General features: G+C 35.2%; 1 protein-coding gene across 1 annotated transcript; it reads right to left on the minus strand.

The window, feature by feature from the left end:
* Positions 1 to 81,870: 81,870 nt before the first annotated feature.
* Positions 81,871 to 223,502, minus strand: LOC131060098 (glycine-rich domain-containing protein 1). The gene is made up of 10 exons (XM_057993205.2): positions 223,061 to 223,502; positions 220,308 to 220,425; positions 219,938 to 220,189; positions 163,727 to 164,200; positions 119,721 to 120,274; positions 102,763 to 102,887; positions 102,463 to 102,620; positions 102,163 to 102,315; positions 82,288 to 82,426; positions 81,871 to 82,203 (listed from the first exon to the last, which is right to left on the minus strand). The coding sequence occupies exons 1-10, from the start codon at positions 223,228 to 223,230 to the stop codon at positions 81,980 to 81,982; spliced, it is 2,367 nt and encodes a 788-aa protein (XP_057849188.2). The 5' UTR covers positions 223,231 to 223,502; the 3' UTR covers positions 81,871 to 81,979.
* Positions 223,503 to 288,358: the final 64,856 nt, after the last annotated feature.

Consider the following 288,358-nt stretch of genomic DNA (forward strand, 5'->3'; position numbering starts at 1 on the left):
GGGGGGTGAATCAGTACAGGCAAAAACACAGTCCAAAACTAGTTCAACAACAGACACTTCAAATGACTGGTAAACAGTAATACCAGTTTGATACAAACTGCAACCGATAAAGTCAAGAGTGACTGAGACAAGCATTAACCGGTTGATCACTTAGCTTTCCACTCAACTCAAAACAACACTACCATTTCACCCTTATGCATGAACAAGTAATCTATCATCAAAATATAATAACAGCTAGTTCAACATGTTTTATTGACAGGCATAAAACACAGAACCATCACATGCTAGACATATAATGACAAAGCATCACAAGATAGAAGCATCACACATAACACACATATTTTTCATGTGGAAACCGAATTGGGAAAAACCATGGTGGGGATGAATACCCACAAGCTTGTTTTTGAACTCTTTGGAAGTCCGCTCTGTTAGGAGCCTTGTCCTGTTAAAGACATTACAATAGGTTCTGCTAGGAACCGATCCTGTTAGGGATCACCCAGTTAAGGAATGGCTACAATACCCGATTAAGGGTTAAACCTGGTTAGGGTTACCTTGTTATAGGATTTCAAAAACTCAATAGCTAAAGGATCTCCAGAGCTCTATAGCTTCTCAGAACTCAATAACTTCGAGTTACCCTGTTAAAGGATTTGTATCAAGCCGGTTAAGGCTACCCTGTTAAGGGATTTCACAACTGTTGAAGTGGTTAAAGATCAACAAGAATTACAATGATCTGGTAACAACACTCAATGCTAATGCAAATCCTCTTAAGCTCCTCTTCACCTTCTGCACTTACACTCTGTAGGTATCACTTCTCTCCTCTAGTCTAACAAGAATCACATATCCCTTCTCTTGGATACTCACACACAACTTTTGCCAGCAACTTTAGAAAGAAACATAACATCGACCTTATAGGAAATAGACAGGTCGGTAGCATAAACCCTAAACCCTAAACCTGTTAGGTTAAGCAATTCAAACGGTTCAATCTTGACCATTGAATCATACCACATTAAATGCAACAATCTTGAATGGATCTCAAGACATTCTCCATCATCCATTATCCACTGATTTCATGGCGGCTGATAACCCATCATGCGTTATCACCGTTTAACAAACTTCGCACATTCCCAAGGTAGATAGGGATAATCTCCTTCATACAATATCCTTCATGCGCACAAGGGTGAAGGTACTCCAACTAAAAATCCTGAAGTGGAAACTACCTACCAATCGGTAGTCATACAATGCTTCCATGTGTTAGTTCCCATAACTACATGTCGGTTCACCTTGAACAAATATACCACTTCACTTTGGCATATATACCGATTCACACATATGCTAGTTCTCTCTTCTCATACCGGTTCACTTCATATCACATATTGACATCAATGACAACATACCATATCATTATGTCCGATTCACATAATGCCAACAATCTCCCCCTTCGGAGAAATCTTCTCCATTTCACTTCTTCTCCCCCTTTGACAACAATGCCAAAGTGGAGGCACAAGCATCCCTATTCCATTATGTTGCTCCCCCTAAGGAGTAGCAACCTTCAACACATCAATCAATAAAAATTTGACTATGCAATACCTGACTGATGTGGAACAAATACTTTTAGTTCACCTCCTGAAGGGGCAGTACCCCCAATTCACCTCTTAAATGCACAAATGTAGCCTTTGGGAGAGGCTTGGTGAATATGTCTACTAACTGCTCCTTACTGGAAACATGTTCCAGTGCAATCTCTTTATTCTAAACCTTTTCTCTCAAGAAATGATACTTAAGCTCAAAATGCTTGGTTCTAGAATGCAAAACTAGATTCTTTGAAATATTGATAGCACTTATGTTATCATAGAATATACTTACCAGTTCAGATATAGGAATTTTGAAGCCATTTAAAATATGCTTCATCCAGATTGTCTGAGTGCAGTTCATGAAAGCTACAACATACTCCGCTTCCGCTGTAGACTGAGAGATACAACTCTGCTTCTTACTCATCCATGAGACCAGTCTACCACTAAGAAAGAATGCACACCTAGTTGTGCTTTTCCGGTCATCCACATTACCTACCCAATCAACATCTATGAATACTTTCAGAATGAAATCATTGTTGTATGGGTACCACAATCCATAGTCAACTATTCCCTTCAGATACCTAAGAATCCGCTTCACTGCAACCAAGTGGGACTCTTTTGGACTTTTCTGGAACCTTGCAGTAGTGCCAACTGCATGTGCAATATCTGGTCTGCTATGCACTACATAATGCAACTTACCAATCATTGATCGATATTCCTTCTCATCAACCAATGCGGAATCATCCTCTTTTGATAATTTGCAACCGGTCACCATCGGTGTCCCAACCGGTTTGCTATCTTCCATGCCAAAGGTCTTCAACACCTCTTTGACATATTTGGACTAAGTGATAAAGATTCCATCTTTCATCTACTGGATCTACAGTCCAATGAAGAACTTAATCTCCCCTATGAGTGACATCTCAAACTCTTTCTTCATCTCATCAGCAAACTCATGACTCATCTTATCATCTCCACCAAAGATAATGCCATCAACAAAAACCTCACATATCAGGATCAGATCTCCTTCAGACTTCAAGTAGATATTTCTATCTTCACTTGTTCTCTCAAATCCAATCTTCACAAGATGGGAGTGTAGACGTTCATACCATGCTCTAGGTGCTTGCTTTAGACCATATAAGGCTTTATGTAGCCTGCACACCATATCACTATCTTCAGATAGGGAAAACCCATCTGGTTGCTCTATATACACCTCCTCTTCAAGTACACCATTTAGGAATGCAGATTTTACATCCATTTGATATAACTTGAATCCTTTAAAAGTTGCATATGCAAGAAGCATACGAACTCCTTCCAATCTGGCTATAGGAGAAAAGGTTTCTCCATAGTCTTCTCCTTCTTCTTGAGCATATCCTTTGCACACCAATCTGGCCTTGTTTCTAATTACTATGCCATCCTCATTCAGCTTGTTTATGAAGACCCATTTGGTACCAATGACATTTTTATGCTCCGGTCTGGGTACCAAGGACCATGTACCATTTTTCTCTATCTGGTCAAGTTCCTCTTCCATTGCCTTGATCCAGTCTTCATCTTTATGTGCCTCTTTGAATGATTTAGGCTCAAATTTAGAGATCATACATGAGTTCTCTCTGATCTTTCTTCTTGTAAGGATTCCTGCATCCTTATCTCCTATTATCTACTTAGGATCATGATTCAGCTTGACATATCGAGGAATAGTTTTGACTGGTTCTTCTTGCTTTTCCTCTTCATCTCATTTTCATCAGTATCAGCATTCACCCATTCAGGAACACTATTACTGGTACTTGGTTGACAGACAACCGGTTCCCAGAAGGTTGCAACCAGTTCATTTATAGCTTGCTCACTTCCGGTTTCTTCCAGTTTCTCAGAGGTTTCATCAACTCTCACATTGATGCTTTCCATAATTCTCTGAGTTCTATTGTTGAAACACTTGAGAGCTTTACTCTTGGTGGAATATCCTAGGAATATTCCCTCATCACATTTAGCTTCAAACTTGCCCTGATGTTCACTCCTCTTGATGTAACATTTGCTACCAAATACCCTAAAGTAGCTAACCATAGGTGTCTTACCGGTCCAATACTCATTAGGAGTTTTATCCTTACCTTTCTTGATGAGTACCCGATTCATTGTGTAGACTGCAGTGCTTACCGCTTCTCTCCAAAAGATGTGAGCTACCTTTCCTTGAATCAACATGGTTCTACCTACTTCAACCACTATCCGGTTATTCCTCTCTGCTAGGCCATTCTGCTGTGGAGTCCGGGGGGCAGACATTTGCCTCTTGATGCCAAATTCTTCACAATACTTATTGAATTCACCAAAAGTGAATTCCCCTCCTTGATCAGTTCTGAGGCACTTGATCCTTTTACCACTTTCCTTCTCCACTAATGCTCTGAAAGCTTTTAACTTCACAAAGGCTTCAGACTTGTCTTTCAAGAATGTGACCCACATCATTCTTGAGCAGTCATTAGTGAGAATCATGAAGTACCTATCACCCTACACACTTCTAGTTTTCATAGGACCACACAAATCAGTATGCACAAGATCAAGCAAGTTGTCAGCAGTGAAAGATTTACCTTTAAAGGTTGAGGAAGACATTTTCCCCAATTGACACTCTCTACACAAGGTATTATCCAGTTTGCTTAGCACCGACAACCCTCTAACTACCTTGATCTTACTAGCCTTCACAATGTTATCAAAGTTTACATGGTAGAGTCTCCTATGCCATATCCAGCTATCATCAAATCTAGCCATAAGACATGTACTTATATTCGCATTCAACTGAAATAGGTTACCTTTGGTCTGCATGCCAGTGGCCACCAATTCATCATTCCTTCCTTTGATTTTTCACACTCCATTCTTGAATTCTAGAGTGAGACCACTATCATTCAGCTAGGCAACACTCAAAAGGTTGTGCTTGAGACCATCAACCCAATACACATTGTCAGCACTACTTTTTCCATTCAAAGAGATGGATCCTCTGCCTTTGACCATGCATGGTGCATCATTGGCAAAACGAACCACACCACCATCATACTCCTCCAAGGATAGGAACTTGCTCTAGTCACCAGTCATATGGTGAGAACAGCCATTGTCAATGATCCACTCATTGGAATTATCAAATTGGGAGACAAGAGCCTTCTTGTCTAACACATCTTCCTTGACAGCAACAAATACAATATCTTCATTTTCTTCATCCTCTGATTCTTCATCTGTGACACCTTCATCAACTACCACAAAACAGTTTCTCCGGTTTCCTCCTTTGAATTTCCTGAACCTTTCCGGTTTGTCCTTGTTATCACCATTAGGACAGTTTATAGCAATATGTCCTACCAAGTTACAAGAAAAGAATTTCAAAGGTAGCTTACCTTTGTATTTACCAGTTCCTTTAGGAAGCTTCTTGGCAAGGAGAGCTTCAAATGCCATCAAAATCTCCTCATCATCCATTTCTGTGCTCTATCTTGGTTCACCACTGGTGCTAGCTTCTTTTCCTTTTCTGGATGGAATAGCAGAAGCTTTAAAAGCCGATTCAGTCTTTTGAATACTGCCATCAAAACTATTTAGCTCATAGGCCGTCAACTTTGCTATGATGGAGTCCAAGGATACCTTAGTCTTGTCTATTGATCTCAGCTCCTGAATAGTGGAAACCCTTATTGCATAGACCGACAATAAGGATCTCAGGATTTTGCTTACCACAGTGTAATCTTCTATTTTACGACCTGCACTCTTGATATCTCCAACAATGGTTTTGATTCTTATTCCATACTGTTGAATGGTCTCACCTTCAACCATCTGCATATCTTCAAACTTCCCTCTCAGGCTTTCTTCCTTAGCCTGTTTTACATGTTCATCACCGCCATAGATATTTTCAAGAGCATCCCATACCTCTTTGGGATTTACCTTGTCCTGAACATCAATAAACTTAATGTCAGATAGACTACTAATAAGGGCTTCCATGACTTGCCCATTTTCTTGTATCTCTCTCTTTTGGTCATCGGTGAGAGTAACGATAGGGGAAACATAGAGATTCTCAACATAGCTTCTGTGTTGAGCACCCATGCTTCTGATGTATATCTTCATTCTATCTTTCCATATACTGAAATTTTTTTTGTTAAACTTTGGACCTTGCCTCTTCATCATTACAATAGGATCTTTCCCTCAAGCGGTTAAGCTTACAACACAGAGGACTTGGAGGACGCTTTGATACCAATTGATAACTCAATGATGAATGAATAGTACCAAACTGGTACTAAGAGGGGGGGTGAATCAGTACAGGCAAAAACATAGTCCAAAACTGGTTCGACAATAGACACTTCAAATGATTGGTAAACAATGATACCGGTTTGATACAAACTACAACCGGTAAAGTCAAGATTGACTGAGACAAGAATTAACTGGTTGATCACTTAGCTTTCCACTCAACTCAAAATAACACTACCATTTCACCCTTATGCATGAACGGGTAATCTATCATCAAAATATAATAACAGCTAGTTCAACATGTTTTATCGACAAGCATAAAACATAGAACCATCACATGTTAGATAGATAATGACAAAGCATCACAAGATAGAAGCATCACACATAACACACATATTTTTCATGTGGAAACCCAATTGGGAAGAACCACAATGTGGATGAATACCCACAAGCTTGTTTTTGAACTATTTGGAAGTCTGCTCTGTTAGGAGCCTTGTCCTGTTAAAGACATTACAATAGGTTCTGCTAGGAACCGATCCTGTTAGGGATCACTCGGTTAAGAGATGGCTACAATACCCGGTTAAGGGTTAAACCTGGTTAGGGTTACCTTGTTAGAGGATTTCAAGAACTCAATAGCTAAAGGATCTCCAAAGCTCTATAGCTTCTCAGAACTTAATAACTTCGAGTTACCCTGTTAAAGGATTTGTATCAAGCTAGTTAAGGCTACCCTGTTAAGGGATTTCACAACTGTTGAAGTGGTTAAAGATCAACAGGAATTACAATGATCTGGTAGCAGCACTCAATGCTAATGCAGATCCTCTTAAGCTCCTCTTCACCTTCTACACTTACACTCTACAAGTATCACTTCTCTCCTCTGGTCTGGCAAGAATCACGTATCCCTTCTCTTGGATACTCACACACAACTTTTACCAACAACTTTAGAAAGAAACACAACATCGACCTTATAGGAAACAGACAGGTCGGTAGCATAAACCCTAAACCCTAAACCTATTAGGTTAAGCAATTCAAATGGTTCAATCCTAACTGTTGAATCATACTGCATTAAATGCAACAATCTTGAATCGATCTCAAGACATTCTCCATCTTCCATTATCCACCAATTTCATGGCAGCTGATAACCCATCATGCGTTATCACCATTTAACAAACTTCGCACATTCCCAAGGTAGATAGGGATAATCTCCTTCATACAATATCCTTCATGCGCACAAGGCTGATGTGGCAACATGAGTTGCTCTTTATTGCACTGCTAACTCATCACACAAAGATCACCGATTGAGTCACACAGACTTGAGGTACTCCAATTGGAAATCCTAAAGTGGAAACTACCTACCAACTGGTAGTCATACAATGCTTCCATGTGCCAGTTCCCATAACTACATGCTAGTTCACCTTGATGTGCCAGTTCACCTTGAACAAATATACCGCTTCACTTTGGTATATATAACCGTTCACACATATGTTGGTTCTCTCTTCTCATACCGGTTCACTTCATATCACATATTGACATCAAAGAAAACATACCATATCATTATGTCTGGTTCACATAATGCCAACACTACCAGTTGGTAGTGGCACTACCGGTCGGTAGGCTCGTTACAAGCGGTAGCGGTACTATCGGCAAGTAGTGTATGTGTCTTGGCAGTAGCAATACTGTGGGTTGGCCTTGGCCACTGCTTGACCTTGTACCCTTACTAGTACAAACCAGTTTATGCTATGAACTTATATTTTATAAAATGAAATATATTTTAAAGTGGTTTTAGTGTTAAATGAAAATGGTGATTTTTCATATGATTTTTATTATGTGGTTTAATAAATTTATCTATGGAAATCAAGGCATGAATTAGGAATTCAAATTGGTAAAGTTGGATATATGCTGGAAATGAATTAAATGCCTATTAGAAATTCATGTTTTATTTGCTGGAATATTTAATGTGAATTTTATCCTTGATGGAATATGGATTTGGAAATTTAATAGATGTGATGTCCTAAAGGAGTGCTTTATTTCATTTTCAATCAAAGAATTTGCAAGTGCTTATGTTGCTAGTTTTCTTAAAAGATTGTCCGAGTGTGGATTTAGTGAATTAGCCTTCCTTGCATGAGTTATTTTGTGTTATTTCTAGTTTATGGTTCAGTTGTCCTCTGGTGGTGTATTTGGTACCTTTGACCATGTGATATATGATGACTTTGTTGCCTTAACCATGTAGTGTCTTTTCCTTATGGTTAACCAAGAGTCAGTATGTCCTTGTTTTGACCACTTGTATTTGGATAGTGGTGTTATGGCTATTTGCTTTGCCATAGGGTCCTCGTGTGGAGTGACCATTTTTGTTTGGTGTCCTTTGAGAGAGTGGATTTTAAATGGGGGCTACACCCAAAGTGGTAGGTAGGATGACCCTTGGAAAGAAAGATAATAAGTGATAATCTAATTAATTGATTAAGTGGGTAGTTCTCAAATATTAATAAAGATATTGTACCTCATGCATAGATGAGTGCTTGTATTGAGGCTCATAATGTAGTGAGAAGGCCTAGAATAGAAAACCGACCACCTTGTCCTCGTGAAAGGCTGGTAGGGTCCATATGAGACTTAGTTGGAACCAAAGGTTTGGGAGAGGTTACCAGGACAGTGAGTTGGGACCTATGGAGGATGTACCACGGTATCCATCTTAAGCTATGCGGTGACACTCTCTCTTTAGGTTTAGTGGTATGTTGTGATGTCTATTCACTTGTGTATTTGTGATGTTGAGTCACCTAAATTATTCTGGAGTCTCTTTGTGTTGTCATGGTGTCATGTTGTTTTGTCAACCATGTCATGCTTTTTCTTGCTTGAGGGTCCTCAGCTATCTCCTAGCACGGTGGGGTGATTCCATTTTAGGAATTACATGGTTGGGTGGTATTGCCACTTCTCATTGAATGTTCTTGTTCATACTTTCATGTGAGGTTTGGCTTCGCAGGTGTTTCTATGGATCGTGGCTCATGCTTATCTCATGTTTGGAGATTATTGTTATCGGATACCTATGTGGTCATTGTATCATGATCTTTTGTAACCTTGTAATTGTTTAAGTTGTATCTTTATATGTATATTGAGAAGCCATGTATTGGAAGAGAAATGTAATCCTATGATGGGGATGTTATTTATCAGTCTCCTTTATGTTATGTTTACATGCTTATTGAAGAGAAACTGTATTGTATCCTTTCAAGCTTTCAATGGTGTAATCTGTTATTGCATATGGCTTCTTGTGAACATTGAGTTAATGATGAAATATTGGATTTAACCTTAATTGTGGAATTTATCTTTGGTTTAATTCTTTGTTGGTAACCCTTAAGGAATTCTGGTGTAATTCTTTCACTTGTGTTATCGTGCATGTTGTGATTAATGCACTTATTATGTTTATACTTTTTTTTTAAAATAATGTTTCACCCTTGTTATGGGTTTTCCTTTGGGGTTCCTGGCGAGGCATTACATTTGGTATCAGAGCTCATGTTTCAACACTGGGTACTCTGGGTTTGTAGTGAGCCCATTCACCTTGAGCTTTTGTGTAGGTCTTGTGGTGTGACTTCTTTGCTTCTTTCCTTGCCTTGATCTGAACATTTCTCTCTTGTGAAGTGTTAGGTCATGGCTAGGAAAGCCAAGGGAGGTGGCCATGTTGGTGGCCGCACTAGAGGCAAAGGAGGAGGATGGGATCAAGGTTGTGACCTCCATAGTCCTTCACCACCAGCCACTCATGTGAGTGTGGATCGGGATCAGTCGATTCATCAGGAGGGACCACATTCAAGAGAGCAGGTTCCTGAAATGGAAGAGCTACGACAAATGTTTCAGGACGTGCTAGCTAGACTAGGCCCCAGACTTGAGGTGGATCATCCTATCCATGGTCAAGTAGAGGAGTCCCATCAGCAGATTCCAAAGAGAGAGAGAGGTCTCCTAGAGGGAGAGAGGTCCCAGTAGACCAGAACCCAGCTAACATGGGACACATGAGGGACTTGATGAGGTCCAATCCTCCTTTCTTTGACGGTAAAGGTACCGGTCTCAAGGCAAAGACTTGGCTTATCAGTTTGGATCAATATTTTTCCATGTATCCATATGGTAGCAACACCAAGGCAAGATGCACGATCATTCATCTTGAGAATTTCACATCTATTTGGTGGAGATTAGAGGAGGAGAGGATCGGTGTGAACACTAACACCGCATCTTGGGACATCTTTCTAGAGAGATTCAGGGCATGATTTCTCTCACCCTAGTGGAGGCAGTCGTGAATAGATGAGTTCTATTCTCTGTGCCAGTTTGGGTTGTTAGTAGATCAGTTTGAGCATAGGTTCTATGAGCTCAAATAGTATGCCAGGATCAACAATAATGAGGCTATGCTTGTTCAGCACTTCTTGAGAGGTCATAATGACCGCATCAGTGGAGGAGTGAGAGTTTTTGAGCCTGCTTCAGTAGAGGTAGCCATGTTAAAAGCCAGGCTAGTGGAGTAGAACCTTAGCCATGCTCATGGCGGCCAATCTGGAGTTTAGAAGGTATAGGTGTGGTGCTTATGTAGGATAGACGTGTGGTTTCCTATGAGTCTCACAAACTCAAGGATCATGAGTTGAACTATCCAGTTCATGACTTGGAGTTGGCAGTTGTAGTGCATGCTTTGGTTAGATGGAGACATTTCCTATTGGGGCATCGGTTTGAGCCGCATAGTGATCACCACAGTTTGCAGTATATTTTCACGCAGCTAAACTTGAATGCTCGATAGCGAAGATGGATGGAATTCCTCTATGAGTATGATTTTGAGGTTCGTTATATCAAGGGGAAAGAGAATGTAGTGGCAGATGCTTTGAGCCGTAGGCGGTATGAGGTTGCAGCATTGTCCCTTGGTGTGGACTTGAGTAAGAGAATTTTTGGAATTCTTCCTCAGGACACTTGGTATCAGGATGTTAGAGTCATGGTGGAGTCTTGAAGACCATTGGAGGGTAGATATTCTGGATACACTCTAAAGTCAAATAGTCTTCTTCGACATCTTGGATGGATCTATGTACCTCCTTTGGAGGGTCTTCACGTTTTGATCATGATTGAGGCCCATCATGCACCTTATTCGGCATACCCTAGTGTCAAGAAGATGCATGCAGATCTTAGATAGTTATATCATTGGGCTGGTATGAAATGTGACATTGCTGATTTTGTATCGAAGTGCTTGGAATGTCAGCAAGTGAAGGTGGAGCATCAGCACCCTGTAGGGCTTTTATAGCCTAATTTGATACCGGATTGGAAATGGGATATCATTTCCATGGATTTCATTGTGGGGTTGCCTATTTCTTCATGTCACCATGATGCCATCATGGTCATTGTTGATGGATTGACCAAATTTGCTCATTTTGTTCCTATTTGATCTTCTTATACAACAACAGTGGTGGCACAAGTCTTCTTGGAAGATGTGGTGAGGTTGCATGGGATTCCAAGGTGGATCATTTCTAATAGAGACCTTGTCTTTACTTTAGCCTTGTGGACCTCACTTCAGCATGCTTTGGGAACCTAGTTGAACTTCAGTTCAACTTATCACCCAAAGACCGATGGTCAGACTGAGCATGTGAATCAAGTTTTGGAGGACATGCTTCGCATGTATGTTATGGATCAGCAATCGCGCTGGGAGGAATATCTTTGGCTTGTGGAGTTTTCATATAACAATAGATATCACAGCTCTATAGGCATGTCTCCCTTCCAAGAATTATATGGTCATCCTTTTCGTACTCCTTTTAGTGGAGATCGGTTGGAGGATAGGGTGTGTTTAGGCCTGGATTTTCTTCGTGAGATGGAGCAGCAGGTTGACCAAATTCATGGGCATTTGGTTGTTGCTCAGGATAGGTAGAAGAAGTATGTCGATGCTCATAGAGTGGATCATCAGTTTTTAGTTGGTGACCGTGTGTTCTTGAGAGTGCATCCGTGGAAGAGTCTAATTCATTATGGAAAGGGTTCTAAGTTGGTGCCTCATTTTGTAGGCCCTTTTGAGATCCTTGAGAGGATAGGATGTCTTTCCTTACCACCAAGTCTATCCTACATCCATGATGTCTTTCATGTTACTATTCTTCGACCTTATCATCCTGATGTGACCCATGCTCTTGATTGGAATTCTTTGCAGGTCGAGGACGGGCAACTTTCCATGGAGCCCGTGTGCATTCTTCAACATCAAGATTTGACCCTCAGGGGTCGTACCATCGAGCAGGTAAGGGTCCTATGGGATCCAAGTGATGAGACCTCAACAACATGGGAAGATGCAACAATGATGAGAGCTTTATTCTTATCTGTTTTAGGCTTCCAGGAGTAAGCCTAGGCTTGGGGGGGAGGATGTAGTACCCCTCCTTGATCAGACTCTTATTGTATGTTGTTTTGATTGACTTCAATGGAACATTTTAGTATATTGATTCAAATTTTATGCGATGTTATTTCATGCTTTATCTGGATTTGTGGTATATGATTTTATGCAGTATCTCAGTGCTTATGATCAATGTTATTTTATAGATCATTATTATGGACTGACACTCTTACCTTATATGTGCAATGTGTTATTTATATGTTGTGTGTTTGCATGTGTGTGGGATGCGAGGAGATGATTTTCCTTCACTCACTCTAGTGAGACAATGAACGTCATGATTCTCCTTCATCAGTGTGTGTGTCATGTCTGTATATATATTTGTCTATATGCACATGTGGTTCCTTGGTGCAGGACATTGTAGGTACAAGTACCAGCTAGGTACGGGGTATCGACTCCACTTGGTTTCACAAGTCTAAGCGTGCCTTATATGTCTGATGGGAGTGGAGAAGATAGTTGTTGGACCCTATCTTGACCCCAGTTACACTCGTGTGAGTGTTATCAGTTGGTTGTCTTTCTTGTCTGGCTGGTAGTAGTACTAGTTGATAGCACTGCTACTGGTCGGTAGTGACTGCCACCAATGGTAGTGGTTCTATCAATCGGTAGTATCACTACCGGTTGGTAGCAGTGCTACCAGTCGGTAGTGGCTGCTACCGGTTGGTAGCGGCACTACCGGTTGGTAGGACCATTACCAACGGTAGCGGTACTACCGGCAGGTACTGTCCATGCCTCGGCAGCAACACTACTATGGGTTGGCCTTGGCCACTGCTTGGCCTTGTACCCTTACCGGTACAAACCGGTTTATGCTATGAACATAAATTTTATAAAATGAAATATATTTTAAAGTGGTTTTAGTGTTAAATGAAAATGGTGATTTTTCATGTGATTTTTATTATGTGGTTTAATAAATTTATCTATGGAAATCAAGGCATGAATTAGGAATTCAAATTGGTAAAGTTGGATATATTCTGGAAATGAATTAAATGCATGTTAGGAATTCAGGTTTTGTTCGCTGAAATATTTAATGTGAGTTTTATCCTTGATGGAATATGGTTTAGGAAATTGAATAGATGTGATGTCCTAAAGGAGTGTTTTATTTAAGTTTCAATCAATGAATTTGCAAGTGCTTATGTTGCTGATTTTCTTAAAAGATTGTCTGAGTGTGGCTTTAGTGAATTAGCCTTCCTTGCAAGAGTTATTTTGTGTTATTTCTGGTCTATGGTTCAGTCATCCTGTGGTGGCGTATTTTCTACCTTTGACCAAGTGATATATGATGACTTCATTGCCTTAACCATGTAATGTCTTTGCCTTATGCTTAACCAAGAGTCAGTATGTCCTTGTTTTGACCACTTGTATTTGGATAGTGGTGTTATGACTTTTGCTTCGCCATAGGGTCCTCATGGAGTGACCATGTTTGTTTGGTGTTCTTTGAGAGAGTGGCTTTCGAATGGGGGTTGCGCCCAAAGTGGTAGGAAGGATGATCCTTTGAAAGTAAGATAATAAGTAATAATATAATTAATTGAATAGGTGGGTAGTTCTAAAACATTAATAAAGATATTGAATCTCGCGCATAGGTGAGTTTTTTTATTGAGGCTCATAATGTAGCGAGGAGGCCTGGAATGGCAAACTGACCACCTTGTCTTCATGAAAGGCTGGTAGGCTCCGCATGAGATTTAGTTGGCACCAGAGGCTCGGGAGAGGTTACCAGGACAGTGAGTTGAGACCTATGGAGGTTGTACCATGGTATCCATCTTAAGCTATGCGATGACACTCTCTCTTTAGGTTCACTAGTGTGTTGTGATGTCAATTCACTTGTGTATTTGTGATGTTGAGTCACCTGTATTATTGTGGAGTCTCTTTGTGATGTCATGGTGTCATTTTGTTTTGCCGATCATGTCATGCTTTTGCTTGCTTGAGGGTCCTCAGCTATCTCCTAGCATAGTGGGGTGATTCCATTTTGGGAATTACATGGTCAGGTGGTAGTGCCACTTCCCATCAGATGTTCTTGTTCATACCTTCATGTGAGGATTGGTTTTGCAGGTGTTTTTGTGGATCATGGCTCATGCTTATCTCATGTTTGGAGATTATTGTTATTGGAGACCTATGTGGTCATTGTATCATGATATTTTGTAACCTTTTAATTGGTTAAGTTGTATCTTTATATGTATATAGAGAAGCCATGTATTGGAAGAGCAATGTAATCCTACGATGGAGATGTTATTTATCAGTCTCCTTTATGTTATGTGTACATTCTTATTGAAGAGAAATTGTATTATATCCTTTCAATCTTTCAATGGTGTAATCTTTTATTGCATATGGCTTCTTGTGATCATTGAGTTAATGATAGATTATTGGATTTAACCTTAATTATGGAATTTATCTTTGGTTTAACTCTTCGTTGGTAACCCTTAAGGAATTCTGGTGTAAGTCTTCTGCTTGTGTTATCATGCATGTTGTGATTAATGCACTTATTATGTTTATACTTAAAAAAAAAAAAATGTTTCACCCTTGTTATGGGTTTTCCTTCGAGGTTCCTTGCGGGGCATTGCATCTCCCCCTGCTTAAACCAAGTATTCATCAACCTTCAATGGTAACTATTTTTCATGCAATAAGTTTAGACATAGAACTAGTGAATGTAGAAGCTAGATATGATTTCAATCATTTAATGGTCAATGTTACAATTGCTATAAGTTTGGACATAAGGCAAATGGGTGTAGAAGTGGGATGTTTTGGAATGGATATACAAATACAAAATATGGTAGAAATTTTTAGTCATTCAATGGATACCATTATGCTTGCGACAAGTTTGGGCACACGCTTGTTGAGTGCAAGTCTATATCAAAATAAGTGGAAATGGTTTGCAACAAGGTCTGAATTGTTATAACTACAATAAACAAGGACACATTGCTAGATTCTATGGAGGAAATAATGAGAAGACTATTGTTTTGGTAAAGAAGATTGATATCAATGAAGAAAAGGAAAAGATGAATATAACATGGGTGAAGAAATCAGATGAGAAGGTGGAACAAAAGATTAAGGATGGGTCCACACCTATTTGTGGTACAGATTTCTCTTCCAATAACTAGACAATATGTATTTTCTAAGGAGGAGAAATAACTAAAGATCATATGCGCCCTTGAGGTTTAGATGTTGATTTGCTTTCAACATGTCAAAGGTTGTGAAGGTATTTTCAGAGGCTTTCAAATATTTGTGGTGAACCACAATGTTGTTTATGGAATTTGATAAAATGGGGTATCAATATTTTGAGTTATAATGATAAAATGCATTTATGTCTAAAAACCCTAAGTAGGTGGATGCAATGGATGTATTGGATTTTTTAGTTCATTTTGATCACTTGTGAGCTTGCAAATATGAAGAGCTCTTTGGTGCGATGATTTTTTTGTGTGACAAGAGTATTTGAAGGTTTTTTGCATACCCTAGGTCTTTAACTCAGTCCAAGAAAGTGTGAAATGGCTACACTCATTATTGTTGATCCTACATTGAAGCCACAATCTATTATCAAGCCCTATCCTTTTGTGTCAATGGTGAAAGCCAAGGAAAGTATATTTTTTAGGGTTTCAACATTTGTGGTTTACATGGAGGATGTTAAGGCATACATTCATGCACCCCTTGTAGATATTAGTTATGTGAAATTTCACGATGTATGGAAGGAACTTATTGAAGATTACCTAATGACATTCAAGAAGTAGTGCAAGATGATTTTGAAGATGGTTCTAAGTATTTGGGAATAAATTTCTAATTATAGCTATAATGAAGCATGATTTCAAATCATTCCAAGCTAGACTCACCATGATATGATGTATTTGGACCAGCCATACAAAATTATAAAGGAAAATCATTAGGGTATTAACTAGTTTGTGTTCCACCAGTACTATTTTGTGAAGAAAATGGTGAAAAATAATATTACTGTGTAGCTTATTGGTTTGGTGTATGGTGAAAGAGATATGACCATGGAAGACATTGTTGATCTAGGAGTACATTATATAACAAAGTGTTTGGTGTATAATATTTACTTCCAGAACTGTGAGGATTTTGTCATCACAATAGAAATTCACACTACACATCAAATGGTGGTTGTTGGAGAAAGATTTGATCTCTGTGAACTTTTGAGGCAACAAATTTTAGAGAACTTGGAGAGAAAAAAGAAGAGAAAATATCAATTTAGGTATGGGTCTTTGATTATTTTCTTGGTGTTTGTGTTCATGAATGAAGTTCTAGGGATTAAGAATATTGTGTGGGATAAGTTTTTCCTGATTGTGGTACAAATGAAGCAACATATTAGGTATTTTGGGACAAATGAAGATGCATACAATAACTTATACTAGGCGTGGTTAAAGAATTTTTAGGATAAAATGCGAGAGAGGGAGAGAATTATGGCAAATTTGGTTTGAAAATACAAAGATGTGTTTACATTTCTAGTAAGTATAAATCAATGTTATATTGAGGTTGTTGAGCTGAGAACTATGTAGGTACCTAAGTTACCCTATGAAGTATCAATAAAAGAAGTTGAGAGGCATATTGCTATAATATTGAAGATGTTATTTGATCCCAATGAGCCTAAGCTTGAGCCCATAGAAGAAATATTGGCTAAACTAAAGGAAGAGAAAGTGGGGTAAGGGCATGAGAAAAAGATGGAGAAATTATATCAGACTATTGGTCTGTGCTAGGTATTTGAGGTATTTGGTGTGACTCTTGTTGAGGGGTCTTCTAGACAAGCACAAAGGAGGACTAGGTCTATTTTTGCCTCTCCTTCAGTGAAGATATGTTCCTTCAGATTCTACCAAAAAGAGAAAAGAGGTTGAAAAGAAAGAACCAACAAAGCTAAAGGAACAAAAAAAAACTTGAAGGTGATTTGAATTATCAACCATTGGATCTTGATAGTTTGGTGAGAGCAATATGTGAGCATAATTCATTAGAGTTTTCTACTAGATTATATCTAGACACACCTCTAGTAGACAAGGAGAATATTGAGAAGGTAGTAATCAAGTATTGATTACCTTTAAAAAAAATATAGGTGATATTAAAGATCAACTACCTAAGAAGCTATTAGAAGTGTTGACAAAGAAGACAAATGATGCAATGATAAAGGAGTCAAATATGAGGACTTAAGCACTAGATATGGTAACTAGTCTATTGTCAAAGGCAAAAAGAACACAAGTTAAATAGGCCCTAAACACAAGATTCAAGACAAAAGAAAGAGTAAATGTGATCATGGGAGGAGATCCAAAATACATAAAAGGAATGACTAAACAAATAGAAGATGAAGCTATGAAAGTAGTAAAAAAATTAAAGAGTATTTTGTCTTCTACTTCAATTAAGACAAACATAATATCTAGTCCAAGAGAGACAATAAATAGAACAATATATCTGAAAAAGAAGACAAAGGAGTAGAAGACTAAAGTTGTTGGTCCGGAGATTGATCCGATTAATTAGGTGGAAGCAGGACAAGATGTGGAGAATGTGGCGATCAAGATTTTAGATGTTGTATGAGAGAAGGAAAAGAAAGAGGATATAGAGAAGGAGAAAACAAAAGAGAAGACAAAAGAAAAGAAAGAGAGTCCGAAGAAGGAAAAAAAGAAGGAGAAGAAATAAAAGGTTAGAAGGATGTTAGTGGGAGAATATTCCACACCATCAAAGTTTATGGAATAGAATTGTTGCAATTGCAAATTAAGTTTGAACCTGTCATTACATCAGAGGTTCTGTAGGTGCCTATGACACATGGGAAGATGGATTTGTATAAGTTGTCACTCCTTCATATGTTTCATTTGGGTGACATTATCCACCACACAATGTGAAATAATTATATATGTCTAAGGTGGAATCTATTGAACTAATCGATGAGATAATGAAGTTTCCCCAAGAGAAACTTTTGAAGGTAAAGATTGACGAGACTCTTACTGACATGAAGCAGTTGTAGGAACTGTTGAGTGAATTAAAGGATTATTCTTCTAATGTGGAAGTAAGAATTTTGAAATATACATAGAAAAGATAGAGAAGAGACTTAGTGAGTTGGTGAACAAGTGTGTAGATACACACACCTAACTACAAGAAAGTATAAGGGTTTTTGAAAAGAATGTAGATAGTGTTGTGTGTATATATATATATATATATTGTCACCAATGTCCTAGTCAACCCAAGAGATTCAAAATTAGATAAACATTTTTGAAACTTTAATTGAACAATTGTCCAAGTCAGTGGACTTGAAGAAAGATGGAGATGGTAAAGGGAGAGCTCAGCCAAAGAATTTGTACATAAAGCTTAACCTACATATTAATCAAAAGGAGTAGATCAAGAATGTATTTCACTGATTGAGAGATATTGTAGACATGCATCTCACTAGTATGGTGAAAATTATTGAAGAGTCACAAGAGCTAAACAAGACAATAAAGGTTCCAACAAGTTGTGAAGAGGTAGGGAATCTTCTTTTGAATATGAAGAGTTAGCATAGCATTTTGGAATAATGCCTAGGCTCAACTAAAGTTCATTCATAAGAGTATCATAACCCCTACCTAGCAAGGTTCTTAGATGATTTCCCGGAAGACAATATTGATTATGTACATATGTGGATAAGTTAGTGATATAGTTTTGATTTTTAGTTACATTCAATCTTTGAGGAGATGTTGTAGATAGGGGGAGTTATGTGTATAGTATTGAGTTTGTGTTGTAGAGGCACCCTTTATCCTTGATGTCAAAGGGGGAGAAGTACTAATTGATGTGATAAGTATTTGAGTTGGCACAAGTGTTGCCATCAATGACAAAAGGGGAGATAGTTGCAAATATAATTTTATTTTATCATTGATGTTAAACTTGTTGATATGGTTGCATAACTTAGTAATATTCTCGGTCTAGATGTAGTTTGATATGGTGTAGTAATAATGAGTTAGTATAATGATCATGTGGATGTATGGAACCTTCTTGCAGATACTTTTTTTGTGATGGCATGTCATGATGTTTTGTAGAGTTTTTGGAGCTCTAATGATGGTTTTTGTGGTTTACAGTGGTTGTCAGCTAAATATGATTTTTTTGGTGAATAGTATGTTAGTCAAGTTTTAGTCCAGATTGTAGTCAATATGCATCATCTATTAATATGGTTGTTGTATGATGTTGGTTAATGTGAAAATTCATTATATTTCAGCTTTCAAATGTTCAAGTGTTTTACAATTGGAGGTAATTGGGTCCGAGTTCTAGTTGGTGTAGTAATAGAGTAATAGTGTATAGGAATGCATTACTTTCCTCTACCTTTAGTTGGTTGGAGTGATGAAGTTTGTTGTTTGGGATTCCTTGATGTCAAGTAATGTTATGTTGGTCATATACAAGTGTGTTTGGTGGCTTGCATTCAAGTTTGAGTAAGATGTGTTCATGCACATTAACAAAGTTATCATTTGGGACTTATGGTGTTCTGGTTCAAGCGGTAGCATGCGATTAAATAAGAGTCATTTTGGATATGTTTTGAAGGTGTGCCAACATGGTGTGATACCTCACATGTATCATTTGAATTCCGCATTGGATTGGAGATTATTTCGAGGCTAATTGTTTTGTATTTGCATGTTACATATAATTAGGCTGGCCTAATTGATGTTATTAGGCTTGCAAATGGTATATAAAGTATGAAATTATTATGTAGATGAATATGATATGTGTGTGTGTTGTGTGAAGTGAATGTGAAGCAATATCAAGGTTTGGACAAATTAGTAATAAAGGTAGTTTTTGATGGGTTTTGAGCAGTGAATTGTGATCAACATTTAAGTGAGCGCAGTTCCTTGTAGTTCAATCATATTGATGTTTTACAATAAAAAAATGTGTATCTTTACATAAAAAAGTAATCTCCAGTGTTTGCAAGTTTTAATTGTATCTTTCCCTAAGGTTGTGCACCTTAGTATTGCTAGTCATCTCAAGGGTAGTGAGCTCCTTGGCTTTTGGCCTAAATATTGTAGCTTGTTTATCATATAGTGAGATAGTTCTCACCATGGTTTTTCCCAAATTGGGTTTCCACATAAAAATATTGGTGTTCATGTGTTGTTTCTTTTGTGGTTTCAACTATTTACTTTCATGTATATGGTAAATGAAATGAATATTAAGTAAAAGGTTAAATTTGATTAAGTTTTAGTATGTGCTAATTTAACCCCCCTCTTAGCATTCGATAGTGTTCAATAAGTATTGGATTTTGTTACTATGCATCAATATATAATTAAGTGTCTATTTTGACACCTCTAGCAATTAACATAAAACCTCTAACCACATTTCATCTTGCATTAGAAAAGATAACCTACAAACTTTCGTTTGTTAATTTTCTCATAGATAAAATATTATGTGCTAACTCAAGGATGCAAAACACTAGTAATTAGCTTTACTCCACCAATTGGAAATTTAATTTTTTCTCTACCTCAACTAAAAATGATAATTTTCAAAGGATAATCATCACCCAAGTAAACTTTACCTCCATAAAATTATTCATTCAAAACCAATATCTATTAGATGTTCTATAAAAGGATACACCCAAGTCAATGAACCATTCATTATCAAATGCATTCATTTCCAAAACTATAATCCTCCTCTTTGGATTTTGAATCAAAGTCAACAATTTGAGCATATCACTTTAGACTTTATTGGAGACTTTGATCTCCCCCTTGGACTTGGATATTGACTTTTTCAATAGTCCTCATTCTTTATGCCACTTTCTTTTGATTTACCACAAACATTCAAAACCTATTTAGTACTAATGGAAACCTTCCTTACTTATTCAGAAAGAAAAGAATGAATAACAATTTCAACCTTTAATGTTACAAAAGTACTGAACAAAATCCATTACAAAACCATCCTATGAATTAAGCAAAGAGAACAACAAAGTTTGACATATTTCTTCCTCATCTACCTTTTGTTGGATATTGTTTCTGCTAGGATATGTTGTTGTCATTGATATCAACATATTCCTGCTTCGATGATTATATATTGGCCTATTGGGATCATGGTTTGGTGTATGGAGTATTTCCAATATCATTATATTCTTCTATAATGGTTTTGGTGATCCAGAAAGCCTAATTAATCATATCATATGATCTGGTTTTGTAGTTTGTTTTTCTGATTAGTGCTTTGCAGAGTTCATTATTTCCTCTGGTATATTCCGGTGTGATCAGATCTTGAGCTGAGATTTTGGGATATTTTTTAGGATGGTCTTGTGTATCTTCATTTCAGATGGTTCATAATTTAGTTCTCCGCAAGTTATCTTTTTTCATGACAGTTGTTGTTGTTTGAGTGTTCTTGAGTTTTAGATGTTGATCGATGAATATTTGATAAGTGGTGTTGGTACAATTATTTATGATGGTTCTAACGTACTTGTTGGTGTTTCCTAATTGTGTCCTATTTATTTTGATGATCTGCATTGATCGTTGTGTGAGTTTTTGGTGATTTTTCTTATCCATTGATGTTCTTCATATTATGCGGTTTTCTTGGTGGTGTAGCGTGTTGCGATTGATCTTGGTGTGATTACTAGTGGTGATGAGCGTTTGGAGATTTGATTTAGGTCCATGCTATGTCATGTATATCATTATATTGGTCTAGTGGTCGATCTTTGTATCATGTGATGTAGTTTTCTAATTGTGAGTTGAGGGTGAAGAAGTTGAGGAAATACAACTTCAGAGATCCCAAGAACACCTACATGCAAATACCTATCACAAGAGAAGAATGGAGGCACATAAAGAAAAAAGCATAAATGCTCTTAAGAAGAAGATTATCATTAAAAAAGGGAATCAATTGAATTAACAAGTACAATACAATCCTTATAAAAGGATAATAGCAACCCTAAATATGTGCAACACTAAAGAAACCCTAAAGGGATAATGTGTATTTAATAATTAGAATAATTATTAAATACCTACCATATTATTAAATGCCTAAGTTTAGCTTAAGCATAGAATATAATAGACTAATAATTAAATAAATAATTATTAGCTAATACATGACAACTCTAACACCCCCCTTAAGATGAACTTAGAGAGAAGCTAAAAAATGAAATGCATGAAGCAGAATGCAACTACATGATGAAGGAAAATTTGGGTCCCGACAACAAGGCCTGATGAGGTACCCAATCACAACCAAATCTCCATGAAACGGAGAAATAGAGAAAACCACGTGGGAAAAAAACTCTACTCCAAAAAGAGATGGAAAAGCAAGAAGAACACCACTGAAGCATGAAATAGATGCAAACACTATTGAAGAGTAGTTGTTGATCTGAAGAACCTCCACTGAAATAGAACATGACCAGATAAAGAAGATTGTAATCTGCATGAGTGCCCTCAAATGACACTACTCAAATCAGATGGCAAACAAGGGAAAACAATTGAACTCAAAGATATAGATGGTATGAGACACCAAAGCTTGAAGAGTTGATCAATAGAACCACGAAAGCATTATAACCAATAGGACAAACCTCCCCATAATGTTGAAGAGGGAGAGGGATAGGTACACTGAAAAGAACGGCCAACAAGAGCTACATGACAAAGAACCAGGAACATCGAAGGTGCTAAGAAAGTACATAGTGTCATGGAAGGAACACTCACTTAACACATATTATGAAGCAAATGTCATGGAAGGAACACTCATTGGACAAAGGTGGATGGTAAAAAAAAGGCAAACATCAACCCCCCCATGGCACTTTGTAAGTAGTGCATGTACAATAAGGCACAAGATGTGCAACATCCCAAGTAAACAATGCATGATGGCACTTTATCTCAGTGCATTTGTATAAATAAAATGCTACAATGATAAGAAGAGATAGAAGATTGGAAATAAAAATAACAACCAAAGACTAGACATCCTACTCAAAGAAAGAGATCCCAGGACCCGAAGTGCAAAAATGAACCTTTGGCTTTGATAGAAAAAAAATCCATCAAAAAATCAAAATCAAAAGTTCAAACCTCCAGATTTGAAGAGATCTTGAAAAGAGCTTTCCGACGATATAATTTTTTTGAAAAAGTGCCTCCATATGACCAAGTTACGGCCAAAAGAAAAAAAAACCCTCTTGTAGGGCATACAGAAGGTAAAAAAAAAAAAAGGTGATAAAGTCATGTAATTTAGGTGATTGTGGTTGTGTCTACATCATCACAAAGTGGTGTATGTGTGAGAAAGTGATTCATCCTTCGACATTGTGATTGAGTAGAGATTGCTATTGTAGAGAAGACATATGTGCTTAACCAGAACTATCATCAGGCATTAGCAGATGTCATTATTGTAGTTCATTCCTTCCAGATTGTAGTCTAAATCTTGTTGTAAGGTAGTGAACCTTCCCTGAGGATTGTAGTTTTTTGGGTAATTGTATCTTGAGTTGTAAGTTCTAGGAAGTGTGCTTGAATGTTGGTGCATTCCCCATTGTAATATTTACACATACTACTGCAGAGTATCATCTTATTGTGGGTAGGTTCGTACTGTGGTTTTTCCCTCAATCGGGTTTTCCACATCAAAATCTTGGTGTTGTGTGTTGTGCTATTAATTTTCTTATCTTTGTTGTTGCTGCAGTTTATCATAATTATATTGTGGTTGACTTTGTAGATCCAGTAGAAAACTAATTCACCCCCCCCCCCTCTCAGTTATCCTTCATTGTTGTTGCCTACAACTGGTATCAGAGCTAGATCCTCCAGAAGAAGCTTAACCGCTTGAAGAGATCCGAGATTGCAACTAGAGGTGTTATCTTTAAGAAGGAGAGTCTAAGATTTGATGGAAGTAACTATGCTATAAGGAAGAATTGGATGGAGGTGCACTTCAGATGTCTTGGAGAAGATTATTGGAAGATTACAAAGAATGCCTATTCTGTTCCCTCGAATGGACCAGTTACTGTTGATGAGATTAAAGAAGCTGAAAATAACATTAGAGAAAAGGAAGTATTGTTGAGCGCCCTAACTGATTCATAGATGACTAATGTAATGGGAATTCAAACTTCACATGAGATCTTAGAGAAGCTTGAGACCTTGTATGAAGGAGATAAACAAGTAAAAGTTGCTAAGTTGTAGATTTTGAAAGGGAAGTATGAGATGTTGAAGATGGGAAAAGATGAGAACATAAATTCCTTTATGTCTAAGGTGAATGACCTTGTTCTAGGTATCAGATGTGCTAGTAGAACCCTTGACGAAGATGAAATTGTTGCTAAGGTTTTGAGATTATTGCCTCTTTCTTACAAACATAAGGTAGTTGCTATTGGGGTGAACCCACAACAGTGGGTTAAACTTTTTTTCCAACTTTGACACTGCAATAATATTTTTTAGAAAAAACTTCAGATTCAGACACCTATTACTTCTAAATCGTAAGGAATTTGTAGACGATGTGAACTAGTGATTTGTGTCATTTTGTATTTAGATTCTAAAAATATTTTTTTGATAATTTTTGGAATCAATTTGCTTCCATTTTTTTATCTCCCTCGAAAACTAGTTTTTTTCACAAAACAATATTTTTAAAGAGTGATACTCACTTTATATAGCATAACTTTTTTTTAATACTAGATATGAATGCAATTCTTTTGAATTTGGTTTTGTAACATCCAGATCTAGTGTTTGCAATTCATGTTGTAACATTATCTTAAATATTTCATATTTTATTAATATTTGAAGTCGAGTTAACTATAATTTTGACATATGTCCATTTGATATTACACAACTTGTTGTTTGTGTAACGAAAATCAATTTTTTTTGTTGGAAAGAGGACTTCAATACCTAGTGTGTAAATATTTTTCAGAATTTTGTGGGTGACATTTACTATTTTTCTATAAGCATTGAACAAAAAAGTTCATGTTTAGTGAAAACCCTACATTCATAAGAAATAAAATAAAAATGTATTAATGAAATTAAACATATTAAAAATTATAATATTTAGAAAGCTTATAATAAGGGCTAAATACTTAAAAAAATAAAACTTCTACATGAATTCATTTGACCCCCCAAAAGCTAATGTAAAATTGGTTTTTTATCAACATTTGATAGATGCAAAGGAGATTCCATTGCAAGTATGCTTTAGATGTAGAGAGGTTCTATCCAATAAATTTTGATCTAAGAGTCTTTGATCGAACTCTCTTCAATTAATTGCTTCAAATGGGACCTCTTAAGCTTAAATCATTATATTTTCTAAAAAATGTATGATTTTAGCAAAAACCAGGATGTACGAAAAAAGTGGGAACCAACATTGTGAGTTCACCCATTGATGAGATCTGGAGTGTGACTACTATGACAAGAGAGATGTTGGTTGGAAAGATTGTTACATTTGAACTGAGTGAATTTGGTGAGTCACATGGAAAATATGAGACAACATTTAGAGCATTTGTATCTGAAAAGAAGAAAGATGATCTTGAAGAATGCACAATATCTAGATATGAAAGAGAGAGAAGAGAAATGGAAGATCAAGAAAGAGAACTGGATGAGCTTGAAGCATTGATTTCCTAGAGATTGCCTAAGGGAGCTGGTAAGTATGATGGAAAATTGCCTTTGAAATGTTTCTTTTGCAATAAGATAGGATGTTTGGCTTCTAGATGCCTGAAGAGAATGTCTAAATATGATAAGCATGACAAATTTGCTAAGAATGATAGGAATGATAGATATGAGAAGCATTAGAAGTATGATAAGCCTTACAAGCCTAACCAAAAGTATAAGCATCAGAACTGTTATTATGCTATTGATGAAGGTGTAACAGATGAAGAATCAAAAGAAGATGAAGTGGTGTTTATTGCTATCAAATAAAATGGACTGGTACCTATTGATTCCACAAACTGCACTATTGAGGAGAAAGATTTAGTTGCTAAAGTCAAAGAGAAATATGAATGGGTGATTGACAATGGTTGTTCACATCATATGACGAGTAATAAAAGAAAATTTGTGACTATGGAAAGATATGATGGTGGAATAGTGAGATTTGGAGATGACAAAGCTTGTGTGATCCATGGTAGAGGTTCTATTTCCCTTGATGGTAAGAATAACACTAATGATGTCTTGTATGTTGAAGGGTTGAAAGATAATCTTTTAAGTGTTAGACAAGTGGTTGACAAAGGTTATGATTTACAATTCAAGAATGGAAAATTGAATATCCTAAATGCCTCCTATATAGAGATTGCATCAGGGAATAAGACTGAAGGTAATATCTTTCATTTGAAAGATGGTGAGAAATGTTGTCTAATTGCTTAGATTGATGAAAGTTGGTTGTGGCATAGGAGAATGTGTCATGTTAATTTTGATTTGATGATCAAGATAAGTTCTACACAAGCTATTAGAGATTTGCCTAAAATTGTTAAGCCTGCTAATCCGGTAAGGAATGTCAAATGGGTAAGCAAACAATAATTTCTTTCAAGAGCAAGAAGTATACATCTGATGGATTTTTTATATCTTGTGCATACTAACCTATGTGGACCTCCAAATGTTAGAAGTATGCAGGGTGACATATACTTTATGTTACTAATTGATAATTATTCCAAGATGATGTGGGTTGTCTTTTTGAAGGAGAAATCAGAAGCATTAGATAAATTCAAGATGTTCAAAGCAAAGGTTGAGACTGAGATGGGACTAAAGGTGAAATGTCTAAGATCTAACAGAGGAGGAGAATTTTGTTTCAGTGAGTTTGATTCATTCTATGAGAAGCATGAAATTAGAAGACAATTATCTGCTCCTAGAACCCCATAGCAAAATGGAGTTGTTGAAAGGAAGAACAAGATTGTTTTGGATGCTGCAAGGACTATGTTGATTGAAGGAAATGTTCCAAAGATCTATTAGAGAGAATTTGTTAGCACTATTGTTTACACATTCAACCAAGTTCATATAAAAGGTGATACCGGTAAGACTCCTTATGAGCTATGGTTTGGTCATGTTCCTACTATGAGATATTTCAGAATTTTTGTTAGCAATTGTTATATCAAGAGAGATGAGGATATAGGAAAGTTTGATGAAAGAAGTGATGAAGGAATTTTCTTGGGATATTCAACAATGATAAAATCCTACTGATGCTACAATAAGAGACTAAGAAAGATAGTGGAAAGTGAAAATGTGAAGGTTGATGAGAACCTTGGAAAAGAAATCGGAGCATGTGGATATGATGATGGTCATCATGTAGTTCTAATGCCTATTCAGATTGAAGAATTGAAGCAGAATGATCTGGTAGAGACCGTTAATCCAGATATTGTTAATGTCGGTGAAGAGGTACAAGAACCCAAAAGTCAGAATATTCAAAAGACCCCAGGGTATGTAAGATTGAATTATTCTAAAAATCAAATTATTGGTGATAAAAATAAAGGTAAGATGACTAGAAGAAGGCTAGCTTCTCAAGAGGTATGTTTGATTTCTAAAATTGAACCTAAAGATGTTGTTGAAGCTTGCAAAGATGAAAAATTGATGAGAGCTATGGAACAAGAAATAGATCATATTGAAAAGAATAACACATGGGAGCTTGTGCCTAGACTTAAAGACAAGAATGTGATTGGTACTAAATGGGTATTCAGGAACAAATTGAATGAAGCTGGTGAAGTCAAAAATAAAGAAAGATTGGTATGCAAAGGGTATTCATAGAAAGAAGGAATTTATTATGAGGAGACCTTTATTCCGGTAGCTAGACTTGAAGATGTTAGACTGTTGCTTGCATATGCAGCTATGTTGCCTATAAATATTTTAAGATATATCAAATGGATGTCAAGTCAACTTTTATGAATAGTGATCTTGAGGAAGAAGTCTACATTGAGCAACCTAATATATTTTCATTATCATATGATGGAGACATGGTATGCAAACTAAAGAAATCTCTTTATGGATCGAAACAAGCCCCTAGACAATGGTATGCTAGATTGGATAAGTATTTGCTAAAATTGGGATTTAATAAAGGTACTGTTGATAGTAATATGTATGTTAAGATTGAGAATGATAACATATTGATTATTGAAGTCTTTGTTGATGATATTATCTTTGGGGGAGATGATAACTTGAGTATGAAGTTTGTCGGTGATATGCATAAAGAATTTGAGATGTTTATGATTGGAGAGATGAAATTTTTCTTAGGTTTGCAAATTTCACAGACTGGAAAAGGTATTTTTATATCTCAAATTAAATATGTGAGGTAATTGCTAAAGAATTTTAGGTTAGATGACTCCAAACCATTTGGAACTCCTACGGTGAGTGGCTGCAAATTGTCTTAAATTGATGAATCTCTGAAAGCTAATCAGCCTTTGTACAAATGTATGGTTGGTAGACTACTATACTTGACTCAGACTAGACCTAACATTATGCATGTTGTGTGCATGGCTGCTAGATAGCAAGATGATCTAAAAGAGAGTCATGTCACTGTTGTAAAGAGGATATGCAGATACTTGAAAGGAAATGTGGTTTATAGTTTGTGGTATCCGAGGAATGAAGATTTCATGTTATGTTCTTACACTGATGTTGATTGGGTTGGTGATGTTCATGACCAGAAGACTACCTCCGGTGGTGTTTTCTTTTTAGGTAAGAAATTGGTTTCATGGGAAAGTAAGAAACATGATTCAGTGTTGTTATCTACTATTGAAGTTGAGTACATTGATGTTGCTAGTAACTGCACTTAGGTAGTTTGGATGAAGCAAATTTTGAAGGATATCGGAATTATCTATGATGAGCCTACTGTCATATATTGAGATACTTCCAATGTTATTAATATATCAAAGAATTTTGTGCAACATTCAAAGACTAAACATGTATCAATAAAATATAATTTCTTGAGAGAAAAAGTTAGTGAAGTAGAAGTTAAGTTGGAGTATGTGTCTACAAAGGAATAGATAGCTAATATTTTCACTTAAGCCTTTACCTGTAGATACATTTGTCTATTTGAGAGACAAGTCAGGGGTATCTACCCCTCTTGATGAGGACTAGATGCATTGAGTTGCATCAATTCAGTGGACTTCATAGTCTTATCCTTTTATCCAGATTGATGAGTTGGTGTTTCTCCTCTGATGGAGTAGTTTGTTGTGTACTTATGGCAGAGATAATCAAGATTTTCTTATCTAAGGGAGAGAGTGGTTTTATGTTTTGAGGATCTTTGGCATTGTTGTTAAAGGGGGATAGAAGCATGTGAAAAAATGTTTTATCTACTTGATCTTAGGGGGAGTCTGTTGGAGATGTTTTCTCTCTTTATATTGATTGTTTTTCACATTCATATGTTGCCATCAATGCCAAAGGGGGAGATTGTTGGACATTGTTGCTGCTAGGATATGTTGTTGTCATTGATGTCAACGTATTTTTCTTCTGGTGATTGCATATTGGTCTATTGGGATCATGGTTTGTTGTATGGAGTAGTTCCAGTATCATTATATTCTTCTATATTGGTTTTGGTGATCTAGAAAGCCTAATTGATCATATTATATGATCTAGTTTTGCAGTTTGTTTTTCTGATCAGTGCTTTGCAGAGTTCAATATTTCCTCCGATATATTTTGATGTGATAATATCTTGAGCTGATATTTTGGGAGATTGTTTGGAATGGTCTTGTGCATCTTCCGTTCAAATGGTTTTTTATTTGGTGCTCTGCAAGTTATCTTTCTTTGTGGCAGTTGCTTCTATTTGAGTGTTCTTGAGTTTTAGATGTTGATCGATGAAGATTTGATAAGTGGTGTTGATACAATTGTTTCTAATAGTTGTAACGTGCTTGTTGGTGTTTCCTAATTGTTTCCTATTTGTTTAGATGATCTACATTGATCGGTGTGTGAGTTCTTGGTGATTTTTCTGATCTGGTGATGTTCTTCATGTTATACTAGTTTCCTGGTGGTGTAGCATGTTGTGATTGATCTTGGCATCATTATTGGTGGTGATAAGCATTTGAAGATTTGATTTAGGTCCTTGCTATATCATGTATATCATTATATCAGTCCCGTGGTCGATCTTTATATCGTGTGATGTAATTTGTAATTGTGAGTTGAGGGTTTAGCCAACCTTATTGTCAAGGTCGATGATTTGTATAAATAGGTGATAAAATCATGTAATTTAGGTGATTGTGGTTGTGTCTACATTATCAGAGAGTGGTGTATGTGCAAACAAATGATTCATCCTTCATCATTGTGATTGAGAAGAGATTGGTGTTATAGAGAAGACATATGTGCTTAACTAGAACTGTCATCAGGCATTAGCAGATGTTGTACAGTTCATTCCTTTCAAATTGTAGTTTGAATCTTGTTGTAAGGTAGTGAACCTTCCCTGAGGGTTGTAGCCTTTTGGGTCATTGTATCTTGAGTTGTAAGCTCTAGGTAGTGTGCCTGAATGTTGGTACATTCCCCATTGTAATATGTACACATACTACTACATAGTATCATCTTATTGTGGGTAGGTTCCCACTATGGTTTTTCCCTTAACCGGGTTTTCCACGTCAAAATCTTGGTTTTTTGTGTTGTGCTATCATTTTCATTTTTCACAACTCAAATATGGCACTAAAACATTTCATCCTCAATTATTATTGATGTGATTTCCATATATATCTCCTACAATAATATCACAAAGTTCTCCCTTGTATAAGATCCTACTCGATATGGATTAACTCAAATGTTGCATCAAAACATTTCAACCTTAATACTTATTGATGTGATTTCCATATATATCTCCTACAATAATATCACGAAGTTCTCTCTTACATAAGATCCCACTCAATATGGATTATCTCAAAGAAAACAACAACTAAAACAAAAGGTGATAAATATTTGATACTACTTGTAAGAAATCAAAGGGAAATGAAAATAAAATTCCTATACTAATATTGTAGGAGACACATACATAAAAATTCCAAATTCAGCCTAAAAAAATTATGAAGAAATATATACACACATATAACTCAACAACATAGATAATAAAACACACTACACTAGTTTTACATGGGGAAACTCTTCAGATAACAAATTGACACTTCAAAACATTCTTAATATATTGTTCAAATCCAATAGAGAATTGCAATGCACTTATAGAGAAATCCTTCATAGGAGCTTCACAAGCATACAATTGAGGAGTAATTTTGGCAACTTTCAAGTACAAACAAATTCAACATACATTTGCTCCTCAAAATTTATACTCAAACAGTCCAAGGGGTTGAGCTTAACTGGTTAAAACACTGGGTTCTCACTGTGGAGACCCAAGTTCAATTCTCAATAGGGACATCTGAAGTGGAATTCTAAGTTGTGACTCTTGGCCTTCCATAGGATGGGGAAGGTCTTAGGGTCAATCTAATCAAACGGAATAATAATAATAATAATTCAAAGATATGTAATGGGGATGGGGCCCCCTACTGTGTCCCCACTGGTTCATAGCTCCAGTCAAAAGCTATTCAGGCTTCGGCCAATTATCGATTAAAAAAAAAAAAATTTACTCAAACAAATAATTTGAAAATCATTTTTGGTTGACAATACCATGTAATGAAAGCTATAAAGAAGGTTCCTAGCTTTGAACCATTTCATAATGTCACCTTGGAGATTCCCAATATCTTATAAAAATAGAGTATTATCTTACACTTTAAGTAGAACTGCCATAACTAACTAATTTATTTGCCCAACATGGGTGATGTAGTGTTCACCCTTGACCTAACTTGTTTTGATTAGAGTTGAGTTTTATATTATGCGTGATAGACTTATCTCGACTATTTATGATGATTTGGATGATAATTATTCATGTGTTTTAGTTATGCATTGTGATGATAGACTTTATTAGGCATATGCTATTTTGGATGATTTATACGATGTTGATACTATGATTATTGATCATGTGATTTGATGGATACTATATGCTTACTATGTGATAGATTATCGAAAGATTATATTGGTCATGGATTTGATGTTGAATATGATTACACTTACCCTATTTCATGATTACATTTGATGAGATGCTTGTGATATGTGTTTGAATATTGTTTGATTGTCTTCGTGATAGAGACGATTTCACATCGCTCATTGCAAGCAGGATGTGTCGTCGTGACTTTCTATCACTTGCATGTTATGATATATATATATATATGTTGTATTATCATTTTGTGGTTGCAAGACCTTGCAGGTACCAGACATCGACTCAATCATCTGGCTACACAGGTCTGAGCGTGTCTTTAAATCCCAATGGTATGTGGTCCGGAGATGACATGAGTTCCCTACACAAACTCTAGGTCTAAGTTGTTCACTTTGAGTTGTCAACATCTTGGCGTAATTTGCCATGTCAGTTAGTGAGTTGTGGCTTTGTGAATAGGCTAGTTATTGTTGATTTATTTAATTAATTGATGCATGATTTTATATGGTTCTTGATTGATTAATTTAATGGTTGGTTTAATATAGTTTTATTTGAGTATTTAATTATGTGTGATTTGATATTCTTTTATTTGTTATTGAGTTATTGGCATTTTTATTATTTGGAATTTATTATTTATTTACTTATTTATTTATCGCTCATTTGGAATTTATTGTTTAAATAGTTATTTATTTATTTATTGTTTATTTTATATTTATTCTTATTTATTTATTTAATATTTATTAATTTTTTGAGCTTTAATATTGAATAATATTTTAGTAAGGATATTTAATTATTTTATAGTCTTGGGTTATTTATTAATTACCCATTTGGTTTATTTTATTACAACCTATAATTTGATTATTTATATAGCTTGCTTAATAATAATTTGGGGTGTATAAAATATTTTAGCTTATAAAAATAATATGCCCCCACTCATATAATTATAATACATTTATATTTCTTTCTACCTACCTTTTATTCTCATTGGTAGAATTTGAATGGGAAATAATATTTTAAACTATGTTGGGTAGGTCAAATATATTCCAAAATGGAATATTTTGATTAGTCAAGAATGTGGCTAGGGTTTTTGGTTTTTCATGGTTTTTTATTTTCAAGCCTGTGACTGTTCACGGGTTACTCTCTTTGGCCTTCTCTGTAAATTTTGGTTTTGGCATTTTGGATTTGAGGATTTTGTTGTTGGAGCTTGTTGGAGTGTGTGTGCTCTTCTTTAACTTCCTTCCATCACACAGGGTGCAAGTTGGAGCTTCTTTGCCCTTGTTTATTTTGGTTTTCTGGTTTTCATGGTTGTATGCTCCATGTCTGCAATTGTTTTGGGAATTTTGGGAGTGAAATATATTCCTAAATCATATAGTTTTGATATAGTTTCTGGGAGAAAATTTATGGGTGTATAGTTTTATTATAATGTTTTAATTTTGGAATATGGATGATATTTCTGGGCTTTGCTATGAATGCATGGCCTGTATATTCATTCCTTCTTTGGGGTTTTGTTGATCTACAAATGTTTGTGGATTTTGTCTTATTATTTTGGAGATTAAATCCCTTTGTTTCATGTTTCATTTCTATGTGAAGGTTTTATGAAAACCATTTGAGTGGTATTGATCTTTTGAGAGTTCTGAGAGTAGTTTGGACTCCATGGTTGTGTAAGGGTTTTTTGATAAGATCTTTTGCCTTGATTTATATTATTTCAAATCGTTTTCACCTCTTGAAATGTATTTGTTGGGCATCATTTCCTTGTTTGGTTTCGGGTTTTAGTTTTTTTTCTTTGATTTTTAATCTAAAATCAAAATTCTGGCTTTTTTATGCATTTTTCTAAGTTTTTGTAATTGCAACAGAAGCTTCAGAATCTTCCTATCACAATTCTATGTTCAGTCTGCAAAAACAGGGTCTTTTGTAGGTGTGACAAGAGCTTGGGAACTTCCTGTCACTTTTATGTGATGCTCAGTTTACTTGCGTGTGTTGTACTTTCTGGATTAATCCTTGTACCAGAGGCATTTTTGAGAGTTTACTGTTGATTTCTAGATTTATATCTGATTTGATTTGATGTATTTTGTTGGTTTTATGCATATTTACCTTCCTATGTTATTGTGGATATAATTTTGCTCTCTTCCATGTTGATATGCCATGGTTGTTGAGTTGGATGTGTTGTTGTTTTGATCCAGCAAGTGAGTCGGCCTTGCTATAGTTTTACTTTCATTATTGGCAATAGATTTCATGGCTTGATATGCCTATGCTTATTGTTGGCCAAGAGGCTTGTTTGTTATATTTGATGTTGTTTTAGCCTTGAGTATGTTGTGACAGTATGTGTGGATGTTCTTGGCTATATATGAATGTTATATTTTCATATTTCCTTATGGTTTAGAGCCTATTGTGATTTATTGTTGGGCCATGTTAGGGGGAGTGGGCTTCCATGTGATGACTGGGGTCATGAGAGATAGGCTTGCATGAGGTTCCTTGTAAGGATGCATGAAGTCTAGACCGCTAGGGCACATTGAGAGTTTACTTTGTTTGTAAATAAGTGATAACCTAATAATTGATGGGTTGGGTAGATAGATTCATTAATAAGATAATATATTGATTTGAGCCTCATGTCTTAGTCCTAGGGAAGATGTTTTAGGATAATCATGAGAAGACCGTGAAGACGGTAAGCTAATCTTCCTTAGTCTCTCATAGGTTGAGATGGCTCCACATTTCCATCAGGCTAGTGCCTTATGTTATTATGTTTTGAGAATGGCATGTGATGACACTCCACCCCTACACATGTTCCCCTTGATGATATATGGTTATGCCTTATTGGATGCATTTATGTCTTGATGAGGTATACGGCTTTGGGAGTTTATTCTTGTTGAATTGTGTGAGTTCTTGCATGAGTCCTTATGTGTTTAGTCTCTTTGGTTAGGGTTCCAGCTTAGGTTTAGAGTGTGTGTTGGGACCTTGTGTCATCTCCTAGCATGAGGGGTAATTTGTTTAGTTCCACATGGTCGGGTGGTTGGTGCTTTTTAGCCATTGGGATGTTCTCTTGGATTCTTCATGTGTGGATGTGAATTCTTCTTCATGACGTTTATGGATGTACCTTGTAGCAGATGGATGTAATTGATATCATGGCTTATGTAATGTAATTATCTTGTAATAGTTGTAAATGGAATTACGTGTAAAGAATTATGCTCTTCGAAGGATGGAAATATTCGCATATTGATAGATATTATCTTAGGACTTGATTAGGATTCATGAAAGAAGACACTGAGATGTATTGTAATGTTTTGTTGTAAATGGATATTTAATATGCATGTATTATGATGATGACATTAAATGAATATTCGTAATGGATGGTTGTTATTTTTGTTTACAAATGTGAATGGGTAATTGATAGGAAGGATGGTTAACCTTAAGGAAATAATTTGGCTTGCTTTAGTTGATGTGGGATAAGTCTTTGACTCTAGTAAGAGAATAATTGTGGACGTGTTTTATTATATCATGTAATTGGAATTATGGACTTGCTTGGATACTATGTGTATGCTATGATGTTAAGAACACATTATAAATGTGAATAAATCATATTGCTAATAGGTAAACCCTAATAGAGAAACATATATGTTCTTGTGAGAATTTGAATGTAAAGAAGAATCAGAAATAATAGGTATTGGTGCTCTAGAATGAAGCTAATAATTAATGATTAGTTTTGCATAGTAATGGAATGCATATCATGCTAGATAGGTAGTAAATGACTTTTATATGAAATATGTCATGTACTTGTATTGAAAGGGTAAATGGACTAAGGTATTAGATTGGGTTGCATTGAAAGAGTTGCACATTAAGTGGCATAAAAGATAGTGAGATGCATATCATGTAAAAGATTGTATGTAAGAAGTTGCATTAAGATTCTTGCATTATGCATTTGGAAATTAATGATAAAGAAGATGATCATGTTAGTATTGGATGCAATTGAAATATGTTTAAATGGGTTAGTAAAGATGGAATATACCTATGCATCAGGTTTGCATTGTCATGGAAAAGGATAAAGAGCATGTAGATAGGGAATGATGGATTAAAAAAAAATTGGTTTGGAGAATAAAATGAATGTAGGATTAAGGGGATTGTCTTGCATTTTTAAAAGAAGACATGTAATATGCTAGTAGAACGATAGAACGTTATGCATATCATGATGGATAGATAATCTAGTAGGTTGTGTATCTCATGATTAGGAAATTAAATATGATGCATTAATTCAAGATGGAATATGTTTATCATGTGAGTAGGATGTCATTATGATAGTTAATTAAGTAATGGTGTTGAAGTACCCCAGGGAAATATTAATGATGTTATGTTATTTCTGCTTGCATTAATTAATGAGATGTGTAATGGTGTATGTTCATAATGGGTAAATGGTTAATGAATGTAGTTAGATGGAGATGTTGTGTGTTACATTAGTTATTATTAAATGCATATTAATTTTTTTTTTATCTCCATTAGCATGTTAGATGTTTAATTTCTCTAGGGTATTTTGGCGAGCATTACAGGTGCCAACAAATTTCATTATTATCTATCTCATAATAGGCATTTCATGAAAAATAATAAATCCTTGTCATAGTTGGTCAAGTTTCTAAAATAGCCTCACTCTTACAAACTCTTACACATCATAATATTATTTTATAAAATCCCTTTAAATAGGGTTCTCCAAATGTGCTAGATATGACCATCTTAGTGAAATTGTAAAACACCATACAAAACACAAACATGTGGCATATAATTCCAACTTAAAATTTCATGTCTCACAAGTGTCATGTCTCTTTATCTTGGAGTTATGTACGTTGTTGATTAAAGGATATCTCCTTGGTGATGAAGGCGTTTATCTTTGACTCTTTCTACTTTAAGGCATCAACATAGGGTTATGTTAACATCTTAAGGGAGGGATACATCATGGCCTCCTTGTAGCTTATGTTCAATTCAAATTGTGGATTTCCTTGCATACAATGCCTTTCTTGGTTATCCTTTTCAAATTCAAGTTGTGAATTTCCTTGCATAGAATGTTTTGCTTGGTGATTATTTTCAAATTCAAGTTATGGATTTCCTTGCATACAATTGCTTGGTTATTGTTTTCAAATTCACCTTGCGGATTTCCTTTTATACAATGATTTTCTTGGTTATCTTTTTTCAAATTCAAGATTTCCTTAGAGGCAACTATCTTTGCTTGGATATCCTTTTTCAACTTGCACCATTTTTTGGATAGGTTGACTAGCATCACACAAATTTCTAGACCTTTCAACCCTTCCTTTTCAATTCCTCAGGGTGAGTTGACTAGCATAACACAACTTGCTACACCTCTCAACTCCTCTTTTTTATTTTTTAGGATGAGTGGAACTAGCATAACATAGCTTGCTACTTCCACTCTCCCTTCCCACATGGATCACACAACATAACACAACTTGTTTTCTCATGAGAATTCATGCTTTCATGGATCACATATCATGATACAACTTGCTAGTCTATCGAATCCATGTTCCCTCTTTCTCTCTCCCATGGATTACCTAGCATAACACAACTTTCTAGCCCTATGGAATCCATGTTTCCTTTTTCTCTTCCCCATGAACCCGTAAGCGTAACATACCTTGCTAGTTGTAGGATCATGGTTCATCACTTGATGCATTCTCTCGCTCTTTCCATGTTACCATTTGTGTTCTTGCAATAGTATTTTAAGAATGATATTAGTGCTTGAGATATTTTGACTATTGAGGTCTCTTCAATAGTTGACTTGGAGCCTTTATTTTTAGTACTAACCCCTTGTTCTCTTTTTATGTCTTTTTATGTCTTTTTGTGTGTCTTTTTGTCTTTGACTTTTATTTATCTTTTTTCTTTGGACCTTGCATGTCCTTGCATATGATTGTATGAATTAAGAACCTAAGATTGGGGCATCTTGTTCCCTTGAATTTATTGATGTCTTGTCTCTTTGTGATCTTTCTCGTATATCTATCTCTTTCTCTCAAATGGATACTTTACCGTGAGTATGTACATAGGCTCATACACCCACTAAATTTGAGGATAGATGAAGCATTGTAAATTATAACCCTAAATAATTCATATTACCTTTTATGTCCCTACTTTAGTGTGTTCCATCTTAGCTCTCCCCCAAGTCTATTTATGATCTTCTTACCTCAAAATGATTTCCTTTTTCTACACAAAGATCTAAACCTATGTATTAGGTTGTGTAGTCTCCATTTCCCACTCGTTTTCTCTATTTTTGGTGGAGAGGGGCACCCGAGGAGTCCCAATACTCCTTAAATAATACCTATTTTCAATATATCAATGCACTTCCCCTCTATAGTGATTTTAGATCTCAATGTCTCCATTTGATTGCTAGAGGTCAGACTAATTGGTAAATTAAATTGGAAACTATATTGGGTGAAAATTTAGAGTTTCCACCAAAAGAAGGATAAAAACCATTAAATTGTACCTGAGGACCAATACATTAGGGAAAGATAGAAATTTGATAGATATAAACCTAATAGATCTAGATGTTGATTAGATTTCAGGAGTATTGAATGTGCCTCTTCTTTCCGTTAAGTTGAATTGAATTGTTGAAGATGCTAAAATTAGGGTAAATGGTCTAGAATTGAAGTAATTATGCGCAAACAATGAGCTATAATTGTCAGATTGAGCTACAAACCTAAATTTGAGATATATAAGAGTATTCAGACCTATTCCTAGAAGGAGCTCCTAATTTTTCAAGACTATAGATGTGGGTGCCCTAGTCCTCCGTACTTTTCACACTCCAATGGGGAATCTATTCATCACTGTAAGTAAAGCCAATTTTGAAGATAGTAGCTTCATACCTGTTCTTGCACACAATTGAGAAGGGAAATATTTTGGGAATAGGGGTTTGTCTAAGTCAAACCCCATTTTAGGAATTAACCTTGAATGAAATATTGCAAATACTGAAATAAACAATGGAAATATATACCTCATATCTGCAATGACTGATAATGCCAAATCATAAAATAGGTCTATCTCAATCATCAAATATGGTAATACCAAATCATAAAATAGGTCTATCTCAATCATCAAAACACATAAGGTCTAGCTCATGCCATACTAACAACCCAATGAGTCAAGCATCCAAATTAGTCATGCAATGGTTCTCACAACTAGGCCCAAAAAAGAAAGCACACATCTCAATACAACAACATAAACAAATCAGCATGGACCAATTCAATCACATCATTAGTCTAGAATGACCATGAAAATATATCAAAGAAAAGCATAAGTTAAACACTCAAAATCAAATACTACAATAATGAGGAGTCTAGAGAAAGATCAAACACCACAAAAATATCTACATCCAAACTGCAAGAGATACAATGCACAGTATAAATCCAATTCCACACAAGAAATATGAAATGTAGAAAAATAGACAGGAGGGGAATTACACCTCTATCTAGTCTTAAACATTTGATAGTCATGCATATATCATTTTCTAACATTTCTTTAAATGCTTTGAATTTCTCAAAAGCTTATAATTTTTCTTTCAAAAAGGTAATCCAAGTCATTCTAGAATAATCATTAATGAGCATCATAAAATACCTCTGACCTTGTAGATTCTTTATTCTTATTGGTCCATACAGATCTGTATGAATTAGATCGAATGGTTTTTTGGTTGAATATTTCTTGGTTGGAAACCTAGTTTTTTATTGCTTTCATTCATGACATGTTTTGCAAATAGTAGATGGAGGGTTCCTAATCTTAGACATGTCTCCTATTGTACCTTTTGAACTAATCTTCACAAGATTATCAAAATTGATATGACTAACCTTCTGTGTCAAATCCAACTTTCTTCCCTCAACATTGCAAAACAAGTCTATCCATTGACTTCACTCATATGATACACATTATGATCTATCTTGCTTCCTTCTATTACCAATTCATCAAGGTTGTTTTTGTTGATCTCATATCCATTAGCTACATTGAATGAAAGGTTATAATCCTTATCACACATTTGACTCACACTTAGAATATTATGTTTTAGGCCTTCTACATATAGGACATCATAGGTTTTGATTTTTCCACCATTAAGACTCAAAGTACTCTTACCGGTAACTTTGGCAATTGTATTGTTACTAAGTATCACTACTCTTCTTGCAAATTTTTTGAAGTTCATGAATTTTTTGTCTCTAGTCATATGAATTGAGCATTGATTATCAATTATCCATAACTTCTTCTCCTTTTGAGCGTGAAATGCAATCTGTGCAACAATGGATCTTTATGATCTTTGTCATCTGGCTTCCTTTTCCAAACCATCTCAATTTCATTCTTTTGTTTTCTTGAGCTATATTCTTTCATATATGACTTAGGAGGACTTACACAATTACTCCTATAGTGTCTTTACAATATGCCCAAAAAATTTGCACTCATAGCGAACAATATTTAAATCAAATAAAGGTGCAAAAACATTTTTTTCTCACAAAATCATTCCTTCTAGTAGGAACCCTTCTACAATTTATTGCCTTACGATCAAATTAATTACAATTAAAATAATAACCAAAAAAAGAATGATTGAAACTATTATTATATGATTGTCCTCTTAAATTTTCCTTTTGGGTCTCTTCTTTTGTGTGTGCACTAGAGTGAAACCACCATCTTCCTTCTTGTTGTTTTCAATTTCCTTGGTTTGTTCAAATCTTGATCTTCCCAAAAATTTGTTGGCAATTGATACTCATCCAATGACTTTCAATGTTTGATTTATGGTCTAGGGTTGTCATTGATGGTAACTCTTCTTGCAGATTTGATCTAGTCATGATTCATCTTATCTGGAAACTAGAATTAACTGGTAGATAGTTAACCGGTAAAACAAGGTATCTCGGTAATGTTTTGGTCTGGAATGATTTTCGATGATTGTGGTGTTTTTGGTGATTGCTTTTGTGATCTCAATGATTGGGAAAATCCTTAGCAAGCATGTGATTACAATCTTTTGGTCTGGTGCTATGTTTTGTTCAAGATTGAAGATGACTTGCAGCTACATGATACACCTCTTGAAGCCGACTTGAAGGAGATTATTTTTATGTTAAGAACAAATTGGCAATTGATTTTTGATGTAATACTAGTGTGGTGATCTATTTTGGTGCAATTGAGCTCAATTTCACGTGCACATTTGGTTGTCAGACAATCTGGTAGCTGACAGAGACAGAGACAGAGTATTTGTAGAGTGAAGACAGTCAGAGATTCAATGCTTAACTGGAACTGATTTTTGCATTATCAGATGCTACTTGAGAGTTCATTTCATTGCATTTTCTCATTATAATCATATTGTAAGTTAGAGAGACTTCCCTAAAGGCTATAGCCTTCTGAGAAACTATATTTGAGTAGTGAGTTCTAGGTAGTGAGCCTGAATGCAAGTGCATTCTCCCATCTATGTAATTTTTATGTACTCCTGGCCATAGTATATGAATATTGTGGGTTCCGCCCCCATCGTGGTTTTTCCCTTTCTGGGTTTCCACATAAAAATTCTGGAATTGTGGATTTGTGGATTATTTGTTGCATGTTTATGTTCTTTTCTGTTATGCATTTCTAATCGGTGGATAAATAATAAGTTTGTGGAATTGATTTCTGATAGATCACTGATTCACCCCTCCTCTCAGTGATCCATGATTCTAACAATTGGAATCAGAGCCTAGTTCCAATGAGGAAGCTTAACCACTTCAGGAAGAATTGGGAGATTGATTCAATGGATTCTAGTTTTCAAAGACAACTCAATGTGGCACTTGAGGATCTTGATGCAGCTAGAAATCAGATCTGTACCTTGAAGAATAACTTGAATGCAACTAATGAGTTCATTAGTGACCTGAATGATCAAGCAAGTTTTTGTAGAGAGAAGAGGAAGGAATTGATGGAAAGTTGAAGGAGAAAGAAGATCAGATCATGGAATATTATGACAAAGCTGATGAAGTTAACAAACTTGAGAGAGAGAATGTTACTTTGAAGAATGAGATGCAATCCATTGTGATGAGGCTGAATAAGGAGATTGAGGACCGGAAGAAGAATGAAAAGAATCTGGCACAATCATTGAAGGAAAGAGGTGATGAATGCTTCAAGCTTACCTATGAGAATGATTAGCTGAATCTTGAGATGACATAATCCAAAAATAATGGCCAAGAACTTGAAAGACAGATTGATACATTGAGGGATCAAATTGATATTGCCAATAAATACAAAGACAAATTCAAAGCCACTTCATCAAGGCTTGATGAGATGCTTGAAAGTTAGAGACATGGAAAGGATATGCGAGGTTGAGGATTTGAGAAAGGTGAATCCTCTGGATCTGGACAAGGAAATGCAAAATTTGATCAAAAGAAGAGCAAGAATCCTTTGGTAAGACAACCTAATTCTCTTAAATTCAATTATAGATGTTTTACTTGCAATAAGTTTGGTCATATGGCAAGTCAATGCAGAAGTAGGATGAATAATGGAGTAAACGACATGAATAATGTTCCTACCTTTACTGGTCAATGTTTCATATGCAATAATTTTGGACACAAGTCAAATGTGTGTAGAGAAGTAGTGAATAACTTTCAAAACAAGAGATGTTATTCTTGTGTAATGCTTGGACACATCTCTAATCAGTGTGGGACAAGACCAAATCAGATGAACTTCAAACCTATGTAGAATAATATTGTTTGTAGAGCATGTAACAAAACCAGTCACATTGAAAATTACTATAGAAGAAAGAATAGTGCTCTGATAGACAAGAACAAATCATATGAGAGAGGAAAAGTGAAAGTAGAAGAGATCAAGGAGAAGCATGAGAAGATGTGGGTGAAAAGGGATGAATCCAAAGCTAACAACGGGTCTGCACCCAAATCTAGTGCAGGATATTCAATCAATAACTAGGCCTTTGTGTCTTAAGGGGTGATTTTCATGCAAATTATAAGAACCCCCTCTTCGGTGGTCTGCAATCGATTCTAGAAGATTGCACAAGGATTGAATCATATGTGTTGATGATATTTGAAAGTTTTTGAAGAATCTTGTGCTCTGGTATGAAACTTCATGAAGATCATGATAACTGGTTGCTACATTTATTATAGTGGAAAATTAGGTTTTTGAAGGATAAAAGTGCATCTCAAGACTTCATTTGTCATAATGCGATCAAGGGAGTAAGAGTAGAAGAGAGAGCAAAGCAACTTGACAATCTCAACAACAATTTCAACAACTTCTAAGTGAATTTTAGCACCCGATTGTGAAGCAAGGTATTTATCTATTCAAACTTTCAGTTTTTCGCAAACCCTAGGATTTGAAATGGCTTCAGTTTCTAGTACTGTGACTCCTCCGGTAGTTAAAATTAAGGATAGGGTGCATCCATTATTTAAGAAACATCCATTTAAATTGGTCGAGGATGATCCAGAAGGTGCATTCTCATTCATGTCCTACGACGTGTTGCACAATGAAGATATCAGGGCCTACATTCATTGTGACATTGAATATCTTGGGAATGCAAACATGTTGGATCTATGCAACAAGCATTTCGTCGACGGTTTGGGAAATCTCAAAACTAAATATAAGGTGTTACGAGATAAGGATTTCTCATAGTTCATGCATTTTTTGTTGTTTGATGAGGCAGAATGGATCTGCTACATCCTTATCCACATGCATGATTGGTTTATGAGGCTTGATAGGCCTCACAAAATCACCAAGTAAGCAATCTGTGTTGTAGCTAGTTTAGCTGAAACCAGTGATGTGCCATTTTAAGAAAAGTATCAAATGACACCATAATAGCTACCACTGGATCCAAATTTGGCAACAAAGCCATGACTGTGAATGACGTTTTGGAGAATGATGTGAAGTTTTCTTCAATGGTAGTTGGATACAAGGTTTACCAGTCCAACCAGTACAATTATGTCTCTAGTACTGCTATCTACTCTACGTACCAAATGCTCAAGAAAGATAAGAGGTATGATCTGTGCATTGCACTTCTAAATGAATTATTGAGCAATCTGAAGAAGATTAAGTAGGATAAAAAGAATACTTTTAAATATGGTACACTCCTTATTTTCCTGGCATTGTACTTCCTGAGTTAGATACTCGACATCAACGATAAGGTCCAATGGGCCTATGATAGACCAGTGGCCACATAGATCAAGGAAGGTATATGGGGAGTTGGTGATGCAACCATGATGATATCTGCCCTCAAGGGATATTTTAAAAACTTCCAAGTCACAATGAAGAATAGGGAGAGAATTCCTAAGGAGGTAGTATAGAAATATGAGCAAAGCATTTTCTTCATGGTCGATAAGGAACAGTGTCTGATGGAAGAAATGGAGCCCCGAATAGTCTAGATCATGCCCATGGGGTAGGAAGTTGACTTTGGTACACTTGAGGCATATGCATAACATCTTTTGAGTCAACCAGTGGATCCCAATGAAGGGAGATTTAGCACATTCAAGGAGAAGGACCTTAGTTTATATATGCAATTCATTGCTCCTGCATGAAAGAGAAAAGTCACAAAGATGGAAAAAGAAGTAGTTGCTCAGATGGGTTTCACCAAGGAGGAGGTGAAGAAAGAAAGAGAAAATGATGCACAAAAGGAGGCCAAAGAGGAAGCCAAGAAACCTAAGGTTGATCTGGTTCCCTCCAAGGAAAAACCTAAGGAAACTAAGTCTGCTCCTACTCTGGTGGCACAAACTACAAAACCTAGCCCATTCAGAAAGGGTGTGATGAAGCAGAAAGAAAAACCAAAAAGAACCTATGTTGCAGTATATCCAATAGCCTCAAAAACTGAATCTGAGGAAGAGGTGAGAAGAGCTAAGAAAAAGGGAGACTTTGTCAGATTAGTGAGAAAGCCTCAATCTGGTGGAGCACAGCAAAGCAAAAAGACTAAGTCAGATCCTGCTCCTACTAGAAAATCCTAAAGAGGTACATAGGTCAAAAGTCAACTCGACAAAGACCTTAAGTTTGGCAACATACAAGGTAAGTACACAATCATTCCTCCACTATCAACAGATCAGTTGATAGATGAAATATTAGTGGATGGCAATTTGAAGAATCTTGAGGTAAATTCTGAGCATTTTGATGAGGGTGACCAAAGGAAAGTTGAGGAAGCAGTTGTATTATACTTACATAATTTTAGTAAGACATTAATTGAATTAGAAAAGTCCATTCCAAATGACTTGTACAATTTAATAGATGCTAGAAGAATGAATGCAAGAAAAATTGATAGATAAATGAAAGAGAGAAAGATAGTAAATGTATGTACTTGTATTACTCATGACGAAGCAAAGAGGCTAATTGAAGAGGCAAATAAAAAGGAATTAAGAAGTAAGAACAAAATCGACAGATTAATGATTGGAAATGTAGAGGAGGTGAGGAAAGAGACAAAGGAGATATGGAGAAAGATTATTCAAAATGATCCTCTGTACAAAGATGCATTTAGACCATCTTAGTCAGAAGATGAGTAAGGTCTCTCCAGAAGTCAAAAGGTTGAGACTCAATTAGAAGATCAACTGGAAGACCAAGGTAATACCACACTTGATGTTGAGACTGGTGACAATCCTCTGGTGATAGATAGCTCTTCAACCCTTGTGACTTAACAGGTTGATATTGCCCCAACTGGTGACACCAGTGCAATAGACAAAGGGGACAAGGGAGAGAAGAAGGATGATGTGCCAGGAGAGGCTGAGGTAGCTAAGGTTGACAAAGGTAAAGGCATAGTTGATCTGTCAATTTCCACTCCTCTGGTTACAGTGATCCCACCTCAGATTTTGATCAATCTTGATGGCTCAGTTGATCTTGGGAAGATGTCTCCTATTGAGAAGCTTATGCTTGCTGCTTCAGTGCAAGCCCAAGCTAGTCAAGATCAAGTAAAATCATAGAATGAAGACAAAAAGCTAATTTTGATGTCTATAGATTTTTTGCACAAGGTGGCTTCCAATGTACAGTTAGATTCAAATAACAGCCCCTTCGATAAATTATTACAGTTAGTGTAAATACCAATTTTTATTCTTTGGAGAAGACATCCACACAGAAAGTTTTGGATAGGTTTAAGGAGGTTAGAAAACAAACATTATTTAAAATGATTGAAGATGATAGGGTAACACTGAATAAGAGATTGTAGACTATTTCCGACACATTGTCAGAAGCCGGTAAATTTTATAAATCTTGTCTTATTTTGCCGAAGTTCACTATTGATATTCATAAGCAGATAGGTGTCTGCCAGGGCAATCTTGCTATTATTTCTCAGTATTTTGACCCTAATGTAACATTAACCAAAAGTATTGAAGGATATATTATAGCCTTAAATGATCAGATCTCAAGCCTTGAAGTGGATAAGGAGAAAGTTTTGAGGAAAGTAGGTGAACTCTGGAACCTGATTGCCATCTAGTTAGATACTATGCTAAGTAATAAGGTGGACTGTATGAAGGAAATGGCCTGACCTATATCATCAGAGTTGAGAGAGTTAGAAATTCATGCTACTATATTTAATGCATTTATCACTATTTTGGATAACCTAAAGATAGGGTGGGATACTCACCTAGGATTTTTGAAGACTGTTTATGCTGACCTCTTCAAGTATTTGTAAAATGTTTATCATTTGTATATCAATTTTGGTCAACACCCCATCTTTGGCATTGTTGTCAAAGGGGGAGATATAACATGAAAAATATGCAGACTAAATGTGTATAGAGTGTATAGTTCAGAGATGCATATTTTTGGGTTATTGATCTAAGAGGGAGTCCTTAGAATTCTTTCATTCTTGATTCAGTGTACAGGTTTCAATACTTAGCCATTTTTCATAGGTGTTGCCATCAATGCCAAAGGGGGAGATTGTTGGCAATTGACACTCATCCGGTGACTTTAGATGCTTGATTTATGGTCTAGGGTTGTCATTGATGGCAACTCTTCTTGCAGATTTGATTTGGAGGTCATGATTCATCTTATCTGAAAGTTAAAGTTAACTGGTAAACCAGGACATCTCGGTAATGTTTTGGTTTGAAATGATTTTTGATGATTGTAATGTTTTTGGTGATTGTTTTTGTGATCTCGTTGAATGGGAAGATCCTTAGGAAGTGTGTGATTACAATCTTTTGGTTTGGTGCTAGGTTTTGTTCGATATTGAAGCTGACTTGGAGATACATGTTACACCTCTTGAATCCGACTTGAAGGAGATTAATTTTATGTTAAGATTGGATATATAAGAACGAATTGGCAATTTATTCTCACTGTAATACTAGTGTAGTGATCCGTTTTGGTACGATTGAGCGCAGTTTCATGTGCACATTTGGTTGTTAGTACATCTGGTATTTGACTAAGATAGAGACAGCGTATTTGCAGAACGAAGATAGTCAGAGATTCAATGCTTAACGGAAACTCATTTTTGCATTATCAGATACTACTTGAGAGTTCATTTCATTGTATTTTCTCATTTTAATCATATTGTAATTCAGAGACTTCCCTAAAGGTTGTAGCCTTCCAGACAACTATATTTGAGTAGTGAGCTCTAGGCAGTGAGCTTGAATGCAAGTGCATTCCCCATCTATGTAATATTTATGTACTCATGGCCATAGTATATGAATATTGTGGGTTCCAGCCCCACCGTGGTTTTTCCCTTTCCGGGTTTCCATGTAGAATTTTTGGTGTTGTGGATTTGTGGATTATTTGTTGCATGTTTATGTTCTTTTTTGTTATGCATTGCTAACTGGTGGATAAAGAATAAGTTTGTGGATTTTCTTTTTGGTAGATCACTGATTCACTACCCCCTCTCAGTGATCCCTGATTCTAACAATATTTTCTTCCAAATTCTTAACAGTTGTCTTCATAGTTGCACTATCTCATTACTATTCTATCTCTTATCAAGTCCAATGTTGGTATTGATGTGCGGTGACCTCTAGTTTCTTATGATCTCATCTAATTTAGATTTGTACTCCTTCCAAACATCAATTTTAGCTGAATTTTTGCCTTATCAAAATAATTTCTTAGGGATATAATGTCTACTTCAATTTTTTCATAGGCCTTATCTCTTATCAGTAATCTTCAATCATAACTTTTGTTGCCCTTTTTGCCTCCTCCACTTGTATTTTCAAATAATTAACTAATTTTTTTATTTTTTCAAGATTACGAGATAACTTGTCTTTAGCCTTTACTTCCTCCATAATTATTTTCTTCATATTTTTTACATGTTTGCGAACACAATATAATTCCTCCATTAGATCCACTTCATCCTATTCATCTTTGAATTTTGTATCTCTTGCATTACCTTTTGTATTCTCCATGGACATGAATAGAGCCTCTTTAACTGCAAAAACTTTGGGATCAAACCTTCAGGGAAGGGATCTAAGTACATTTTTTATGATTGTTGCATATTTCATGTCTTCACTAAAACATATGATAGTATTGACTATTTCATCAACCCAAAACATGAAGGTAGCCAAATTTTCTTCTTCCTCCATTTTTAAACTCTCAAATTGACCTTAGTAGGTTAGAAGCTTTGCTTGTTTTTCCTTGTCATCTCCTTCATTGATATTATATATTTTTTCCCATACTTCCTTTGTGGTCCTACAATATATTATATTTATAAACTCGGAGTTAGATAAACTACATAAGAGAACATTTCTTTCCTTGGCTTTTTTCTCACACACCTTCATTCCAACCTACCTTCTCCAAGAATTATCCAAAAATTTATAGCCATCCACAACTACTTAACAAAAGTAAAACCCTAGTATCATTAAATAGGCTTCCATCCTTACACTCCAAAATTTATAGTTGGATCCATTAAAAAGTGATGCCTTGTTTGAAGAGATACCTTCTTAAGCAACTAAGTGTGATATCCAAGATCTAAATCAAGTTGTTAAGCTTCTTCCAAGGAACTTAGCTTTGATAAAAAAAATAAAAACACATATATATATTGAGAGGGGATTGAATCAATATATGATAATTCCAAATTAATTCAACATTAATTATCATTACTAACTTCTCCAAGCATCATTAAAAAAACTAAGCAAGAAGAAAGCACACATCAACACAAGGAACACCTAATTTACGTGGAAACACAAAAGGGAAAACCACAATGAGAATAATTGCTTAGATCTACTACCCAAATCCAATCTTACAAAATATATTAAATAACTTACAATATTCAATAGGAACCAAGCTACTAGAGACACCAATCCCCTAATCCAAGATTTGAGAACCAACTCAAAATATGAGACACCATTCTCAATCAAATTAAGATATACAAATGACATGTTATGTAGACCTCCAAAGATGAGCTCCAGTATCTTTTTGATTTGATCAACATCAAAACACTCTCATAATGTGCATAATATCTTCAATTGAGTTCACATATTGAACTTAAGTTGACTAGATAGTTTGAGTAACCTTTTTTATTATCAATTCTACTCACACATACAGTACCACAATTAGAATGAATTTGATTGGCAATATATATGCATCCCAATCATTAATACCTCCTTATTTCAACCTAGATCATGTTTAATAACATCCACAAGTTAGCTACAAACAAATCTTTCAATCAAACATGTAGCTGGCTAGGTACTAAAGCCCACATGTTACTCCAAGAATAGGAATGTAATGCCCTCCAAAATACCCTAGAGAAATTAACCAACTAACTAACAAATAGAGATATTTTTTTATACTTAACTAATATAACTCTTATTACTCAACTACACATGCAATTGATTAAACATCTACTAAACATACACATGATCAATTTTATCATAATCACATGAACATAATATGCAATCAAAATAAATGTCAACTCATCAATTAATATTCCCTAGGGTATCTTAATGCCATTACCTAATATAACACTAAGTACATGAATGTAACTAACATCATAGAATTTTCATCACAATCTTCATCTTCATTTGAATCTACATCCAAATCCTAACATTTACTTCTTACAATAGCATAAGAGACTATCCATTCAATTAAGTCTTGACAATTACATTCCATTAAATCCAATTACCAATTGTTCCCCCTTAGATTCATTTTATAAGCACTGATTCTAGATGTTCCTAATGACATTATTTATATCATTCACTATATCATTAGTATCCTATTATTAATTCATTACTAATCATTATCTAGAACACATATAATTCATTTCATCAACAATATTATCCATTCATCTCCATATAATACCAAATACATCTACCATGATCAAGAGATAAGAACATTTAAGAGAGTTCCTTTCATTATCAAACAAACACCATAAATACCTATTATTAAAGGCAATCATCTCTTTATATGGCACAACCTACAAGAATGTCTAAACACCTTCTTAAAAGATTACAATATCTCTATATCCAAATATCAATTCTAAAGTATAAACATTTCTCATTTTTTACTAGAATATTGCACACAAGTCTAAAGCATAATTTCCAATTCAATCACATTAGGTATACATATTCCTAAACCAAATAGCATTGTTATTCATCCATGAACCTTAATCCCTAAATGCATAGATAATGAATAACCAAGATACAACATAGGGTCAACAAGGATTAAAACACTATATTCTATTACAAGAATCATGATCTCAACCTACTACATCATTTCCCATTACATATAAGTACAAGATCTTCTTACATCAAGATGCATAGTTTTCCAATCTACAAATACAACTATCTCATGATATTTAATTTCCTATCCTACTATTACAAATGTCATATGAATCATATTACAACATTGGATTACATTCTTTAAGGTATACAATAGTATGCTCCATGAATCCATCAATAAACTGGAGAGATAAAGAACCTAGATCCATGCACAAGAGAACCTAACAAAGAACATCCCAATGAAAGAAGGCATCGAACCACCTGACCATGTAGAGCCAATAAGGAACCACTTGATGTAGAGCATTGGGGTTCACTTCAACTCTCTCCTTAACTTGGCAAGGTCTACTCAAGATTTCATATCACCAAATGGCTCTAACTCTCCAACCCCTTCAACAAACTCATTAAACACTTTAGAATATGTGTAAATAACATGACTAACCCAACAATGACTCCCACAATCTCAGAATTTTCAAAACTTCGGTCTTTCCCAAAACTGTCCCAATTTAACCTTCTTGTTCACACAAGGCTATAAACACCCAAACAAGCTTAATGGTTTCAAAGGCTTAAACCTCTTAAACAAAGCTTCAAACACTTCATTTAGGACCTATATATTCTCATTAAATAATTAGCCACACTCCCCCAATGATATTTATTCAAACCCTAACCTCTAACCACCTCTTCTTGCACAAAAGCACATCGTTTCAGCCTAGGGCTTCCTCATACCATATGGAATCCTTCTTCATAATTCCTAAAACCTTGGGAAATCATCAAAAACCTAGAAACAAACTTTCTCACAAATTTTGAAGGGTTTTCAGTAGTGGAAACTAAGGATGAATATTCCTTCAAAACTATAACCTTAATTTTTGAATAGGGTTGTTGGGAAGATTACCTTGTTAGACAGATCAAATGAACTTATCTTTATTGGTAAGAACAAAAAAAATCTAAAATTAAATTATCTTTCCAACCATGTGAGTTGTAGGTTCGTACTATTCCATATATGGTCGTACAACATAAATTACAGTCATATTTCGCAAGAAAACAATGAGTTTATTGATTCCAATTTGCATCCAAACGACCACCAACCATGTGGTCAACCATAAAAATTATTTTTAAACCTTTTACATATTGTTTTTTATCAGTTACAAACCACCAACCAACTTCTAATTCCTCTTGACTCTTGACTCTTGAACTTCCATTCTTGCATTTTTGCACTTTGACAACACGACAACTTTTGCAAAAATTTACAAAATTTGACAAACCACCACCTATAAACTTAATAATGACTCAAGACATCTTACACACCTTAGAAATGGTCTTTAAGACCTTATGAAATGACTCAAACACAAAATAAAGAAACTATTTACAAAAATGGCCTCATGGAGGCATAAAGTCCATTAGGTGCTCCTGCACCATACTCTTGGCCAAAAGAAAATTCAAAGCCCTCTTGAATTGAGGGTAGTAGCAGGTATTCATCTTTAAATTATCTTTCTTGACGTCTTCTAACTTCTGCCCTTGGTCTTCTTGGAAGCATGTAGTCTTCATCTTCACCTTTGGCTTGATCTTGTCCATGCAAACGTGTGCCCTCTTTGGCTTGGCACCTTGTAGCTGATGTCTTTTGTCTTGTTGGATGGCATGATTTGCTTCAACACCTCGCTCCTCTTTAGAAACCCTTTCCTCTTCCTTTCTAATGTCAAAGTGAACAACATGGCATAGAACTTGTGATTTTGAAAGTAGGCCACACAACTGCATCTCTCTCAAATTGTTTGATCAATTAAAAAACACAATATGCTACACCCTTATCTTCCATCCCCTGGAAGGGTATGTCTTCCCATTCATGAAAACTAAATTCTTGCCTTGTACTACCATCTACTACCACATCAACATATCCAAGTTGCAAAAAATTTTGTACTGCTAATGGTTATTCATCAATCCTAACTATTGTACTAATAGTCATAAGTGTACTTACCACCTTATCACCTACTTCTTCCTCTTGGCTTGGCTCTTGTTCTTCAATCAGGGACTTCATCATGTCTAATTTTTTTGCCCCTACTAGTCTTCCCTTTTGAACTATCTTCTTAATAGGACATGATACCTTTTTTTATCGATAAATGCCATCTTTGCATTTCAAGTTCCATTCTTTTCTCCAACTCCTCCATATCCTTTCTTGTTTGCTCCATGGCTTGTTTCAATTCTCTAATCTCTTGCTCAATCTCCATTTGCTTTGCCTTCTATTTTTCCTTCTTTCTCTCTTTTTCCTCTTGTTTCCTCTTTTGTTTCTTCTCTAGTGAACCCTCAACCTTCAAATACCATATTAACAAATTCACCTCTCTTAAAGCAAGTCTCTTCCACCTTGCTTCTCTTTGTCTTTGTGACACCTCACCTAGGTTTCATGTCTTCTTCACCACCTAGTATTTTAGCATCTAGGTTCTCTCCCCAACCAGCAAAAAGACAAACACAAAACTCTAAAACTTCTTCACTTTCCCAAATAGTTGGGCTCTGATACCAATTGTGATGCAAAGCATGGGGGTTCACTTCAACTCTCTCCTTAACTTGACAAGGTCCACTCAAGATTTCATATCACCAAATGACTCTAACTATCCAACCCCTTAAACAAACTCATGGAAGAATTTAGAATATGTTTAAATAAAATGACTAACCAAACAATGACTCCTGCAATCTCAGACGCTGTCCCAATTTAACCTTCTTGTTCACACAAGGCTACAAACACCCAAATAGGCTTAATGGCTTCAAAGGGGATTAAACCTCTTAACCAAATATTCAAACACTTCATTTAGGACCTATAATTCCTCATTAAATCATTATCCACACTCCCCCAACGATATTTATTCAAATCTTAACCTCTAACCACCTCTTCTTGCACAAAAGCACATCGTTTCACCCTAGGGCTTCCTCATACCATATGCAAAACTTCCTCATAATTCTTGAAACCTTGGGAAATAATAATACACCTAAAAAAAAACTTTCTCACAAATTTTGAAGGGATTTAAATAGTGGAAACTAAATATATGATTTTTCCTTCAAAACTGGAACCTTAATTTATGAACAGGGTTGTTGGGAAGATTATCTTGTTAGACAAATCAAATGAACTTATCTTTTGGACTGGTAAGAACAAAAAATGTTTGAAAGTAAATTCTCTTTCCAATATTGTGAGTTATAGGTCTTTACTATTCCATATATGGCCATACAACACAAATTACAATCATATTTTGCAACAAAACAATGAGTTTATTGATTTCAATTTGCATCCAAACAGCCACCAACCTTGTGGTTGACCATAATAAGTATTTTTAAACCTTTTAAATCTTGTTTTTGATTAGTTACAAACCACCAACCAACTTCTAATACCCCTTGACTCTTCAACTTCCATTCTTGCATTTTTGCAATTTGACAACATGACAACTTTTGCAAGAATTTACAAAATTTGACAAACCACCACCTATAAACTTAGTAATGACTCAAGAAACCTTACATGACTTAAAAAATGATCTTTAAGACCTTATCAAATGACTCAAACACAACATAAAGCAACTATTTACAAAAATGGCCTCATGGAGGTATAAAGTCCTCTAGGTGCTCCTGCACCACCACCCTTTGTGCTAGGAGATGACACAAGGTCCCACACACACTCTAGACCTAGGCCAACACCTAAAAAACCAAAGGAAACAAACACAACAATAACCATAAATGCAAGCAACCACATATACAATAATCCAAATCACATCACAAGGCTAAATCAAAAGCATAAAACTCCCAGAGGCTAATCAACAATCATGACATAAGGAATAAGGACACATGTACGAAAGAGTGTCATTGCATGCTACCCTCACAAAGAAGGGTGGTCCACACCTCTGACAGACATGCAGAGCCACTCCACCTATGTGAGAATCGAGGGAGTTCGACTTGTCATCTCTATGGCCTTCCCAAACTCATCCCGAGTCATCCCTCAAGGGCTATGAGATGGGGCATGAAAAAACATCAATTTGTTATCTTGATTAGATGAATCCTATTTACCCAACCCATCTAATTAATTATTAAGGTTATCACTTGATTGCACAAAGAAAACTTTCATGAGCTTTTGGAAGTCTAAACCTCCAAGCATCCTTATAAGGAACCTCTTAGTGGCCTATTCTCATGTGACCCTGACCAACGCATGAAAACCCACTCCCCCTAACCATGCTCCAAGACCTTAGGGTAACAACAATACAACAACAAGGAGGCTCGTCAAATCCTCAATACAATATCCACATGAAAATATCCATAAATGATTTTTTTTTCCAAATGCCAAAATATTTAATAAACCAAGAGCCTCATAGAAGAATAATAAACATGAGCAAGGCATGATCCCTCTTGCTCAGCCATAAGTTAATACAAGCATCCTCAACAAGGTAAAACTATCTTGTCGGAAACAAGGAAATGCACAAATAATCAAAGGCAAATACCTCTTGCTCAATCATAAAATACCAATAAACAACATTTGATCACAAATGCAAATTTGAAACAACATAACGGATCTCGAGAATAGCCTCTAGTACAAATATAAACTCTAAAAAAACAACTGACTAAGAAAATATCATAAAATAGTAAAACTGGGTGGTGTGGCACATTTACCAAATCATTTAGTGCATTCACCAGCTAGTTCAGTCCCTTCGCATAACATATTAGCGCTTATGTTAACCAGATCAACACATACATAAGGAAGATTAACACATTTGACCAACTCTGCAACGCCTTTGTGACTTAGAGTAGAGCATTTGGAACCCAATATAGCCAATTGCCCAATAGGGTAGTGCATACACACTAATTTTTAGCACATATGCCAAATTCCATAGTGCATATACCCAACTCAATAGTGCATATAATGACTTAGCGCTTTCACTGTAGGGTTTGGCACATTCAACATGCAGACTCAGAAAACACAAAGATAAATTTGCAAACAGGTTAAGAATACTTCAGGCTTATAACACGATATCAAGACAAGACCAAGGAAAATAAATTACAAACATTATTTCCAACAAATCATTCTATAATTAAAGGAACGGCCAACGAATCCAACAAAATTCACCAACACACGATAATGCATAGGTAGAGAACATAAGCCATTCATAGAATCACAAAACCATTACGACAATCACACCGGTAGTATAAACATAGAGAACAACAATACCCCTAAATATTTTCTAACTATGAAACAATATAATCATTCTTACAATAATTTCCCACAAACAATCATTTGTAGACAGGTCTTTTGGAAGAAAATGTAGAGATGGATTAATGAACTCCAACCTGGAAAAAGAAGATAATGGACAATGAAAATTTTATGAAGAGCAAGATCCAATCCACAGTTTAGCCAAGCTCCAAAATCAAAAAGCAAAAATCTAAAATTCACATTAAATTTGCACAAACTATCAAAATATGTCATCTATTCAATAATAATAAAAATATATATATATATATATATTTTACACCAACCATACCCCAAAATAAAGATAAAAACATTATTAAATAATATTATTTAATTTACCCAAATCTTTCCACCAATCACAAAATAGGGTAGGTAGAGTAAATAAAAAATAAACAAATGGGTAAAAAGAATAAACAATAATAAATAATAAAAAACCCATTAAGCAATAAATAGAAGGGCTAATAAATTTAATAAATAAATCAAGTGCCCAATAAATGCTAAACCACAAAATAATATAAATAAATAAACAAACAATCAAATAATAATATCTTCACAATCACAGCTCCCAAAAGGGCCAATCATAATGAGGGTAAGTAAATAAATAATAACAAATAAATAACCAATAAATAAATAGATAAATAAATAAACAATAAAGAAAATAAATAAATAAATAATTAAATAAACAATAAATAACCCAACAATAAATAAATGAATAAATAGATAAATAAACAATAAATCCCCCAATAATAACAATCATACATTAATATTAAATATTAATGTCATCCATTAATTTATTTTAATACTTTATAAACTATACAAATCAATAAATTATTAATTTAATAAATAATCACAAACTCACAAGGCAACCTAACACAGAGTTGAACAACATGCCACATGATGTTGACCAACGACTCAACTCAAGACACCAACCGACAAGGGTATCAACTTAAGCCTAGAACATGTAGTAGGAACTCATGTCATCTTCGATCAACTTGCCATTGGGATTAAGACACACTCATACCTGTGAAACCAAATGGAGTTGATGTCTAGTACCTGCAACCTTGCAACCACCAATAACCACAAGACAACATGTACAATTGCATATATCATAAATAACCAGGCAAGTGAAGAGAATCGTATCATATCATGCTCGTAATGAGTGATATGACATCATCTCTATCACAAATATAGTAAAGCAATCACGACAACCATAGCATCTACTCGTCCACTAAAATCATGAAGTGGGGTTAGTACTAGTAAGATGTCATCATATTCTCATAAGCAATATAATCCATACATGAGTTATGAGTGCATCTAGATCACTAAACATAAGTCTGATCATCATAATAATCTAGGATATATCTTCATCCACATAAATCATAATGTATCAAATGTAAATATGAAATGTCTACGATAATTCATCATAAGAGATAAACATGAACCACATGTCCTCACTGGTGAAATAACCCTGAAGCTTTGTTGGCATTTGTGCAGAGTATGATGAAATGATGATATTGTATGTTGTTATTGATGTCAATATGCTAAAGAGTGAACCGGTATGTCAATATGCTGAAGAGTGAACTAGTATATTGAAGTTTTGCAACAGGCAAGAAAACCAGTATATGTGAGAACCAGTATAACATTGTGAACCGGTATATGTGAAAAGGTGAAGTGGTATGTTTGTTTGAGGTAAACTGGTATGTTGGTATGAGAACCGATATATGAAGGTTTTGCATGACTACCGGTTGGTAGTCTCAACTTCAAGGTTTCCGGTTGAAGTGTTCTAAGCTTGTGTGATGAGTTAGCATTATAATGAAGATCATATCATATTGCCACGTCAACTTGAGCGCGTGAAGGATCTTGCATGAAGGAGATCGATCCTATCCACCTTAGGAATGTGTGAAGTCCCTGTAAACGGTGGAGAATGCGTGATGGGTTATCACCTCCATGAAGAGGTGAAGAATGAACGATGGAGAATGTCTTGAGATCTGTTCAAGACCGTTGTAGTCAAATGCAATGTGATTAGCGGTCAGGATTGAACCGACTGTATTGGTAAACCTAAATGTTTAGGGTTTAGGGTTTATGTTGCTGACTTATCTATTTTCTATAAGGTCGATGTTGTGTTGCATGTTGAGGTTGTTGGCAAATGTTGTGTGTGTATCTAATTGCAGAGATACGTGATTCTTGCCAGACCAGATAAGAGGATTGATGCCTGCATAGTGTGTGTGCAGAAAAAAGGAACTAAAGTAGATCTGCATTGGCATTGAGTGCTACTACCAGATCATTGTATTACCTATTGATCTTTAACCACTTCAACAGTTGGAAAATCCCTTAACTGGGTAGCTTTAACCAGCTTGTTGTAAATCCTTTAACAGGGTGACTCAAAGCCATTGAGTTCATGAAATCCTCTAACAAGGTAACCTCTAACAAGGTTTAACCCTTAACTATGTATTTAGCCATCCCTTAACCGGGTGATCCCTAATAGGATCTGTTCCTAACAGAACCTGTTGTAACAGTCTTTAACTAGACTAGGCTCCTAATAGAGCGGACTTCTAAAGAGTTCAAAAATAGCTTGTGGGTATTCATCCCCACCATGGTTTTTCCCAATTGGGTTTCCATGTGAAAAATCTGTGTGTCATGTGTGGTGTTTTTCATGTGATGGTTTAAGTGATTTGTGTCTGAAGGTAAATCATGCTGATCTAGCTATTTATTTATTTTTGATGATAGATTACCTGTTTATGTACTAGGATGAAATGGAAATGAAGTATTAGATTGTATGAAAAGATAAGTGTCAACTGGTTTATGCTTGTCTCAGTTATTCTGGGTTTTGTCGGTTGTACTCTCTTTAAGACCGGTGTTACTATTTGTTTGTCAAAGCACAATGTCTGCAGACAAACCGGTTTGAGGTAACTATTTTTTACTATACTGATTCACCCCCCCCTCTCAGTACCAGTTTGGTACTCACCGTTTATCATTGAGTTATCAATTGGTATCAGAGCATCCTCTAGGTCCTCTGTGTTGAAAGCTTAACCGCTTGAGGGAAAGATCCTATTGCAATGATGAAGAGGGAAGGTCCAAAGTTCAACAAAGATAATTTCAAAATATAGAAGGATAGAATGAAGATATACATCAGAAACATGGGTGCTCAACACTGGAGCTATGTTGAGAATGCTTATGTTACCCCTATAGGTACTCTCACCGATGACCAAAAGAGAGAGATTTAGGAGAATGGGCAAGTCATGGAAGCCCTAATCAACAGTTTATCTGACATTGAGTTTATTGATGTCCAAATAAAGAAAATCCCAAAGAAGTATGGGATACTCTTGAGAATATCTATGGTGGTGATGAGCATGTAAAACAAGCTAAGGAAGAAAGCCTTAGAGGGAAGTTTGAAGACATGCGGATGGTTGAAGGAGAGACCATTCAACAATATGGAATAAGAATCAAAACTGTTGTTGGAGATATCAAGAGTGTAGGTGGTAAAATGGAAGATTCCACTATGGTAAGAAAAGTTTTGAGATCCTTATTACTGGTCTATGCAATAAGGGTTGTTGCTATTCAAGAGTTGAGATCAATAGACAAGACTAAGGTATCCCCAAACTCCATCATTGCAAAGTTGATAGCCTATGAGCTAAATAGTTTTGATGGCAGTGTTCAAAAGACTGAATCAAATTTTAGAGCTTTTGTTGCACCATCCAGAAAAGGAAAAGAAACAAGCACTAGCGGTGAACCAAGACAGAGCAGAGAAATGGATGATGAGGAGATTCTGATGGAATTTGATGTTCTTCTTTCTAGGAGACTTCCTAAGGGAACTAGTAAATACAGAGGTAAACTCCCTTTGAAATGCTTTTCTTGTTACTAGATAGGACATATTGTTGTAAATTACCCTAATGGTGACAACAAGGACAAACCGAAAACGTTCAATAAATTCAAAGGAGGAAACCAGAGAAACTATTTTGTAGTAGTTGATGAAGGTGTCACATATGAGGAATCGGAAGATGAAGAAAATGAAGATATTGTGTTTGTTGCAGTAAAGGAAGATGTGTCGGACAAGAAGGCTCTTGTCTCCCGCTTTGATAATTCCAATGAGTGGATTATTGATAGTGGTTGTTCTCACCATATGACTGGCGATCGAAGCAAGTTTCTATCTTTGGAAGAATATGATGGTGGTGTGGTTCTCTTTGGTAATGATGCACCATGTATGGTCAGAGGAAGAGGGTCCATCTCTCTAAATGGGAAGAGCAGTGCTGACAATGTGTATTGGGTGGAAGGTCTCAGACACAATCTATTGAGTGTTGCCCAGCTGAATGACAGTGGACTCACACTGGAATTCAAAAATGGAGTCTGCAAAATCAAAGGAAAGAATGGTGAATTGATGGCCACCGATATGCAGACCAAAGGTAACTTATTTTAGGTAAATGCAAATGTAAGTACATGTCTTATGGCTAAATTTGATGATAGCTGGATATGGCATAGGAGACTCTGCCATGTAAACTTTGATAACATTGTGAAGGCCAGTAAGACCAAGGCAGTTAGAGGATTGCCGGTGCAGAGCAGACTAGAAAATCCTTTGTGCAGAGAATGTCAACTGGGGAAAATGTCTTCCTCAACTTTCAAAGGTAAATCTTTCACAACAGACAATTTACTTGATCTTGTGCATACTGAGTTGTGTGGTCCTATGAAAACTAGGAGTGTGCAGGGAGGTAGGTATTTCATGATTCTGATGATTGCTCAAGAATGATGTGGGTCACATTCTTGAAAGATAAGTCTAAAGCTTTTGGAAAGTTCAAGGCTTTTAGAGAACTGGTAGAAAAAGAAAGTGGTAGAAGAATCAAATGCCTTAGAACTGATCAAGGAGGGGAATTCACTTCCGGTGAATTCAACAAGTACTATGAAGAGAACGACATCAAGAGGCAACTGTCTGGCCCCCAGATTCCACAGCAAAATGGCCTAGTAGAGAGGAACAACTGGACTATGATTGAAGCTGCTAGAACTATGTTGATCCAAGGAAAGGTTGCTTACACCTTTTGGAGAGAAGCAGTGAGCACTGCAGTCTACACTATGAACCGGGTACTCATCAAGAAAGGAAAGGATAAGACTCCTTATGAGTACCGGACTGGTAAGACACCAGTGGTAAGCTACTTTAGAGTATTTAGTAGCAAATGTTATATCGAGAGGAGTGAACATCAGAGCAAGTTTGATGCTAAATGTGATGAGGGAATATTCCTAGGATATTCCACCAAGAGAAAAGCTCTCAAATGTTTCAACAATAGGACACAGAGAATTGTTGAAAGTATCAATGCTAGAGTTGATGAAACCTCTGAGAAGCCTGAGGAAACTAGCAGCAAGGAAGCAGTAAATGAACCAGTTGTAACCTTCTAGAAACCGGTTGCTAATCAGCCAAGTACCGATAACAATGTTCCTACACCGGTAAATGTTGATGTTGATGAAGATGAGGATGAAGAAGAAAAGCAGGATCATCTGTCAAGAGCATTCCTTGATATGTCAAACTGAATCATGATCCAAAGCAGATCATAGGAGATAAGGATGCAGGAATCCTTACAAGGAGAAAGGTCAGCGAAAGCTCATGTATGATCTCAGAATTTGAGCCTAAATTATTCAAAGAGGCACATAAAGATGAAGACTGGATCAAGGCAATGGAGAAAGAACTTGACTAGATAGAGAAGAATGGCACATAGTCCTTGGTACCCAGACCGGAGCATAAAAATGTCATTGGAACCAAATGGGTCTTCAGAAATAAGTTGAATGAGGATGGCATAGTGGTAAGGAACAAAGTCAGACTAGGCCCAAGAAGAAGGAGAAGACTGTGGAGAAACCTTTGCTCCAGTAGCAATATTGGAAGGAGTTTGTATGCTTCTTGCATATGCAACTTTTGAAGGATTCAAGGTATACCAAATGGATGTAAAATCTGCATTTCTAAATGGAATACTTGAAGAAGAGGTGTATATAGAGCAACCAGATGGGTTTTCCCTATCTGAAGACAGTGACATGGTGTGTAGGCTACATAAAGCCTCATATGGACTGAAGCAAGCACCTAGAGCATGGTAGGAATGCTTGCACTCCCATCTTGTGAAGATTGGATTTGAAAGAACAAGTGAAGATAACAATATCTACTTGAAATCAGAAGGAGATCAGATTCTGATTTGTGAAGTACTTGTTGATGACATCATCTTTGGAGGTGATGAAAAAATGAGTCATGAATTTGTTGATGAGATGAAAAAGGAGTTTGAAATGTCACTCATAGGGGAGATTAAGTTCTTCATTGGACTACAGATTAACCAAATGAAAGATGGAATCTTTATTACTCAGTCCAAGTATGTCAAAGAGGTGTTGAAGACCTTTAGCATGGAAGATAGTAAACCAATTGGTACACTGATGGTGACCGGTTGTAAGCTATCAAAAGAGGATGACTCGACATTGGTAAATGAGAAAGAATATCGATCAATGATTGGTAAGTTGCATTATGTAGTGCATAGCAAACCGAACATTGCACATGCAGTGGGTATTACCGCTCAGTTTTAGCAAAGCCCAAGAGAATCCCACTTGGTAGCAGTCAAGCGGATTCTTAGATATCTAAAGGGAACTATTGACTATGGATTATGGTATCCATACAGTGATGATTTCAATCTGAAAGTGTTCATAGATGCTGATTGGGATAGTAATGTAGATGACCAGAAGAGCACAACCGGTGGTGCATTCTTTCTTGGCAGTAGACTGGTCTCATGGATGAGTCAAAAACGGAGTTGTATCTCTCAGTCTACAGCAGAAGCGGCGTATGTTGCAGCTTTTATGAACTCCACCCAAACTAGTTGGATGAAGCATGTATTGAATGGCTTCAAAGTTCCTGTATCTAAACCGGTAAGCATATTTTGTGACAATACAAGTGCAATTAACATTTCCAAGAATTCGGTTTTGCATGCTAGAACCAAGCACTTTGAACTCAAGTATCATTTCTTGAGGGAAAAGGTTCAGAACAAAGAGGTTATATTGGAACATGTCTCCAGTAAGGAGTAGTTAGTAGACATATTCACCAAGCCTCTACCGAAGGCTACATTTACCTATTTGAGAGGTGAATTAGGGGTGCTACCCCTTCAAGAGGTGAACTGAAATTATGTGCTCCACATCAGTCAGGTATTGCATTATCAAATCTTTTCAGGATTGATGTGTTGAAGGATGCTACTCCTTAGGGGAGAAGCATAGTGGAACGTGGTAAGCTTGTGCCTCCACTTTGGCATTGTTGTCAAAGGGGGAGAAGATGTGAAGCGGAGAAGATATCTGCAAATTTGGGGGAGAAGATGTGAAGCGGAGAGATATCTTTGTATATTGCCATCAATGCCAAAGGGGGAGATTGTTGGAATTTGTGCAGAGTATGATGACATGATGATATTGTATGTTGTCATTGATGTCAATATGCTGAAGAGTGAACCGGTATGTCAATATGTTGAAGAGTAAACCGATATATTGAAGTTTTGCAATAGGCAAGAGAACCGGTATATGTGAGAACTGGTATAACAATGTGAACCGGTATATGTGAAAAGGTGAAGTGGTATGTTTGTTTGAGATAAACCGATATGTTGGTATGAGAACCGGTATATGAAGGTTTTGCATGACTACTGGTTGGTAGTCTCAACTTCAAGGTTTCCGGTTGAAGTGTTCTAAGCTTGTGTGATGAGTTAGCGTTATAATGAAGATCAAATCGTGACACCACGTCAGTGTGAAGGGTCTTACATGAAGGAGATTGATCCTATCCACCTCAGGAATGTGCGAAGTCCCTATAAACGGTGGAGAATGCGTGATGGGTTATCACCTCCATGAAGCGGTGAAGAACGAACGATGGAGAATGTCTTGAGATCTGTTCAAGACCGTTGTAGTCAAATGCAATGTGATTAATAGTCAGGATTGAATGAACTATATTGGTAAACCTAAATGTTTAGGGTTTAGGGTTTATGTTGCCGACCTATCTATTTTCTATAAGGTCAATGTTGTCTTGCATGTTGAGGTTGTTGGCAAATGTTGTGTGTGTATCTAATTGCAAAGATACGTGATTCTTGCCAAACCAGATAAGAGGATTGATGCCTACATAGTGTGTGTGCAGAAGGAAGGAACTAAAGCATATCTGCATTAGCATTGAGTGCTACTACCATATCATTGTATTACCTGTTGATCTTTAACCACTTCAACATTTGGAAAATCCCTTAACCGGGTAGCTTTAACCAGCTTGTTGTAAATACTTTAATAGGGTGACTCAAAGCCATTGAGTTCATGAAATCCTCTAACAAGGTAACCTCTAACAGGGTTTAGCCCTTAACTGAGTATTTAGCCATCCCTTAACCAGGTGATCCCTAGCAGGATCAGTTCCTAACAGAACCTGTTGTAACAGTCTTTAACTGGACTAGGCTCCTAACAGAGCGGACTTCTAAAGAGTTCAAAAATAGCTTATTGGTATTCATCCCCACTGTGGTTTTTCCCAATTGGGTTTCCACATGAAAAATCTATGTGTCATGTGTGGTGTTTTTCATGTGATGGTTTAAGTGATTTGTGTCCAAAGGTAAATCATGTTGATCTAGTTTATATATTTCTGATGATAGATTACCCGTTGAACTAAAGTTATGTGCTCCACATCAGTCAAGTATTGCATTGTCAAATATTTTCAGGATTGATGTGTTGAAGGATGCTACTCCTCAGGGGGAGCAGCATAGTGGAACGTGGTAAGCTTGTGCCTCCACTTTGGCATTTTTGTCAAAGGGGGAGAAGATGTGAAGCGGAGAAGATATCTGCAAATTTCGGGGAGAAGATATGTAGCAGAGAGATATCTTTGTATATTGCCATCAATGCCAAAGGGGGAGATTGTTGGAATTTGTGCAGAGTATGATGACATGATGATATTGTATGTTGTCATTGATGTCAATATGTTGAAGATTAAACTAGTATATTGAAGTTTTGCAACAAGCAAGAGAACCGGTATAGGATTGTGAACCGGTATATGTGAAAAGGTGAAGTGGTATGTTTGTTTGAGGTAAACCAGTATGTTGGTATGAGAACTGGTATATGAAGGTTTTGCATGACTACCGGTTGGTAGTCTCAACTTCAGAGTTTCCAATTGAAGTGTTCTAAGCTTGTGTGATGAGTTATCATTATAATGAAGATCAGATCGTGTTGCCATGTCAGCTCGAGCGCGTGAAGGATCTTGCATGAAGGAGATCGATCCTATCCACCTCGGGAATGTGCGAAGTCCCTGTAAACGGTGGAGAACGCATGATGGTTTATCGCCTCCATGAAGCGATGAAGAACGAACGATGGAGAATGCCTTGAGATCTATTCAAGACCATTGTAGTCAAATGCAATGTGATTAATGGTCAGGATTGAACCAACTGTATTGGTAAACCTAAATGTTTAGGGTTTAGGGTTTATGTTGCCAACCTATCTATTTTCTATAAGGTCGATGTTGTGTTGTATGTTGAGGTTGTTGGCAAATGTTGTGTGTGTATCTAAGTGCAGAGATACGTGATTCTTTCAAGACCAAATAAGAGGATTGATGCCTGCATAGTGTGTGTGCAGAAGGAAGGAACTAAAGCAGATCTATATTGGCATTGAGTGCTACTACTAGATCATTGTACTACCTATTGATCTTTAACCACTTCAACAATTGGAAAATCCCTTAACCAGGTAGCTTTAACCAGCTTGTTGTAAATCCTTTAATAGAGTGACTCAAAGCCATTGAGTTCATGAAATCCTCTAACAAGGTAACCTCTAACAGGGTTTAGCCCTTAACCGGGTATTTAGGCATCCCTTAACCAAGTGATCCCTAGCAAGATCGGTTCCTAACAGAACCTGTTGTAACAGCCTTTAACCGGACTAAGCTCCTAATAGAGCAAACTTCTAAAGAGTTCAAAAACAGCTTGTGGGTATTCATCCCCACCATGGTTTTTCCTAGTTGGGTTTCCACGTGAAAAATTTGTGTGTCATGTGTGGTGTTTTTCATGTGATGGTTTAAGTGATTTGTGTCTGAATGTAAATCATGTTGATCTAGTTGTTTATATATTTCTGATGATAGATTACCTGTTCATGTACTAGGGTGAAATTGAAATGAAGTATTAGATTGTATGAAAAGATAAGTGTCAACTGGTTTATGCTTGTCTCAATTATTCTGGGTTTTGCCGGTTGTACTCTGTTTAAGACCTGTGTTACTGTTTGTTTGCCAAAGTGTAGTGTCTGCAGACAAACCGGTTTGAGGTAAGTGTTTTTTACTGTACTGATTCACCCCCCCCTTCTCAGTACCGGTTTGGTACTCACCGTTCATCATTGAGTTATCAAAGCTTAACCATTCAATAATGAAACCAAAACACATAGTTAGTAATCATAATGAATCCACTAATGTCAAAGAGAATATCAGTATAAAGAATGAAACATGAGACATTAGAACATGAACAAATCTAAAAGTGTTTATCACATCCTCTCATAAAGGACGAGTCAGGGAGGGGCACTACATCCTCCCCCCTAAAACTCAACTTACTCCTGGAAGTCGCAAAGCCTAGGGTGAAGACACACACGCATTAATCTAAAACTTCTTTTAAACATAGCCAGATTATATCTTTCCTTTAGAACTTTAACAAACAATATACCTAATCTACTCACCAAAGGATTCATCAATCATTAAAGCATCTTAGCCCAACATTTTCTTAGCTCAAAGTAAGATAATCATAACTAACGTTTTCCTTTACTTCCTTTAATGATTCAAATTAATGCATTACACGAGGTAGAACAGGACACAAAACTCTTACTAGTTTCAATGAGCATTCTAAATCATTGAATTATTTTCAAGAGAGCATCATCTAGTAACATTTTTTGAGACAAAACTATAAATCTTGTCACTGAGTTAGTATCTGTAAACTAAAATCACAATAACTCACACCATTCAAGCATAACAACACTCCTTTAACATATATTTGTATGCAATTAAGAAGACAAATATATATTTTACACAACTTTTTGCACATAGGCACACCCTTATATTATTGAAGAAGCCATGTCATACACCTATATGAAGGGAAATTCCTTTAAATAAGCTTCCTTCAAGACCAATTAAAATCAAAATGTCCCATAATTGTCAAAAATCTATATCCCATAGACTTGAGAGAAAACAAGTTTTACGATATTCAAACATTCCAATTCCCACATCAAATAACCAACATAAAGCATGACACCATCTTAATTAAGAAGAAGGAATAAATCTCATTTCCCGATACAAACATTCGATGCATCCTTCATCCAATCAAATCATTCCAAGGCATTATCCATTAATTATACATGATATATATATAAGCACTCATTAAAGACAAGAAATCAAAGTTCGTTTTCATTTAACTATTTCATATATTGCAACCTTCTCAAATTCAAATGCACTTCTATCTAACGTTTCATAAAATCTAGAAAGTTACCATTAAATTTCATCCTATAAACATATTTCATTTACTCAACTAATATCAACATTATCTAATTGTTCACTAAGTCTAGTGCACTTCTTTGTGGTGTTCTCCCTTGCACACACTATCATAGGTTCAAAGAGACTACAGTTAACACAAATGAGAGCTCATAATACTCAACATTTAGAATGACCACTATAGACAACAACAACAACAACAAAAAGAGAAGGTCCAAAAAGAAAAAGGATCATCAAATTCAATGGTAAATCATGAGAAAATGACGACGGAATCAACAAGAAATAAAGTGTGAGAAGTGTCACCAAAAAGAACAAAATAGATGAAACAAAAATTTAGAAATCCAAAAATCATATTAACTCCAATGATACTTCATATAGATCACATAATAGCTCAAGGAAATATAACCAACTCATCCAAATCTACATCACGAGGTGACCAATGTTAGTCACACAAGAGGGAGTAATCACTACACAACACCAAGGGTATAATGACCTGAATGTGTTAGAGAGTGTGCGCCAAACATTTAAAACCATAAATTTATTTGCATATCCACATTCCCTTATTATCTTTAATGCAATGCAATCTCTTATAAAAGTCTAAGCAATTATTCTTAATGAAAAAAGACTTATACTAGGAAAAGATAAAGTGTCTCATGCACACACAAGGATTACACTTATATTATGACCAATGTTTCAAGATGCCCTATCTATTGAATGATCACATTTACTAAGTTATAATAAATAAAAATATATCGAAACGTCAATTATTTGCTTGATGCCATATTATAGCATACACCGTTTCTCTCAATGCACAATAAATAGCATACAAATGACTAGTATGCCCTTCATGATGTCATTAAACAATTTAGTCAATCATATATTCACACAAGCAAATTACTTATAAGAAATAAATCTCATTACTTTATTGTGAACAAAATTTGATATTAGATTCCAATCACATCCTCACTTCTTACCTATAGTAATTTCTTAATATATTGTTAACCGTCTATTTTAAGCATGAAAATGGATATCACAGCCCTACTTGTAGCAACTTAATTTCCTTTTTCATCTAATGTCACACAAATTCAAGTACATAAATTATTCTTAACATTATTCTTATTGAAACTCATCTCCTATCAGTGCTTATAATCATTCGTAGACTAGATATTTTAAGCAATCCAAGGAAAAAATTTATTTGGAAACACATAATAACCTCATTCAATTCATTGTCAATCCATCCTACAAGAATTCATTGAGCAAGTACTTACTTAAAATTCAAATAGGGTAAGGAGATAGCCTTTTCCCCTAATCTATCTATTTGATATTTCATCAAAACCACACAACTCCTTCACGAAGCTAAGACTTCCTTCTTACCAAACCAAGTAAAGACATAATTGTATAGTTTCAAATTTTCCTATTCCATAAATGCAATGCATCAATTTTTACCTTTCTCAACACATATACTATAACATGATCTATTAATATATATTAATTCGTAAAACTTTCTACATTATTCATGCAAGAGAACATCCACACACTTTATCCATCTGATGCATAGTATAATATTTTTGACACATACATCTGAAACACCAAAACAGACTAAGAACAAGTCTTGGTGAGGATAAAGTCAATGTTAACTTTCCTTCTTCTTGAACTCCACTCCTGGCATATTAAAGATCTATCCAACAAAGCTTGACACTATTAATCTAGATTGCAAATTCTTTGACATTACATGAACATGTTTAGCATTATTATATCTTCCAAACACTTGAAATTGAGGGGAATAAAATAATAATTCATTTACATCCATGATTGACTCCTTTAGAAGTTATGCATGACATGTTAGAAGTAATTAAACTTCCAACAACCTTCTAGACACCTTGAGAACAATAACACCATTGATTGCACCTTTGACATCAATGACAACATAATGTTCAACAATATACACATACACATACATGCACGTGTGCATGTATACATACATATCATGTCTCTTAGATGGAGGAGATGAGATAAGATATGTTCAAGCGGGCATGATTTATCTTGAATCAAGTGATAAGTTAACTTAGTCAAGTGAGACAATTTAGTAATTGTTTTCACGAAGGATTGCGCCTGAAAACACTAAGTGTAAAACCTAGCAATCCTATGAAACATGGGAATACTTTCAGGCTTGTGGGTTGCCTATCTTGAAAGTAGACCTTTGGAGATCAGGTCGGCTTCATGTCTTTATGAATCTCCTACAACTTGTTTTTTGTGAGAAAAGGGTTAAAAGGCTTGCTTGCGAAATAAAACTTATCATAATGGAGGTGATACACAGAAATGATGGAGTTTTTACCTACTGTACTAAAACTATGACAGTTGCAGTAAATAATGAAATACGCTTCACAAATAAATAGATCACCAAATTCATAAATATTTCATGAAAAGGTTCGAAGTTATCCAACTTCTACATGTAGGAAAAGTGATTTTTCACAACATGCAAAGAATTGGAAACCAGATGAACACAACCCACAACCTGAATCTGCAATGAAATTATCCTACTTTTGCAAAACAAAAAATGAGATGGAGTAAAGGATTACAAGAATCATAATAACTCTATCAAATCGTTCACCTGACAATGAAAAAAGCAAAAAATACTGATAAGGAATCTAACTCTGTATTGCAAACTAAAAAGAAATAACTCTATTACAATAACTAAAAAACTGATAAGTGTTGAGATACAATTCTTTTTGTTTTATGTGTAAGAAAAAAGAAAGAACCAGAGGGAAAAATGGAGGAGAAAAGAATAGATAGAAAACTCTCCTTCAATAAACCCTAATATGAAAAACTGCATGAGAAAAAGCCTTGGGCAGATTTGCCCAAAATGACATAAAAAACTCATGTGAAACACTGCCAAAAATAGCTCTTGATGCTGAAAATAGGCCCTCAATTGAAACTGCATGAAAAAGATACCCTCTGCTAAAATTAGCCCTGAGAAAAACACTCTTCCTCTAAAAATATTTGCATGATGCACACAGCCAAATATGGCATTGAAAAAGCAAACACCTCTTCACTGAAAATCTGCATGCCAAGATGGTGCTAAATATAGCTGAAAAAGAAACCCTCTCTTTGTGAAAACTGCATGCATAATATGCTCTTATCTCTAAATAATTTTGGATTTATTTTGCTTAAATTATAAGAAGAAAAATTATATTTATTACTTAATATAATTTTATTAAGATTTATCTTATTAAAAAATTCTTTAAAAAATTATATTAAGTTAATAAAAAAAAGAGAGAAATTGAAAAAAAAGATATTATAATTTTACTTTAGCACTCAAAATAAAACAATTTTATAATATCCTTTTTTTAAATTTCTCTCTTTTTTTTATTAACTTAATATAATTTTTTAAAGAATTTTTTAATAAGATAAATCTTAATAAAATTATATTAAGTAATAAATATAATTTTTCTTCTTATAATTTAAGCAAAATAAATCCCCTTTATTTTAGGGGTGTTTACAAAAATTAGGTTTCATGACTTAAAAAGTCATAGACCCTCTTTTAAGTGCATCAATTGTTTCTTTAAAACAATTAAAAAGAAATCCCTAAAAATTAGGGCATGCGAAGTAAAGGAAACTTTGGACACCTAAATATCATTTCATTTTGCGTTCTCTAAGTCTTCTTGAAGGAGACTCTTTTGTGGCCAACACCATGCTACTAGGTTTTGATGTGGAAGGTGACTTGCATGATTTGTATTGGGTTTCTTCTGTCAGCCTGTGGTATGTAACTAGTTTCATTGTTATCTGTTGTTGTTTATGCTTTTGATAAATGAAGAACTTTGTGAAAACCTCTAATATTGGGATGCACCATGCTTTGTTTTACTATATTCAGATTTTTGTTCTAATACAGTTACCCTCACTTCATATCCATAAGCTAAGTTTTATGAAGGATTGTGGTTGCATTTCCATATTTTTGCGTGAATGTTGCTCTACATTTATATGTTTTTACAATATGGGTCCTTTTTAAACTGAACATCTAGCTTTTACATACATACATACGGCTAGGGTATATGGATAATCATGACTGCTGCCATTGCTCTCTCTTATCATTATCTAACATTATAAAAACTCTGATTTTTGTTCTATTTATGATTGCATGAGGTGATTGAACATAATGGTTGTTGTTTCTATCTTTTTATCTTTGAACTGCTACACTCATATCGTTTTGTCACTCCTTATGCTTTCAATGGGCTATTATAGATTCATTGTTTTGGTTCCATAAGAAGGGTTTGTTAGGCTCTCTTTAATAACATAAAAAAATTGTTCTTTGTTTTCTTTAATAGATGTAATGTATATGCTTTCATGTAGTTGTCTCTGTCAAGCAAATTTTGAGATTGACTACATAGACTGCTCATAGTCATTGATGTTTCTTTGGTGATTGAATACAATTGATCTGTTTATATGATAGATTATCAAGGGCCACTATGATTTTTCAAGTTTGCCTTATACCCTGCATCTTGATGACTAAAACAAAATTTTGCACGATAATCAAAAGCATTGTTCACCGGTTTCTTGAGATTGAGATTCTTGTGTTAACATGAATTTCCTTTAAAACCTTTAATGTGGCTGGATTAAGCTTGAACATTGTTGTAATAAGTACTCTAGAATCTGACAGTGATCTATTTTGGGTCTTCCAGATGTCTATTGTCTCAGTCCCTTCCACTATCATAAGGTTGTGATCAAATGGTATAGTCTTCTCTTGAAGTTCATTATGTGCTCTTAACAGCTCATTAAAACTCCAAGGGTTTGGCAAGGGTTTCTAGTGCAATAAATCCTCTTTTAACTATGGATCTATTATTGATTTGTAGAAGCTTGGGCACTGATTTATTATCAGGTTTGATCAAATGACTGTATTTAATTGCTCAGAATCTGAACTGCACTTTTGGTGCTTACTTTTAAAGCATTGTATCCATGTTTTGATCTATATGAGACTATATTTTCTTGAGTGCATTGTATATTAGCAATATTATGCTCTGTCACTATCCATTTGCTGCTACAAGTTGTTATCCGGACTATACACTTTGTTTTGACTGGTTTCGTATCTCTGCGATCTCCTAAGAGAAAAACTATCTCAAGTATATATCTGCATATATGGCTGCCCAAGGATTGCTAATTGTCCTTTGAAAATACCCCTGCATATTAGATCTTTGTTGCAAACCTGATCTTCTATAGCCTTTAACCTCATCGTGATCTGCAAAATACCTCTAGTCTATATGCAATAATTCATTTGACAAGTTTCTTTGCCTATGACTATGGCTTGTAATCTTTAAACTGTAACCAGAGATTGAATGGTAAATGGTCTTATGGTTGCCATGTGATTGATCTTTTCACTGTTATATTGATAGTTTACTTGTAGATCTTTGGTGTAGCATCTTCATACACTTCTAACCTCCTTGACTTCTAGAGATTTCTTTCTCAATATATGTAATCAGTTGTCACAGATTACCAAAACCATTAGCAATTTAAACTTTAATACCGGAACCAAAAACATTAATACCAGAATAGAAGATAAACCAATTAAGCATAAACAATAATCACAGAATAAATACCATCCATATGACACCAAGATTTGTACATGGAAAACCCGGTAAAGGGAAAAACCATGGTGGGAAGTCTACCCATAGTCAAATAATACTTCTGCAGTAAGTATGTGAATTACAATAAAGGGGCCTACACTTGTAGGAAGGCCAACAGCCTAGAGCGCACTTCTCGTCACATAAGGAGCCTCACTGTCTACATATAAATCTAGACTACAATCGAGAGAAGTGTTGAACTGCAAAAGATAGCATCTCCTATGCCTGAGTACAATTTCGGTTAAGCTCAATACCAAAGGACTAAATCCTACTCCTCTACTTGAATGATATTACATTATTCGCACATTACATTCCTTAACCATGACCTCTCACAATAACCATGATGACCTACAATGAGATCTTACATCTATATATACAAACCCTTGACCATAAACAATTAGGTCGGCCACCAGACAATAACCTAATTACATAATTACAAACCATGTCGGCCTTGGACCAAACAAATAATATCAACACATAAGACATCACGTAAATACATTAATAGATCCTATCCATACATTACATCAAAGCTAGTATTTAACCTAGATCAACTAGGACCAAGTATAGGTCCATAGAATACAACAATAATCTCCAACCGCCAAGTTGAACATGATCACCAACAACATCCTGAAATTCCACCAGAAGTTGCACCAACACCAATTCATGCAATTCATCAAAGATCTCCACCAAAAGCTCTGCCGGTGAAACCCTCGCTGGAGCCAAAAACCAATCTTCTAAGTAGGCTATCAACTGATTACCAAACCAAAACCAACTAACCAAATATGAGCATAAGTATCATGAACAAGCTAATTCCATCACCAGATTATACCAGAGCCTACCAGACCATGTCGGATCCAAGTTAACTAGAAACCACTCAATGTACCGGGGCCAGAAAAGTATTGGTAAAGCATTCAAACAACTAGTGTTGGCATCAATGACAAAACACTAATGCAACACATAATCAATTCCACCATATGGCCAACAATCTCCCCCTTTGGCATTGATAGCAACACTAGATGTGAAAAACATTTAAGTACCAAGAAATGTCAAACAAGTCTCCCCCAATGGAAGACAACCAACAATCTCCCACAGATAGATCTGAAATAAAGATCAAAGTCCCCCTGTGAATAATATCTCTGTAAAGTTATGAATTTCTCTTCCTTTTCAATATCTCTCCCCTTTTTACTTTTTGTTTTTCACATCAATATCTCTCCCCCTTTGACATCAATGCCAAAAATATGACAAAAATATCAAAGCAAAAATATAAGCCTCTGAATCACACAGTTGACTACTCCCCTTGAGTAGTACCATCCCACATGAGTGTCAAAATGAATAGTATCTATGATAATGCATGTCAGACTGATGTCAAACCGCATCAATCAAGTCTCTACCAAAGGGGTAGAAACTCCCAATCTATCTCTCAAGTAGTCAAATGATTCTTTGGACAAAGGTTTAGTGAAAATATCTACAATCTACTCTTTAGTGTTCACATAAACCAGTCTAACTTCATTTTCTTCCACCTTCTCCTTCAAAAAGTTATTCTTGATAGATATATGCTTTGTTTTAGAATGAAATATCGGATTCTTTGATATATCAATAGCAGCAGAGTTATCACAGTTAATAACTACCGATGCATCACAATCCACCTTTATATCCTTCAACATTTGCTTCATCCATAAAACTTGTGTACATTTAGTAGTAGCAGCAACATACTCAACTTCAGCACTAGATAAAAAAGTACATGACTGTTTCTTGTTGATCCATGAAACCAACTTCTTTCCAAGAAATAAAGCTCCACCAAAAGTAATTTTCCAGTCATCAACATCTCCAGCCCAATCAGCATCTATAAATGCACATAAAGTAAAGTTATCATCCTTAGGGTACCACAAGCCATATTCTGATGTACCTTGTAAGTATCTAAAAATCCTTTTCACCGCCATCTCATGATTTTGTCTAGGATCAATTTGAAATCTTGAAAAATACAAACAACATTCATGATATCAGGCCTAGTCTGAGTCAAATAAAGAAGACCTCCAATCATAGATTTGCATCTTGTAGGATTTACCAGTGCAGAAACATCTTTTCTTGTCAATTTATCACTTGTAACCATAGGAGTACTTACCGGTTTATAATCTTTCATACCAAATTTCTTCAACAATTCCTCAGCATATTAGTTTGATAGATGAAAATACTTTTGTCAGTCTAAGTAATCTGCAAACTTAAGAAAAATTTCATCTCAGCAATCATAGACATCTCAAATTCTTTTTCCATATTCTTAAAAAATTCTATGCATAACTTATCTTCACCTCCAAAAATAATATCATCAATAAATACTTCAATAATCAATATATCATCATCAATGATCTTATAATATAAATTACTGTTAACACTGTCTTTAGTAAAACTAAGCTTCAAAATATATTTATCCAACCTTGCATACCAAGCTCTAGGTGCTTGTTTCAATCCATATAAAGTTTTCCTTAATCTGCAAACCATATCTGTATCATCTAATAGTAAAAAACCATCAGGTTGCTCAATATAAACTTCCTCATCAAGATCCCCATTCAAAAATGCACATTTAACATCCATCTGATAAACCTTGTAGTTTTTATAAGCAGCATAGGAAAGAAATAATTTTACAACTTCAATCCTAGCTACAGGTGCAAAAGTCTCTTCATAATCAATTCCTTCCTTCTGATAATATCCTTTACAAACCAATCTAGCCTTATTCCTTATAACTTGACCATCCTCATTTAGTTTATTTCTAAAAAACTCATTTAGTTCCAATAACATTTTTATTTTTAGGCCGGGGAACCAAGGTCCATGTGTTATTTTTCTCAATTTGATCTAATTCTTCTCCCATAGCTTTCAACCAATGTTCATCTTTACATGCCTCAATTACTAATACCAGTTCAACTTGTGAAATTAAACATACCTCATTAGTTTCCAGTCTTCTTCTTGTCATCACTCCATTGCTCTTATCCCCAATGATTTGATCTTCTGAATGATTCAATCTCACATACTTAGGGGTCTTCTAACTTTCTGTTTCCCTTCCCTATTCTTTACTTATTGTAGAATTCTTTGATACTGCCGAAGTAACTGGTTCAACTCTCTATTCTAGTAAAGGTGCTACTGGTTCAGATATAATCAATTCCATTGTTGGTTCCTTCTCATAAACTCTGATTTGACTTTCGTTTATCTCATCTACTTTAACATTAGCACTCTCCACAATTCTCCGCAATCTCTTGTTATAACATATATATGCTTTGCTTTCATTAGAATAACCAAGAAATATGCCTTCATCACATCTAGGATCAAATTTCCCAATAATATCATCTTTTCTGATATAACATTTACTACCAAAAACTTTGATTTACTTAACTGTAGATGTATTGCCAAACCATAATTTATAAGGTGTCTTTCCGGTTTCTCCTTTGATATGTACTCGGATGAATGTATAGATCGTTGTGCTCACTGCTTCTCTCCAGTAGATATGAGGTAGACTAGCTTCCATCATTATTGTTCTAGAAACATCCAAGATAGTTATGTTCTTCCTTTCCACAACTCCATTCTGCTGAGGTGTTTGGGGAGCAGAAAATTGTCTTCTTATACCATGCTTGTCACAAAAATTATTAAACTCACTGGATGTGAATTTCACCACCATGATCTGATCTCAAACATTTAATCTTCAATCATGTCTTAGTTTCCACTTTAGCCTTAAAGATTTTAAACTTTTCAAATGCTTCATATTTTTCTCTTAGAAAAGTAACCCACATCACTCTAGAATAATCATCAATGATTAGCATGAAATATCTATCACCTTGAAAACTTTTAACTCTAGTAGGGCCACACAAATCAGTATGAATAAGATCAAGAACATCATTTAATTTATCTTGTATACTTCTAAAAGAGGTTTTGACCTATTTACCCATTTGACATTCTTTACATACCGGATTATAGGGCTTCATAATCTTAGGTTTATCCTTAACTACCTTAGTTGAACTAATCTTCACAATGCAATCAAAATTCACATGACACGGCCTTTTATGCCATAGCCAACTCTCATCAATCTGTGTAATCAAACATATCTTCTCATTGGAGTTCAAATGAAATATATTACCTTTTGTATGAGTACCGATTGCAATCTCCAAGCCAGATCTGTTAATGATTTTGTATTTCCCATCCTTGAACTGTAATTGAAATCTCTTATCTACCAATTGACCTACACTCAAGATTATGCCTCAAACCTTCAACATAATAAACATTGCCAGTATTGTTCTTACCATCTAATGATATAGTTCCTTTTTCTTTGATCATATATGCCTTCTCATCTCCAAATCTAACTAGACCACCATCAAATTCTTGCAAAAATAGAAACTTCCCTTTATCTCCAGTCATATGATGTGAACAACCGTTGTTAATTACCCATTCATCTTTGTCTTCAATTTTAGCAACAATTGCCTTCTCTTTGGGTACATTCTCTTCCAGTGTCGGATCATCTTCCTTGATAGCCAAAAATACCCATTCCTTCCCATTGTCGGATCCACTAGCATAGTCTTCTATCGGTTCCTCATCTGAATCAGTAATGCCTTCATCATCCACTATGTAGCATGATTTGTCTTTGTTTTTCTTGTATTTATACTTGTTCTGATATCTAGGGTTAGGCTTAAGTGATCTTCTAACTCTTTCTTTAAATCTTGAATTTCTTTTAGGACATCTAGATGCAAATGACCAATCTTATTGCATGCAAAACATTTAAAAGGTGTTTTTTCTTCATACTTACTTCCTACCAGTCTTTTAGTTACTCTTCTAGCAAATAGTGCTTCAAGTTGCTCAAACTTGTCATCTTCTCTCTTCATATCTTCCAATTCCTTTGCATACAAAGCTTTCTAGTATTGCTTACCGGTTGTAGATGTAGATGCATGAAAAGCAGGTTCAGACTTCACAGCTCCAGAAGGTCCAAAATCTTCAAGCTCAAAAGAAGATAGTTTCCCAACCAAAGTATCTTTGTTGACATATGTATTAGCCATTGTTCTCAAATCATTAATAGCAGTAGCCTTCATTTTGTAAGCCGATGGTCGGGTTCTCAGAACTTTAGAAATAATTTCATCTTCGCTTAGAGTTCCACCACAACATTGAATTCTCATAACAATCTCATTTACCCTTTCCATGAATGCAGTAATCATTTCATCTTCTTCCATCATCAGGTTTTCATATCTCACCTGGTAACCATCAAGTTTGGCAATTTTCACTATAGGGTCACCTTCATTAAGAGTCTCCAACTTATCCCATATAGCCTTTTAGATTATTTGTTGGTTAATCCCATTATTTGATGATCAGAAAGTGGGCACAAGAGGGCTTCTCTTGCTCTACAATCATTCTCAAGCTCCTTGTTCAGGTTTGCCGAAGGAGGATTTCTAGATCTTGGATTATAGGATGTGACACCATTCTGTGTGAACTTCCAAATGTCCTTGCCAAGACATCTCACATGAGTCTCCACCTGAATCTTCCATACTGTGTAATTAGTTCCATCAAGCCTCGAAATATCCCTTCAAAGATAGCTCTAGAAGAACTGGATGAACTTGAACTATTAGTTGCCATAAGATCTTCCTCAAGCGGTTAATCTTTCTGCAAAGAGGACCAAAGCTCTGATACCAATTGTTAGACAATTAAATAACCAGAAGACAACTGAGAGGGGGGGGTGGGGTGAATCAGTTGTCACAGATTACCAGAACCATTAGCAATTTAAACTTTAATACTAGAACCCAAAACATTACTACCGGAATAACATATAAACCAATTAAGCATAAACAATAATAACAGAATAAATTCCATCCATATGACACCAAGATTTGTACGTGGAAAACCTGGTAAAGGAAAAAACCACGGTGGGAAGCCTACCCACAGTCAGATAATACTTTTACAGTAAGTAAGTGAATTGCAATGAAGGGGCATGTACTTGTAGGAAGGCCAACAACCTAGAACACATTGCTCATCACAAAGGAGCCTTACTGACTACATATAAATCCAGACTACAATCCAGAGAAGTATTGAACTGCAAAAGATAGCATCTCCTATGTTTGAGTATAGTTCCAGTTAAGCTCAATACCGGAGGACTAAATCCTCTTACATAAACCCAATTCGATCTCCAATGATCGACCAACTCCTCTGCTTGAATGATATTACATTATTCATACATTACATTCCTTGACCATGACCTCTCACAATAACCATGATGATCTACAATGAGATCTTACATCTATATATACAAGCCCCTGACCATAAACAATCAGGTCGGCCACCAGACAATAACCTAATTACATAATTACAAACCATGTCGGCCTTAGACCAAACAAATAATATCAACACATAAGACATCCCGGAAATACATTAATAAATCCTATCCACATATTACATCAAAGTTGGTCCATAACCTAGATCAATCAGGACCAATTATAGGTGCTACAACAATAATCTCCAACTGCCAAGTCGAACATGATCACCAACAACATCCTAAAACTCCACCAGAAGCTGCACCAACACCAATTTATGCAATTCATCAAAGATCACCAAAATCTTTGTCGGTGAAACCCTCGTTGGAGCCAGAAACCAATCTTCTAAGCAGGAAGGATATCAACTGATTACCAGACCAAAACCAACTGACCAAATATGAGCATGAGTATCATGAACAAGCTTATCTCATCACTAGATTATACTGGAGCCTACCGGATCATGTTGGATCCAAGTTAACCAGAAACCACTCAACCTACCGGGACCAAAAGGAAGATGGTAAAACATCCAAACAGCTAGTGTTGGCATCAATGATAAAACACCAATGCAACACATAATCAATTCCACCAGACGGCCAACACACATTAGGCCACCAAATTTAATTGTAGGAAAATTTGGTAACTGTATCCCAAGTGATTAGAAAAAGTGACATTTAATTGACACCAACCATGAATTGATGAGGTATTGGTGAGTATTGGTGACACTTGATGGCCTCCAATCAAGGGTGGCATGTGTTACTATTAGCTACCTATATGAGAAATGATGGATATGCAACACATGCACACACACACACACACACACACACATGCCTCTTAGATGGACAGGATGGTATAAAATAAATTCAAGAGGTCATAATTTAACTTGAATCAAGAGATAAGTTAACTCAATCAAGACAGACAAAAGTAGTCCTTAATTAGATAAAAGTGACATCTAAGTGACATCAACCATGAATTTATGAGGTATTAGTGACACTTGTTGATATCTGATAAAAAATGACATGTGTTATTATTTTCTACCTATATGCAAAAAAATGGATTATCCTAAAATAAGAGCAATATTATGTCAAGACATAGACTATATTAAGTGCAATATAATATTAGACCATGTTCTACTTCGTGCATATATCTAAAGTCTTGGACCATTATCTTTATGAATTTGTTTAATCCAAACCTCATGCAAGTTACTTGTAAAATTGAGAATATGATGTGAATATCTTGTTTTTAAAGATATTAATTGTAAAAGGGTTTAACTATGTGGTGTTCCCTTGGGATATTAAAAAGACATGCATTACAACAAATACCTTAATTTGAGAAGTTATTGTGGACTTTATTCATATATACATCTTTGATTATTTTAATTTTTTAATTATTGTGTCAATTTCTTGAGTTCTTAAGAGACAAAATCTTCAGTCAATAATAATTATTCTAAGCATAATTTTTTTTAGGAAACCACAAATAATGAAGATAAACAAATACCAAGATTTGAGCATCTAGGATAGAACATTTATAAAACAAAATCTATGTACTTTTCATATTTATAATGGTTGTAATTGAAATTTTGGATTATTAGAGATAAATTTCATTAAGTTGATAGTAAATGTATTTATTTCATTTCAAATAGATGATTCCAACGCATTGTATAGTATTCATGTATTCTTACAACATATTTAAATTTATATACAAAAATCTTTAATAATACACTTAGATTTACATATTTTTATTTATGGATCTCTTATTTTTATAGAAACATTAAATTGTATTTTTTATTTTTTTTAATCGTTTTCTTAATTTATAATAAATTTAGTTGAATTTTAATTTTTTAATATTTTTAACTTTTCAAAACATAAAAAATTTAACGTATAAACCTAAAATAATCATGTTAGCATTAAATCTTGGCTTGAGTATCAATACTATATATGAAAAGTAAATTATAATTTTATACATAATATTATTTATTTATTTTATGCTATGACAATTAAAGATGGATCATATTTAGAAAAATTAACAAGCATACACAATATTACATATTTCTTTACAAAGATTAACAAACTATAATTTTATTATATATATATATATATATATATATATATATATATATATATATATATATATATATATATATATATATATATATATATATATATATATATATATATATCGATTCATCTTTCTTAAAAACATATAACATTTATCAAGATCGTTATAAAATTTAAATTTATAAACATTAGATAACATAAAATACTTCTAGTAATATCACATATATAATTATTATTCATAACTAAAATATTTTTTTCTCAGATTTGTAGGGATTATATATCTATCATTATGTGATTAAATAAAAATATTTCAAATATACAAGATAAGTTAAAACATGTAAATAAAACTATTAATACAATTATAAATAAAAAATTTAGATGGGGATTTAAGACAATATTTATGTTATTTTTTATAAATATTAACAAACTATAATAATATAAAAAATAAATTAATGTATTAAAAAATTAAATATATATTTAATATTTATCTATTATTTATGTTAACATCTTAACTAATGTATAGAAATTTTATTATAGAATTTATAAAAAATGATGTATTAAAAGTGAAAGTAAAATATTATAATCAATATATTATGTTTAGATTTTATAGTATATTATTAAAACATTTATGTAGTTGTTTTATTTGATTTATATCAAATTATCAATCAATTTTTTTATTTTTTTAATATAAAACATATTATACATTTATAACATATTAAAATAGCTTATATTTATATGTATACTTATAAAATTACTTGAAGTCTATAATATTTTATAATGTACATAAACACAAGATTGAATTCAAATTCCTTTGTAGACAAGGATGACATAATCCAATTGTAACCTTGTTAAAGTTTATCAATACTATTTTAATAATAATATTCTTATCTGATATAGAATCACCTTTTTCCACAACCAAATCCATTAGGAGTCTATAATATTACCAATAATTTCTAATGTTGCTCCTATTAGGCCAAATGTTGCCTCTATTTGGTCGGATGAATTCCCTTCTAGTGAGTTTGTATCATTTGGGCCATTTTTTTGTTTCATGGTCCTTTGATCCTCTCGAATCATACCTCCAAGTATCATATCATGATTTTCTTCAATATTTTTAGTATACCAATATCTTTTATTCACAACCAAGCACCCTGAAAAAATACATTAAATACATTTTTAAATGATAAATAACTAATTATTTTAATATAATTATATCAATATTTTTTCATACTTACCCAGCTCATTACTGTCTAAGGTAATACTCTTCTGATGTTTGGTTTGCTCTCCAATCACATCACCCATCATATCATATATAGAAACACCAATTGTAGCCATCAATAAAATTACTAATACGACATTTTCCTCCTCGGAGACCTAAAATTTATTAACAAAAAAATATGATTAAATATCATACAATACGTTATAATTAAGATATTTAATACAATTTCTTAAAGATAAATGTATATTTTACAATGTTCATAAAAGTCAACTACAAGAACAACTTACAAAAAATACTTACTAACAGATTAAAAAAATCATATTTATATCATTAAAAAAATCACATGATATAACCAAAGTAAATTATATTAATGGATGGAGATTTGATTTAGATTAAGATAAATAAAATGACAACTAAGAACATGAAAGCAAAAGTGTATCTTCATTAATGAGGACTTGTTATGGAATTGCATAATCAATTAATATATAAATACAAGTATAAATATGCTAAATATATATAATTGTGCAATGTGGCGGTGAGCAACATAAATATCCACAAAATCTCTTTCACAAATTGGGATGATGAACTCCTGAAGATCTTCAAAGGCTTCAGAGTTACCCCCGTTAATGGGGCTAGGAAGATCGAACTTCCTTTTAACCCCTATGTCAAATTGTTTGTTCCCAGCCAAATTGGATGAAAATAAATTTTGATGGTGTCTCAAAAGACAAACCTAGTATGAGTGGCGTTGATTGCATTATCAAAGACCAGTGAGGAAGGATCTTGGCTAAAAGGTCAGTTTGTTTGGGAGTTGCTATGAGGTGAGCATAGTTCAGGACTGCCTTGTTTGGGTTGAAGTGTGGATATGACTCAGACATTCCCAATCTGCAATTAGAGGGTGATTCGTCAATTGCAATCAATGCAATTAGGCAAAAGTATACCCCAAATTGGAATCGCAGATATGAGATGTGGTGGGGCAATTTAAAAACTTTAAAATTCCACATGTATATAGGGAGGGCAATATAAAAGCAGACACACTAGCCAACCTGGCCATGGTCACCCCCTAATCTGGTGTAGGTGTGGTGATGTGTGTCAGGGTTTGATGATGTGAGAGTATGATAACAATCTCATGAGGACATGGTGCCTATATCTGTCATTTTTTAGGTGGGATGATACATCGTTGGATTTGCTATCTCCACCCTTGGTAACTATGGAGGACATATGGTAGCTTCATGAGAAGTGTGATGTATTTTAGGCACATTGGAAAGATGTATGTTCATGTTTGGCTTGGATGATGATAGTGTGACTTGAAAAGGAGAGCTAAAAGGATAACAATATTTATGTTTTGGGAGTTTGGGGTATGATTTATTTGCATGGTAGTCATCTAGGATTAATTTTCCATCATTTCCAAGGACTACAGATAATCAATCTAATTTGTGTCTCGGTCTTTAAATGGGTTTATGACTTGTTATCCTCAACATTTTGAAATTTGTTCTACTCGACAGTTGTGGTGCTAGGTGTGTATTTGTGATTGATACCCATGTTCAGTTGGTCTTAAAAAAGTGACAGATGACTTTTCTTAGGGAGATGTCAAAGAAGAAGATTTAAGTTGTGATTAGGTTGAACCATGATCACACCTTCATGCAATTAAAATGGTGTTGGGAGATGAATTTATCATGACCAACCATTGCTATTAAATTGTACCTGACATATATTTCATGTGGTTTGCCTCCTTTCTCAATGTGAGTGAATTTAAGGAGATGACAAACTCGATTTGACAAGAGGTGATAAAGAAGCAATTTTTGGGTGGAATTGGACATGCTTTGGAGAATGTGTTGATGGGGATAGGAATCCATCTCATGTGAGATTTCTATGAGGTGCAGTGACAGAGTTGGGAGGTTGAAAAACACCCTCTAATTTCTCTAGTGAATCCTTCCTCACTCTCTTACATGAGGCTTGTCATAGAGAAGCGCATTTGGTTCTTGAAGCAATTACTAGATCTAGTTCCAAAATAGGGTGATGGATGGTTTCACAAGTATTTATTGGATGAGGGGTTGATTGAGCGTAGCAAGGACAATGGTGGTGGAGAGAAGGTATCTATTGAGCTTGAGAATGTGGTCACCCCCAAATATTTGGAGATGTTGGAGATGCATGCAAAATGTGGCCCCTCTTTCCTAGTGAGAGAAAAGTTTGTAATTAAGTTTGGCCGATGCATTTGGGGCAACCTGCTTATTGCATAATTGTATCCTTTTGTTAAATAAAATTGTGATATTAGGTTGGATTAATAGTATGGGGATTAATTGGCACTTGGATGGTGGTATATGTATGATTGTAGATATTAGCATAAGTGAAGTTTGAGACATTTTAGTAGGAAGTCTAGAATGGTTATTGGGGCAACCTGCTTATTGCATAATTGAATCCTTTTGTTAAATAAAATTGTGATATTAGGTTGGATTAATAGTATGGGGATTATTTGGCACTTGGATGGTGGTATATGTATGATTGTAGATATTAGCATGTCTCTAAGTGAAGTTTGAGACATTTTAGTAGGAAGTCTATAATGGCTATGACAGAAGGATGAAAATTATATTTGTAAAAAAAAAATTATAATATAAATGGGTGCAACCCCTTACCTATTTTTCAATGATAAAAAAAATGTTAAATATATCTATTTAAAAATGTTGAGAGATATCAACTTGGAGTTATTTTATTTTAGACATATTATGTTTATTATTAACTATTAATATGTTGACATGTAAATGACTATCAAATCTAAGATAAATGATAAGAATTTTTGTTAACGTGCACTTATGTCATTATACTCCACCTTTTACTATAATTATAAAATATCTCTTAAAATCATTAAATATATTAAAAAAATTCTTAACTTATAAAATATGTGTACATTAAATTAAAAAATATATAAAAACCTTTTGTATATATTCCATGGATATGAAAAAGGGTGCTAAAGATATTAGTATGGAAGACCATTAATTTTAAAGATTCTTTAGGGAAATATTGAAGATTGGTTAACCTTTTGTTAAATTGAATGGGGAAGGAAAAATGAATTTGAGAAAATCAAGAAACTTATTATTATAATATTTTGTAAGTATATTAAATTTCAATCAATGGGGAATACACATTAATCAATATGGAAAATTTTAACATATAATTTTTTTTAATAAATCATAGAATTTCGTATTTAATTCATCCACATCGACATTTTATTATTTTTTAAATATATTTTAATATTAAATATAAATAGAAAGAAAAAGCATACATATGTTCATTTAATTTGTTAGTTTTATATTTTATCATATACATGTACAAATTACATTTTATTTTATTGGTTCTTATAAGAGTTTAGTCAATAGGATATAACGAATTATCCCTTTATATGTCATTGTACATACATGAAATTGGATTTTTGATGCAGGCAAGATTGGGGAGTCTTATCAAACTACCTAATCTTGCAACAACCTTAAAATGACAACCAATCCACTATGCAAGAACAAAATTTGATAAATATACTTATTTCAACCTTCATATATACATTCATACAATAAAATTCCTCAAGAAGAATAACATCTATTAAGGATTTCAACAATAAACATGATTCAAAATGTTTACAAGGCTTTCTTAAAACATCCTACATACAAGTCTTCAAAACCTTATGTCTTCAAACCTTCTTGGCTTCACTCATCTTTTGAAATCTATTTTTTCCCTTCGTCGTACAACTCTCATGGCTACCTTGAACACCTGCAAAATTATTTATCTTCTTCTATTCATCTCCTCTTCACAATCTAATTTCTTGCACTCTTATGCAATTCTTTGGAGAAACCTACAAGTTGTTTCCCCAACCTTGCTAATGTTGATTTCTACTTCTGAACACCATTGAATGATGCATTTTATAGAGGTTAAAACTTTTTTGAAACACCAAAAAGAGGTACCCCAATCTGACTCACTAACTAAGAAGTTTGTGAGCATAACTCACAATGGATTTGAATGGTTGAACCATCCTTTCATATTGCAAACACTTTGCAACATACCCCGTCACTATAATAGGCACCTCTTTTTTTTTCTTTTTGCTCTTCTAGCACCTAACCAAAACAAGATTTTCCTTTAATAACTCTACTCTTTACTCTTTTCTCCTCTCATGGAAATTGCTCCACCATGAACCAACTCCTCCAAACACATTCTTTTCACTTCTCTTCTCTCATGGAATTCATCCAACCATATGTTGATCTCCTCCACCAAAGTTCCTCCATACTACCTTTTATAACATTTGCATATAAATTTGCATCATCTACATACCAATATGTAACTACTACTTCTTTCTCCATATTTGTTTTGTAATGCCTCTTGCATTTGCATTCTATCATTTGATTATTTTGTTCTGAGCTAGACTCTGTATATGATTTATTCCATGACTGTGTGTATATTATTATTTTGTATTGGCATCCACATGGTGCATCTTATTTACAATTATATTTTTTTGTTCATATGATGATATCATTGCTTATGTGGATAGAAGGTTATACTAGTATCTTGAGTGATGATCATATATGCACGATAACTCTACAATGATGTGACATGATGTTGTCTAGATTATAATATGAGAATTTTTTGATTATACTAATTATGATGTGACTACTTGATGATGCTTTGATAATGTAATATTTAGATGAGATATGATGTTATTGACCATGTTTTCTTTGTGGCCTTGATTGGGGAGTAATTAATAATGCTTCCACTTATATTATGTTATATGTATATGTATGCATAGGTATTGGTATGTTTTGGTTTATGCTGGTACAAGGCATCGACTCCACCTACATCCATAGGTCTAAGCATGCCCATATCCCCGATGGTGGTTACAGGAGATAGCGCAAGGCCAAACATGTTTCCTAGCCTAAGCCATCATTCCTAATAAGGACAATTGGTCCCTAATTCATGTGATTACACCTTCAAGTTTCCATTAAGGTAATGACTAGTTATCCTACTACATATTGTGAGAAGACAATAAACATTGCATATACACAAGTTGTCAATTGCATATAGTCATCACTATAATATTTCATATTACTGGTATCTAGCAAATTAATATTATAACTTGCATTATATCATAAATGCATCTGAATTAAAGTTATTTGAGTGGTTTTATATATTGGCATTATTGTTACTGATGTCAACAAGTGTCGTAGGGATGCCAAAAGAGGATGCAAAGAAACAAGTGTTGTGCAGATGATATTGCAAAATCATATTAGAATAACTCAACCGATCCAGTGTTGTGCAGGTGATATCTACTCGGGTGGTTTGATCGAAATAACATGGCCGATGTCGGGTCATGTGGAGTTTCTATTGTGTTTTGTTTATCAGAGTATCCTGTGTCAAATACAAAGTATGTGCTACACATCGGAATAGCTAAACATAGGCAGAGTAGCAATTTTGTGTGATACCAATAAAACAAAATATTTCAATATCACTGTATTGATATAGCTCGGCTGAAATAGAAACTTGGAGTACCTATCAAAATAATCGACAAAGGAGGAATGAAAAATTCTTACAATGGCGATAGTGTAAGCTATTCCAACAGAGGAAGAATGAAGAGAAGACCCCTTGGCATGATCATCGACATAACTCACAGCAACAGAACAAAGGAATCACAAGGTCATCTCTGAGGAAGCTTGCTTAATCGAGACAAACATATGTCGATATGGAGAAGGTCTTTGGAGTTGTGATTTTGGAATAGCTATGTCGATGCTTGTTCATGTTGGCTCATCAAAATAAGTTTGTATTGACGGGTTAGTGTCTAGATGCTAATCCGATAGTGTTGGTTGTTCTGATGGGTATGCATTTCATAATACCTATGCCGATAAAGGGAGGTTGACAGTATGTCATCGGAATGACCTATATTGTTGTTCTAGCATGCTTTTCCTCTATCGATAGTTATGGTTATTCTAATATGTTGTTGTTTGGCTTGGAGGTTCTTCGTTTGAGATAGCTTATGGCGCTAAGTGAAATCAGAGGTGAGGATTTCATCAGAGTAACTCATGCCAACAAACATAGAGATGATGTGGCACGTGGAACCACCACGATGACGATTATGATCAAGTCCTCCTGATTGAATCTAGCAAATCGACGACTTAGATTCAAAGTTGATTATGAATACTGGTTGGCACTCGTAGAAACTTGAACTGTTTACTGGCCTATAGTGTCATAAAATTGCGACCCTAGAAATTTTCAACTGCAATAGGGTCCTCACGTACGCGAGTTCGAATCCTCTAGCCTGATCGGAGACCAGAGATTGCTCAGCCCTCAGAAACAACTTCTTCCTTGGCCTTTGCATCACCCCATCCACACTCTGCCCTAGAGAAAGGGGTAGGACAGGGGCGTGGCACCATTGTCCCTCCTTGGATAGGGGCGTGGCACCCTTATCCCTACCCTATTTTGGGGAAGGACCCTTCATAGGGTTGCATTGTTGGTTGTGCATTGGGTGGGAAACTCCCCCAATGTCGGCCTATGACGAAAATAAAATCCACCAACATGTATTTAAGGGGCATTCGTCCTCTCATTTGCATAAGTAAGAAGGGGGTAAGCGGAATTTTACATGAGATCAAGCATTCAAGAGCATTCAAGAGCATTCAAGCATTCTTTTCCAGCATTGAGCATTCTCAAGTCTCCCTTCAAGGCTAGGTGTTGCATTCAAGTCAAGGATTCAACCATTGAAGAGGAGACTGATTGCAACATTCAATTCCACACAAGCACTTCTATCAACATTGCTATCACAACCTCCCTTGAGGTGATTTACAATTCAGTCTTTCATTTACATCTACTTGCAAGTACTTTCTTTCATTACTTGGTTGATTCCAAAACTGGGGTTTGACCTAAAAGCAAACCCCAAATCCCAACCCATTGTCCTCTCTTTTCTATGTGCAGGTTGTAGGTGCGCAATTGTACTTTCCGATTTAGGCTCCATTTGCAAAGGTAGAAAAACCCTTTTCGTTTCATGGATTTTTCGGAGAACCGTGTACATTCTCATCACGGTCCGAGCAACTTTTCCTCAAATTCACAAGGTGACTTTGTCTCGACATATTACTGCTAGATCTAGGTGCACAACTTCATCTGATATTCCGATCTCAAGTTATAATCAGTTCTTTGTCATTTTTGCACTACATAATTCAATAAATTCCTTTCCATTTCAAATAAGGAAGAGGGGATCAACTTATCATTCTCATTTCATTCAAAATTCAATCTTCATCCTTGAAGGTTTAATCTAGTGAATTCCCTCTCCTCTTCCAAATGTAACTTGGTTAAAAGTGTTTGAAGGGTAATCAATAGTGAAACTCTCATCTCTCTTTGAGGGAGAGGGTAGTTTTCCTCTTGATCTATCATTCACCATTTTTCAACCATTACATGGCCAAATACAAACCAACTAAGTGAATGGTCTGTAAGCTACATTGGAAATTGTACATATCATGGGGCATGAAAATGAGGAAGAACAACGGTTGTCTTATGTGTGATGAGTTGTGATCCAATCGGTTGGTTGGAGGTGATGTGTGTTTTATGAACTCAGTAGTGGACATAGTGTAACATTGTGGTTGTTGAAATAGAAGCAGAGAGAAGGATAAGTTTGATTAAATGATTAATGAACAAGTAAGAGAAGAAAGTGTTGCAGATGTAAACCTAAAAAAAGAAGCAGAGCCAAAATCAAAGAAGTAATTGCAGAAGGAGGCAGAAAATTGAGCAGAAACATCAAACTGATTTGGAAAAGACAAGAAGACAAAGACAAAGAGACAAAGATGAAGTATCATTAAAGTACATCTTTCAGAGCAACAAATAGGTGTTACAAAACTCATTCGCAACAAGGTTTCTGTAATTGTAATAAATTTTTTATTGAATCACTATGTATCTCTGAGTGGGTAATCAGAGTAGGGGTAAGTGCTCCTTGAGTTGGTGCTCAAAATATTAGGGGTTGGTGCTCCTTGGGTTAGTGCCCTTGAACATATTGTAACTGTGATTTACTTGTGAAGCTGGATTGAAACAGTAGACTCCAGCAGTTATTCTCATCGAGGTTTTTTCCACTTTGGGTTTTCCTCGTAATTATTGGTGTTATGTGATGTGTCCTTGTGTGTGTATGATTCTAGTTTGTTTTTATTTGCACACACACTAGATTGAAGTTTTAGATTATCATTGATTCACCCCCCTCTTAGTGTTCACTTGTGTTCTTCAATTGGTATCAGAGCCCTAGGTTCCCTTGTAGTAAAGCTTTCTCTAGCTTGGGTAGATCATGTCTTGTGAACACAATGGCTAGGAATGAATCCTCCTCTAAAGCACTTATGTTTGATGGCACTAACTATTCCTTCTGGAGCAAAAGAATGGAAATGTAATTATTCTCTCTAGGCTTTGATGTCTAGATATCAGTGAACAATGGTTATACTATTCCTCGAGTTCCTCCTACCGACCTTGATGCAAAGAGGGAGTATGGGAACGATGCCAAAGCTAAGAATGCAATCTTAAGTGGTCTGTCTGATACAGAGTTTGTCAAAGTCTTGCAGTGCACTTCAGCAAAGGAAACATGGGATAAGATACAAAAAGTATATGAAGGAGATACCAAAGTGAAAGAAACCAAATTGCAAAATCTAAGGGCTCAATTTGAAAGCCTAAAAATGAAAGAAGAGGAAAAGATAGTGGATTATCTACAAAGAGTGGATGAGATTGTGAGTGCTATAAGAGGACTTGGAGAAGAAGTCAAAGATGAAGTCATTGTCAAAAAGGTGTTGAGATCACTCACTTGAAAAAATGACACAAAGGTCTTTGCAATAGAAGAAGCTAAAGATCTAAAAACATTCTCCATGGATGAGTTATTTGGTTCCTTATCGGCCTATGAGATGAGGACAATCGGTAGTAAAACCTCAAAAAGAGAAGTTGCTTTCAATACTACAAAGAAAGGAAAAGAAGAAGTTGTCAACATAAAGGAAGATGACTCTGATGTTGCTATAGCCAACTTTGCAAGGAAGCTCAAGAAAGGTTCAAGAAAATATAAAGGTAAGCTCCCTTTTAAATGTTTCAACTATGGTAAGATTGGACACTTTGCATCTAAATGTCCTTATGGAGAGAAGGATGAAGATGAGAAGAAAAATATGAAGACCTGTGGTAAAGAGAAGAAGAATTCTTTCAAGCTGAGAAGAAGAAATTTTAGAAGGATGAACAGTTTTTACACATTTGAGGATGATGCTACAGATGAAGAAAGTGTCTTTGATGAATGTTGCAGTGAAGATGAAAGAGAAGTCAATCTTTTCATGGCACAAGAAGAGTTATGTGATCAAGAAGAGGAAGTAGAAGTTGAGGTAGATCTTCAAGGTGAACTTGTGAGTGCACTTGAAGAACTCAGAAAGGTAAGGAAAGAATACAAAAAGGTTAAGCATGCTACTGCTGAAGAACAAGACATAATGAACAAATGTCTTGAGGAGTCTGAGCAAAACATTTCAGATCCGAGAACACAATTAGATGAAGCTAAGAAAATGTATGAGGTAACTAAATCAGGTTTAGAGAGTAAGGAAAAGGAGTATCAAAAGATGGATGAAGATATTATGAATCTCGGAAAGGAACTTGAAAAGTGCAAAGATGAACTTAAGGTAAGAATCAAGTATGAGGGCAGCACTCATGCATTGGATAAAATGTTAAACAAACAAAAGCATTCCAAAGACACAGAGTGTGTTGGATTTAATTTTGGTTAGTGTTCTACAAGTAAAAACTTATCAAGAAAGGAAATACACATTGTCACTTCAAGTGATAATGATAATAGACAAACCTTCACAGTCAGGGATGCCCCAAGGAAGAAGATAGATCTGACTACAACTTCTGAAGACATGAAGAAGACATATGCTTTTGCTGCAAAGACCAAACATGCCGACCCTAAAGAAAAGGCGAAGGTTGATAATGATGGCTTCATAAAAGTCAAAGACACAAGGAAGAACTCAAGAAGACAAAAATACGATGATCCAAGGAGAAACAACTTCAACAATGATTGGTATGTACCCCAATTCCATGGCTATTGCTACAAATGTAATACTTATGGTCATAGAATTGTTGAGTGTAGGCTTATGTATACGTCTCCTCCTAGTTATGAAAGTAGAAATCATGGTGTTTCTCTTAGAGATGCAAATATTATTTGTTATCATTGTAACAGTATTGGTCATAGAAGTTATGAGTGTAGGGGAAATAGTTTTCAGTCCTATGATAGTCCCTCAAGTTTATCATTCTTTACAAATGTCAAATGTTGTCATTGTCAAAATTTTGGACATATAGCAAAACATTGTAAAATTAGAGCAGCTAAACAAAAGGAGAAAATGTCAACCATGGAACCTCAAGCAAGTTCAATTTAGAAAATAACAACAGACAAGAAGAGAGAAACCAAACAAGTTTGGGTAGAGAAAGAAAAGGACAAGGCTGAGTCAAGTCTCATTGTACAAACTGCTCTACATGCTGAAAGGAAGTGCTCTACATGCTAAAAGGAAGAACTTATGGGTAGTAGACAGTGGTTGCTTCAATCACATGACCGACGATAAGAAGAAACTTATCAAGCTTGAAGATTGGAATGGTGGTTCAATAAGGTTCGGAGACAATTCCTAAATCAAGATAAAAGTCAAAGGAACTCTGAGAATAGATGGCAACCTAAAGGCACATGATGTATATTGTGTGGAAGGTTTAAAACACAATCTATTGAGTGTTAGTCAAATGTGTGACAAAGAATACAATTTTACATTTGACTCAAAAGGATGTGAAATCAAAAAAGAAAGCAATGGAAAATTAATTGTAGAAGGAAAAAAGGACTTATGGAAATGTATATAACTTGAAGGAGTGTTTTGATTTCCAATGCATGATGGGACAAGTTGATGAGAGTTGGTTATGGCACAGAAGATTGGGTCACATAAATTTTGACAATCTTGTCAAGGTCAGCAAGAAAAGATATGTGAGGCATATACCACGAATCATCAAACCAGCAAGCACTTTTTGTGATGAATGTCAAAGAGGAAAACAAACTAAAGTGAGCTTCAAGACAAAAGGGTATTCAACTACAAGGCCCTTAGAACTTGTGCATACTAATTTTTGTAGTCCTACTAGGACAAGGGCACTAAATGGAGAAAAGTATTTCATGCTACTCATAGATGAATTTTCAAGAATGACATGGGTCACCTTCTTGCAAGACAAATCACAAGCTTTACAAGCTGAAATGTCTCAGATTAGACCATGGTGGAGAATTAATATCAAATGAATTTGAGGACTATGTGAAAGGCATGGAATTAGAAGGAAATATTCAGCTCCTAGGACACCACAACAAAATGGTGTAGTAGAAAGGAAAAATAGGACAATCAAGGAGATGGCAAGAACAATGTTAAATGAAGCAAATTTGTCTGATGTATACTAGAAGGAGGCAGTCCATACTGTTGTTTATACATTAAACAGAGTTCAACTAAGAGTAAATAGCATAATGACTCCATATGAACTATGGTATGATAGGAAGCCCTCAATCAAGTACTTCAAGGTGTTTGGTAGCAAATGATTTATCAAAAGAGATGAAGATGGTTTAGGTGATGTGATGAAGGCATCTTCTTGGGCTACTCTACTCACAACAAGGCCTACAAGTGTTTCAACAAAAGAATAAAGAAAATGATTGGAAGTGTAAATGTTAGGATAGACGAGGATCTGCACAAAGGAAATCAAAACACAATAAATCAGATTGAAGAACCATACATTGAAGATGCTAGAAAATCTAAAAGTGAACAAGAAGAAGCACCTAGCAAATCTCCAAATAGGTATGTTCAAAAGAATCACCCCAAGGATCAGATTATTGGCAACAAGAATGATGGTGTGCAAACTAGAAGAAGACTTACAAGGAACACTAAGCAAGTAAATTCTTGCCTCATGACTGAAATGGAACCAACGAATTATGATGAGGCCAGCAAGAGTGAGAAGTGGATGAAGGCAATGGAAGAAGAGCTGTAGCAGATTGTAAAGAACAAAACATGGGAATTGGTTCCTAGACCTGCTGATAAGAATATCATTGGAACTAAATGGGTTTACAGGAACAAAATGAATGAAGAAGGTAAGGTGATAAGGAATAAAGCAAGGCTAGTCTGCAATGGGTATGCTCAAGTAGAAGGCATAGATTTTGAAGAAACTTTTGCTCTTGTTGCAAGACTTGAAGCAACTAGAATGTTCTTGGCATTCTTAGCATATAAGGGATATAAGGTATATAATATGGAAGTCAAATCTGCCTTCTTGAATGGAAATCTTGAAGAAGTCTACATAGAGCAACTTGAAGGATTTCAGCTACATGAAGATGAGAATTCTGTATGTGGGCTGAAAAAGGCTTTTATATGGTTTAAAACAAGCACCAAGGGCATGGTATTCCAAGTTAGACAAATATCTCCAATAGCAAGGATTCAAAAAAGGGAATGTTGATAGAAACTTATACTTTAAGGCAGGTGGTAATCACATGACCATTGTTGTAGTATATGTAGATGACATCATATTTGGAAGCAACAAGGATGCCCTATGCAAGGAGTTTGTTGATCAAATGCAGTTCGAGTTTGAGATGTCTATGCTTGGAGAGATATCATATTTTCTTGGTTTGCAGTTTTCTTAGTTATAAAAGGGTATATTTATATCACAAACCAAGTATGCTAAGGATATGTTGAAGAAGTTTCAAATGGAGGACAACAATCTAGTGACTACACCTATGGTGACAAGATGCAAATTGAGCAAGCATGATGAATCACCTAGTGTAGATTAGACCTTGTATAGATCTATGATTGGAAGTCTTTTATACTTAATAGCCTCTAGATCTAATATTGTGCAAGCAGTGTGTATGGTGGCAAGGTTTCAAGCGGCTCCTAAGCAATCACATGTAAATGTTGTGAGAAGAATATTCAAATATCTGCAAGAAAGAGCACTAGTGGTGGTGCCTTCTTCCTTGGTGACAGATTGGTTTCATGGCACAACAAGAAGTAAGATTCTATCTCTTTATCTACTACTGAAGTAGAGTACATAGCTGCTGCTACATGTTGTTCATAGGTTCTCTGGATGAAGCAAATACTCAGGGATATCTAGGTAGAGTATGCAGATCCAATCTCCATCAAATGTGACAATTAAAGTGCAATCAACATCTCCAAGAACCCTGTCATGCACTCAAGGAAAAAACATATGGCAATTGAGTATCATTTCTTGAGGAAGAAGGTAGTTGACAAGCAAGCCAAGGTTGAATATGTAAGCACAGGTGAGAAAGTGGCTGATATTTTTACAAAACCTCTACCCAAGGACACTTTTGAATATCTAAGACTCAAATTGGGGGTTGTCCCAGTTTTTTTAGCACTTAAGCGTTTACATCAATCTGTGGTTCAGGTAGAGCTCATTGGTTTACTTATTCTTATCCTTGAACCTTATGTCTGGTCTCAGGGGGAGATCTAAATTTATGTAAGCAGTAGTGGCCTTGCCTTTTATATTGTAATAATGGTTCATCTTACTTAGTTGGAGAACGTCCTTTGCCATTGTTGTCAAAGGGTGAATGAAGACATGTTTGGTTTGTGTGTTAACATCAATGCCAAAGGGGGAGATTGTTGTCATTATTGTCATTGATGTCAACAAGTGTTGCAAGGATGCCAAAAGAGGATGCAAAGAAACAAGTGTTGTGCATGTGATATTGCAGAATCATATCGAGATAACTCAGTCGATCAAGTGTTGTGTAGGTGATATCTGCTCTGGTGGTTTGATCGAGATAACTAGGCCAATGTTACGTCGTGTGGAATTTCAGTTGTGTTTTTTTATCAGAGTATCTTGTGTCGAATACAAAGTATGTGCTACACATCGGAATAAATTAACATAGATGGAGTAGCAATTTTGTGTGATATCGATAGAAAAAACTATTCTGATATCACTATATTGGTATAGCTCGACCAAAACAGGATCTTGGGGTACCTATCGGAATAATTGACAAAGGCGGAATGACATTCTTACAATGGCAATAGTGTAAGCTATTCTGACAGAGGAAGAATGAAGAGAAGACCCCTTAGCATGATCATCGACATAACTCACAACGACAGAACAAAGGAATCACAAGGTCATCTCTGAGGAAGCTTGCTTAATTGGGATAACATATGCCGATATGGAGGTCTTTGGAGTTGCAATTTTGGAATAGCTATGTCGATGCATGTTCATCTTGGGTCATTGAAATAAGTTTGTATTAACAGGTTAGTGTCCAAATGTTAATCCGATAGTGTTGGTTGTTCCGATGTGTATGCATTTCGGAATACCTATGCCGATAAAGGGAGGTTGACAATATGTCATCGGAATGACTTATATTGTCATTCTAGCATGTTTTTCCTATGCCGATAGTTATGGTTAGTCTGATATGTTGTCATTTGGCTTGGACGTTCTTCGTTCGGGATAGCTTATGGGGATAAGTGAAATCAAAGGTGAGGATTTCATCGGAGTAACTCATGCTGACAAACACAAAGACGATGTGGCACATGGAACCACCACAATGACGATTATGATCAAGTCCGCCTAGTTCAATCTAGTAGATCGACGACTTAGATTTAAAGTTGATTATGAACACTGGTTGGCATGTCTGGAAACTTGAACTGTTTATTGGCCAAATACAAACCAACTAAGTGAACGATTTGTAAGATGCATTGGAAATTGTACAGATCATGGGGCATAACAATGAGGAAGAACTATGGTTGTCCTGCGTGTGATGAGTTATGATCCAACCAACTTGTTGGAGGTGATGTGTGCTTTATGAACTCAACAGTGGACATAGTGTAACATTGTGGTTGTTGAAATAGAAGTAGAGAGAAAGATAAGTTTGATTAAAAGATTATTGAATAGGTAAGAGAAGAAAGTGTTGCAGAGGTAAACCTGAGAAAAGAAGCAGAGCCAAAATTAGAGAAGTAATTGCAGAAAAAAGAGGCAGAAAATTGAGCAAAAATAGAAGACTGATTTGGAAAAGAGAAGAAGGCAGAGACAAAGAGACAAAGATGAAGCATCATTAAAGTACATCTTTCAGAGCAACAAATAGGTGTTACAAAACTCATTTGTAACAAGGTTTCTATAATTGTAATAAATTATTTATTGAATCATTATGTATCTCTGAGTGGGTGCTCAAAGCATGGGTAGGTGCTCCTTGAGTTGGTGCTCAAAATCTTAGGGGTTGGTGCTCCTTGGTTTGGTGCCCTAAAACATATTGTAACTGTGATTTAATTGTGAGGCTGGATTAGAGCAATAGACTCCAGCAGCTATTTTCACCAAGGTTTTTCCCACATTGGGTTTTCCTTGTAATTACTAGTGTTATGTGATGTGTTCTTGTGTGTGTATGATTTTGGTTTCGTTTTTATTTGCACACACACTAGATTGAAGTTTTAGATTATCACTAATTCACCTCCCTCTCAGTGTTCACTTGTGTTCTTCATTATATTTGGGGCTTTTGGGAGTTTAGTGGTTTGTGAGTTTAAATTAGTTTTTATTAATAGCAATATTTTCCCCTTCTCCAAAAAAGAGAGCATATAACTTGTAATTGAGATTATTTTTCACACAATTGGTGTATTTTTTATGTTCTCTAAAAACCCTTTGCATGGCCAAATTGTGTTGTTGAGCTTAGATTATTATGGAGGACAATTTTTTTTGGTATGGTGTTGAATGAGTTGAATTGTGGGAGTCTTTCACAGCTCTCCAAATCTTGTCAACATTGGTGGAGTGTGATGGTTTCTATTTGTAATTGATATTTTCTTCAATCTTGAGGTAGGCTCTCTTCATTTCCTCTTAGTTCTTCAATTTGATATTTCTTGAATGTTGAAAAGTTATTATTAGATGAGTCATGATTGTGTTGTGCTTTTGTTTTGATCTCTTGTGTGTTTGATTGTTGTGTTTGAATGAGTGTTTGGATTTTGATGTAGAAAGGGGGTGTCTTAAGGAAAATGTTTCCCTATTTTCCCAGGATTCCTATATGGGTGTTTTGTTTGAGTTTATAGGGTGTCACAATGTAGTTCTCAAATGGGTTGGTCCCTAACTTGGTCTACCATGCTTCATTTTTTGTCAATTTGATGTCCTAGATGGCTTTATGAAAAATATTCATGCATTGAATGTAGAATCATACAATTGTAGCTCTATTCACACAATTTCTAGTAGATTCACACAATTGCTAATAGTTTCACACAATTGCTATTATATTCACACAGTTGCACTCAAAATCACAAAATTGCACTAGCAGTGAACTAATTTTGGGTTGTAGTCTACTCCATTGTCTTGATTCTTAGGTCTAATTGGCCTTGAGTGGGATGAATTGTGATGTCAAGATATGCTTATATGAGATGTAATAGATAATTACACTTGAACCTGTGGATTGGGATAAATCCAAGATCAAAATCATGATTTGGAGACCTTTAGGTTGCTCCTCAAATAATGGAATTGTCATGCATTGTGTATATGATTTCCTAATATTGTTATTGTTTATGCATCGTATTGTATTCAAGTGGCTAGGATAAGACCAGGGTTAGGTATTAGAGTGAGTCTAGGGAGTGGCTCCCAATCATGTCCTTCGCTCACAAGTGGTACGTGTAGCAATCTGATCAAGGAGTTTGTTAATAAGTGATAACATATAATAAACTTGGGGTAAACTTAAATAAGTTACATTCCTCAAGCATGCCATCAGTGCTATCATGAGGTTATGGATGTCTTGGGAAGGCATGCCCACACATGGAGCGTTGGGACTTGTTCAGAGAGGCATGCCCACTCATGTACCGATAAGACTTGCATGGTCATCATTCTCATCCATATGAGAGAATGCTCAATTCTGTATGGTATGTCCTCTAGAGACACATGATGAGACTCCCTCTACTCCATTCTAATGCTTTCAGTAGCTTGAGTAGACACCCTTGATAGATTCATGGTTTGGTATCATCTTCTCGTGATGTTGCATTACATATTGTTTCATAGTGTATGTTGTGTATACTCCATATGTGATGTAAGTGTAAGCCTATTGTATTCATGTTGTCTTGCTTGAGTGTTTGGGCCTTGTGACTATCTCCACAAGCATGGTGGGGTGGACCTATGGGTACCATATGGTTGGGTGGTTTTGCACATCATCATTAGGGACCAATGGACCGATTTTGTGAGCACCTTAGAGAGATTATTCATTTTATTCTTCTCTTGATCTTCTTTCCTCTTCACTACAAAATGAAAAGTAATTGTAATTTTATTCAAGCATTGCAATCATTGAGAATTGTATATTATGAACACTTCAAGTGGAGAATGATGTAATGGAAACATATTGATATGAGTAGAGTAGATGTTAGTGGATTGTTGTTGGAACCAACCGTGACACATGATTATGCATGCTTTTCATTTGATCCTAAATTATGTTGTTATCATACGAACACTTCAATTAGTGCTTAAAATTAATGTGGACAATTAATGTCATGAGTAGAAGATTTATTGAGTTATCTCCTAACCGACTATGAGGTCATGAACCATACTTAGATGTATTACAAAGTTAGCGATGGTAGGAAACCCTTTGAGGAGTTTGTCAAAGTTGAATATTTAGCATTCTGTAATTCGTAATTGTTGACAAATAGTTAACCTATTCTTGAGGTGTGAGCTTTGTTCACGTGTATGTTCTCACTTAAGACAAAAAATTATTTCCATGTATTTCTTGTGCTTTTGATCATATCCTCTAGGGTTCCTTGGTAGGGAATTACATGTGTTTGCACTAATTCTTTATTCATCTCAACAATATGCAAATATACATCAACTTCTTCCTATCTCGATAAAAACAAATTAAAATTTACCTATGCAATCTCTATTCTTGCAACATCCTCTTCCTTAGTGTCAGTTGCAACTTATTTCACCACATGTGTCACATCACTTTCATTCTCCTCAAAGTTCTCACCTTGTTTGAATATGTCCTTAATCATCTTTATTTTTCCCCTAAGCAATGTATTCCCTTCATCAAGTTATTTATCAAATATAGGACCTTCACAGGTCCTTACATCCTTCTCCTCCTCAATTGCAATCTCTCTAATTATTACAATCTCACTCTTTTCTTCTTTAGTTCCACATGCATTGATGTAGGCGCATCTAGGCTGTAAGAGCAATCTTGCATCACCCAAAAATGGTGTTTAGTTTATCAATAAGGGATAATAATGGCAAGGTTATTATTTTTAGTAAGTTGTCATTTTTGCATAAAATCTTACATAGACCTGCTAAATGGTGAAATGGAGCCAATGGTGAAAGAATTATTCCAATATCTTGTGGCATTTGAGAGATATTCATTTTTTGGGGGAAATTTCTCCAATAAAAATTGAAAATGCATTTTTGAGGGCCTTCAAGGATTCGAATGAGCTCAAAAGTTGACAAATGTGTGCATTAGCACACACTACCACTATAGGTCTCCTCACAAGCTTCTAATGGTGTATGATGATAAAAAATTTGTCAATTGGTTTGAAAGTTATGGCCCCTAGAGCTTCATGGGCCAAAAATTTAATAAAATATTTTCTTGAGCTGAAAGTTGGTCAGTTAGGGTTTTGGCACCTAAAAGTACGGGATTCCACTTTCCATAACATTCTACAACAATTATACATTCCATATAAAGAAGGTGAATGAGGGTTATAACTAATTCAAAATTTAATATATACATAAAAAAATATCATAAATAATTAGTTTACAACATATTTAAATTTGTCCTCTCTTACTTGTTATAACTTGATAGAAAGTGATGGTTTTTGAGCATTTAGTGCTCAATGGCTTGCCAATAATCAAAATACAATCTTTTGTTTATCACCCATATTCTCTAATTATTTATTTCTACAAATGGTTGATTGATCATTTGAAACAAGAGGAACAAATGTGCATTTCAAAACAAGGGAAGGGACAACCTCACTAGTGGAATCATTTTATGGTGTATTATTTTGTAGGCATACTTAGAGTTTAATTTGTATCAAAAAGATCATACGATTACATTAGAACAAAATACTTTTCAAATAAGACTAATTGTAAAAAAATTATTAGAATAATTTCAAGATTTTAATGTAACAATTAAGAAAGATACAAGCTATATAAGATTCTATATTTGGAAGATGACTTATAAGAGGCCGTCGTTGATGATGTTTCCAACATAGATAATCGAATTAGGGGAGAGAAAATAATATACATGGATGCTTTGAGTGTCATCTTCAATGGAATATATCAATCAATAATTGATGATGAAAGTTATGATAAGTATGATGGTTATGAAGAATTTACTTTTAAAAAATCATTATTTATAAATAAGTTAAATAAATAATTTTGATGATGTTAATACTAAGGACATTTTGATATAGAATAATATTTTAGATCTTTTATAGGTAAATGGATACAAAAATATAGAAATAAGTGTTAAAGGTAGAGTAATAAATTAAATTTACTATGATATTATCAACGTCAAGAGATCTACAAAATTTATGGGAGACCATTCATATTTATTCAAGTGGAAACTAATAAACATAATGTGAAATAAAAAAATTCAAGTGTTCAAAAGAATGATGATTATAACATCAAAATGGTGTGATGACTAATCATTTTTATTAGTTTTTGATCAATCAATAAGTTGGGTATATCTTATGATAGTATGTATTTTGTAAATTGTCATTCAATTGTAAAAATAGTTCCTTAATTACATTTTTTTAATTTTAAAAATTATAAATAGATGGATATTTATTATTTATAAAGGAATCAAATCAAATATTATAATAGATTTAATTTACATAATAAATTAATGAGATTTTTATTTATGTAAAGAATGCTCAATATGGAGATGGGATCTATCATCTAAATTATAATTGCATAAAGAAAAATGTACCTCAATTTCTCCAGTTCTCCAATTGAATAATGCAGTAGCTCTTCCTAATGGTGCATTTGGAAAAAATCGTACAATTGTTACAAATGACATATCATCATTGTTGGATCCTTCCTCTACTTGATATTGTAGCCTTCTTCCACGATATAATGTCATCTTCATCAAAAGGGAAATGGTAAACATTATTTCCGTTGGAATAATTTAATATGTATAACATTAACAAATACATCAAGAATAACTATATATATAATTATATGTATGGATATGTAACTAAGAAGTACAATTTTAGTAGTGTTGGCTTACCGGATACCCTAAATTGCCTTGTATTTCTATAAGTTGAGAACTTCTTTTGATTGTGAGTGTTGCATCACCATTAAATAAAGACCATTGTCTCATTGAATGCAAAACATATTGATCACAATTTGAATTTGTGAGTTGTTGTGCAGAACCAATAATATCTCCTACAACACATTCACATTGTTCAAAATTTAATAGTTGACAATTAAGCATTACAAATTAGTAATTGCACCCCAAAATATAAACCATCCAATTGAACAATATTAAAATACTCTACAAAAAACAGAGAAAAAATAATATATGTACCTGGGACTCTTCCATGTTTTGCTTCTATGGGATAGTGGGCATTATAACGCCAACCACCTCGATGAATATGAATCACCTTTTCATTCTCTCGTACAAGTTGAGGATGTAACACCCCTTCAAAAAATCTAAAAAGAAATTAATCCACTTATATTATATTAAATACATATATAATAGACATTTTTTCTTTATCTTATAATTGTACAAATTACATAAAACTATATTTACATCAACATGTAATTTCTTTTAAAGAGGCATTATTTATTTTATTATTCATATATTTAAATTATTTTTAAAAACTCATATATTTATATTTGATAAATAATAAATAATATATTATTATTCTTTAACTATAGATATAAGTGATATTTAAGTGTAGCCATGAAATATAGTCATTAATTAGACTCTTGGTTAATCAACAAAAACTATAAATTTTGAAAAACAATATAACTAATCAATATCCTTAATTTTATATTACATTTTGTTAATATATTCACGAAAAATAAGTTTAGAAATTTTAAGAGTTTGATTACCTTATTGTTTAAAAAAATACTTTTATCAATTTATAGTTTGTAAACAATTCTAACTTTAAATTTTTAAATTGGAAATCAAATAATTAACATGGAATATAAATGTAATACTCTAAAATGTTGTATAAGAGCACATATTGCAAGTAGCCTTATAAATTAATTATGAAAAATATGAAAGATTAAATATTCTATCAAAGAATTTTGGATTGTTTTGTTGTGTGGGGTTTGTCGAAGGTTCAATGTAGATAGCTAAGTACTTTAGATGCCTTGTGAACTCCTGATGTAGGAGCATCCCTAGTCGATGAGCAATCTTGCATCAACCAAAAAAATATTTGTTTCTAGTTTGTTTCTGTCTAGTTTTGTGTTGCAGTTCTTTGTTTCTTCCGACATTTTCCAGAAGTTGTTCATTGTTCGTTACGGATCAAATCTTTGGCTTCCCGACTTGTTCTCATTCCTTATTCTCGATTTCTAGTTCATTTGGATCTTTTTCCGAAGAGATGTTGCTTCCAGATTATCTATTTCTTGGTTCCCAGAGCAGTTTTGAGCTTAACGGCTAGTTGGAGATTTCTTCTCTTGCGAAATAATTTATTGACTTGCGGGTCTAATTGGCACTTCACTCGATGTTTTTAAACCCTTGGCCGACCTTCCTTTTTGGTTCGTACTTCATTTACATTCTTGGTGGAGATCTTCACGCTTTGGGTCTGACCTAGATTTTACATGTTTCATTTTCCAGTCTTGGAGAATGTAATCTTTTGTGGCCGATTCGGAAGTGTTCTAGATGCTATATATATTGTTGTATTCGATCCTTTGGTAGGTTGTGAAGATAGATGATGATTTAGATAGATGATTTGTAATTTAAACTCCTCTGGAGGTCTGGATGATTGAGATAAGCGTGTATGTTTGCCCGCATGTTGTCAACTAGTTTATAATGAATTTATGATATTGCGGATGTCTAATCTTGCATTTTATACATTATGTGTTGTTGCTTCAGTTGTGTTACTCATGTTGAATGATCCGAATTGTTCTCTTTGAGGGCCCTTCGGGACATGGTTGCGTCAGATGGTATCAGAGCTGGTTGTGAACCTTGAGGCATCCCTTTGGGTGAACAAATCACCGATTTGAGGTAGGTTGCAAGTGTGTTCAATAGATCGTCGACAGAGAGGCAATTGGAATCTTGTAGTCAGATCGTCGAGTTGAGGCAGTTCCACCATATCAAAGGAAGAGATGTTGCCGAGAAGGATGAACCATAGAAGGGTAGAGCAGATGATGGAGGATTTCAGGAATGAGATGAGGAATGAAATCCGAAATCACTGGCTAGTTTGTGGAGGAATCCAGAATCAAAAGATGAGTATGAAGAGGCTAAAGGACCGACAGATGAAGGAGAAGAAATATTTCTTAGAGTGGTGGAGCAAGTAAGTAAAATTCATAAAGTTGAGGTTTCTAACTTTTCAGGTACATTAAATCTGGAAGACCTGATAGATGGGATCGGAGAATTGGAGGACTACTTCAAGTTTGAAGATATTAAAGACCCACTAAGGGTCTAGTTAGCACAAACTAAGTTGAAAGGGCATGTTTCTTTATGGTGGAAAGTGTTTCAAAGAGATAGAGTGGAGAATGATGAGATGAAAATCACCTAGTGGAGGGAGATGGTTGCAAGATTGAAGGCTAAATTCATTCCAGGAGACTATGAGTTGGATTTGTTCAAAAAGTTGCAAAACTTGAAGCAGAAGGACATTAGTGTGGAGTATACAGGGGAATTGTACAAGGTGATGATCAAATCCGGACATCAAGAGATGGATAGGGAGAAGGTGGCTAGATACATAAATGGACTTCAATTTAACATTTAGGATGAGATGAGTATGTTGGAGATTTATATAATTGAGGAGCCTTATCAATATGCACTAAAGGTAGAAGATAAAGTGAAGAGAAGAAAGTAGAATAACCCTAAGGGAAGAGAGAGACATGCAGCGGATAGAGGGCAGATGAGTGGCAGTATGGAGAAGAAAACTATTGAAAAATCAAGATCTAAATGGAGTAAAGAACTAGAGTAGAAAACACAAAGAAAAGGAAGTGGTAGTAGCAGTAGGGAGTTCTTGGGTACATGTTTCAACTGTGGCAAAACCGGACATAGAGCTTATGGATGTGCTCGGGATAACAAATGAAAGGCAAGGAGTTTCTTAGCATGTGAGGACCAGGAAACCGGAGCTACAGATGTGAGTACGGTGGAACTGGAGCAAGGAGAGTCCCTTATGTTTAGAAGAGTCTTGTAGAGCAGAGAGGAGACTGAACCTACACAAAGGAAGAATCTTTTTCGGACTATTTGCAAATCAGGAGGTAAGTGTTGTAAGGTTATTGTGGATAGTGGAAGTACTAATAGTCTGGTATCTAAGGAGATGGTAGAGAAGCTTGGTTTGAAGAGGCTTGAGCACCCTTGTCCTTATAAGGTGAGTTGGTTGAAAGATGATCATGCGGAAGAGGTGACAGAGCTCTGTAGGGTAAATTTTAATAGTGGGCCTTCCAAAGATGAAGTCTTATGTGATGTTATGCCTATGAGTGCTTGTCATGTTTTGATGGGTAGACCTTTGCATTTTGATAGAGGAGCTATCTATGACTATAGAAAGAACCTGATCACTATTGAGAAGGATGGGAAAAAGTTTACTTTGGTTTCTTGGAAGGAGAAGGAGAAGGAAGTGAAGAATATGAGTCTTGTCAAGAGTTGTGCTGAGAAGCAGGATGTAGAGGATTACTTGGATTTGAAGAAAGACCTTGTGGATAGGCCTGATAGCAAGGTGGTACCGGATGACAGCAACGTTAGAGTTATTGTGGAAGACAAGATGGATTCCGGTGGAAGAAATAAATCAGATTTGCAGAAGAAAGGGAATGGCAGTAAGAGATAGAGTGTAAGTATGAAGAAAGGAAAGAAGGGAGGAGAGGAAAAGAAGTTGGAGAATCTAGCAAAGGTACTGAAAGAGGTAAGGAGAAAGAAACTTACAGACAAGGAAGACATTTGGATCTGAAGTGAGCATGGGATCTATATCCTAAACCCTTTGCGAGGTTCATGAGCATTCTCTCATGGAACATCTTTTTCTACCTAGGGTGTCTGATGCAGGAGCCTCCCCAGTCGATGAGCAATCTTGCATCAACCAAAAAAAAAAATTGTTTCTAGTTTCCTTTTGTTCAGTTTTGTGTTTCTTTTGACATTTTCTAGAAGTTGTTCATTTTTTGTTGTGGATAAGATCTTTGGCTTCCAGACTTGTTCTCGTTCCTTATTCCGGATTTCTAATTCATTTGGATCTTTTTATGGCAAATTGTCACTTCCGGATTATCTATTTTTTGATTCTTAGAGCATTTTTGAGCTTAACGACTAGTTGGATATTTCTTCTCTTGCGGAGCGATTTCTTGGCTTGCGGATCTAATTGGCACTTCATTCGATGTTCCCGAGCCCTTGGGCGACCTTCCTTTGTGGTTCGCACTTCATTTGCATTCTTGGCAAAGGAGATCTTCACGCTTTGGGTCGGACCTATTTTACACGTTTCATTTTCCTAACTTGGAGAATGTAATCTTTTGTGGTTGGCCTGGATGTGTTTCAGATGCTATATATATTGTTGTATTCGATCCTTTGGTAGATAAGAAAAGATAGATGATGATTTAGATTCATGATTTGTAATTTGAACTCGTTTGGAGGTCTAGATGGATTGTATTTTGGAATGTAAATTGTAATAAGTCATGTGTGTTTGCATGCATGATGTCGGCTAGTTTATAATGAATTTATGATATTGCAGATGTCTAATCTTGCATTTTCTACATTATGTGTTGTTGCTTCCATTGTGTTACTCGTGTTGCATGATCTAGATTGTTCGCTTTGAGGGCCCTCTGGGACATGGTTGTGTCAACTCCACTCAACAGGACCTTGAATAGAAATTGTCAATAACTCATTCTTGGGCACCCATTTTTGAATTCTCAACATTTAGGAGAGTATTTTGAGTCAAGGAAAGTTGTCACTTCCATTTTCCACACCCAAAAGGGAATATTTCAAAATTGAAGAAGAATATGCCAAATTCAAATTTGAATCTCATCTTCACCATGGATGCTTGTGCATCATTGTCCCTTTTTGAATTTTGTTTTGTATCTCTAAAATTATTGCTACTAGAGTTGAAGGATTGATGATATCCATCAATGGCACCCATGCTCAAGTAGCTCCAAAAAAAAAAAATCTTAATGTTTTTCATGAGGTATATCCCCTAAAACACCCACAAATTTTGTTCTTCCCATTCATAAATTTAATAATTATTTTTAATGGCTAGAAATTTTCACCTTGATAGAGTATTTTGTGGGGAAGGTTCCGCCTAAAAGCATGCTCATGGAATGTGATGTAGGAGCATCCCCATTCTATGAGCAATCTTGCATCAACCAAAAATATTTCCTTTCAGTTTAGTTCTTGTTCAGTTCAGTGTGCAGTTTTATGTGTTCCTGTCAGTAGGTGTCAATAGTTGCTTGCTTTTCATTGCAGATCCTATTTTCGGATTCCAGGCTGGTTCATGTGCTTAATTCCATATTTTCAGTCCATTTGGATTCTTTTCCAGCTAGTTATCACTCTTGGTTTGACTGTATTTGAGTTCTGAGATGGTTCTTAAGCTTACCGATTGGTTTTCCTTCATTTTCGAAGCGGTTTCTTGGTGCGTGGATCTATTTGGGGCCTTGTCTGATGTTCTTTGGCGTGTAGCCAACCTTCTTGTTGATCTGCACTTCTTGGTTGTTATTTTCAAGAGGAATTATTTCGTTCTTAGGGCCGACCTAGTTACACACTTCATTTTTCCTGCATTGGTAAATGTAATCTTTTGTGGCCGACCCAGATATGTTCTGGAGGGTATATATAGGGTATTATGTAATCATTTGTAGGGAAAAGTGATCAGAATAGGGATTGAGATTCATGATTAGAGATTCGGTTGACTCTGAGAGTTCCAGATGGATTGTATTTGGCTTGTAGCCTGCATGTAACCAATTGACTACCAAATGTTCTATAATGACTGTATGATGATAATCGATTGGTTGTCAGAGGTTCTGAGACAATAATATGATTTGTTTATGTAATCTTTCAATATTTTATTGTTTCTTTCGTTGTGTTACTCTTCCTACATAAGTCGGACAGTTCTCCTTTGAGGGTTTACCGGTTATGACTGCATCAGAATGGGTAACTAGGGCTTAGGTATCTCATAAGATTCATCTTAATGCCATGCAAAACATCAATAAAGAATTTTTTATTTGTTAAATCCAACCATGGTAAGGCCATTCTCAATTGTGGCCCTTAGCTTGGGTTGATTTATGTGGGCTACCCTTGCCATGCTATGATTTTGAGCCAAATAGCATCTTCCTTAAGCATTTTGATTTGTGTTGAACTTGAATAGTTCTATTTGGCTCATTCTCAACAATGAATTTATGTTGAGATGGACATTTCCAAATATTTAAAGGGCATCATGGATATCCACATTGAACATTTATGCAATATGCTCAATGTCGCCTTTACCTAAATTTTTCAAACACTTGCAAGCCTTGTTAGTCCTCTAAACATACCCTTTGGTTTATCTCCACCCATAACCCACATCATAACATATTGTTTGTTCATAGCCCTCTACAAAAAGGTGGAAGGGTGGAATACCGTTTGAAATTACAAGGCCAAGAATTCTAGTAATAATTCTCATCCCTTCAAGTCTTCTTTAAGTTACAAGGGCCAAGATTCAAAAATTATTCCAAGGAATCTAAAATATAAAACATATTCAATCTCCTCCTTAGGAGACTTTTGAAGTGAAATATGTGAGATCCCCACTAGCAATGTCGTTATTATCTCATTACCCTCTTCCTATTGGGAAGCAAAGGTATTGTATCTTGTTAGAGCATCTAGAAAAGGGAGAATATGTGTCAAACAAATGGAAACATATCTAGCTTAACTTCTACATAGAAATTTTTGAATCAAGTCATGCTCATTTGCAAAATAGTTATTCCATTCTACATTAGATGGATAATGAGGACATGAACTTGACACTTGTTTATGAATTATACCTCCTAAAATGTTTGAGGTCTAATAGACTTTTCCCATAAGTATTTCACTTGAGATTATCAACTATAGTTTCCAATTTTGCACATTGTCTATTTACAAGGTTATAAAATTTCATCTTTTTAGTTTCTATGTCTTGCCAAGTCATTTGGAAGTCAAGTTACTTTTTGTGTAGTAAACATGAATTAGGTTGTAGTTATGTTGTCAATGTTCTCCCTCCTATTGGGTATCAACACTTAGTTTATTAGTGATGTGACCCCACTAATTAAGAATTATGAGAATTATGGGGGTGTTTTCAACACTAATAATCATTCAGTTTATTAGTGATGTGACCCCACTAATTAAGAATTATGGGGGTGTTTTCAACACTAATAATCATTCCTTTAAAGTTATTAATATTTATTCTTTGAATGATGTTGTTGATATATTTACTCTTTAGAGGTGGATTTCCAATTTAATGTCTACTACCTCTAGGAACCTATGAGCAGATTTTAGTATGATTGAAATGGCCTATAATAAAGTTGGTACCTTGTCTATCTAGTGAACAACTAGTGAAAAAGAGGCTTAATTATTCATGCACAATAAATTTAAACACTTTGATCCCAATATTGACAACCACCAATATTATATGAAATGGTACATTTGGAGTAATATTGGAGTAGAATGCAATAGAGTAATCAAGTGTCTTAATCATTCTATAATGTTTCAAAATATTTTTTTTCCTTTTCTAGTGGTTATTTGTTGTTAGTGAAGCCTTAGTGAAAAATTGTTCTTTTATATCACTTTCCAATACAGTTTGGTATCAAGTGGCAATTTGTTAAAACCAAGCCCATAAAGAATCATTTATTTAAATACATCATTTCTCAATCACAAGGCCACATTTGGTCATATATTCAAGGTGCTTGGAATTTGAAGCCACATAGCATGCATGTGAATAGATGGATAGCCTAGTGGAATGATGTCATCACTTGTATTTCCCAATTTCTCCATATTTATGGGCATCGATGAGCATATTTCCATCACCAATCACACCAATATAGCACCTCAAAGATTCACCAAGCCATCACCACTTTGGAAGAACAACCTTTTAATTTGACCACTGAATTTAGACTAGCTCACCTATACCACCAAAACTAGGATGCAAATTCTCACTCTATAGATGGAGCTTAAATCAAAGTTAAACATACCTAGTTTAATATAATAATTCTTCTAGGCTTTGTGACATGGTCATACATCTCAAACCATTAAGCAAATTAGGGAAGGGAAATAACTCCTTAATGAGCTTCCCGACATTCTTCAATCCTTTATTTAATTATAGTCTCGTAAATTATAACCTCTTACAAGTTCATGCTCCTTTTTGGGCCATTTCTTTAGTGTGCCTCCTTTTGGGTCATTTTCAACCTATTTTGGCCTTTTCATATTCAAATTATTGTCATAAGCTCATGGTGTTAACTGATCCAGTGTCTTGGGCATGTGCACTCCTCATCCACCTTTTATTTTGTCCCTTTTTAGGTGGACTATGGTTCCTAGTGCCATATAACTAGTGGACTAGGGTGCTAAGCATGATAGTCTCTCCCAAAGGGACCTGGATTCGAACTTGTCAGATTGTTTCCTACCATTTTTTATCTGATCCCAATAAGTTGATATGACTATTGGAAGTTGACCTAAATGTGAAAATACCTTAAGAACCATATATAAGGGCATCATCTCTAATTCATTACATCTTCTCATAAGCTACAAGCCAAGGACATCAAACTACAACAAGTTGTCTTCAAGTATGTTTTCATGATGGATTATGTTATGATTTATCATGCTATTGCATCAACACTTGGAGGATTGATCTAAAGAGAATTTCATCACCAATCAAAGGTATAATCATTTCATTTCAGAACTTCCTTCAAATTTAGCCTTTTCCCTACGAAGTGTAAGCTCTCTTTTCTAATCATCATTGTTTTAGTGGAGGGTAATACCTACTTGAGGTTTGACTTAGGAAAACCCCTATAGTAGAACATTTTTCCTCTTTGCATGTGAATTATATATCCAACACTAGAGAGTTACTGCTTTAGAAAGTGTAGATAGAGATACACAATTTCATATTCAAAATAGGTGAAAAACCTTGGTCACTAACAACTAGCTCTAGTGTTTGACACTTTTCTACTAAAACTATGGGAGGGCGGTCTATAGAGATTCTCGATCCAAAATTTGAACATCTGAGCTAAAAAAAGACACCCCTGGATAGTGGCTCCTATTGATAGTGATTGACACTTCAAGACCTATACTCCAAACACAGGTTCCTCTATGTATCACATTTTTAGACCTAGCTTATTTCCTGATTTATAGTTTTGCATCTTCTTGTTCATTTTGCTTCTTGTCAAATTGTGTAGCTCTTGCAATTTCATATCTAAATAATTATCCAATCATAATCAACATTCAAAAAGGGGACAATCAATCAAAAGTGCTTAGCTCTCCTATAGGACTAAAGTTGAGCCTAATTGGTTGTTACCCAATTAAATAGTTTGGAAATGGTTCCTAGTTTGCATTCTTAGGCTAGAACACCATTTTCCATCATTTGATCAACATTATGAGAAATTTTTTGCTATTCAAGAGAACGTTATTTCTAGTGTTGCTACTTTGAAGCAATTCCAAAATGTGTTCCCTAAGACATTTTCAACTCACAATGCATTCTTTGTGATCAAATTCTCACCAAAGAACATTTGTGGTAGGTTATTTTTGTAATGTTTGATGAAAATTATCATAGTTTGGATGGACTTCCTTGGGAATTATACAAATCATTTTTGGATATAATGGATTGTTATCTTATAAGGTCTATCTTGAGGCCTTTCATTCTAAATCCCTAGTAATTTAATAAATAAAGGGGATGTATCAAACTCATACCTAAATCTAAAGACCCTAATGAAATCTATAGTTGATGACATATCACTTTGTTGAATGTGTCATACAAGATTGTTGTCAAAGCTTTAGTTCTTAAGCTTAAGCATATTCTTCCTCATCTTGTGTTTCTTAGGCTCATAAAATCTAGATTTATCTTGAAAAATATTATTATTGTTTGGGAAGGAATAGAATGGGCTTGCCACTTTGAGCAATTTGTCTTATGTACCAAAATCGGTTTTCCCAATGCTTATGAGCATACCAAGTGGCATTTTATTTTTGTCATGTTGAACAAGAACTTGGGTTTGGTCCTTTATTTATTCAACTTGTGCAAATATTCAGGGGTTTCTCTTGTTGATTCTCATAACTAGCTAGTCAATGGTCATTTTTCCAATGATTAACTCCTCACTCTTCATAAAGATGAGGACAATGTTAAACAAGTTATTCAACTTTTGAAACTTTTTATCAAGTCTCTATCTCAAGTATCCAATGACAAAAGACTCAATACAAAAGAAATATTTTACTCCCAAGCCAAATTGATTAGATGATTTTGGTTAACAATAGATCAATCATTGGATTTTTTTTGTTTTCTTGGAATTTCCTTTTCTTTTCAATATTCTACTATTGCCCTCTAACAATAAATATTTTTTGGGATGAGAAAAAGATGATTAACTAGAGCACCAAGAGCTCTTTCTTTGGTTGGAAGATTCTAAATTTCTTTTTGAAGTGTTCGTTGTCACTCATGTTTACTATTGTTCCTTATTTGTTCCCTTCAAAATTTCTCACTTAAATTTCAAAATTTTTGTAGACTTTTTCTAGGCCTCTAACGATGGGTATCATGGATTCCATCATGTTGCTTGGGAATATTATTGTCCTCACCATGAGGCTAGTTGTTTGAGATTGCTTTAAATATGTCGACAAGGTATTTCCTTTTGTGCCAAATAGATTATTAAGGCTCTTGAGGTAAATGAAGCACCAAAAATCCTCATCAAGACTTGTATCTTTTCAGACATGCCTTCTAGATGGTTGGTGTGGAAAGGTCTTGACTTCAACACTCTTCTCACCATGAGGGATCCCATTCAAATTTACGACATGGCTATCATTAGAAGCATTTGGAAAGCCTATGAGGATATCAAGCCTTGAATTCTTTGGGCAAGAAATGCTTCCCACAATGGTCTTTCAGTCAACTAGTAGTTTATTTAGTGGTATCCTATTCTTTCTTGTAAAAGCTACTTTCTAGATAAATTGTCATGGATTCATGCCTTGAAAATTTTCAAATGAGGCATTAGAACACTTCTAGGTCCTATTCAAAGAGGTACCAAAAAATTCCTTTCTTGGCCAAAGATTAAAATAAAATATGCATTGTCTAACCAAGATCAAGAGACCTTTCAAATTATTATAAATTTCATTCCTCAAGTTATTTATAAAATTGAGCTTAGTTCATTGAAGCATTGGTAGAAGAACTAGAAATGGTATCTCAATATATCAGTTCATAAAAACAAGCCCCACAAAGAATATTTGTGAATTTCTTCTCATCATTCTATGATTAGAAAGCTAAATTAGCACTAAAAACTTCAATCTTCTATGAGAACTTGAGATCATAAGTTTCAAGCTATCTAGTTAGATATCTTGAGCCTATATTGGCTCATTTTTCCTAGAGTAATCTTTGTCAAGGTCTTCCACTTGGTTCTTGTTTAAGGAATTTGGGAGTTTCAAAACCTTGTCGATTTGTTGATAACTAGAGACTCTCAAACATTTTTTCTAGTTTGCACCAAAACTGAGCAAGCTTGAAATTGGATTGATGACTTTTTCAATCCTTTTAGACCCTTTTTCATGGCATATTGTTTTTTTATGGGACTTGCATTGTCTCCCTTTTAAGTATACCTAGATTTGACGTGCACTCAAGGTGGAGAACATATTTTGCTAATGTTCATTTCTCTCTTTACACTAAAGCTATGATTTGCTCTATTGTTCTTAAAGAAATTAAAATACAAACTAACAAACTTGCAATTGAGGTGACCCATTTGTAGGAGCTTTTGGACCATTGTAGGGCAATGCTTCATGCACTATTGCTAGATGTTTTCCTCCTTCCTCTTCCCCTCCTTGTAGTACCCCTGCCCTAGTCAATTTCTAATCTCGGTTTAATCTTGGTTAGTTTATCTTAATATAATGATTATAGCCAGATGTGTTGATTTAATGCATAGTTGTTGATGTGGTTTTCACACTAGTTGTATGCAAGTTGTTTAGTGTTCCTATTTCGTGGTATTAATATCGGGCTAACACTTTCATAAATTTTATATATGTATGCATGTATGACCCTTGGTTGCAAGAGATTTCAGGTACAACACCGCATGAGTGCGAGGTTCGTCTTCACCTGGATTTGCAGGTTTGAGTGTACCTCTTTTATCCTTAGAGTTGGATTAGGTGGTCGCAAGACCCTAGTTGACCATAGTCGTGCTCAAGTGAGCATCGTCAGTCGTTGTCGGTAATCCCTTTTTGTTTGGGTTTACGAGTCGTCTGTTTGGTTGTCCTTCTCGGTTTGCGTGCTTGGTGTGTATGGTTAATTGATTAATTAATCCTTAGTAATTATTTTGATTATATATGTGTTTGTGCATTGAAGATTTATGGACTAGATTAATCGGGATTTCGTTATGCGATTTTCGTTGATATTGGATTGCTCGTCTTAAATTTGGAGTAAGTTCAATTAATAATTAATTTTGAATATTAAATGCATTTTGTATATGCTGATGAAAAGAAAGTTTTGTATTTAATTGCAATAGATTTAATTGTATTCTATTGGCTTTTTAAATTAGAAAGGTTAAATTGAATTAAATGAGAAAATCAATTTTAAATGGAAAAAAAAAATTTAATTTGTTGATATAGTTGGAAAATAGTATTTTTGAGATTATTTTAAATAAAAATTTTAATTCCAAAAATGGAATTTTGGTCAACTCTTCCTTATAACCTAAACTTTTGGGAATTTTGGAGGATGGATGTTTTTGGAAAAATGTTGGTTGGAAAATATTTTGGGATGAAATTTGGGGGTTTTGGATGGAGAAGGAAGGTTTTGGGAGTTGCAGATTGGGGCTCTTCAGGAGATCTTGCCAGGAATGCGAGATCGGGTAGGATCTGCTTATCAATTTAGTTATTGTTTAAAATAAAATAAAAATGGGGGTTTGAATGTTTTCATGCTATCTTGGTTCCAGATTCTCCATTGAATGCCAAGATTAAGAACTGTTATTGTAAATTAGTTAGTTTGGCTGATTGCTTGTAATTTTTGTATGAAGAATAGTTCATTTTTGGCCCATTATGAGTTTGGCTGGAAATTTATTTGAGGTTTTGTTATTCCTCAATTTTTTTATCCTTTTTGTGGGTGTTTGGAAACCCAGTTGTGTTTGGAAAGAGGGATACCTTTGAAAAAAAAAGAAACCAAAACACTTTGCTTATAAACCGGATTTCTATGTATACCGAAATTTATAAACAAATGTTGTTTTGTTGTTTTAAAAAAAAATAAAGAGAAATTTCGAACTGTGCATATTTATATTTTTTTTCATGGTTTGGGGTTTGGAGGGTGGGGAGCGGAGCTCCACCCGCCTCCTCCTCCCCTCCCTAGCGCTTGTTTGCTGCCGCGGTGGTCGCAGGTGTACTGCGGTGGCCGCAGGGGCCGCGTCGGCTGCAAGGCACCGCGGAACCTGCGTCCCCCGCCAGTGGCACCGCCCACAAGGTTCCCTATGGTTGGGGTTTGGTCCGCCCAACCCCCGCGTTGGGAGGTGGGCCCGGCCTTCGCCGCCCCCAAATTAAATATTATTTTTGGTTAGCTTTAAAATGTTTTTTTTTATGTATTTTTTTTTATTATTCAAAAAAAAAAATATATATATATATATATAATATTTTAATATTATTTCATGTTAAGTTTTAATTAGTTTTTTTTTAATTATGATTAATGTGGCATAATCATAGTTAATGATAATTTGATATTAATTAATTGTATAATGGAATTTATATGTTAATTAATATTCAATTTCATTATTATGATTAGTGCACATTTTCTAATTAAATTCTAGAATTGCTAATTCCGTCATTGAATATTGATTGGTTATATTTTGATTGATCTTGGATTAATAAATATATACCTTACCTTCTAGCTATTTAGAGTATTTGGCTAATTGAGGAATTATTGTTTAAAAATAAAATAGAATATTATGTTATTGGAAAATTGTTGAAATATGATATATTTACTAATTGATGATGTTAAATATTATTCAAGAACTTATCATTTGAGTAATTGAGAAGTAAGTGAAATATTTAACCCTTGGACATTATGAATGTAAATGATGTGTTTTTGGGAATTTAATTTAGTATCATTTGGGAAATTGTTTAGTTACTGATATTCTCATTTAGTAAAATGAATGGTTAATTTATATTTTTCCTTTGTTTGAGAAATAGACAATGGTACTATTGCTAATTGTGGTATTGTACTCACCTGGTAACGGTGATTTCCCGTCAATGCTTTTTGAAAACCTAGGTCAATCAGAGAATTGGATCAACTGTTATGCTTAAATCAATTCGAGAAAATATTGTCTTTTCTGATTATTGCCTATGCGAGTTTAATTTATGTATTCGCTTTTGCTTATGTAATGGCAAGTCATGCTTGTTTGATAGGACCCTGTCGTATGGATTGTTTTGGGGTACCTGTTTCAGTCCTCGGTCCCGAGTTGACTGTTGTTTTGTGGTAGTGTCGTATTTGGTCATATCCTCTATGTGAGAGTCGAATGATGATTCGTGGTTGACCTTAGTTTGTCAGGTCTCTAGATAGAGTACCGTCAGTAAGTGTACCACTTTTGAGTCGTGTTTGACCAAATGGTTGTCCTCTCCTTCTTGAACTCCGTTCGTCTGACCATGCCTATTCCTTGGTTTTGAGTTCATCCGAGTTTAGTCTAGTGTCGTATGGGAAAGTGGCTTTCGATTGGGGGTCGCGCCCAAAGTGGCTGCTGGGTAACCCATCGAAAGTGAGTCTAATAAGTGATAACCTATCAGTAGATTAGGATGTAATCTCTAAGTAAGATAATTTGCCTCACACATGGGATGAGTGCTAACATAGACCCGACATGCTGTGAGAAGGTCTAAAATGGCAAACCATCATCCTTGTCTTCATGAGAGGATGTGTGGGTCCACATGAGGCTTGGATGGGCCGGAGGCTCGGATTAGGTTGCCAGGGTAACCCAGTGTATGGGGTCGGGGCCTATGAAGACCTGCCATGGTAACCATACCAGGTGGTGTGATGACACTTGTCCCTACGTTCGCTAGTGTGTTGTCGTTTTGTCCTGTTATGAGCACTTTTGTGGGTTGCCCTATTGTCTTTGCCCTTGTAAGTTCTCGGTTTCATGTTAGACCTTGGGTGGTGATAACTCAGTTTTATGGATGCTTCCATGGACCTTTGTATTAGCTTTGATTATGTTCAGCTGGATCCTTTTCTTTTCAGGGATCGTTTATGTATTAATTGACCGATGTGGTCGTATGTATATTGTTTATATTTCGCCTTGATGGCAGGATTGTAAATGGTGTAACCTCCTGTATTCTTAACTTTATTAATTAGCAGAGGGGTCTTGCAGTTGAGTAGACCCGGAGATGTAGCCCTTTTGGGGTGAACTCCGAGATCATTATGGTGTTATTTGATGTTATTCTCTTACGTTTCCTTTAATCAGCTTTATCATGTATGATTAGCTTATGTTAGAATGGATAAGTGGATAAATGGAATTAACTTTAAATGCTTATATGCAGTCCTTCCTTGAATGTTTATTTTGATCGAATGCATAAGTGGTTTAGATGAAATTTATTGTAGATGCATGTATGCAATCATCTTTTAAAATGCAATAAATTGGAATATGAAAGAATGTAACTTAGAGTAATGGAATATATTCAGTTGTTGTTAAGGAAATTAAGTATGCTTGAAAAGATCTCTTATGTTTATGATGAAATTCTAGTGTGTTAGGATATTAGATGTATGGCTTGTATTTTTATGAAAAGCTTGAATGAAGATTATGAATAGATCTTAATGGATAAATCTTTGCTTGTGATTTATATTTCCATCTTCTGAAAGAAATTATCCTGATTAAGAATTATCTTGTTATTAAGATAATCAGCTTATTGGATTAATTGTGTGAGTTAAGTGAATTGTGAAATTTAAGTAATCTCGTTGGGAAACTCTTTAGGTGTTAGTTGATGTCTTCCGCTATGTAATCTGAATCTTTGATATCTTGTTGTATCTTAATGTGGTGTAACCAAAAAAAAAAAAATTATTGCACTCTGTTCTTGTGTTTTGGCTTATTCCTTCGGGGTTTCCTAGTGGGGCATTACACTCCTTGAGGATGTTGGAAAAGTGGTAGCAAATTCACCATTTGATAATATGGTTCCTAGTTTCATGACTACTAGCTCCCAAGAAACAAATATAATGCTACCCACAATTGTTCCTAACCCGCATAGCTACCTTCTATGTTCTTTCATGAGCGTGGTGTTCCTAGTTGGGTCAACATTGATAATGTTCCTCATTTGGAGCTAGTCGTTTCTCTAGAATGTGCTCAACAACATTAGAAGGAAATATCTAAGGAAGAGGTTGCACTCATTGACTAAGACTCAATACTGGTAATCTTGCCTCTAGTTATGTTTGGGGGAAACCTAATGATAAAGGCCACCTCCTACTGGAATTTCTTTACTTGTTTAGTTTTTTATGTTATGTGCGGGCTTGGTCTTATGACCTCTCATTTCTCATTTGTACTTGGTCCCTCTAGTCTCTTAGGTTGTACCTTTTTATCATTCACTTTTTGTGTGAATATTGTACTATTATATTTTAGACTAATTAAAAGTTAAAGAGATATTCATAAAAAATAATAGTGTGAGATATCAAAATTATTTCCTTTACCTAAATTTACTTTACCTCTTTATAAAATTTTAAGAATTGATTTTTGTCTAAAGAAATATTTTTATTTACTTAAGAGTTATTTCATTTTACTTTATAATTAGTTAATAATTTATTTTTTTAATAGAGAGGTAAAAACTTTTGGCCAAGATCTATCAACTGGTGAGATCACAAAAGGAGGACCTCATCCCCAACATAAAAACTCAACAATAACACCCAAATAGGGTTTGAATCCTAATGGCGAGAACAACAACACCACATTTCAACCATCATATTATGCCAATATCGACTAAGAAGTATTTTATTCTATTTACATTGTTTATTTTTAATTGAAGAGCTAATTGTATTTAATTGAGGTTTGTTTTGCTTTACTTTTTAATTATTAAAGAATTAATCATATTATTTACTTAAGAATTTTTCTATTTAATTTTTTCAAAATACATTTGATTGTGTTTTAATTTTATATGTACACAATCTCAACATAATGTTATATTTATCACTATAAAATGTAATAATTAAATTAAAGTTTAAAATAATTATAAATAAATAACCATAAGAAGAAATATAAACTTACTTGATTCGTGCCACAAAGATTTCCTCTCTTGCATGATCAATAATTGTTCTACTAATCCATCCTCCACGTTGTTGAAACCCTGGTTGAAGTGTTTCTCCATTATCATCTGTAGGTCTTGCATGTACCATTTTTAGCAAATAAGGTCCAACTTTAGTAGGTGTAGAAGTTGCAACAACATGGAACATGGGTTGGATATCCTTTTGGTCCTTAGGAAAATCCAACGGAATTGCAACAACCCATTTGTTCATATGGAGCATAGGAGACTCCAACAACTTTTTCCATTCAAGTGTGGAAGATCCAATTAATTTGGAACTTTGTACTTTTCCCATCAAAAAATGTTTAGGGCGTGAGCGAAGTTCTAAAGTCAATCCATTTGTAGCAATTTCACATTCTATAATCCATGATTGTTTCCAATTTATTGCATTTGTTGAGTTGCTCTTTTCAATGGTGTCCACTTTGAAGTCTGCCCATTTTCTCAATAGTTTAACTCGAACAAAGAAATTTTGATCACTTTTTATAGGAATGTGTCTTCCACCTAAAATTGCTAGGCATACCTGGAATCAAAATTAATAGAGTAAATAATAATTTATATTTTTCAAATATTTGAATATATCAATATATATTATAAATTACTAATTATATTTTTTAGTTAAATGTCTATAAACTTATAACATAAATTAATAATGTTATAAATTTAATTAAAAAAAAAGATGTCTAATAATTATTCTTTTCTTAATGGTGATATGAAATGTCGATATAAAATATCTTTATATAATTTATATCTAGAAGCATTGTTAAACACTAATATGAATTACAAAAACATGTTTTATAACATAAATTAATAAAAAAAAATGTCTAATAATTATTCTTTTCTCAATGATGATATGAAATGATGATACTAAAAATCTTTACATAACTTATATCTAGAAGCATTGTTAAACACTATTGTGTATGTGTGTGTCAAAGTAAAAAAAAATAGAATTTTATTTTTAAAATTGTATATATAATTTTAACTATTTTAGCTTTAAGAAAAAGTGTAAATTATAAGACATAAAATTGAGTGATAATATAACTAAAAATGAATAATATTACTAGATCCTACATGACATTAATGGAAGTTTAATATTGTAAGGCCACATAAAGAATGGGGATTGTTAAGTTTGTTTTGTTGATTGATGGAACCTCGGAAATAAGTAATCAAATGTATTAGCTTCAGTTACTTTTAGCAAAGCCATAGTATTATATTTATCTTTAGTGATTGGAATATTTTTGTAATGGTGAGATTTGCATATGCATGTTATTTTTCATTTAACTTTGTATTTAGTTTGCATTATGGTCTAATCCTCATTCATGTCCTATTTTACAAAATTTCTTGTGTTTCTTATTGACTACACTCTACCCTCTTCCCATTTGCATTTACTCTCATTTATATGTTACCTACACATTGTTTGTTGTGTCTGTGTTCACACATATCCCTATACATTCTCCCTACCTCAAGATTTGAACTTTTATTCTTAGAGTCACTCTCAAGCCACTCAAGATTGAGCCCAAGGTGCTCAAGATTGACATCAACTTTAAATTTTTAAATTTAAATTCTAATGTTCTTGTCCTTTCCTACTAGCTATTATGGGACAACTTGACTAAGCTTGCATGATCTCTTTCTATGTGCTCGCGTTCAATGTGTAAGTAATTCATAAAGGACTACAAGGAAAAATAGTTAGCACAAACTTCATTTTTTTAAAGGGACAAAACAATCAAAATCAATATCACAATCATCTTGGTCACCTACATGTTTGAGAATGTTCTCTTCTCTCATTCACTTAAAATCATAAAGGCAGTCCTAAAAGGAAGTCTGCATAGGTAAACATGACCCTTGCAAATCAATAACTTCCCCAAAGTTATTTTTAAATATTACCCATTCTTACAAACATTTAAATACCAAATATCAAGATGAGGCAATTTTTAGAAGTTTATATTATACAAATTTGACCTCATGAGTTAGGGATTGATCCTATAATAGAGATCAAATTCTCAAGGCTTAGGATTGACCTTAATGAGCATGAGATGACCTATAGGAAATTTTGATATTTTGACATGGTCATCTCCATTAGTCAAAAGGCATTTAATTCTTATACATGGATGAATAGATTTTGCAAGACATCAACATTGATTTCATCATTCCTTCTAAAGCTAAGTACCCTTCTCCACTGGCATCTAAAATTTTTAAATGGAAATTCAATTTTGCAAAACCTAGCTTCGTAACTAAAACAATGATAATGTGTGATTATTGACTGTATTTATTTAATTACCTTAGATTTTTTATTTAAGGTAATTTATTCCTTTACATTTTGGTGAACCTAGCATACATACACTCCATTAAGGTTTGATAATAGAGTTGTATTGTTCTATCCAATAAGGCTTTTAGATATATCTTTTTTATTTCCTTATTTTAGATCAAATCTTATTAGGATTTTATCCCTTTTACTTGTGCTTCATTATTTTTTTCCTTTCCTTAAGGATTTGTGATACATAGCCTACTCTTGTTTTTACCTACCCTACCCAACCCCTATTTCACTTGAAGATTCACATTTGTTAAGTTTTCCTTATGAACATGAATTCAAACTATATTAAAACATGACATAAAATACAAAACAAAGATTAAATTTTAATGTTTGTCACAAGATTGTGCACGATGAAAATTTGAAACAATAAACAAGATAATGTTATCAAATTACATTGTTGCAAGTGGATTTTCTCAATGGATGCCATGTGCTTGCTTGAACACCCACTTCACAAATATTGCAAAATGAACCTTTTAAAAATCATTAAGTGATTCGCATACAATAATATGTTGATTTATAGATTTTTGGTAGGAAAAATGGATGACCGAGATTCAAAAATGAACTCAATGTTGGAGATAGAATGAAATTACTTTGCTAAAATTATGGATAAAATAGAAGGTTTAGATTCAATATGTTTAAGATGAATGACTAGATTGCATTTACTAAAAATAGTAATTTCTAGCAACCAAAAAATGGGAGGGAAATGCATTTATTTCTAGAAATGGTGGAGGGAATATAGGTAAATTAAATTAAAAAATGTTATTTTATTTATTTATTCATGTGAGGTGGAAATTGTAGTTAAATAATAATATTATATAATTAGTCGTGAAGTGCAAATTAAGGTAATTTGTTTAATTAGGTGTGGAATATAGACTAATTAAATGCTATTATTATAATTAGTTGATGGTGAACTAGATTAATCAAATAATACAATATTTTGTTAATTGATGATGATGAAATATTTAGCATGGAAAGCAAGAAATTGGACCAGCTAAAAACGAGCCTACAATTCTGAAGGAGCATGCTTCCACTGGTCGATAAATAGAGAAACTTGAGGGAAAATGATGCAAAGGAATCAGTGTAGCTCGTGTGAGCCATCATAGTTGAATTCATTCCATGTCCTTAAGCTTCCACGCAAGACCTCCTTATTGACCTTAAATAATCACATTTATTGAGAGAAAAGACATGGTAGCTTGCAGATATGTGGGAGCCCTGGAATTTGTGCAAGTTGGGATCCTCCGCAGGGAATGACAGGATTGGGGATGCTACAGAGCGAACATGTGGTCTACCTTACAGATCCACATGCTTGAAGTACCTCCACAAATCCCAAACCAGAGGATACTCGTCCTTCCCCCATGTGTAAGATATTGAAAGGTACTCAAAGCGTGGGAAGGTCCAAAGCCGCCAAGTTGATCTCATCCCGTACTACATGCCACCCGAAAGAATGCAGAAATGACAATCCCCATCTACTCCGCATAAAAGCCTTACCAGGCTGGAAGCATCCTCACAGGATAGTCACCAGTGACATGGCTAACCATGGCCCGAGGATCTTCCACTGCACAGGCCACAAGACGGTTCTTGGAGTGAGATCAACTAAAATTAAACCTCAACCGGACACATAGTCGGGCAATGGGAGAAATTCCAACTCCAATACTTTGAAGAATGAGAGACCTTGCACCCACAACAAACAACATTAGATTAAACAATCTAAGTGGGACCAGGTGACGCATCCAAAGCCAGTTGTACACTGAGGCATTCATCTTCATGAACCTGACTAGGAGAAAGGAAAAAAGCTTCCTCATTTGACTCACATCCCTTATTGGCTAATAAGTCTGCTAACTTATTTGCTTCCCTATAGCAATGGGAAATGATATATCCTTGAAAACTTGAAATCTTCTCTCTAGCTTCTTGAATAATGTAATCTATTTTCCAATTGGGAGCTTGGAAGTTTTTTAAGGCTGATATGATGTTCAAAGAATCCCCTTCAATCTCTAAGAATTCAACCTACTCTTGAATGGTTAAGTTCATCCCAAATAGTAAGGCTCTAGCCTTTGCTATGTTATTTGTGCCATTTGGAATTTTTGCAAAACCTGCTCTCAAAACTTGGCCTGATTGATCTCTGAGAACACATCCAATTCTGGACACTCCAAGATTACCCCTTGCAGCTCCATCAAAATTTTGACATATTACTATCACTTGTGACTCATGATCCTTTTGTCCTTGATGTATTTATAAATTGTTATTCTATGGGTAAGGATGCACTATCCATGTAAATGGTATTCTAACAAGTCTTTGCTTACCCTATTTTCAAAGACTTGGTTATTTCTCACCCTTTTCTATTAAATTTGCTTTCCCTCACTTCTCCATGAGTCTCATATTAATCATTTTCTATTGTCTTGTGATAATGATGAGCATATACCTAATGAGGATTTATCATGTGTGCTAGTGATACATCTATTATAATGGTCATTAATGAGGTTACACCTATACCTATTTGTGACATTGTTAGACCTTTTAATGATAATTATCAAGCATGTCATAACCCTATTTGTATCTCCTTAAATTTATATTCATTGAATGATGCTTTTTTTGAGAAAAAAACCCACTCCAAAGAAATTAAATGTATTATTTAGTGATTAAATTTTGCAATCCACTTGTAGCTTGTATAAGCCTTTATAAGAGTATCACCAACCAAACATCTAGAGTAAGCCTTGTAGAATAACAATACTCACAAATCATGTTGATACCTCGATCTCAAATACAATAAATTATTGGAAAAACAATACATAAAACCATCAAATGGTAATTAGGAAAACATGAGATACAACCACCCAAAATGTGTCACTTAGATCCCTATTCAAAATATAACACCCCAAATCCCAAGATGAGTCCATAGGCTAAAATAATATGTTCCTTACACCTATCACAAGCTAATAATATATTCACTCACCCAACTAGAGCACTCCATTTGGGCTCCATTATCTCCATTCATACATGCCATTTGATGAGTTATAGCATGCATCATAAGATGATCAACAAGTGTAAGTACTTACAACTCACTTATGTAATGTAGATATTCTTACATTTCTAATGTGGGAGGCTAACTTCTAGAAGTCATAACTTTTGATTCATCAAATAGATTGAGCATATTTTTTTAATTAAAGATCTTAGAGAGCTCCATATTGCTATAGCTAATCTTGATTTGATTAAGGTGTGTTTTGATATTTTCTCAATCGAAAGTCAATGTCTATAGCCCACAAATTATATTTTTAATTTATACAACCTAATAAAAAAATTTGTGTTATTAACATTAAGATGCAAGGTTGATACACATTTCCTAACATAGTCAATGCTGGCAAAAAATGTATGACATTTAACACCTATTAGATATTACATCATCACATTTATTTATGATTATTATCTATTGACTTTGAAACATTTGTTGATTGTAGATGTCATGTTTTCATGCATTTCGTTATTGTGTCATGTGTTTGGCCCCCCCCCACCTATGATATTTATGATGAGAGGTGATTATTTTCTTTAAAGCAATTACCCTTGTATACACTATCGCAATCATGACAAGTACCAACTTATGCTTACACATTTGCCACTTGATAATTATTGCACATTTTAATATTCTTATATTAACACTATCTGGTCTTTTAGGGATATCGTTCTCATGTTTTTCCTATACAAGGTCTTAACATTGTCCCTTGCAACATCTATCACCAATTTATGATATCATTTACTTGATTTATATTGATGTATCATTACAACCTTAAAATCAATGTGCTTACACAATTATTATTTTATTATCATATATTTCTTATAATTGATGTACTTACATGTCTACTTTCTAATACCCAATAAATACATATCACATGATGTTTGACTACTATAATATTGATCTACTTCGTTTATTTTTTATGCCTATTATTTTATTGACATGAAATGGTTTTTATGACAATTATCACATACTTATACATGATATCTATTACTATACATGCTCACATGATTACACATTCACTTGTTTTATTGATTTGTCATAAATAATTCCCCCTCTCCTCTACCTCCTTGCATCCAATGGGTGCAAGCAATTAAAGGGGGCATACATTGTCATTAATGCTATTATTCTTTAGATTTTAGGTAGTAATTTGTGTTGGATAGAGACTCATCACAATACCTCTAGATAGATTTGTATCCCATTACACACCCACAATTATGAAACCTTCTATCACATTTTGCTACACCTAAGCAAACCACATTTATAACCCCTTAGGGTAACCACATTACACTGTAAGACTAGGCAAAGTATTACCATCACTTTCTATATTTATTTGTCATAGACAACAAAATTGATGCAGGAGCATTCCCGGTCTATGAGAAATCTTGCATCAACCAAAAATATTTCCTTAGTTTTCTTCTTGTTTGGTTTTGGCAACATATTTCTGTGTTTTTTTCAGTGTGTTCCGATAGCTGGTTCTTTTTCGTTGCGAATTAGATTTTCAGTTTTCAGGCTTGCTTTTGTTCATTAATCCAGATTGTCAGTTCATTTGGATTCTTTTCCGGTGAGTTATCGCTTCCGAAATGGATGTTCTTGGTTCCCAAAGCAGTTTTTTAGTTTAACGGCTAGTTGGTAATTTCTTCTTGTGCGGAGAAATTTCTTGGCTTGTGAATCTATTTGGTGCCTTGCTCGATGTTCTTGAGTCCTTGCCCGACCTTCCTTGGTCACCATACTTCTTGGTTTTTCTTTTCCGGAGGATTTTCCTTTCATTCTTGGGGCTGACCTATTTGCACGTTTCATTTTCCTTTCTTGGTAAATGTAATCTATTGTGGCCGACCTGGATGTGTTCCAGAGGGTATATATATGGTTATATGTGATCCTTAGGAAGCAGTTCGAAGGTTATGAGTTTCTAGTTTCTGGAATGGTAATTCGAATGCCTTTTGGAGGTCCGGATGGATTGTAATTTGGCATGTAGTTTGTAACTGGACATGTTAGTCTGCATGTAACCAAATGATTACTGAATGTTCTATGATGATAATATGATGATGCGAATATCTGATTTAGCATTTTATATGTTTTGTTGTTGCTTCCATTATGTTACTCTTGTTGCATGATCTGGTTTGTTCTCTTTGAAAACCTGTCGAATTATGACTACATTAAGTGGTATTAGAGTTGGTTATGAACCTGTTGATGGAGGAAGAGATGGTTGCAAACCTTGAGGCATTCCTTTGGGTGAAAAGATCGTCGAATTGACTGTGAGTGTGTTCAATAGATCGTCGAGTGTGAGGCAATCGAAATCGATAGTCAGATCGCCGAGTTGAGGCAGTTGCACCGAAGCAGAGGAGGAGATGCTGCCAAGAAGGATGAACCCCCAGAGGGTGGAGCAGATGATGGAAGATTTCAAGAGTGAGATGAGGAATGAGATCTGAAATGCATTGGTTGGTTTGCAAAAGAATCTGGAATCCGAGGATGAGTATGAAGAGGTTGGAGAGGAGCTTGAGGTTGAGGAAGCTGAAGGACCAAAAGATGAAAGAGAGGAAAGATTTCTAAGAGCGGTGGCGCAAGTGAGTAAAGCTCATAAAGTGGAGATTTTGAACTTTTTTGGGATGCTAAATCTGGAAGATCTGATTGATTGGATTGGAGAGCTGGAGGACTACATTGAGTTTGAGGATATTAAGGACCCGTAGAGAGTCTGATTGGCATAGACTAAGTTGAAAGGGCATGCTTCCTTATGGTGGAAGGAGTTGCAGAGAGATAGAGTTGAGAATGGTGAGATGAAGATCGCCCGGTGGAGACATATGGTTGCAAGATTGAAGGCTAAGTTCATTCTAGGAGACTATGAGTTGGAGTTGTTCAAGAAGTCGCAGAACCTGAAGCAGAGGAACGTGACTGTGAAAAACTACAACAAGGGATTCTACAAGGTAACGATCAGGTCTAGACATAGAGAGATGGATAGAGAGAAGGTGGCTAGGTACATAAATGGACTTGCATTTAACATTCAGGATGAGATGAGTATGCTAAAGATTTCTATAGTTGAAGAGGCTTACCAATATGCTTTGAAGGTTGAGGAGAAAGTGAAAAGAAGACAACAAAATAACCCTAGAGGAAAGGAGAGGTATAGATGAGTGGCAGTATAGAGAAGTAGAATGTTGAAGAAGAATCAAAACCTAAGTGGAATAAAGAACCGGATCAGAAGACACAGAGAAAAGAGAGTGGCAAAGAATTTTTGGGTAGATGTTTTAAGTGTGGAGAAACCGGACATAGATCTTTTGAGTGCAAGCAAGGGATGGCAAGAAACTGTATGGCAAATGAGGATCAGGAAGTTAGAGTTACCAATGAGAATGTGTTGGAACTGGAGCAGGGAGAATCCCTTATGTTCAAAAGAGTCTTGATGGAGCAAAGCAATGAAGATATCAGATCTACTCAGAGGAAAAATATTTTCTGGACTGTGTGTAAATCTGGTGGTAAGTGTTGTAAAGTTATTGTGGATAGTGGAATTATTGATAATTTGGTATCTGAGGAGATGGTAGAGAAGATTGGATTGAAGAGGCTTAAGCTCCCTTGTCCTTACAAGGTAAGTTGGTTGCAAGATGATCAGAAGTTAGAAGTAAAAGAGCAGTGTTTGGTGAATTTCAATATTGGACCTTTTAGGGATGAGGTCTTATGTGATGTTTTGTCTAAGAGTGCTTGTCATGTTTTGCTGGGAAGACCTTGGCAATTTGACAGGGGAGCTATTTATGATTGTAGAAGAAACCGGATCACTATTGAGAAGGATGGACAGAAGTTCACATTGGCTTCTTTGAGGGAGAAAGAGAAGGAAGTGAGGAATTTCAGTCTTGAAAAGAGTTGCAGTGTTGAGAAGCAGGTTGCAGAGGTTACACCAGATAGTGGCACGGATTTGTAGAAGGGTCTGATAGATAAGTTTGATAGTAATAAGGAACCGGATGGCAGTAAGGTTATGGTAGCAGACTGGATGAAATCTTGTGGCAGAAATAAGTCAAAGTTGTAGAAGGAGAGTATCGGTCAGAGACAGTGTGTAGGTTTGAAGCAAGGAAAAAGAAATAAAGAGAATTGGGAGTTGGAGAATCTGGTTGAGATTTTGGAGGAGGTAAGGAAGAGGTTTGCGGACAAAGAAGATGTTTGGAACATAAATGAGCATGGGATCTATATTATGAATCCTCTTTGATGTTCATGAGTTGCCTCTCATAGAACATCTCTTTCTACCTGGGGCGTCTGATGTAGGATCATCCCCGGTCTATGAGCAATCTTGCATCAACCAAAGATATTTCCTTAGTTTTGTTCTTGTTCGGTTCTGGCAGCAATTTTTTGTGTTTCTTTCAATGTGTTCCGGTAGCTGATTCTTTTTCGTTGTGGATCAGATTTTTTATTTCCAGGCTTTCTTTTGTTCATTATTCTAGATTGTTAGTTCATTTGGATTCTTTTCTAATGAGTTATCGCTTCCGGATTGCCTGTTCTTGGTTCCCAGAGCAGTTTTTGAGTTTAACAGCTAGTTGGTGATTTCTTCTCGTGCGGAGCAATTTCTTGGCTTGTGGATCTATTTGGTGCCTTGCTCAATGTTCTTGAGTCCTTGGTCGACCTTCCTTAGTGTTGCGCACTTCTTGGTTGTTCTTTTCCAGAGGATTTTCCTTTCATTCTTGGAGCCGACCTATTTGCACATTTCATTTTCCTTTCTTAGTAAATGTAATCTATTGTGGCCAACCCAAATGTTTTTTGGAGGGTATATATATGGTTATATGTGATCCTTAGGAAGCAATTCAAAGGTTATGCGTATCTAGTCTCTGGAATGGTAATTTGGATGCCTCTTGGAGGTCCGGATGAATTGTAATCTGGCATGTTAGCCTACATGTAACCGGATGATTACCAGATGTTCTATGATGATAATATGATGATGTGAATATCTAATTTTGCATTTTATATGTTTTGTTGTTGCTTCTGTTGTGTTACTCTTGCTACATGATCTAGTTTATTCTCTTTGAGGACCAACTGAATTATGGCTGCATTAAAAAGTTAATAATATATCTGAGATTTGAGCAAAACTGAAACTGTAAAGCACAATTGAACAGATCATCAGGTGAACAAAGAACAAATGTCTAATTAACTGCTTAAAATTGGTTATGTCAAAGTAGATTGTAGCTCATAAACACCAAGACCAAAACTTGATAAAGTTGAGAACCCTTTTTAATTGAGATTAGGTCCATGAGGTTTGCAACTAACAGATGGCCTAGGGTGGGCAAATTTCAAATGGTGCAGTAGGTAGAGTTCTAAATCAAGGCCTGGATAATGCTTCACATTCTCAGTGGGATTTGGACCTATCGTATCCAAATAATATTTTGTTACCTGCCCCTTCTTTTGTATCCAAGCCTAATAATATACTAGTGAATCAGGGCAGGTTTCTATAGAAACAATCTAAGCATGGAGAATCCTTCAATCCAAAATTTCAACCTCTACAATATCAAGCTCAACGGCGAAGCAATAGTAAAGTCTACAGGCAAGCATCAAAAGGGAACAATGGGAAAAATGTTCAACAAAGCAAAGAGGAGTCATTCCTCAAGAAATGGGTTTGTAAACAACCCAAAGAGAGGCATAGGATTCACACTCCTCTGATCCCTCCAAACATTGGCAGATCAAATGTGCAAGGTGTATTGAAAGTGACTTTACTAGATGAATAGATCTCAAGAGTCAAGTTGTAGATCTTCGGGAAAGAGCGCTAATATAGAAGTTCTGGAATTACTCTATTGAATCTTTGACTTTGAGTAAATGGGTTTCCAATTCTTGGGCAGGGGTGTATGAGGTCGTCTATATAGATAAGGGAAATGGGTTCTTTATTGTCATTTTCTCTTCCAAACACTGCAAAGATCAAGATTACAAAACAAAATGTTGGTTTTGTAAGGGTTTTGGCTTGTTTACAACGTTGTGGCATCCTAAATTTGACCCATTTAATATAGTAATTAGTTTTGCTCCATTATGGGCGTCTCTTTCATCAATTCCTTTGGAGTATAGGGATCTCAAAATAATTCAACTTCTTGCCAATCAAATGGGTATATTTCTTAAATGTGATCTCATCCCATTTGAGCATGTAGAGCTCCCCCTTAGACTTTGCATTCTGCTTGATGTAAACAAGCCTCTCCCTCAAACCCTAGTAATTCAATCCAAGTTTGGAACTTGGAATCAAAGTCTTGTTATTGAGGACCCAGAGATGGCGGAAGATCATATTAACAGATTGGGTCATTTCAATTTAGAATATCAACCAGGCACTGAAGAGATTAGGGTTTGTGGTGATCATACTTATTTGGCTAACCATTGTTCGTTCTTCTCAAATCCCCATAGATCAAGTACAAACAAAGTCGTGGATCCCTGTTTAGAAAAATATATTGTTCATAAACCCACCATCTCTTTGTAGATTTCAAATACCCTTTTCAACAAAGAGTGTATTGGGGGTTTCAACCAATTTTGTAATATTGCCTCCTTCCCACTATTTGATATCCCTCCTCTTGATTTGAATAGAAGAGTTGCCCAAAGGAAGTTGGGTAGTGAGTTGCTAGCAATTTTTAAAGCTTCATTTCTTGCAAGAGATCTAGATGCTCCTAAAAACCTATTTGCAAGTTGCAGAAGAAACTGTTGACCAAGTTTTAGCACAACCTCTTGTATTTAAACAATCTACTAAATCTGCCACTATTGGTTTTGATCATGGTCAAGTGCATATTCCTCAATTGAGGAAAACAAACATGCATATTTCTCAATTAGGAATGACAAACAATATTCCAAGGGTTTTTCTCATAATTGAGAGTCCCTATTTTTTACACATTTGTAAGGCATTCATGGCATTTGTACATAAAAGTTTGGATCTTCGAGGTAATGTGAAAAAGCTTTGTCTAAAAGAGAATCTCCAAGTATTATGTCACAACTTTGATCAGGATAAGCTACCCCTATTAGATTCAATGCACACAAATTCTCATAAAATTGTGGAAGTGGGTGAAAACATATCGGATGAAGCGTTAGAATCAGATTCCCTACCTCAAGCTTCTATTCATCAAACTCGTTTAAAAAAAAGGTAGTATATCAAAAAAGCCCAAAGGCAAAGTGGGCAGACCGCTTAAGAGAAAGAGGATGACCAAGAAAACAAGGGACCAAATTAATGCAAGGATTCAATCAACTTTGGACAACAAATTAAGCCCAAGGAGACTACACTACTCTTTGGGCCAGAAATGAAGATAATTTTGTGGAATGTTAGAGGCATTAATGCCCCTAGCGAAAGACACCTCATAGGGTCTCAGATTGAGAATGATGGGGCAGATATTGTGATGTTGCAAGAAACTAAGTTTTCATAAGTGGAAGAATTCCATTCCAACCGTTTTGTAAATGGAAGAAATAGAGGTATATTGCATCAACATCTTTGGGAACTTTAGGGGGGCTTGCAATTTTGTGGAAAGATGTGGGTATTCAGATCAATAAGGTGGCAATAAAAGCAAATTTTATTCAAATTCAAGTGTGTTGGCAGAATTCATCTTTTCACTTGATCTTTGTATATGGGCCAAACTCAATCATGGAGAAGAAATACTAATGGGACTATTTATCATTAGTTCTAGCTAGCTTCCCAAAAGAACCTTTTATCATTGGAGGTAATTTTAATGCAATATTATCTCTAAAAGACAAATTCAGAGGAATTATACCTCCATTAAAAATGATGCAAGACTTTAAAGAATTTTTGGAAATCAATGGTTTAAAAGGTTGCCCCTCGACAAATGGAAATGTAACTTGGACTAATAGAAGAAAAGGTTTCCTTTAGATTGCTAAAAGATTAGATAGATTTTTTGCCAATCCTACATGGGGTGCTTCATTTGGATTTCCCACATCTCAAATATTACCATTGATTGCCTTAGATCACTTTACACTCCTTTTGGAAGTGCATTTGCTTCCTTTAAAACATATATTTGTGGCCTCCTTTAAGTTTGAATAGATGTGGTTCAAAGATGTGACTTTCTTTAAACCTCAAGTTAGAACTTGGTGGCTCAACTCCCCATACTTTCATAGATCTAGAATGTACCAATTCTGTAAAATAATTACAATGGCTCAAAGGTCTGATTAAAATTTGGAACTCCAAGGTATTCAAAAATGTTTTTTCTTCAAAATCAAATTTAGGGGCAAAGTTGATTGAAATTAATGAAGAAATAATCCTTCATGGATTGAATGATCAATCCTACAATCAACAGCTTCTACTAAAAACTCAGTTGGAAGAGGTCTTAAAAAGGGAGGAAATATATTGGAGGCAGAAATCCAGAGAATTGTGGCTTCAAGAGAGGGAAAAAAATACAACAAAAAAATCACTCTTCCGCCAAAATGAGAAGAACATGTAATTTAATTTTCCAAATAAAAAACTCTTCGGGGGATATTCTCACAAACAAAGATAAGATTCAGGAAGAAGTTGTCTCCTTTTTTTCTTCTCTTTTCAACCCCAAGTAGGGATGAAACCACAGATAATGTGGAGGTTCAGGAAGTTCTTCAACACATCCCTCAATTGGTGTCAGATCAAGACAATCTAGCTCTTCTTTGCCCCTTCACTTCGGAAGAGGTTAGGGAGGTGGTTTTTTCAATGCACCCAAATAAGGCTCCGGGTCTGGATGGATTTACTGCCATGTTCTTTCAAAAATGTTGTGATTTTATTGGTTTTTATGTTTGGAGGGTAGTGGAGGAATCCAGGAGATATGGAAACATTCTAAAGCAATTTAATACCACTCTCTTAGCTCTTATTCCTAAAACCTCATGTCCATCAACTTTTGTCATATTCAGAACAATAGCTCTATGCAACACGATATATAAGATCATCACAAAGGCAATCTCTATCAAATTGGCCAAGCTTATTCCAAGGATCATCTCAGATGAACAAGGGAGTTTTGTACTAGGTAAAGAGACTTCAAAAGGAGCATTGATCACTCATGAGCTTATCCATTATGTCTCATCTCATAAAAGCGAGGCCATGATTATTAAATTGGATATGATGAAAGCATATGATAGGGTAAGTTGGGACTGTTTACAGCAAGTATTATTGAAATTTGGTTTCTCAAGGAAGTGGAGTAGATGGGTAATATCTTGTATTTCATGAACTAACTTTTTAGTCATCATAAATGGATGTCCATTTGGTTTTTTTCTTCATCCCAAGGGGTAAGGTGAGGAGATCCTTTATCTCTATTTCTTTTCATAATTTTGGTTGAGTCCCTTAGTAGAATGAGTACATCTTATCACCACAATAAGTTGTGGCATGGCATTCTCTTGCCCCAAACATAGAGAAAAATTACTCACATTCTATTTGCAGATGATACTATGTTGTTTGGAGAAGCTTCCATTAAGGAAGTAAAGACAATTACGCAGATCAACAGCTCCCCCTTAGCCCTTGCACATTGCTCTTCTCCTCTTTTCATCTCTCCATGGCTTTTCACATGACTCTCTCCCCCTTTGACATCAATGGCAAAGGCACATATTTGCAATCAAACCACAAGACTAACTTACTAACTACTCCCCCTAAGTAGCAACCACCAACCATCAATCTGGATCATAAGATATGACTGTGAAATGCACCAAACTAATGCATACCAATGCATCTTAGTTCTAATCAGGAAGGGCAATCACCTCTAACTTCCCTATGAGATACTCAAAAGTATCCTTAGCCAAAGGCTTCGTGAAAATATCTGCAATTTGTTCCTTTTTAGGCACATACTTCAATTTGACTTCCTTCTCATTTACCTTATCTCTCAAAAAGTGAAACTTGATTGATATATGTTTAGTCTTTGAATGCAACACCGGATTCTTAGAAATGTTAATTGCACTTGAATTGTCATAGTAGATAGCAATAGGCTCATCATACACTACTCTGATATCTTTCAACATCTACTTCATACATGCCACATGACTACAATTGTTTGTTGTGGCAATATACTCTACCTCTGCAATAGATAGAGAAATAGAATTTTGTGTTTTTCTCAACCATGAAACCAACCTTTTTCCCAAGAAAAATGCACCACCACTAGTAATATTTCTGTCATCCACATCTCTTGTCCAATCAACATCTGTAAAAGCACTCAAAGTAAAATCATTATCTTTATGATACCATAGACTGAAATCAATTGTTCCTTTAAAATATCTAAAAATTCTTTTGATGACTATAACATGATATTCCTTAGGATCAACTTGAAATCTAGCAACAAGACAAATGGCATTCATGATATCAGGTTTGGTCTGAGTCAAGTAGAGAAATCCACCAATCATAGATCTATATCTAGTCTAATTTGTTTTAGGGGAATCATCATCTTTAGTCAACTTACATTTGGTCACCATAGGAGTTCCAACTAGCTTTGAATCTTCCAAACCAAACTTCTTCAACTGCTTTTTTACATACTTGGACTGACATATAAAGATTCCTTTTTCTAACTATGTGATTTGTAAACCCAAAAAGAACTTCATCTCTCCAATCATAGACATTTCAAATTCATTCTGCATTCATTAGCAAACTCTTTGCACAAACTATCATTTCTTCCAAAGATAATATCAGCAACAAAAACTTCAACAATCAAAATGTTCTCATGATCAATCTTGAAGTACAGATTACTACGAGTAGTACCTTTGTTAAATCCAAGCTTCAGCAAATACTTATTCAATTTGGCATACCATGCTCCTGGGGCTCGCTTTAGTCCATACATAGCTTTCTTCAATCGGCAAACCATATCTCCTTGGTCAGTCAATTGAAATCCATCTGGTTGCTCTATGTACACCTCTTCTTCCAATTCACCATTTAGGAATGTTGACTTGGCATCCATATGATAGACTTTGAAATCCTTGTAAGAAACAATCTTATAGCTTCAATTCTTGCCACAGGGGCAAAGGTTTCTTCAAAATCAATTCCTTCCATTTGTGAATATCCTTTACAAACAAGTCTTTCTTTGTTTCTAACTTCTCCTTGCTCATTCAATTTGTTTCAAAAGACCCACTTGGTTTCAATTACATTTTTGTTCTTAGGTCTGGGAACAAGAATCCATGTATTATTCTTTTCAATATGCATCAATTCTTCTTCCATTTATTTTACCCAATGTTCATCTTTACATGCTTCATTCACATCTTTAGGTTCAATCTTTGAAATCAAACAAGACTCAACTTGATCTTCAGCCATTCTCCTTCTTGTTTGAACACCTTTATTTCTATCTCCTATATTCTGATTTTCAAAATGATTCAGTCTTACATACTTGGAAGTCTTAGGATTTTCTTGAATTTTAGACTCTTGAGTTCTTTCTTCGGCACTTGCACTAGTTCCTTTTCCTTGAGTCACTAGATTCACCGGAATGATCTGAATTTGATTTTGAGTTTGAGGTTGCTTCCCTTTGTTTGTACTATCATTCTAATCATCTAAATCATATCCGCAAAATCTATATTGTTTCTCATTGCTTTCATCAACCCTGACATTTGCACTCTCAACTATCTTCCTCGATCTCTTATTATAACACCGGTATGCCTTGCTTTTGGTAGAATAACCAAGAAATATTCCTTCATCACATCTACCATAAAACTTTCCCAGATCTTCATCCTTCTTGATATAACATTTACTTCCAAAAATTATGAAATATTTAACACTAGAAGCATGACCAGACCATAATTCATAAGGAGTCTTACCAGTATCACTTTTGATATGCACTCGGTGAAGAGTGTAAACAATAGTACTCACAACTTCTCTCCAATAGACATGTAGAACATTTCCTTCCAACATCATTGTCCTGATAGTTTCTTGAAAGGTTTTGTTCTTCCTTTCCACAGCTCCATTTTGTTGAGGGGTTCCCAGAGCAAACAACTGTCTTCTTATCCTATGTTCTTTACAAAATGCATTGAACTCACCAGAAGTGAATTCACCACCTCTGTCGGATCTCAGACACTTCAGCTTCAAACCTGTCTCAGTCTCAATCATAGCCTTGAAAATATTGAACTTGTCTAGAGCTTCAAACTTCTCCCTCAAGAAAGTAGCCCACACCATCCTAGAATAGTCATCAATTAGCAACATGAAATGTTTGTCTCCTTGCAAGCTTCTAACTCAAGAAGAACCACACAAATCAGTATGCACAAGATCCAATAATCCATTTGAACAATGCTTCTTACTCTTGAAAGTAACTCTGGTTGGTTTCCCTAACTGACATTCCTTGCACATAGGATTAGTAGGTTTCATCGACCTAGGAAGATCTCTCACAGCCTAGGTAGAACTTATCTTGACAATGTTGTCAAAATTCACATGACACATTCTTTTTTGCCACACCCAACTTTCATCAATCTGAGCAATCAAACATCTTTTACCAACACTATTTAAGTGAAAAATATTACCTTTAGTCTTTGTACCTGATGTAATCTCAATTCCAGAGCTACCCAAGATTCTATATTTGGCATTCTTAAATTGAAGATCATATCCCTTGTCTACCATCTATCCAACACTCAAAAGATTATGCTTTAGGCCTTCTACATATATGACATCATCAGTATTGTGCTTACCATCAAGAGAAATGGATCATCTACCATAGATTATACCAGTTTTATCATCACCAAACTTCACAACTCCACCTTCATACTTTTCCAAACTTACAGACTTACTCTTATCACCTGTCATATGGTGAGAGCATCCACTGTCAATCACCCATTCATCTTTCTCTTCAACTTGTGCAACCAAAGCTCATTCCACATTCATGCAACTAGCAGAATTAGTAGGCATTGGATCATCTTCCTTGATAGCAATAAACGCCCATTCATTATCACTTGTACCTCCCTTATCAAATTCATCATCTGACACACCTTTATTAGCAGCATAATAACATCTCTTCTGAAATTTAGGCTTGTAAGGTTTTCTAGGAGCTCTTTCTGGGCACCTTGAGGCAAAATGACCTATCTTATTGCAAGAAAAACATTTAAGAGGCAATTTCCCTTCATACTTACCGGCTCCTTTGGGTAATCTCATGGAAATAAGTGTTTCAAGATCCTCAAGCTCTCGCTCTTCTTCTTCAATTTCCTTCCTCTCCTTCTCATATCTGGACATCCACCTTCAAGAACTTTATCTCGGATCATACCTCTGATTATCCTTTCCAGAAACAATAGCTTTGAATGCAAATTCCACCTTAGGAAGAGAATCACCAAACTTACTCAACACTAAGGCTAAAAGCTTACCAATTAACATGTCTTTGGTTACATTTATCACAATTCTAATCTACTCAATAGTAACAACTTTATGCTTGTAGGATGTAGGCAAAGATCTGAGCACTTTAGCAACAATGTTTTATTCTTCCAACTTTCCACCGGCACATCTGATATTGCACACAAGTTCATTCACCTTCTACATGAAAGAAGTGATGTTCTCATCTTTGCCCATCCTCAATATCTCATACCTTCCTTTTAGGCTTTGCAACTTGGCAATCTTCACATAAATGTCTCCTTCATACAAGGTTTCCAACTTCTTCCAAATCTCAAGAGTATTCTGCAATTCCATAACATTTGTCATCTCAGAATCAGTTAGAGCACTCAACACTGCTTCCTTAGCCCTAATATTATTTTCAGCACTTTTGATCTCATCTGGAGTTGAAGGTCCATTTGCAGGAATGGTATACTTGCATTTAGTAATATCACAGTAAGGTTCACCAATGCATCTCAAATGACGCTCCATGTGATTCTTCTAAAGAGAGTAGTTGGACTCTCCTTGTAAGTCGCCATCTCGGATCACCTCAAGTAGTTAAGCTTCTTCAAAGGAACCTGCTCTGATACCAATTGATGAAATAGATTTGATATCAATAAGGCAAACAACTGAGAGGAGGGGTGAATCAATTATCTCAAAAACTCACAAAACTTACATTTATTCTCAAATCTCATAGTTACGCATGAAAGCATAAATCAACAACACATCATGAACAGACATAACACCAAGATTTTTTATGTGGAAAACCCAATCAAAGGAAAAACCCTGGTGGGGATGAACCCACAAAATAGGTATACTATGTTAGAAGTATTACAATGGGGAATGCACATGCATTCAAGCACACTACCTAAAGCTCACTACTCAAAACAACAACAAGAAGTCTCGCTGCCTATACAAACAATCTCAGATCACATCTGAAAATCATGAACTGAGAAATAGCATCTCCTTAATGTTTGGTTCAATCGCATTTAAGCACAAAACAACTTTCTTCTTCACACTCCTTCTTTGTCTTTAAAAGATGTGTACATTTAGCACACATACATACTCATCCACTCACTCACAACCACATCTACACTCTAATACAGAGATATTACAATTATTTATACATGGCATCAACCTTGGAGAAATCAACAAGGTCGACTCAACACTCATCACCTAATTACAAAAATATAATCATACTCAATACAATATATCATGCGGACCAAGCAATGTTAGACAAGACATAGCACAGACCCAGATCTTTCACCTTGAACACGTTACACCTTTAAGAATTACACCTCAATCATATGCAACACACTACAAGCATCCGGTCAGCCAATAATATGAAGAACACCAATGCACTAGAGAAAAACATCAATTATGAGCTCAACGATCAATGCGGACCACCAACACAAAAGGCACACAATCCAAAAACATCTACAAGCATCATGAATTACCATAGCAACATCCGCACCAACAAAAAATACTAGAATCAGCTTTGTTGTTTTTGGTGATGGGTGTCCTTTTTACCCATGGTTGTTTGGTGCTTTCCTGTTCCTTTTATTCGGACAACTTTCTGGTTGAGGATTCCATATCCTATCCTTTTCTGGTTGTAAAGGGTTTCGGGTCCCTTCAAAACCTGTTTTTCCCCTAATCAAAAACACAAATTACTAGAATCACTAGCATCTTCATACCAAACCTCGGGAACACTAACTGCAATGATTGTAAACCTTGAAAAATCACTTGCAAACCTCCAAACCACGAACCACTTGAATTGAGGATACACACCAATGTCCCAAACATATCTTCAAATCCACATATCAAGATATTACAATGCAAAGCAATGCAGATCAAAATGCTGATACTTTGTCATCACTGAACAACTAAAAAAACCTGCCACAACTCAGATACCCATAACTCAATCAAATCTTCATGCGAGCCTCTAAAACTTGAACTAAATCAACTACATACAACCCTCTACAAACCCTTCAATCTGCAAACTTTGATCTTCATCATACTTATTACGCTGAACAAACTAACTCATTGAACTTCACTACATCATTGTTTCAGACAGAGAAATATGTTGACATCAATGACAACACATCTCTCAAATATCTCTCAAACACATATTTGCAACATGCTTCCAACAGAAAATAATCAAGGAGGATTTCACAGTTGATGCTACCGTCCAAAGGGCATATGCGCAAGAAATCAAGCTCTCTTAATACTAATGTTATGTGTGTTCTGTGTAGGTAATGATTCATTGATAAAAAGGCTTGTTTTAAACCTTTGTCCATTGGCATTCACATTGAGTTCTAAACTTTTGGGCTCACAAGTTGGTTGCTTTGACATCAACATGTGTCCACATCAACAATTTGTACCAACGATGTAGTCATTTTGATCCGACCGACACGATCTTTGAAATGATGGCAAGCACATTCCCAGCCTGAGTATGTTTGAGGATATCATCAAAGTATTTTCCCATGCATAATTGGTGTCGTGTCAAATGGCAGAAATTGTCAGTTTCATTCGTGTTTGGGATAAATCCTCTACAAACACATTTGGAAAATACAACTATAGAGACAGAAGGTGTTGCTTCAAGTCCTCCATTCTTCATACCTCGAGCGACGACAGATTGCATCTCCACCTAAATATTCCACACAAGATCCACATTCAATTTCATATCTTTCAAGTGTGTCACTATGCTCATAAATATGCATCCTCTCCCCAATTTGCTTGTATGTTTTCTACGGAAGGTTATTTGACTTGCTTACGGGCACAACACCATGAAACAGAATTATATTGCATGGCAAGTATGCACACTGCCAACCTCTCAATAACTTGCCTTTCTCCTTGGCTTCAGCATTCACAATCCCATGCGCCAATGTGGGGAGGGCAATTTCAGACATACTGGGTGTAGAATTGCTTGAGAATAATCCAATTATGAGTCCAACACATGCAGCTTCCAGGTTTGCTACAATTGTTATGGATTTGACTTGGTTTGTGGATTATTAGAAAGAGTTAATTGTCTCTTGTGTCCACCCTTCATTATTCACTTGGGAGAATTTGTCTTCATCACTTGAGAGCTACAATATTTTTTAGGGTTCATTAGTTATTGGAGGTTTCTTAAAGAGAGGAGAAATTTTGGAAGACTTGGTGGTCAGATCAGTGCTCATATCAATGATCAATGGGTTGCATGATGATATACCAGTACTCTTTCATGACTAGCTAAACAAACACAATAATACTATTGGTGATCCTTTGGTGACTTCAACAAGGACTCATTTTAATGCACTTTATGAACTGTTTGTGCATGCAAATGTAGACCCACATGGGTATCCTACATCATCTAACTATCCAAACGATCTTACATCTTTTGATTAATTTTCCAATGGTTTGTAATGCAAGATCACTCTTTGTGAGTATTTCTAGGTTATCATAGTATGCATCAGTTACCTCCATAGCGTTGGAGGGTTAGACATTGTCATTTTCTATTAGCCATTATATGTATCAGTTGGCTCTATAGTGTTTAAGGGATAGTTAATGCTCTCATTTTGTCTTGCTCTCATGTAAGCTTTATTTTATACATAATATAATATTTCGGGTCTAAACCTTTTATCCAAAAAAAAAATGAATTATACCTAAATTTCACGTGTATGATAGATATAAAGCCCACCTTTGTTGATACATTTTTGTAACCATTATATTAGGATATTATCACAATTTTGATGACACCTTATATATTAAATTACATGATATTTTTCATTATATAATGATCACATATTATAGATATTTTCAAGTTCATTGTTTCTTTTTTATGCTATAAGATGTTAGATATGAATGTATGATATTATATCTAATACATGAATCTTGTGATATGTCATATTATCAGGTAGATTATTTATAAGCCTATTACGATGCATGTTTATCATATGCATTGTAATTCAATTAATTGGAAATCCATTCTAAGTGATTTATGAGATGTGTCTATTTGAATAGACTTTAGGCATGTTTAGAACACTAAAGACATTGTGTGCATTGTGTTTGTAATCATTACTCCTTGGCTATGATTATTACTTCAAGTATTATTATTCAATGTGGCTCTGTGTGTGTAATGAGTGTACATGATACACGGATAAGCCAATGAGAGTTCATTTAAAAGGTCATAACATGGATGTTTTTATACCATCTTAATCTGCTCATTGGATGGTTAAATACATGTGTGTGCATAACAATATTGCCACAACACCCATCTACCCCTATGATTACCCTCTAAATATTCTCTATATTTTTTGAGTTTCAATATGTGATATCTTATGTGTTCTAAGTAATTGGAAATTATTTTTATTCATAATGCATTTTTTAATGTTTAAAATTAAACTGGAAAATACTTGGATGGATTTGTTGTGAACAGGATATTCACGTCCAAATGCAAAGTTTTCTAGAGACTTCTAGAAAATCCTATCCAATTTCATACTGACCCAAAAGCTAGATTTCACACAACAATCACATGATCACCTAATCTTTTATTGAAAATAATTAAGTTAATTGGATGATAATCTTGAAGCCTATGTGAAAGTCACATAGCATATAATACTTTGGCCCGTCAAGTTGAATTGGAATTTGAAATTGGATAAATATCTTGGATATTTTGGGTAAAGAATAAATATATTGGTTTTATTTTACTATTGGAATTAAGCTTATCTTATTATCCTAAAAAGTGCTTTATGGACTCCTTGGCTAACATTGGCTAACATTGAAGAGAATAGACACATGAAAACCTTTTGTTAGTAAATTGGAAACTAGAGTCAAGTTTGTTTAATCAAAGGAGATGGGTCTCTTTATGATTTCATTATTATATTTTGGAAAAAGAATTTGATGATCTTGAAAAGAGAACCAAAAATAAAACCTCAATGGTTCAATTTAGGAACTTAGATTTGTGTATAATGGAAGGGTGGACTCTTGAGTTGGAAAGATGGATTGGAATTTGGGAAAGCTTGTGTGGGTTTGAAAAGAGTTTTGGGTATCATTATATGCAACTCTAAGGATTTTAGAACTTGGAAGAGGTAAATTTTTTGCTATTTTATTCTTTTTGTATCTCTTATTTCTTGGTAGAAATGATAATCTTCTTCTTTTCACGAGAATGTAGAAAGGGTTAGAAGTGCTTCTACCTATGTTGTTTTGCTTTTGTTGAAAGTGAGCTTGGCATTCATTAATGTAGTCTTGAGTTGTGTAAGTGTGTTTCCCCTTTTTGCATATTGTATTGGTTTGATGAGTTCACTTGTACGCTTAAATAGTGATGTATGTCTTGTTAAGGGTCTTTCTTTTGGAAGACTTTCCTTAACATGTGTAAGGGATTGTTATGTGTGCAGGAGGCAAAGAGTATGATTCCATACACATGAAGGTTATGACCTTGCCCAAGAAAGGTTGATTTATGTTAGGAGTGTTGGTGTAATTATTTATTCATATAGGATATAATTACACCTTATTTAAGTTGATTTAGGGTAATGCATTTCATAGTAGTTTGGATATGAGACACTTAGGGAAGTGTGCAAATAGGGGTGATGTATGTAGGAGAAATTCCACCTTTTGTGGTCTTATCTTGTTGTTACATTTCACCTTCAGTGGGTGATCCACCTCATGTGGAATATTTTATTATTTCTCCTACCTACTCCTACCTACCTTTGTTTCTCATTGAGCCACGTGTCATGATTGTGTGCTCACATATCCATATGGTCTTGCCTTTATAAGTAGGATCGTCTACATTGTATGTAACTTTTGATGATCCAGTTGATCAGTATTTTGCATATTGATTAGAATACAGTTTATTCTTATCAAATATTTTGTCTCTCTTATTGTACTATTCAATGTGCTCTAGATCTTGGCTATTTTCAACAAATTCTTAAAAGGAGGAATAAGGTGTTATATCAATAAAAATATTTTATGATGTTTATATGCATGGTATGGTTACATCCTTCAAAGGGCAATGCATTACAACATGTCTATGTTCTTTTATTGCATCCTCGAGGAGGAATATACTACTTAGCATAAGATTCCAATCAAGGATTTGACAACCTGTAGCATCGTAAATTGTAACCAATACAATTCACACCTCATATTTGTGCTCCTACTTTAACATGTCCTATCTCCATTCCCCTAGGCCCGTTTTGATCCTCTTTACTCCAACTTTTGAGGTCACTTGTTGACACCATTGAAGTGGACCCCATCAAGGAATTGTCTTCCCCAGTCTCTGAGTTTTTGGTTCTAATTTTGGAGGACCAAGGCGCTCTATGCCCTAGTCCTGGACCAGGGCACACCCCCCCCCCTCCCCCCCCCAATGCCCTAGTCCCCCTTAAACAAGTCCCAATTTAAGATCAACTAGAAAGAGGGGGCAAACTAAAAACCAATTAATCTAATCATAATTTCAACCGTTTTCCTATTTGGATTGTGGCTAGATCTATTGGATTCATCCCTCTTTCAATGTGTGGTCTCCCTAGTAAAACTAGTGCTTTTATTATCTTAATTGGTGAAACCCTAGTTTTACACCCATTATGAAACCCTTGCTATTTGGATTTGTAGACACTTTGTTGCCTCATCTACCAATGTTTCTCCTTCTCAAAGATTACGATCACCTATTATATATTTTTTTCGTAATTTATGGATTCGTGATGTTTTGTTCAATGTTGTCATAAACCATTAATGACTTGTGTAGATTTTGGATCAATGTTACTCTCTTAGTCAAGAGAGGTGATTGCTTGAGAGTATCATATTGGTTAGGATGTAGTTATTTCCCTATTGATTTGGAGCTTACATCTTCATGGAGTTGGGTGAGCAACAAAAAAGAGTTGCTAATCTTCCTTTTTTATTATTTTCATTCATGGTAGAAAAATGACTTACAAGTTGTAAAATGAGTTTGGTCCTTACTGGATTTTAAAAGTTGTCCAAAAAAATTAAGCAATTATTTTATGGATTTGTAAGAGAATTTGTGATATCTTTCATGTGTAACTTAGTTTTAAAGGAATTCAATAAGAAATGTGTTGAGATTGTTTGAAAGAGTATGGATACTTTCATGTTGTTTTCATAAATATTGTATTTTATATTTAAGTGTATGAAAGTTTGGTTAGGTAGGTTTATGCATGGTTGTACCTATGAGAGTCATAAATGCTTTAGAAAAAAAATAATTCAACAAATCATGTGAAAAAAAGCCTATATTATCATGAAAACATAGTTTTCAAATATTATAATATGATTTTTTCTCTACTTTATGATAATAAGAATGAGTAAGAATGGATTTTATGATATGTTGGTTTAATAGAAAAAAATCATCTTTTATCATCTTGATTACAATAGTAAAATTAACAAAATTATATACTTGTTGCCTTATGATAATCAAATTTATTGATTCACTAGAATGGATATAATGGTTCTTGTCTTGTAGCTAAAAAAATCACCATAGCGAAAACAAAAACCCATGAAGTAGAGAATTGAGGATTCTCCAATGGGAAATGATACACTGTAGTAATAAACTTCTCATATAATTTTAAACATTTCCTTTTTGTTAACATTTGCAAAGTAAAATGTATTCATAATTTTAAAGATTTTATTAGTGCTTTGGAATGCTTGTAATGTGGGCTTATTTATAAATTAATTTAATTATTTTTTATAAGCAAGTTGTTGTCCAAGGGATGACTCCCATCTATTAAAATTTAGAACAAAAAAATATATTGGTGATAGGAGGCAAATAATCATCTAACTTGTAGCCTCCCCAATGTTTACAATGCAAAAGAAGAGAGAAACCAACAATGAGCTTGGAAGTTCTCACCCTCTAACAATAGGGGAAAAGAGGTGGATTAGCATTCACCAAGTTTGAAAATTTCTCCAAAATGATCCATAAAAGCCCCTAACGAATCAAAACAAATCCCCTATGTATGCTCTTGAAAGTGCAAAGTAGTTCTATGTTAAAAGAACCTCCAATAAGGAATCAAATATTAATTCACAGAAGTTATGGCATCTAACACATTCATCCTAAAATTGCACTGATTAAATTTGGCAATTATCCATTTGCACCATATTTTCCTAACATATTGGTCTAGATCATGTAAGACTTATTCCATGTGTTGGACTTGCCTATTTTTATCCCTTTGTAGGATTGCGATATTAGGCCATGGTTTGTCATCATTAGAAACAATAATATTCTCAACATGGTTTGCCCTGTAATTTGCCAGAAAAATTATAGCTCTATTGGCATATTGGCATTCAAGGTGAATCGACACTAAGGGAAATGATGGAGTGAAAATCCACATTCCTCATCATTAAGACATCTCTCCTAGATCAACACTCACAAGAAAACACATGAGAACAATAATCTACACATTATGGGCCTACTCACAATCTATCTTCAAGAGTTAAATCTTTCTATCATTTTTGACATATAAAAAAGCAAGAACTTGTTTATGTCAATTATTTGTAAGTGAGGATAGTATGTTAGGGTAACATGAATGTAGACTTGATCTTTTCATTTATGATATCCACTTAGACATCTCAGAGTGAACTTAAATGCACGTGCAACTATTATCTCTCTTATGCATTTGTTCAACACATTGGAAAGAATGACAACTAATGGTTCATTCGTAAATTGGTATATTCTTTATTTTTTATAGTTCATCTTATTAAATTTGTTTCATCTAATTTATTCTCAAAGGAAATGAATTGATCTAGTTATGATCTTTCCTTTATTAGCTTATTTGGGTGTGTCAGAAATCTTCATCATGTGATGTGTATCACCCTTAGTAGATTCAAGATGTCGGCTCTTTACTTGTGTGTTTTTTATGTTCCATGAAAGGAAGAAGAGGTGTAGAATTCACTTCCTACACTAACCTATGAGAGATGCGTGCAAAAATTGAACTAATCACTGAGTTACAAGGAAATAAACACAAAAGCATTATACCATAATATCGTGATTTATATGGGGAAAACATTTCGAAAGAAAAACTCCATACTCCTAAGAAACGCAATGTATAATTAGGTAATAGAAGGTTACAATAAATTTACAAAGTCTAAGCATTTGCAAGAGTATCACCAACTAGAGGTCTAGAGTAATTCCAATAACATAACATTTCCTACAAAAATCATTATCAAAACCTTGATCTCAAGCACCCAATAAATAGGAGATACAATATATGAACGAATCAAATGTTAATTAGAAAACCATGAACTAAAACTACCCATAATGTAGTGTCCAAATCCCTAGTTATAAATCCAACCTTCAATCCCAAGATGAGTCCATAGGCTTAAAATAAGATATTCCTTCTATTTACCATAAACTCGTCATAATCTACTCACCAACTTGGGTACTCCATTTTGTCTCTATTATCTCCATTCAAAGATGTCTTATGACATGATATAACACATATCATAATTTGGTTAGCAAGTGTAATTCCCTCTTACAACTCTTTTATGTGTCATAGATATTTTTAAATGTCCAATGTGGATGAAAAAAACCAACTTCTTCAAGCCATAACTTTTGATTTGTGAGGTCATTTGGGCCTTTAGAGATATACATATTGGGCATCTCTAGAAGCAATGAAGAAATATACATATTGGGCATCTCTAGAAGCAATGAAGAAATATACATATTGGGCATCTCTAGAAGCAATGTTGAATACTTGGAATCATTTTTAGGGTCGTAAACAACCTCTATAGCGTAGAAATTAAGTTATATTCTTCTATAACTTGAATGTTGCATTTTTTACACACTAAACATTAGGAGGAATGTAGAGACACATTACCTAGCATTCCAAATGTAGATGTTTGAGTTAAATGTTGTCTTATTTGTTGACAACACTAATGTATTAGACTATGTTGTTTTGTTATTATTGTTGCAATTGATCCCATGCAAAAAAATTGTTGGCCCTATTTTGTATGGTTGGTTCTGAGTAAATTTGGGCATAAAAAATTAGCTACTCATTGCATATATTTCAATGGCTTTGTAAGTTCCTATGAAGTTCTCATGTTAAGGACAAGAAGACAAGAACACAATTTCAAAGAATGGTTCATTATTTTGCTTGGACCAGATATTCTTTTATTGTTTAAAATAAAATCTACTTTTCATGCATGTGTGAAAATGATCATGTACTTTGGAATGCATGCTCATGTTAGGATTCACATATTCATCAAAGTGAAGGGAAAATGTAATGATAACATTTGCGTATCAATGTCATCTCTCATTTAGTTTTGTGCCCAGCTTCATACAATTTTTTAATATGATTCCATATCAAAAGTGTGACAATCTTGTGTCAACTTGGGCTCATTGCCCAATCCCTATCCATGCCCAATTTGACATGTTTCCTCTACTCCTCATTTAATACACTGTTTCTTTTTTTCCCATTTTCATTTTAACTCCCATCTATCTATCAACTAGACATCATTTTTTACATCTATATCCATGCTTCTCCCCATCATTCACCTTGCCTTGAGATCCACACTTTGATGCTAAAGATCATTCTTTAGCCACTCGAGATTATTCCTATGGTACTCAAGATTGACCCCAACTTTAAATTTTTAAATTCAAATTCCAAAGTTCTCACCTTTTCCTAATAGTTATTGTAGGATAAGTTAACACATTTTTGCATGACCTCTTTCTATGTGCTTATATTTAAAGACATTGAATCTACACTTAATTCATATAGAAGAAATTGATGGTGCACACTTCAATCTAAAGGGACAAAAGAGTCATGATCATTTAAGCTATTTGTACGTTTGAGAAAGGTGTCTTTATTTTTTTTCTTAAAATCATTAATTTGAAAAGAGGTTGACCTAGGTAAACATAACACTTGCAAGTTGATAACTTTCCTAAAGGTATTTTTAAATACTACCTATCCTTGCAAGTATTCAGATATGAGAGAGGGTGAAGCATTTTTTAAGAGTTTGCATTTTGTTAGGTTGATCTTGATTAATTTCATGAGGCTTGGGTTTGAATCTATGGGGATCAAGAATGATCCATAAGAAATTATGGGCTTTTTTAAGATAATTGTCTTCAACAATCAAAGAGCATTTACTTTTGGTACCCAGATGATTGGATTCCATGTAACATCGACATTGATTTATTTATAGTTGTTTCCAACACTAGATACCCTTATCCATTTGTATCTAATCTCTATTGGGATTAAGTTGTCTCAACCTTTGCAAATCCTAACATTGGTTTGGTTATATTTATTATTATTTTAATTTAATCATTGCCTACAAATGTCTAATCATCTAGTGGGACCCACAGGCTTGTTGGCATCCTACTTGGCAATGATTGTATGATACAAATGTTACACATGTAGAGGTAGGGGTCCCACTTTGAGGGTCTTGGCAAGTGTCATGTTATGATAACCTATGACAGATTCTATGACATATCGAACATGAGGTAAGAGATACCTTTTGCATGGAGAAGGTGGGTGCCCAAGTTGGGTTATAACAAGTTGTAAGAGAATCGGCTAATAATAGTCAGATATAACAAATTATCTTACAGCTATAAGTGTTGTAAGCTATGACAATTGTAAGATGCATAAGAGCATTTGTCATATCTCAAAATAGTAAATTTTGGGTGCCCAACTTAGGAGGTTTGAATGGGGAGTCATTTGGAGATGTACATGTGTCATTTGCATGTTTTTTGATGACTAAAAAATAGGGCCAAATGTTTTGCACAACACCATCTTCTTGCTTCATCTAGAAGCTTCCTTCTTTGTTGTATTTCTCTATAATAGATAGCCTTGGAGGGTATTGATTATGTTATGTTTGCAAGTGAAATGTTATGTTGTCGAAATTGATTCAAAGTGTTGTTGGATTGATTGTTGAAGACTCTTGTTGAAGAAGCAATGTATTGTTATTGTATTGTAACTGTTGTTTCCATAATACAAAAACTATGGTTTTGGAGTGTGGGTTTTTTCTCCCAAAATGGTTTTCCCCACGATATGTCTTGTGTTCATTACTGTATATCTGTATGCATGTTCATTATTTCCTTGTGAATGTGTTTCTATTTTCGTAATAGTTAAGATTTGTAAGAAAAATTGCACTATCTCACCCACTAGATTAATGTAGGAATCATTTTTCGCACCTTTGCTTCCTTCCAATCTCTGAAAATAACAATTCAATTTATCAAATCCTAACTCCTTGATTAACTTCAAATTAGCTATGTCATTATTAATTACATGTATTTAATTAGCCTATTATTTATGTAATGCAATTTATTTCTTCACAATTTTATTCAATAAACTAGAAGTATGAATATATGAAGCATGAGGAGGTGAGCCATAGTTGAAAAGGAATTGAGTTGTAATAAAATGGAGATACAAGAATGCTTAAGGTATTAAATTAGTAAAAGAAAGAAAATAGTTAATGAATGGTAGATGAGTAGACATTCTTGGTGTGTCTAGAATATTTGAAAGGCTTATAATATGTACTGGAAAGACTTGGTAGTTGTTCACCTTAACTTCACATTTCTTAAATTCTTAAACCAGTAAGTTGAGTTTTTGCAAAAGCTCCAACTTGTTTTCAAAGATGAATTAAGAATATACATTTATTGCTGGAGATCTAAGCATCAACAATGTAACTACATTAACTATGTTTTGGCTAAGTTGTCCACAAACAACCCCATTTAAAAAAAAAAAAAAAACAGAAAGAAAAGAAGTTAACATGAAACATGTGAATCAAGACATATATTATTAAATGTCTCGTGTGATCATATCATTAATTATTTCTTTAATATGACTTGTATAATGAATTCTTTTCATCCATCCTTTAGATACATGTTACAAAAAAAAATAGAAACCCTTTGCTCCACCACACCATAATGACTATTGTCGTTACAATTACTCTCTTATAAATGTCTAAAGCCAATTTGAGTTGATCTTATAATTAGTTTTAGACACTTCATAGTATTATGAGGCAAGACTAATTTTCATGAAACTTAACACAATTTAATAAGTTCTGATCTTGAAGTTTGCTTTTTCATTTTGACTACTAGGCCAGAGAAAAATTTTGCAAGTCAATATTTTTTTTCTAATGGAACAAATGTGTTTCCTTTGATCAAGAGTCAAGCCTTTATTGATACATCTTTGATTAAGAATCAAATATTTAGAGGTATCTATTCTGTTAAAATCATAGGAAGATGATCTTGGTCTCATCTCATATATGATATTTCTTGAAGTTTAAACCTTGGTGAATGGTGTAAAAAGGAACATACTATTATCCTCATCAATTGTATTCAACCAATTCAACTACAACCCCTTGATCATTGTGAAATTTTCAATGTTTGATTTTAAAAAACAAAATTACTATTAAGGTGAAAAAAAAAATATTAAATGTAATACTGCTTGTAATTTAAGAGTATTTATTGGCATCAATGGCAACTTCAATGTTGTATTGCACATTGGACACAGGTGTTGTGTTCTGTATGTGGGTGGGAATTTACTTTTCAAGTGATTGGATTCAAACATATTAGTCTTTTTTCTCTCTGTTGTTAAAACTCAAATCCACTGTATGTAAGCCACGTCTCAATAGCGTTGGACACAGGTGTTGTGTTCTGTATGTGGGTGGGAATTTACTTTTCAAGTGATTGGATTCAAACATACCAGTCTTTTTTCTCTCTGTTGTTAAAATTCGAATCCACTGTATGTAAGCCACGTCTCAATAGAGTACACAACTGATTTGTTCTGCTTTGTGCGGTTTACCATGTCTGACTAAATTATAGAGCTGGCATATCCTGCAAATGTGTTTTGAGTTGCCTAGTTCATCTTAAACTTTATTTTTCTCTTCGGCAGTTGATAATTACATCTGCTGAAGGCTACAATGAACAACTAAGGACAATTATTGGTAAATTCTGTCAATTTTTTAATTTAACTATATCCCCTGAGAGCATCCAAAACATGTTATCCTAGATTGAATTTTCAGTGAAAGGTCAGGCTAGATTTTGGACGGAGACAATAAAGGAGGAGGCCTTCTTGAAGCGTAATGAAGAACCCTTTCAAATCTGGCATTCTAATGTCAATCGATGAACTCCATTTCTTATGGCTGAGAGCTTCCTTTAATGTCTACACACAGCCAAAATAATGGAAGTTCCATGAATGTAGACACAGGTCCCTAAATTTATCAAAGATGTCATAAACAAATTCGTCAGGTTTTCAATTGCTTGCAAATCAAGTGACGTTGTCCACATCGCCACTCTTACACGCGTTATTGGCAGATTAACTGTAAAGATCTAAACATGTCAGATGATACTTATCATTGTTCCTGAGGAGACTTCTGAAATTTTCTTTTTTTTTTCTTTTTAGTAGTTTTTTTTAAGATTTTAGTTTTTATGCAATTCGTAGAAAGCATGTTAGCAAAATTTGAGCAACGTCTTAAGCGTTAGGAAATGTTTTAATGAAAGATTTGTGCATCGTAATCTAACAGAGAATTATTTTTCGTACATTCTGAACAAGTTCATTTGATTTGTAATGTCTGAGCTTTGTCTTGGGATTGAAGATGTAAAAAATGTTTTGCCTCCTGAGTCTTCAGTTATGTAGGGCATTGCGGGAAGAAGCTGCGTGAATCAGATAAAGTTTTCTTTCAAATTGTCTACACTAATTATGGTTCTGGGTTTAATTACTGGTTCTAAAATGTTACCGTTTATTTTCATGGGATTTTGACTTCAGTAGCTAGTTGACCATTAAACCACAAAACTCAGCCCTAATTTGTATGTGGAATGAGCTGGGGTTGTGATTAGGTGCCCAGTTGTTTTACAGTTGCACGAGATTGATGAGGGTAGTTGGTGGGCATTCATGCACCTTCCTAGGAAGAAATTCGTTGAATTTGGTAAAAGTCTATTCACTTAAATTTTGTACAATCAGAGTTTCTTTGAGCAAATGCTATCTTCTACTTCGGTTCTTCCATTTGACTTATCTGCATTCACTCAAGTCTACTCTAGCGGACGTTGTACTTGTCAAATTACAACCTTGATATGGCTGCACTAGACTTTGTTTAGGTTTTTGTCTGACTTTTGTTTGTTTTACAAAACTCTGAGTAAATGGGATGATCTAATTTCCTGCACAATAGTTCATGAGTGTACCAACAGTTTTATGCCCATTTCTTTAGTTTCATATAAGATTTTGACAAATCACTATGTCGTTATAATGAGTTTTTGAAGAATGCAATGTTGTCCCTGAGGAGTGTGCCTTTCAAGTCCAAGTCTAGGTAGAGCTTCCTAGTATCCCCTACCTCTCTGGCCTTTTCTTAATCGTTCTGCAACCTTGTTAGATCATGTTGTTCGTCTTGTGCAAGATAGATTTTTCTGCTCGTCCCCAAAAAAGGGTTTTGGGCATGGTTACCTGGAGACCTGTCTCCCACCCCCTGAGACGTATCTCAGGGATGGAGATGTGTCTCCAGTACCGGAGATGTCTCCTTAAACTTCCCAATGCACTGCATAGGGTTCTTTTGGCAGCCGTCTCTGAAGTCTTCTGACCAGAAATTGACGTCTCCAGCCAGACAACTTAAGGCAAAATGCAGCAAAAGGCAAATAAATAAAATTAAGCCTGCATAATGTTTCATGCTGATATTTTGGATTATACAAAAATTCATGCAAAGTTATAGTGATCAGATCTACTGACAGTGTAGACCTTTCGAGAGGGACATTAACAATTTGTATGACTGATTTCTTGTCATTGCAATGGTCTAAAAAGAAATTGCCTTTACTATTTACTGTTCCTGTATGACTGATTTACTATTCTTGTTTTGAAAGCTCTATGACATTTTCTGAAAAATATTAAATTATATTAAATAAAAATAGCATCTCCAAGTACCCCCCCCGTCTCCTATTTTTGAAAATCAACCTTACCAGTACTGGTACCAATCTCGGCATCTCCAAGTACCCCCTTCTCCTAGTGACTATGGTTTTTGGTGAGGTTAACCTGTCCAAAGACCTTAAAGACTATTGATATTCAAATTGGTGAGCAAAGTCTTGCTCAAAGAGTCATGTATCTCAACTTGCCCAACACATGCTACAAGTGTCAATCCTTTGAGCACAAAATCAGGGATTGTCTCTTTCGCAGTCAATGACCCAAACCAACTCCCAAGCCTTCTAGGGAAGCTCCTTGTCAAAAGAATGAGGATGGATGAACCACAATAGGCATTAGAAAGAATAATCGCAATAATGGAGTGAATTGTTCAATTTTTGGTGGACCTCAGAACTATGCTGCTAGTCAACAAATTTCAAAGCTTGTCGACGAGGCAAAGGAGGTTTTTGCTTCATGTCAAATTGGTAAATCCTCCAAAGAGGTGAGTGAGATTTGATATAATACAACACTTTTGACTGCTAGTGTTCTATCTTCTCAAACCGCTACTTAGGCAATGCCTCCTGTAGTTTTGCTCAAGCGACTGCTACAAGGTCTTGCAGTCCAAGTTGTGAGGCAGAGGAAGGAAAATACGTGCAAAACAAATGATAGTCCTATGACCCAATAATCCCAATCCAAATAGGAAGTTACAAGTTTTTGAAAGATTCACAATGGAAGAGTTTTTGAAGAATGGCTACAAAGCTCTTGATGAGCTTGATAGTGATCACATACTGCTTGACTTCATCTTCCATGAACTTTCTTTCATGAAATGTTTGGGGTCTAAAAAACCTCAAAAGAAAGCATATTGAGTGGGATAATTTTATTTGCAAGGGTTGAAGACTTCAGAATTTTTGCTTTCAACTGCATGTATCATATGGCCTCCTAGCTATTTTTTTCATAGTAATCATGAGTTAGGTCGTGGTGGTGTTGCTACTTTTATTTCTCCCAAGTGACTGCATAATTAGTTGATTGGAGTTGTGAGCTCACTTGTTTCGCCCTATGGCCCCTCTTTTATGTTAATAACCACTCTTTTGAGGTTATCAATATTTATGCTTCCAATAATATCATTGAAGGATCAAATATTTGGTGTTGGATCGCTAAATCTTTCCCAAATGTACCTTGGGTTATATGTGGGTACTTTAATATGGTTGAGCTAGCTTTTGATAAATGCACCTAATGAATAGGAAGCTTGGCACTACATGCCAAATAAATTGGGGATTTTTGATCCCCATGTCAGCTGCCATCATTCCAACTCTGCTCAGTTACATGGACAAATCTTCATTCATTTGTTGAAAGGGTTCTCAAGTGGCTTGACAAAGCTATGTTTTTAGCTCAACTCATCTTTTCTTGTGCTAGTTGTTCTTCATTGCCAGTTGAAGCTTTGCTAGAAATTGTCTTTTTGACCATTTACTAATCATGTTTTGCAGTGAATGACAAACTATCACACCGAAGGTGGGCAACACAATTTTTTCTCAATATGTGATTATCGAGTCATAAACCTACTCTTGTACACATGCAACATATATGAAACCTTAATCCATGTCCTCACCATGAGAGTGATTGGCTTCAATGGTGGAATGATGTCATCAAACATACTTGCTTTTTGCACATATATGGGCACCAACTAGTGCTTTTTTGGTGCCATTAATATGAGACCACCACCTTAAAGCTTTATTGTGCCTTTGGTGAGCTAGAGGAGCAACTATTTGTGGTTACTTTGTAATTAAGCAGTCAAGCTCTGACAACAGAAGCAAGTTGTTGATAATCATTGGCTTAAGTTTCAGGATAGGGTTTCCAAGAATTATTCCAATTCTGTGTAGTCCCACTCAACACTTTGTGTTTGCAGAGGTATATTACTCTCTTGGATATGGTTGCTTTGTGTGCACAATGTCAAAGGATTTTCAATGAGCAGCCTGCCGATGCCACTTGCATGTTAATGCAGTCTCTCTAAGATCTTTGTTGATAATCTGTATTGCCAAACAAATGGGTGGATTGGTGCACAGCCTTTTTGTTCATTGCGCAAGCTTTGTGTTATGTTGTCTAATTATGCACACCCTTATACTTGTTGCCACATGTTTCATTGCCAGTACCCCTTTTAATTTCAATTGTTTGATGACTTTGACATCTGTCAAATTATTTTCCTGTGAATGGTCACAGACTGATTAAAGCTTATTTGTTTCCAACCATTTCACTTCTATTATCTGAAATGGCAAGCTCTGAGTTAGCTCTAGTGACAGTTCAACTTCTTCTTGAGGTGATGGTTATTCTTAATTGTTGACGCTTGAAAAGTTCAACTCAAGTTTCAATTTGCTGATGAAGGTCAATGGTCACAGAGCAAGATTATAAACGGCCATACATCAATGCAGTAAGGGCTATAATTTATGGGAATGATCTACTACTGTTAGAGAGTGGATTCTGGCTGGTAAATGGGCTGGGGTAGATTGTAATGGTCCTCTATAGAATGATGGATCAAAATTGAATACCCAACTTTTGCAAATGATTAAGTCTTATATTTCTTTATCTTAATTGTCATCTTCCTTTTTCTTTGGTTGTTAATTTGACCCTCTTAGAGCCTGTGTTTTGAGTCCGAGGAGTGAGAATTGTGTTAGCTCCCTTACATTAGGTTCTGTGTGATTTTTGCATTGTAGATTGTCCAAAGAAAGTAACAACCCAAAGATTAGGGAGAGTACAAGTGTACACATTAGAGAACTGTGTTTGGTGGACCTTGCTGATATGATGAGAACCCTTTAGGTGAGGCTCACTGTCATGGAGACTGCATAGAGAAGAGTAATTCATATAGAAGATATCAGTGAGGATGAGAGAGAAGATGAAGTTGTATGAGGAAACATAAATGTAGACTTTGATGGGAAATTTTCTGTACAAGATCAATTTGCACGAGCTCTAGTGGGAGCACTACTTTAATTTGCTTAGCTATTTAGGAATCTTAAATCTTGAGTAATTGTTGAATTTGATCATAGATAGAAAACCCTGCAAGTACTTGCCATGTCAAGTACTTGTGGGTTTTCCAACCACATGATTAAACACAAGGTCAACTTGTGACTTTTCAATGCCGATTTTCACCCCAAACTCGTCGGTTTTTGGTTGAATACTCATAAGGTTTAGGTGAGTCTATGTAAACAAATCGCAATGTTGATAAAACACACCGATAGAATAAAAAACATGGGTTAAAAATACACCAGTAGAGGAAAAAATGCAAGTTAAACACGCCAACTAAGGATAAAACACAAGTTAAATGTGCCTCAAAGGAAATGTGGATTCGAACACACCACGCGAGTTTAGACGAGTTTTTCACACAGGTATTCATTTGATACATTTTGTAATTGAATTTTGCAAAACAAAACAAAAAAGTGTTTTTCAATAAATTTTAGTACCTTTAAAGTTGTTGAGTTTTTGCCAAGTCAAAAATTTTGGGCTTGCCAAGTACTCTCCAAGTCCAAGTCTGCAAACTATGAATTGGATCATTGATCTTAAGAAACACTTATATTATAAATAAATCCAAGACCCCAAGAAGGTCAAAGTGTGCTACCACAAAGTTGAAAGGGTGTGTTGCCTTGCGATGGGATAATGTATAGAAGAATTGTGTTCAATAAACAAGATAAATATCTTGTAGTGGTATGGCAAGGTCACCAAGCTGAAGAGGAAATTCATGCCAACCAACTACATGGATTTGTTTAAGGAACTCCAAAACTTGTACCAAATGGAGACATTTGTGAAGTACACAAAAGAGTTCTATTGACTAAGCATTTGGGCAGGTAATGTGGAAGAGGATGGAGACAGTTTCCAAATATGTTATTGGTTTGCCCATTTCCATTTAAGATGAAATTTGGTTATTGCATATATATTTTATGGAATATGGAGGATGCCTATCAACTAGAACATTAAGTAGAGGAAAATTTGTTCCAAAGAAAACATAGTGCATGAATCAAAGGTGGAAAGAGCAAACAGGGAAGTGGAAGGTAGACTTATGTGTAGAAGGATGCCATAGAGTTTAATGATACCATGCAGAGCTCCAATGGTGAGAAAAGCTCCAATATGGGTAGAGGAAAAAGGAAAATTAGTCATGGCCAAGATTTCAGCGGGACATTTTTTAGGTGGGGGACAAGTGGGTCATTTTTTTTTTGAGTGTCTAGAAGTCGTGGTGATCAGGGTCACGCAGAGAATCCTGTGCATGTAATGCAAGGAGAAGATGAAGAAAGTGAGGCAAAATTTGCCACTTCTAAAGTTGGAGGGAAGTTGATTTTGCACTTCATTCTGCTCAAACTTGTGAAAGAGGAGAATGAATCATGATTAAGGAAGAGTATCATATGAATAAAAAATTAAGCGAATTGCAAGTTAAGAGATAAATGCTCCAAATTGATTATTGATGGTGGCAGAACAAACAACTTAACGTCCACAAAAAATGTTTTAAAAATTGGGATCGAAAACTATTGTGCACCCCACTCCTTATTGAGTCTCTTTGTTACAAAAGGTACAATAGCTCACAATGATAGATCAAAGTTGATTTGCATCCTCAAGTTAATTATTGATGGTGGCAAAAAGAAACAACTATGTCCTAAAATGCTTTAGAAGTTACATTGAAATTTATCTTGCACCCTTGCCATATCGAATCTCTTTTTTTGCATTCTACATTGGTTAATACATAGATGAAAAATGGTATGATATGATTCCCATGGATGCTTAATATGTTTTATCAGGAAGACCATGGTAGTGTGATAATATTGCCATCCATAACATGAGGGAGAACACTTTCACCATTACAAAAGGTGGAAGCCCAAGAAGGCAGACAAAAGTGTAAAGGGCACGATTATGTTTTTAATAGCAAAAGAGTTCCTACAAAACTGCTATGCACTAGTAGTCAAGACCATGCAAAAGGAAGGAGAGTTTGCCAAAAAGATTGAGGCGTTGGTCAAGGAGTTCATTGATGTGATTAGTAATGGGATGCGACAAGGATTACCACCAATGAGCAACATCTTGCATTGCATGATCCTAAGATCTAGTTTCCAAATAAGGCACCACATGGAATGAGTCTGGACATGAGTCCAGAATTAAATATATAAATGGAAGAATTTCTAGAATCAGATCTAATTTGGGAAAGTTTGAGCCCTTGTGCAAAGTTTACAAAACTTTCACAAAAGAAGGGTGGAGTGTGGAGATTGTGTATTGACTCCTACATGATAAATAAGATCAATATCAAGTATCAGTTTCCACTATTCCACATGGATGATCTCATGGATTGCTTAAGTGGCATGCATTACTTTTCTAAGACTGGTTTCAAGAGTAGATATCATTATTAAAATATGGACAGAAAGAGATTAGGAGCATATTTAGCACACAATAATATTATATTTTCTTCTGCTTGTGTATCTTCGTTCAATGCATATTACAGATTTAAGTTGTTTTAAGTTTTTAACAACTCTAAATACAAACAAACTTCAACAAATAAGTATTCTCACATCCATAATAGTTATGTGAGTTGTGATAACAACTCACATTATTAATGTATGTGAACACTAACATTTAATTTCCCAACAGTCATCATATCTATATCAAGGAAGGAGGTGAGTGAAAAATTACATTCAAAACAAGAGAAGGCTTGTACAGATGGATGGTGATGTCATCAGGGTTGACAAATGCCCCATGTGTGTTCATGAGGTCGATCGACAAATTTATAAAGCAATTTTTATGCAAGTTTTTGGTCATGTGTCTGGATGACATTTTGGTTCCCAACAAGACAAGGATCAACTCATGCACCTATAGTAGGCCTTCACAAAACTAATAAAAGAGAAATTGAGCATTAAATTGAAGTGTACAATCTTGTGGAAGATATATACTTCAGATTTGTCAAATCTGAAGAGAGATTGAAGATGAATCTAGAGAAGGTCAAGGTGATTGTTAAATTGATGGAACAAAATTTCAATTGAATCCATACACCCTTTACTTACTACATGAGGAAAGGTGGACTTCAGTGAATTCTTGTTACTTCCAAGAGCTTTAAACTCCTAAAGAAGGGTGACCAAGAAGTCCATGTTGGCACTTTTGAATTTTGGAAGGTTTCTCGAAATGGAATATGGTGGCAACAGTAGCACAATAGGTGTTCTATTGAGTTAGGAGAGCAGACCAACTTATTTTAGTAAAAAATTAGATGACGCTAGCCATAAGTACTCTATCTATAACCAAGAGTTCTATGCCATAGTGCAAGATTTTTCATAAGTGGAGGCACTACTTGTTGCCTAAAGATTTTGTGTTGCACATAGACCATCAAATGCCAAAATTTATAAACAACAAATCAAATCTCAATCAAAGGAACGATATGGGTAGAATATTTGTAGGGTGACTCTTTTGTGTTAAAGCATCACACCAGTAAAACCAATAAGATTGAGATACCTTGAGCAAGAGACAAGCATTGTTGTCCATGATGATTGTTCAACTAGTGGGTATAGAATTGGTGAAGGATTCATATGCCATAAATCTAAATCTTGTACGTGCATGATACACATGCATGAAGCCATGAGCTAGAACTAGAGGCCCATTTGAAGCCTACTTCATGCAAGAGGAATTTATGTTCAAGCAAACATGGTTTGTATCTCTCAAGAGTTCAATGAGGGAGAACCTCATTTGTCAACATGTTGGAGAAGACGTACTACATCCAAGTTTGTGTAAGGATGTAAAAGGATTTGTTGAAAGGTGTAAAACATTTCAGGTAGAAAAATGATTTGTGTAGAACATTGGGTTGTACAAACCATTGTGCACACCACATAGACCTTGGGAGAGTCTATGAATTTGAACCTTGGATTGTTGACTCCATCATTCTAGTAGTTAATAAATATTCAAAAATGAAATTTCATTCTTTGTTAGAAGTCAAATGATGCATCAAGGGTTGTGATTTTTTTTATAATGAGGTATCACGGTTGCATGGGTTATTGTGGAGCATTATTTTGGATAGATATTCTAAGTTCCTTAGCCATTTTTGGCACACACTAAGGAAGAAATTAGACGCACAACTCAGTTACAATCTACTTATCATCCATAGATGGATGAACATATAGACTTTCTCAATTGAATTCTTATCACTTAATTGTTTATTGGGAGAGAACACTATGCAGTCACCTTGGTACTAATAGAGATTATGTATAACAATTCAGCAAATAGGTCTATAGGGAAGACATCACTTTAAATGCTGTATATATTGGGATATCTCCAATAGGTGCTGCATATCTATTGAGGGTGGGAGATGGTAAGCATATTAGTATAGAAGCTAAGGACTTTGTGCAACACACAAAAGTAGTTCATGCGCAAACAAGAAGCAGCTTGAGGAATGCAGCATCATGTATAAAGCACATGAATGCAAGAGAGAAAACACGCTAAGGAAGAAATTAGACGCACAACTCAGTTACAATCTACTTATCATCCATAGATGGATGGACATATAGACTTTCTCAATTGAATTCTTATCACTTAATTGTTTATTGGGAGAGAACACTATGCAGCCACCTTGTCACTAGTAGAGATTATGTATAAAAATTCAGTGAGTAGGTCTATAGGGAAGACATCGCTTTAAATGCTGTATATGTTGGGATATCTCCAATAGGTGCAGCATATCTATTGAGGATGGGAGATTGTAAGCATATTAGCATAGAAGCTAAGGACTTTGTGCAACACACAAAAGTAGTTCATGCTGCAAACAAGAAGCAGCTTGAGGAATGCAGCATCATGTATAAAGCACATGAATGCAATAGAGGAAACACGCTAAGGAAGAATTAAAGACGCACAACTCAGTTACAATCTACTTATCATCCATAGATGGATGAACATATAGACTTTCTCAATTGAATTCTTATAACTTTATTGAGAGGGAACACTATGCAGCCACCTTGTCACTAGTAGAGATTATGTATAACAATTCAGTGAATAGGTCTATTGGGAAGACATCACTTTAAATGCTGTATATATAGGGATATCTCCAATAGGTGCTGCATATCTATTGAGGGTGGGAGATGGTAAGCATATTCATAGAAGCTAAGGACTTTGTGCAACACACAAAAGTAGTTCATGTGCAAACAAGAAGCAGCTTCAGGAATGCAGCATCATGCATAAAGCACATGAATGCAAGAGAGAAAATAATTACTCAAAAGGAGAAGCGATAATAGAACATTTGAGGGAGAAGCAATTTCTCAAGGGAACATATAATAAGTCAAAACCCAAGAAAATTGCTCTACGTCAAGACTTGCGTAGATTTGGATAAAATATGTATGAAATTGAATTTCCAAAAGGTTTGGATATCTCTTTGGTATTTAATGTTATTTTTATCTGCATCCTACCTTGTGCTAGACCATATAGACAATGCACAATTATAGGTAGTACTAGATTTGAGAAAGCTAGTGCCTTCAAAGCAATGAGAAGAAATTGCAGAGAGTTTGGATTCACTCTAACAATCTTTTCACCCAAGATGTCTGGTGGGGAAGCTTCCTAGGGGTCATGCAATCTGGCATCATCCAAAAAATATTTCCTTCAACACTTGGTTTTTTGTGCACCAATTTTGTGTTTGCATGCCTTTGTTCATTTAATGTTTCCTTCTTGGTGTTACGGGAAACTTGTTTGTGAACTTGTGCAATCTTGCTAACTCTCTTGGATATGGTTTCTTTGCACACACTATGCCAAAGGTTTTTCTGCAAGCATCCTTATCACACCACCTATGCATTAATGTAGAAAATTTGGAAGACCAACATTGATCATTTGCATTGTCATGCAAGTGGGTGAATTGATGTGAAGACTCTTACATAATCTTTCTGCTTATTGTGCCACATTTTTGTTATGTTTAATGATCACACTTTTTCCATGTGTCATGTCATTGTGATGACTTTCACAGATGTCAAGTTTTTTTCCTGTAAATGATCAGTGGCTGATTGAAGCTGTTTTTTACTGATTGTTCCACTTCTATAATCTAAAACAGAAATCTTTTGAGTTAGTTATTGTGATAGTTCAACTTCTTCTTGAGGTGGCAATTTTCTATGGTCATTGACAAGGCAAGATCAATTCCACATTTCTATTCATTGATGAAGGCCAATGTTCTTGGGGCAAAAATAAAAGACCGTACTTAAATTTGAAAGGGCTAGAAATTTTGAGGCAAGGATTAGATAGTGTTTGAGAGTGTATTTTTGCTAGTAATTGGGCTGGGGTAAATTATAAGCTAGTGTCATTGCAGAGGTTGGGTATTTAGGTTGATGGGTTCCATTGTCCAATAAAGGGCCCATGTGTGTGTAATCTTACTTCAATTGAATAAAGTGGTATGCTTCTTTGTCTTCATTGCCATCTTCCTTTTGCTTTTGTTGTGACTGTGTGCACCTGTTGTTTGTTCATTCTACCCACTTTCAATGGTGCATTATACATTGATTATCTCTGAAAATTTATAAATAAATAAAAAGGATCTTTGAATCACATTTTTATAGCACTTCAATAAAAGACCACTGATACGATATGATATAAAACACTACAAAAATTACCATATTCACAGTTTAAAAATATTAAAAGATAATTGAAAATAAAAAATGTATTAAATATTTTTCAATGAACTTATAAATTCTCACCTCCATAATTATTCTTTTCTTGAGGTAACCTTCTTGTTGACATTGTAGGCTGAGAACACGTTGAGATCCTTGAAGTGTAGGTTGATGCGTAAAAGGTAAGTTGGGTGTGGGCAATGGATTTGATTTGTAACATTTGTATGTAGCACCCGCTCTCTCATAAGTAAATCCAAAAATTTTCTCCCATAAATCTTGAGTTTGTTTAAACCCCTCATCCAACCTTTGTCTCATGCTCATTCCCTCACTAGTACCATCAAGATGAAGTACTCTACCTACCACCTTAATCATGTCTTCTCTATATGCCTCTACTTTCAACTGGTGAGTGTGCCAAATCAATTCTATATCACACGTAGGTACAAGTAAAGGGCAGTGCATGTTGAGCTCTCTAGAACACTTTTCAATTAAATATAAGAAGGCTTTATACCTTTCTACCGCATGTTTCAAATATTGATCATCTATCATGTGTGGTTCACATACCTGCAAAAATAAATTAATTTAAGAGGAATTCGAAATGTATTGCCATGCTTTATAATTTCAAATATTAAATTCCTATATCTTGCAAATGGATTAATTTATTAAGAAACTATTTATTTTTTTCAATTTTTTTATGATTACTTTTTTCTTCTTAGATTATTTTGATAACTATTTACTTATGTCAATTTTTTTTATAATAAGTTTTTTCTTTTTGAGATTATTTTGATAAAAGATAATTATATTAATTTATTAAAAAATAATGCTCAATGGCAATACAATGAAGACTTACCATGAGGACCTATTAGTTGTGATTATTTAATACAACAAGATACATTACTTTTTATGTAAATGTACAAAAAAACTATAATTAATTAAAACCCCATCAAGAGAATCACTTCCAAGATTACCAACACATCATTAAGGAATCAAAATAAACGTAATGAGTTGTATGTAAGGGAATATATAATCCAACAAGAAACATTACCATATATCTAAATGTATAAAAAACTCTATAATTAATGAAAACCCCACCAAGAGCATCAATTCAAGAATTACAAATACACTATCAAGGAAATAAATGAACATGGGAACACATGTATCCATCCTAGAAGTTATCACTTGTGAAATAGCTAGAGGGAAGCATGTACAGAAACCTAATCATTCACTCCATTTCCAATATGAAAAAATGGCACAAATGTGTCCATCAACACCTAACTGAAAAATCGTACATCAATTCAATATTTTGTATCAAGGCTTTTAATAATGGAATTTTTGAAGATGAATTTTTCCTCCTGTTTTGTGAGGGTAACCCATTACTTGTTGGTACATATACATGTATATGTACAATACCTAGAAATAGATTCTATTTTTCCCAAAATGTTTTATATTTATGAAAATTAAATTTTGTATATATGGATAATTCCTTAATATTCAAATATCAAACCCTTAGCTAGGATTGAGTAGTACTTATTTATCTGTTTGCATGGAACTTATCAAAAACATTCAACTTCATTAAGATTACATTCAACAATATTTTGATTAAAATAGATGATTACATTAGTTGGAAGATATCATTAGTAGAGTAATTTCATTTGTGTCAGTTGTTTGAATATATCTTTGTTGAATTTGAGTTTGAAAGGTTTCCATGGGTAAGAGTGATCTTGGGATATTGACTAATTAGAATGCTAAGTTTCCATCTTTTATCATTTCATTGCTAATTTGAAGCTAAAATAGCAAAGAAAACCACACAATTATGTCTCTAATGTCCAATTTTGAATGTAATTGCAATTTAAGATTCACCACCATGGAATAAGATTAAAAATATAGCTACCAACAAATATATTTGGGCCATATTTGACCATGTCAATACATTTAAAAGGGTAAAAATAAACAAGATCAATTTTTTGTATTACCGCAACCAAAGCTCAAACGTGAAATCTGTCATAATCTTTATTACAAAAATCTAGTTGCACATTCGACTTCGCAATCTTGTTGTATTAGGTATTACTATTAACACATTATATACAACGTTTTGAAAAAAAACAAAGGAATCAATACCTAGTGGGACATGCGAAGCAAAGCCTTGACACACAGTTATAATCTCCATTTGCATGAGCTGCCCACCATCCATGTGGGGGTAAATCTAGGGAATCAGACTTGCAACTTGTTGTCACATGAAATTGTACCCTGGTGGAGGTGGTCCAGCATTCCAATGACACAATGGGAATGATCTCAAGGTGTGAGACCTTGCAATTGAGATTAGGCCTCCACAGAAGGTCAGCTTCCTTTCTAACATTTACAATGCAGCAAAGCACCTTGATTAGGAGCATGAAGGAGAACATTATAGGTCTACTATAACAGAAACGAGAATTGCAGGACTGTCACAGCCCCGTAGCATGACAAATCTTCTACTTAACTCCTTCAAATCATGCCCAATGTGACCATGCTTTCCACCAATTCAAGTCAAAAGTGGGGAAGTATGTCCAGCACTAACCAAACAACCTCCAATCACACCCAGCTATAGTAAATTATATTGCAAGTCACAGGAATAATGAATAGCAAGTCTGAAACAACAATGTTGACCCCTCTCACCTATGCCAACCTTGCATGAAAGTAAATCAACTATGATAAACTATGAAATTCCTTGCAGGCGATGATGGTAATATGCTGGTAAGGGCTAGGAAGTGGTTGCTAACTCATTGTAATCAACTACTGAACGGGTCCATAGCTTATTTAGCACTGGAGAGAACACCATCTGACCTGGAAACACTCCCAAACCACTCCAAAGTGATCAAAGGTAGAAGACACACCTATGGACATCTCCTAAACACTCTCTCCAAACACATCATTCACTTTAGAATTGAGGTTGCCGGTCTGATAAAATGCTATAGCATTAGAATCCTTCATTGCAAACACCTCCAAAACCATATAAACTCCACCTAGGAGTGTCAAACTACTCCCAATACACCCAGATCCTCCAAATACCCTCTAGATAGCATAAAATTTGACAATCCAACATGATAAAAATATATTTTCAGTCATCAACCTCTGAATGAGTCACTGAAAAAATAGGGTTCTAGCTTAAAATGTCCATAACTTTTCAAATCCTCATTTGTTCAATGGACAAAGGCCTAAAAACATTACCCAATACCAAGGTGTTTCCAATATTGTAAGAAAACCCCCAAAACGATAGGCACTTCAGCCTAGAAATTCCTCACACCATGCTTCAGGCAACCTGCAATGACGTGCAGCCTCTTCTAGGGATCTGTGCCAGCAACAAACAATGTCAAATCATCTCACAATGGGGTTTCCCAGCCACAAAGAACACTTCAATATCAGATTTGATGAGTTCAGACTTCGGTCACTATTTTCCCCTACATAAACAGTGGTATGGCCAGCTAGGACAAGCCTCCAAAACCCTCAAATTGTATGGTCAGCAAGTAGATAATCTGAAAATGCATTTAACACATCAAATCTCTGAAAATAAATCACCGAATTCAAACCTCAAGTCTACAATCAAAAAACTTTGAATATCTTCATTTCTTGAAACCCTAAATCTGTAAACACTATGAACAAAATTGCAAACCCTGAGTAAAATCACTCCAAACCAGTAGGGATTGTCTTTCAAATCTGAAGCCGATGACCAAAAGAGGTTTTCCATCCTCAATTTGATCCTTCAAAGAACTCACAGATTCAATCCGAAAACATTTCATTATGGGTATTATTGTACGGCCCCGATAATAAAAATGTTTAATAATAATATATTGTACGGCCCCAGATGGTATTATTCTACATAATATATTGTAGTCAATTTAAATAATATATTGTATGGCCCCATATTTAATAATATATTTTGGGCCTTTTTATTAATTAGTTAGTTATAAACTTTTTGGTGTCGGCCCGTTTGTAACCCTTCGGGAAACTTCCTGGAGCCCATATATATGGCCGAGTTAGTCATTGTTGTAGGTATGCAAGTTTTGGTATTTTCCTTGTATGTGCAAATTCCAATTGAAATTCAGTTGTCAGCCATTTCGGAGGTGGAAGATCCTCCCTGCTTGGCATCCGCAATTTCGGTGGGAGTAACTCCTCACCCTATTCTGCTTTTGTTCGGAATCTGTGTAATCTGTTGTGCTTTCATTATCAATATAATTCCTCTTTGCATGTGTGAATCTCCATTCTGAAAATAAAGTCTCGTGTCTGGTATATTAATAATTCATCCCATTACCCTTCCTCTGTGCAATACCAAACTGCTGAAGTTGGAGGGCTCAAGGGGTGGGACTCGGCAGACAATCACTCACCGTACGGCCCAGCACCACCGTACGCCCATCCATACGTCCATCGCCAATCGTACGGTCAAAGACTGTACATACCATACGGCTTGGCACAACCTCACCGTACGGCTGGCACAAACACCACTGTATGCCTTCTCTGTGGTCTTAGCACCTTGTCGGAGGGGTTTTTGTGAGCTGATTGCCTCGGGTACATTACATGTGGGCACAAGTGTTGTTTTCCAAAGCTTGCATGAGTGAGTTTGGGTTGACAAAGATACTTTACTTGGGGCATGTGATCAATGCAGACGGAGTGATGGTCCATCAAGAGAAAATTCAAGCCATATTAGACTAGCCATTGCCAAAGACATTAACAAAGTTGAGGGGATTCTTCGGCCTAGGCAGTTATTACAGAGGGATTGTGAAAGGTTTCTCTCAACTTGGTGCACCTCTTACAAATCTCACTAAGAAGGGAGCTTTCAAATGGACTAAGAAGGCTCAGTGCACATTCGATAAACTTAAGGAGGTAATAAGCACTTATTCTATTTTGGAGTGTAATACTTCAAGTGAGGGGATTGGAGCAATATTTATGCAAAATAGGCACCCTATTGCTTATGAGAGAAAGAAACTTTGTGATGCAAAGAGATTATATTCCACTATGATAAGGAGATGCTTGTAATCATGCATGCATTGACAAAATTCAGGCAGTATTTACTAGGTGGAAAATTTGTTGTTAGAATAGACCTTAACAAGTTGACAAACTTCTTAGAGCAAAACGACTTGAATGAGTGACAACAAAAGTGGGTTGGCAAAATACAAGCATTTGACATTGACATTGAGTATGTGAAAGGGAAGAGAAATATTGTAGTAGATTCTCTTTTCAATAAGCCCACTATATGCTCCTTGATGATGATTTTAGCTGATTGAAAAGCTCACCTTTTAGTTAAGCATTTCAAAAACATTTTTTGCATACGAGTTGATGGATGGCAAGATTTAGGATGACAAGTACATGGTGGTAGATAAGGTCATTTACTACAAGGACAAAATTTACTTGGTGCTTGAATCAAAGTTGAAGGAAAAAAATTGAGGGCAATTCATGACACTGTCCTCACAAGACATCTAGGTTATTTGAAAACCTACTGTCAAATTAGAGAGATTTCGTGGAAGGGTCTCAAAGATGATGTCTTGCATCATGTTCATGAGTGTATGATTTGTCAGCAGAACAACTAAGAGAATGTTTTCCCAGCAGGTTTATTGTAGCCTTTACCCATCCCTAAACAGAACTAGGAGAGTATATCCATGCATTTTATCATAAGTTTTCCTAGAGTGCAAGGCAAAGATTGTATCTATGGGTAGTTGACAACTTGATCAAATATGTGTATTTCTTTGCATCTTCTAAATACAAGGCACCTCAGATTACAAATTTGTTCTTTAAAGAGGTGTTCAAACTCCATGGGTTACCTAAGAACATAGTCAATGATCAGGATAGCCAATTTCTCAATGTCTTTTGGTAGGAGCTATTCAGGTTGGCTAGCACAAAGTTGACCCCGAGCACCAATCACAACCCCTAAACAGATGGACAGTCCGATAATTTGAACAAATGGGTGGAAGGATACTTGTGCAACTATAATGTGGGAAAGCACAAGGCTTGGATCAAGTCATTACATTTGGGTGAGCACTGCTACAATACAGCCTGCCATATGTTGATGGGGATGACTCCTTTTTGAGCATTGTATGGATATGATGCTATGTCTTTCATAGATTTGGCATTTGGGGACAACAAAAGTCCTAAGGTGAAGGATTGGATTTAGGAGCGTTAGGCATCCTTAATTCACTCAAGGATAATCTTTAGAGTGCATAGAGTCAGCAAAAGATTTATGTAGATAGGCAGAAAATTGAGATAAGTTTTGAGGTGGGAGATTTAGTTTTCTTGCACCTATAGTCTTACAATGGTTTTCTTTGAAGAAGAAGAGTGGTGTTGAACATTTGAAGCCTCGATTCCATGGCCCTTACAAGATTGCAAGGAGATTTGATGAAGTAGCTTATGTTGGAATCAAGGAACACTGAGAGGAGGGGTGAATCAGTGTTCCACAATCTTTAACTTTATTAAATTGATCATATAACCACATAGCACATATGAAGAAAGGAAAGATGCATAAACATACAACAAATATTCACAACACCACAACGCCAAGATTTTTTACGTGGAAACCCAGTTAATGGAAAACCACGGTGGGATTGAGACCCACAATATTAATATATTGTATTAGAAGTATAAAAATATTACGATGGGGAATGCACATGCATTCAAGCACACTGCCTAGAGCTCACTACTCAAATTACAAAAAGGGCTACAACCCCAGAAGGCTCACTACCTTACAAATCTACTACAATAGATATCTGAAGTGGTTGAACAAATAAATAGCATCTACAAATGCCTGGAAATAGTTCCGGTTAAGCTCATATAAAAAACTGCACACTCTGCAACACACTCTACTCTGATATGTTGTTCTGCTACAATCTGGAGCACCAATCTTCCACCTGCGCACACTCGATTACCAACGCTCATCGCATAACTATTGAGTATTGATAGAAAAAATGACTATCAATTGCTCTTATATATCCGCAACATCAAGTTAGGTCTTTTACATGTCGGCCCAAAAACGCATAACACACAAATGAAACGTGTAATATCAAGTCGGCTCAATCCGAACTCCAATACACGTGCGGACCAAAACAATGTCTGCTAAGATGCAGTCTGGACCCAAATCACCACCGTGAACATAAAACAACTCTAAGAATTACACCTCGAACATCCACACATGCTACAATCATCATGAATGTCACATAACAGGAAGAACACTACTAGATGAAGTAAAACATCATTAACACGCACAACGATCAACGCAGACCACCAACACAAATAGAACACGATCTAGAAACATCCATAAGCATCATGATTTACCGCAACAACCACCACAACATCACCACTTACTAGAATCTTCATCATCATTATACCAAACCTCAAGAACATCAACTTAACTGACTATGGAACTAAAAGATTCACTTGCGGACTTCCAAATCACGAACCATCTAAATTGAGGACACACCTGAACGTCCCAAACACTCTACCAAACCCACAAAACAAGATATTGCAATTCCAGAGCAATGCAGAGCACAATCCAGAATACCGAATAACACAAACAACTGAAAACTAACCACAATACTGGATCTCATAACTCGATCAAATCACCATGCGAATCACTGAAACTTTTGTTGAATCAACTAGAGATAAGTATCTCAAAACCCATTAAACCACAACAACTCATCTGCAACACACTGACCAAACAAACTCATTTAATCTGACTGCAACACTGGAATACACAGAAGAATATGTTGACATCAATGACAACACACACTCCAGCAAACTTCTCAACAATATCCAACAGCTTATGAGTTGGAGTTACTTGAAAATAACAGAATTCATAACGTGTTTCATGTTTCTTGCCTCAAAAATGCACTTGGGCAGCACATTACTTCATCACAAGAGCTTCCTCCATTGAATGAGGGTAGATTGGTTTTAGATATTGTTGTTATTTTGGATGTCAGAGAGAGGAGGCTAAGAAGCTGAGTGTTTAAGGAGCATCTCCTCAAATAGAAGGGCGTGCCTTTAGAGAGTGCTATTTGGGAAGGTGGAAAAATTTTGCAGCTTTTGAATCTTTGATTGCTCGAGGACAAGCGATCTCGGGAAGGGAAGATGTCCTCTTCTGTGGAGTAGCTAGAAATGACCCATTTCACCTATTTAATTCTTGTAGGCTAATTTCGGACTATATCAAGGAATAAATTAATTAATTAATTAAATAAAGGTGTAAAGGTGTCCCATTAAGCAAATATTACTGATGACTTTAATTAATTTCATGAAGTGACTTGAGTGAATTAAAAGGGAAATATTAAACATCACTTTATAAAATTGGGATGTTAAAAGGTCCCTTTAAGAATGCTCCTTGGGAAAATATAAAAAGAGGATTTGAGAGCTCATTTGCTCATGCTTAACTATTTTCTCTATTGTGGAGTTTGAGCTTCTTGTTGGAGCAAACTCTAGGACAAAAATACTAAGGGAATCGGTTTCAGTAGTGAGATATCTACCCTAGTTGATTGAGGTGGAATCACATAGGTTTCACGCAAGAGTTTAATGATGAAGAATCAAAGAATCAATAATTAGTGAAGTCTTGGAGACAAGAAAGATTATCATATTATTTGCAAGAGTTTACAAGAAAAAACTGGGATGTCATTGTTAAAAGAGAAGTCATTGTTAATGGGCAATTTCCAAAATCATTGAGTTGGGTAAGTAGCAATCCTTGCGTTGGCTGTCACACATTCCTTCTACAAGGTGTGAGGGTTATCTACATTTCTAGGCGCCAAGGTCAACTATCGTTGGGCATTTTCGTCAAAGATTGTTAGGCATTCCTTTGTGTGAAGCTAGGCATCCAAACACATGAAGATAGGCATCACTTTTGAGGAAAGATTTGGTTGACTCCATTGTGATTTGCTGGACGCTGAGTGTGAAGAGCAAGCGCGAGGAATTACGAGGTCTTGGAAACCATTCTATGCCTTTGGCGTGGATTCTGAGCACAAACAATCCAAGCACAAACCCTTTGAAGATAGCTGATTGTCCAATGGTAAAATATTGATATTAAATTTTGTTTCTAGCCTCCCTAAGAGGAAGAACCTGGCTGGTCAATGAGGTCAGATTTTATATATGTTTATCTTTGTAATCTGTTCTTATTATAGTAGTCTATTGCATAGAATACCATTATTATTAGTTGTTTCAATTAGTGTAAATTCTCTTTTTTTTTTTCAAGAATGCTAAGTTGGTTATGAGTGTTTATGTGAGACCAATGCATAGTAAATTCATCCAAATAAGCCACATAAAAACTTGCGCATCATAAAACCACACAGGAAGATCCACACAAATTGTTTAACAAAATGCTCATGCATTAAACATTGAAAAAACGAATTTTTTTGGTATAGAAAATTGGCTCGGGTATTGGAAGTAGACTATCAAAATTTGGTTGTTTTCTAATAATGCATAGTTTTTCATCATCATTTGATTCCTTTGTTGAGTTCCTACACCTAATCATGGAGACTGAAAAGCTTGATTTTGAGAAGTTGTCAACACTATTTTTACAAAAGGAAATAAGGCAAGAATAATCAAAAACAAATTCGAACATCACAAAGAGTGTATTTAGCACACAAAGCAAGACCAGGGGCAGATAAAATAAAGAAACCAGTTAATCAGGTGAATTTTTAAAGAGTATGAATTCCATGCAAAGATCCAAGTGTAAGTGTTACTATTGTTAAAGGCTGGGACACTTCAAGAAAGATTGTCAAAAGTGACAAAAGGATCTTGCTAGCAGTCAAAAGAGATTAATATGCAAATGTTGTTGAGGAGGGTAAACAAGGAGCAATAGATGACTGTTTTTGTGGCATCACGGATGGCATCACGGAACTAATCTGTTGAGTCGACAAGCTTAAATTTTGTATTGATTAAAGGTAAATAAGACGAATTTGAAAGGACCTAATCCCTTTAATAGTCCAAAACATTAAATATGAAAGATCCCTGATGGATCTCTTTTGCTGATCTGCTGTAATTTTTATTATTTTTAAATTGATTTTTCTCGTTTATTAATATTTTCTTTCAAAAATAGACAGAAGTTGCAGAAGGGTTGGATTCTTTTTGTGTTTTGATGATTTTTCAACAAGTAATAAATGAAGTACAAGTACATGAACAAAGTACTGAAAATGAAGTTCATATACAGCCAAAACAAATTCAATTCAAGGCAGATTTCTGAATATAAAATCAAATATTTGACTAGATGTAGATTTCCAATAATTTCAAGAAGATTACAATTAGGAATGAACCCAACCTGGATGTTGAAAGAGTATTATAACCAGGAATGAAGGTGCGGCAAGATTCCAGCCCTCCAAGTGCTGCACGTGGGAAGGAAAGTGGCTGCCAAGTACAGCCGTACGGCTGCCAAGTACACCCAACTGGATAGAAACCCCTAAACCCCACGCTGAACTCAATTAGAATCACTGAAACCTCCAGAAAGTGTGTCATACAATCTCCAAGATGCTAATAACTGCAAGCAAATCCAAACCACTGTATTGGGGACTACATCCCAAATAGGCAACGCATTGAGGTTGAAGTCCCAGATGCTGAAAAGCTCTTCCAAAGCCAAAATCTCAAATCCAAGATGTAAAATGTGTAGAAGATAATCAAGAATTAGGTCTCAACTTTCTTATAACACCTTCCCACTTAGCTCAAACCCTAAAAGTGACTCAATGTGGCGTTTAGGGTTAAAATGTTATATTTCTCATTTTAAGTTGCCAAGTGCATAGAAAACGACCCTTTTTCAAATATAAAGAAATCCATTCACCGAAAGGATCTGAGTCAAGAGAGAAATATTTAGAAAAGTCCAAGACCTTTCCAACGAGCTATTACACCAAGGGATACGCATCCAGATGAGGCCAAAAACCCCTTATTACTCCAAAATGGCTATAAACATAGCCTTATTTAAATAATAAACGCTAACATAGGAAATATTAAAAATATAACCCAAATAGCTGCAAAATGCTCAAATGACACCACAAACCAGAAAGTCAACCTGCCACCTGTCTGTGACTGAAGTCGGAAATCAAGGATCCACTGGCAATCTCATCCCTAAAATCTAGGGATGCTCCTAGAAACTAGGAAACAAACCCAAATCCTTTGAAACTGAACCCAAGGAATAATCCCAAGGAGACCCAACCCTGGGTATGGTCATAACCTCCTAAATAGTAGGGATATCCTCCATAAATGTAGGAACTGCCTCCTAAAAATAAGGAACTGCTCCAAACTGATCAACTACCGCCAGAACACCAAGTCCCAAACACTGTATAACCACACTGAGTCTCTATCCATCACTGTCAGCCTACAAGACCCCATAATAAGCTGACTCACATGTCTCTGCTAGACAGAGCTAAAGAGGGGACGTGACAGTCCTCCCCTCTCGGAGATGCTTGCCCACAAGCAGCTGTAATGCTGGATGTTGTAAAATGGCCTCACCCTCCCAAGTGGCATCCTCTATGGGAAGATCTCTCCAATGTACCAAATACTCACGAATCACCCTGCTTCTCAACCACCGTTCCCTCACCTCAAGAATCTCCTCAGGAACCAAAGTCAATTTACCTTCCTCATCCATGGGAGGCAAATCGGGTGAAACTGTAATATGCTGTCCAGGGGCCTTTTTCAGGCAAGATACATGAAACACATTATGAATTTTACTGCCTGGTGGTAACTCAACCTCATAAGCAACCTCTCCAACTCGCCTGAGTACCCTGTATGGTCCATAAAAACGTGGTTTGAGCTTCTCAGCTCCCCCCCCTTTAAGGGTGCTTTGCCGGTATGGTTGTAAGCGCAAGAAAACCATGTCATCCACCTCAAATGCTCTCTCAACCCTATGCCGATCAGCATATATCTTTTGCTGATTCTGTGCATGCTATAAATTCTCCTTGAGAGATCTCATGATATCTTGGTTCTCCTGTAACCAATCCTGAGCCAAAGGAACTCTACTGTCACTTAGAGCTAAATCAATGAAGGATAATGCCTCATAGCCGTAGAGAGCTCTGAAAGGCGTCATACCAATGGACATATGGTGCGTAGTATTATAACAATACTCGCCCAAATACAACCAACGTACCCATGCCTTCTGCTGCCCTGACACATAGTTACGCAAATATCCCTCAACCCACTTATTGACTATTTCGGTCTGTCCATCTGTTTGAGGTTGGTAACTAGTACTAGGTGTCAACTCAGTGCCTGCTAGCCTGAAAAGTTCCTGCCAAAAGGAACTCATGAATCTGTTGTCACTGTCACTCACTATGGTCTTGGGAAGACCATGGAGTCTAAACACCTCTCTGAAAAATAGCTCAGCCACCTGAGATGCTGTAAAATCAACTGCAATGGGAAAGAAGTGGGCATATTTTGTTAGCCTATCCACGACCACGTAGATACAATCCTTCCCTTGCACCCGAGGAAGACCTGTAATGAAGTCCATAGAAATCCCAGTCCACTTCTGTTCCGGTATAGGCAAGGGCTGTAACAACCCAGCAGGATAAGTATGCTCTGACTTGTTCTGCTAACAAGTCATACACTCACGGACATGCCGCAAAACATCATCTTTGAGACACTTCCAAGAGAATCTCTCTCGAACCGCTCTATAAGTCTTAACATACCCTGGATGTCCTGCCATAGGAGTATCATGGAAAGCATGCAAAATTTGTTCCTTCAACTGTGAACCCAGAACAAGATAAACCCTGCCCTTGTAATAGATAATATCATCTAGCACACTATATCTGTCATCCACTATCAAACCATCCATGACCTCACAAGCATGCTGATTTTTGGAATACTCAACCAAAAGTTGAGCCTTCCAATCTGCTGAAATCTCGCTCAATGAAGTGAGGGTTTCCTAGAGAGTGCATCAGCCACAGCATTATTCTTCCCCTTTATGAATTCGATATCGAAATCATAAGCCTAAATCTTGCTCACCCATTTTTGTTGTCGATCATTGAGCTCGATCTGATCTAGGAAATATTTCAAACTGTTGTGGTCAGTTCTTACCACAAATTTGCTGTCAACAAGATACTGTCTGAATTTGGCTAAAGCATGCATAATAACCAACATTTCCTTATCATAGGTAGAGTACAACCTCTCATTATCTCGCAGCTTCTGGCTCTCATAGGCAATGGGATGTCTGTTCTGCATCAACACAGCTCCTATGCCCAGACCTGAAGCATCACACTCTAGGACAAATGGCTGCGAGAAATTAGGTAATGCCAAAACTGGACAAGTGCTCATAACCTCCTTGAGTCTATCAAAGACTCCCTGTGCCTATTCTGTCCATCTGAATGCCCCTTTCTTTGTGAGGTCTGTCAAAGTTGATGCCAACTGAGAGAAACCTCTCACAAATCTTCTGTAATAAGCACATAAACCAAGGAACCCACATAACTCAGTAATGTTCTGAGGGCGAGGCCAATCCCGAATCGCCTGAATCTTCTCCTCATGCACCTTCACCCCATCAGCACTGATCACATGGCCCAAATATAAAACCTCCCTAAGTCCAAACTCACATTTGGATAACTTAGCAAATAGAGACTGGCTCTCCATAATGCTAAGTACCTCCTCAACATGTCTGAGATGGTCCTCCCAAGTACGACTGTAAATCAATATGTCGTCAAAGAACACTAGAACCGACTTCCTCAACTGCTTGTTGAAGATATGGTTCATACAGGACTAGAAAGTGGCCGGTGCATTGGTAAGGCCAAAAGGCATTACCAAAAACTCATACTGCCCATAGTGACAACGAAAGGTAGTCTTGTGTACATTCTCTGCTCGTACACGTATCTGATGGTAACCTGAACGAAGATCAATCTTAGAGAAGTAGATAGCTCCATGAAGCTCATCCAACAACTCATCAATGCATGGAATAGGGTATCTGTTCTTGATTGTCTTCTTGTTCAAGGCTCTGTAATCTATACACATCTGTAGAGTCCCATCCTTCTTCTTAACAAGCACTACAGAAGAAGCAAAGGGGCTAGAACTAGGCCGAATGAAACCCATATCCAATAACTCATGAATAGTCTGCTCAATTTCATCCTTATAAGCTCTAGGATGACGATATGGGGTAGTAATCACTGGCTTCGCTCCATCCTCCATCTCTATACCATGCTCAAAACCTCTATCTAGAGGCACTCCAGAAGGTATGTCACCAAATACTCTCCCACGACGGTCCATCACTGACTGAATATCAACATGAAATACCCTACCATCCTGAGGTGTAGGTGTTTTGGACTTCACCAAACAATGTGTAACCCAAATCACATCATGTCTAATAATAGTCTCCATCCTACGAGAAGACACCTATTGAGGTCCACCATCTGAAGCTGCCCTCAAGATAGTCTTCTTCCCCCCAAAAAGGAACTCTAATTGCATACGATGGTGATCAATAATGTAACGCCCAATACCCTGTAACCACTGCATGCCCAAGACCACATCATAATCCTCTAATGGAAGCACATAAAAATCATCGGTTAGAGTATAATTCCCCATCTGAATACTAAGCTGTGGAATCCGTTTAGTACAGCCCAAAACTGCACCATCTGCCACCTTCACTCCAAAACCACCAAACTCCTCATACTGTAATCCATGCCTCTCCACTAACTTCTGATCAATAAAGTTATGTGTGGCACCTGTGTCTACCAAGCTCATGACCCGCTTGCCCTTTAGTGTACCTTTCAACCGAAAGGCATGAAATTTAGGATAACTGGAGAGGGTAGCCATAGTTCTGCTGCTGTGGTGGTCTATAACCATGATCTCCTCTGAACCTAGTTCTATCTCTATGCTATGCACAATACTGGGGAAGAGGGAAAACATCCCTAAACTCTGGGGGTAGGGCTCTCCACTCAACTGTGGCTGCCAAAACTGACTCCTGGAACCCAACCTCTAGTGGATCTACCTGTGCTGGCTGTTCACCTGGTACAAACTGAGGAAGCAAAGGTCTATCTGTAGTAGGTGTACGATGGTGTTCCCGCCTAGAGGAATGAAGGGAGCTCCCAACTGATGAATGGGACTGATGGCTATGCTGACTGCCTGCCACTGAAACTGATCTGCTCTGCCCATGTCTGCCCCTATGTCTATCCAACTCCATTTGTGCCAAGGTTTCCTGTAATCTGTCAAGTGTCTAGACTATCCTGGGTTGTGTAGTGATGAGAGTTCTCATCATCTCCCGTTCTTCATCCTCAATCCGGTTCTGTCTAGCACCCCCTTGTTCATCCGCCATACTTGGCACTGTTGTGACCATTTCACACATCGCCCCATTAGAACGGGGACCCCCTCTTTTGTCTTTTTGATTTGCCTTCTCTTTGCTTGTTTTTCTCTCTGCTTTTAGGGTTTTGGGTGAGTGAGTGGTCTGTCTGAGCTAGCTAGATTAGGGTTAATCCTTAGGGGTTCTTTTTGGCATCGTTCAAGCTAAGTCCAGTCAAATTTTGGAAAATTGTTTGTCTCCCTGAAGAATTGAAATTGTTAGAATGGAATATACATTTCAGGGGAATCAGATAGGTCTTCGGTTAGGTCTTGATTGAAAGAGGGTTTTTGGGGTAAAGTCCTGTTTGTTTCCAGGTTTGAGTCAGTTGAGCATGGTCATTGAAGAAAGTGAGTCTAGTGGGCTAAGTTAAATAGGGAATGAAATGGATCAAGAGCCTAAAAATGTCAAATTTGCTCCTGACCCTTGCTGAGGGTCCAGGGCGAAATTCTTTGTAGACTGGATTTCCTTCATGATTTTGACTAAGTTTTTGAGATGAATTTGTGTGTTCTCGCCTGGAGAGGTTTTTGATCGATTTATTGGAGAGCAAGATGATGCCTGAAATAGGGTATTCACTCCTGATCCTTGCTAAGGGTCCAGGGCAAACTTCATTCTAAACACAATTTCTTGTTTTGAGTGGACTTGCTAACTGGTTCCTGGCCTTGAAATTGACCTAGCTTTGCCTTGTGAAGTGGTTTGAAACTTAAAATTTGAGCAGTTTAGCCTGAAATGAAGAATTCGCTCTTGACCCTTCCTGAGGGTCCAAGGCGAAAATTTTGTTTAAGTTTATTTGTCACTAATTTTGGCTAACTTGTTTTGTGCAGGGTCTCCCGGAGAGAAGATTGGACGTCACTTGATGCAATCGAGGGTTTGAAAGCATGAAAATTGATGAATTTTGGGCAACAAAGGCAAATTCACTCCTGACCCTTGCTGAGGGCCCAGGGCGAAAGTTTGAATTTTCCTTATTTTGCAGTGAAAGAAGATCAAGTTTTGAACATGAATGGAAAATGAGCAACTCCCTTTACCCACCTGAGAAAGTTTCAACTTGAAAAGATGAAGGACGTTGTTGAAAACCTAAATTTCGCTCCTGACCCTTGCTGAAGGTCCAGGGCGAAATTCCTTCAATCACCTGTTTTCCTAGCAAAATCAAGTCAAGCTTGGGTATGGATGAGAGAGGAATAGTGTTTTCTTCCTTGGAAGGGAGAAATCAACTTGAAGTGATGATGAGACAAGCATGAATTGAGAAATTCGCTCCTGACCCTTGCTGAAGGTCCAGGGCGAAAATTTCTATTGGAGTCATCTTTGGCCTTGTTTGGTCAAATTGAGGTGTTTAAGACATGAGCAAATGGCGAAATGAGCATGATGAAGCCCCAAAACTTGTTTTAAGATGAAGGAATGAAGGAGTTTTGCCCAGGAAAGGTAAATTCGCTCCTGACCCTTGCTGAGGGTCCACAGCAAAATTCCTTTCAAGAGCATTTTTTTGAGTTGTCTTGGACATGAAATCCTATTCATAGCATAGTACAAGATGAAATCTTGCTTGGCAAAGAGGTTTCAAGGTGAAAAGTGAAACATTTCGGTCAAAATTGCAAAATTCGCTCCTGACCCTCTCAAGAGGTCCAAAGCGAAATTCTCAAAAACACCTTTTTCTTGCAAGGTCAAAATGATTTTTATGGTTGGAGTGGATGTGAAAAGGCATGTTTTACCCTTTGAAGATAATTTGGATGGCCAACAAGAAGCAACCAAGCCCAAAAGGGAAAAATCGCTCCTGACCCTTCCTGAGGGTCTAGGGCGAAAATTCTAAAACCTATTTTTCCTCCAAAGTTTGAGCAAAGCTAAGCCTAGGCATGAGTTTGAAATGATGTTTGAATTGCCTTGAAGTGAAGAAGGATTGTTGAGAATGAAAGTTTTGAAGGAAATTATCAAAATCGCTCCTAACCCTTGGAGAGGGTCCAGAGCGAATTTCCAAGGTTCTCTCCTTTTTTTGTAGAATTAAGACAAAATCTTGCCATATCTTCCTTGGATAGGAGAAGGACGCAATGTGTTATGCCTTAGAGGTGATTTGAAGTCAAAAGAATGAAGGAATATGCTTAAAATTCAAAAGTCACTCCTGACCCTTGCAGAAGGCCCAGGGCGAAAATCACAAAAACTACCTATTTCTTTGAAGATTTTGCTAAGGCAAGGAAGCACTAAGGTAAAGATGCCCTTTAAGATCATGATGAGTAGTGGTTTGCTTCAAAACTTGATGATTCTAGGCCAGGAGAAGAAAAGTCGGTCCTGACCCTTGCAGAAGGCCCAGGGCGAAAATTTGAAAAACCTCCACTTTGCCCTACAGAAACAAAACAAGCTTGAATGAGTGGATGAGGAAGGACATTACCTAGCGATGAATGAAAGATTCGAGAGAAATTGATGAAGGAGTAAGCCTAAGGAGAAAAGGTCGCTCCTAACCCTTGGAGAGGGTCCAAGGCGAAAAACACCAAAATCACACTTTTTCTCCTAAGTTGGATAGAACTAAGTCTGGAATTCAATGAGAAGACCTATTTAAGATGCCTTGAAGAGATTTTGAACTTTGAAAAATGTCAATTTTGAGCCAAATTATGAAAGTCACTCCTGACCCTTCCAGAGGGTCTAGGGCGAAATTCCTCTAAAAGCATTATTTCCTTCAAGATTTTTGATGAAGTAACTCAGTGGTGCAAGGAAATGGATCTTGGAAATTGCATTGAGAGTTCAACAATCAAGCTAAGATGGATTATAACCTAAAATGAGAAAATCGCTCCTAACCCTTCCAGAGGGTCCAGGGCGAAATCCACATTTCCACCTAAATTCCTCATGCAGAATACCAAAATTTGAAATGCAAGACCTTAACTGGATATGATTTCACCCTCCAGGAGATTTTAGAGTCAAGGTATGAATTATTTCAAGACTAAATTTGGAAAATCGCTCCTGACCCTTGGAGAGGGTCCAGGGCGAAATCATTAGCAAGCTTCATTGAGACCTTGATCAAAAAATTGATATTCTCCAGTTTGCACTAAATCACCAAAATTGCTAAATTTGAGACATTTGGAAAATTAAATTTAAATTCGCATTAATTTAAAAGCATTTTGCATTTAATAAATTAATTTTAAAGCCTTGAAATAATCAAAATTTTACCTTGGAGGATTAAAATTAACTTTTTTATGAGCGCTCAAGGGAATTGTTTTGCCTTTATAGGCAAGTCGGCCACCCTTTTTTTAGAGATTTTATTTATTTTTTTACCCCTTTTTTGCCAAGTCAGCCTTGAAGGGAGTAGGGTGAGCGCTCTATATAATGGAGGAGTGTTGCTTCACATTTCAAATCATTCATTCATTCCTTCTAAGTGCGAAATTGAAGAGCAAATTGAGGAGCGAAATCCAGCAGATTGGAGGCGAAATTTAGCTAAGTGTTGAAGGCTAAGTGGGGTGAAGCTCTTTTGGAGGCTAAGGGAGGCGTAATTCATCCAAGAGAGGGCTATGATTTAAACCTTGCCTAGCAAAATCCATTTTTCTTGCATCATTTTCAAAGGTCTTAGAGTTTAGTACTCAAAAGAAGGTATGGACTCGTTTTGATATTCCTTGTCAAGGCTTGTTTTAATAGCATTTTTTTTTTTTTTTTCAAAGGGTCTAAAACTTGAGAATTTTTTATTTATTAATTGAGAAATGAAGGATTCTAGATTTATCATGAAATTTCCTAATTAATATCTTAAATCCTCCTTTTGAGTCTTATTTTCTACACTTTAATGCTCAAGGACTAATTTTGAAATGTTGTGTAGGTGTCAAGATGGCGACTCCAAAGGCCAGAGTATCTACTAGTCGCCCGGCTCTCATCAAAGAAGATCAGAAGAATGACGAATTGGAGACCGGGATCATGTCCAAATGGAGTAATATCGGAGACACCAACTTAGGCAACTTCAACGTGAAAAAGTTTCGAGAGGTCCCCTACATTGGCAAGCCATCACCTATTGTGAGGAGAATAATTGAAAGTGGCATCATCAAGGCTGCAGGTTTCCTTCCTGCCATCAAGTGTCATGAGTTGATGATTGAATGTGCCCGCCACTATGACTCACAATCAAGAACGATCATATCCAAAGACGGGAACATCTTAGCTTACCTTTCAGAGGAGGCCATAAGTGAAGCCCTTCATCTTCCAGAACATAAAGATATGATTTACAAAAGCCTAGAAGGAGCGAGGTCGATCTATGAAGATGATCCGGAAACTTGTTTGAATATCATCAATAAGAATTGGTTGCTCAAAAGTCGGCCTCGCCTAAACAAGATTCCCAATACGCCACATAGGATCGATTTCTAGGAGTACAGAGATTTGATAACTTTGCTCAATCGAGTTAGAGGGGCCCCTCAAGCCTTTTTCTTCGAAAAGTGGATGTTTTTCTTCATTCAAGTGATAGTCCAAGGAAAAGGAATGCTTCATTGGGCCAGAATTATTAGCAATTGTTTGGACGTGCAGTTGAGAAGGCTAAGACCCACCAAATCATTCCACATGAGCTCATATGTTATATATGCCTTAATCAGGAGTTTCGAGTATGCAGAACTACCTCACCAAGGAGTGATCGGAAGAGGACCCGGAGAAATGAGAGTTTGTGATTCTTATGTTCATCTCCATCATCCACCTAGAAGTGACTACAAGTTAGTCAATGACACATTCACGATGAACATTACCAGGATATTGCAAGGTGGGATTCACAATCGTCTGTCTCTGGATGCACAAGACCTTGTGAAGAAGTATGGCGCCTAGTTCATCCAATTTCAAAAGTTCACATACATCAGAATTCAGGGGTGTCCTTCACCTTCCTACATGTTGCCAAGATATCCAACAGACAGGATAGTGCTACTTGAGGTGACTAGACAGTTGGCAGCTTATGCGAAGGCATCCAGACACAAGCATGGAAATGGAATTCCCGTGCCCATCATATTGGGGAATTCAGTTGAGGTGTGTCCTAACACTCAAGCCTTAGAGGATGCAGAGAAGGAATTATCTTTATACTCATTCTCATTCTTTGCCTCGCGGGAGAATTTTGATCCTCATGGTTATATGGAGGAGACAGTCGGCAGAAAGTACAAGCATGAGTTTCAGGTAGAAGACTTTTGGATGAATCTCCCAAGTGATTTAGAAGTTAAGAGAAAGATGCATTCCCGGCTACCGTTACATCTCATCAGGAAATGCAAAGTTTATTGAGTAGCTGATCAGGCCCAACATAATGGTAGGTACCTCCAGTCATCTTACGACAAAGAGGACAAGGAAGTGAAAATAGATTGGAATGAGCCCGAGGTTTTAGACTTGAGAGCTTTGATGCTTCTTGTTTTATCATGCACTCGCAGATGGGTGGATGTACAGCATCAGAAGTTGAAAGAGCAGAATGTATCAATGACATTCACTTTGGAGGCAAGACCAGAAGAAGGTGAAGCAAGCGTGAGTGAGAATACTTCTCATTCCAAAAGCTCGAAGAGGAAAGAAAGACCTGAGAAAAGGGAATCCACCAGGAAGAAGCAAAAGGCAAACCCCGATCACCCACCAAGCACATCTTCTCGACATGAAAAGAAGGCAGATTAGGAGAAGATGGTATATGAAATTGATGAGTCTATGGAATCCATGGTACAAAATGACAAGCAAGAAAAGGGACAGACACCTCAACATTCATCAAGTCAAACTCCCCAAGTTGATGCTAATGAGCTACATGAAGAGAAGAATGATGATGAAGTGACATCTCCTTTCCGAGAGGATGGACCACTGCTTAAAGAAATACAAGTAAGAGAAACAAGATCCGCCATCCCGGATTGGTTAAAAGAGAGACTAACAAGGGTGGTTGTGGTTGAAGAGGAAGAAGATGTATTTGATTTAGAAAGCCTTATAGGGAGTTCTCAAGAGTTGATAGAAAAGAGGAAGGCCACAAAAATGTCCAAGGTAATTCGAGATGAGACAAGATCCAGGAAATTGCAAATAGCTACGCCAGTGGTAGACAAATATGAGGGTGAGATTCTTGCAGATGAGTATGACTTAGAAACATTTGAGCTTGGTCCACTTACCACCGAACAAGCGATGGAAGAGGCAATCGATTCATTTGAAGCACTTAAAGACAAACTTAAAGAAGAAATGGAAAAGAATAAGAAACTTGAGAGAGAGGTCAGTGCTTGGAGAGGTTATTTTAGTCATCTCAATCAGCCCTTGAGACGTCAGGATCCAGTAGTATCTCCTTTTCAAGCACTCCCTCTTGAATCGGTTGGCGAGGCAGAAAGGGTCAAGAGCTTGGTTCAGCTTATGAGCTCTTGGATTGATAAATCCCACATAGTAGCCATTGAATTTGCAACCAGAATGATGAAGACAGTTCATCAAGCTATCCAGATCCTTGAGGTTATCCATAATCTAATGATAACTGTAGCCTCTTTCACTCACACTAGAGATGTTATCATTCTTGTTCTACAAGTAATAAGGCAAACACTAAGACGGATCCTGGCACAAGAAAAGATAATGGATGGAGGAACTCAGAACCTCCTATAGTGGTCAGCTCTGCTCCAGATGAAAGAGGTCCTTTTTGAGGACATCAACACCAAATGTAGTCAAGTTGAAGGTATCATCCATCCAATTCAAGATAGGGTGTTTGAAGTATTGTGTACCATTCTTGGCAGGCAGATTGAGATTGAGACAGATGTGGACATCCAAGAGTTGGAGAAGAGAATCAAGGTCATCTTTTGCAAAGAGGGGAACGTCATCACAGATGAGCAACGAAATCAGATGTTCACTACCATGTTCCTGATTGAGAAGATCAAAGAACTTGAACCTGGATGGGAGACAGCTCTTCTCACTGCTTTTGATCAAGTCCTTCACTTGGAAGAACGAATGAAGAATCTTCCTGAGATTCCCATTGCTGAGATTGAGGGAATTGTGTCCAAATTCGTTGGATATGCTAAAAAAGAGCATAGGAAAGGGAACAAAATTTTAGATGAAAAGTTGTTATAGGACGATGTGGCAGCTCAATTCCTATTGGTCTATGTTTCTTCGATATTTGTGCCAATTAAATATCTGGCTATGCATTTAATGATGTTCATCTAAATGGGGACCTTTTTTGTAAAAAACCCTAATTAGGGTTTAGGTGTCAAAATCTCAGCCATTGATCTTCTTTCGATCTGGGCCATTCATTGTATTTGAGGATGCTATATATACCCTCACTCATTTTCATTTTGATAATAGTTAGAAGTTAGAGAAGAGAGAGAGCTTAGAGAGAAGAAAGTTATTGTGTAGCAAGATTGAGTAGTGAAGAAAGAATTTTGAACAATTGTTGTCCATTTGGCTTTGAGATCAATAAAATATTGAAGTTATGGTGTTTTATTGCAATACTTGTGGCTATCCTCATGATTGTTTATTTTCCTAAATCACTCTCAGTTGAAGTAGTATTTAAGTTTAAGTTTGAAGGACTAAGTGTTGTGCTTGATCTTTGGTAAGATTCACATTCCAAACCACTAGCTTCTTACTGATTGTAAGGACGCCTTGTGTGTTCAACTAGAAATATTGAGATTGCTTAAGAATTCAATCATTTTGGGAGTATTGATATGTATCTCTATGATAGTACCTATATCCTTGATGATTTGAAAATTACTTGAATCACCTTAGAAGATCGCATCAATTCCAGTAGAGTTGTAATTTCTTGGCGATACTGAAATTGGTAGAATCTTACCAAGTCTAGCCTTCATTGAGTCATTCTTAGGATTAGATTAGCATTCATCCCTTGAAACCCTTATCTTTTGCTATTTTTTGAGAATCTGTTAGTGTTAGGAAGATCCTGTTCCTGCAGTCAAAAAGAGAGTAATACGGACAAGCTTTCTTAGAAAGTACGTAAGACCCCTTGAAGAAATAGCATATACAATGACCACTAGTGCTTATCCACACGTAGAGATCCTACAACAAAGAACCTTGAAGCCATCCTGATTGATCCTTTTCTGCAATATCTTCAACATTCAGAGGCTTTAATCAAGAGAGGATAAGGTACCATTTGGGTATTTTATTCTATGTTTGGTTGTGTACAAAATACACGTCAACAGGTACCTGTTCAATTCCACTCTCACGCTCCTGTTGAGCTACCCTGCATGTATAATACCTATGTATCTCCTCTCTACCCGGATGCATAGAATAAAATGTAACCCTAGTGAGAAAATTCCACACAAACCCTATAGGCTGGCAGGATGATAGCTCTGATACCACTGAAAGATCCCTAATGGATCTCTTTTACTGATCTGCTATAATTTTTATTATTTTTAAATTGATTTTTCCCGATTATTAATATTTTCTTTCAGAAATAGACAGAAGTTGTAGAAGGGTTGGATTCTTTTTGTGTTTTGATGATTTTTCAACAAGGAATAAATGAAGTACAAGTACATGAACAAAGTACTGAAAATGAAGTTCATATACAGCCAAAACAAATTCCATTCAAGGCAGATTTCTGAATATAAAATCAAATATTTGACCAAATGTAGATTTCCACTAATTTCAGGAAGATTACAATCAGGAATGAACCCAAACTGGATGCTGAAAGAGTATTATAACCAGGAATGAAACTGCGACAAGATTCCAGCCCTCTAAGTGCTGCACATGGGAAGGAAAGTGGCTGCCAGGTACAACCGTACGGCTGCCAAGTACACCCAACTGGATAGAAACCCCTAAACCCCACGCTAAACTCAGTCAGAATCACTGAAACCTCCAGAAAGTGTGTCGTACAATCTCCAAGATGCTAATAACTGCAAGCAAATCCAAACCACTGTATTGGGGGCTATGTCCCAAACAGGCAAGGCATTGGGGTTGGCATCCCAGATGCTGAAAAGCTCTTCCAGAGCCAAAATCTCAAATCCAAGATGTAAAATGTGTAGAAGATAATCAAGAATTAGGTCTCAACTTCCTTATAACACCTTCCCACTTAGCTCAAACCCTAAAAGTGACTCAATGTGGCGTTTAGGGTTAAAATGTTATATTTCTCATTTTAAGTTGCCAAGTGCATAGAAAACGACCCTTTTTCAAATATAAAGAAATCCGTTCACCGAAAGGATCTGAGTCAAGAGAGAAATATTTAGAAAAGTTCAAGACCTTTCCAACGAGCTATTACTCCAAAAACCCCTTATTACTCCAAAATGGCTATAAACATACCCTTATTTAAATAATAAACGCTAACTTAGGAAATATTAAAAATATAACCCAAATAGCTGCAAAATGCTCAAATGACACCACAAACCAAAAAATCAACCTACCACCTATCTGTGACTGAAGTCGGAAATCAAGGATCCACTGGCAATCTCATCCCTAAAATCTAGGGATGCTCCTAGAAACTAGGAAACAAACCCAAATCCTTTGAAACTGAACCCAAGGAATAATCCCAAGGAGACCCAACCCTGGGTATGGTCATAACCTCCTAAATAGTAGGGATATCCTCCATAAAAGTAGGGACTGCCTCCTAAAAATAAGGAACTGCTCCAAACTGATCAACTACTGCCAGAACACCAAGTCCCAAACACTGTATAACCACACTAAGTCTCTATCCATCACTGTCAGCCTACAAGACCCCATAATAAGCTGACTCACATGTCTCTGCTAGACAGAGCTAAAGAGGGGACATGACAAAATAGCAAAACAACAAACTTCCAGCAGCCAAGATGCAACCAAAATAAAACCCCAACAACGAGTAGATTAAACAAACAACCCAGAAGTAACAAACAAAAAAAAAGCCCATAAAGGAAGATCAACAACACCCAAAGCAAAGGGTCACTCCAAAGTTGATTAAAAACTGCAATAGCTTTCCATGAACTCAGCATCCTCTTGTTTGATCTCTTTAGCTTTTTTGCGTTTGCTTCTAAAGCTGGAACGAACAGTTGCTTGAGCTAAATGACGGCTGATTCTTTCTTGTAACAAATTAATACTTTTGGCATTATTTTGAATACTTGTTTTGTCAAATTCCACCACCTTTTGTAGGTTCCCATGATGTCCAAAATGTCCTCCAAAAGAGCTACCTTGTCATCTTGAATAGTAATATCAGCCTTGAGATTGTTCATGTCTTCCACTGAATGGAGATAATTTTTTTCACTTCTTTTAAAATAACCTCCTCACTATCCATTTTCTTAACATGTATGGAGATTTTGAGACTAACTTTATTGTATTTTACTCTTTAGAGTGAAACTACCTCAAGATTCTATGGTGGGAAACTAAATCTCTATGCATTTGTACTGATTTCCCTGCAATAATGGTGACCACAAAGGCCATAGCCTCAATAGAGGACAATGGATAGGATGTATCAAGGATAAATTCAGATTCCACATCTTCTAACTATGACTCATTGGGGATGTCAACACCATTACCCTTCAACACAGCTTTACCTTTCTCTTTGGGCTTAGTGCCAAGGGTGTTCTATTCCTCTTGGTAATCCAAGTCCTACCCATTTTTTTCTTCTCCTTACTCTTACAACTTCTAGATGTTTCACTACTTGTGAAAGAAGTATCATGGCCGAAAAAAAGAAGCGTAGGTCTAATAAAGGATAAGGTCACTTTGGCACAAACCTTCTTGGGAATAGAAGCTTCCAAAACTAGGTCTGATTTAAGCTTTCTAAGTAAGGTTTTGACATGAAAAAGGGGAGAGGGCGGCATTGTTGATGTGTTTTTTAGGACACTTCGAACATAGAATAAAATACCAAGGTATTTTATCCTCTCTTGAACAAAGAAACCTCAGATGCTGAATAATATGATCAAGTGAGACAACTCCAAGGTTTACAATGCGAACAATCGACTTTATGCTCGAGATAGACTCACTGTTTATGATGTGATATTGCTGGAAACACAAGGGGACTTACGTTTATGAACTCCATTGGAATGTGGAATCTATACTAACTTTGAAAAAAAGACAAAAGAGGTGAAGGGTTTAGAAATCTAGTCTAAGATCCTAAGGAATGTAGGAAATGATTTTTGAATCAATGACACCAAACCAATCTTTGCTTTGCCATGAGGAAACAACTACACAAAGATGGTGCAATCTCCTAGGGACAGGCGAATGGTTTTCATATCACTAATGCACACCAACGTTATGAACAATGAGCATAAAGCAATTGAAGTTAAGCTTTTAATCAAGTTCAATCTAACCACACACTGCAATTTGCAATCAGCAAACTCCAAGTGGTATGAATATAGGTTCACCATTCATCAACTCATCTAACACATCTAAACTATGAGAAGTAGAGACCATGCAACAGGTTGAAATATCACACCAAAATCCACCATAACTTCAGTGAAGAAAGTATGTTTATTACAACAAGCCTTGGCAACAATTTCCTTTCCTCCTACTCTACTCTAGCTATCAACTGCCACTAATTGTCTATCTATTAACTATTCACTATTAACCTTTACAAATGAGAGCATTGAGCCTTATATAGAGGGCTCATTACAATTCAAATGCTCAAATCAATTCAAGATCAACAGCTGAGATTACAAAATGAAACCCTAATTGGGGTTGGTTACAACTATATCCATTCAACCAATGAAATAATTACATTAAATTGAACAAATATCCTTTAAATTTTGACCAATGAAAGGTGAAATCAGGTATGTTGAACGAACTTCAATGCAGTGCCATGTGTCACTTGTTGCTTCCTCAAACGAGTCAAGTTCAATGAACTTAGACATGATGTCTTGTCACAACTTGATTGGTTTGAATGTGAATAGGATGCCACCTCAGCTACATCATCACAAAGTGTTTGTGATTGAGGAATATCTCTTGATACTCAACATTATCCAGTTGCTCAATGATGATGTTGATGGTGATGGGACATATTCCCAATTTGCATCATCTTTGTATGATCAAGTATCTAACTTTGCTTAGCTCTTCTAAAACTATCTGCTTCTTTGATCACATTTGCATTTCATTCACTAACTCGGGAATCTCGTCCTTGGGTCACATTTCACCCAGATGATGCCTAGTTCTAACTTCACAATGGCATGCTTGATGTAGCACCCTTTGCTTGTAGAGTATCTGGCCGAGATTACCACCTTGTATTGGACTTGATTCTAGAATTTCTAGAGGAAATTTAAGATTGTGACAACTTCTCCCATTTGCAATCTTAGTTCTTGATCTTTCATTTGCATTGTTAAAACTTGATTCCTTCACTCGTGTTTGTCCTTCTTGTTGTAATTGTAATTTCTTCTTGTAAAGTTCTTCTCCCTCCGAGGTATTGATCTTGATATTGTGATGACGAATCCTCATTCTTTATTTGCAATGTTGATGAATGTTAGAGTGCTCCTCTTCACGCCAAGCAACTTTTGACTTTGATGTCTCTGATGTAGAACCTTCTATGTTTTTATGTTGTTTTTCTATGATCTTGTTGAGATGTTTCGCTATCTTCTTCATGATTTCAACTTGAAGAAACATCTGACCTTGATACCCTTGCAAAGTTGTAGAGCCTTTCATCTCTTGCACTTTCGCCTTAAACTGGTAGATCTTCATGTTGAATGCAAACCCCTTTAGAATGTTCAAGTCCTTTTACATTGCCTTGACTTCCTTCCACGTGGTGAAATCCCTCCTCAAATTGTGATATCAGACCCTTGCACATCCCACCTGAAAAGAATACAATTTAACTTAAGCAAAATGAAATGAGACCTCGCCTACACATCTTAGTTCTTAATTACATCATCAATTAAGGGTCAAACCCTATGCTTAGGTCTGGAAATAACAAAGAAATGATGGAATTTGCCCCCAAAATTAGGTCTGACTCACAGATCTGATCCCAAGAAATCCACTTACTTCTGCTCCTTAATCAATTATTGATTGAACTGCAAATTGGTGTTTGGAATAAATGGTTTTTGATTTGCCTTTATATGCTTCCACGCCTTTAAACTCACCCCTATTCTATTCTAGCCAACTTACATTTTGATTTAAATTATTCAAATGCACATTCAAGTCGGCTTTCTTAGTAACATATGTTTTGTCTTTTAATTTTCTGAATTTACCCCTCGAAGAAGGCCGACCTAGAAACCCATTTTTGCTAAGTGGATATAAAGAGTAACAAGGGCAGGTCGGTTGGGTTTGTAAATACATCTGTGAAGGATATAAATGCTAGTCAAGTGCTTGGGATGCAAACACAATCTTCACTCAACAAATCAAACCTGCCCTGAGTTTTAGGTCTGAGTATTAGGTATGAGATTATCTTAGGTCTGATTTTTACTTATTGGCAGAGTTTAGGCAAGTTTTACAACTTTGAGCCCCCCAATGGCGGAGTTTGGAGCAAGTTTTGCATTTTTGTCAATTCGTATGGCAGACTTTGTAACATTTCAACACTTTCCACTCAAAAAGTGGCAGAGTTTTTGAAAGTTCAACATTTTTCTCCCTTCTTTGGCAGACTTTGTGGCATTTCCACACTTTCCACTCAAAAAGTGGCAGACTTAGCATGGTCATTGTATGTGGGAAAAGTGGGTGAATAAAACTTAAAATGTGAAAATTATGAGAAATACCAATCCACACACACACACAGGACTTCTTGATGCAAGCTATGGAGTAACGTAGTGTTACTCAGCTTCCCAAGGAGGGTCCCATGGTTCTTTTGTACTTGAATGGCGAACTTCCAAACCTCATCATCAATTGTTTGCACTTACATTGTGGCGGACTTAGCAAGAAGTCCTACAATTCTCAATGGCAAACTTGGATGCTCCATCAACATTCTACACTCATCATTCCATTGAATGGCGGACTTTAGATAAAATATAGCATTTATCTTACTAGTGCAAAATTTACATCAAAACCCAATGTCAGACTTGGTATAAAGTCCCGCATCATTGTCAAGGTGAATGGCGAATTTACAAGACCTCATGCATCATTTTGCCATGAAATGCAACATTTTTAGATTTCCCCTCTGCAACATTTTCAAAACTTGACAACCTTGACATTTTTGACAAAATTTTGCATTTTAACAATATTATTGTTGCACTTGACAATTTTAGTGTCCGTTTTTCAACATTGTAGAGTAAGACTCATGTAATTTTCGCAATTCTTGATAGGATCGCAAGAAAATTTTCCATTCCAAATTTGAACTTGCACTTTAACAATTTGTCTTGACAACATTTTTGCAACTTTTCTTGTATTTTTTGACAACTTTGCAATTTTGACAACATTGACAAGTTTCACAAAATCTAACAATCTTCCACCATATTGACAACTTTTGACAACTTTGCAACACTAACAAGATTTTGCAATTTCATCATCAAACAGCACTACTTGACTCAATCATATCCTAAGGATAAATTTTGCATTCTTAAGACTCATTCCACCTCGGACTGACAAAACCAAACCTTCTCACAAGTGAAGGCTAAAAGACTAGGACTATTGCCAAGCTGAACAAACTAAGCAAAACAACTACCCTAAAAAGCGAAAAGTGGGGGTCCCCATTTGCAATGGGGCGATGTGTGAAAACGTCACAACCGGCACATGAGTAGAGAAAAGAGCATGAGAGAGTTTCAACGCTAGGGCATAGTTAACCAACAACAAAATAGAGATAGAGGGGCAAACCCAATGCCAAATTTAAACTCAATGATTGAATGCTCAAGAGAGGAGGATAGAAAGAACAAGAAACTGACAAGATACAAGTGATGAAAATGGTATGCGAGTGTTAAATGAAAATAATAGACAAATTGAAATCTTCCTTTGAGAGTGGCATACCTTATGAGTTGCAAAGCAACATCAGCCCATGGAGGTGGTAGAGATGATCTAGCAAAGCCTCTAAATTCACTTCAATTGTTCTCCATCCTACAAGAAGGAAATGAAAACCTCATCTTTACTTCATCTATATAAAAAAAGAATCACACCCTCTGTAGATAGACCAATGACCTGAGCAATGAGGCCTTCTGAGACTTAAATCTCTACACCTCTCATTTTCACCAAGATTCAACTTGTTTAGAGTGTGTCTGCTCCAAGAGGACAACATAGGGATCGTCAAAAGAACAATCCAAATTGAATTTCTCTATAGTATTAGCCTCCCGTTTAGAGGAGGATAAAAGCTTCTCAATGATCCAGGACTCCTCTTCTTTAAGTTTCATAATAATCCTTACCCCAAAGTGTAAGGATAAATAGCTGATCTTTTGTCCCTCAATGCGATGCAAATATCATCAACTAAGTTTATGGCCTCCCTAAGAAGGTGATTTCCCCCCTACATGTTGAAAACCCCAATTGGTGAAATAATCTGCCACTAATTTCTTTTGTGGAACACATGCTTGATTTTATCATTGGGAAGGGAATCCAAAATATTTATAGAAATACTCAATCAATTTATTAATAGACCAACTAGAGGTGCGTTTTCAAAAGATTATGTTCAAGGAATCTTCCCCCACTTCTGTGTTGTAGATCAAACTCGTTGGCTAATGGGATACCATGAAAGGCCACACTTTCCCCAACAAATGATTGGTTTGAGTGCCAAGATTAACTAAGAAAAATCTCACTACTTTTTCCAAATGATTCATGATAACACCTCCCACTCTAGAGGGCCTTAGGTTTCCTTTAGAGGCCTCATCAAAATTCAACTAACCAAGGGGATTAGGGATAGGACCACTAGATTTGGGATCTACAAATGGCGGCTTTCTAAAGATGGGTTCCAAATCAACTCCCAAATTCCAACTTTCCAACACCCTTGGTCCGATTAAACACCAATGAAGAGAACTCTCAAAATTTTGGCTCCTATGGATCTCGCCACCATACCTGTCATAAAGACTAGTATGTAAGTCTTGTTGAGGGTTAGAGTAGTGGTAAATTTGTTTCTTTGGGTGATGATTGGACTCATTTTATAAGAGGTTGCAAGAATGTTAGTGTGGCATTGAATAATGATGTAAATTATACATTTGAGAATGTTCCATATGTCGCACTACAATTTGTGAGACCGCTGAGAATCCTAATTTGTGTGACGTTTCCAGAAAACAAAAGTGGTAGCTACTCTTCAAGATAACAAAGTGATTGTTGTTGGCATTGGAAAAAAGGGATTGCATAAATTGGTTCAACCTAGAAAAACAAAAGGCACATGCACTAATAGTGGTTGAGACTTGAGAGTACCATTAAACTTTGGAATAAAAGTTATTGTCACTTCAATGATTAGCATTTGTCTATGTTTGTTAAGACTGATATGGTGGATGGGCTTCCATCCATTTAAGAAAGTTAGAATTTACACATAGGGTGTTAGATAGGCAAACAAAGTCAACATTTGTTTGAAACTAATAAGGCATGGGGAGCCATAAGGGTTCTACATTTGGTACATATCGATTTATATGGTCCTATGTAAACACCTAAATGTCTGGTGTAAAATATTTCTTGTTACATGTTGATGAACTTTCTAGAAAAAGGTGGGCTTTTTGAGGAATAATTCTAAATTTGTGGTGTGGGAATGTTTTGTTCAAAAACAAAGTAAACAAATCAAGAAATTAAGATTAGATAATGGAGGCGAGTTTCTCTCCAGCTACAAAGACTTCAACAAGAAGGAAGGTATACATTGACAGTATACAACTTCATACACTCAATAACAAGATGAAGCCTTAGAAATGAGGAATAAAACGATTATGGAGATGGTAAGGTGCATGGTGCACAGACAAAATGTGCCATGTAGGTATTGGGTAGTGTAAGGTCCAATATGCACCTCTAGCACTATAAGATTTATTAAACAAAAGAAATTAACACCAGTGCACACAAACCATGCCCATAAAGTGGAATCAAGACACATATTCATTTGTTGTATTAACTCATAGAGGAAAGAAATGTATATATTGACAGTATACAGCTTCATACACTCAACAACAAGATGAAGCCTTAGAAATGAGGAATAAAACGGTTATGGAGATGGTAAGGTGCATGGTGCACAGGAAATATGTGCCATATAGGTATTGGGTAGTGCAAGGTCCACTATGCACCTCTAGCACTATAAGATTTATTAAGCAGAAGAAATTGACATCTGTGCACCAGTGTTCCACGGGGACGCGTCCCCCCTTTTTGGGCATGTCCCCCTGTCAGGGATGTCTCGGGGACGGGGGGACGGGAACGCGACATCCCATGCCGTCCCGCCACCGCCACCCAATCGCCGTCGGGACCTGGAGACGTCTCCACGTCTCCAAGGGAGATGTGAGGACGTCTCCTCGGAGAGTCTCTCTGGGAGACGTCTGGGCATCTCCTTGGGAGACGCCTGGGCGTCTCCCACGTTCCCACGCCTAAACAAACCAAAAAAGCCATTTTTAAAAAAACATGTGCCTTTTGGGGGGGTTAAGGGGTAACCGTAATTGGACATGGGCCCCACCCAACCCCCCAAAACAACACAAAAGCATGTTTCTTTTAGATTTAACTCTCATTTTGGAAAACTGATTTTTTTTCCAGCAAGCTGAAGAGGAGGAAAAACTTGAAGAAGACTGATTGAAGGGGTGAGAAAAGCTGTTTGCAAGCGTGATAGGAGCTAGAAGAAGCAAGAAGAAGAGGAAGAAGAAGATTCTTCTACATTTTGGAGAGATTTTTCAAGCACAAGGTAGGGTTTTTCAACTTTTTCTTGTTTTTTTTTTGTTTTATTTTCTGATTTTCATTGTTCTATGTCATTTTTGGATTTTTTTTCCCTATTCATCTCAAGACTCAAAATGAGATTTGATGTTGAATCTTGAGGGAAAAATGATTCATCATTTTGCCCTCAAGATTCAACATCAAATCTCATTTTGAGATGAATAGGAAAAAAATTTAAAAATATATTGTTAAACTAGGCTGATTTTATTTTTATTTTTATTTTGTGAAATGCAGTGTCAATTTCACAATGAGCTCCCAAGGCATGAGTGAAGATGACATGGAAATCCTTTCTCATAGTGAGAATGATTCAGAATATGAACCTGAAAATGAGGGGGGTGACCATGGGGCTGATCCTGGAGCGCAACCTAGTTCTATGGCAAGTGCACCAGCTAGTACAGGTTGCCCTTCAGAGTTGTTGGCACCATATGCTAGGGGTCATTTTGATCCTAAGTCTCCTCTAAAACAGTTTGCTTCACGAATATCAGTACAAGGCACATCACATTCAAGTGTGGGAACAAGGAAGTGGAAGTGCAATATTTGTGACACAGAATGGTTCCGTAACATTAGTAGGGTGAATGCACACTTTCTGTTTTGGAGAGGAAAAGGCGTGAAACATTGTAAGTTTTTGGAGGAAGCCAAAAATATACAGTACAGAATTGAGTTTAACAGGCTTTGGGGGGTTCTAGATGACACAAATATTTCAATGCCTACTACTTTGTCTACTAGGGCAGCACTTCAGGGCAACCAAAATGTGCCACATACTTCTCATGCTTCGCAAACGGGAGGAATGATGTTTGGATCTCCATCCACTTCCACTTCTACTGCCGTCAGGGCTGGGAAACGTAAGTTGCAGACACCACAGAGCAACCCCATTGCTAATATGTTTAATGTGCAGCTGAGAGATGAGATAGATGAATCCATTGGCAAGTTCTTTGCCAATGGCATTCCATTTCATGTTACACGGTCTCCTTATTATAGGGAGACGATGGCTATGGTGGCCAAGGGAGGACCATATTATGTGCCACCAAGGGAGACGAAAATGAGGACCTCGATCTTGGAAAAATGCTATTCCAAGATCAATATTTTGATGGAGAAGATGAAGGCATGTTGGGTGGCATCAGGGTGCAGCATAGTTATGGATGGGTGGACGGACATTAGCCATCGTCCACTCATCAACGTCATGGTCACATGTGCAGAGGGTCCATACTTCCTTAGTGCAGTTAATTGTACAGGGCATCGTAAAGATGCTAATTTCTAGTTTTAGGTCCTCAGGGAGGCTATTGAGGAGGTTGGGCCACAAAATGTGGTCCAAGTAGTGACAGATGCAGCCCATGTGTGTAGAGCAGCAGGGAGACTCATTGAGGCAGCCTATAGACACATTTGGTGGACCCCATGTTGTGTGCATGCCATGAACAATGCACTCAAGGACATCGGGAAGATAGACTGGATTAGAGGAGTGGTCACCGATGTGAGAGATGTGCAGATGTTTATCTGCAACCACCACACTTCACATGCACTCTTCAGGACCTTCACGGAGAAGGAGTTCTTGAAACCAGTTGAGACTAGATATGCATCCTATTGCATTCTCTTGGAGAGAATGATTGAGTTGCAAGAGGCATTGCAACTCATGGTTATGACTAATGAGTGGAATAGGTGGGCTGAGGCTAAGACAGAGCAGGGGAGGAGGGTAAAGGAGATAGTGAAAAGTGATGTGTTTTGGACTGATGCGAAATACATTGTCTCTATCATTTCTCCAGTATTCCAGGTGATCAAATATGGGGATGGGGATGGGGATGCACCTAACCTTGGAGAGGTGTATGAGTGCATTGACTCTATGCTTGACCAGATGAGGGCTGCTGTGCAAGTGAAGGACCCCTCTTTAGCATTCTACAATGAGCAAATCTAGCCTATCATTCAGCGTAGATGGGACAAGTTGAACACTCCTTTCTATATGGCTGCCTTTGCCTTGAATCCTAAGTGGCACAAGGCTAGATCGGGTAGACTGACACCGATTCAGGATGATGAGGTGAAGGCGGGTTTCTTTAGATGCATAAAGATGTTTGATTCCAGAGATGTCGGCACAATGCACACTGAGTGGGGAAGATTTGCCACTCTTAGAGGTTATTCAGATGCGGCAAAGATGGATATAGACAGCATGGCACAGGAGGACCCACTTTTATGGTGGAATTGTCATGGCCCGAAATCTTTGACCACCACTCTAGCCATTCGTCTGCTATCCCAAGTTTCCAGTTCTTCAGTTGCTGAGAGGAACTGGTCTACATATAGCTTCATCCACTCTCTTAAGAGGAACAGACTTACCTCTAAGAGAGCAGAGAAGCTTGTGGCTGTACACAGTGCTTGGCGTCTCATGGACCGCAAGACACTTGTGTACAAGGAGAGTCCAACGGCATGATGGGATGTAGAGCCAAAGGAGCCTTCAAAGATTGATGAGGATGATCCTACCACTTCAAATGCAAGGCTAGTTGGTGTGAGCTTGAGGGACCTTGATCCTCAGGAGTCCAGCAGTTCCAGTGAGCAGGAGTTCGCAGATGATTAGAGGCCTCCATTAGCTACATTTTGAGTTTTCAGTTTTGTCATTTTGTATTTGACTCTAGTCTCTTTTGTAATGCTATTGCTACACGTATTTGTATTTGGCTACTCATTGTAATGATGAATCATGTAATCATCTTTATTAATATAGACTTTGCAATGGCATTAGATGTTCATATTTTCGTTTTCTTTTTTCGATATTCATATGATAGAAATGAGAAATCTCCAATTTGACAATTTCATTTGTCAAATTTTATTTACTTTTAGCAATTAGTTACGTATTACTAATCTAAGTAATCTTGGTATTTCCTATAGAAATCTAATTCTTATACTATTATACTGTTATACATCTTTTCAAAACTAGTTTTTCAAGTACTAAATGTATATGTATAAGTATATGAGCACCACCACCCCGCCGCCGTCCCCCCGTCTTCCCCAAATTTAGACCCTTGGTCCCCCCGTCCCCAACGCCCGTGGAACACTGCTGTGCACACAAACCATGCCCATAAAGTGGAATCAAGACACATATTCATCTATTGTATTAACTCATAGAGGAAAGAAATGTAGATCTGAGATCTACGTAAATGCAATAAAACAACATATAAAATAACACTTTAAAAACAAGAATGAGAGGGAAAAAAAAAAGCATGGACAAAAGAGAAGAGATGCAAGGAAAATCCTTTCAAGTGAAACACCCCTCTATAAAGCATGGAACCAATGTATTATTCAGCAACACATAAGAGTTATAATACACCTCCAAGCTCTTGCCTAAAATATAAAATATCATTCTCCTCTACAGAAAATCTAATTACATAATCCAGTAACGAAAAACTCCTCAATGCGTCTATCTCAATCCCTTAATATATAGACTCAAGGAGACCCTAAAAACCACCAAAAGGCATTAACATTGGTCAAAACAAGGTCCACAAATATCATGATGAGAATTCTCATGACACATACCTCATTTTTATTCATTATTTGTCATTTACTAATTTTAGAAAGATGCTTTATGACATGTCATAAGTGGGTCAAGATTCATTAACTCTCTACAATCATGCTTTTACATGCATTAAAGAATCCATCATAAGTAAGCCCCACATCTTACAATGCCATAATTATATTAGATGCTCTTTCAATTTCTTATGCACATGTTATACAAAGGCATACACATGGCATAATTACCAAGTCATGCAAGAATACCCATTCTCCAAATAAGGACAAAACAATTTAATAAATATTTCAAAAATAGGACATACATGGTGTAAGACACACCTAATCCCAAAGTAGCCATGAATACAGTAGTCTACATCTTTAACAGAAGTCCTTGTAAAGCCTTGTAGAATTTTATTCTCAAGGAAGAATGGCTAGATAGAAAACCTTCTACAAATGATTTTTGAATTTTTGTTTGTATTGTCTTAGCACATATTCTTAAGAAAAAGATAAATAATTTAGAAGTAAAAAGTAAACCATATGTGCTTGTTGCCTATAATGAACAATCCAAAGCTTACTGATTACTAGATGTCTCTACAAAGAAAGTTGTGTTTAATAGAGATGTTCTTGTAGATGAAAAAATACCAGCCATTTCAATTAATGGTAATTCTACAAATAGTAGTTTTTGGGAAACTACTATTTCTAAAACAAGTTTAAGTGCTAGAATCAAAGAGGAAACATCAAAAGAGTCGAATTCCACAGGATACAGAATCAAAGAGGAAACATCAATAGAGTCAAATTCCAAGGGGTACTAGGAGGAGAAGAGATCAAAGTGATAATATACAATCTTGACAACAACATGAGAGACAAAATATAATTAGAACATTATCTAATTAATTATATAATTAGGTCCTTTATTACTTTATTCACTTAGGTTAAACTTAGGAGTGTTTTATATCTTTTATTAGATTGAGCTTTATTTAGCACATGGTCTCAATCATTATGATGTTGACACTTGTCAAGCTCTCTTTTAATCTTCCTCCAAGGTATAGTCTAGGGTTGCATTCATCCTTTCTATAAAGATTCATTGCATTCATTTGTATCATTACACCTTTTGTGCATCAATACAATTCTCAAGTTGTTGAGAAAATCTATCTTGCTTGATCTCTATTTGTGACAGGTGTTTTGCTTGAAGGTGATGGGCTTGTGGGGTTGAATAAATGACTCTAACATGGTATTAGAGCTCCAAATCTGCTAAGTTCCTATCCAAAATTTTAGGAAATCTAACCTTGAGAAATCTTTCAATACATTTTGGGTTCAATCTAGCCTCACCATTGTGTTCAGAAAGGCCAAAACATAAAGATTGACTATCAATTTGCCAAAATCTAAGAGGTTGAAGAAAAAGCAAAAAAATTGGTAGTGGGATCCTTGCATAGGGATCTATGCCATCTTGCTACAATTTCTCAATCTGCATGTAGGAACAATGATTTTTTTGTTACTAGGTTTTCAATTTTTTCCTCAACATCAAAAAAATATTTTGGTTTTTAGCCTCTATTTTTCCTAGAAAATTCAAAAAAATAGTCCCATTTTGGTTCAGAAAACAAAAATCAAAACAATTAAATCTCAAGTTTTTTAATTATTTATCCAAAACTGTCCTTTCCCACAATTCATATTACTTTTTGCAAAAAAAAATCATAAAAATGCAAAAAGGGAGGGCAAAAAGAAGTTTTGTTATTAAAAAATCATTAAAAAACATGCGCCCACATAGGGCTTCCTCCTCATGAACTGCATGGTATGCTACTTTCATGCAGCACTCACATGCCTAGCTCGTACACTCCTTATTCACATGCAAGTTTGACGTTTTTGGGCATGCTTCAAATGCATCAACAAAATATTCCCTGTACAAAGGATATTCCAACACATCTTTTTGGGGATAGAATATTCTAGTTCTCCAAAGCATATTCCAGCAAGGTGAAGAATATTCTAATAGCTTTTTCAGGATACCAAAATATTCTAGAAATATTCTGTGACATCACCAGTGGCCCCAGTCCCCTTCATGTTTAAAGGGGTTTTTTTTTTGTTTTGGCAATAACTTTTGCATATAGTATCAAAATTGGGCAAACAAGATATCATTGGAAAGGTAATTCCGAGCACTTTCTATAGGTGGTGGTCTCATCTTCAAATTCTACTCTAGATTTCTGTTATACTTAGTCAAAGTTAGATCATTTGTTTCTACTTCCAAGCTCATATCTTTTCATCGGTATCTCTGATTTTCATGATTCTTGAGGCATTGGAAAGGTGATTGAAAGCTCTTCAAATCTATACATGTACTTTTTATAGTTTTTCTCTCAAATACATTTTATTCATATTTTTATGTTTTCACTATTTGGTCAATTATTTGGAAGTTTTTGTTAGGATAACCGGTGGACAACTGAGAGGGGGGGTGAATCAGTTGTCAACAGATTATGTGAATTAAAGCACTCAAAACCTTTTACCGGAATATAAGAAAAAAGATACTGGAATAACTAATAAAGCATTAAAGCATAATTGAAAACCAGAGAATCAATACCATGCAACCATAACACATAACACCATGATTTGTACATAGAAAACCGGGTAAAAGGGAAAAACCACGGTGGGAAACACTACCCACAGTCAGATGATACTTCTGCAGAAAGTATATGATTACAATAGGGGCCTGCACATGCAGGAAGGCACACTGCCTAGAGCGCACTGCTCATCACAATGGAGTTTCACTGACTACAGAGAGGTTAACCACCTCAAAATATTTGGACAACAATCCAGATTGAAGAACTACCTACGATAGCATCAAAAATGTTAGATTACAGTTCCGATTAAGCTCAATACCGGAGGTCTAAAACCTCTTACATAAATCCAACTCGATCACCTATGATCGACCAAATCCTTTGCACAAATGAGTATTACATTATTCACTCCTTGCCTATGATCTACAATGAGATCTTACAAATATTTATACAAGCCCTGGACCTAAACAATTAGGTCGGCCACCCAAATGATAATTCAATAGATCCATTACATAATCTTGAAATAAAATCATAAAACATGTTGGCCTAAGGCCAAACAAACATCATCCAATCAATAAAACATCCCGAAAGCGCATAAAAAGGATCCACCAACACGTTTCATGAAACCGGTCCATAGCCTAGATAGCACCAGACCTAAATTAGATCCACACAAGCCAAAGCAATGACACCAATCAGTCGAAGCACGAACACAATCACCATCAACATCCTGAATCCCTTCTAGAAGTTGCACCAACACCATTTAGCATTACATCAAAGATCTTCAATAAAGCTCTGTTGATGAAACCCTTACCGGACCTACAAAGCAGGCTTACTAGAGATAGCATCTGATCATCAAGTCAATACCAACTGACTGAAACATACTTCAGAAGCATATAAACCATTCATACAAACTTATTCCATTATTCAGATCATACCGGTGACAATCAACTGATAATCTTCCCAATCCAATCCTTCTATCGGAAGCCGGTAAACAACCATAATAGTTATTGTTGACATCAATGACAAAACATCAATGCAACAAATAATCAATTCCTTCATATTGCCAACAATCTCCCCCTTTGGCATTGATGGCAACACTAGATGTGAAAAACATCCAGGTGCCAAGAAATGCCAAACAAGTCTCCCCCTATGGAAGACATCCAACAATCTCCCATAAAATGATATAGCAATGAAACTCTGAACCAAATCTGAATCAAAAGACGAAATATCACCAAACTCACTGCCACACTCCGCCTGAGGAGTGCAATCAATCTAAAAAATAAATAGCAATGGTTTTTCACATATATTCCTCCCCCTTTGATAGCAATGCCAAAGATATGACATAGATATCAAACAGAATATGAAAACTCTCAATCTCAAGGCCGACTACCCCCCCTGAGTAGTAGCATTAGTTCATCAATTCGGAGCAAAAGATAGCTCTGATAATGCATACCGAACTGATGCACATCTACATCATTTAAGTCTCTACCGGAGGGGTAGAAACCCCCATTCTGTCTCTCAAATGCTCAAATGATTCCCGGGACAAAGCTTTAGTGACGATGTCTGCTATCTATCTGTTAGTGTTCACATAAACCAATCTGACTTCTTTTGCTTCCACCTTTTCCTTTAAAAAATTTATACTTGATTGATATATGCTTAGTCTTGGAGTGAAATACCGGATTCTTTGATATGTCAATAGCTGCAAAGTTATCACAATGAATAACAACCGGATCATTACAACTCACTTGTATATCCTTCAACATCTGCTTCATCCATAGAACTTGAGTGCAATTAGTTGCGGCTGCAACATATTCAACTTGAGCAGTAGATAAAGAAATGCATGACTGCTTCTTGCTGATCCATGAAACCAACTTCTTCCCAAGAAAGAATGCTCCACCGGATGTGCTATTTTGGTCATCAACATCACCTGCCCAATCTACATCTGTATATGCACATAAAGTAAAGTCATCATCTTTAGGTTACCATAAACCATATTCAGTTGTTCCTTGCAAATACCAAAATATCCTTTTTATTGCACTTTCATGATTTTCTCTTGGATTACTTTGAAACCTTGATACAATACTGACTGCATTCATTATATCTAGTCTAGTTTGAGTTAAATATAGCAAACCACCAATCATGGATTTATATCTTGTAGGATTTACTGGAGGGGATACATCTTTAATTGACAATTTTTCACTCGTAACCATAGGAGTACTAACCGGTTTGGAATTTTCCATACCAAATTTCTTCAATAATTCCCTTAGATACTTAGTTTGATAGATAAAGATGCCTTTGTCAGTCTGAGTAATCTGAAAACCTAGAACAAATCTTATTTCTCTAGTCATAGACATTTCAAATTCACTCTTCCTATTATCAGATAATTTCATGCACAATTTTTCTTCACCTCCAAAAATGATATCATCAACAAATACTTCAATAATCAGAATATCATCATTAGTGATTTTATAATATAGGTTAGTGTCAGCATTACCTTTTATAAAATCAAGCTTCAAAAGATACTTAACCAACCTTACATACCAAGCTCTAGGAACCTGTTTTAATCCATATAGGGCTTTCCTTAATCTGCAAACCATATTTTTGTCATTTGTCACTAAAAATCCATCAGGTTGCTCAATAAAGACTTCCTCTTCAAGTTCTCCATTCAGAAATGCACACTTAACATCCATTTGATAGACCTTGTAGTTCTTGTAGGCTGCATAAGCAAGAAATAGTCAAACAGCTTCAATTCTAGCTACCGGTGCAAAAGTTTCACCATAATCAATTCCTTCCTTCTGAGAATACCCTTTGCAGACCAATCTAGCCTTGTTTCTTACAACTTGTCCATCCTCATTCAGTTTGTTTCTTAAAACCCATTTAGTTCCAATGACATTCTTATTTTCAGGTCGGGGAACCAAAGTCCAAGTATTGTTCTTTTCTATCTGATCTAATTCATCTTCCATAGCTTTCATCCAACATTCATCTTTACAAGCTTCAATTACTGATGCCAGTTCAATCTGAGAAATGAAACATACCTCTTGATTTGCCAATCTTCTTCTTGTCATAACTCCCTTGTTTTTGTCTCCAATGATCTGATTTTCAGAATGATTTAGCCTTACATACCTTGGTGTTTTCTGATTTTCAGGTTCTCTATGCTGCTCTTCAGTTACAAATGAGTTTTCTGATGATGTCAGGGTAACTGGTTCAGCATTTTGTTCCAGTACAAGCATTACCGGATTAGTTATGATCATTTCCACTGTCGTTTCTCTGTCATAAGATTTAGCTTGTTCATCCACTTTCACATTAGTGCTCTCCACAATTCTCTACAATCTTTTGTTATAGCATCTATATGCTTTGCTCTTAGTTGAATAACCAAGAAATATTCCTTCATCACATCTAGGGTCAAACTTTCCAATGGAATCATCTCTTTTGATATAACACTTACTTCCAAAGATTCTGAAATACTTAAGAGTAGGGGAATGACCAAACCATAATTCATAAGGTGTCTTACCGGTATCTCCTTTGATATGAACTCTGTTGAATGTATAAACCGTTGTACTTACTACTTCTCTCCAATAGATATGAGGCAAATTAGCTTCCATCATCATGGTTCTGGTTGCATCCAAAATGGTTTTGTTCTTTCTTTCCACAATGCCATTCTACTGAGGTGTCTGGGGTGCAGATAATTGTCTCCCAATGCCATTTTTCTCACAATAGCTGTTGAATTCACCAGATGTAAATTCACCACCTTGATCTGATCTCAGACACTTGATTTTCATCCCTGTCTCTGTCTCAACCATAGCTTTAAAGATCTTGAATTTCTCAAAGGCTTCAGATTTCTCCCTTAGAAAAGCAACCCACATCATTCTAGAATAGTCATCAATGATTAACATGAAATATCTATCTCCTTGAAAGCTTCTTGTATTAGCAGGACCACATAGGTCAATATGAATCAAATCAAGAATGTCATTAGATTTATCAAGTATGCTCTTAAAAGTAGTTCTAATTTTCTTACCCATTTGACATTCCTTACATACCGGATTATGAGGCTTCACAATCTTCGGTAAATCTCTAACTGCCTTAGTTGAACTAATCTTTACAATGCAATCAAAATTTACATGACACAACCTCTTATGCCATAGCCAACTTTCATCAATATGTTCAATCAAACATGTTTTTTCACTGGAGTTCAAATGAAAGATGTTACCTTTTGTCTGTGTACCGGTTGCAATCTCCAGTCCTGATTTGCTAATGATTTTGCACTTTCCATCCTTGAATTGTAATTGAAATCCTCTGTCTACCAACTGTCCTACACTCAAAAAATTATGCTTCAGACCTTCAACATAATAGACATTTTCAGTGTTATGCTTACCATCCAATGAAATGGTTCCTCTTAAATTGATCATGCATGCTTTGTTATTCCATTCATCTTTGTCTTCAACTTTTGTTGCAAGGGCCTTTTCCTCATTTTTGATAAATGGTTCTGGATCATCTTCTTTCATAGCATAAAATACCCAGTCTCTTCCATTGCCAGATCCACTAGTTGAATCTCCTGTCGGTTCTTCCTCTGAGTCATCAGTTACTCCTTCCTCATCAACAAAGTAGCATGATTTGTTTTTGTTTCTCCTATACTTATGCTTGATTTGATATTCAGGGTTAGGCTTAAAAGATCTTCTTGCCCTTTCTTCCAATTTAGAATTCCTTTCAGGACATCTAGATGCAAAATGACCTATCTTATTACATGCAAAACATTTGAAAGGAGATTTTCCTTCATACTTACATCCTGTCGGACCTTTAGGTATCCTTCTAGCAAATAGGGCTTCAAGTTGCTCAAGCTCTTCATCTTCTTTCCTAATCTCTTCCAATTCCTTTGCATACAAACTTTCCAATCTTGCTTGCCGATTGATGATGTAGATGCCTTAAATGCATTATCAATCTTTGCAACTCCTAGAGGACCAAATTCTTCAAGCTCAAAAGTAGATATCTTCCCAACATTAGTATCTCTATTGACAGAAGAATTAGGCATGGTTCTTAGCTCATTAATTGCGGTTACCTTCATCTTATATGCTGGTGGCAAAACCTTTAATACTTTTGAAACAATCTCTTCCTCGCTCAGAGATCCACCACAGCACTGAATTCCTAATACAATTTCATTTACCCTTTCCATGAATGCAGAAATTCTTTCATCTTCCTCCATCTTCAAGTTTTCATATCTTACCCGGTAACATTCAAGTTTTGCAATTTTAATGGTGGGATCACCTTCATTCAGAGTCTCCAACTTGTCCCATATAGGTTTTGCCGATGATTTATCTAATAATCCCATGATCTGTTGATCTAATAAGGCACTTAAGAGGGCTTCTCTAGCTCTGCAGTCATTTTCAATGTTCTTTTCCAAGTCTGCCGGTGTAGGATTGCCAGATGCCGGATCATGAGGAGTGTAACCTTTCTGAGTTATTTCCCAAATTTCCTTTCCAATGCATCTTAAATGAGTCTCCATCCGAATTTTCCATACTCCATAGTTTGTTCCATCAAGCCTAGGGTTGTCCATTCGGTAAACAGTAGCTAAACTATTACTTGCCATAGGATCTTCCTCAAGCAGTTAGGTTTCTACAAAAAGAGGACCAAGCTCTGATACCAATTGTTAGGATAACCGATGGACAATCGAGAGGGGGTGAATCAGTTGTCAACAGATTATGTGAATTAAAGCACTTAAAACCTTTTACCGGAATATAAGAAAAAAGATATTGGAATAACTAATAAAGTATTAAAGCATAATTGAAAACCAGAGAATCAATACCATGCAACCATAACACATAACACCATGATTTGTACGTGGAAAACCCAGTAAAGGGAAAAAACGCGGTGGGAAACCCTACCCACAGTCAGATGATACTTCTGCAGAAAGTATATGATTACAATAGGGGCCTGCACATGTAGGAAGGCACACTGCTCATCACAATGGAGTCTCACTAACTACAGAGAGGTTAACCACCTCAAAATATTTGGACAACAATCCGGAAAGAAGAACTGCCTATGATAGCATCAAACATGCCAGATTATAGTTCCGGTTAAGCTCAATACCGGAGGTCTAAAGCCTCTTACATAAACCCAACTCGATCACCTATGATCGACCAAATCCTCTACACAAATGATTATTACATTATTCGATCCTTGCCTATGATCTACAATGAGATCTTACAAATATTTATACAAGCCCTGGACCTAAACAATTAGGTCGGCCACCCAAATGATAATTCAATAGATCCATTACATAATCTTGAAATAAAATCATAAAACATGTCGGCCTAAGGCCAAACAAACATCATCCAATCAATAAAACATCCTGGAAGCGCATCAGAAGGATCCACCAACACATTTCATGAAACCGGTCCATAACCTAGATAGCACCAGACCTAAATTAGATCCACACACACCAAAGCAATGACACCAATCAGTCGAGGCACGAACACAATCACCATCAGCATCCTGAATCCCTTCTAGAAGCTGCACCAACACCACTTAGCATTACATCAAAGATCTTCAATAAAGCTTTGTCGGTGAAACCCTTACCGGACCTACAAAGTAGGCTTACTAGAACATAAGATAGCATCCAATCATCAAGTCAATACCAACTGACTGAAACAAACTTCAAAAGCATATAAACCATTCATACAAACTTATTCCATCATTCAGATCATACCGGTGACAATCAACTAATAATCTTCCCAATCCAGTCCTTCTACCAGAAGTCAGTAAACAACCATAATAACTACTGTTGACATCAATGCAACACATAATCAATTCCTTCATATTGCCAACAGTTTTGGCATCTGGAATTGATCTCTTTGTGGGAGAGGACTTTATTTAATCTAATTTACATGTACTGAGGTTTTTGGGGTCTAATTATTTCCAGTGTTACCCAAGGACATGTTTTCTAGGTAAAACCAAGCATCCCAAAAACGAAAATGTCTCGGGGATGGGGGGACGGTAGGCGACGTGTCCCCTCATCTATTAACTATTAAGTTACATGATGTATATGAATTGTTTACCTCACTGGGTAAACAGAAAGAGTACAGAAGTAACACAGGAATAAACAGTGCAACATGAATGCAAGAATAAGCTTTCCATTAATAACTCAGGGTGTATACAATGGTCATAGTATTATCTGCCGTAAAATAACACACACTTCAATACCCGCAAGTAGTACAATATATAACAGCCGAAGGGGTGCGACACAACCGTCGCAACTCCAACTACCTACCCGTCGGCTAACTAACTACTAACAAATGACATTACTACCAAAACATAAGATATACATATTTCCCAACAACATCATCCCCCCCCCAAAAAAAAAGAAGTTTCCGACGACTAACAACAAAAATGGAGATAACACCACCCATACAAAATATTCATTCAAGACAAAACTAAAGAGGGAGCTGAGGAAGCGTCCCTGAAGTAGAAGGCTAAGATGTCGGTGTCAGGGCCGCTAAGCGGGCGCGGAGCTCATAAACCTGCTGAGTACGTACAGTCACATCACGCTCCACCACCAATACTTTCTCCAAAGCCGTCTTCACCATGTGCGTGGCTTCCAACAACTCCTCTTTTGTATCCGCTGCCTCTGTCATACAGACCAATCGAGTCTGCAATAGGCTCCTCTCGGCACTAACTGCATCCAACTCCTGCTGCACGTGGCTCCTCACACTCTGCTCAGCCGCCAGGCGAGTCTCCACCTCGGCCTTCTCTGCTCGGGTCTCAGTCGTCTCTGCTCGGGCCACCTCGAGCTGTGCCAACAACTGTGCCCTCTCTGCCACCCACGAGGCCTACTGACTGGCCACATCCCTCTCCAACTTGACTCATGTAGCCTCGCGGACCGCAGACTCCTGCTATGTACGCCTCAATGTATAATAAGCATCTTGATAGACCTGCTCAATCTCTCAGACGACTTCCATCACTCAACTCTCCACAATGGGCTTTCGCACAATCCAAGCCTGTAGCATCTCCTTCGTCTTTGTAGTCGGCCATCCCTAAGACTCAAAGCATATAGCAAAGGCTATCGGGCAGCCCACCAGCATAAACTGTAGGACCCGCTCTAACTCCACCACAACCTGCTGTAATGCTTGCATCTGAGCCGTGGCCACCACTTGTCTACCTCTCGTCACCACGACAGCTAAATAGGCCTCAATGTCCTCCCCCGTCTGCTCCGAGGGTTGTGACCAAGATGGAAGTGGCCTCTATGTAAGAGCGCCAAGGGGTAACGGAGAAGTCTCTGGCGGAATGGATATTGCCGCATCCGGCTGGCATGAAGGTACCTCCACCACTAGAGGTGTAACATCCCCCTGTTCCTGTACTGCAGAGACAACCTCTCCTGCCTTGTTCCCAACTGCTAGTCCATGTGCCTCGCCTAATGAGTCATCCAAGTCTACTACCTCTATTGGAGTCTCTCGACAAGGTGAGAATACAGCAGTTCCCACAGATGGTACCACTGTCATCTGAAATCGCCAAGTTAGCCAGCTCTCCATAGACACTACCGACGGGTCTGTACTAGGATCCCCGAGACTCTCTGCATTTCTACCACCAAAGGATGTGTCGCCATAGCCATGGGCTCCTCCAACAAAGAGGGCGAAATAGTCACCACTGCCTTAGTTCCAACAACATCCAATCGCACCTGAGGCTCCTCATCGACCACTACCCGATGTGGCGACTCCTCCACACGCGACTCTCCCATGTCTTTTGTAAGTGCCGAAGGTGGTGCTGGATCCAACGGAGGTGATGCTACCTATTGCTGGATGGGGCCAAGTGCAACTGGCGTGTGGCTCTGGCCAAATGCAGGAATAAAGGTGCCTCCCACTCCGGATGACATCAGAGGTGTGCCCACCGGTAGCAAGGGCGGGGCAAAAAGAACCCTCTCCTCCGTCATCTTGCTGCTATCATCCTCCTCATCCTCTGCTTTTGAATCCTCTATACTACTGGAAGTCTCCCTCCCACTATCAGGTTCCCCTAAGGCCGTATCCACCATCCCGTTCCGCTTCGCGGAAGAGTGCCCAATGTCTAGGTGTCTCCAATACATGATAGGAGGCTCACCCATTGCCAACAGTCCCTGTGGCCGTACCTTCAGCTCTACCTCCGGCACGGCTTCCCGTGTGGCCTCCAAGAATAGCCCTATAACATAGTGGGGCATATAGAACGTGCGATGCTGCATCGTCAAAAACTCATACATGCGCTCTACTAGCAACGCGGCCCAATCGTACACAATGCCATTCATCAGCCCGTTCATTAGCATAATCTGAGGGAGGGCGATGTCCGACGCCCTACCCGATCCCGTCAACCTACTCTTAATGACATCCATAATGCACCGCCAGTGGCCCTCTGCAACAAATGTCTTCCAGATTCCTTGTCCCTTTGTGGCATTAGCCACGCTGTCCAGCTCTGCTGTCATCAAGTTCCTAGATATTAATTTAATCCAATACTCCTCCCGCTTCATCTTCTTAGCCTTCAACTCTATTTTCCTACCCTGTCTGCTTGGAATGCCGAATACTTTAGTAAAGTCCACCGCTTTGAAGGATATGGTGACATCCCTCCCGAGGCATTCAAAAGTATTGGTGCATGTGTGTCTGTCGAAGGTGTCCACCATGAACCGTAGGGCACCCTCATACTCACGGATAGGAAACAAGTGCATTCGAATAGCCCACTCCACTTGTGCCTTACGAAGATTCTGCTTCACCAAATCATCGTCGGGAGTGTCCTGCCACCATTTCCGACATTCCGACCCATTCAGGCCTTCAAAGGTGATATTCTGAGGTGTTAATGTATTTTTCCCACTTATGGCAATTTGTGGTGCTTTCTGTTTTTGCTTCTGGCTGGCGCTGGCATCCATTGTGCTCCCTGTCACACGCACGCCTGATGACAAGACCCTGGTATTTCTATCCATCTGGCTGCTACTGGAGGAAGCCTGCAACTACTTTTTCCAGCTTCGTTTCCCCGCTGACGCCATTAATTTCTGGTATAACTGATTTCTGGTTAAAAGTCGTACGGTCGTTGGACACCTTCGTAACCACCTTCTTCAGTTGTGTATGGCTGCGTTGCTGTGCGGGGTTGCTGCGTGTGCGGCTGCATTGCTGTGCGGGGCTGCTGTTGTGAGCGTCTCTCTTTTCTTTTTTGTTCTTCTTCCGTTTTTTGTTTGGCGTGGGCTACATGTCTTACTTTGTGCGTGGGCTGTGTGGTGCGGGGTTCTTATTTTATTTTATTTTTGCATTGGCGGGGTGTACACTGCACGGTGGTATCCATCGCACGGTGGGCACACCGTTGGTGTTACCACCGCATGGTGGTTCCACCGTCAGTGGTCCCACCATCGATGGTCCCACCGCCGGTGTTATCACCGCACGGTGGTTCCACCATTGGTGGTCCACACTCACCACATGGTGGCCCCCGTCGGTGTCACCACCGTACGTCCATTTTTTTTTTTAGAATACTATCAAACATCCTAATTGGAGGGTCCAGGTTCCCTCCATTCATGGTAAACTTTTAATTTCGACCCATTGACGGCATCTGGTATCTCCTTCCTGTCGAGTGTCCACAACCTAATCGCCCCGTTGGCATTGACCTCGCGTACCTTGAAGGTCCCTAGCCATCGCACTTTAAATTTTCCTGGTTTGATTTCGTTCCTCCCGTTGAATTTCAACACTAACTGCCTAGGAGTAAACTTCATTCGTCAAAGATGCTTGTCGTGCCAGACCTTCCGTCTTTGCTGGGCTGCCTCTGTGGCCCATTGTGCCATCATTCTTTTTTCGTCCAACTTGCTTAAGGCATACAATCTCTCCCTCAAACTCTCCATATCCCCGAGTCTGTTCTCTACTGTAATGTGAAGGCTTGGCACCATGAATTCCGCTAGCACCACAGCTTCCTACTCGTACATGAGTTGGAATGGAGTGTGGCCTGTGGTCACCTTGTAGGTTGTACGGTAGGCCCACAAGACCGAAGGTAACTTTTCTTCCCAGTCTTCTCCCTCGACACCGCACGACTTGTATATCACACTCACAATAATCTTGTTGGTAGCCTCGGCCTATCCGTTGGCTCGCGGGTAGTAGGGGCTAGATAGTGAATGAAAAATCTTGAATTTTGTAGTAAGGAGTTTAATCACGTGGTTCACAAAATGTCTGCCTCTGTTGCTTGTCAACTGCATAGGGATCCCATACCGTGTAATAATTTGCTCGTAGATAAATCTTGATGTACTTATGGCCGAGTTGTCTGGTAGGGCTCGTGCTTCAACCCACTTTGTTAAATATTCAGTGACTACCACAATGTAGCGACACCTCCTAGCACGGCTCACTTTGAGCAGCCCAATGAAATCCAGCCCCCAACGCTCGAATAGTTCTTGAGCATGCAACGAGTTGAGGGGCATGAAATCCCTTTTCAGTGGCCTCCCCGCTCTCTGGCAGGTATCACAACCCACTACCCATTCTCTCGCATCATTATACAATGTGGGCCACCAGAGGCCTGCTAGCAACACCTTCCTTGTTGTAGTGTCCAGTCCCATATGGCCTCCTGCGGGCCCCTCATGTGCTTCCCTGAGGATGCTTGGCACCTCTTCCTCTATCACACACCGACGTAGCACCTCGTCGGGCCCCATTTTATACAATAAACCATTAATCAGCTGGAATGTGCGGCTTCTCAACACAAGCTTTCTTCGCTCTCCCGACAGCATGCCTTGGGGGAATACAGAGGTGGAGAGATATTCCCCAATGGCAGTATACTATTAAGTTGCATTGTGTATATGAATTTATGAATTTCAACTCTCATTTGAACTCTTAATTCAACTCAATTGCTTTGTATAATGTATATGATGAATGATTTATCGATGTTATCATATGAATATTTGAAATTTCCCTATATATTATAAATTTTCCCTACTTTTTATTTAGCCATCCCCTGTCATCCCCAAAATAGCCAAAAAAAAATCTGTCTTGGAAACCCGTCCCCTCGTCCCCCAATCCCCCCATCCTAGAAACTTGGGGTAACATAGATTATTTCATTTGAGGAGGTATCATGAGTTTTTATGTTCATTCTTTTGTTATCATCCTAGCAAAAGGTAATTATGAGTCTTGGCAAGAGGGCGTCTCGACACATCTCAGGTGGCTTGTTTTTTTGCCTTATCTATATGGACTCATCTCTAAATCAGTCATAGGGAAGGGTGGGATTTCTTGGAGGATCGTTAATGGCCATGTTGTAAGAATTATTTTGTCTAGTGTTTATCTTGACACTATGTATGCTTTATTAGACATTGATTCTCTCCACACACTTTGGACTCACCTTTGGAAGATCTATAGAGACCCTCATTTCTCTCCATTCCTAAAGGATCTTGCAGAAGATTATCTTATTCCCCTTACACATGCAGATTGTATACCTTTTGATCAAGGTACTCTTGAGATGCAAGTTGATCACAAGTCTTACACGCTACGATGGATCAAAGACTTGTCTCTCAATTCTCACTTCTACATTGAGATACCACCTCAATCTTCATCATCAAAGTTGTTGCTAATGACCTTGGCATTGGTACATGCATGGCCCCCATTGATTTGTTTGCAACAAGAAATTGTTCTTCTAGACACAACTACTTAGGATTCATATCTTGCAAACATATCATCCTTGTTTGTGGAGTCTCATATTGCAGATTTGAAGGCATATCTAAAAAACATTCATCAATGTTTTCAACCCATCCTCGTCGCGCATGGAGCTTGTTCTTCATCAATTTTCACAAGGTTCTGATTTGTCACCTTCTACACTAATTGGGCATGTACCCGATTAGTTTGTGGCATCATCCTCCTTCGTGGACATAGTAACATTTCAGCAATTTCTAGAGGCATAGACTATTTGGATTTGGATTTCTATTTCTTCCAGTTTATGGAATAGCTTTTCATATCACCAATGGATTTCTTTCTTCCTAAGGGGAGAAACGTTGTTTACAGGTAGAGGATCATTTTTTGTCTTCAAGCTTTCATCACTAGCATAAGAGCAACTTCTTCATAGGGGGGATTCCTATCCTCATTTTCTCTCTCTTATAAGGGGAACATTTAATGTACTATTGTGACAGAAGCGGCCCTTGGGGGGTCACATTGAGTCCTTTCTTTCTTTCACTAGTGCATTTATTATATTTTTCTCTCTTTTGGAGAGGAATCTATCCCTTACAGTTTTCTCCTTTTCTTTGGTTGTGAGAGATTACATTGGTTTGTGCATGGGTGCATAATTATTAGGCCTTGTTGTCAAGACCCATTCCTACTTGCATTCATGCATTCATCATTTAGCTCTTTAGCCTATCCCTAAGTTAGTCTTAAGGAGGGGTGTTGGAGTAATTAAAGACATTATCTAGTTAATAATATAATTAGGTCCTTTATTACTTTATTCACTTAAGCTAAACTTAGAAGTGTTTTTTATCTTTTATTAGATTGAGTTTTATTTAACACATTCTTTCATCCTTTTCTATAAGGATTCATTGTATTCATTTGTATCATGAAATCTTTTGTGCATCAATGCAATTCTCAAGTTGTTAAACGAATTTATCTTGCTTGATCTCCATTTGTGACAAGTGTTTTCCTTGCAAGTGGTTCATGGGCTTGTAGGGTTGAAAATCCAATCTACACATTTGGGAAAACACCTTGTGCAAGGTGATGAGCAAGTAATTTTTTCTCTAACTTATATTGTTTCACAGAGATTTGAACCTAATACATCTGTGAAGGCCAAAGAAAATTCTGAATGGGATGCTATCATGAAGGTGGAGCATGATGCCTTGATGAAAAATAATATTTGGGTGTTGATGAAATTACCCCTAGGAAAGAAATCCATTGGTTGTAAATGGATTTATATAGTGTAAATCAGATGGTTATTTTGTGCAAGTTTTATATTGTGACCAAAGGATGTGCATAGGAGGAAGGGCTAATGAAGAGACCTTTGCCCCTACAATATAGATGCTAATCTTTTGGTTCGTGTAATGTCCCCACTTTGAAATATAATTTAATAATAAATAGTAATAATAAAATCAAAATACAAAAGAACAAAAATAAAAATTAAATTAAAATATAAAAGAATATAATTAAAATTTGATTAAAGTTAATGGATGGTCAAAAGGCATCAAATGATAAGTTGCAACTCCCCCAAATATGAGTTATAAAAGGGAGAAGAGAATTCATGTGAAGGGGGGATAATTTGAGAAACAGAAGTGCAGATCTGATTGTAAAATGTTGTGTCCCTTTCAAAGGGCAGAAATAATGAAGAGTTGCATTCTTTCAAAGGCTGCTAATAGTGAAAGGGTGTGTCTCTTACCAAAGGGCATACATGATGAAGAGGTCTGATCTCTCCGTCACATTGAGAGATATAAAGGAAAGGAATCAAAGCATCCAGTGACATCACCCTCAAACAGATCAGATCAGAACTGTTATTAAGTTACAGGTAGTAACATCCTTGTTCTTGGTGGTATGCATGAGGATATGCTTAATATGTATGCTTAATATATGAAGCCTGTTAATATTCTTATGCAGAATTTAGTAGTAATATTAATAATATTAATATAGACTGCAATATGTATGACAGTCATACTTAATTTCGTATATATTCATAATAATTGAAAGACAAATATATTCACAGTCTAAAATTTAAATACTTAATCAATTCTAGTTCTATTCCCCAAGGGAGACGGGTGCTGTTAGGGAGAGGCAGAGTAAATCTACTCCAAGATGAAAGAGCCCCAAGGATGAAAGGACTGATGTTCCTGACATCTAGGCTGAATTAGGGAGGTGGTGTCATAGCGCCCTAGACAAGCCAATGCCCTCTTCTGGGATTAAGAATAAGAAGGGATTAGGAATTAGGACTGGAGTAATGACAATATTAAGTTGAATTATGGACAACTTTAATTATCTATTCTGAATTAATGTAATATACTAGATAGTAATGTATGTTTCCCTTTGGTAATCGACAGCCTCCTAATAGGGGACATTACAGTTGGTTATCTCCCTTTTTTTGCTTAATTTAGATGGAAGGGCTAATGAAGAGACCTTTGCCCCTACAGTATAGATGCTAATCTTTTGGTTGGTTATCTCCCTTTCTTTGCTTAATTTAGATGGAAAGTATTTTAAATGGATGTCAAAAGTGCCTTGTTGAAAGAAACCTTTGCCCCTACAGTATAGATGCTAATCTTTTGGTTTGTTATCTCCCTTTCTCTACTTAATTTAGATGGAAAGTATTTTAAATGGATGTCAAAAGTGCCTTATCGAAAGAAGACTTGGAGGAAGAGATCTACAAAACTTAGCCACGAGGCTTCTAGGTTCAAAACAAAGAACATTTGATTTGCAAGTTGGTAAAATCCTTGTATGGACTTAAGTAGGCTTCTCCAGCCTGGTATTTAAAAATTGATCAATATTAGAGAGATTCTAATTTTTTTAAAATCTATTTTTAACCCACTCTCAATGTCAAAATTAGTTGTTTATAGTGATGGTCCTGACATCATTGGAAGTAGTGTTATTCTAATTGAATAGGTGAAACATGATATATGTTTTGTTTCTGAAATGGCAGATCTAGGCCTTCTCCTATTTTGTTTAGATGTAGAATTTTAGCAAAATGATCAAAAAAAAAATCTATCACAAAGTATGCTGAATCTCTTTTAGAAAATTTTCAAATGACTGAATGTAATGCTACATCTACTCTTATAGAAGTTGGGATCAAGCTCTAAACTAACATTATTTCATCACTAGTCAATGAAACAATCTATCAACAATTGGACAGAAGTTTGATTTATCTTAGACCAGATTGTTGTTTTGTAGTCGGTTGTCTTTCTCAATTCATGTCTAGACCTCAGAGGAACAATGGCAAGCTGCAAAATGAATTCTCTGTTATAACAAAGGGTCCCTCAACTTTAGCATCCTATACTAACAATCTGTTAACTTCATGCTACTTGGATATGCTAACTCTGATAGGGCTGGCTCAATTGACAATAGGAAGTCTACAATAAGTTATGTTTTTGCTCTCAGTTCAAGAGTAATTTCCTGATAGAGTAAGCTTCAAAAAACAATTGCTTTTCTCCATAGACACAAAACATAAGGCAATAGTCAATACATGTTGTGAGGCAATATGGTTATGAAGGCTCTTGGGAGATATTCAGTTGGATCAAACCACACCAACCTCACTTTTATGTGACAACCAAAGTGTTCTCAAAATGGTCAAGGATCCAGTCTATCATGCCTGAACTAAGTATATTAACATAATTAAATTCAACAGTTGGTTGATAAATAAGACATTTGTCCTTATTATTGTCCTCCAGAAGAGCAGATTACAGAAATAATGACTAAACACTTGGTAAAGACAAATTTGTCAAATTCAGGGATAAGCTTGAAATTGCACTTGGTTTACTATTAAGGGGGGTCGAGTGGTTGGGTGGGAGAAGAGGGTTATTAGATTAATACAAACTTTATAATAATAGTAAATGCTATCATTAGTACATTGTTATAAATTGTTTTACTTTTACATTGGTTGTCACTTGTTGAGAGTTTCTTCCTAAATCATAGGCTGATTTGTTTAAGTCCCTAGCTTATTATCATAAGCCATTCCACAATCTAATAGTCATTGACTCGAGAATATATTGTTAATGGTTTCCTAAGAGATCATTTTTCAGATTACAGTGAGCTCTGATCCAATCCATCTTGTTGGATAGCCTTATGGATTTGTTAAAAGTTATATTTAATTTTTTACTTCTCCTTTGAAAATGCTTACAAAATCAGATTTTTGTCAACTTCTTTGATGATCTTTGTTTCTACTTTTAACAGCTCACTTACATACATTTCTGGAACCAGCTTCAGGGATGGTTTCATCCCACCAAGTATCCATGAAATTGTATAGAAATTTGTGTAATTGCCACTGTAGTTTGAATGTAAACAGGAAACTATAAGGAGGCTATTCTTTCTGTGGAGGATTATCCCTTCTGAGAGAAAACATAAAATGAGCATGATCAGAACTGCAGAATATGCAGTTGTTGTTGGGGCATCTGGAGGCCAAGAATTGATCTAATATCTATCTACTTAAATAATAAGTGGCACTCCTATTAGGGACATAAACATCACCTTACATAAAGTTTATATTTTCTTTCAACCCTTGAAAACCCACAGCAATCCAACTTCGCTTAGCAGAGATAACAGTACATGATATGGATCTCAGATCCTCCTGAAAGACCATCAGTTGAAAACTTGAAACAACTACAAATACCTATTATTGAGATTATATCTGCCTATTTACATAGTATATCAAAATAGTTTTCTCTGCATGCTTGTGAGGAGGATTTAATGAACTTGAAAAAATTCACATGAAACAACGTGACCAATTTAAACATTCCTATTACAAACATAAAATATAGATAATGAAGATTGACACTCAAAACTACATAGTTGAATCTTGATATCATCAGACAATTTAATACACTAGGAAACCACCATTTAAATGAAATTTACATACCTGATGGTAGAATTTTTTCTGATTGTAGACAGCCTGCTCAAGCTCAACCTCAAATGGTGTTTTTTCACAACAGACATCAGCATCTGAAAGGCCAAGGTAGTCTTTGGGATCTAACCGATATGGATGCCCAGGATATCTTTTATCCCAAATATATGCACTTCCATCCACAGCAATTTCTTTCATCGGTGCATCTATGAATGGAGGATCCAACACCCTACCAAATAATCTTTGACAATCTTTTTCATATGCTACCTATAATCAAACAGCTATTTTATTTTCCATATTTTTGGGCTAAAAACTTAAAACTAAATAAATCTGTAATTTATGATGCTTAGTTGTTCATTACAAATGAAGAAATATGAATATGTACCGGATTTAATCTATGACAATGCCATATCCAACCGCACTCCAAGGGTGGAACAAGAGGAATCCATGAAGCACTGTACCCATCTAACTCTGCTAAAAGTGGAAGCCAGTACTTTACATACCTGTAGAATCCAACAATATGTTTATCTTGTAGTATTAATTAATTAAAAAGTTTGAAAGCCATATATGCATTAATATTTCTACCAGGAATTGAAGATAGTTCCTTTGAAGATTATGGATAGTGTAGGATCCGAGATCAAAGCCGCAGAAAATAATGGAAGTTTACATTTGCAAAATGATATAAGATAAACATTCAGACATATATCATACAGGATTTTGATATTGATGACATAGTCAATGACCTCAACAGAGGCTTTCCCTCTTAACTGTTACAACCATTTTTTCCCATAGGGACCAATTATTAATTACCCAACATAAATCATAAATTATTAAATTAACACAATATTATTAACTACAAATTAACTGTTCAATCATAAACCTAACGAACCTCCCTTGATCCAAGGGGGCCAAAAAATGATCTAGACCATCCATCAATTTGGTTCATTTGGTTACTCTATAAATTCATTCTTATGTCTCTTGATATCGACAGACCAATATTGACACCTATACACATCCCTGTGATGCCTGACCCTTTGGATCACATTCCTATGTGAGAAACACCTGTTAGTCTTGTACATCTAGTGTCTTGTGCCACTACTCCCTACAATCTGAAGATCCAATTTATCTCCCTAACACTACTTAACATGAACATGCTGAAAATCATCTATCAACATGCCTTCGATCATCTATACCACATGCAATATGAGCAATTTTCTTCATTACCAACTACAAGGACCGTGGTCCTAATGATTCCTTGTGCCAGCAACCCTTAAGTGCATCCTCAACCAACGACCAACTAGCTGACAACATATCAATTTACCCCACTTTGCCTCTACTTCTTTGACACAGGCAACCCCTATCAGAGGCATAAAACTACTCATCGACTAATCATGAAGACATGCATTCGCTACTACCAGTCAAGAGGTGGAAATAGAATAACATAAGCCCACTAGACGACTACTCCTCATCAATGCTCCTCAAAAGTAAACCAAAATTGAACACAACAAATCACACTATAACATTAATTTGGAACACCACTAAACTGAAAGCAAATCGTTTATTCCTACTAAAAATGATATTCAAATATTCTATCCATTCTCTAAGCAAATAGTTAACCCGAGAAGGGAACGGTCCTTCAACCTCGTAGTGGATACTCCAACTTCCATTTCAATCCCATTAGATTTTAGAGTGTAAATCATCTTCAACAAAATAAGATTCCTCTTCCAAAGAAGAAGCAACAAAATAAGATTTCTCTTCCAAAGAAAAAGCAACAAAATGCACTTGTGATTTTTTTCCTTTAAAGTACAATCACATGCATAATGGCCAAACTTTTTACATAAAAAACATTTCACAGATTTTAATTTTGGACTCATTGTTACTAACTTATTGGTACTGGAAGAAAAAGAATAAATAGGATCATCCTGATAATTGTGGTGAGAAAACTTCTTATGATTTGATAAAATAAAACGTTTTTTCTTCTGTTTGGAAGCAATAACATAAGCTCCTTCAAATGCAAAAAAGTTTTCTTCTTTGTAAATTGGCATTCATGTTGAGCAAGCAATTCACATATTGAATCAAATGTTGTCTTACTAAGTTTATTGCTGAGCTGTAATATTTACAGGAAGTTTGTGTAGTTGAAATAAGTCCAATCAAAATATTAAAGATCAGCATATCATCATCAATTTTACCACCTGCAGTACTATAGTCTTGGTTTACATTTTCCACACTAGAGATGTATTCTATAACATCTTCATCATCGTTGAGTTTAGTGTTTTAACAATTATATTAATAGATCAATGCAGGATGCTTGTCATATAAACCCTTAAGTGACTTCCAAGCTTCAGATTTAATAGCTATGTGAATAATAACTTGTAAAGAGCAAGAATATTTCAACAGTGCTAAAGCTTTCTTGTCTCACTTTTGAAACACAGATAATTTAGCAACATTTTAGGGGGTGTAGGTTGATTCTCAACCAAATCTCAAAGATCATTGAATATAAGTATATTTTCCGTATTCGTACTCCAAACTTTATAAGTTTTTGGTGTCAGTTTTCCTGTTTGTGAGATGAAACTAGTAATTTTAGAAATATTGATACTCTAAGAAAATAAGGCACAAGGAATGATAGAAAATTTTGTCTAAGAAAATCATTAAAATGATACCTATTACTTCAAAAATATCCTTATTACTCCATACTTATTTTCCAAAAACACATTGGCTAAAACTTACTTTATCTTCCATTATTATGAAACTCCAAATAAATCGTTAAATACCAACTACACAGTCCATAATGCTGCCCTTTTTGTATAAATCGCATGAATAAAGAAAACAACAAAACAAGATACAAACCAAACTCTACATATTTAACTAATGATGATTTGCACAGACCAAAATTGCTTTATCTCAGAAACTTTCACGAGTAAAAGGTATAACAGTCAATTTTAAGCTAGCAACTTCACTACAAAGTGTTTATAATGTGAACCTCAAATAAAAGCTTAAGGGTCACTGAAAAAATGTAATAAATGCAGGGAAAAATAAGTTAAATCTAAAATCTTGATAAATACAAAAAATATAAATACCCAAAAAATTCAAATGCCTATGAATAAAAACCAGTTCCAAGTAAGCATGTGTAAAATTTACCTTCTTACTGCTGCAAGTAGAAGAGGACCCTGGTAAAGAGAAGGGTAGCATGAATGTACAGATTGGAGAAAAAAGATTTGTTCTTTGGCAGCAGTCACCAGATCATGTGCTGTGAAACTTACATTTTGTGCTCTGCTTCTGTGAAACTTACATTTTGTGCTCTGCACCATTCATTTTCCTGTCGAGCATCCATAGCTTACTGTAAGTTCCAGTCAACTTGTGAATTAACCCATGAGGAGGTATTTCTAACAATAAAGCTTCAGTAGAAATCATCGTTCTTGGAAATTGTTTGGAAACTTCCGGTCTTGGAGTTCAGGCTAGGGATGGCCGGCCTCACTTCTTTATTATTGTATGATAGTGAAGGTATATTATCGCAATATCCTTGCAAGAAAGACGTTTTTATATGTCGTACAATATTCACAGACAATTTTGTACTTACTATGTGGTTTCTTCAGAAATACTGGGTCATTTCCCTTATATCTATTTATATTGATGAAAGTATAATAATTATTAAAAATTATGGTTTTTTCTTCCAAAATTCTTAATCAAGTTTAGTTTGCTTGTTTCAAGTTTCAAATTAATAAAATTTGTAGCTCATACAAAAATAAAGCGAAATAATTTAATAAGATTAATATAGAAATTAAATAAATATATGAATGATATTGATGCTTAATGTATTTGAAATAACAAGTATAGATGTAAATGTAATAAAATAAATATAGAGTTTGTGATTGAAGAATGAATAATATTGATTTCGTCATAAATTGATGTCTTAATAAAGATAGAAGATCAAAAGTTATATTTTATCTCAGAATCAAAAAATGTTTACATTATGGAGGGTTGAGTCTATAGATCAAGATCATATGTATGCTTGTGAAATTGTCTTGCACCTATGAAAATGATTTGACAATTTGTATATTCTTGTAACTTGTTTTGCCAATTTGTCATTGTCTAACACTGTCATTTTTACTATTTGAAAATAAGTAGTATTTAAAACTATATTGGAAGAGTTCCTATTATGTTTCTAGGGGAAATGCTCTTCTATGTCAATCCTTAGAAATGTGTGTAAACAATTGAAAACGACAAATATTGATTGTGCAAATGCTTCTAGAATGAATGTGCATATTTAAATTCATTTTAGTGCACTAAATCCAAATATTCAACTCCTTAAGATGAAATGATACTCAAAGACGTGAACTAAATGCCTTTAAATGATACTCAAAAGCATATGTAAATATAAAGAACCCTTTGTTTTTATTACTATAGTACACTTACATATTTACTTAGAATTTACTTACATAGAACTAAATTCTAGTAAAATTCTTTTACTTTTTTTTTTAAATTGGAATAAGCAATCAAAGATTACAAAGAGAATAGAGAAACAGCAACCTGCTGAAAACAACCAGCTGCTACAAAATTACAAACAGCAGCACAGTTCCACTGGAAAATGCACAGCAGCAACAAGAAAATGCTACCAGAACAGCAGAAATACCAGTTACATGATACCATAAACAAAAATAAAGTCTCATGAGTACAAACACATGCTATTATCAGCAGAAATAAGAGCCATGGTTGTTGTCATCTTTAATAAATAAAATGTCTGCAATAAAGGTTCCAGCATTGTGTTCAATCGGCTCCAACGCACTATCCATCAGAAGAAACTTCATCCAGATCATGGGATATCACCAACATTGTCTTTTGGATCAGAAACCTGCAAAGTGAATTCAAATGTTCGGATTTGAGCTTGCAAATTGGCCAAAATATTTTGGAGATCAGAGCTGGCTGTGAGATTGTTCTTGAGGAAAGTGACCTGGAGTGAAAAAATTTCAATAAGCATCAAGACCTCAACTTGTAAGGGGAAGAAGGTGTGAGAGAAAGAAGCTAAGCAGCGGACTCTCCAAATGAACTTGAGGATAGTTTGTCTGAGAGTCTGAGAAATGATGTTATGGTGTTGGGAAAGACCAAGAAGTGCTGATCGCCAAGTCCATTTTTTAGGAAAAATTGCAGGGAAAATGGAGGATAGATGGAACCAAAGGGTATGAGCATGAGGGCAGAGCCAAAAAGCGTGCTTAATAGTCTCTTTTTTATTACAGTAGGGGCACAAAGGAGGGGGAGTGATGAAAGAAAGACGATCCCCTATAGGCAGTTTAATGTGAAGGACTTTCCATGCAATTAATTGGGATTGAGCATCAGCTTTGGACTTCCAAATCAAAGAGCTTAGCTTATTCCATCTATTTTGGGTAAAATTGCATCTCCATTTACGGTTGAGGCGTGGAGCAAAGGAGAAGGAAGGAAGGAGCTGCTGATAAACTATCTTAAGGGGAAAGTAGCGGAAGCTACGATTATTGGGCCATTTCCAGTCTTTGAGAAAGTTATCATGGCAAGGGGACGATAGCAAACATAACAATTCAGGGTTAATAAGTTGCTGGATTTTCAAAACAACATCCTTATTAGCTGGAGAGAATTTGAACTGTGCTTTAAGATGGTGCCAAGACTTCCAGCCAAAAGTATTGGGATCCCACAAATCTCGAAAAATCTGAATACCTCTTTTGAAAAGATGTCTTCCTTTAAGGCAATTAATCTTGGCAAGGGGAATGTTGTCTTGTTGAACTAGCTGATTCCACCAAATGGAAGATGTGGCAAAGCTTAAGCCATAACTTAGGGATTGATCATACCAATGTAGTTTTTTTTAATTGATTTGCCATGCAGTCCAAATTGAGTTAAATGGAGCAGAACCATGTGTCTTGAAAAAGGGTGCTAGAAGAAGCTTATCCTTCCAATTGACCAAGTTCCAAGATCGACCAGCTGTAGTAGTTTGTATGCAATGGCGAACTAGATGCTTCCAAGGATCATCCCTGTCTAAGGCCCTTATAATCCATTTAGTTGTAAGACAAATACCTTGAGTAAATGGGTCATTGATTCCCAGACCTCCTCTATCTTTTGGTTGTATGCAATGCAGCCATGAAGAAGTAGGTAGCCCTTTCTTATTACCCCAATTAGCCCAAAGAAACCTCCTAATCAGCTGAGTAAGTTGATTATAACACTTTTTAGAAGGAAGACAGCAAGAGGAAATATACACGTGGCTAGCCAAGAGGATTTTGTTGGCAACTTGAATACATCCAGCCAAGGACAAGAATCGATTGGTCCAGCATAATAGTTTGCTTTTGATTTTTGTAAAGAACCAATTCCACATATCTTTCAGAGAGACCCCTATACCAAAGGGAATACCAAGGTATCTAGTTATCACACCATGTTTAACTTCAGTCCATTCACCAGGAATCCAAGGTGGTTTAGTGTTAGGACGAGTCATAAAAAACTCAGTTTTATTCATGGCTAGCTTAGACCCAGAAATAGAACAAAAAAGATCTAATATGTCAAGAGTATGGGTAACTTCTTCAACAGTATTGCGAATGAAAAACATGTTGTCATCAACAAAATGAGAGTTTAGAGCTTTAGCATTGCCACAAAGAGAGATGCCTTGGATAAGTTTAGTGGAAAGAGCATGCTGGAAAAGATAACCAAGCGCATCAGCAACAAGCACATATAGGAATGGTGCAAGAGGGCAACCTTGGCGAATTGATTTCTACAAGGGAAACTGAGATGAAAGATTACCATTAACAACAACTTTGGCATTAGCGTCCATAAATAGCATTTGGATTTGAGCACAAATTTTAGGACCAAATCCAAGCCACTTTAACATGTTAAGAATAAAGGGCCAGCGAATACGATCATAAGCCTTATCAAAATCAAGTTTTATAATTAAAGCATCTTGTGCAGAGTGTTGGGCCCATTCAGTTGTTTCCCAAGCAAGCACCAAGTTATCTAATATGAATCTTCCTTCCAAGAATCCGGTCTGCTTTGGGCGAACGATCTCTTGTGTGATGGCTTTGATTCTTCTTGCTAGAGCTTTAACAATGATTTTATAAGAAGTATTGAGAAGAGTAATAGATCTCCAACCATTAACTGTATCTTCATTTTTACCTTTAGGGATAAGCTTAATCAACCCTGATTAATGACTGAACCTTCATTTTTACCTTTAGTATAAATTCTTTTACTTTTATGTATTGAAGTAGTGTATTTGACCAAGATTGTCATATTAGGTTCTTATGAATTTCAAATTAAAATAAAGATATGATTTGGAATATAGTGGCATTTAATCTATTAAGAAAATGACTTATTTAGTGGATGAGATGGAATCCTCAGCATATTCCATTCCACTCTTTCAAAATGCACTGTAATTTCTTGGAGCATTACATATTTGAGTTTTGATTTTGTCCTTAGTCTGTAACGTATCTGGCACTCATATAATTTAACAATTTCATTTTATCCTTTGTATTTTCCATTCCTGTATATTCTGATTACCCATTTCTTTGAGAGCTCATGATAAAATTAATATTTTATGGAATTTTTAATCTTTATCCAAAGTTTCTAATGAGTTGTCATTTCCTATGGCAGTATTTGAAATTCTAAGCATAATTAATATGCCTATTATGTCTTTCTCAAATCTTTCAGGCGGATATACTGCCTGCCATTTTCTGCATGGTTTTTGAAATACCTACTTGTTATGCTGATAATTGTTTTTTTAAGGAAGAATATTAAATGAAATGTATATAAGGAAGGTATCATTAAATAAATCTCAATCTAAAAATTTGTTATATAATTGTGATATGGAATCTTGTCATTTTGTAATAGATTCATATTTATGATATATGAAAAAAATCGATCTTACATTTATTTCATTTTTTAACATAATTTTATATAAATAGTTATAAATGATGGTGGATCAAGAAAGGTATTGAGTTTATATATATTTCTCTGGTTAGTTTAAATTTCCTTAGATGCACATAAAAGTTCTTTTTAATCTTTAAAAAACAAACTATTTCATTTAGTTAATTTGTTATTGTTATCATTGAGCAAATATGTGAATTAAGTGTAATTATACTTTTGAGTTAGTAGATGATGTTGGAAACATATTAGTGGTCGTAGTCTATGAATGATATGATAATTCTAAACTCATTCATGATTAGCAAATTTAGAAGAAATGCATGCTAAATGACATAAAATTATTTGAATGAATATGTTTTTTTACATAGTTTTTATAATTCTTGCATTTAAAATGTATTTTAACTTTTTAAATTAATAAATGAAAGTCTCGATATCTCTCGGCTTCCTATATATATATATATATATATATATATATATATATATATATATATATATATATATATATATATATATATATATATATATATATATATATATATATATATATATATATATTGCTAGTAGCATTTGTAGGGACAATTAGAAATAAATTAAATTATAAAATATTTATTAATTTATAAGTACAAGATTTTACGTTATATTAATTATTTAATTTTTTAATAACTTATAAATCAAATAATTTATATTAAATGAATTATTGAAATAATTTAAAATTAGTAAGAATTGTTATATGTTATTTAGTTTTATGATTATGCTTTCATTTTGTTGAGGTTTATCATTTCAATTTATGTTTATCATTTCAATTTATGTGGTGAATATGGCTCAACTTGGTTAAGTATTAGGATAAAGAGTAATTTTGGTTCAAGGGCTAGGTATAAGGTTCAATTTGGTTTAGGGTTAGAACTTGGTTTAGAGTTTAGTTAGTTTTAACTTTTTTGAATTTTCTTTCTAGTAGCAGGGTTAGGATTCAATAATGTAAAGTATGTAGGTTTTCATTTATTTTTAATTTAGGTTAGGGTTCTATTTGGTATAGTGTTCAATTACATTTAGAGGTACTTACTATAATGATTTGATTTGATTTAGGGTTTGTGTTCAATTTGGTTTGGTCCTATTCGGTCATGTTAGGGTTAAGAACATGTGTTTTGGTTTATGATTATGGTTAATAATAAATTTAGTTTAATATTGAATTAGGCTTGGGTTATTACATTTTTGGTTAAGGGTAATAGTTTAATTTGTTGTAGTGTGAGGGTTCAACTTGTTTAGGATTTAGGTTCAATTTGATCTATGGTTAGATCATTCAATTTTATCTAGTGTTCAATAAGGAAAGCGACTATTATTTGTGTGAATAATTAAAATTATGTGTAAAGATGTGTAATGGACAATTTATATTATTTATATATCATTTATAATCAAGTAGAAACTTTGTGTTGTAATTAAATTAATAACAATATAGTATTGCATGGTAGTTATTGCATAAACAAATAGAATGATACAAAAGGAATCCAAATTACTACTTAATCCAATACAGTATGCAAATTTAATGTTGATCATGTGAAACAGTGAATGTTTATGAAAAAGTATTACATGAATTTATTTCTAAATCTTTCAATCTACTTTCTTCCTCTTTTCTCTTTGCAAGTTGTTTTCCCTTTTTCATTTTTTCATAGTGCTCATATGTGAACGATGGCATTATTCTCAATCCCTACAAAGACTTTACACGAGATACAGCTACAAATGTCATTCTTGTTCTTTCAATTGGTCCTAATCAATTGTCGCTTTTGCAAGTGTCAAACCTTGTGACTTGTGTATTGTTAATGCCCAAGCCAGTCTCAAAGGTATTTGAACTGTAGAACCTCTTTGTCTTATATTGATGGGAACTGTTTGTGGATTGTGATCATCAAACGAAATCCAAAGTAGTTATCAAACTTAACCATTACATATGTTGGTGGTTCTGGTGGCATACTTCCAAGTTTGTATACAATATTTTGAATATAACCTAATGCTCTGCTTACAAGACCTGCTTCTATCCATAGATTAGAAGTTAGCATAACTCTTGCATTTTTGCTAATCAATAACTCCATATCGAGCTCGTCATGAGAACTTCCTTCAGTTGCATTAACAGGTCCAAGTTTTATTGCAATGCTAGGGGCAATAGGTTGTTTGAAAGAATATAATTTTTTCCTGTTATGATTCTGAACATTATCATTTGTGGAGAAAAATGAACATCATTGTCAAAGGCTTCATTGATTGTTGTATTCATATTACTATTTGTTCTTGACATGGGCAACTTCCAGTCATGAATTGTAGGTTGTGCTTCTCTCAAGTTTGTCAACAGTTGACGAAATTGAATATGTTCAACATCTTCTCCATCTTGTCTAAAAGCTTTGCTTGTCTATTGCTCTCATATGTCGGTTTGTCTTTTACAGGAGGCTGCTGACCCAGGTCTCCAACTAAAATGACTGAAACACCTGAAAATAAAATACAAACATAATTGTAAATGTTATATAATGAAAATATAGAAATTTAATACGTGGATATTAAGTTTTTTACTTTCTGAAATGCTTTTTATAATCCATCGCAATTACGAACATACATGCAAATGTTAGATCAAAATTTTGTAGGGATGCTTGACGAAGATGGGAATTGATTTTCTCAAGTAACTTCTCTCCAATGAAGCTCATTTCATCAATCAATATATACTTCACATGTGATAGTTCTTCTTAGAAAGTTGTTAGCCTTGTTCCTTCTAATTTTGAAAAATCTGTTATTGGAATTCTCAACTTGGAATGAATAATCGATGCTCCTATGTTGAATGTTGCTACTCCAGTTGGTGCAAGCAATAGAAGGGGAGATTGATTAGGCATTGTTGCACTTTTAAGACTTTCACTAATCGCACCAATCAGGTAAGACTTTGCTATTCCTGTTGTCCCTTGAATTATCATATACAACAACATCCTATTTTTATTCATATGGTAATGTGACATAATTATGTTCAGTGCTTTCTCTTGTTTCTCACTCAAGCTTGCATAATTGATATATTGTGGTATATCATCATATATAATGCATCTATTCTCTCTCATTGTTCCTATGAAATTGATTGCTTGAGTTGTGTATTCATCACTTTGATATTCGTTAGACCAATTTGTTTGTTTGTCAATATCCCTTCTTCCTAACATATCTATTTTTGAGAGTTGCATTACATCACAATGATGTAGCCTAGATATGATTTCCCATTCATGCTCTGTCGTGTTTTCTTGAATGATGTCATCATCTTTAATTTCTTAATCATGAATATTCTCATTGTTTTATGTATTTATTGTTCGCTCCAAATGCCAAGAGGTATAATTTAGAGATTCCCAGTTTGATATTATGGTGTGATTGGTGTCACCTATATTTCTTTCGATGTCATAAAATGGCTTGTATAGTAACAATTCTGATAAATAGAAATCAACAATTTTTTTGATCCACGTGAAGGAATGGATAGAAACCTTGGAAACACTATGGATAAACAGATATCTCTCAGCTTTCTTTATATATATTTCTCTCTCTCTATATATATATATATGCTTCCTACAGTCACATTATGGATGTCAGCCATCCGTGTACACAAAATCATCTCCTCGAATTTTGGTGACATCTTTGAATCTTGGCCTTTAAAATTCAATTCCCTAAAAATTAAAACCTCCATACCCAATGGAAAACAAATGAATAAAATTAAATGCATTAAACATTAGAATGCTTAAAAAACGGTGAACGTGAATGCAAAATCAAATCAAATGCATTTTAACATTATAAATGTTGAAAACTCGGAGAACGTGACTCAGCCATTTCTATAAAAATCTTTCACTTGTAATACGCAGAGGACGATGATTAAACATGGCAATAGAAGTATTCGATGTAGTTCTACAATTCTAGAAACCATTTATTGAATATAAATATAAAGAGGATGTGTTCGACTTCAATTGTCAAAATTTATTCGAACATAGATTGCATCTAGCTAAAAGTTTTAATCACCACCGTTGGATGGGAATATTACCCTATCACATTGTCACTACTAATGTCATTCCTATACAACTCTATATGTGTTCCTTTGCAAGAGGAAAAGATAGCACGACAGACGGTTTTCATAACGGTTCTTGGTTCAAAATTGCATGCATTATATTGTTTACAAATCTTTCTGCAGTTTGTATTCAGAAACATACTACTGTGCTATTGTCGTGCTTAAACAAGGTGTGAAAAAATGCAATTTAATACAACATAGATATAACTCTATCATTTATCATTTGTGCTTCATTGTTGCTTCATCTTTTGTGCTTAATTCACCGTTTACATATTGCAGACACTTTTCAGTTTCAACTTCGTCTCCTCCTTAAAGTTTCCACAGTAACAAGCGTTCCACTAAATAGGTATGCAATTTCTCATAGGGATAATAATTTATTGTGCTATGTTTATGATTCTGCATCTCACGCATGTCTAACATAGTATTTTAAACTATAATGTCTGATGAAAATCTCCATGCAATTATGTTTTGCTGCATCTCCATGCCCTTTTTGAAAATCTTCCATTTTCAATCATTATTTTGTTCTTCTATGTCAGTTTAGGTTTTCTTTAGTTTACATTTTCTATATTATGAACTTTTTTATTTGATTGAATTTGTTCTTCATTTTCCAGGATATTTGGCAGCTTCAATTTTAATCAATTTGCAATTTGTTGTTACGTTTACTTCAGATTCTACTTTTTAAGGTGTTTTTTTTACAATGGTACCTTTATTACTATTAAATGATAGCTACCACAATTTTGTAAATAATAGATTGTTCTTTCAAAACAATGAATCATGAAATACATCTTTTGGAGAGAAATTTTAATTATACTGTACATGTTGTCAATGAGATGAAAAAACATTTACTTTGTTTGGTGACAATTTGTTTTTGAGTAAATTTGATAACTTCATTTACCTTTGTTTTAATACATTATATTTCTCTTTTAGCTTCTCTGACCTGCGAGTAGTTGGATTCATTATAGTGAAATTTGGTTTCTACCTTGCATGCTTAGGATAAGAAACAAATAAGTCATCTTAGTTGGATTCATTATAATAAAATTTGGTTTGTACCTTGCATGCTTAGGATAAGAAACAAATAAGTCATCTTTAAGCATTACAACTACTTGACCAAGGAGGATGAAGTAACAGTAATAGTACCATGTAAAAGTAGAAAGCATAAACAAAACCCAGTCCCAAGTCCTTCCCATGTAACTTAACAGCATTCTCCATGATCTGAAAGGACACACAGAAAAAGAGCTAGAAGATTCAATTTTGCCTTTTAGAATGTCCCACCAAACAAATTAAAAATCTAAACAGTAATTGTTGAATATTGATATATCGAGGGAGTAATTGTATTGCCAATTCACAAAGCTGTAATTGGTATTGAATTTATTTATTGGTATTGAATGTATCAAATGTTCTTATCTATAATTTCTCCTAACAAATTATGTTTACTTTATCTTTTATTTAATATACATATAACTTTTTTATAGACTATGGATGTGAATTCTTATGAAGAAGTGTTTGTCAATGAAAATACGAATGTCGAAAGCAACAACATAAATCATTCCCAACCTTCCGTTCAAGTATAAAGCAACAAATCTATTCACGCCCCCACCCCTGTAGATTCGAGTGGCTCCAACAATTACATTGAATCTCTGATGGACAAAGCAATTGGGTCCATTGACCAACACATTCGTGGTATCTTAAATGACCTTGAAGATATTGTGATGGGAGTCTACGACATACAACAACGTGACGTCGACCAAATCTGCGAAATCCAAGAAATGATCGATTATTTGCATTTCAAAACAGGAGCTCTCGATCAATTCTTTCGAGAACAAGTTGAAGATGAATTGCATTTCAAAGGAGAGCATGTCCCTCAGGTCAAGGAAGGATTCTTCTTTTTCCTTAACGAATAGAATATTTCTGAAAAGTTTGATAAACTTCCAAGTAAATATGTATATATATTTTTTAATATAGTTACTATAACTATAGTCTCTCTGAACATGGTCAGTATATGTAAAGGTGGTGGCAGTTTGTAAATTTTTATGTAAAATAATATTAAAGTTTGACTTTTTGTTTTTGTAAATTTTTTAGAATGTTTTTCCAATTTGTTTATTCCTTTTTCAAATAATTTTTTCCATACTTTATTGTTATTATCAATTAAGATTTTCCCTTCTCAATTATATATTATATTTCAAAAGAATATTAATAAATTTGGCAATATGCAATTTATTTAAATATAAAAAATTACATTGTTGAACATATCGATGTAATACAAATTAATCAAGTAAAAAAATTAATTTAGTACTATAATCCATTGAAACATATATAATTAATTTAGAAAATTTAATTCATTGATCACTTTCATCACAACAATATAAACATTACTATATCGACATTACTGAAAATTTAAAGTGAAAAATGTTAAACTATTATTGATCACATAATATTAATCAAGATATTATGAATAAAATATAAATAAGTCCAAGGGGTTGAGCTTAGTTGGTTAAAGCATTGAGTTCTCAATGTGGAGACCCAAGTTCAACTCCCATGAGGGACACCTTTGTGTAGAATTCTAAGTTGTGACTCTTGGTCTTCCATTGGTTGTTTAAGGTGGATTTCTAAGTTGTGACCCTTGGTGTTCCAATTGTTGTTTCTAGTTTGGTGCTCGAAAGGAGCTAGTATGTAATAAGTTTGTAATGTGGATGCTCCAATGAGCAAAAATGTATGATAATTAGTTTAATAAAATACTGAAATTTTTTAATCATATAAAATGAATAATTAAATATATGTTACAGAATATATTAATAACTCCATATTAATCAAACTAATATTCATAACATTATAAGTTTTACTATTAACAAATTTCTAAAAAATTCTAAAATTAATTTTATTTCTTAACTGTACTCCCAATTAAACCCTTTGCCCTTAAGCAACCCTACCCCAAAAACTAATTGATCAACAAATAATTTAATACATCTTTACTTATAATTAACACGAATAATTGTATTCAAATGTTTATATATAAAATGTTAATTGAATATTGAATTAATAAACAAAATTGTTTAGTTTACTTATAATTTAATAATTAACACAAATAATAGTATTCAAATGTCTATAAATGAAATGTTAATTGAATATTGAATTAATAAACAAAATTGTTTAGTTTAATAAACTACTGAAATTTGTTAATAATATAAAATGACTAATTAAATAAATGTTAAAACAAATATTAATAACTCCATACTAATCAAATTAATATTCATAACATTATAAGTTTTACTATTAATAAATTTCTGAAAAATTCTGAAATTAATTTTAATTCTTAACTGTACTCCCAATAAAACCCTTTGCCCTTAAGCAACCCTACCCCAAAAACTAATTGATCAAGAAACCAAATTAAACTGTATCCATTTACAACATTGTATATATATATATAAAAAGTGGTTAGTGTTGACAACTTTTCTTTCCACTTTTCAGTGTATTAAGATTCAATCTACAATATTAGTATTTTTTCAAATAAAATGCATATATTAAGTGTGTTGAAATCTAAAATTTCTTGTAGTGATGCCATGACAAAGAATGAATTTTGAATCAGAGGAACAACGAAGGCAATATTGGAGGGATTATCAAAGAGAATATCGTAGAAGACAACATGAACACATGACAGATGTTGACAGGGAGGAACAAAGACAAAGATGCAATGCGACTGAAAGGCACGAATATTGTACACGTAGAGCAAAAGTAGTAGTACAAGAATTGGAAGCTCGGAATAGAGAAGGCTTTAATATAATTGGAAGTGGTTATCAAAAAACTTGTGAATAACAATCTCATTATCAAAGAGAGGATACACAACAAGTCCCTCAACAATCAAATGAAATACAATGATTTCAATCACATACAGACAATCAAATGAATTATCATAATGAATAATTTGCATTTGTTGACTATATACCTCAAAATACTCAACATATTCCTCTACCTAAAAGAAATGTAGGAATAGTAAATAATGTCCAAAATACAGGGAATCCTAATGGAATTCTTCAAAACAATTTGAAAGATATTCAACTTGCATTTCGACACCAAATAAACAACTTTGTTTCTCCAACAATGTGTTATATATGTCAAGAATGTTACCTTGGCATAAAAGTGTATCGCACTTCGCAAGGCCCTGTATGTTGTAGGTGTCGTCAAGAACGAGGGAATAATAGTTTCTTTTTGTCGAACAATATGGATCCAAGACCACAGCCACACGAACTTGCTAACCTTACACAAGTAGAAGAAATATTGATTGCATGTGTAAGTCCAATTCTACAAGTCACACATGCAACAGATGGACAATATAGGTATAAATGACACACAATAAGTTTTCCACAAAATATTGAACGAATTTCCAATATTCTCCCACATCCAATCAAAGACTTGCCAATAATCATTGTTCAAAGAAAAGATCAATGTGGCACAAATTACAACTTTACAGTAAATAGAGAATGTGTCTACAAAGCATTAAAATACAAAATTGAGCATCACAAGTTCTATTCAAGTGTTACAATTGATCATAATGTTCTACATGATTTGGACAAAGATTGTAATCCAAATATCTTTGACAAAATAAGGACTGTGCATATGGAATTTGATTCTGACTCAAACCAAATTGTATTTGTGGGTCCAATTGTAGAAACAGATGATTGTAATATCGTAGATCACACAATATCAATGGCCTCAAAACCACCTAACATGAACAAAGAAATAGAACTAATCCAGGCATGGGTGAATAATCCAAATGCAGATCCTCCCACGTTGATTGATTGGCCTGCAATTGGTGTATCTCCAATCAATGAATACACGACAACAGGTTTACTTGACATTGCATTTCCAACTCTATTTGTTGATGGTAGGTGTGATTGGTTGGAACCAAGAATAAGATGAGTACAACTACATGAGTATGTGAAGCATTTGCTTTGCTATAGGGACCACTGCTTTGGCAAACACCCAAGGTTTTGATATTACATGATGAAGATGATAATGAGGCACAGAGCACAAAAATCAACTATTGTATTTGTAAAAAGGAACCTTCGAGAATTGCCTATCACAATAAACAAATTACGTGAACATATGCAAAACTTGCCAAACTCACGTCTAGTTGATAAATTGATGGGATTTGGAACAACATTGCGAGGAACCAGATCATATTGGATAAAATGCAGAGCAGAACTATCTGACATGCTATATCAAATCGAAACACCAACAATATTCATTACACTTAGTGCAGCAGACTTGTACTGGCCAGATTTACATGCACTGATGTCAGGAATAGCTCCAACAACTCCACACGAAGCTCAAATCTGGAGGAAACAAAATGTGATCGACTACCCTCACATAGTTGCCCACTATATGCACTTAAGACATTCTATATTTAGAAAAGAAATACTAGAACAAAGATTTAATGTTAAAGAGTTGTAGTACCCTTACTCGTTTGAACTGATACTTTGTTCTTATTATTCTCAGTGGATACATTATCATTGGTTATTTAGAATTGTATAACATTGTTTCATGTTTTATCTGATTATGAGACATATGATTTATTTGCAGTATTTATGTATTTATGTTTTATGGCATTATATGGTTCATTGCTATGTACTGACGTTTTACTTCATCTATGCACTGTGTGTTGTGTATCTGCGAGTGTATGGGATGCATGGGGACGATTTTCCTTCACTCATCTCGGTGAGATAGGGAACGTCGCAAATCTCCTTCATCGGTGTGTATGTTGAAATTTCTATATATGTATATATGCATGTGTGGTCGGTGATGCAGGATGTTGCAGGTACAAGTACCGGGTAGGTACGGGGTATCGTCTCCACCTGGCTACACAAGTCTGAGCGTGCCTTATATTTTCCGATGGAAGTGAAGGAGATAGTAGTTGACCCTATTTTTAGTCAGTTACACTCGGGTGAGTGCCTTCAGTAAGTCATTCTGTCAATTGGTTTGGTCTTCATATTTTATTGTTTGATCTTTATAAAAGTCGCTTGATGCTTGCTCAGTTTGCGTGTCCAATGTTCCAATTTTTGTATGTCATTAGTAAATGTTACGTTTATTACGTCCATAAGAGTAGTTTTGGTAATTGGAGGAAAAAGAATCAAGTGATCTAGTGACTTAATATTGTTTATAAAGGATGAGTTAATATCTTGGTATGAGTTGATATGAATTTTATCAACTTGTTAGCTCGATGGTTGCAATTCGATCATTTGAATAAATGTAAGGACATAATATACTCGGAAGGCAATAGTCACTGATAAGTAGTTATTTGAGTTGAGATAAGGTGATTGTATTATCAGTAGTTTATAACGCCCATCGGGTTACTGTGATTTTGGATTATGCGTGTATATAATTAGAATTATAAATATATCATATTTTATAAACTTTTCGAGCATGTAATATATATATAATTCAATTATTCGAATATATATATATATATGAAACGCCACTTGTTATAAACATTGGAAAACCAAAATACACATTTACAAATATAATTTGCTAAGAAGGATTAATATTTAAATAATTATATTAATTAAAGTTATTAATTAATTATTAAAATATAACAAAGAAATGATATTAAAACATAATAACAAAAATTATATTAAAAAAAAAAAAACAAATAATATAGTTCGACCTCATAAAAGGTGGAGGGGGGGTTACGTTTAGAATAAGGTAAATGGTGGTCGATGGTAATATCGACCACCCCCCCTTAATATAGGGAGGGGTCGGTATTACCACCGACTACCCTCCTCCTTCGCATACCACGTCTCCCTCTTCTGCCATAAACTCAGCAGCCAGCAAGCGAGGTGAGGGTTCCTGTGTGTATACTTCAGTCAGTGAATAATGGAAGACACCTCTCACAGTCCAATGCGATAAACTATCACCTCTCCACGTCTAGTTTCGCCACGAGTTCCAGTTCGTTGGCATCTAACAGCAGATTGACTAGTTTGAGAGGAGAATGGACTAGCATGCAAGGTGGAGACTAAATCATAATCCTTAATGGACTCTAGACCTGGCAGATTGGACGCACAAGTCGATGTTTGCAAATGCATCAGTGAATGAAGTAATGAATCGACCTCTCCACCCAGCCGATAGTTGTCATAATCGTTATCAAGGAGTGCTAAAGACTGTAGCTAACTAGAGATGGACTCCCTGTGTGGAGGAAGTAGAAGAGTTAGTAGTAAAAGAGTTTTAGTTGATAGCTATCACTAAGCCCAGATTTAGGGGAGCGATGGATGTTTTTTTTTGTATAAAAAGGGGTGTGGGTAGAGAGGAAAAGAGGAAGGCTTTTGTGACATCCAAGGAAGGACGAAGGATCGTAGAGAGGAGAGTAGAGTTAGAGAGGATAGTGGTTGTTTTTATAGTATCAAGTGAGAGATGTTTAGAAAGGATAGTGGTTGATAGAATCAAGAGAGAGTTGTTTGCCTATTTCTTTGATAGAGCTGGAAGCATTGGTGAAAAGGATCGCAAGCAAGGTATATTTATCAGCGAGCGAGCGTCAAGTTCTTGCATATTGATCAACACTTCAAATAGGTCAGGAATTTCTTAGTTTATAATCGTTATTATTTACAATCTCAGTTATATATCATGCTTATGAAATAGTTATGGTTATGTTTTAGTTATTCATTAGGGTTTGTTAAATAAAATCATATAGTAGAAGTTGTGATTACATTAGGACTAAAGAAGTGGAATAGTGTTTAAGTTCAAATTTCATACTTATTATTATATGGAAGAAAGGTATGATTACGTTCAATGCCTAGATATTAAGATTTATTTGACATAGCTCTAGGAGAGTCTAGGAAGTAATAGTTTACTATTGATACATTACAGAGATGGTACGAGCCAAACAGACAGCTCGCAAATCAGTAGCGGGTTATGCTCACTACCTGAAAGTCAAGAAAGATTCTTTGACTCCTGTCAAGCCCGATGTGGATGACAACCCTGCTGAAGAGAACCCAGCTCCAGAAGGGAGCAAAGAAATAGAAAAAGGTCCTATTCAGAGTCCAACCAAAGAAGCTACCACTAAAAAAGGAAAAGAACCCAAGTCAGAGTGCTCGCCTGAAAAGCCAATAGTTATAAGTTCTGACTCGTCGGAGGGGTATACCCCCTTGAGTGATAATGAGTCTGTGGGGTACTTTCCCTGAAGTGAAAGCAAATCTGAAGGATATACTCCTTTAGATCATGAAGAGTCTAACGAGTGTACTTCTCCGTATTTTCCGGAAGAATGATATAACACTCTTGTGTTAAAAAGATAAATAAATAAAAATAAAGGCATTTTTCTATGAAGAAATGTATTACGTTATATTGTAAGATTTCCTTGATGAAATGAATATATCTATTTTAATCTTCGTTTATTTGTATAAATGGAAATTATTAAGGTAGCATACCTATAGTTGTTAACAAGAGTAATAGAACTCTTAAACTTGTCATTAAGTGTAAAATTCTGTGTTTTACCGACCATATTGTTCTCTGTGTCTTGACAACAAGTTTTCATTTTGCAAGATAATTTTGTGATAGGTGTTGGTACGTAAGATTTCCTTGTTTTATATGGCGGTCGCAACTAAGTGCATTAAGTCATATTGTCAGTAGGTCTGGCATGTTGTGTCTTGGCCAGTTATTTAGAGGTTTAACCTTAAGGAAATGAGCCACTGTGAGTTGCTCGTAATGGTCAACCTTAGGTTAGTAATTTTGTATCTTTCATTTGAGGTAGGTCAAGATTGGGAATGGCTATCTGTGTCGCCATAGAGTTCTGTAGATAGAACTAACCTGTAGTGTCCTAAGAGAGAGAGAGTGGCTTTCGAGCGGGGGCTGTGCCCGAAGTGGTGACAGGATAACCCGTTGGAAGTTGGTTAAGAAAGTGAAAACCTAATAAATGACTAGGGAAGGGTAGAATAAAAGTTAAATAAAATAATGTGCCTCGCACATAGGTGAGTGCTAGTATAGGGCTCATAATGTAGCGAGAAGGCCTGGAATGGCAAACTTACCACCTTGTCTTCATGAGAGGATTGGTAAGGTCCGCATGAGTCTTAGTTGGAATCGGAGGTTCGGGAGAGGTTACTAGGATAACCCAGGATGGGGGCCGGGACCTATGGAGGCTGTACCATGGTATCCACCGTAAGACATGCGATGACACTTTCTCCTTAGAGTCACTAGTGTTTTGTGAGTTGGGTCACATGAATGTAAGTGGAGTCTTGTAGTCCTTTCATTCTTGTTTCATTTTGCTTGCTTGAGGGTTATCTACTATCTCCAGCATGGTGGGGTGGTTCCTTTTCGGAATCACATGGTCGGGTGGTAGTGTCACTTCCCATCGGATGTTCTGGTATGTATCTTCGAGCGAGGAAGGACTTCGCTGATGATCTTGGATCGTGATTCATGTACCAACTCTTCTTCCTATCCATCATTCAGTTAAATACTAGAGGTTTTGAAAAGAAACTATATGTAACTTTCATTTTGTATCATTTTAGCTCATGATGTAATTTCTTTTTGAAAACATGTATTTTTGAATATTGAAAGCAAAGAAATATTGTAAGATATGCTACTTCAATTACTGATTTCTGATGTATATAATATATGATTGCTTGAAGAAATTTAGATTCTTTCATTGCGGAAATTTTATCTTAAATATTTAATTTACGAAGTAATATTTGTTGGTAACCCTTAGGAAATTCAGGTGTTAAACTTCCGCTATGTTATTAGATGTACTAAGGTTTAATTCATGCATTTAAAAAAAAAAAAAAATTATTTCACCCTTAGTTGCATAGATTATGATGTTTTCCTTTAGGGTTCCTGACGGGGCATTACAAGAGTATTGGTGCAGATATGAATGGCAACATAGAGGATCACCACATGTGCATGGTTTTCTATGGATACATGGAGCACCAAATATGGATAGTATAGATTGGTCTAATGAACAAGAAATAAAGATTGTTGAAAGATATTTCCATGGCATTATTCATGCATGGATTCCAAGAGTAGATGTTCATCAACGAAACGTACAGGTATCATTACAATGAGTTTCAATCATAACTTATGTAATCAAATGTAAATGTTTTTTTTTTACATAGCAAATTAATGCATTCATATTTACTATTGCAGGCATTCCAAAACTTTGCACAATGCCCATGTCTAAAAAAACACAAGACAACTTACCGAGACAAATATTGATAAAGATTATGAAGAAATTCTAAACATAGTACAAAGACATACAATGTGTAGAGAGGGAGCATGTTTAAGAAAGAAACAAGGAAGAATGGTCTGTAGGTAATTACTATATACTAAATATTGTTCTATATACATGTAATGTAAACGTTTGAAAAAAAATGCTAAAAAATATTTACAAATAAAATTGTAGATACAATGCACCCTAGGCCTTAAATATACATGGATCAAAATTATATCAAGACATACAAAGTAGTGAAAAGAAATTTGAGCTAGCAAGAAATGATGATAGAGTTAATTCATACAACCGCTACATACTACAACTGTGGAGAGCTAATATAGATTGGTAACTTGTTCTCTCAAAACATGCAGTGATAAAGTACATTGCAAAGTATGCAGCGAAAGTAGAGAAGAGCACAGAAACCTACCATCAAATGTTGTTGCGTCTTTCAAATATAGAAAACCCGGATGACCTAGCATCAAAGGCATATAGGAAGCTCTTGACTGAAACTATTATAAAAAGAGATGTTGGAGCTCAAGAAACATGCCACATGCTCTTAGAACTTCCCTTGGTTGAAAGTAGTAAAAGATTTGTTAATCTAAATGTTTCACGTGAAGTATTCAAACCCGTTGTTGTATGTGATGAAGATAACACTGAAGCAAACGAAATCATTTATTGATGGATATAGGAAATGACCATACTCAATGCAAGCTATCACACTTATTGATGCAACAAGATCATGGATGTATAATCCTCGACGAAGAAGAGATAACAAATGGGAGCCTAGGGAAAAAGCAACTATTGTCAGAGTGTTTCCAAGGTTTCTATCCATTCCTTCACGTGGATCAGAAAAATTTATTAATTTCTTTTTATCAGAATTGTTACTATACAAGCCATTTCATGACATCGAAAGAGATATAGGTGACAACAATGACACCATAATATCAAATTGGGAGTCTCTCAATTATACTCCTTGGCATTTGGAGCGAACAATAAATACAAAAAACAATGAGAATATTAGTGATTCAGAAATTGAAGATGATGGCATCATTCAAGAAAACATGACAAAGTATGAATGGTAAATCATATCTAGGCTATATCATTGTGATCTAATGCAACTCTCGGAAATAGATATGTTAGGAAGAAGGGATATTGACAGATAAACAAATTGGTCTAACAAATATCAGAGCGATGACTACACAACTCAGGCAATCAATTTCATAGAAACAATGAGAGAGAATAGATGCATTATATATGATGATATACCACAATATATCAATTATGCAAGCTTGAGTGAGAAACAAGAGAAAGTATTGAACATAATTATGTCACATTACCATATGAATGAAAATAAGATGACGTATCATAATTCAAGGAATAGCGGGAACATGAAAGTCTTACCTAATTGGTGCGATTAATGAAAGTCTGAAAAGTGCAACAATGCCTAATCAATCTCCCCTTCTATTGCTTGCACCAACTGGAGTAGCAACATTCAACATAGGAGCATCGACTATTCATTCCAAGTTGAGAATTCCAATAAAAGATTTTGATCAATTAGAAGGAACAAGGGTAACAACTTTCCAAGAAGAACTATCACATGTGAAGTATATATTGATTGATGAAATGAGCTTCATTGGATAGAAGTTACTTAAGAACATCGATTCCCGTCTTTGTCAAGCATTCCCACAAAATTTTGATCTAACATTTGCAAGCATGTTCGTAATTGCGATGGATTATAAAAAGCATTTCAGAAAGTAAAAAATGTATATCCACGTATTAAATTTCCATATTTTCATTATATAACATTTACAATTATGTTTGTATTTTATTTTCAGGTGTTTCAATTATTTCAGTTGGAGCCCTGGGTCAGCTACCTCCCATAAAACACAAACCGGCATATGAGAGCAGCAAATGAGCAAAGATTCTATGGCAAGACTTAAAAATTGTGGTTACCTTAGACAAAGTTTTTAGACAAGATGGAGAAGACGTTGAACAGATTCAATTTCGTCAACTGTTGACAAACTTGAGAGAAGCACAACCTACAATTCATGACTGGAAGTTGCTCATGTCAAGAACAAATATTAATATGAGTACAAAAATCAATGAAGCCTTTGACAATGATGTTCATTTGTTTTCCACAAATGATAATGTTCATAATCATAACAGGAAAAATTTATATTCTCTCAAACAACCTATTGCACGTAGCATTGCAACAAAACTTGGATTTGTTAATGCAACTAAAGGAAGTTCTCATGACGAGCTCGATATGGAGTTATTGATTAGCAAAAATGCAAGAGTTATGCTAACTTCTAATCTATGGATAGAAGCATGTCTTGTAAATGGAGCATTAGGTTATATTCAAAATATTGTATACAAACCTAAAGTATGCCACCAGAACCAACAACATATGTATTGGTTAAGTTTGATAACTACTCTGGATTTCTGTTTGATGATCACAATCCACAAACAGTTCCCATCAGTATAAGACAAAGAGGTTCTACAGTTCAAATACCTTTGAGACTGGCTTGGGCATTAACAATACACAAGTTGCAAGGTTTGACACTTGCAAAAGCGATAGTTGATATAGGACCAACTGAAAGAACGGGAATGATATTTGTAGTTGTATCTTGTGTAAAGTCTTTGCAAGGATTGAGAACAATGCCACTATTCACATATGAGCACTATGAAAAAATGAAAAAGGGAAAACAACTTGCAAAGAGAAAAGAAGAAGAAAGTAGATTGAAAGATTTAGAAATAAATTCATGTAATACTTTTTCATAAACATTCATTGTTTGATGTGATCAACATTAAATTTGCATACTGTATTGGATTAAGTAGTAATTTGGATTCCTTTTGTATCATTCTATTTGTTTATGCAATAACTACCATGCAATACTATATTGTTATTAATTTAATTACAACACAAAGTTTCTACTTGATTATAAATGATATATAAATAATATAAATTGTCCATTACACATCTTTACACATAATTTTAATTATTCACACAAATAATAGTCACTTTCCTTATTGAACACTAGATAAAATTGAATGATCTAACCATAGATCAAATTGAACCTAAATCCTAAACAAGTTGAACCCTCACACTACAACAAATTAAACTATTACCCTTAACCAAAAATGTAATAACCCAAGCCTAATTCAATATTAAACTAAATTTATTATTAACCATAATCGTAAACCAAAACACACGTTCTTAACCCTAACACGAACGAATAGAACCAAACCAAATTGAACACAAACCCTAAATCAAATCAAATCATTATAGTAAGTACCTCTAAACGTAATGGAACACTATACCAAATAGAACCCTAACCTAAATTAAAAATAAATGAAAACCTACAAACTATAAATTACTGAATCCTAACCCTGCTACTAGAAAGAAAATTCAAAAAAGTTAAAACTAACTAAACTCTAAACCAAGTTCTAACCCTAAACCAAATTGAACCTTGTACCTAGCCCTTGAACCAAAATTACTCTTAATCATAATACTTAACCAAGTTGATCCATATTCACCACATAAATTGAAATGACAAACATAATTTGAAATGATAAACCTCAACGAAATGAAAGCATAATCATAAAACTAAATAACATATAACAACTCTTACTAATTTTAAAATTATTTCAATAATTTATTTAATATAAATTATTTGATTTATAATTTATTAAAAAATTAAATAATTAATATAACGTAAAATCTTGTACTTATAATTTAATAAATATTTTATAATTTAATTTATTTCGAATTACCCCTACTGATGCTACTAGCATATATATATATATAAAGAAAGCCATGAGATATCGAGGCTTTCATTTATTAATTTAAAAAGTTAAATTTTAAGTTAAAATTTGAAATGAAAGCCTCGATATCTATCGGCTTTCTTTATACATATGCTAGTTATATAATTGTAATATGGAATCTTGTCATATTGTAATAGATTCATATTTATGATATATGAAAAAAAAATGGATCTTACATTTATTCTTTTTTTTAACATAATTTTATATAAATAGTTATAAATGATGGAGGATCAAGAAAGGTATTGAGTTTATATTTATTTCTCTCGTCAGTTTAATTTTCTTCCTTAGATGCACAAGAAAAGTTCTTTTTAATCTTTAAAAAATAAACAAATTTCATTTAGCTAATTTGTTATTGTTATCATTGAGCAAATATATGAATTAAGTGTAATTATACTTTTGAGTTAGTAGATGATGTTGGAAACATATTAGTGGTTGTATTCTATGAATGATATAATAACTATAAACTCATTCATGATTAACAAATTTAGAAGAAATGCATGCTAAATGAAATAAAATTATTCGAATGAATATGTTTTTTTACATAGTTTTTATAATTCTTCTATTTAAAATGTATTTCATAAATATGTTCTTGGGTGACTTCCTGATCGTTTGATCCTATTTAAATTGCTTAAATATGTTTGGATCAAAAGATATTAAATAAACAATATTTTAGGTCTATATTGCTTTGAAAAGTGAGTCATTTAGTTATAAACATGTAATAAATATGTCATATTTTACTTTTGAATTAGTAGATGATTTTGAAACATATTAGTGGTTTTACTTTATGTATGGTATGATAATTTCAAAACTTATTCATGATTATCAAATTTAGAAGAAATGCTTACTAAATGAGATAAATTTATTTGAACGAATATGAGTTTTTTAGATAGTTTTTTTATAATTATTGTATCTAACATATATTCCATAAATATTTTTTTGGGTGATTTTGTGATCATTTGATCCTATGTAAATGTCTTAAACCTGTTTGGATCAAAAGATATTAAATAAACAAAAAATTAGGCCTATATTTGTCACAACCCTCCTTTACCACCTTTGGATTTAAAATACAAACTCTATTATATTTTTTTGATAAACTATTTAAATGATTGAATGAATATTATAAAAGGATAAAATAATAAAACACACACACACACACATGGAAAATATACATTTTTCTTAATTATTTATTTAGTTTTCCTCATCCAATTATGGCACATGTTGTAGGAAGAATAAGAAGCTTCTACAGGATTCCCCACCACCTTGCATGTAACTCCTCCCACTAAGTCTAATCAATTTGCATGAAGTCCAAAATTGGGAAAGAATCTCTTTTTTTTAATTAAAATTATAGATAATGGAATGGAGGGATTTTTCTTATAAATGATATGCAAGTTTCAAAGAAGGGAGTTGATTTTGTTTTGAAGGAAATTTTCCCAAGTTCTTTGGTAGTCTCATTTTGTTGCAGGAATTTTTAAGTTATTGTTGGAAGATCTCTCTCTAGTTGCAAGGAAGGATCAAGGATAGCTAGAAGATTCAACATCAAGCTTCAGCAAACCAGGTTCTCTCCTTTTGTCATATGAGAAATTTATATTATCAAAAAAAAATAGCTTCTAGATCTTCTTTCAAAAGTTTTATTAGAGTGTAAGTCTTTTTTTTTCTATTTAGAAGCAATTATTGATAAGTTTCTTCCACATAATGCAAGTAAAAGATAGTTCTATTAATTTTATTTTCCTTAAAAAATATGCTCATAATCTTGCCCTTTTGTTTTTTTTCCAAAGATTTTAGATCTATGCATTTGAATCTTAATCTTTACTTCTTCCCTCTAATCCATTTCTCTAGAAATCTAAATCTCATTCTTAAAATGAATCTCTGTAGTTATTTTAAAACTCTGTAGTTATTTTAAATCTCTGGGATTATTTTAAATCGTTGTAGTTATTTTAAATCTCTCGGATTATTTTGAATCTTTGTAGTTATTTTAAATCTCTATAGTTATTTTAAATCTCTGGGATTATTTTGAATCGCTGTAGTTATTTTAAAGCTCTGGGATTATTTTGAATCTCTCTAGTTATTTTAAATCTATGTAGTTAATTTAAATCTCTGGGATTATTTTAAATCGTTGTAGTTATTTTAAATCTCTGGGATTATTTTGAATCTCTGTAGTTGTTTTAAACCTCTGTAGTTATTTTAAATCTCTGGGATTATTTTAAATCGCTGTAGTTATTTTTAAATCTCTGGGATTATTTTGAATCTCTGTAGTTATTTTAAATGTCTGGGATTATTTTAAATCGCTATAGTTATTTTAAATCTCTGGGATTATTTTGAATCTCTGTAGTTATTTTAAATCTTTGTAGTTATTTTAAATCTCTGGGATAATTTTGAATCTCTGTAGTTATTTGAAATCTCTGTAGTTATTTTAAATCTCTGTGATTATTTTGAATCTCCCTGTGAGTTGGTCAAAGACCTCTCTGTGAATATCAGTTGAATAAATCCTCCTGTGAATACTGGAAACGAATCCTGGAAATAAACAATTTTCCCTATGAAGTCTGGAAATAAACTCCCTCCCTGTGAATGCTGGATAAAGCTCTCTCTCCCTCTTTGTAAATGTTAAATTCTTGTTTACTGTGAAAATTAATCTAAAAACAATTATTTGTTCATCTATTTTATCCATATTCTTACTTACTAAATAAATTCTTATATATATATATAAAGTTTATTGCAAATGTTAATATATATATATATATATATATATATATATATATATATATATATATATTAATGTCACTTTATAATTATATTTAACTACGTTCAAATGTTAATTGTATTAATGGTGGCGTGGTCTTCGAAAAGTATTGAAGGCATGACAGCATGCAAGGGCGGCGGGTTTTGTAACCGCTGGGGGTAGCGGTACCCCCCACTACCCTATGGTCACTGTCAATGATCCGCAAGGGAGTGGAGGGGACCACGTTGTCCCCTCAACCCTGCAGAACCGCAAGGGGTGATGGGACCCCTGGTCCCCACTTCCCCCCCCCCGATTTGCTAAATAAAACAATAAATGAAATTCACTTTTTTTGTAGATAGTTTTTTTAAATATATATATATATATATATACATATTCTTTTTATTGCAATTTAGAATTTTTCTTTTAGTAATTGCCTTGGGATTAAAATTCAATTGCTTAAATCTTATTTTTTTTTTAATTGTAATTTAGGAAATATTAAATTCCTTCCTTAGTATAAATTTTAGGTTGCTAGATTTAACTTAGAAAGGTTTATTGTGTAGTGGATTCACGATTAAAGTATCCTTGATAAATTTTACATCTGCAAATTATATTGGATCAAATTTTTTTTAATTAAAGTCATTCATTTCATGTAAGATCCATTGGGTGCTTGGTTGGCTTTTAGCAACTAATTCACATTAATATGATTTGAATTGAATGCCTAAATTAATCACTATTTTTGGATTGTTTGATTATGCACGCAAGTTACACTATTCTTATATCATACAAATTACTTATAGATTAACTATATTTATTTGACGTTATCATCTCCATGCAAGTACACTTGCAATTATTAATATGCAAGTTTTCGTATGCAAGTTATACTTCAAGTTATGGTTTTATTCCACGTAATTCATCAAGTAGTTATTTCAATCAATTAAAATTATGCACGTTCAATTAGTAATTGTGTTCAAGCATGATGTTTTCATAGCTTCTTAGTTAGAGAACTAAATAAAGGAAGATGGAAACCTAAACCTAGTAGCGTTCGGTATATATGGTGCCTCTGGGTCACGCTTACAGGTAAAGTTGTCATGTTGAACTACTGCACTTAACACCTAATAAAGCTACATCAATGACGTATGTGGCATCGTCCCTATAAATCATCGGGGAGTAATAAGGGACACTTGAAAGTTAAAATCCAAGGGGCGGGTAATCCCTCTTGGATCGATAATCTAATAAAATAATTTTTAAATGATTTTTCATCCGTTGAGAGAAACCATAGTAAACCCCCTTTAGGGTTGGTTAAGTAAAACGCTTTTATGAAATTGTTTCTTTATCTTGAAGAGATATTGGTGATTGACAATTTGGCCAAGGGTGACGCTCATGATAGGTGTTAGGATGTAGTTGTTAGGCCACAAATAATAGGTCATCTTGAGCCTTTGTTTAAGTGCTACCATCGTGGGTAGCAACCACAGAGAAACTGTCTGGGACATTGACCCTAGAAAGGGTTGTGTACCCACAAATCAGTTTACATCAAACCATAGAGTAGAAAATAGAACTACATCCTTTACGCCTTGATCCCGTGCCGAAGCGAGTATGTAGGCAGTCTTGGGACAGAGAACTGTCCCTTGTACTTAGGCATTCATGGGTGGGGTCAAGGCTTGGTAAAAGAAAGAATGAGTAAGAGTCCTATTTTGAAAGATAAGATAATTAAATTGGAAAAAGTAATTCAATGCATACTCGGAAGGAATCCCGTATTGATTCGCTTGACTTCTCGAGGCTTTAAGCCAAATTTCGAGGCGGAATTCAAGCTTGTATTATGTTATTTAATTACTCCTAAGGACGGCGACCTCGGTGCACTTCTGTTAGAAGAGTGTAGTACTTAGTGAGTGGCTCAGGACCCGAATGGTCCCGATGAGTCTAAGTCTCTGGCTAGAGCACCTCCTATCCTGATTGGATAGATGCCTACCTATATGGGTAGATGCCTATGCCATATTGGATAGATGAAATCTTATGTCCCGTATGGACCGATGCCTACCCCGTATGGGTAGATGCCTATCCCGTATTGGATAGATGAAATCTTATGTCCCATATGGTTAGATGCTCATCCCGGATGGATGAATGCCTAATCCTAATGGATGGATGCCCAGAGTATGCAATTGAATCAAACATAATGATTAAACTAAACAACAAAAAAAAAACAAAGGAAAGGTCAATTTTGTTGAGTTAATTATGGTGGGTTATTACAATATTGCTTTGAAAAGTCAGATATAATTATTAACATGTAATGCATATGTCCCATTTTATCATGTTAGGCATGTCTAGGAGTATATTTAGAAGCACCATACAATTAGCATTTCATTATAACTAGAAGAGAGCGTGATTAAATATTTTTAACCATATAACCTATTCATTCTATCGTTACACAATGAGAAAAATGCAAGTAGATATATTTCTACGCAAAGTGTTCCATCTCTTTACTCTATACTTAAACATCACGCTTTTCAAAAATTTAATAATCACCATCACTAGAGAAATTATGCATATTAAAGAGTTTCTTTGAGGATAACTAATGGTACAATTTTTGATACATTGGGTTGTATTATTTAATGACCATAAGTGGATTTAATGGAGGTGAATGTTTCATGTCATCTTAATCCTACATTAGATACATTTGGTGTTTCACTTGGTAGCCCTTAGCTTGAATAATTAAGAAAATTTCCTTTGACAATGCAAAACAGGTTCATGAAGGTAGAGTGATCAAAGTTGAAAGAGGTCCATATGAGCATGTCTCAAAATTTAGTAATTTTAGTATTTTAACCACCTTATAGTCAAAGATCTATCCCTATGTTTGTAAGGACCTGCTAGTCCTAACCATAATTAAATCATATCAATTTCTAACATACATTTATACAAATGAACATAAATTATCATTAATATAAATACAAGATTTAACATAAGATATCTATCGCACATACTTAAGAAAGATAAAGATGAAGTAATGATATGCATGTAAGAACATGAAATAACGTGAAGATTGATAAGTATGTAGACCCATAATTAATGTGCTTATGATTAAGTTAACTAATCAAACTTAATTTATTCTCATCAACCATGATGCATTCATGAATGAAAGATAGCAAACAAGGAAAGCACATAAGCAAAGCACATGATGGATACATGTTAGTAGGTTAGTGTGTTAGTGGTTTTTCCTTACTTTCATGTTAATTACATTTTTACAAGGTGACTTCTAGACCGCATAGGTCATTTACATAACTTATTTCATGAGACCACATAGGTCATTTCACAATTACATCAAAAGTGAAATCATACATTGATACAATGATATGATAGTCCATAGGACTTTACAAGCAATAGAAATGAATCTTTGACTTCAAATATAGCATCTCCATTGTCATCGGACTCACCTCCATCTACAAACTGGAAGATGGAAATATGACCCAGGCTTTTTATCCACCCAACCAAATGAAGTTTTTGCTTCCCGGTGCTCATGATGAGCTTCCATCCCTCATGACGGAGTTCCCTAGCAAATCGGAACCAACTGTCATGAATGGAACATGTGCATGCATGTAGTATCTAACAACCAAACTATTGAATTTAGCTACACATGTTATGGTGGGGAGTGAATTAAGTTATTTGGACAATTTAACCCTTTTGGGGTAGGTGAAACACCCTTCCCTGGTCTAACCCATAACAAGCACCTCTTTCCTAATACATCCATCATAGACAATAAGATAAATTTACCCTCCCTGATTAGTTTTATTTATAGTAAGATATTAATTCACATTCAATATTTCTTTCTTACTCATTCTCATTTAAGGAATTCAATATCATAATACTCCAAAGATCGGAGTTAAATGGATAGATTAAATGCTAATTGAAAACAAGTTTCGGTGTAACATTACATAATTACTGTAGATCAAGAGAAGACACTATCTCTGATTAATTGATCAATATCAGTGATTTAAAAAAAAACATAATAATAAAGATCAAATCAAACCATAATAACAACTAAATAAAACCAAGGCACGGAAATGAAATATATGTTAATTGAGAAAAATCGACCTATTATGTCAAAAAAAATGATCTGAGAACAGACCTTTGTCAGCGACCTGTATGAATTTGTTAGTTGGTGATTCAAGTCCAGAATACTCTCAACAAACATGTAAGGAAAGATAGAAAATATGCAGAGGAGAAAGGCTAAATCGATCCAAAGGAAAATCATTGGGCTGCTTCAGTTGTTAGAAAAGGCAGTCAAAGAAATGAAGAAAAAAATCTGCAGGCATGATAACACTTAGAGTTGACTGTGCCACATAGGAGTCGACTGGGTTAGATCTGTCCAAAAACAAATTGATTACCAGCCACATCGATTTGAAGAGGGAGTCGAGGTCAATGCTTGTTAAATGAAATGAAAATATGAAAGGTCAGCAGGTGCAATATGACCACATAGAGTTGACTAGTTCCATTTGGAGGAAGAGAAAACAATAAAACTTCAGCGAATAAAGTAATTAAAAAAAATGCTTAATGTATATGCCAAAATTTCAAGATCTAATCTACAGAGATAAGGAGTGTGATATGGGCAGTCACAGACAATGAAAATTACCTTCCAATCTATTTGATGCCCAGTCCAAGCTATACAAGCAATCAAATTTAAATCCAATATATATACATGTAAAGCAGATCGACCTATTATAAAACACAGAGAAAAAAAAGAAGAGTGTGGGGGGAGTGCAATAAGAAGCAACAAAGAAAAGTTACCCTGTAGAATCGTGAGAAGGAGAGGAGAATAATGGCGTGCTCTCCCTGCAGGCATTCCGATCTCCCCAAGTGACCTTTGTAGGCCGATAAAATCGCATGGAGAGGGGGTGCGATAATGAAGAGAGCCCCAAAATATCGATTTCAACCCTATAAAAAAAATTACGTTGCCACCTCTCCAAATTCGTGGTGAAGGTAACTCCTTAGAAAAGAAATTTCCGATTTCCAATCTCTTGTCCGCACACACAGATTGGTATCTCATCTTGATTTAAACTTTTTTGGCTGAGAAAATCGATCCATAATGCATGAATCAAAAATTGATGAAAACATGAGTGATTGGTGAGTTGAAGTGAAGAAAATTGAATTGGAATAGCCAGTTATGGAAGAAGATGAATGCAAAATTTATGCATTCTTGGTGAAGACTAAGTTAACCCCCCTTAATTATGCTATTGGAGAGTTTAGAGTCTTAGCTACATGAGGCTTATCTCTTGTTTAAAATTTTCAAATTATATTTTAATGTTTTAATATTCAAGGATCATATGCTCTAATTATATTTATTTAATATTACGATTTATTGATTATAACTTTTTAAATTGATTTTAATATTCAATGTACTTAATCTATTTAATTATTATTATTATTTGTGTGTGTATGCATAGGTTTACATTCTTTGTGTTGTTGTCAACGAGCTAGGAGAACCCTCCTCAGTCATATGTCTGCCTTCGACGATCGACCCTGCATCTACCTCACACTCAACAAAGTCATCAGATAATCATTATACCATATTAATTCATCACATTAATAACATCACATTTAATAATGTCGTCAATCACGTTAATTAGCATCATAATATCAAATGTCATTTATAATATTAGTGTCTAACAAAATAAATTAATCTAAAACTTATTAGCCTAAAGCTGGTTTGTGGCATCCTTCCCCACTAGGAAGAGACATCGTCCCAATGTCCTATTACATAAACATGCATGAATATTTAATAACTAAGTCCATCAAAGTAAATGCGGGAAAGAACGCTCAATATCCTCAGAATTTTCCCATGTAGCTTTGTCCTCTAAATATTGGTCCCACTCGACAAAATACTACAAGATCTCTCTCTTGCGCAACTGAATAGTGCATCTATCAATAATCCGAGTGGGCTCCGCTAGCACCACCCCGAGATCATGTACCCGTAGTGCATGCCAATCAAGAATATGAAAAACATTTGGATGATAGGGCTTAAGCAATGAAACATGAAAAACATTGTGAATCCGGGCAAGAGCGGGTGGTAGGGCAAGTCGGTAGGCAATTAGATTAACCACTTCTAGGACGTCAAAAGGTCCACAATATCTAGGTGCCAATTTTGAGGACTTCCTGAAGGAAATGGAGCTCTTCTAAGATCTCACCCTCAAAAAGACCTTGTCCCCTTCTGAAAACTATCAGAATATCATGTTCTTATCTGCATAACTCTTATGTCTAGCAGCTGCTTTCTTAAGTCTAGCCTTTATTGACACCATTTGTTATTCCATTTCCTTAAGTAGATTAGGACCAACTAAAACTTTGTCTTCTACTCTATCCCAACTGATAGGTATTCTACACTTACGCCCATAAAGAGCCTCAAATGGTGTCATGCCTATAGATGAGTGATAGGAGTTGTTGTATGCAAACTCAACTAAGGCAAGAAAACCCTCCCACTTGTATTGTTGATCCATGTAGTACATCCTTCGTAAGTCTTCTACTACCTGATTTACCCTTTCAGTCTGTCCATCTATTTGTGGATGGTAGGTTGTGCTAAATTTCAACCTTGTTCCTAAAGCTCCATTCAAAGTGGTCCAAAATCGATGTCATTCTCACATCCCTGTTTGAAATTATTGTCTTAGGTACCCTCATGTAACCGAAAGACTTCTTTAATAAATTTCTATGCCAGAACCATTGATTCATCCTTGAGATTATCAGGTATAAAATGATCTACCTTGGTCAATTTGTCTATTACAACCAATATCATGTCATGCTTGTGCTTGGACATAGGTAATCCCTGAATAAAATCCATATTGATCACTTGTCATTTACAATTTGTCATATGGTGCGAAAATAATAACTCTGTCGGATACATATGCTCAGCCTTGATTCGTTGGCATTAAAAACATTGCCTCACATAGACTATCACATCTCTCTTAAGTCTTAGCCAGAAATATAAGGGTCTCATATGGGCAAGTGCAAGGTAATGAGTCACAAATTCACGGAAGTCTGTGCATTGGAAAATGTGCTCCTAAAAACGGGGGCCCGTTTATGCTTCGGGCTCCTGAGCCGAAAGGTGATGGGGGCTCGAAGCTAAAATAAACGAGCCCCCCGCTTTTAAACAAAACGAGGCCCCATTTTCAAAAAACGGGCCCCTATTTGTAAATTGTATTTTTACCCTTTTTTTTGGGTGAATTTTTTCATTTTCACCCTGACAATGAAGTGAGACAGGAGATCAAAAACGGGCCCCCGTGCTATGGATTCCATTTCAAGCCTCCACCACTATCCTAGGTACACATTCAATCATCTATTTTCACATTTCATAATTTTCTTGTATATTTCTCCTGTTTTTTGTGTATTATTTAGATTTTTTTGGTATTATTTTAGTTTTTTTTTAAAGTAGCCTATAAATAAATTTGTTTTTACATTTGTAAATTGTTGATTTTGATCTAAAATATTCTTCAACAGTTAACCTTAAACCCTAATCAACAAATTTACAAATCAAAACCAAACCTAGATAGTTAACAAAACAAAATATCAAATTAGATATCTCAAAAACATCAAAACTAAAACGAAATCAAAACAAAATAAAAAACGAAAAATGAAATCGAAACAAAAATAAAAATGAAAACGAAATCGAAACAAAACCGAACATATGTACCAAAATTGTTCTTAATCCTCATTAGGCAATACAAAAGTTACCACTATTAGTATAACCTTAAAAGTAATTAACATTACTCTTCAAATTTTAGATATCAAAGTTTAGGCTTAGGTTTATGCCATGTCATGGCATAAAGGTCCTATTATGGTCCTATTACGTCATGTGATGGTATAAAAGGACCAATTATGGACACATTATGCCATGATGGCATAATATGTCCTATTATGCCATGACATTGCATAATGGGTCCATAGTTGGTCCTATTATATCATGTCATGGCATAATAGGACCTATTATGCCATCATGGAATAATAGGTCCTATTATGCCATGACATTGCATAATAGTCCACCTATTATGCCATGACATTGCATAATAGTCCACCTATTATGCCATCATGGCATAATAGTCCACCTATTATGCCATCATGGCATAATAGGTCCATAATAGGGCCTATTAAGCCACAACATGACATGATTTTCTCAAATTACCAACTTCATCATCTAATTCATCTCCAACATTGAAACTATGTTAATTTAACATGTTTACTTAGTATGATAGGACCAATTATGGACCTATTATGCCATGATGGCATAATATGTCCTATTATGCCATGACATTGCATAATAGGTCCTTAGTTGGTCCTATTATATCATGTCATGGCATAATAGGACCTATTATGCCATCATGGCATAATAGGTCCTATTACGCCATGACATTGCATATTAGTCCACCTATTATGCCATCATGGCATAACAGATCCATAATAGAAACTATTAAGCCACAACATGACATGATTTTCTCGAATTTCCAACTTCATCATCTAATTCATCTCCAACACTGAAACTATGCTAATTCGACATGTTTACTTAGTATGATAGAACCAATTATGGACCTATTATGCCATGGTGGCATGACATTGCATAATAGGTCCATAGTTGGTCCTATTATATCATGTCATGGCATAATAGAACCTATTATGCCATCATGGCATAATAGAACCTATTATGCCATCATGGCATAATAGAACCTATTATGCCATCATGGCATAATAGGTCCTAAATTATGCCATGGCATTGCATAATAGTCCACCTATTATATCATGTCATTGCATAATATGACCTATTATGCCATGACGACATAATAAGTCCTATTATGCCATCACATTGCATAATAGGTCCATAGTTCCAGTGTCCTCTATTTTTTGGCTGGGATTTGTAAAAACTTATAAATATCTTGTGTATCATTTAACATATCCACACCTAAAGGATTTGGTCTTGCATAAAAAATAAAAAAGAGAGAAAAGTAAACATAATTTTTTTATTCATGGGTGAAAACCATTCTTATAACACCTTGGACAAGTACCATGATGAAGAACAAATTCTTGCATCATGTATAATCTATTTTTTAAAAGTACCCTACACTTAGGAGTATACCATAATCCATTCAAATTCTCTTTATTCTCAACCATCCTTGTCATCATCCATATCATGTATCTCACATTCCTAGTTTTTGACCTTAATTCAAGTGTTTTAATCATTTTGAGACATGTTTTAGGAAAATTCTAATATATAAAGTCCTATTTACAGAGAACTCTTACAAAAAAATTTAGAAGATGAGTAACATATATCCACATCTCTACCAAAGTAGGGAGTATGAGTTGAACATGTGATGCCTGCCCAAGTAATCTTATCCTATCCTAGGTGCAAATATGCAATACAATAGTTATCTAAATGCAATAAAATAATGATGCACCAACAAAGTGAATGTACACATTGAGGTGACACATAACATAAAAGAGAAACCACTAGATATCACATAATTTAATCTTTTATGTTTACTTCATATTCTATTAACCCACTTGTAGGGCATGTTTAATATTTTCTCACTTGATTTCCTTTTTTAATCCTACTTTTACTTCATATGTTTTATCTCCTATTTTTACATTATCTAATTTTTATTAATAACTACTAATTTCCCATAATGATTTATGTCTTATACTTTAATCTTTGTTCTATCTTATGATCTTCAAGACTATTTGCTTCACATTTTTTTTTATCTTATTAAAGCATTATCTTATGTTTGTATATTGGTTAATCTATCTTCTTAAAGTATTATCTTATGTTCATACATTGGGCAATTTATCACTTTAGATCATTTTTGTATATCCTTCCATTTATATATGATTATATCTAGGTACACTGATAATTAGGTCTATATGATCTCTTACTCTTATGTCTAGTTACTAAAAACTTGTATTTATTATTTTTCATCAATGACTTATCATCATTATTTTATGTTTTTTTCAACAAGAGCATGCTATTTACAATCATTTATTGTCATGCCTATTATTTTAGAGAATATAATAGATTATCACTATTTGATCACACATTTTTGCATCTTAGTATCATATGATTGTGCCTCACATGATGATCTTGTATTGCTATTAGATCTTGCATGATCTTGTGATCATATCTTGGTTTATAGAGCGTAATGATCTTACATTTCAATATCTTATTTTAAGCACTTATCAGATCAATCCTTATATATTCTTACACTAAGGAGGATCATCTTATTTCCCACTTCTTTATTGATCTTATGTATGAAATATTTTATATTGATTTTAATAGTTGATGCATTTTACAAGAAATGAATGCATTAAATTGAATATATAATAGATTTATGAAGTTTCATTGAAAGTTTTTATTAAGTTTTGTGCACAAATTTTATATTTAAAGATTCAATAGTATGTACATGTATATTTTTTTAAGTTCAATATTACATTATATTTCATGTGTATCTCATTTAATAACATAAAAATGTTACTATTTATAAATATTTTAAAAAAAACTAAAATAGATTCTTCTTTGACATAGAGTTGTATATAATTCATGTATATCTTTATATATGCAGGAGCTCTTTGTTATCATGGATGTCTTTGACATAGATGAAATATTAGGTGAAAATCCCCCACCGCAACCCCCTCCTCCTCCTCCTCCACCTCCACCTCCACCTCCACCTCCACCACCACCACCTCCACCTCCACCCCCTAGATTGGATGAAATTTGTTTAAGAGAACGAATTAATGTAAACCTACAAGTGATTGAACAAAATATTACTGCTATCCAAAATGAGCCAATCACGCCACCCCATCTTCTAGAGTTTGCAAAATCAATGCAAACTATTGTCAAGTCAATTAGATCCATTGATTCTCAATTAGATCAATTTCATAGACAACGACAAGAGTTGCGTGATTTTTATGCCGATCATTTAACTTCATTTAAATCAGCAATTTGATTGGCATCATAGTCATGGGGATTTAAAAACATACCAGGATTCGCATCCGCATGAACATTTGCATCAACAATCATACCCGTGTTTGGTTCTACTTTTCTTGCATCCATCATGATGTCTTCAATGGTTTCATCTACAACGGGCACTGAACTAGATGCTTCAGAAGTGTTATTCAATTGTCATTGTTGTGATCTTCAATCTCTTTGGCGTTTTGCCTCCTTCTCTCTTTGTGCTTGAATTTCGTCTGCTATCATTGTCCTCCTTTTTTTCTTTTGACGTTGCTTAGAACCCATCTTTACAAACTCCTCTTCAAAAAATAATACCTTTTTACTGAGTTCTTCAAAAATTTGTATAAAAAATATTAAAAAGTACTGCCAAATGATGTAAAAAATGTTTGTCAGTACAGATTTCAATGATAGTGTGGTAAATTGATGCAATCTATCTTTTTTTTTTTACAGTAATGGTTATTTAGGAACGGGGGCTCATTAGTAAATCCAACGGGCAAAAAAATGGAACGGGCCCCCATTTATAAAACGGGGCATCGTTCTGTAGAATTTGAATCCACGTACACGTCAAATTTTTAAAAAGATAATTACGACCATTAAAAAATTACTTAAAAAAAATATTAGAAAAAAAAATACAGAAAAATATGCTCATCAATATTCAGTGTGTTATAAACCATTTCCCAAAATGGTTTGAGAAAATAATTTTAATTGTCAAAAATTGTGGGTCGTACACATTTATGGTATGGTCCTAAAACAGACATTTTTAAATCAATTTTAAGAACTCCATTCAAAAAGTTATTTTTTATTATGTGGGTATTAAAATAAATTACATTTTTGGAAAGTACACTCAAAGGGCTATCTTTTATATTACTGACATTTTCCAAAATTCAATCTCTAAGTGTTTCAAAATTTAAGCTCAAATGAGACAAAATAAAAAAATCAGGGAAAACACTTCCACTTTTTGGCCAAAAAGTGGACTCATCTTCTTGAACTGACCCATATACACAACCATCTTATTCACACTAGGGTGCCCAGAGTAAGGAACATTATGCATTTCCTCCATGATTAAATCCCTTAACCATCCTTTGTTAGGAACATACATCCTCCCCATATATCTAAGAAGTTCATCTGGCTCTAAAGTGTATCCATAAAAACGACGGTCGGAAAGATTAGTCTCTAAGGCGCTCTTCACTAAGTCATAATGTTTGTCCCCTTGGAGATTATCCAACACCTATTGTCTCAAGGTAGTTCTCGTGGTTGCTATCACTACTAGGTGCCTTCTTCTAATTAAAGCATCGACCACTATGTTTTCCTTGCCCTTGATATAGTCTATCCCAAAATCATACTCACTTAATATTTCTAACCATCTTCTCTGCCTCACATTAAAATTAGGTTGGGCAAACATGTACCTTAACCCACGATGATCAATTTTTAGCTCAAATGGCTTACCCAAGATAGTGTCTCCACATTTGGAGAGCATGGACAATACCAACTAATTCTAAGTCATGTGGTGCATAGTTGACTTCATGTTGCTTTAATTTATTGGATTCATAGGCTACCACCTATCCATTCTACATTAACACTCCTATTCCTTCTCCTAACACATTAGTGATAACTATGAATGGTCCATTTGGGTCAAGTATGGTAAGTATAGGTGTTGAGGTCAACTTTTCTTTTAGTAAGTTGAAATTTTGCTCACATTTCTCTGTCCAATCAAATTTCCTTACCTTTCTTTGGAGTGCAGTTATACGAGTTGCAATCTTAGAGAACCCTTCTACAAATTTCTTGTAATATCCCACTAACCCCATAAAGCTACGGACCTCAGAAACATTTCGTGGGGCTAGCCATTCTGTGATTGCTTTGATATATTCAGGATCAATGAAGACTCCATCTTTAGAAATGATATTGCATAGGTAATGGATTTTTCTTTGGAAAAAGGTACATTTGGACAATTTACCAAAGAGCTTATGTTCCCTAACCGCTGCAAGACTATCCTTAAGTGCTTCTCATGCTCCTCTATGGATTTTGAGTAGACAAGGATATCATCTATGAAAATTGGGATGAAATCAACTAGACAATATTGGAAGACATTGTTTATAAGGTTCATAAAAGATGGAAGAGCATTAGTCAATCCAAAAGGTAACACTATGAACTCATAATGTCCATAGCGAGTTCGAAAGGTTGTTTTGTGTATATCTTCATCCTTTATTTGTAGTTTGTGGTATCCTCACCTGAGATCAATCTTTGAGAACACTATTGCACCTTTCATCTGGTCAAACAACTCATCTATTCTAGAGAGTGGGTACTTGTTCTTGATGGTTACATTACTCAACATCTTGTAATCAATGCACAAACAAAGTGTGTCATCCTTCTTCTTGACGAAGATCATTGGTGCTTCCCATGGTGATACACTTGGTCTGATTAGGCCCTTATCCAATAACTCTAGCAATTGTACCTTTATCTCATATAATTTTGTGGTTGTCATTCTATAGGGAGCCTTAGATTGAGGTTTAGTTCCTGGATGTAGATCAATAGTAAAGTCAAATTCCCTCTTGGGACACAATCTTGGCAATTACTTAGGAAAGACATCTTGGTACTCTCGAAGGATAGGGTGTGCATCAAGTCCAGTTTTATCATCCTCTAAGTCCTTAATGTGGACTGCATAGATTTCACAACCCTCCCTTTGGGCCCTCTTTAGTTGCATTGTTGAAATTTGTCTAAGTTGTAAAGGCTTCTTAACTCCTTGTATCCCCACTTGATTTCCAAAATCATCAAGGCATGGTACAAGTTTGTCTTGACAATTCACTATGGCCTTATACTCAATTAACAAATTGATTCCTAGAATGACATCATAACTTCCCAATGAAACCACATAAAGGTTCACTTTAGTTAGGAAGTTGGGAAGCTGTAATTTTCTACATGCCAAACATCTGTCTAGCCTATGCTCTACCCGGTTTCCATATTGAACATTCCAAGGTTTAGACATATAACCAGGCTTAATATTCAATCTAGATACAATTCTAGGATCCACAAAACATTTAGTAGCACGTGTGTCTATAAGAATGGAGACTACGTGACCAAAAAATCACCATTAAGTTGAATTGGTGAAGCTTGGAAGACTGCTTGTCGATTGTCAACTGCGACATGAATGTGGTGTTGAGTCTGTATCTTCCCTCCTGTTTCAGTTGTGCATTGATTGCACTGGTTAGCATAGTGGTTTCCTCCACATATAAAACATCTATCTCTAGGTCCCTTCTTATACTTTAGCTTATCCTTCCCATTATTGTTCTTGTTGTTGTACCTGTTATTGCCATAGTTATTGTGTCCTCTGCTATCATTCCTATTGAAATTATGTCCTTTGTTGTCCCCAATGTTGTTCTTCTTCATGTTTCTAATATGCTAAGTTCAACCTTTCTGATTAGTGTTTTGAAATTTCCTCTTCCTAAATTCTGAGTTTTTATTCCTAGCTTCACATATCATGTTTCAATTTCTATTCCTGCTTAGTGGCCTTCTCAAATGTTGATGCCATAGTTTCAGGACTATGCATGTCAACTTCTACCCCAATCTATGGTTTTAGTCATAATATGAACTTACAAACCCTGAAGTTCTCATTCATTTGATACTGTGGTACATACTTCAACGGGTGAGAAAACTTTTCCCAATATTGTGTTACTATCATGTCTTCTTGAGTCAAATTCTTAAATGCAGTTATCTTATTGTCAAAGAAGTGTTGTGGAAGCCACCTCTTTCAGAAAACTTGGAGAAAATTATCCCAAGTGAGTTCCCAAGGTTGAAATTTGTTTTGTGCTTTTTCATTGTCCCACCATGTAGTTGCTTATCCTAAAGTTGATAGGCAGCCCAAACCACTCTAGTCTCATTAGATAGGTTCCTAAGCTCAAAGTATTTTTCCATCTTAATGATCCATGCTTCTACTCCATCACCTATGGTCTTTCTGTCAAATTTTGGTGGAGTAACTTTCTTGAAATCCTTTCCTAATTCTTCTTAAATCTTCTCTTTGTTGGATTCCTCTTCCACCCTAGGTTGTTCTTCTTGCCTTACTTCTTTTGTCCTAGGTCCTTCATTAGCAAGTTGTTCATTCCTAGGATTTCCACTAAGAACCTTTTGCATTTCCTACTCCATACTGTTCATTCGAGTCTCTTGATGGTTGAGGAGCTCAAATATTTGATCCAATCTCTCACTAGGGTTATTTCTAGGTCCACTGCTAGGTCCAGCCTTGTTCCTTGATTGCACCATGTTGTCCTATTAAGTACTTTGGAAGTTAAGAAACTAAGTCTTAACGTAGAAGACACAAGGCCCTAGAGTTCAAACCTATGGCTTTGGTACCAAAATGTAAGGACCCGCTAGTCCTAACAATAAATAAACTATCACAATTATATCCTATCAATGTCTAACATACATTTATACAAATGAATATAAATTATCATTAATATAAATGCAAGATTTAACATAAGATATCCTTCATGCATACTTAATAAAGTTAAAGGTGAAGTAATGATATGCATGTAAGAACATGAAATAATGTGAAGACTGATAAGTATGTAAACCCATAATTAATGTGCTTATGATTAAGTTAACTAGTCAAACTTAAGTTATTATCATCAACCATGCATTCATGAATGGAAGATAGCAAACAAGGAAAACATATAAGCAAAGCACATGATGAACACATGTTAGTAGGTTAGTGGGTTAGTGGTTTTTCCTTACTTTTCTGTTAGTTACATTTTTACATGGTGACTTCTTGTCGCATTTATGATAGTATACCTCATACGTCCTTTAGATAACTTATTTCATGAGACCACATAGGTTGTTTCACAATTACATCATAAGTACAATCATACATTGATACAATGATATGGTAGTCCATAGGACTTTACAAGCAATAAAAATGAATCTTTGTCTTCGGATGTGGTGTCTCCATTGCCATTGGACTCACCTCCATCTGCAAACTAGAAGATGGACATATGACCCAGGCATTTTATCTACCCAACTAAATGAAGCTTTCACTTCCTGGTGCTCATAATGAGCTCCCATCCCTCACAACAAAGTTCCCTAACAAATCAAAACCAACTGTCAGGAATGGAACCTATGCATGCATGTAGTATCTAACAACCAAACTGTTGAACTTACCTACACGTGTTATGGCATGTAGTGAATTAAGTTATCTGGCCAATTTGACTCTTTTGGGGTAGGTGAAAACACCCATCCCTAGTCTAACCCATAAGAAGCACCTCTTTCCTAATACATCCATCATAGACAATAAGATAAATTTACCCTCACCAAATAGTTTTATTTATAATAATATATTATTTCACATTCGATATTTCGTTCTTACTCATTCTCAGTTATGGAATTCAATTTTGTAATACTCCAAAGATCAAAGTTAAATGGTGTAATATGGTGAAAAGTGATGAGGGGAGATCAAGTGGAAAGATTTACTCCCCTCAAAAGAGGGATGAAAGTTTCACAAAGGATTCCCTTCAATTTTTCACACACATTACTGTAGACACTTAAAAATAATTATGTTAATTCAAATTCCTCTCAATATTAATTAAATATAATTAATATTGTCACTATAGCATATGATTGATTTATTTAATAAATCAATCCCTTTCTTTATTCTTCTAAAAAATCAAATCGTCACAAATCTTCCTCTTAGCTAATTAATTTCAAATCATCTTCTTCATTCATTCTTCTAGAAACTCCCTAAACTCATTTAACATTATTCTTCTAATTTTTTATTCCCTCCACTCATTCTCTCTCCTAGTCAAATTCTCCTACAAATATTAATCCCACCTAACATTTCCTCTAATCCCCCTCCTAATGAGTCGTTAATGGTTAATCATCATGATTAGCCACAAAGTCAACTCTTTGTCATTTTCATCCAACCACTAGCTTTAAATGCTCTTTTCCTAGGTGAATGTAAGATTTTCGAAATCACACATTCCTCTAGGCATCCCCTCTCCCAAGGAATTTTTAATTCCTTTTTATTCCTCCAATCCCCATGATATCCTTTTTTCGAGAATTTTTAATTCTTCCAATGCATCTTGTGGAGTGTGGAGATACGAAATGCCTTTAAGGCATATTTCTTGGTCTCCACACCCTCTCTTGGACCTTGTGTGAGCTCACAAGTAAATCTTAGCCCTTCATCTCAAATTCATCCTAGCCATTCGTTTTCCTCTCCTCTTTCTATAAAATAGGGCTCCATCCCTTCATTCAAAACATCTTGAAATCCAGTAAGTTTATGCTGCCCTTTTGAGCCCAGGAAATCATCTTGGCAACTTTATCATCTCATCCTTATCATTTTTCAAATCCATTCCATTTGTGCACAACATTGGAGAGCCATCCATATCCAACAATCAAAGGAGCACATCAAGTGGAGCATTATCAAGGGGCGCCTTCACTTCATCAAGCTCAATCCGAAGGAGAAGGTAAAATAGCAAGGTGAAATGGTCTTTTCATGCTATTTTAGCATTTTGCATGTTTATTTCGTTATGTTTTGATCATTTGACCTTCAAATCTGTTTTCCCCTCTTCAATTACATTTAAAATAGGGGTTGAATTCACTAGATCCAATCCCAATGGAAATAGATTGAATACTAAGTGAACTGTAGGAAATTTGGAATGTATTAGGAAAGTAAATTAACCCTCTTTTATAATAGACTAGTTGAATTAAGCAAATTGAGACTAAGTGTAGAAATGACAAAGAAGCAATTATATCTTGAGATAGAGATGCGGGATGAAGTTGTGCACTTGGAATTAGCAGTAGAATGTCGAGACGAAGCTTCCCTGGAAATCTGAGCAAACGTTGCAGGGACCATGTTAAAGTTGCACATGGTCCTTCGAAAAATCCTCGCACTGAAAAGGGTTTTTCCGTCTCTAGAAATGAAATCTAAACCTACAATTACAACTGCGCACCTGCAACCTACACATAGAAAAGAGAGGAAAATGTTGTTGGGATTGGGAGTTTTCCTTTAGGTCAAACCCCATTTTGGAATTAACCAAGTGGTTGAAAAATGTTGCAACTAATGAAAGGAAATGTCTGAAGTGAATCCACCTCAAGAAGGGGATGTAATTGAAATGTTGATGAATTTGCTTGAAAGAATATGTGAAATAGGATGTCTTGAGTGTTGATAGAAATCTCCTCTTCAATGGTTGAATCCTTGAACTAAATGCAACAACTAGCCTTGAAAGGAGACTTGAAATGTTCAATGTTTGAATGAATGCTTGAATCCTTGAATGCTTATGATGGACTTCGCTTATCAACTTATGATCCACCTATCAAACTTCTACAAATAGGAGAGGAAATTCTCCTTATATACTTGCCAATTAGGGGTGTTTAGATAATTTCCCACCTTAGGCCGACATAGGGAAACTTTTCCCGCTCAACAATTGACAGGCCCAATGAAAGATAGGGCCAAAGGGTCCCAAAATAGGGCTAGGAAAAGGGTGCCACGCCCATGTCCTAGGGGGGACAGGGGTACCACGCCCCTGTCTTGCCCTAATTTAGGATAGGCAGTAGCTAAGAGACAATGCAGAATGATGGAAAATGCAAGTTGTTGGTGGCATGAGCATGTTTCAGGTCTCTGATCGGGCTTAGGGATTCATCCACCAATGCAAAGACCCAAATGTGGTTGAAAATTGCAAGGGTCACAATTTTATGATGCTACATTTAGCCCCCACTTTAGCGGGAGTATAAGCGTAGGACAATACTACTGGTAAAGTACAAGGAGACAAGATTGAAATACTTTCACTACGTCAAGGAGGCAAGATACACCAAGCCCCTAGTGGATTAAGGATATTACAACTTCGATTGACGAAGTAAAAGGGAAGATCAAGAGGGAGAACCATGATTGTAAGTAGTAAAGTTTACCTCACTATGAGTCATGACAAGAAAGGATACCAAAAATTACAAAGCAAAGCCAAGTTCACTAAGTAAATCCAAGTATCAAGAAGGAAAATAGGAGTAGAGTGTATGCCCCCATGTTAAAGAAATCGTGCACGCCTTATTGGGAGAGATTGCTTTAAGGTAGGATACACCTACGAGAGATAAAGAGAGGGAACATGTTATCACAAGGATTTAGCCCCCAATCGAGGAATAAACCCAAGGATAATGAACACAAAACACAAAGCACGAGGTGGCTTCTCTTTCCTCGGGGTCAATATGTTGTATGATAACTCATGTATATCACATATATATATGCATAGAATAGTCCTCATTCCCCAAAGAAAGGAAACCAGCTTGGAAGAAAGGGAACACATGTGTCTTTTGAGTGAACATGAAAGAGACCAAAAGAGTTCTTAATGTTTTGCATCGTCCTTAAGTAGACATCACTAGGGACAACAAATAGAAGAATAGGGATACACATAGAAGAATGGTCACCAAAAGAGAAAGAAAGGAGAGAGGTAGAGGATCTACTGTACTGATGAAACTAGTCAAGCATGACATCCACCTCTCAATCTTGTTGATCACTATTTCGGGAAGGTGGGAAACACGCCAAAGGAGTGACATCGAGCACAACAGATGGAGCTATCACAAGATCCAAACAAGGATGATGCTCATGTGCTAAGTCACTTTGTTCATTTCTAGGAGCTAGGATTAAGGCTTTGGAAAATTCTACAGATAAATGTTTGTTAACATCAACATATTCATATTCACTATCAGAAGCATTAAAAGATGTATTGCCATCATAAATAACATTTTCACCCATTTCTTCATCAAGATTTATAAAAAGAGGAGCTCTAACATGAATAGAAGTAAAACCATCACATGCATTTTGCAATTCATAATTTGGAGATTTAGGTTCAACATCTTACTAAGGATAAAATGGAATTATGTCAACTATTGGTGTTTTGGGAGATTGAATAGTTTGGGAAACAACTTCACAAGCTCTAACACGACATTTTCGTTGGCGTTCTCTCGCACAACGATTTCGTCGAGTCTTAGCGAAAGGCTGGGAAGAAAGAAGAATATTTGTTGAAGGAGGAATGTACTCATCCTTGGTAGTTGGATGGTTAGGTTGAACAAGAGGAGAGGCAGGTCTCTTCTCTCTATAAGAGGAAGGAGGTGGAACTGCACCATATAAAGGAGGAATGTTTGATGTAGGAAGTAGACCTGGTCCATCATGAGGAGGAAGTATAGGTCTTACCTTGGGAGGAATATTATTGTTGTTCTTAGGAAAAGGCATAGTTTCATCCATAGGAATAGGTTGGGAATCTTCCTTAGGCGGAAAATTAGTTCTATCTGTTAGGGGAAGAACTTCATCTTCAAGAATGATGGGAATATCAAGTGTTGGAGTCCTAGGTTGTCTTAAGGATAAGATCATATCTTTCTTCCATTTTTGATAAGATTGAAAGAGATCATCACTTCTTGGTGGAAGAGATCCAAATTGTTGAGGCTAAAAGTAATCAAAAGGAACACCTGGGCTTCTTTCGATTGGTTGAAATAAGCTATGATTAACAGTTATGATTTCTCCATTGTGGGGAAATTTTAAACACTTATGGATTGGAGAAGCAATAGCCTTTATGGAAGATAGCCAAGGGTAGCCTAACTTTACACGGAATTGTTTAGATGAAGGAATGCTAACAAAATTGACATCTATAGATTTAGTATGAACCTTAATAGGAAGTGTAATAGAACCAATAGTAGGACAAGAAAATCCATCAAATAACTTAACGACCACATTAGTATCATCATAGATTGGTTGATGCAAATGTAAAGTATAAAGATATTCTTCAGTGATGACATTAACCATGCAAGACGGATCAATAAGCACACCATGACAAGGTTTGCCTTAGATCTTCACAACTATGTATAAAGGGTCATCAGGTGCCTTAATGGTCTCACTAGGATCAAATGTGATACATGGATCCTTAGGTGTTTCTTGTTTCTCTACCATATTAACCACATTTGGATTTGTGCAAATGACATCAAAGGGAGAGAAAAAAGTATGTTTGGTTTCAATCACATTATAGGTATGAGAGGGTAAAGGATCAGTGAAAATCTTAAGATTTTGATTAGGAGGAGCTACTGATTTGTTTCCCTTATCATTCACACTTGCTACAAATACAATATTATTATCAATCAAGTATTGAATCTTACATTTTAATGCAAAACATTTTTCAGTATCGTGACTAGGTTGATGATGAAATTGACAAAAAAAAATATTATCAAAGTGAGGTGAAGTTGCCTTGGAGGGGTCAACAGGCTTTATTGGAGGAAGTTTAATAATATTTCTTTGCAACAACTGAGACATGATGCTATACAAAGATTCATTCAAAGGAGTAAATTCTCTTTCTCTTTTGAAAATTTTAGAAATAGGAGGCACACCCATTGTAGCACTCACATTGTTGCTATTGATGGTGTCATTGAATTTGATGAAGCCTTTGTTTGGTTTGAACTTTGCAAATGGTTGTTGATCACTCTCACCCTTATCACTCTGAGCCATAGGAGTAGATTTCTCCATTTGATTCACAGTCAATTGATAATTGTGAAGTATTGCGCATAACTATGGAAAGGAAGTAAACTCAGAAAGAGAAGTTTTTCCGTAATGTATTTTTGCAAATTAGAAATGAAAATTCTTTGACTATCATTATCAGGCACTGGAAAAGAAATTTGAGAACACAAATGCTTGTATCTACCAATGAAATCAGTCACTTTTTTTTAACATCTTGTTTACAATGCATTAAATCACTCAAAGTGATTTTAGGACCTATGTTGTTTTGAAATTGTTGGATAAAAGAACTTGCTAATTGTTGAAGAGAAGACAAAGAGCAATACCATTGTTAAGCCTTATCTCTTAATGTTCTAGTAAACAATTTGGCAAGCAATCATTGACAATAAGCAAAGTCAATACACAAAGTTTGGAATGTTTTGACATGTGTTAAAGGATCACCTTTTTCATTATAGAGTTCCAATTGAGGAACTTCAACGTGTTTAGGAGGGACAACTCTAACAATATCAAGATAAAGTGGGCTCACAATGTCAAATATGGGCACACTAAACTTGGATTGACTCATAGAAGCAATTTGTTGTTGCAATGAAGACACAATTTTAGCAAGGTTATTAATGGTTGCTTCGGTTGAAGAATTTATGTTAGACATTTTTTATTGAGAAGGTGGTGTGATGTTATTGAAAGAATGCATTGATTGAGAATAAGGTGGTGGGACACTATGGTAATTAGGCATAGGTGATGATCGAGTAGGGAATGGGACACTAACAGGTGGAGTAAAATTATTGAAAGAATTGCCCCCTTGTGTCATATTGATTGGTTTAGAGACAATAGGAATATTCATTGAAGGCATAGATAAAGATGGAGGATTGAATGAAGCAAAGGGATTTCCCCCATGACTAATGGTTGTAGGTATGATATTTTAAGTTGAAGTAGCCATGATGTTTGAAGTGAAAGTAGGAATACTAGCCATAGAAGTGTTCAAAGGATTAAAATGATTGATTTGTGTAGAAGGTTGTGAATAACCTAAGTTCTCAGCACAACTTGTCATAGGCATAACATTAGAATCAACAATGTGAACAATACCACACAATATATCAATTGCATTCTTATCACTTTGAATCATGTGTTTTAGACCTTCAATTAATGGAAGAGTTTTACTATTAGGATGTTCTTGGGACATCCATTGTTGGAAGTTGTCAAAGTGATTGTCCAATTTTGAGAGTTGATCTATGGAAACTCTAGTCAAAGCTTCTTCTTCATCATGGGAATCATCAATTGGGTAAGTAGAGATGTTATTAGTATGGGAAGAATTAGCAATATCCTCATTGTAGAAATCACCCAAATTAGGCTCCATCTCTTTGGGAATTAAACCTTGGAAGCCTTAATTATAATGCTTCATTTAATGGGGATAGTATAGGTAGGACTAATAGTTGTAGAACTCGTGCACTAGAGGGAAAATTGAAAATTTGAATTTGAATTTTGAATTTTGGGAACAAAGTTTGCAAAATTGAATAATGCAAAATTCAAGAAAATGATGATTATACAATTTGAACTTTGTGGAAAGAAGAAATGACACAATCTCCAAGAAAGATTTATAATTAATAAAAAGAGATTGAAATTTAAAATTAGGGCCAATGGAATAGCACTTAATTTCAAATGTAAAATTGGCACAATTAAGATCTTAAAATTAGGGCAAATTATAATTAACCACTTAATTTTAAATGTTTCCTTGGAAGTTGTAATGTTGAAATTGGGAAGTGTTTTTTAATTTTAAAGGGATCAAAATTTGACAAAATCAACCAATTTTATGGATTTAAGAAATTAAATATAGGCATAACAGCCTCCCAAAATTTCAGGAAAAAAGCTAGGAACCGTGTTGAAGTTGCACATGGTCCTCCCAATTTTTTTAAAAAAATTTCAAGAATGAAAGCTACGATGATTTGAAAGCTAACCCCAAAAAATTGATTTATTTTATGATCTTTAGATAGGGTAAATTAAGATTTGAATGTCGAAAATAAGACCCTATTAAGCTTTTGAAAAAGATAAGAAATTGAATTGCAATTTTAAAAAAGGTCAAACCTAATGGATAGGGCCACCTTAAATAATATTTAGAAAACTAAAATTGGTTGAAATTTAAACAAAATCCAGTTAAATTTGCAAATTAGGATTTTAGGACCTAACTACTGAATTTTGAAATTTTGAATTTTGGGAAAAGGAGGGAAATTGAAAATTTGAATTTTAGGCAAGAAGACAAGTCTGAAAACAGTCATAATTTTAAAAATTAAATGTAAATCCAATTTTTGCACAAGTTCAAGTTGATGTTTGAAAATTAGGGTTTTGACAATTAACCACTTAATTTTATAATTTTGATTGGCAAATTGAACAAGACAATGAAAGAATTGAATTTGACAAGCAATACAATTTGCAGATCTAAGACAATAGATTGCATTTTTTGCAAAATACAAGTTCAATTTCAATTTTAATAACTAGGGTTTTGACTGAGTTAATCACTAAGTTTTTATAAATTGCAAGAAAATTAAACCTGTAATTGAAAAATATGCAATAATTTTCAATCTAAGGCATGTAAGATGTCGGGTTCACCAAAATATAATATCATGGTGAAAAGTGATGAGGGGAGATCAAGAGGTAAGCTTTACTCCCCTCATCAGAGGGATGAAAGTTTCACAAAGGATTCCCTTCAATTTTTCACACACATTACATTTAAAATAGGGGTTGAATTCACTAGATCCAATCCCAATGGAAATAGATTGAATACTAAGTGAATTGTAGGAAATTTGGAATGTATTAGGAAAGTAAATTAACCCTCTTTTATAATAGACTAGTTGAATTAAGCAAATTGAGACTAAGTGTAGAAATGACAAAGAAGCAATTATATCTTGAGATAGAGATGCGGGATGAAGTTGTGGCGCACCTGGAATTAACAGTAGAATGTCGAGACGAAGCTTCCTTGCAAATCTAAGCAAAAGTTGCAGGGACCGTGTTGAAATTGCACACGGTCCTCCAAATAATCTACGTGTCGAAAAGGGTTTTTTCGTCTCTGGAAATGAAGCCTAAACCTGCAATTACAGCTACACACCTGCACCCTACACACAAAAAAGAGAGAAAAATGTTGTTGGGATTAGGGATTTCCCTTTAGGTCAAACCCCATTTTGGAATTAACCAAGTGGTTGAAAAATGTTGCAAGTAAATGAAAGGAAATGTCTAAAGTGAATCCACCTCAAGAAGAGGATGTATTTGAAATGTTGATGAATTTGCTTGAAAGGATATGTGAAATAGGATGTCTTGAGTGTTGGTAGAAATCTCCTCTTCAATGGTTGAATCCTTGACTTGAATGCAACACCTAGCCTTGAAAGGAGATTTGAAATGCTCAATGTTTGAATGAATGCGTGTGATCAACTTCGCTTATCAACTTATGATCCACCTGTCGAACTTCTGCAAATAGGAGAGGAAGTGCTCCTTATATACTTTCCAATTAGGGGTGTTTAGATAATTTCCCACCTTAGGCCGACATAGGGAAACTTTTCCTGCTCAACAATTGACAAGCCCAATGCAAGATAGGACCAAAGGGGGCCCAAAATAGGGCTGGTACAAGGGCGCCACGCGCCTGTCCTTCCCTAATTTAGGATAAGTAACAACTAAGAGACAATGCAGAATGATGGAAAATGCAAGTTGTTGGTGGCATGAGCATGTTTCGGGTCTTCGATCAGGCTTAGGGATTTGTCCGCCAATGCAAAGATCCAAATGTGATCGAAAATTGCAAGGGTCACAATTTTATAATGCTACAAATCGATATATTCAATACTGATTGAAAACAAGTTTTAGTGTAACATTACATAATTACTATAGATCAAGAGAATAACATTAGATCTGATTAATTGGTCAATGTCAGTGATTTTTTTTTTTAAATCATAATAATAAAGATCAAATCAAACCATAATAATTAACTAAATCAAACCAAGGCACAAAAATGAAATACATGTTAACTAAGAAAAATCGACCTATTCTGTCAAAAAAAATGATCTGAGAACAGACTTTTGTCAGCAACTTTTGTTAGAAAAAGCAGTCAAATAAATGAAGAAGAAAATATGCAGGCACGATAACGCATAGAGTCGACTATTCCACATAGGAGTCGACTGAGTTAGATATGTCCAAAAACAAATCAATTACCAGCCACATCGATTTGAAGAGTGAATCAAGGTCAATGCAGGTTAAGTGAAATGAAAATGTGGAAGGTCTGTAGGTGCGATATGACCACATAGAGTTTGAATGGATCCATTTGGAGGAAGAGAAAACAATAAAACTCCAACATATAAAGTAATAAAAAAAATGCTTAATATATACATGCCAAAATTTCAAGATCAAATCCGCAGAGATAAGGAGTACGATATGGGCAGTCACAGACAATGATAATTACCTTGTAATCTATTTGATGCCCAGTCTGAACTATGCAAGCAATCAAATTTAAATCCAATATATATACATGTAAAGCAAATCGACCTATTATAAAACACAGAGGAAAAAAAAAAGTGTGATAAGTAGCAACAAAGATAAGTTCCCTTGCAGAATCGTGAGAAGGAGAGGAGAATAGTGGTGTGCTCTCCTTGCAGGCAATCCGATCTCCCCAAGTCACATTTGCAGGCCGATAAAATCGCATGGAGAGGGGGTGCGATAATGAAGAGAGCCCCAAAATATCGATTTCAACCCTGTATGGAAAGTTACGTTGCCACCTCCCCAAATTCGTGGTGAAGGTGACTCCTCATAAAATAAATTTTTGATTTCCAATCTCTTGTCCGCACACACAGATTGGTATCTCAGCTTGATTTAAACTTTTTTGGCTGAGAAAATCGATCCATAATGCATGGATCAAAAATTGATGAAAACATGAGTGATTGGTGAGTTGAAGTGAAGAAAATTGAATTGGAATAGCCAATTATGAAAGAAGATGAATGCAAAATTTATGCATTCTTGGTGAAGACTAAGTTAACCTCCCCTTAATTATGCAATTCGAGACTTTAGAGTCTCAGTTACAGGAGGCTTATCTCTTGTTTTAAATTTTCAAATTATATTTTAATTTTTTAATTTCAAATTTAATATTTTAATATTATAGGATCATATGCTCCAATTATATTTATTTATTATAACTTTCTAAATTTATTTTAATATTTAATGTAATTAATATATTTAATTATTATTGGTGTGTGTATGCACAGGTTTACATTCTTTGGGTTGTTGCCGACGAGTTAGGAGAACCCTCCTCGATCATATGTCCGCTTTCGACGGTCGACCCTGCATCTACCTCACACTCAACAAAATCGTTAGATAATCATTATACATTAATAACATCACATTTAATAATGTCATTAATCACATTAATTAGCATCATAATATCAAATGTCATCAATAATATCAGTATCTAACAAAAAAATTAATCTAAAACTTATTAGCCTAAAGTTGGTTCATGACAATGTTCCATATGTTCTAATAGAGGAAAATAAACAAAGAATTATAATCAATGGCATATTTACTTTATCTTCTAAGAATTCTTCTACTATATGGGTACTGTGGCAAGATTAAAATGTTAAGAAAGAAGTGACTTCACATATGGATCCAACTCAAAAATAAGAGAAATGGTTCAACAAGGATAGATTAATAGCAATGGCACTTATTTCAAGTAATATTTCATATGACAATGAGACATTTGCTTTAGGATATAGAGATGCAACATGAATGGGATTCAAGGATGATTTATTGAAGAAATATTATCTCACATTATTGGCTAAGACTATGGGCATCTATGACTCATTATATATTCATTTATCTATTTTGTATGTTCCTTCTATGTTGCTTTATTTTTATGTTCTTATTTAGTGCATAGATAGTGCAAGGATGCCTTTATTAGTGCATGTTGGAACAAGTTCCTTTAAACAAGTGTTGTGTGATATAAGCATAGCCTCGCATGCTAGTTTCATCTACATGATCAACTTATACAAGATGGATAGTAAAGTGTTTGTGCAATGGCATTCACATAACTCTAAACATAGTAATCACACATAACCACATAAAACTACTTGTTGGTTCAATCTTTGGCCTTGGTCCAGATCAATGAATCATGCATGAACATCAACACTTATAAAGACTAGCCTAGTGTGGGACATAACAAGAAATTCAATCTCTAGGATTCCTTGTTTATTCTAAGCTAAGCCCAAAGTAAATGCAAGGTATAATATCATAAATTGAATAATCTTGCATTTTTTATAATATATTTGGGGGTTGCTTTAGTGTTCACAATCCCTGGTATGTTATTAAGCTCATTTAGTATTTCCTTGTCCTTTTTCTACTCTTGCTACCAACTTGTGTTATGTGTTTTCATGTATTTTCCATTTTTTTGTGTTAATCAATTTTATTTTTTTATTTATCCCACATTGTGCTAATGTGTAAAGTGTTTAGATGATCTATTGTACTTGTGTGTTAGCGTGATGTTGGATGTTTGTGTGACATGCTATCTTCCAATGATACTTTAGTCATAAACCAATTGTTTTCTTTAAATATTGCCACTTTTTTCTCTTGACCATACATTAACCACCTTGGGATGAATACCAATAACTTATTTGAGTTTCATGCCTCATCATCTTCCATTTTAATATCTACTTAATATTTTAATATATCAAGATCTACATTTTATAATCATTCTCTTTGTAAAAGTTATTGATGTGATTGGTACAAGAACTCTAAAAAGTAGAGCAATTTCACAAAATGACACCTTGTTTTCAATTCATATGCAAAAGTTGGGGCTTCTTAAAGAACTATCTCAAAATAGCCAATAAATTAGTCAATTTGCATTTATGCCAATGAGTATGTGATTAGTAAAGGGGTTAACTCTTCATTTAGGAAAAAAATTACAACTAACAAAGTTGACAAAGCTTATGAGCAAGCAATGAGTTGCAAACTAAAACACCAAACGTTTTTTCTTCCATTTCGGATTTCAATCTTGTACTTTTTATCTTTGGGAAGTAAGAGTGTGTTATGAATCTTTTCCATGTTTTAAAGACGGTTAGAAAAAAAATTATGGTTGTCTTAGAGCTATTTTTGTAAGACATGGCTTGGTATCGAAGTTTGTGTGAGTAGGAACGTGCTTATGGAGGTAGTTTTAAGATATTTTTATGCATTGTCATAACTTGTTGAGATTTGATGGTCATGATAAGCTATGCAATTCTTATTTTCATAATGAGATGAGAAGTATTTGCTTCCTATACTAGATTTTTTTCACACATAGTGGGTTCTTTCTAATTATATTTGTTGTTATAAATTTGTACTTATTTGATATGTTATTTTATGTGTCTTGGATAATTTAGATCTTCATTTATGATTTTTTCTTCTTAGGCTAAAGGTTTTTTTAACCTAGAGTGGGGTTTCTCTAGATTATGTGTAGTTCTATATTTGTACTTATTTAGTGTGTTAATTATGTATTTTCTTGGTATTTATATGTTTGTTATGATGTTATATATGGGCCTCTTAAATGTGTATGTCAATTGCATATGGTATTTTATGACACTAAAGGGGTGCGATGAGGTATATAATAAAATATATTGTTGACAAACCTACATGAGGAATATACTTCCAGTTTATGAATCAACCATGTTTTATGTGTCCTCTCCCTACAAACTTACTTGTGGTTTGGATGGTACTCAACTTATTCGATGGTTGATACCATCACATGATATCTTTTATGGAGTGGAAGAATATGGTGGGAGTAATTACTCAATTTGTAAGACCTTGGTAGTACTTGAAGAGACAATTCACGTGATCTACCATTTTATGGTCTTCATCATGGCACTAACAACATAACATGTGTTATTTTTGCATCGCTTCAAGCACATTGTGGCATTAGGGGAAGTTTTAGTTTTGAGATTTTTCCTTTTTTATTTACTCACCCAAGGAATAGTTAATACTTTATCATCATATCATACTTGATGATTTAGTCTTATACTAGATTACCATACTTGTGTCTTAAGTTGTACATCTAATATGAAATACTTTATTTGGGTAAGGGAATTGATTTTTTGTTTGAGTAGTTTTGTAATTAATATCTTTAATAAAATTGAAACATAATTTTCAATAAAATAATAATTCATTGGATATCATTAAATGATGAAATCATACATACTTGATAAACTTTATCATAATAGAATATTTGAGATTCAATTAAATCTACAAATATCTCTAAATCATGAAAGTATAAATATATCATCATACAAATCAATCCAAACAAAAAAACATAAATAATAGTAGAAATATAAAGATAAAATGACAATAGTTCAATATAAAGGTATACTAGGTGCATCTACAATATGATTGTAATGTCATCTAATACTACACATAGTAGAATACTTTCAACTTTAGATTCAAAATTAGAATTTTTTGATATAGATAATACATTTTTCAAATAAACCAAGCAAGATTATATTAACTAAACTTAATCAAATATAGTACATTAAGTTTTAAAGAAACATATGACATGACATTTTATAATATTTGTAATCATAAAAACTATCCAGTAAATATATTTAATAAAAACTATTTTGATAACAAGAGACACAAAGCATCATGTTCCTGCCATTAGTTTAGAGAAAACTTGAGATGAAGATAGCTCCTAGGAGAGAGAGAGAGAGAGAGAGAGAGAGAGAGAGAGAGAGAGAGAGAGAGAGAGAGAGAGAGAGAGAGATAAGAAGATTGATAGATAAAAAGAAAGAGGCTGAGGAAGAGAGAGAGAGAGAGAGAGAGAGAGAGAGAGAGAGAGAGAGAGAGAGAGAGAGAGATAAGTATATATGTTATTTATTTTTATTTTAACAATAGTTTAGAGTGGATAAAAATAGAGAGAGAGAGAGGGGGAGAGAGAGAGAGAGAGAGAGAGAGAGAGAGAGAGAGAGAGAGAGAGAGAGAGAGAGAGAGAGAGAGAGAGAGAGAGAGAGAGAGAGAGAGATTTAAAATAGAGAGTTACAGATAGACAGATAGAGAGGAAGAGGGAGAGGGAGAGGGAGAGGGAGAGGGAGAGGGAGAGATATAGAGGAAGAAATGTGGAGTGAGAGAGGTAGGTAGAGAGAGAGAAGAGGGGAAGATGAGAGAAATATGTAAAGAGAGAGAACAAATAGTCATAAATTCAATTAATTTGAATTACTTTTAATTGTTATTTATAATTTCATAAAAAGACATAAATAATAAAAGCAAATTTCATACTTAAATTTAAATTAAAATGAAAACTACTAGAAAGAAGAAAAATCAATTCTAATTTTATGATTTATTTAATTCAACTTATATACAACTAATAAAAATGATTAATACTATTCAAATTTATATATAATATTTTTATTTATTTTAAGTACTTTTAATTATTATTTATAACATATAAATAATTATAATAAATTTCAATATTAATAAGATTAAAAAAATTAATTCTTAATTTGACAATTTATATAATTCAATTTATACATGATAATAAGTATTAATATTATTAAAATTTTCATATAATGTATATTACCATTAATTAATTAATTATGTATTCTATATTAAAATATCAAAAAATAAATCTTTTCAAACTTGATTTTTTTGACAATATACATTATAGTATTGGTAAGAGAAATCTAAATTCTCATTATACTTTATCAAATAAATTTGCAATGCTCTACATTAAGTTATAAATTTATATTTATTAAAAATGTTACATTTTAAAATAACCATGCAAATGTAAGTATAGTAATATAAAATTAGAGAATGGTTGATTGAAATACATAAAATTAAATAAAAATACTATTTTTAATGAATGAATGCATATTATGTTACTATAATCTCCTTTCAAAAATATCCATTGCATATCCTAAAAACTTATTTTATCAAGCTTGAATTATTTAATATAATATCTAAGAAGTAGATTTTGTCAAGCTTGAATTTTTGACATTATATATCCAAAATCCCATTATAGTTTGTCAATTAAATTTAGACTATATTACCCTATAATTATATGAATGAACGCATATTATATTAATTTATAAAATATATATTACATTAGTTTAATACAATAAATTTATCTAATTCAAACTTTCTAAAAGCTGATCAATTACTCTTAGGAGGAGGTGAATGGTCAATTAGGAATTTCTTAGACACTTGGAGAGAAAGCATGGTAAAAAGTGGAAAGGAAAAAATTGTTCGTCCATTAAAAAAATGGTGTCAATTTTATTTATTAATTAAGAATTAAAGATAATAATAATATATGAAAGTTATAATAAAAACTTAAGACAATAATAATATATTAATGGAAATAATTTCTTAAAGCTAAATCATTTGTATAGCCCACCACAAACATCAATTTGTAAATTTAAATTTTAAAAAAAAGGAAAAATAAATTCTAGATGTGACATAATGTCACTCAAAAATTTAATAATGCTTATTTATGTATAAAAATATATTTTTTTATAAAAATCTATTGGTAATGTGACATGATGTCATTAGTAATAATAATAAATGATGTACTCTATGTTCTATATATAATAGTAAAATAATTTGAAGTTAAAGATTTGACATTTGCTATATAATTAATTTTGTATTTTTTGTTGACAAAAATTGAATTTTATGCCTATTGAAAATAATATAGACCAATCATATGACAAGTAAATCAATTTTTAAATAACTTTGCTAAAAAATTTACATGTTACCTTTTGAAAAGATAAAAAAATATTTTAGTTTGAATTTTTTTATAATTGATTGGTTGAGAAGGACAATGATTAATAACTAGTTAAGCCATTTAAAAACATAATGATTGCTATAGTATCTTGCCATGACAGGAACTAAAACTTGAGAGAAATGATACTATAATGATTCCCACTACCATTATCATGATTGTAAAAAGAATATTATTTGAAACCTTTTTGAAATAGACATTCTTTTAAGATTATAGTACATTTATTAGTCATTTAACATTTATTATATAATTGGAAGGTGCTTAAAGTACTTAAATGCCAAATACTATTGGGATGAAATAATTATGAACAATATTTTAATTAATTAATATATTTATTATATTATTATGAATAAATAAATATTATAATTTAAATAATAGATATAAAATCTAATATATTCTAACAAATTTAAAATTATAATCTAAAATACTTTCATATAATATATTTCTCATGAATATTAAGAAAGAATTGATTACTTATTATCTTTGTTAAGATAAGTGATGCGTTACAACCATTTTGTAATCATGAATAGAAAAAATATATGATAAGATGATAAACCATTATTGAATTAGTCATCTTTCTAGAAAAAAATATCCCAATAAAAACTAAAAGTATATGTACACTAACACCCTACATAAGAACTTAAGGTTCCTAAGATTGTTAGGCTTGATCTCTAATCATGAAAATCACACAATAGGATCATGTGACAATTGTAATTTACAACCATAAAAATCAAACAATGAATTGAGAGAGTTGAGAATATCCAATTTTATTTAGAAGGTTAATTATGAGTTATAACTTATATAATAAATGTCTGTTTATTTTGTAAAAAGAGTGCAAAGTAAATTTATGGAGCATGTGAAAAACAAGTAAAGTAGATTCAAAGAAGCCATTATTTACTATAGAAAAAAGCTTCTCGTATCAATTACTAAATTTTTTGAGGTTTATTTATGATTCAAGTTATCCAATTTTATACATTGATTCACTTGACTCAATCACTTCTACTCTTGAATTTGTTTAATATTTAATTCAAAATTAATCTATTTGTTCAAAATATACATGCATGTAAATAATATGCATTTACATGCATTGAATTCCGTGAATAAAAGCTTCGCATTGAATTCCTTGAATAAAAGCTTCAACATTCTTAGAATCACATGTTTTTTCTATTATATTTCCTTTTCAAGATTAGTCATAGTCTTACTAATCTTATTGATGGTATAGATGAATTTTTTAGTTCATTAAAAAATGTAAAAGGTCTTAAAGTCACACTTTTATGTTGAGCACTCTACAATTGAGTTAGCAACCCTTATTTGAAGAGATATAGTGAAAGTGGAATATACAATTATTTCATGACATGATTTTTCTATTCTATTCACTTTTTAAGGATTAGTCATAGTCTTACTAATCTTATTGATGGTATAGATGACTTTTGTAGTTCATTTAAAAAATGTAAAAAGCCTTAAAGTCACACTTATATGTCTAGCATGCTATAATTTAGTTAGCAACCCTTATTTGGAGATATATAGTCAAAGTAGCATATACAATTATTTCATGATGCGGTTTTTCTATTTTATTTCCTTTTCAGGATTAGTCATAGTCTTACTAATCTTATTGATGATATAGATGAATTTTGTAGTTCATTAAAAAAATATAAAAGGCCTTAAAGTTATACTTGTATGTCGAGCACTTTACAATTGAGTTAGCAATCCTTCTTTGAAGAGATATAGTCAAAGTAGAATATACAGTTATTCCATATGAAAGAATTGATATGAGATTTTAATAATTAATCTAATTGAATGATAAGAATAGAACCTTTAAAAAAATAAAGGGTCTATAATTTTAATTTACCATGCATATAGACCTCTTATGGAGGGAGATACCCATTACAAGATCTTCAAAGAGGAATGAGGAACAGAGAAGCATAAATGTATAGAACCAAAAAAGAGATCTATATGACAAAGCATAGAGACTACATCCTATTGGAGCTTGGAAGATCAATAGGGTGAGCTCATTGAAGAGGTTACACCACTATTATAATAGAATAAGTGAAGAGAAGGAGGAGGGCAAAAAAGTGGAACAACTTAAATCACACACGCAAGGCTTACACTTCTAGGCTTAAAAGTGTTAAACGCTCAGAGTTGATTGACATTTTTTAGGCTTAATATATGTTGCATAAGGTAGGTGATCACACTAAGAATGCATTTCTAGGCTTAAAAGTGTTAAACTCTCAAAGTTGACTAACATTATCTAGACTTAATGTGTTGCTTAGTGTATGTGGTTTAAGACTGGCCCAAAAAAGTGTGCATTTGCCCCATTTATTAGATTAGCATCAACACATGAGTGCAACCTATATATTGCTAGTAATTTGGAGTCGAGTTCATCACACAAGATCCCAACACGAATGGTAAAAAGAAACTTTGCACATCTAACATTAACAATTAATTCTACCTTATTCATAAATCCCCCAATTGGATGTGAACCCATGTTGAAACAATACTCCTTCAAAGGATTTTCCAAATCAGAAAGAGATAATATGAATGTGTAGATGCAATTATTTGGCAAAGAACACACCATTGAAGAGTCAAGCAATAAGTCCATGTAGTTTGTGAGAAAATGAGAAGCACTTCTGAGTATAAAGCTCTTGGGTTGTTGGAGAGTCATTCTCGATCAATAAGAGTATGAATAGCAAGCTCAATATGTGCACAAGGGAGAAGGAAACCTTGCTTAACTTCTATTGGTCATACTCAGTTGGATCTCTATGCTCCCAAAATCCCTTTAGCAATTGAATTCTCCAGTTTGTATCCATGAAATAATCACTTTCTAATAGCCAACTTCAATATTTATAGAAATGAAAGAGACGGGAAAGATGATCTATATTCATCTTGAAAGTATATAACCCAGCGTCCAATCATGAATAAATGTGATTTAATCAAACAAGTACCATGTGAAAGATGCAAGGAAATAAATGCAATCATAAACATGGGAGAGAAGGTAACGTACTAAAACTAGTACTCACAAACAATGTTAGATAATAAAGAGTTGAGATTAATAGTAATATGCAATGATCGTGCAAAGCATTTGTAATCTGCGATGATCATGCAAAGCATTTTGTAACATGTCATATCATTATTGGAGTGTTCAAATGGTCTCCAAATATCCTAGTGTCAAATTTCGAGAACTCAAAGCTTGTACACTGGAGGATTGATGGATCAAAACATTTTTTGGTTATTATGACACCAATCTGTTCTCACAAGTTCATGGGACAAGAGAAGACAAATTTTCATACATTGTAATCATTGCCAAGAGTACTTGTATATACATGCTGATAGTTGCATAGTTTTCAAAAACTTTATTCAAAAAATGTGAGCTTTCAAAGAAACAACATTATATACTTTGTTTATCAAAACAAATGTAGAAAATTTGCTCACACAAGTAAGGTGCACCAACTCAATTTACAACCACAACATAGATTTAGGGCAGGTCCTTATCTGAGTAGATCTTGGAATGAATATTTTCATCAATTGCCTTATTCGTCAATGTGTTTACAAATCCATTCACCAATTTAAATCAATGTGGTATGTCGAAGCTCTCCAACTTATTGAGGAGAAGTATAATTTGATTTCAAATGTATTTCAAATTTCATGAATTTACTAACTTATTAATAATTAAATTGATTGTGATCATCGAATCTCCTTCAACTTTTAATCTTTTGAAACCAGATTTGATTGTCAGGGATAATCTAAAACTCAATATAGAAAATTCTACCACATTATTTGTTCTAATCGAAACGACAGTGCATGCCGCCTTGACCATCACACCCCTATGATCTCTATATATGACTTTAATTTCAAATAAACCTAGATTACCATGTAAAACTCAATCAAAGTTCATCTTTATCCAATCATGATGAGGTAGTTGCCATTTATCTTTCTTCCGCATGAGCTTTGGATCCTGTTCTAGCATGGACCCATGAATTGCGGGGCATTTTAAGAGTTTCCATTTCTTCAACAGGGCTCCATCCGAGGAAGTAAATGTAGATTTCCTATTGTTGTTTCTGAAGATCTGAGTCATTGTAACCTCTAAAATTGACTTTTAAATTTTATGAATAACCATAACAATAGGGGAGAGTGCTTTTTGAAAATTCTACTACTCCTGTATAACCAAATGTTCCAAATGAGGATAGAAGGGTTAAATTCCCAGATACAAGTATATGCTGAGGATTTATAAAGAAGATGCCAACATTGAAACTATCCTATAAGATTATGATGTAGAGAGGAATACCAATCCAGCATTAACTTAAGCCAACTCCAACATTGTTGAGAAAAAGCACAATTGATAAAATAAATGATCTAAACTTTCATATGCTTGACCACATAGAACACAAGAAAAAAAAAAAAGGGTGATTCCAACTCCATCCAATCTCATTCCTACTAAAATTATGTCCTTCACAGCAAGCCATGCAAAATTTCCCCCTTTAGGGAGACAGGATGACCCCCAAAATGGCTTAGTGGGCCAATTTCCAAGTTCCTCTTTTGTAATCAAAGTATTGTATCTCTTTTAACTATGTAGCATTTGAATGATGACTTTGTCCAAATGATTTCATCCTATTAATTTTCAAAGAAGCACACAAAAGATAAAAAAAAATTATTCACATTGGTACTCATTCAATGGATTACATACTTATAGGAGTTTTGGCTCCTACATTATAGGAACAACTCACTAATTATTTGAGTTTTTTTAACTCAAACAACCAAACCTCAACATATGATTATTCTCACATTAATACCTACGTGAGTTGTGTTAACAACTCACATTATGTGAATACTATCAATATATTTTCCAACATTCTCCCCCTTAGTGTGAACACGCTAGAACTCACACCCTTCATCTACAATAAGCCCAACTCTTGTGGTTCATGATCTTGATTGAAAATGAAAGGCACCTCCCATCAATTTTTCATGGTTTTCACACAGGCTTACCACAAACTTAGACATGAACAAGAACCCACCCATCTATTCACCTCATATGGTTTTTTGGATTACCACTAACCTTTGCAAGATCCATGAACTGCATTACACTAGTGCTTTTGTTCATTACAATATTTTACACTAGGGAGTTACATAAGGAAATAACCCCCACATAGAAATTGTTGATGATTGTGCCACTCAATCTCCAACAACAAAGGAAATATTCATTACAATTGCAGATGAAATATTGATGTTATATTTCTTCCCCCTACCCACCCCACCATTATGTGAAATTTCCAATTATTAAAAACATAGAAAATAGAAGCACACATTACAATAGAAAACAAAATGCCACCAGAGCTGATAAGTAGCCCCGTTGTTGGTGACTAACGACAGGACGTTGATTTTCCTCCTTCCTCCATTGCCTCCTGCCTCCAATCTTGAATTATTTAAAGTACATATTCCTTATCACTAGGACATGACAACCCTTCATTACTGGCATATTCTTTCCAATCTATTTCTTCAGCCAAGGATGCATGATGATCTAGTTTATCATTTAGTAGATCTTGTGCCCTCTTCTTACAATTAAAAATTACATCCTATTTCATTACAATAAAAACATTTGATTTTTCCTAAGTTTGAAGGAATATTCTTAGATTTATACTTTCCTTGCTTTGTTATGTACAAATAAGACCTCTTTAGATTTTGAGTCTTGGGTAAACATACAAAGTTGGGTCCCAATCCCGCGGAAGTCCGCGGGTTGGGAAATGAGCCCGCTAGAAACGGGTGCCCGATTTTTACCCGTTTAGCTTCGGGTGCCCGAGCCATCAAAAAATGAGCGTCTGTTTAGCAATGGGTGCCCGAAGCTAAATGGGCATCCATTTTTGAAATGTATTTATTTTATTTTTTTAACCATTTTCCATCATTTTTACTGTTTGGAAACCGGGCAGGCGTTTCTAAGAAGCACGGGTACCTGTTTTTTCACCTTAGTTGACCCCCTAGACCATTTTTACCTCCTTCCAGGTATTTAGTTTTATTTTTTATATTCTATTTTATTTATTTTTATTGTTTTTCATAAAAAAATGTTAATGTATTGTTATTTTTTAATTTTTATGTTTTAAAGTTTGAAAATCGTCTTTTATTTCATGTTTAAAATAGTTTTTAGTTTTCAAATATTGCAAAAAACATGAATAGTAAAAACTGTAGGAAAAAAACAAATAACATGAATAGTATTTAAACTGTAGGAAAAAAACAAAAAACAAAAATGTAAACGAACAATAAACATTAGACACAAAAAACAGACAATAAACCCTGAACAAAAAAACAAACAATAAATATTAGATGCAAAAAATAGACAATAAACCCTAAACAGAACGAACACTAAACCCTAAATAGAAAAAAACGAACAAGTCCTAGGAGAAATTTGACTATCTTGGTTGATTAACCCTAAACCCTAAACCCTAAATTTTAATCTTTAATTAAAACCCTAAACATTGGATTAAGATTCAATAACTTGGCAATATACCATGATTCCTAGCTCAAGAAAACATTTAGAGTAACATGTATGTTATCAACCACCTTAAGCATTCGTAATGGCGGCTATATTTAGTGTTAGAAATTTTAACGTTTTCATGTCCTAAGCAATTGAGTTGGACACCATGGATTAATGTTCCTTAACTATTATTGAGGTTTGATAAGGATTCTATTAAGGAGAATTATAAGTTTTAAATAAATGGTTTTAATTTCATTAGATTAGTGTTTATTTTGTAGAATGCTAATTTAATGGATTAGTAATAAAGGTGGTGCTATAACATTTGAAGGAGTGTTATTGGTGCTTATGGTATTAAATGGTGCTTAGTGATCAATGTTTTTCCTAGCAATGTTGTATCAAATGGAACCTATATTTAGTTTTTGATTAGAGCTTTTAGAGTTAAATTTAGTTTTTTTTGGTTATAGGAGAGTGTATTTTTCCATTGGATTGGATGATAAGTATAATAAACATAGAGAAAGGAAAGGATCAAAAACCCTGTAATAATTTATTTTACAAAAGGTTTAACCAAATCTTTATTTACAAATCAAAATTAACTCTAGGATTCATGAAAGTTGCACTAGAAGAGACAAGTATGGAGGTAGGTAACATCACAAAAAAATTTATCTAAGAGGGGTTTTTCTTCAACCTAATTATGTTCATTATTAATGTAGGCTTATGAAAATGGATCTTAAGACTCCTTTTAATTATGGACATGAAAATTGTTAAGGTAGAATCAAGGTAGGGTTGTCTAAGAAATGTTTGTTGATTTCTTGAAAGGATTGGACTTAGTGACCTACTTGCCTCAAATGGAAAGCAAGAAAGTATAAATAGAAGGTGTACATCAAGAGTTTGAGGTATTGCAATCTTATTGTAGCAATATTAGTAAAGTGTTGGTTGGTTTGCAAAATGCTCATGAAAATAGTAGAGTGTGTGTTGGAAGTGAATGTATTATATTATGTGAAAGCATTAATTGAAATAGTAAAATAAGAACCAACAAGAAGGGAGAGTTGAGGGTGGTGTCTATATAGGGTAGATGAGTTATGTATTCTAATATATGACAAATTTTCTTGGATAGGTTTCATTATAAACCCCACTAAATTACT

This window comes from Cryptomeria japonica, chromosome 1 (genome assembly GCF_030272615.1).
Source record: "Cryptomeria japonica chromosome 1, Sugi_1.0, whole genome shotgun sequence".
Classification (NCBI taxonomy): domain Eukaryota; kingdom Viridiplantae; phylum Streptophyta; class Pinopsida; order Cupressales; family Cupressaceae; genus Cryptomeria; species Cryptomeria japonica.

What these genes read in the sequence shown, in the direction of transcription:
- LOC131060098 (XM_057993205.2), bottom strand. Translation starts at nt 223,230, where the DNA reads ATGGTGCAGAGCACAAAATGTAAGTTTCACAGAAGCAGAGCACAAAAT. An exon ending in GGAGAACTGGAGAAATTGAG is followed by an intron (nt 82,427 to 102,162) that starts GTACATTTTTCT and finishes AATAAATTTTAG; the next exon opens with GTCTCCGAGGAGGAAAATGT. An exon ending in CTTAGACAGTAATGAGCTGG is followed by an intron (nt 82,204 to 82,287) that starts GTAAGTATGAAA and finishes GTATTTTTTCAG; the next exon opens with GGTGCTTGGTTGTGAATAAA.